This window comes from Bufo gargarizans, chromosome 2 (genome assembly GCF_014858855.1).
Source record: "Bufo gargarizans isolate SCDJY-AF-19 chromosome 2, ASM1485885v1, whole genome shotgun sequence".
NCBI lineage: Eukaryota > Metazoa > Chordata > Amphibia > Anura > Bufonidae > Bufo > Bufo gargarizans.
The window spans coordinates 111,231,874-111,520,231 of record NC_058081.1 but is presented as its reverse complement, the minus strand read 5'-3'; the positions used below and the strand labels follow the sequence as shown (position 1 = coordinate 111,520,231).

The 288,358-nt window shown below is 44.1% G+C and overlaps 2 protein-coding genes across 3 annotated transcripts; both read left to right on the top strand.

Moving 5' to 3' along the window:
- The first annotated feature begins 68,331 nt into the window (after positions 1 to 68,331).
- Positions 68,332 to 101,250, top strand: ALDH1A3 (aldehyde dehydrogenase 1 family member A3). Of its 2 annotated transcripts, XM_044279410.1 has the most exons (13): positions 68,334 to 68,514; positions 74,854 to 74,958; positions 80,719 to 80,859; positions 86,548 to 86,677; positions 88,483 to 88,544; positions 88,654 to 88,782; positions 89,006 to 89,119; positions 91,232 to 91,334; positions 92,247 to 92,431; positions 93,403 to 93,567; positions 97,058 to 97,215; positions 99,715 to 99,789; positions 101,124 to 101,250. In XM_044279410.1, the coding sequence occupies exons 1-13, from the start codon at positions 68,419 to 68,421 to the stop codon at positions 101,194 to 101,196; spliced, it is 1,536 nt and encodes a 511-aa protein (XP_044135345.1). In that variant the 5' UTR covers positions 68,334 to 68,418; the 3' UTR covers positions 101,197 to 101,250. The 2 variants fall into 2 exon arrangements, with proteins under 2 accessions (XP_044135346.1, XP_044135345.1); XM_044279411.1 differs by lacking the exon at positions 80,719 to 80,859 and having other exon boundaries at positions 68,332 to 68,514.
- Positions 101,251 to 129,606: 28,356 nt separating this feature from the next.
- LRRK1 (leucine rich repeat kinase 1) lies at positions 129,607 to 250,745 on the top strand. Its single transcript, XM_044279409.1, has 34 exons — positions 129,607 to 129,725; positions 146,061 to 146,196; positions 162,725 to 162,888; positions 168,379 to 168,550; positions 178,463 to 178,642; positions 183,344 to 183,489; positions 191,566 to 191,792; positions 191,874 to 191,998; positions 193,304 to 193,467; positions 195,958 to 196,095; positions 202,173 to 202,285; positions 205,231 to 205,307; positions 205,383 to 205,512; positions 207,284 to 207,396; positions 207,471 to 207,685; positions 207,988 to 208,152; positions 208,245 to 208,417; positions 208,831 to 208,951; positions 214,078 to 214,237; positions 214,339 to 214,615; positions 217,500 to 217,671; positions 218,207 to 218,370; positions 219,070 to 219,209; positions 219,665 to 219,911; positions 220,036 to 220,202; positions 220,375 to 220,572; positions 228,401 to 228,681; positions 235,093 to 235,287; positions 236,572 to 236,723; positions 237,031 to 237,148; positions 237,345 to 237,458; positions 242,717 to 243,564; positions 248,386 to 248,487; positions 249,616 to 250,745. Exons 2-34 carry the CDS (start codon positions 146,130 to 146,132, stop codon positions 249,791 to 249,793), a joined length of 6,003 nt encoding a protein of 2,000 aa, XP_044135344.1. The 5' UTR covers positions 129,607 to 129,725; positions 146,061 to 146,129; the 3' UTR covers positions 249,794 to 250,745.
- Positions 250,746 to 288,358: the final 37,613 nt, after the last annotated feature.

Here is a 288,358-nt window from a genome sequence, read left to right as displayed (position 1 = left end):
GAAATATCAGCCTCATAACATTATGTGGGCCTATGCATTATATATGTGAATTATCGCAAAATTTGTACTCCTCCTCGGCTAATAATACTCTTCAAAATTGTTAAGAGAAGTATTTTTGACTCTTCTGGAAAAAATGTAGTGCGACCTCTGCTGTCCGCTGTAACATACAGCTGACCGTCTGCTTCAAACTGCAGACATAACCCCTTCCATGCCATGGTCCTTAGGGACCGCTGTATGGAAGGGGCTAACCATCGGGCCGCTGCTCTGCTGTTGCAGCAGCCCGATGCCGTCCATCTGCCCCCTTCCCTTGCCATGTAGGATGACCATCCTCACCTCCATACAAGCCGCCACCCCCTCTCCTTCACGATGGCAGCAAGCCCCCCCCCCCCGCCCCCACCTTCAGGATCCCTCCCCCGCCCCCACCTTCAGGATCCCTCCCCCATCGGGCCGCTGTGCTTCAGAGGCATCCGGATTGCCGTGGTATAGCTGAAATGTGCATTGGGTTAGGCTACTTTCACACTAGTGTTCGGCTGTCCGCTTGTGAGCTCCGTTTGAAGGGGGCTCACAAGCGGACCCGAACGCTTCCGTCCAGCCCTAATGCATTCTGAGTGGACGCGGATCCGCTCAGAATGCATCAGTCTGGCGGCGTTCAGCCTCCCCTCCGCTCAGCAGGCAGACACCTGAACGCTGCTTGCAAAGTTCGGGTGTCCGCCTGGCCGTGCGGAGGCGTGCGGATCCATCCAGACTTACAATGTAAGTCAATGGGGACGGATCCGTTTGAAGATGACACAATATGGCTCAATCTTCAAACGGATCCGTCCACCATTGACTTTCAATGTAAAAGTCTGGACGGATCTGCTCAGGCTACTTTCACACTTAGAAAATTTTATACAATATAATGCAGACGGATCCGTACTGAACGGAGCCACCGTCTGCATTATATGAGCGGATCCGTTCAGAACGGATCCGCTCTGAACGCTAGTGTGAAAGTAGCCTTACATGGCTCTCCTGAGGTGGATATCCCTAATATAATGGGTATGCGATTAAACTATGTCCTACTATAAGGTTAAGTGATGTGGTTGTTTATAGACTTGGTATACATCTTTTGAGCCTTGGCCCTTGTGAATACTTTATTTAGGCTAGTTTGGTAGCCCTGTTACTGTGCCAGGGCGGACCATCAATGGATATGGAGATCTAGTTGTTACTATGCACTTGCACTTTGCTGCGCTGTTTGTGACCGCCTGCTGATGTGGAGATTTAATTTATTATATGCACCTGCACATTATACCCCTTGGGTGCTATATGGACACAGATGTAGGCCTCATGCACACGACCGTTGTGTGCATCCGTGGCCGTTGTGCCATTTTCCGTTTTTTTTTCACAGACCCATTGACTTTCAATGGGTCCGTGGAAAAATCGGAAAATGCACCGTTTGGCAGCCGCATCCGTGATCCGTGTTTCCTGGCCGTGAAAAAAAATATGACCTGTCCTATTTTTTTCACGGCCAACGGTTCACGGACCCATTCAAGTCAATGGGTCCGTGAAAAATCACGGATGCACACAAGATTGTCATCCATGACAGTGATCCGTGTCCGTTTTTTCTATCATTTCAAAGGCAAACTTGACTTAGATTTTTTTTTTCATTTTTCATGTCCGTGGATTCTCCAAAAAACAAGGAAGACCCACGGATGAAAAAACGGTCACGGATCACGGACCTACAGACCCCGTTTTTGCGGACCTTAAAAAAAAAACGGTCGTGTGCATGAGGCCGTATGCACAGCATTGAGCTAGATGATTTATCTTTTGTCTCTATCCTTCCCCTGTCTCTTTCCTCCATATGTACGTGCTGTTATACCTCCTCAGGTGTAGTCCATTTTTTTATCTGATGTATCAAGTTCTCTTTTTATATATGCAATTTGTATTTAATAAAGAATTTATATTTTGATGATATACCCGTTTAGTCTCAATTCATTTTCAGTATACATGGTATAGCTGAGCCTGATGAGGCTTACTGTGAATGACAATACACTGCAGTACACGATACAGTGTAAGGACCTGCGAACTGCTAAAACCTGTGATCAGTTGTTATGGCAACCTGGAGTAGGACCTGCGAGCTTCTATTGGCTAATAAGGGACATGTGACTGTGTAAATAGCAGTTTGGATTTAAGTGAAAGGCTTGCTGGCTTCTATTGGCTAATGCAGGTCATTTTTTTGGGAATATCTTAAGAACGGTAAGCCCTAGAGAGCCGGTCTAAAACCTTCCCGGGCACCTGATGTACCTATGTGCCAAATTTGGTGAAGATCGGTCCAGTCGTTTGGTCGCGCATAAAGAATGTCCGTCCAGACAGACAGACAGAAACTCATTTTTATATATATTAGAGATATATATTAGAGACATATATATATCACTATGGGGGTGCAGGCACATGGATCTGGCAACAAATCAAGTGCATCCGCACTTCCGTTCCGCGGCCCCACAAAAAAAAATAGAGCGTGTCCTATTCTTCTCCACAGCCATGGACAAGAATAGGTATTTTTATCATAGTGCTGGCCATGTGCGGTTCGCAAAATGCGGAACGCACATGGCCGGTGTCCGTGTTCATGCAATTTGCAGACTTCAAAACAGTTGCGGACGTGTGAATAGACCCTTATGGTCGGTGGTAGCAGGATCCATAACAGAATTCTTAGATAACCTGAACCTTGTACGCTGAACTTGAAACACAAGTCCCAACGTTTTAGCTCATAGCTTGAAAAGAGACTCTGTGAATGATCTGAAAACATTGTGACCACAGGAGTGAATAAAGTGTAGACATTTATATAAATTATCAAACTGGTTTAAAGTAGAACTGAATTAGTTGCCCATAGCAACCAGATTCCATCTTTCATTTTTTACAGCTTCATTGGAAAATGAAAGGAGGAATCTGATTGGTTGCTATGGGCAACTAAGCCAGTTCTACTTTACACCAGTTTTGATAAATCTCCCCCACTGTGTACCTCTATGTGTACATAGCATTGTGTGTCGTTACACTGTACTAATCTGTGTGGGACAAGTGACCGCTCACTGTGCGGACTGCACACAATACTGTATTCAGAAGAGAGCGCATGTAGTGAGAGCTGTCAGTAATGAGATCTATATCCTGCTTATAACACCATGGTTCTGACTGTAGATCGCTGCACTGACATTACCAGCAGAAATATCTATTGTCTACAAATAATGGACTTTCTACAGAATGGAAAGTGAGAAATAGATCTGCTGATTACAAGCTGTAGCATACTATAAGACTCACCATGTTGTGGATTGGAATGAAATCTTACTACCAAGTTACATGATAGTTCCAGCAGCCTATATGTAAGTGGCTGCTAGCTGTGCTATGTAACAGGATGTGGGGGCGGGGCAGCAGAGCTTGTGCTTGTGCATGTGAAATCCACAGGAACGCCCACAGAGCCTCACAGGAGATGACTGAGCAAAGCTCATAGAAGAGCATTTCTGAGGGCATGTGAAGCACAGCTAATACCAGTAAACAAGTGCAATTTTATTATGTGCTGCATTACGGTAAGATATGTTTTTTTTATTTTTAGTACAGAAAGGTGTCCATAGCCTTTAAAGTAATTATAACAAATCATTTATGGTGATCAGTATGTAAAAAACAAACCGGTTGCTTTTTTTCTAGCATTTTCCCATAGTATAAAGTGCTGGAAATGAAACTGTAATGGTATATCTAAAAAAGGAATAAAACAAATTTGGCAATCTGAATTAAGGAAGGCAAAATAATACAATTCCTTTAGTCATTAAACAAAAAATTGTCTGTGTCTTTAAGGGGTTAACTGTAGTAAGATCACGTGTTATGACTGAAACATCGAGAAAAAAGCACTAGTAAGTAGAGTTGAGCGAACACCTGGATGTTCGGGTTCGAGAAGTTCGGCCGAACATCCCGGAAATGTTCGGGTTCGGGATCCGAACCCGATCCGAACTTCGTCCCGAACCCGAACCCCATTGAAGTCAATGGGGACCCGAACTTTTCGGCACTAAAAAGGCTGTAAAACAGCCCAGGAAAGAGCTAGAGGGCTGCAAAAGGCAGCAACATGTAGGTAAATCCCCTGCAAACAAATGTGGATAGGGAAATGAATTAAAATAAAAATTAAATAAATAAAAATTAACCAAAATCAATTGGAGAGAGGTTCCATAGCAGAGAATCTGGCTTCCCGTCACCCACCACTGGAACAGTCCATTCTCAGATATTTAGGCCCCGGCACCCAGGCAGAGGAGAGAGGTCCCGTAACAGAGAATCTGTCTTCATGTCAGCAGAGAATTAGTCTGCATGTCATAGCAGAGAATGAGGCTTCACGTCAGCCACCACTGCAACAGTCCATTGGCATATATTTAGGCCCAGCACCCAGGCAGAGGAGGGAGGTCCCGTAACAGAGAATCTGTCTTCATGTCAGCAGAGAATTAGTCTGCATGTCATAGCAGAGAATGAGGCTTCACGTCAGCCACCACTGCAACAGTCCATTGGCATATATTTAGGCCCAGCACACACACAGGCAGAGGAGAGAGGTCCCGTAACAGAGAATCTGGCTTCATGTCAGCAGAGAATCAGTCTGCATGTCATAGCAGAGAATGAGGCTTCACGTCAGCCACCACTGCAACAGTCCATTGGCATATATTTAGGCCCAGCACACACACAGGCAGAGGAGAGAGGTCCCGTAACAGAGAATCTGGCTTCATGTCAGCAGAGAATCAGTCTGCATGTCATAGCAGAGAATGAGGCTTCACGTCAGCCACCACTGCAACAGTCCATTGGCATATATTTAGGCCCAGCACCCAGGCAGAGGAGGGAGGTCCCGTAACAGAGAATCTGTCTTCATGTCAGCAGAGAATTAGTCTGCATGTCATAGCAGAGAATGAGGCTTCACGTCAGCCACCACTGCAACAGTCCATTGGCATATATTTAGGCCCAGCACACACACAGGCAGAGGAGAGAGGTCCCGTAACAGAGAATCTGGCTTCATGTCAGCAGAGAATCAGTCTGCATGTCATAGCAGAGAATGAGGCTTCACGTCAGCCACCACTGCAACAGTCCATTGGCATATATTTAGGCCCAGCACACACACAGGCAGAGGAGAGAGGTCCCGTAACAGAGAATCTGGCTTCATGTCAGCAGAGAATCAGTCTGCATGTCATAGCAGAGAATGAGGCTTCACGTCAGCCACCACTGCAACAGTCCATTGGCATATATTTAGGCCCAGCACCCAGGCAGAGGAGGGAGGTCCCGTAACAGAGAATCTGTCTTCATGTCAGCAGAGAATTAGTCTGCATGTCATAGCAGAGAATGAGGCTTCACGTCAGCCACCACTGCAACAGTCCATTGGCATATATTTAGGCCCAGCACCCAGGCAGAGGAGGGAGGTCCCGTAACAGAGAATCTGTCTTCATGTCAGCAGAGAATTAGTCTGCATGTCATAGCAGAGAATGAGGCTTCACGTCAGCCACCACTGGAACAGTCCATTCTCAGATATTTAGGCCCCGGCACCCAGGCAGAGGAGAGAGGTCCCGTAACAGAGAATCTGTCTTCATGTCAGCAGAGAATTAGTCTGCATGTCATAGCAGAGAATGAGGCTTCACGTCAGCCACCACTGCAACAGTCCATTGGCATATATTTAGGCCCAGCACCCAGGCAGAGGAGAGAGGTCCCGTAACAGACAATCTGGCTTCATGTCAGCAGAGAATCAGTCTGCATGTCATAGCAGAGAATCAGGCTTCACGTCACCCACCACTGCAACAGTCCATTGTCATAAATTTAGGCCCAGCACTAGTGTTGAGCGGCATGTCCCATATTCGAATTCGCGAAATTTTGTGAATATTCGAAAGAATATTCGTAAAATATTCGCGATTATTCAAATTCGTTATTATTTCGCATATGCGATAATTCGAATTATCGCATAATACATATGCTATGCAAAATTCACATGTGCGCTAATGAAATCGCCTTACGAAGATTCGCAACTCAATTCAATCACTAATGTATGAATGCAATGCCCTTTGCCTCTGTTCTGGGACAAGTGTAGATATTCGCATGTGCGCTAATAAAATCGCCTTACGAAGATTCGCACCTCAATCACTTTCTAGGGAATGTGAGACTTTTGGGAATCAATCGAGATACAGTGGGGGGTGATGACAGTAGTTGACAGAGTACAGATCAATGTAATCTGTAAGGTGGAAAGTAAAATAAAAAATACGAATATTCGTAAATCGACTTTTACGAAGTTCTACGTATTCGCGAATATGGTGCTATACTATATGAATGCACAGGCCTTTGCCTCTCTGTTCTGGGGACAAGTGTAGATATTTGCATTTGCGTTAATAAAATCGCCTTACGAAGATTCGCAGCTCAATTCAATCACTAATGTATGAATGCAAAGCCCTTTGCCTCTGTTCTGGGACAAGTGTAGATATTCGCATGTGCGCTAATAAAATCGCCTTACGAAGATTCGCAACTCAATTCACTAATGTATGAATGCAAAGCCCTTTGCCTCTGTTCTGGGACGTGCCGATATTCGCATGTGCGCTAATAAAATCGCCTTACGAAGATTCGCGCCTCAATCACTTTCTAGGCAATGTGAGTAAGATCTGAGCTGTTGGACCTTTGGGAAACAATCAATTATATGTGTACTGTAATTTTGTGGGGGGGGGGGGGGAAACAAAAAACGAATATTCGTTTTTACGAATATATAGCACTATATTCGAAATATTCGCGAAATCGCGAAGTTGCGATATTCGCGAAAAAAATTTGCTTTTCGAATATTCGCGCTCAACACTACCCAGCACCCAGGCAGAGGAGAGAGGTCCCGTAACAGAGAATCTGGCTTCATGTCAGCAGAGAATCAGTCTTCATATCATAGCAGAGAATCAGGCTTCACGTCACCCACCACTGTAAGAGTCAATTTTCATAAATTTAGGCCCAGAACCCAGGCAGAGGAGAAAGGTCCCGTAACAGACAATCTGGCTTCATGTCAGCAGAGAATCAGTCTTCATATCATAGCAGAGAATCAGGCTTCACGTCACCCACCACTGCAACAGTCAATTGTCATAAATTTAGGCCCAGCACCCAGGCAGAGGAGAGAGCTCCCGTAACAGAGGATCTGGCTTCATGTCAGCAGAGAATCAGTCTGCATGTCATAGCAGAGAATGAGGCTTCACGTCACCCACCACTGCAACAGTCCATTGGCATATATTTAGGCCTAGCACACAGGCAGAGCAGAGAGGTCCCGTAACAGACAATCTGGCTTCATGTCAGCAGAGAATCAGTCTGCATGTCATAGCAGAGAATGAGGCTTCACGTCACCCACCACTGCAACAGTCCATTGGCATATATTTAGGCCTAGCACACAGGCAGAGCAGAGAGGTCCCGTAACAGACAATCTGGCTTCATGTCAGCAGAGAATCAGTCTGCATGTCATAGCAGAGAATGAGGCTTCACGTCACCCACCACTGCAACAGTCCATTGGCATATATTTAGGCCTAGCACACAGGCAGAGCAGAGAGGTCCCGTAACAGACAATCTGGCTTCATGTCAGCAGAGAATCAGTCTGCATGTCATAGCAGAGAATGAGGCTTCACGTCACCCACCACTGCAACAGTCCATTGGCATATATTTAGGCCTAGCACACAGGCAGAGCAGAGAGGTCCCGTAACAGACAATCTGGCTTCATGTCAGCAGAGAATCAGTCTGCATGTCATAGCAGAGAATGAGGCTTCACGTCACCCACCACTGCAACAGTCCATTGGCATATATTTAGGCCTAGCACACAGGCAGAGCAGAGAGGTCCCGTAACAGACAATCTGGCTTCATGACAGCAGAGAATCAGTCTGCATGTCATAGCAGAGAATGAGGCTTCACGTCAGCCACCACTGCAACAGTCCATTGGCATATATTTAGGCCTAGCACACAGGCAGAGCAGAGAGGTCCCGTAACAGACAATCTGGCTTCATGACAGCAGAGAATCAGTCTGCATGTCATAGCAGAGAATCAGGCTTCACGTCAGCCACCACTGCAACAGTCCATTGTCATAAATTTAGGCCCAGCACCCAGGCAGAGGAGAGAGGTCCCGTAACAGAGAATCTGGCTTCATGTCAGCAGAGAATCAGTCTTCATATCATAGCAGAGAATCAGGCTTCACGTCACCCACCACTGTAAGAGTCCATTGTCATAAATTTAGGCCCAGCACCCAGGCAGAGGAGAGAGGTCCCGTAACAGACAATCTGGCTTCATGTCAGCAGAGAATCAGTCTTCATATCATAGCAGAGAATCAGGCTTCACGTCACCCACCACTGTAAGAGTCAATTTTCATAAATTTAGGCCCAGAACCCAGGCAGAGGAGAAAGGTCCCGTAACAGACAATCTGGCTTCATGTCAGCAGAGAATCAGTCTTCATATCATAGCAGAGAATCAGGCTTCACGTCACCCACCACTGCAACAGTCAATTGTCATAATTTAGGCCCTAGCACCCAGGCAGAGGAGAAGAGGTCCCGTAACAGACAATCTGGCTTCATGTCAGCAGAGAATCAGTCTGCATAGTCATAGCAGAGAATCAGGCTTCACGTCACCCACCACTGCAACAGTCCATTGTCATAATTTAGGCCTAGCACCCAGGCAGAGCAGAGAGGCTCCCGTAACAGACGATCTGGCTTCATGTCAGCAGAGAATCAGTCTGCATGTCATAGCAGAGAATGAGGCTTCACGTCACCCACCACTGCAACAGTCCATTGGCATATATTTAGGCCTAGCACACAGGCAGAGGAGAGGTTCATTCAACTTTGGGTAGCCTCGCAATATAATGGTAAAATGAAAATAAAAATAGGATTGAATGAGGAAGTGCCCTGGAGTCCAATAATATATGGTTATGGGGAGGTAGTTAATGTCTAATCTGGACAAGGGACGGACAGGTCCTGTGGGATCCATGCCTGGTTCATTTTTATGAACGTCAGCTTGTCCACATTGGCTGTAGACAGGCGGCTGCGTTTGTCTGTAATGACGCCCCCTGCCGTGCTGAATACACGTTCAGACAAAACGCTGGCTGCCGGGCAGGCCAGCACCTCCAAGGCATAAAAGGCTAGCTCTGGCCACGTGGACAATTTAGAGACCCAGAAGTTGAATGGGGCCGAACCATCAGTCAGTACGTGGAGGGGTGTGCACACGTACTGTTCCACCATGTTAGTGAAATGTTGCCTCCTGCTAACACGTTGCGTATCAGGTGGTGGTGCAGTTAGCTGTGGCGTGTTGACAAAAGTTTTCCACATCTCTGCCATGCTAACCCTGCCCTCAGAGGAGCTGGCCGTGACACAGCTGCCTTGGCGACCTCTTGCTCCTCCTCTGCCTTGGCCTTGGGCTTCCACTTGTTCCCCTGTGACATTTGGGAATGCTCTCAGTAGCGTGTCTACCAACGTGCGCTTGTACTCGCGCATCTTCCTATCACGCTCCAGTGCAGGAAGTAAGGTGGGCACATTGTCTTTGTAGCGTGGATCCAGCAGGGTGGCAACCCAGTAGTCCGCACAGGTTAAAATGTGGGCAACTCTGCTGTCGTTGCGCAGGCACTGCAGCATGTAGTCGCTCATGTGTGCCAGGCTGCCCAGGGATAAGGACAAGCTGTCCTCTGTGGGAGGCGTATCGTCATCGTCCTGCCTTTCCCCCCAGCCACGCACCAGTGATGGACCCGAGCTGCGTTGGGTGCCACCCCGCTGTGACCATGCTTCATCCTCATCCTCCTCCACCTCCTCCTCATCCTCGTCCTCCTCGTCCTCCAGTAGTGGGCCCTGGCTGGCCACATTTGTACCTGGCCTCTGCTGTTGCCAAAAACCTCCCTCTGAGTCACTTCGAAGAGACTGGCCTGAAAGTGCTAAAAATGACCCCTCTTCCTCCTCCTCCTCCTCCTCCTCCTGGGCCACCTCCTCTTCCATCATCGCCCTAAGTGTTTTCTCAAGGAGACATAGAAGTGGTATTGTAACGCTGATAACGGTGTCATCGCCACTGGCCATGTTGGTGGAGTACTCGAAACAGCGCAACAGGGCACACAGGTCTCGCATGGAGGCCCAGTCATTGGTGGTGAAGTGGTGCTGTTCTGTAGTGCGACTGACCCGTGCGTGCTGCAGCTGAAACTCCACTATGGCCTGCTGCTGCTCGCACAGTCTGTCCAGCATGTGCAAGGTGGAGTTCCACCTGGTGGGCACGTCGCATATGAGGCGGTGAGCGGGAAGGCCGAAGTTACGCTGTAGCGCAGACAGGCGAGCAGCAGCAGGATGTGAACGCCGGAAGCGCGAACAGACGGCCCGCACTTTATGCAGCAGCTCTGACATGTCGGGGTAGTTGTGAATGAACTTCTGCACCACCAAATTCAGCACATGCGCCAAGCAAGGGATGTGCGTCAAATTGGCTAGTCCCAGAGCTGCAACGAGATTTCGCCCATTATCACACACCACCAGGCCGGGCTTGAGGCTCACCGGCAGCAACCACTCGTCGGTCTGTTGTTCTATACCCCGCCACAACTCCTGTGCGGTGTGGGGCCTGTCCCCCAAACATATGAGTTTCAGAATGGCCTGCTGACGTTTACCCCGGGCTGTGCTGAAGTTGGTGGTGAAGGTGTGTGGCTGACTGGATGAGCAGGTGGAAGAAGAGGAGGAGGAAGCCGAGAAGGAGGAGGTGGCAACAGGAGGCAAAGAATGTTGCCCTGCGATCCTTGGCGGCGGAAGGACGTGCGCCAAACAGCTCTCCGCCTGGGGCCCAGCTGCCACTACATTTACCCAGTGTGCAGTTAGGGAGATATAGCGTCCCTGGCCGTGCTTACTGGTCCACGTATCTGTGGTTAGGTGGACCTTGCTACAGATGGCGTTGCGCAGTGCACACTTGATTTTATCGGATACTTGGTTGTGCAGGGAAGGCACGGCTCTCTTGGAGAAGTAGTGCCGGCTGGGAACAACATACTGTGGGACAGCAAGCGACATGAGCTGTTTGAAGCTGTCTGTGTCCACCAGCCTAAATGACAGCATTTCATAGGCCAGTAGTTTAGAAATGCTGGCATTCAGGGCCAGGGATCGAGGGTGGCTAGGTGGGAATTTACGCTTTCTATCAAATGTTTGTGAGATGGAGAGCTGAACGCTGGCGTGTGACATGGTTGAGACGCTTGGTGACGGAGGTGGTGGTGGTGGTGTTGGTGGTACATCCCCTGTTTGCTGGGCGGCAGGTGCCAACGTTCCTCCAGAGGCGGAGGAAGAGGCCGAGGCGGCAGCAGCAGAATAGGCCGAGGCGGCAGCAGCAGAAGAGGTAGCAGGGGGAGCCTGAGTGACTTCCTTGGTTTTAAGGTGTTTACTCCACTGCAGTTCATGCTTTGCATGCAGGTGCCTGGTCATGCAGGTTGTGCTCAGGTTCAGAACGTTAATGCCTCGCTTCAGGCTCTGATGGCACAGCGTGCAAACCACTCGGGTCTTGTCGTCAGCACATTGTTTGAAGAAGTGCCATGCCAGGGAACTCCTTGAAGCTGCCTTTGGGGTGCTCGGTCCCAGATGGCGGCGGTCAGTAGCAGGCGGAGTCTCTTGGCGGCGGGTGTTCTGCTTTTGCCCACTGCTCCCTCTTTTGCTACGCTGTTGGCTCGGTCTCACCACTGCCTCTTCCTCCGAACTGTGAAAGTCAGTGGCACGACCTTCATTCCATGTGGGGTCTAGGACCTCATCGTCCCCTGCATCGTCTTCCACCCAGTCTTGATCCCTGACCTCCTGTTCAGTCTGCACACTGCAGAAAGACGCAGCAGTTGGCACCTGTGTTTCGTCATCATCAGAGACATGCTGAGGTGGTATTCCCATGTCCTCATCATCAGGAAACATAAGTGGTTGTGCGTCAGTGCATTCTATGTCTTTCACCGCTGGGGAAGGGCTAGGTGGATGCCCTTGGGAAACCCTGCCAGCGGAGTCTTCAAACAGCATAAGAGACTGCTGCATAACTTGAGGCTGAGACAGTTTCCCTGGTATGCATGGGGGTGATGTGACAGACTGATGGGGTTGGTTTTCAGGCGCCATCTGTGCGCTTTCTGCAGAAGACTGGGTGGGAGATAATGTGAACGTGCTGGATCCACTGTCGGCCACCCAATTGACTAATGCCTGTACCTGCTCAGGCCTTACCATCCTTAGAACGGCATTGGGCCCCACCATATATCGCTGTAAATTCTGGCGGCTACTGGGACCTGAGGTAGTTGGTACACTAGGACGTGTGGATGTGGCAGAACGGCCACGTCCTCTCCCAGCACCAGAGGGTCCACTAACACCACCACGACCATGTCCACGTCCGCGTCCCTTACTAGATGTTTTTCTCATTGTTATGGTTCACCACAACAACAAATATATTATTTGGCCCAATGTATTGTATTCAAATTCAGCGGGATATAAATTTGAGGCCTAGTATTTAGGCGCTGGGTGACCGGTATGGATTTAGTGACAGAATTAGACTTGGAAATGCACAGAAGCGTGTGTGTGTGAAGTTATTCTGAATGACCCAATGTGCACCTTGAATATTATATACCCTTTTAGGGATAGATTTCAAATAGCTCTGATATAGCAGAAACCACTAAATTATGAAATTGCTAAATTGGGAATTGTACTTCAACCCAGAACAAAAAATGTGCTTTGACGGACACTAAATATCTTGCCCAGCAACAACAGTACAACGGTGGGTAACGAGAGATTTAGAGGGAATTAAATTTGAGGCCTAGTATTTAGGCGCTGGGTCACCGGTATGGATTTAGTGACAGAATTAGACTTGGAAATACACAGTAGCGGGTGTGTGTGAAGTTATTCTGAATGACCCTATGTGCACCTTCAATATTATATACCCTTTTAGGGATAGATTTCAAATAGCTCTGATATAGCAGAAACCACTAAATTATGAAATTGCTAAATTGGGAATTGTACTTCAACCCAGAACAAAAAATGTGCTTTGACGGACACTAAATATCTTGCCCAGCAACAACAGTACAGCGGTGGGTAACGAGAGATTTAGAGGGAATTAAATTTGAGGCCTAGTATTTAGGCGCTGGGTCACCGGTATGGATTTAGTGACAGAATTAGACTTGGAAATACACAGTAGCGGGTGTGTGTGAAGTTATTCTGAATGACCCTATGTGCACCTTCAATATTATATACCCTTTTTGGGATAGATTTCAAATAGCTCTGATATAGCAGGAACCACTAAATTATGAAATTGCTAAATTGGGAATTGTACTTCAACCCAGAACAAAAAATGTGCTTTGACGGGCACTAAATAACTTTCCCAGCTACAACAGGACAACGGTAACGAGAGATTTAGAGGGATTTAAATTTGAGGCCTAGTATTTAGGCGCTGGGTGACAGGTATGGGTTTAGTGACAGAATTAGACTTGGAAATACACAGTAGCGGGTGTGTGTGAAGTTATTCTGAATGACCCTATGTGCACCTTCAATATTATATACCCTTTTTGGGATAGATTTCAAATAGCTCTGATATAGCAGAAACCACTAAATTATGAAATTGCTAAATTGGGAATTGTACTTCAACCCAGAACAAAAAATGTGCTTTGACGGACACTAAATATCTTGCCCAGCAACAACAGTACAGCGGTGGGTAACGAGAGATTTAGAGGGAATTAAATTTGAGGCCTAGTATTTAGGCGCTGGGTCACCGGTATGGATTTAGTGACAGAATTAGACTTGGAAATACACAGTAGCGGGTGTGTGTGAAGTTACTCTGAATGACCCTATGTGCACCTTCAATATTATATACCCTTTTTGGGATAGATTTCAAAGAGCTCTGATATAGCAGGAACCACTAAATTATGAAATTGCTAAATTGGGAATTGTATTTCAACCCAGAACAAGAAATGTGCTTGAACGGACACTAAATAACTCGCCCAGCTACAGCACTAGGGACAGATTTAGCTGGATATAAATTTGAGGCCTAGTATTTAGGCGCTGGGTGACAGGTATGGGTTTAGTGACAGAATTAGACTTGGAAATACACAGTAGCGGGTGTGTGTGAAGTTATTCTGAATGACCCTATGTGCACCTTCAATATTATATACCCTTTTAGGGATAGATTTCAAATAGCTCTGATATAGCAGAAACCACTAAATTATGAAATTGCTAAATTGGGAATTGTACTTCAACCCAGAACAAAAAATGTGCTTTGACGGACACTAAATATCTTGCCCAGCAACAACAGTACAGCGGTGGGTAACGAGAGATTTAGAGGGAATTAAATTTGAGGCCTAGTATTTAGGCGCTGGGTCACCGGTATGGATTTAGTGACAGAATTAGACTTGGAAATACACAGTAGCGGGTGTGTGTGAAGTTATTCTGAATGACCCTATGTGCACCTTCAATATTATATACCCTTTTTGGGATAGATTTCAAATAGCTCTGATATAGCAGGAACCACTAAATTATGAAATTGCTAAATTGGGAATTGTACTTCAACCCAGAACAAAAAATGTGCTTTGACGGGCACTAAATAACTTTCCCAGCTACAACAGGACAACGGTAACGAGAGATTTAGAGGGATTTAAATTTGAGGCCTAGTATTTAGGCGCTGGGTGACAGGTATGGGTTTAGTGACAGAATTAGACTTGGAAATACACAGTAGCGGGTGTGTGTGAAGTTATTCTGAATGACCCTATGTGCACCTTCAATATTATATACCCTTTTTGGGATAGATTTCAAATAGCTCTGATATAGCAGAAACCACTAAATTATGAAATTGCTAAATTGGGAATTGTACTTCAACCCAGAACAAAAAATGTGCTTTGACGGACACTAAATATCTTGCCCAGCAACAACAGTACAGCGGTGGGTAACGAGAGATTTAGAGGGAATTAAATTTGAGGCCTAGTATTTAGGCGCTGGGTCACCGGTATGGATTTAGTGACAGAATTAGACTTGGAAATACACAGTAGCGGGTGTGTGTGAAGTTACTCTGAATGACCCTATGTGCACCTTCAATATTATATACCCTTTTTGGGATAGATTTCAAAGAGCTCTGATATAGCAGGAACCACTAAATTATGAAATTGCTAAATTGGGAATTGTATTTCAACCCAGAACAAGAAATGTGCTTGAACGGACACTAAATAACTCGCCCAGCTACAGCACTAGGGACAGATTTAGCTGGATATAAATTTGAGGCCTAGTATTTAGGCGCTGGGTGACCGGTATGGATTTAGTGACAGAATTAGACTGGGATATGGCCAAAAAATGAACAGACTATTGCTGGTTAAATGCACTTGGTGTGACAGCTTCACCCTGATGTAGGCTTTAGCCAAAAAACAACCACACCATTGAGGGTTAAATGCACTTGGTGACAGGCGCAGCTTGCCCCTGATTTTGTATATGGCCAAAAAATGAACAGACTATTGCTGGTTAAATGCACTTGGTGTGACAGCTTCACCCTGATGTAGGCTTTAGCCAAAAAACAACCACACCATTGAGGGTTAAATGCACTTGGTGACAGGCGCAGCTTGCCCCTGATTTTGTATATGGCCAAAAAATGAACAGACTATTGCTGGTTAAATGCACTTGGTGTGACAGCTTCACCCTGATGTAGGCTTTAGCCAAAAAACAACCACACCATTGAGGGTTAAATGCACTTGGTGACAGGCGCAGCTTGCCCCTGATTTTGTATATGGCCAAAAAATGAACAGACTATTGCTGGTTAAATGCACTTGGTGTCACAGCTTCACCCTGATGTAGGCTTTAGCCAAAAAACAACCACACCATTGAGGGTTAAATGCACTTGGTCGCAGCTTGTGCTGGCGCACCACAAGACACAAAATGGCCGCCGATCACCCCAGAAAAATGAGACTGACAAACGGTCTGTGCAGCCTAAAAACAGTGAGCAATTGAGGATCAGCAGCTCAATGATCCACAGCTGCAGATCGATCAGTTAATCAAGTCCTTTGGAGGAGTTAATCTGCCTAATCTCGCCCTACTGTCGCAGCCGCAACCTCTCCCTACGCTAATCAGAGCAGAGTGACGGGCGGCGCTATGTGACTCCAGCTTAAATAGAGGCTGGGTCACATGGTGCTCTGGCCAATCACAGCCATGCCAATAGTAGGCATGGCTGTGATGGCCTCTTGGGGCAAGTAGTATGACGCTTGTTGATTGGCTGCTTTGCAGCCTTTCAAAAAGCGCCAAGAAAGCGTCACAAAAGCGCGAAGAAAGCGACGAACACCGAACCCGAACCCGGACTTTTACGAAAATGTCCGGGTTCGGGTCCGTGTCACGGACACCCCAAAATTCGGTACGAACCCGAACTATACAGTTCGGGTTCGCTCATCCCTACTAGTAAGTTCTCAGCAGATATTCTTGTACCGTAGATGACTAGAAATAGTTGACGTACAGAGGATTTGACACTTCACTAGACTGGCTCCAGGTGGCAGACGGGTTAATAATCCCCATTACTTTTTTAGTTTCACAGCAATGAGTATTTTAGTCAGATTACTCATGTCTGTTAGAAGAGGACTGACTGTATCCATACAGCAACACAACCAGCTGGGAACAACCCATTCAAGCAGCACGGCTTCAGTATCCTCCCAGGACAGTGAAAAGGTCCTTTGTTCTGGACCCAAACACCTGGGTGAGCCCTGGCTGTGGCTGTTTTTCGGAGGGTATAGCAGCTGCTACACGCATGGGAGAACATGGCTGAACCACAGCCAAAACCAAGGATCCCACTATTCCTTTCCACTGCATGTCCCCAGAGATCTGGTGCAAAATCCATGGTTGTTATGTGGTTTCACAGACGGACAGTAGGACTCCTCAGTGACCACAGACGAGAACATTCATTGTGATATCTTCTACATTTTCCAGTCATTTAAGTATAAAAATGATTCATATAATTAACTGAGCTGAGATATTACGGTTAACATTGCAAGGATTGGCATTCTCTAGAAGATGTGTCTTCTAGGTGGGGGGGGGGGGGGGCACCATTTTCTACAGGAATGTAGCAATTTGCTGTATGTGTAATATATGTGTGTGGTGGTCTGTCTCAAGGCTTTCGAGTTGGACACAGAGTTATTAAATACATGTGCAATCCTTATTCTGGGTTGGGCATCTCAACCTCCTTAGGAGTGACCACCAGGTTGGGCTGTGCCGAAGTTGAAGACTGATGATGGCACTCCAGACTGGTAGGTGCAGTGAACCAGATGGGTGTGTGGAAGATGGGAGTAGTTGTACAGTGGTGGTGCAAGGCTGGGTCCTAGGGACATGCGTGGCAGTGCTCACAAATATATGCACTTTTAGAGAACAGGCACAGTTGCTTTCACACATATTGCATATGCAGCTTTCCCAAAGTTTGTTTGGGAGATAGTGGGCACTTTACTAGTTCCCTCTGAGTCTCTCTTTCTCCAATCAAACTGTATAATCTCTTCAGTCTGGACTAAGGGGTGCACTTTCTCTCTATATATGTATCACTATCAATCTCTATTCTCTTCCAAATGCAGCACTACAAGTTCCCAACTGCAGGGTGTAGATATTGCTTCAGACAGATAGCCAGGCTATTTATATTGTGAGGTTTATTACCCAAATCAATATGCAGGGAAGTCTATAGCCCCTAAAATGCAGGTGTTACCTTTCTGCCAAATATTTCCCACACTCTTATTTTAAAATGGTCACTGTAACTTCAGTTAAAGAGGTTGTCTCATCTTAGACATTGGTGGCATATCGCTAGGATCCCTGTGGGATCTGCACCTTTATCCAGAATGGCACCCCTGAAGTGAGTGGAGAGCAGTGTGGCCACCCTCCATTCATTGCTATTGTACTTCCAAAAATAGGCAAGCACTGGCTTGGCTATCTCCAGCAGTCTCATAGAAGTAAAAGGAGCGATGGCTGAACCTGCGCGGAGCACTCTCCATTTATTTCTATGAGACTTCTTCATAACTCCCATAAAAATGAATCGAGACCATGCTGCACATGTGCTGTGCATTCTCCTTCACTTTCGGGGCATTCTGGAAGTAGGTGCAGGTCTCAGAGGTAGGACACGCAGCTATCTGGCTTTGATGGCATATCCTAGTGATAGTGATGTCATCAAAGTCTGAGATGACACAACCCCTTTAAGTTCAGTTTTCTTATCCTCAGAGGCTGGCACTTGTCTTCCAGGACTGATGTCTCCCTGTCTGTTGCTGCACTCTCTCACACAGCTTGTCTTTCTGGCTCTCAGCCATGCACTGACTCGTTAGAGGGTTGGAACCACATCTTTTTACTGTAGCTAGGGGGCTGGCTGGTGAACTCCCTATTCTCCATTTATAACCTTTGGGATACAAAGTGCGCAAAGTAGAGCACAGTACGGTTCGAGTCCCAGTCCACACTATTGAGGACACTGTGTCGTCAAGGACCACACAAGAATTGACTTCAGTTGCAATATAAGACAAATATCATAACAATAATATGTAAATGCAGAACATACGCCAGTTTACAAATAATAACTCTTCTACAAAACTTGGTTCTTAACATTCAGGAGGAGGAGGAAAGGTCCAGGGGATTGTCCCTGTGCCCTCACAATCCAGTCTCCGAGTGTCTCATAGACAGTTAGCCTTAGGGCTCATGTACACGGGCATTGCCCCGCCATAGCCGTATTGCAGGGGGTCCGCAATACAGGGGGCATCGGCCGTGTGAACCCCGCATCACTTGAATAGGTCCAAACCCAGAAATACAGTGCGGAAGCACAGATTGGAACCCACGGAAGCACTATGCACGCACTACTGCGTGTCTCTGCACGCACTACTTTTTTGCAGTGCGGACTGTCGGATGCGGATCGCGGACCCCATTCAAGTGAATGGGTCTGCAATCCGCATGCGGCTGCCCTAGGTTCGGTACCCGTGCAGCACGGAATCGGCCAGCACATGGTCGTGTGCATGAGCCCTTAGGTTGACTTCACAGAGGTGGTGCACTGCATGGTCAATTTCCACATAGCAAAATCAGGAGTCTTCCCTCAGCTCTCAAGGCAGGGTTTCTCTCTGTCCACTGACATCAGCTCAGGATTCTCTCGCTTGCCCTCTATCTGGTCTCACAGGCGATCGTCAGACTTCCTGCTATTACAGTACTTACAGCAGGTCAGAACCACACTTCTTGTTACCACCTGCTGTTACAATCTTCTCCTATCTCCTCCCCATTGCAATACCATGTTGCAACGTTCAGTGCCATGCTACCCCTATATTAGTTTCAGGCTCTGCAAGGGCCTATGCTGATACTGGGCTCTTCCATACACTACAGTAAAAGCCCAGAAACTTTATTTCTTGGCAACCAGTAGTGATGTAAGTGTTTGGTGCTGACCCTGTACATTGCAGCCTGCCAAACACAAAACAGAAAAGGGGAACAGGCAGACACAAGTGAGTGCAAACAAGCACAAACACAGCAAGGGTGGTAAGGGTTAACCCTCTACATGCCTGTGTGGGCAGTGTGGCACTAGGATACTTCCCAGAGGGAAACATTCTCCTGGGACATAGAATTGATCTCCATAATTTGGCTACAGCAATACCTTCTTATTTCTGATGGACAATCATCTAGGGGAATTTACAGTATTCATCTCCCTTCCAATATCCTGCCAAACCAAGGAACACGGCGCAGATAAATGATAAAACCCTATGTAAACCATTCCTTACTGATGCTAAATTTACAAAGATGGATTTTAAAAACCTTCCAGGATTTAAAGGGCTTCTGTCACCCCACTAAAGTCATATTTATTTTTTTGGGCTAGTTAAATTCCTTATACTGCGATATATGAAAATATAATGGTGTTACTTACTTTCCTTCAGCAGTTTCTTATAAAAACAAACTTTTATAATATGTAAATTAGGTCTCTACCAGCAAGTAGGACGTCTACTTGCTGGTAGCCGCCGCAAAAAACCACCCTCTCGTCGGGTTGATTGACAGGGCCAGCCGCGATCTCCTACTCCAGCATTTCAAAAATCGCGCGCCTGTGTTCATTCGGCGCAGGCGCTTTGAGATGAGGAGGCTCATCTCCTCAGAACTCCCTCAGTGCGCCTGCACCGATGACATCACCGAAAGAGAAGACGTCATCGGTGCAGGCGCACTGAGGGAGTGCTGAGGAGGTGAGCCTCCTCATCTCAGAGCGCCTGCACCGAATGAACACAGGCGTGCGATTTTTGAAATGCTGACAGGGCCGGCCGGAGGAGGAGATCGCGGCTGGCCCTGTCAATCAATCAACAATCAAGTTCGTTTTTATAAGAAACTGCTGAAGGAAAGTAAGTAACACCATTATATGTTCATATATCGCAGTATAAGGAATTTAACTAGCCCCAAAAAAATGATTTTAGTGGGGTGACAGAAGCTCTTTAAAGAGTAGTTTTTCTCAATTATATAGAACAAATCATGATGATGTTCAATTCCATTAATGGATCTCCTGGCTATTTGCTATAATTTTTGCATGTACAGTGCCACAGTATTCACCCCCCTTGACTTTTTTTTGTATTTTGGTGCCTCACAACCTGGAATTAACATGGAGTGTTTGAGGATTTGCATCATTTAATTTACAGAACATGCTTACCACTTTGAAGATGTTTTTTTTTTCATTTTTTATTGTGAAGCAAACAACAAATAGGACAAAATAACAGAAAAAGTCAATGTGCATAACTATTCACCCCCCTTTGTAGAGCCACCTTTTGCGGCAATCACAGCTCCAAGTCGTTTTGGATAAGTCTCTATGAGCTTGCCACATCTTACCACTGGGATTTTTGTGAACAGCAATCTTTAATCATTTAGTCTTAGCAGACCAGAGCACCTTCCTCCATACATTTTGGGAGTCTCCCACAGGCCTTTTCGCAAACTCACAACCTGCCTTATTGTTTTTTAGCTGAAAGTAATGGCTTTCTTCTGGCCACTCTGCCATAATCTATGGAGCGTACGGCTTATTGTCGTCCTATGTACACGTACTCCAGTCTCTGCTGTGAAACTCTGCAGCTCCTCCAGGGTTACCTTAGGTCTCTGTGCTGCCTCTCTGATTAATGCCCTCCTTGCTCGGTCCGTGAGTTTTGGTGGGCGGCTGTCTCTTGGCAGGTTTACCGTTGTTCCATGTTCTTTCCATTTGGTTATGATAGATTTGATGGTGCTCCTGGGGATCATCAAAGATTTGTGTATTTTTTATAACCTAACCCTGACTTATACTTCTCAACAACATTGTCCCTTACTTGTTTGGAGAGTTCCTTCGTCTTCATGGCAGTGTTTGGTTAGTGATGCCTCTTGCTTAGGTGCTGCAGCCTTTGGGGCCTTTCAAAAAAGGTGTGTATATGTAATGACAGATCATGTGACACTTAGATTGCACACAGGTGGACACCATTTCACTAATTATGTGACTTCTGAAGGTAATTGGTTGCACCAGAGCTTTTTATGGGCTTCCTAACAAATGGGGTGAATGTATATGCACGTGCCAATTTTCTGTTTTCTATGTATATATTGTTCTCATTTCACTTCGCCAACTTAGACTATTGTGTTCTGATCCAACACATAAAATTCAGATTAACAAAACATTGAATTTAAGGCTGTAATGTAACAAAATATGAAAAAAGTCAAGGGTGGTGAATACTTTTGCAAGGCACTGTATGTCTATGTAGCCACTGGTTGACAATGACAGATCTCAATCATCCAATGTCATCATCTGACATCCCTGGGAGGTGCGGACGGTCCCTCATCCTCTGTAAACGAGGTATGGATGAATACTTAAATCAGTATTTAATGCCAGAGATCTCTTGTACAAGTCATTCTAATTGAGAAGGCCATTCATTTTCATATATTGTAGAAGAGTGATGCACCACAAAGGAGTGAAAACCCTTAATTGAAATCTCAGCTGGACTACATGATAAGTACCCCCAGTAGTTTGGTATTTGGCAACGAACGCCTATTTCCTATCAATAGATTTAAGATAAGTTATGCCGTAAAACTGACAACAGTTATACCTATAGTCAACACCAGCTCCTAGCTAGTGCAGATGTCAACTTCTGTTGTACGGACTTCCCGCGATATGTGAAAGTATGCATGCACCACTTAACAATTTTGGCACATCCTATGCCAATGGACGTTATACTAAGACCGGTGTATGAAAGGCCAGACTTAGTATTTTTTTCTAAAACGATATAGGAGCTCAGTTTTAATTTATACAGAACACCAAATCTCTTGCATAGATATAGGGCTTGTTCTGACTTATTCCAGTAAGAACAAGTTATTTGTTATTCACTGGACAGAGGACTACTGTCTGATCAGTGGGGGTTCAGCAACTGGGACTCCTGTCCATTGCAAGAACATATGATTGGTAGCGGCAGGCAAACACCAGCGCTGCTACTCCATACATTTCTATGGGAGTGAGCTCAGTTCGGTGCTTGGTTATTTCCAGCAATCGCTTAGACTTTGAATGGAGCAGTGGTGGACATGCTTGACTGTCTTTCCATTGAAACAGGGAACCGGCGATGTGAGGAAAGGGGGCGGCATCCAATAGCAGGCTGCGACAGGAACGAGCCTCCCTAGCATCCCGGGTGACACTAGTGAGGCCCGTCCCCATTGAAGCCCCCTACTTCATCTCCAGATGTTTTGAGCATAGTGAATCTGCAATGACTTGCAATGGAAATTCATTACAATGTAAGGGAGAAGCAATCTAATAATTGCTTCTTATAGTCACCTAGTGTGGCAAAAAAGTAAAAAAGTAAAAAAAAAAAAAAATGCTAATCACTCCCCTTTCCCTATAAAAAAAAAAAAAAACACACAATAAAAAAAAAACATCATAGGTATTACCACAACCCAAAAAGCCCAAACTATCACAATGATGCTTCCTTCATTTGGCATAAAAAAGGAGAAGCCTTCAACCCAAAGAACACCATCCCCACTGTCACACATGGTGGTGGGAACCTAATGCTTTGGGGGTGTTTTTCAGGCAATGGACCTGGGAACCTAATCACAGTAAACGGCACCATGAAAAAAGATCAATACATGAGGATTCTCAACAACAACATCAGGCAGTCTGCAGAGTAACTTGGCTTTGGGCACCAGTGGACATTTCAGCATGATAATGACCCAAAGCACACAGCAAAAGTGGTGAAGAAATGGTTAGCAGACAACAACATTAACGTTTTGGAGTGGCCCAGCCAGAGTCCAGACTTGAATCCAATTGAGAATCTGTGGAGGGAGCTAAAGATCAGAGTGATGGCAAGAAGACCGTCCAACCTGAAAGATTTGGAGCTCATTGCTAAAGATAAATGGGTAAAAATACCTGTGGAGACATGCAAAAAGCTGGTCTGCAATTATAGGAAGAGTTTGATTGCTGTAATAGCCAATAAAAGCTTTTCTATTGATTATTGAGATGGGTATGAATAATTTTGGACTGGACACTTTTTGTTCAAATGTAAATAAAAGCTGAGAAATGTTTTTTTCCCACAATAATGCTTCTTGTACATCGTCTTATTATCTTTTGGGAGACACCTATGTCATTTCCCATCCAAAAATTACTTGCTGGTTGAATAAAAGTAACTTTAAGTCAAAATTTGCCAGGGGTATGAATAATTATGGGCAGCACTGTATAGATATATATATATATATATATATATATATATATATGTATATAGTCGTTTTAATCATATGACCCGAAGAATCAAGGTCAGTTTATTCCTAGTTTACCATGAAGCTTTTATTATTTGGAATATATATATCAGATGTGGCCTAAGGGTTTGCATGAAATATACATTTTGTTATCACCCATACAGTTGTGTACTGATATTTGCATAAAACTTTGTTCTAATACTGTACGACGCAGGAGCTCCGTACAGTATTGTAATGTATTGGCTCTGCTGAGCCGAAGTTATTAGTTCCAAGGTACCACTTGGAACCGAACCAGAGCCAATACATTCTAATACTGTACGGAGCTCCTGCGTCGTACAGTATCAGAACAAAGTTTTATGCGAATCGACTTTGGATGAAATATCCGCTCATCCCTAATTACTATAGTAACCTATTGGGATGGTCTTGATGAATGGGTCTCATGCATGCTTACGTCTACAGTATGTAACGTTATGTGCTTATTTATTAGTGTTTGTCCAAAAGCTACACCTGTTCTAACATACACATCTACACTCACCTAAAGAATTATTAGGAACACTTGTTCTATTTCTCATTAATGCGATTATCTAGTCAACCAGTCACATGGCAATTGCTTCAATGCATGTAGGGTTGTGGTCCTGGTCAAGACAATCTCCTGAACTCCAAACTGAATGTCAGAATGGGAAAGAAAGGTGGGCTACAACAGCAGAAGACCCCACCGGGTACCACTCATCTCCACTACAAATAGGAAAAAGAGGCTACAATTTGCACGAGCTCACCAAAATTGGACTGTTGAAGACTGCAAAAATGTTGCCTGGTCTGATGAGTCTCGATTTCTGTTGAGACATTCAAATGGTAGAGTCCGAATTTGGCGTAAACAGAATGAGAACATGTATCCATCATGCCTTGTTACCACTGTGCAGGCTGGTGGTGGTGGTGTAATGGTGTGGGGGATATTTTCTGGGCACACTTTAGGCCCCTTAGTGCCAATTGGCCATCGTTTAAATGCCACGGGCTACCTGAGCATTGTTTCTAACCATGTCCATCCCTTCATGCCCACCATGTACCCATCCTCTGATGGCTACTTCCAGCAGGATAATGCACCATGTCACAAAGCTCGAATCATTTCAAATTGGTTTCTTGAACATGACAATGAGTTCACTGTACTAAAATAGCCCCCACAGTCACCAGATCTCAACCCAATAGAGCATCTTTGGGATGTGCTGGAACGGGAGCTTCGTGCCCTGGATTTGCATCCCTCAAATCTCCATCAACTGCAAGATGCTATCCTATCAAAATGGGCCAACATTTCTAAAGAATGCTATCAGCACCTTGTTGAATCAATGCCACGTAGAATTAAGGCAGTTCTGAAGGCAAAAGGGGGTCCAACACCGTATTAGTATGGTGTTCCTAATAATTCTTTAGGTGAGTGTATATGTATATATTACAATTCACTTTTGTTCCTTGTTTTGTTCAAAGCTGAGCTAGTTATGGCTTTACACAAAAGGAATTTCTTTTAATTAACAGAATAATAGAGCGTTTCATCCTGCCATTCACCCGTCACAATAGCTGGCTGATCCCAGACCCTCCCAATTAGGGAGAGTAGGATGTGTATTTGTGTTTATATTGGTTCAATTTCAAATATGTACTAATTGCTTCACACGCTGAAAGTATCACTGGCTTCACACTTCTTTAAACGGATCTTAATACTCCCACCCCTTGGCTGAGGCCGGTTCCTGGGGACGACATACATAAATATGTACGGTAATTACACACCCAGAATTCCAGTCTACTTCTAGGATACTTATTAACATAATTGCAGACAGCAGCAATGTGTTGTCCTTGACATTTCTCTTACGTTTTATTTGTGATGACAATTTTATTGCTAAAAATGTAATGCATGCTAATGTTTTTATATATTATATTTGGAGGATAGCTTTGTGCATAACAGAGGGCCCTCAGCAAAAACAGCATGTGGGCCCTTAGCTCTGCGGCTACTGATTTGATAAGTGGGCCTCTTACTTACTGTGTTCCTATGCATGTACGATGTGCTGCTCCACACTGGAATGTTGCCTACACCTTTTGGTGGAAACTGGAATTAGTGATTTTCTTACTCAGAGCCACAACACTCTTACGATACTTTAACACTAACGTTTTCCAGTATTGAGTTCGGTTATAGGTGCTCAATACTGGAAAAAAACGCTTCAGTTTTGTCCCAATGCATTCCGAATGGAGAGCAATCTGTTCAGGATGCATCAGGATGTCTTCAGTTCAGTCCCTTTTACGGTATTTGGCCGGAGAAAAACTATTGAAATGTATTAATGCCGAATCTGGTACCAAGTATTCTGGAAAAACTGATCCGGTTTCCCGGTCTGCGCATGTGCAGATCTTTAAATCCTTAAAAAAGATAAATACCGGATCAGTTTTTCCAGATGACATCGGAGAGACGGATCCGGTATTGCAATGCATTTGTCAGACGGATCCGGAAAGAAATGATATCAGTTTGCATACGGATCCGGCAACGGAACTGCCTGCCGGATTCTTCTAACGCTAGTGTGAAAGTACCCTTAGTGGTTATGGCCACTTACTGTGGATGGATGGTTACAGGTTGTAGATGAGGTATACAACTTGGTGGTTTTGCTAACATATGGTGGCCACAGGCTCATAAATTGCATAGCATCTGCAGAAAACATGAACAGTCTATTAATGAAGCATGGAGGTCAGGTCTGTGCCATCAAGGCTACCTCCTACTACAGCATGGTCGACTTGCCATTATTCACAAGGTTGTTGCATTATGTATATGATACCCTAGTGCTGTGATGGCTAACCTCGGCACCCCAGCTGTGGTAAAACTACAACTCCCAAGATGTACACTTGCTTGGCTGTTCTCCATAGAATGAATGGAGCATGCTCGGAGTCGTAGTTTCACCACAGCTGGAGTGCCGGATGTTAGCCATCACTGTTGTATCCAGATGTCACTGTCCATTTCCGAATCACCCAGACCAAGCTCAGCTGCATGAGTAGCATGCACGCTAATAAAACATCTGCATTTTGCCAGTTTGGCACAGTTCAAATTCACAGTCCACACTTTCCATAACTGGGTCAACGCTCATTGCAGAGTGCTACTTTATACTTGTAAATGCAGCGCACTATTCAACTTGACAGTAACTTCTGCTCTCTACACCACTTGGCTCTTGCAGTGGAAGGATAACTGCAGACGCTGATATCTGTTTCAGTCTCAACTGGTTTTGTTAGTTTGTTTGTAAGCACGATCCATAGCTTCCTCCAATCACAGCATACTCTTCCTCTCTCAGTCTCCACTTGGCCTCCGACCAGGTCATGGTGAAAACATGATGCTGAACTTGTTGAGACTTAAAGATACTCTAGGACAATACGCAGGCATGGGCTCAGTTACAACAATCTCTCATACTCAACAGCCTCTGCAGCTTTCTATCCAGGTGACCTCTCTGACAGAACCCAGCTCCAGGACTTGTCTCATTCTCGCAGGGACTGGGAACTTAAAGTGGCCCTGAAAAAAATGTAATAGTGGCCCCATGTTGAGATCAGGTCCAAATTGACAGAAGGTGCCTGCGGCTGCTGGCCATTTGCATGAGTACCTGATGCTCCTGGCATTAAGTACTTCTGAGAGCATCAGATTGTTATGTACCTACCCAGTGGCTGTGAGGAGAGCTTGGGTGGCCCCCTGGACATTGACCAGCTGGGAAATTTCCCTTTAGGGTCAATGGCTAGTCCACCCCTGGTCCCCGCACGTTGGTTCAACGACTTGACTCGTTCACAATTTCCAGGCACTTCTTTCACCTCTCTCCCACAGCCCACTGGTGTGCTCCTCAGTGTCACAGCAGGTCACCTTTTTTATGGAAAAAAAGCTAATCTGCATGCTTTTTCCACAGAGAAGCATGGTGTGGAAGATAAGACTCCTTACATCAACTAGTTGCTCTCCATGAGGAGTAATAATACCACCCCAGTTCCTTGACAAAGTCCTCTCACACAGCTAAGCCAGTCTCTAGCAGCCAGGAAGGCTGGTCACAGTTGTGTCCCGCTATTGGCAGCGGTGGCCATGCAGGGATCCAGAGCTATGTGGGTGCTGGGGAGCAGTATAATGTATACGAGGGGCCAGGCATTGGGGGGGGGGGGGGGGGATGTATTAGACTTTGTACAACCTGTTTAACACAGCTACTTATTGAGCTGAAAAGAAATACTGGAATACTTGCTTTATGAAACATTACATGATGCCTTAATTTACTCTCTGCCTGAATATTGTTATTTACTGCCGGGCTCTTTTTGTATGCCCAAGCTCTGCACATACTAATCGGGGATGTTGTTTAGTTTGAATGACCAATAGGACTGCATTCTCCACTAGCCGTCAGAAATCCTAGTCTCTGCACAGTTACCTATGCCTTTTTGTCTATTACTAAGCCGTTTTGTGAGTTGATCACACATACTTACTAACTATAAAGCAATTTATTACAATGATTTATTGCTATAATGTCTGGGGCGGGGCTTGGGGGGGCGGGGCTGACCGATTCACGCGCATAACAAAACACAAGGTGCATATTAAAATATATAACACTATATAACGACTATATAAACTGACTATGGTCTCTGCTGCACTGGTCTCTGCTGCACTGTACCGTATTTTTCGCCCTATAAGATGCACCTAGTTTTAGAGGAGAACAATAAGAAAAACATTTTTTTCATTACACCTCAGGTCAGACCAGCAATCAGACCCCCAATGTTAATCAGACCCCCAAACCTTTAGCCATCTATTAGCCCCCAATGTCAGCCATAAACCTCCCCAATGTCAGCCATAAACCCCCCCATGTCAGCCATAAACCCCCCATTAGCCCCTCATGTCAACCATAAGCCCCCATTAGCCCCTCATGTCAACCATAAGCCCCCATTAGCCCCTCATGTCAACCATAAGCCCCCATTAGCCCCTCATGTCAACCATAAGCCCCCATTAGCCCCTCATGTCAGCCATAAGCCCCCATTAGCCCCTCATGTCAGCCATAAGCCCCCATTAGCCCCTCATGTCAGCCATAAGCCCCCCATTAGCCCCTCATGTCAGCCATAAGCCCCCCATTAGCCCCTCATGTCAGCCATAAGCCCCCCACTAGCCCCTCATGTCAGCCATAAGCCCCCCATTAGCCCTTCATGTCACATAAGCCCCCATTAGCCCCTCATGTCAGCCATAAGCCCCCATTAGCCCCTCATGTCAGCCATAAGCCCCCCATTAGCCCCTCATGTCAGCCATAAGCCCCCCATTAGCCCCTCATGTCAGCCATAAGCCCCCCCATTAGCCCCTCATGTCAGCCATAAGCCCCCCCATTAGCCCCTCATGTCAGCCATAAGCCCCCCATTAGCCCCTCATGTCTGCCCAATGTCCCCCATTAGCCCCTCATGTCAGCCATAAGCCCCCCATTAGCCCCTCATGTCTGCCCAATGTCCCCCATTAGCCCCTCATGTCTGCCCAAATGTCCCCCATTAGCCCCTCATGTCAGCCATAAGCCCCCCATTAGCCCCTCATGTCTGCCCAATGTCCCCCATTAGCCCCTCATGTCAGCCCAAATGTCAGCCATCAGCCCCCAGTGCAAATAAAATAAAAACACTTACCTCTCCTGCTCCTAGTCACCATCGCGATCCTCTTCATTCATTCTGCTGTCGGCTGTGTATCGCGGCGCACAGTGTGAGGTCACAGAGCGACCTCACGCTGTGCGCAGCCCTGCACAGCCGATAGCCGAGCCGAGGACCATAATGGAAGCGCTTCATTAGTACAGCGTTAAAGACGGCCCTGATCGCCGCGGCCCGTCAAACCATCCTCCAGGGCCCGGTCCCGGGCCGCGGCCCGGCGGTTGGGGACCGCTGCCCTAGACCAATGCTAAGAATCGCCAACTCCGGAGTCATCATCCCCCTTATCCCCATCACTTCTTCTAGGATTTTTAACACTGAAGCCCAGAAAAGGGTTAGAGCAGGGCAGGTCCACCACATATGGTACGGAGAGCCAACCTGACCACACCCCCTCTAACATAATGGTATGAGCTAATCTGTTTTGGGTGAGATACCATCTCAATTGGATCTTCCTATTTTGTTCTGCATGATTTATGCATTTCGAGGATTTCATGGACCAGAACAGAGCATCAGTCCATTCATCTAGTGTGAATTATTTTCCCATTTCAGCCTCCCATTTGGACATGAAGGGCTTTTTATCTTCTCCGCCTGTTGACAACATGAGAGGATACCAAAAGGAGAGGCTGGAATGAAGTGGGACACTCACATTAAGAATTTTGTGGAGTGGATCTCTTTCGTTCACTTCTGTGTCTAAGGTAAGAGGTGAAAGAAAATGATGGATCTGCAGATACTGGTAAAATAAAGAGTTAGGCAAGTTAAAGATAGAGTGCAGAGACTCAAAGGGACGCAAGACAGATTGCTCATAGAGGCTCCCTAGTGTATCTATCCCACAGTTCAGCCACCCTGTAAGTTGGAGCGTGGGAATATGGTACTCTATAGCTGAGATGGGAAATTGCTTTTTCTCCATAGGGAAGGGTGTTTTATTTTTGAATACGTGGGCCCATGCAAATATGGAAGCTTGCATCGTATCTAGAGGCATGGAGAAAACAAAAGGTTTTTGTAAATTGGCTGCCAGTACCGACTGCAAAGATCTCCTTTTGACATAAACCTCTTCAATTGATAGCCATTTATGTGGCGAGGATGGGGACCACCATTCCATAGCCTGGAACCCCCAGGCACCCCTTGCGAAGAGACGGGAATAAGACGCGTTTACTGATCCTAGGATGCGTGCCTCCCCATATGAACCTAAGCATGTCATCTTGCAGCTGTTTTATGTAGGACCTAGAGAATTTCAGCGGGATGCATCTGAATATGTACAAGATCTTTGGGAGCACCAACATCTTCACTATGTTAATTTTGGCTATCCAAGAAAGTAACACTTTGCCGTACTTAGAGTAGTCTTTTTGCAATTCGGACCTTAATATCTTAAGGTTAAGCAAAATCATGCTCGGCAATGAGCTGGTCAGCTCTACTCCCAGATATCTTATTGATTCAGATGCCCAGTTGGAAGGGATACCTATCACTTAGATCTTGTTGCAAGCTTGCCGATACATTAATGGGGAGTACATTGGTTTTACTAACATTTAACTTATAATATGATACGGATGAATACTGATCCAGTATTTCTAGTGCTGCTGGCAATGAGATCAAAGGGTTAGCGAGCGTCAGAATAACATCATCAGCGTATAAGCCGATGCAGTGTGAGTATTTCCCCACTGTGATCCCTGATATCCGCGTACAGCTACGAATTTTTTCTGCCAGAGGTTCCATCACCAACGCAAATATCAGGGGTGACAGCGGACAACCTTGCCTAGTCCCATTAGCAATTGAGAAAGGGGCCGATAAAAAACCTGAAGCTAGAACATTCGCACTTGGTGCTGTATATAGCCCTAAGATAGCCTGCAGGAAGTGACCGTCAAACCCGAATTTCCTAAATGTCTGATCCAGGAACCCTCAGTGCACTCTGTCAAGCGTTTTTTCGGCGTCTAAGGAGACAAAGATCGTGGGGGCCCTGGACCAGCCTGCGATTTGTATTAAGTCTATCATTTTCCTAGTACCATCTCTACACTGCCTTCCTGGCACAAAGCCAACCTGATCATGATTAGTTAGGGCCGGTAGTACCATGTTGAGATGAGAGGCTAGTAACTTAGCAAACAGCTTGAGATCAGCGTTCAGTAGGGAGATTGGTCTGAAGTTCTCAGGGGCATCAGGAGATTTCCCTGGTTTAGGCAGAGCGATGACAGTGGCTTTAAGCATTTCTGGGGGAATATTCCCAGAGGCTAAGAACAAGTTATACAGCTTGCTTAGGTAGGGGAGTAATGTTGAGTGAAATGTTTTGTAATATTCCACTGGGAAACCGTCAGGTCCAGGGGCCTTGTTAGACGGAGTGGCTTTAATGGTTTTTAAGACTTCTACTGAGGTGAATGGTCTATTTAATACGCTTAAGTCATCTGCAGACACTCTTGGGAGCTTAAGGGGGTCTAAATACGCCGAGATTGCTTCCACGGATGGCTGTGTGGTATTATCATCTGCCCGCAGATTATATAGGGAGGAATAATACGACGAGAAAGCGTCAGTAATTTCCTGTGGGTGAGTGAATACTTTACTGTTATGCTTTAGGCTGGTTATTCTAGCTGCGGCTTTATTACTTTTCATTCTGTGCGCCAGAAGCACGCCTGCTCTATCCCCAGCATGATAAAAGTTTGACTGAAACCGCTTCATCCCTAGTTCTTGGCGGTAAAGGAGAAGAGATCTGAGTGCAGTTCTGCTTTCTTGGAGAGAGACTAACGTTGTGTTATCATTATTTATTTTATGACGATTTTCCGCAGTTTGTAAGCGGGTTAGGGCATCCTGTATTCTCGCTGCTAACTGCAGCAGGACCCCCCTCATAAATGCCTTATGCGTGAGCCACAGAGTGTTTACGCTGGTGTCAGGGAGATCATTAAAATTCAAAAATTCCTGCATAGTGTCTGTGATCCCTTTAACTCTGTCTGGACATTTGAGCAGGTAGGGGTTCATTCTCCATTGCGGTCTAGGTAAGTCAGGGATGCCATCATCGATAACAATACTCACTGGGGCGTGATCTGACCCAATGTCTGACCGTACAACCCTATGCAGGAGGCTATTGGAGACTAAGATGTAATCAATACGTGATTGAGATAGGTGCGCGGTAGAAATGTACGTATGATCACTTTCATTACTGTGTTGATAACGCCAAACATCGTGAAATGCGGACTCATACAGTGTAGTTTGGAGCTCTGCCCGAGCTCTGCCCTTGTGCTGACTTATAATCCAGTGCTGCGTTGACCGGGATGTTAAAGTCTCCTCCTATCACTACCTCTCCCACCGCTAGTTTCTCCATCTTATTGAACAGCCTCCTGCAGAAGGCCACCTGTCCGACATTGGGAGCGTACACAGATACCAGAGTAAATGGTTTACCGTCTAACGTGCACAATAAAATGATGTACCTTCCCACTGAGTCAGTTATGCATTTCTTAAGGGAGAAGGGTATTGTGGACTTTACACCCACAAGAACCCCTGCTTTCCTCTGTTTCCTTGTGTGCGAGTGTAATAAAACAGGGAAATTTTTGTGTTTGCATCTAAATGCATCTTTGTCTAACAGGTGTGTTTCTTGCAATAGAAGGACATCACATTTAGCTTTAGAAGCTTCTGACCACAGTTGTACGCGCCTGAATGGGGAGTTCAGACCTCGCACATTAAGAGATAATACTTTCAGCCCCATTCCTTATACTGGAAAACTCCTCTAGACGCATAACTCCACATTCCAATAGGGGAGCCCTCAGAAGCTAAAACATACACAGCACTAGTTACATACATGACACGCGTTGGAACCAACAAAAAAAATCAAAACAAATCATGTGAAAAGGAAAAAAAAAAAACAACGTTAAGTGTAGTGTGGTCATTAAGGCCTAACAGGCCCGACCAGGTAAGTGAAGGTCAAGGGACCCAGAAAAAACAAGTCCAGTTGGGGCAAAAAACTTTAGCTCCTTACTGCGGACTAACATTAGAGAATATGATCAGTCAATCGACTACACCTTATCGGGGGAAACTCACGTATCAAAAAAAACTGAAGGTTTACAAACAACATCTCTTAGCAACCATCAGTGAAAAACGCATCGCACCCGCACTTGCTTGCGGATGCAATGCGTTTTTCACGCAGCCCCATTCACTTCTATGGGGCCTGTCCTGTGTTACAAACGCAGAATATAGAACATGCTGCGATATTAACCACCTCCGGACCGCCTAACGCACGGATGCGTCCGGAAGGTGGTTGATTCATTCCTCCTGGACGCATCCGTGCGTCATCTCGCGATAGCAGAGATTTCCTGTGAACGCGCGCACACAGGCGCGCGCGTTCACAGGAACGGAAGGTAAGCGAGTGGATCTCCAGCCTGCCAGCGGCGATCGTTCGCTGGCAGGCTGGAGATGTGGTTTTGATAACAGCGTCTAATATACCTGCTACCTGGTCCTCTGGTGGTCCCTTTTGTTTGGATCGACCACCAGAGGACACAGGCAGCTCAGTAAAGTACCACCAAACACCACTACACTACACCCCCCCGTCACTTATTAACCCCTTATAAACCCATGATCACCTCATATAGACTCCCTGATCACCCCCCTGTCATTGATCACCCCCTGTCAGGCTCCATTCAGACGTCCGTATGATTTTTACGGATCCACGGATACATGGATCGGATCCGCAAAACGCATACGGACGTCTGAATGGAACCTTACAGGGGGGTGATCAATGACAGGGGGGTGATCACCTCATATACACTCCCTGATCACCCCCTGTCATTGATCACCCCACCTGTCATTGATCACCCCACCTGTCATTGATCACCCCACCTGTCATTGATCACCCCACCTGTCATTGATCACCCCACCTGTCATTGATCACCCCCCTGTCAGGCTCCATTCAGATGTCCGTATGTGTTTTGCGGATCCGATCCATGTATCCGTGGATCCGTAAAAATCATACGGACGTCTGAATGGAGCCTTACAGGGGGGTGATCAATGACAGGGGGGTGATCAGGGAGTCTATATGGGTGATCACCCCCCTGTCATTGATCACCCCCCCTGTAAGGCTCCATTCAGACATTTTTTTGGCCCAAGTTAGCGGAATTTTTTTATTTATTTTTTTCCTTTCCTTCTTACAAAGTCTCATATTCCACTAACTTGTGTCAAAAAATAAAATCTCACATGAACTCACCATACCCCTCACGGAATCCAAATGCATAACATTTTTTAGACATTTATATTCCAGACTTCTTCTCACGCTTTAGGGCCCCTAAAATGCCAGGGCAGTATAAAGACCCCACATGTGACCCCATTTCGGAAAGAAGACACCCCAAGGTATTCCGTGAGGGGCATATTGAGTCCATGAAAGATTGAAATTTTTGTCCCAAGTTAGCGGAAAGGGAGACTTTGTGAGAAAATACAAAAAAAAATAAAAAATAATCAATTTCCGCTAACTTGTGCCAAAAAAAATAAAAAAATTTGATGAACTCGCCATGCCCCTCTTGAATACCTTGGGGTGTCTTCTTTCCAAAATGGGGTCACATGTGGGGTATTTATACTGCCCTGGCATTTTAGGGGCCCGAAAGCGTGAGAAGAAGTCCGGGATCCAAATGTCTAAAAATGCCCTCCTAAAAGGAATTTGGGCCGCTTTGCGCATCTAGGCATGACGGGTGAAAAATGACGGGTGAAATCCGAAAGGTGCTCTTTGGAATGTGTGCCCCTTTGCCCACCTAGGCTGCAAAAAAGTGTCACACATGTGGTATCGCCGTACTCAGGAGAAGTTGGGGAATGTGTTTTGGGGTGTCATTTTACATATACCCATGCTGGGCGAGATAAATATCTTGGTCAAATGCCAACTTTCTATGAAAAAAATAAAATAAAATGGGAAAAGTTGTCTTTTGCCAAGATATTTCTCTCACCCAGCATGGGTATATGTAAAATGACACCCCAAAACACATTCCCCAACTTCTGAGTACGGCGATACCAGATGTGTGACACTTTTTTGCAGCCTAGGTGGGCAAAGGGGCACACATTCCAAAGAGCACCTTTCGGATTTCACCCGTCATTTTTTACAGATTTTGATTGCAAACTACTTTTCACGCATATGGGCCCCTAAAATGCCAGGGCAGTATAACTACCCCACAAGTGACCCCATTTTGGAAAGAAGACATAGAAACATAGAATGTGTCGGCAGATAAGAACCATTTGGCCCATCTAGTCTGCCCAATATATCTGAATCCTATGAATAGTCCCTGGCCCTATCTTATATGAAGGATAGCCTTATGCCTATCCCATGCATGCTTAAACTCCTTCACTGTATTTGCCGCTACCACTTCTGCAGGAAGGCTATTCCATGCATCCACTACTCTCTCAGTAAAGACACCTCAGGGTATTCCGTGAGGGGTATGGCGAGTTCCTAGAATTTTTTATATTTTCTGTCACAAGTTAGTGGAATATGAGACTTTGTAAGAAACAAAAGAAAGAAATAAATCATAATTTTCTGCTAACTTGTGACTAAAAAGAAAAAGTTCTATGAACTCACTATACCCATCAGTAAATACCTTAGGGTGTCTACTTTCCGAAATGGGGTCATTTGTGGGGTTTTTCTACTCATTGTAGAACCTCAGGAAACATGACAGGTGCTCAGAAAGTCAGAGCTGTTTCAAAAAGTGGAAATTCACATTTTTGTACCATAGTTTGTAAACGCTATAACTTTTACCCAAACCATTTTTTTTTTTTACCCAAACTTTTTTTTTTTTTAATCATAGACATGTAAGAACAATAAATTTTGCGAAAAATTTCATTTTTTTTGCAAAAAAATCATTAAATTTCGATTAATAACAAAAAAGTTAAAATGTCAGCAGCAATTAAATACCATCAAATGAAAGCTCTATTACTGAGAAGAAAAGGAGGTAAAATTCATTTGGGTGGTAAGTTGCATGACCGAGCAATAAACGGTGAAAGTAGTGTAGTGCAGAAGTGTAAAAAGTGGCCTGGTCATTAAGGGGGTTTCAGCTAGCGGGGTTGAAGTGGTTAAAGCATTGCAGAAGTGATGCGTGAAAAAAAATGCTCATTGAAATGAATGGTGCCGGATTCAGTGCGGGTGCAATACGTTCACCTACCGCATTGCACCCGCGCGGAAATCTCGCCCGTGTGAACTCCGCCTAAGTGTTTATTTTTTTATATGGTAATACTACTGGCACATGATTAGGGGACATATATGGGGGAACCTGTTACTGGCACATGATTGTGGGCATCTATGGGGGCACCTGTTACTGGCACATGAGTGGGGGGCATCTATGGGGCACTTGTTACTGGCACATGATTGGGGGGCATCTATGGGGGCACATGATTGGGGGGCATCTATGGGGCACTTCTTACTGGCACATTATTGGGGGCATCTATGTGGGCACTTGTTACTGGCACATTATTGGGGGCACTATACGTACTGAGGCCAAAAAGAAGGGGTATTTTATAAGGGGGAAGTGGGGAGAGGAACACTATGGGGACTACTACTGAGGCCACAAATAAGGGGTATTTTATATGTGGGGCTCTGTATAGGGCCATTTTATACTTGGGCACATTATGATGGGTACTATGGGGAAGGGGAGAGAGGAGTACTATGGGCTCATCTATGGGGGGCACGAAGAAGTGGTATTTTATACTTGCAAATTATGGAGGACACTGAGGGCATTTACTGGGGCACTATATATATGGAGCATTTTATACTGGTACATTAAGGTTGGCACTAGGAGGAGGGGAGGGGGGGAGGAGCACTATTTAGGGGTATTTTATACTGGCACATTATGGGGGCACTATGGGGACATTAAAAGGGGGTATTTTTTGCACTGGCGCATTATAAGGAGAATTATTACTATTGGGGGGCATTGATGGGCTTTATTACTACTGGGGATCTATGGGAAACATGATTACTAGTATGAGCACTATGGGAGCATTATTACTTCTGGGGCACAGTGGGGACATGTTGGGGGCACTGTAGGAGCACTATTACTACCATGTGTGCTCTAGCAGAGAATTATTCCTATTGGTGGGACTATTGGGAGCACTATTACTGTGGGTGCACCTTGGCACAGAATCAGCTTACCACAATTACTTTTGGGGGACATTATGTTTACACTATTAGTGTCAGGGGCACTATTTGCTGGGCACAGTTATTTTAGGGCACTGTTTGCCAATAATTATTGGAGGGCACTATCTGCATGGTACTACTATTATCAGGGGGTTTATCTGTTTGTGCAGTATAGTATTGGGGAGCACAGTGGCACAGTATTGGGGGTGGTAGAATGATTTGTCCAGAAGATGGGAGGATGATGGAAAAGTAGTAAACTAAGATTTTGTTTGTCAAACTGCAGAGATGAGAAATGGCTGAAAAATTGTGGTCTGGTCTGAAGGTCTGAAAAGAGAGGATGAGGAGAGACGTCACTGGATGTAAGAAGTATGTGGCGCTGTATTACCCTGTATGTAGGGGTGAATGGAGGGGTTAGTAGTACAGTACTATCTGCACTGCACATTGTAAAAATAAAAATCTGCAAAATACTATATATTTGTCTCAGAAGTTGTGCTTTTTTTTTTTTATTTAATACTTTTGTGCTGATTCCCCCCCCCCCCCTTCCTCTATATTAAGGGACACTATAGTCACCAGAACCACAACAGCTAAACGTAGTAGTTCTGGTGTCTATAGCATGTCTCTGCAAGCTTTTTAATGTAAACACTGCCTTTTCAGAAAAAAAGGCAGTATTTACATTACTGCCAAGGAACACCTCTAGTGGCCACTCATCATTATTAAAGTTTACTACTCTACGAGGTGTGTGGATTTTTTTGTGTGTGTGAGTTGTGGTGGAGGGTGTGATTGCATGCTAGAATGTGGGAAGGCGGGATCCAGGGGGCCCAAGTAAATTCTTGCTCAAGGTCCAATCAATATTAAAGACTGCCCTGACCTTATGTAGTTAATATGCTTCCACTGAGTTGTTATGGATTTGGCTTTGAGCTAAACCCAGGAGCTGAGTCAAAGGGATTCCTTGGTTTTCATCCTTTAACTTCTACATAGGGATATGGCTTTTGCTGCAGGGAATCCCCAGGTCACTAACTCCAGGAGTAGTCTCCCTTAGCAACTGCTGTTATGAGCTGAGCAGATGATACCAGTGTCACGGTAGGGAGTGGGGAAAACCCCCCACCGTACGATGTAAAAGGATATAGGATAGCTGCTAGGCCAAGATGCCTGGACCAGGGAGCAGGTCACCTTCTAAAGCGTCCTTAATCCTCGCCCTAACTCCTCAACGTATGAGCGGACCTGGATGGTAGGACGGTTCATACCCTGGATACCTGAGGCCCTGAGAATCCCTCACAAAGGAGCTGAGGAGAGGCGCCCTGTTCTTCAAGGACACGGAAGAACAGGAGTCTTAAAAGGCCTAGAAGCAGGGAAAGGAAAAGACCATATGCAGCAACTGGATCGGCAGGTAAGAACACAGAAAAACACACTTACCTGCCGCAGCCACCATGACTGGAACCCTTGCATACGTCCTGGAGCCCTAACACCAAACAGTGTTGAGTTTTGGAGTACCGCACTCCGTTTTGGTTCACTGGTGCCTGCAAGGACTTGTTCAGTCACACTCAAATAATAGAAAGATTGCAGCACACAGTTTTTCTCGTTGCTTATTAAAAAAAAATATATATTTTATGTTTTTATTTTTTCATCACATAATCAAAGTTCCAGTGCAAATTTTCACATCACAGCTTGATGTATAGAAGAAATTTGACCAGACATTTCGGCCTGTCACGGCCTTCTTCAGTGGTCTTAAATCTTAGGTGCTGTGTTTCAGAGGTTATTGCGCAATAACCTCTGAAACACAGCACCTAAGATTTAAGACCACTGAAGAAGGCCGTGACAGGCCGAAACGTCTGGTCAAATTTCTTCTATACATTAAGCTGTGATGTGAAAATTTACACTGGAACTTTGATTATGTGATGAAAAAAGAAAAAAATTAAAATTTTATAAGCAACAAGAAAAACTGTGTGCTGCAATCTTTCTATTACTAACACCAAACAGGACGCCGTACCAGCAGCTCACACAGGTATCCAGTACACCAGACTCCGCCAGGACCCCCATGCCGCATAGTGCATGGCAGCCCCAGGCAGCGCTGCATACAGGCTTGTGGTTCACCCCTCCAGGAAACCAACCCCCTTCCAGAGGACATAACAAACAGGGGAAATGTCATGCAACCATGCTGGAAGAAATCACCAAACATACCAGACATGGAACACCAAGCTAGACATTACAACACACCAAATCATAACCCCACACCAAACATACAACACATGTAAGGGAGGGAAGACATCGCTGGAGACCTCAATGTCCCACTAGGAGGCCCTCCCTCTGGGAGAAGAAACATGAAGACCAGGAGCATAACTCCAGCACACACCATGGCTGAAGTACCACTGACTCCTGGCCTCTAGCCCAGTGTTTCCCAACCAGTGTGCCTCCAGCAGTTACAAAACTACAACTCCCAGCATGCCCGCACAGCCAAATGCTGTCCGGGCATGCTGGGAGTTGTAGTTTTGCAACAGCTGGAGGCACACTGGTTGGGAAACACTGCTCTAGCCACAGGTAAGTTAAAGCACCTAGTGACCACACCCAACAAGGTGGTTAACCCCTCCAGCACCGGACATAGGAGGAACCAACTTAAAAGGGAAGTGCACACACCAGCATAAAAAGCTACACGTTGCCGCAGGCAACAACATGCAAAGCAACCATGTCACGGCACATGTTATGCTGAAACAGCAACAAGTTGCCACAGGCAACAGCAAGCGTGGCAAAAGTATCACAGCGCACACCAAAGGTAGTGACAACCAGGATGCAGTACCAAGGCGACAGGCAGAATTCATAGTCAGATGGTCAAGGAAGGCAGAGTTCAGTCACAACAGTAGACATGCAAGACAGGAGTGGGCTAAAATTACCAGACACAGACTATGTAAGAGAACAGCATAGTTTAAAAATAAATAAGGATTCTGTCAGCATTTTTGACCATGTTAAACTGCTAAAAACACTAGATAAAGGCCACGGAGAGCAGGGAAAACATACCTTTTATGGAGCTTTTATTATCAGGAGTACTGTGTATATGATGTTTTATTCTCCCAAATTCTGCTCCTGGAGGCAGTGCTTTACTGTGAAGTGCCCTCTGTATAGACCTGCTTCTAAGCCCCTCCCCTCTCTTAGAAGTGACAGCTGTAGTGGTTTCTTGGTTGGATGCTACAGCTGTCACTCAGAGGAAAGGGGCTGTGAAGCAGCTTAGTGTGAAGATCAGTTAGCATGTCACAGTAAAGCTCCACCTTCGGGGCACTTGTAGCAACAGAACCTCTCAGAATAAATGTACATATTCCTGTTACTCCTGATGGTAATGGCTCTACAAATAATATACTTGTCCTGCTCTCCCCAGCCTCTACTTAGTGCCGTCAGCAGTTTAGCATTGTCAAATGCTGACAGATTCCCTTTAAATTAAAAAGACAAAAGGTCTGGGAAAAAAGGTGGAGCTATTGCTGCTTTGTTTCCAGCATTGTTTGATACTAAGTCAAACTTAACCCCTTGATCTTGCTAGATAAGGCCTGCTCCCATCTGACACACTGGTATGTATGTCTCATTCACTTTAAAGAGGACCTGTCACCTCTCCTGACATGCCTGTTTTAATAGCTTCATGTATTCCACGAGTAATAACAATTCTGGAGCCTCTATTCTTATGTCCGTATGTTGTGCCATTCCTCTATTATTTCTACTAGAAGTTATGAATGAATTGCTAGCAGTCTGCAGTAAGGGTACAGAGGGGGTAGTAACCAGTTTGGGGGGGGGGGGGGGTGCCTGCACAGGCCCACTCTATCCAGTCAGTGCTGCCATTTTCCGACAGTGCAGGGACACCCCCCTAACTAGTTACCACCCCTCTGTACCCTTACTGCAGACTGCTAGCAATTCATTCATGACTTCTAGTAGAAATAATAAAGGAATGGCACAACATACGGACATAAGAATAGAGGCTCCAGAATTGTTATTACATGGGAAATGCATGAAGCTATTAAAACAGGCATGTCAGGAGTGGTGACAGGCCCTCTTTAAAGGGGTTTACTAGCTTTTCTTTTTTACTTGCCTCCCAGCCATCTCTACCTGTGTAAAAATGTATACTCACCAGTCTGTTTCCTGCTGATCTGTTCCGATTCCCTGGCTCTCTTCACTGGGCATCCAGTCCTTTTCTTCCAACTCCTGCACAAATGGGGCATGTGCCCAGCCTCATCAGTGACATGTCCTTAAGCGGCAGCACCTGGAAAACCCCTTTAAGGTATTAGTATATTAGGGCATATAATTACAATTTAAGTTTTCCAGAACTATGAGCAAATGCCAAGTCAATTTCTCTCAGAGCCTGCTGGATATAACCCACACAAACAGTTTATATTACTGTAAGCTACAGTAAAATATTACTTCCCGTTATTAATTCTGATTTCTTGGACAGATGTTCCTCATAGTGCATGTTACACCGTATTGGATTGCTGTTGTCTACAAGCCTGTGTCTTACATTGAAATGAAGCCCCTTTAAAGGGGTTTCTTATCACAGAAAGACTTTTACTGAACCTGGGGAACTACAGAACAGCTTCATTGACTTAAAATGATCAGTGCTGCAATTTCCTGCACAGTGCCGATCCCGGGAACTGAAGCACAGCATGATTCATAACTGTGAGGGGGGCTACAGTACCGCTCCCCCTGCTCATCAAAATGTTATATCATATCCTAATCTAGTATATCTTTGCAGGGCTTTGCCATCTTTCAGGGCACATAAGAACAGTTATATACCGTAGATATCATATGACAGAAGTCTTTGTGTACTGTATACTTTATTGCAGAAGGTTGAGTGAGTGACAAGAAGGCTGAATATGGATGCAACAACATTCCCACAATGATAGTAGGAAGTGCAGCTCTGGAGTACAAACTGCTGCTCTAACAAATTACATACCATACAGAATAAATGCATTAAAAAATTTGATCTCACCCTATCCTCCATTCAGGCTAGAGCAGTGGTGCCCAATCATTTTCCGTCTGAGGGCCGCACTAGACATGGTATAAATTTTGCGGGCCAGAACCAGGTAGCTTTGCCAGAAAGAAATGCAGACACTGTGAGGGGGGCACGTGTGTGCATTACTACTGTGAAGGGGCAAATATCTGGACATTTTTTCTGTGAAGGGGGTACATCTGGGCATTTTTACCATGAAGGCGGCACATGTGAGCATTATTACTGTGAAGGGGGCACATGTGAGCATTACTACTGTGAAGGGGCCACATGTGAGCATTACTATTGTGAAGGGAGCACATGTGAGCATTACTACTGTGAAGGGGGCACATGTGAGCATTACTACTGTGAAGGGAGCACATGTGAGCATTACTACTGTGAAGGGAGCACATGTGAGCATTACTACTGTGAAGGGGGCACATGTGAGCATTACTACTGTGAAGGAGGCACATGTGAGCATTACTACTGTGAAGGAGGCACATGTGAGCATTACTACTGTGAAGGAGGCACATGTGGGCATTACTACTGTGAAGGGTGCACATGTGGGCATTACTACTGTGAAGGGTGCACATGTGGGAATTACTACTGTGAAGGGGGCACATGTGAGCATTACTACTGTGAAGGGGGCAGATGTGAGCATTACTACTGAGAAGGGGGCACATCTGGGCATTGAACACCACTTATGTCCTGGCCTTCCCAAACAACAAGGAGGGGTTCCCTTCTTACCCCTTAAAGCCATGTACTGCCGGACCCCTGCCACATGGACTCCGCTGGCCCTTCAATATATCCCAACTGTCCTCACTATGTAACCAGCCACACTCACAGGGGCAGCCCTCCTGAAACCACACTGCCCACACACACTGTTGCCTGTGCCCGCCGTTAAGAGTCAGCCCCTCCGGTACAGTCCAGTCACAAGGACCAGCACAGCGCATGCACCCAGACACAGCACTCGTGCAAAATGGGGAATTGTGAGCCCTCCGCACAGTAGGAGCCCAGCACTGCAAGCAACTACCCACATGAACGACAACGATGAGAGACGCGCTGAGTCCACACACACAACGCACCCCGCAGAGTCCACAGACACAACGCCCTACAGTCACAGAAATTATTTACTACTCACATTCATTCCCAGATTTGCCTCCAGGCTTTCTGTACTGCGCCACTGCAGCCGCCCCGGAGTGTACCTTCTTCAGCTTCTTCAGCTGGGCACAAGCTCTGCCTCTCATCACTGCGCGGCCGGATCACAAAGCTTCGCGGCCCGTGTGTGGCCCGCGGGCCGTAGGTTGGGCACCACTGGGCTAGAGGTTTGTTCTCCCTTCAACATTCTTTCACCAGTAGAAGGGAAAAAAGAAAACATTCCCAAATGAACAGTTTGGGAATGTTCCTCTCATCCCCAAAATGGGACCAGTTCCCCATTTCAGGGATAACATACAGTAGACAGAACAATGGAATTTGCTTCGAAGGGTGCTGCCACGCTGTGGTCGAGTACCCAGCGCCCATATGGTCTGCAGCTGGCTTTTGTTAAAGTAATGCGATCTCACTGTTTAGTCGGCCTGCATTGTTAATGGGCGTGTGGCACCTTCAATCCCGCGTGGCTACTGCGGCATTCGACCACAGCCCTGCGTCACAGCCGTGACTGCGCAGTGTGGTCCTATTGTCATGCTGAACCTCTTCAGCCTGGAAACAGTACTGGAAATATGCTGATATGTTCTCATTTGTAATAATATAGTGAGTATTACATCTCAGATCCACTGTCAGTTTCTCGTTCTTTGGTGACCTTTTTTTTAATTTGAATGCAAACACAAAGATTGAATGAGGAGAATGCATGTGGTAGCAGTCCTGCGGTTAGCAGACTTTGATAATGGACCCCGGTGACCTTGTCAAGTGGTGCCCTCTGCCCCTTTCTATATAAAGTTCTCCTGTATGGCTCCCAACTCTCATCATCGTGCACACTTGCAAGGCTCTCTAAACCTCCCATCGTTAGGAAGTGTTAGAAAGCTGGTGAAGTGACAAATGAGCCTGTGAAAGCTCGTTGTCCTAATTAAACTCTGACAAGGAGAAGTGACAAGAGGCAATGGAGGGGAAACAATGAGAACAGTGTGTGAGGACGGATCCTACGCTGGGAAAAGCTCTGTGACTAGGGACAAAAGCTCTTGTTTCCATGTGGTAAACCATATTAGACTTCGCCAGTGCCAACATCTTTCAGGACCATGCTCTTGGACACAATCCCTCCATCTTCAGTGACCAACCACATCCAATCCAGAAGCATGAAGAAGATGCTGATGAGGAAAACAAGACCATCATGGCACCAATAAGCATGTCATGTGAGCTCTGTTTTCACTGTAGATTTTGTTATTGCATGAATTTAGTATACGCATGATATACTATCTTCCTAGGATTTAAAGGGGTATTTCATCTCAGACCATGGGGGCCTATTGCTAGGATATTGTCACCTCTGGGACCCGCACCTATCTCGGAAATGAAGCCTTGAATTCCTATGTAATTGTAGGAAACACCAGTTTTAATAAATCTCCTGCCTTATCAGTCTTTTTCTAGTTTCTGACCTGTTTTAGCTTTAAGTTTTCCATTTACTATGCAATATTGACTTCTGCACAAATTTCTAGTGCCAATAGCTGACCTAAGGGTACAGACACACAGTTAGGTTTCCTGATGCAGTGTTGGAGGCCAAAAGCAGGAGGGAATTTTAAAAAAGAGACGTTGTATCTGTCCTGTATACTTTCTATCCCTTAATGATCCACTCCTGATTTTGGCTTCCAAAACTGAACCAGGAAACCTAACTGTGTGGCTGTACCCTTAGGTCAGCTATTGGCGCTAGAAACCTGACTGTGTGGCTGTACCCTTAAGGCATCAATATTCTCATCATAATTACTAGTTGGCACACAGACAGTACCTATGGTGATTGTAGCCAAAAAGTTTAGTTTGACCACATCGGTCTATTCCAAAATGTGGCACACTTGAGGTGTTGACATTCCTATCCTTGATGGAAAAACACTATAAAGATATATTACTGCTATATTCACTTTACACATGGAAGTGTATGAGCCCATCTGGTCATCTGGGCTTCTATCTGAAACAATCAGAAATAGTCAAGTTTGTCAGAAAGGTTTTCACACAGGAGCCTAAACAGAGAATAGACGTATGGACTGAAGACCGGTGAAAGACCAGGACAAGGCAAAAGTCATAATTATGGAGGCCAGCATTTGCAAACCTCAGGGACAGGGAAGGCTGTTTCGGAGAGGGTGGAGCAGATGTCCGCCCCCACAACGATGGTCCCAGGATTAATGCTGAAGGGTTTTTAACGGAGAGTATATTAATAAATTAAGACACATGAAGAGCTCTATTATTTCAGCTTTGTTTATGCATTATCCCTGAGAACACTGTTAACTCTCCTGTTAACCATGTAAAAGTATCATGTGAACTGTTATATAAAAGCAGGCAATCTAGTTATTTAATCTGCTCTGCCAAGAGGTCACACAGATCTGACAGGACCAGATGCTACCTAATTCATGAAAGCAGCTGGAATTAGGAAGCAGGTGTATTTTGGAATGAAAATAAAGGAGAACAGCGACTTCCTTCCTAGCTAATTTTTATCTTGTTGATTTATACTCATGAGATCTGTTTTCTCACTTATGTCCAAAAGAACTTGGAGACAAGAAGCAGTTCCTCTGCCAATGCAGGGAGCTCTGCAGCATCACAGAGAGATGCACAAAATCTCAGACCGTTCATCTCAAGCACAATTTCATCAGTGCGATTATCACAAATGTGTGAGGGTTTTTAATCCTCGGCCTGTCAAACCAAATTCTGATACGTGTCAGCTCCAAATACGCAATGCAGATGCAGCTGTCAATAGCAACCACAGCATCTGTGGAGTTAGGCATATCTGTGGCATTAGGGAGAGGGCTCTAATCAATTGCAATGACACCCTGGTACCTTCTGAAGGCTCCCAGCACTGTCATACTGAGCTGCCTTAAAAGCTGTGGTATGGCTTCAGAGGCGGGCAGTCAAACACCCATAGGCCTCATGCACACGGCTGTTATTTTGGTCCGCATCCGAGCCGCCAAAACGGCGGCTCAGATGCGGACCCATTCATTTTAATAGGGCCGCAAAAGTTGCGGACAGCACTCCGTGTGCTTTCCGCATCCATGGCTCCGTTCCGCGGCCCCGCTAAAAAAATATAACATGTCCTATTCTTGTCCGCACTTTGCGGACAAGAATAGGCATTTATATTGCTGGCCCCTGTTCCGTTCCGCAAATTGCGGAAGGCAACACGGGCAGCTTCCGTTTTTTTTGCGGATCCGCGGCTTGCGGACCGCAAAAAACGGCACGGCCGTGTGCATGAGGCCATAAACTGCAATAGTGCTCTACTGCAGTCTATGGGACAAGTGATCAAAAGAGCACATGTTCAAGTCCCTTAGAGAAACTAAAAGTTACAGTAAAATACATTTTTTTAAATAAAAAAATATAAAAAATTTAAATCATCCCCCTTTCCCAATTTTACATACGTTAGAAAAATAAACAATAAAACATAAATATAAATTGATGTGTCTGAATATGTCCAAATCATTAAAATATAAAAATATTTATTGTGTGCAGTGAGCGGTGTAACAGAACAAAATAAAATTAGCTGATAATAAGCCATAATAGAAAGTATACACATTTGGTATTGCCAAGATTGTACTGACCCTTAGAATATAGACATTATTTTATTTTTAGCCTTAGCACAGCAAATACCTTAAACACAAAACTGAAAATAAAAACATAGCAGAATTACATATATATATATTTATATATATATATATATTTGTGGTCATGGCTACGGCCAAGAGATATCCGAAGAACCCTGGGGAGAGAAACAACGGGAACAACCTAACCCAGCTAGGCGTGTCTTAGCTGACCTGACTAAATGCCTTGTTGTGTGCCCTAAGCCATGATCGTGGGTAGGCCTATAAGTGGGCATACCCTGTGGAAATTAGAAGATAAGAGAGGGAGGGTGGGGCACCTGAAAACACATGCCTGTGAGTGAGGGTGTGGCTCGTATATGAAAAGCCTCCGCCCCTCCCACAAATGCAGGCTGACTAATCAGCCTTACCAACTTGTGGTCATGGCTATGGCCAAGAGATATCCGAAGAACCCTGGGGAGAGAAACAATGGGAACAACCTAACCCAGCTAGGCGTGTCTTAGCTGACCTGACTAAATGGCTTGTTGTGTGCCCTAAGCCATGATCGTGGGTAGGCCTATAAGTGGGCAAAAACCAAGCCAAGTAGGGTAGAAAAGGAATTTGTATGGCATGTGCAAACTAATCCCCAAGCCAACTGCAAGGCGTCTGGGATCTAGAGCGAAAATTCGGGGTATATGAGGCAAAACCAGTAGGAGACCTACAACCCATCTTGTGGATGACAAGGCCAGAGACATGATGCTCAATATTGCGGATACTGCCCCAAAGCGGAATGGAGGACCGGGAATACGTGAAATGGATCATAAAAACCAACTGAAACTTGCAAAGTTTGGTTCTAGTGAGAGTACTGGCAATGCCCTAGCGTCAGGAGATCGTGGGACCGAAACCTAACTGCCTAGACTATGCAGGAATGAGGGCCAAAAAGAACCATGTAGATAGGAATTGAATCCTTGAATAGTTCCCCAGACAACAGCTATCCACGCGTTGTTCTACTGTGCGCCCCTGAGAATTGTTTTTACGCTTGAGACGTGAAGACCGACCTACTATCTGAATCTTCTACCGTGAGGAAATGCTGGACCTTGTCCAAAACCCGATTCAACGTGGTTGTAGGGAGTCTGAGGTTAGTGCGGAAAGAAGCTACAAAGCCATAATATACAAGATTCTGTCTATGCCCTCCCATGAGTGAGGGAATGCAATGCAATGAAGCTACAGGCAAAAATGAATTCCTGGTCATGGTAAAAAGGCAAAGACTTTGCGCAGGGACCTGGTTGACAATATATGATCGACTACAATTAGAGACTGAAATGCTAGAGGGAATTGCCCTACTTGTTCCTCCCCTGGCAGGACCTGAATGAAAGCATGAACAATTAAAGAAAGACGAAATATCTGCGTAAGACATGACAATGATGCTGTAGGGCAAACTGGACCAGTTTGCGGTCAAAACATGAAGTGAGCGATCAACATGGATTATTAGGAAATTAGGGAAGCAGGTATATATGCAAAACATAGGGGCCAAATCAGCCCAGATGGACAACCAACCAGGCAATCAGCCCAGCAGGACTGAAAACAGTCGTCGGGCCCCCGAAGCCTTGGGGCCGAAGCTGTCGTCGGGCCCCCGAAGCCATGGGGCCGAAGCTGTCGTCGGGCCCCCAAAGCCATGGGGCCGAAGCTGTCGTCGGGCCCCCAGAGCCATGGGGCCGAAGCTGTCGTTGGGCCCCCAAAGCCATGGGGCCGAAGCTGTCGTCGGGCCCCCAAAGCCATGGGGCCGTAGCTGTCGTCGGGCCCCCAAAGCCATGGGGCCGTAGCTGTCGTCGGGCCCCCCAAAGCCATGGGGCCGTAGCTGTCGTCGGGCCCCCGAAGCCATGGGGCCGTAGCTGTCGTCGGGCCCCCGAAGCCATGGGGCCGTAGCTGTCGTCGGGCCCCCGAAGCCATGGGGCCGTAGCTGTCGTCGGGCCCCCGAAGCCATGGGGCCGTAGCTGTCGTCGGGCCCCCGAAGCCATGGGGCCGTAGCTGTCGTCGGGCCCCCGAAGCCATGGGGCCGTAGCTGTCGTCGGGCCCCCGAAGCCATGGGGCCGTAGCTGTCGTCGGGCCCCCGAAGCCATGGGGCCGTAGCTGTCGTCGGGCCCCCGAAGCCATGGGGCCATAGCTGTCGTCGGGCCCCCGAAGCCATGGGGCCATAGCTGTCGTCGGGCCCCCGAAGCCATGGGGCCGTAGCTGTCGTCGGGCCCCCGAAACCATGGGGCCGAGTTTATTTTTAGTTTTTGAATTATAACAATAAGAAGTGACCTGAATAAGGTGCAGGTGAAATTAAACCATGAGCCTGACCGATGTGGCAAGCAATACCCAAGATAAACTACGTGGCCATAATAACATGCAAGGCGAAATATCGTTAGGAACAAGACCTGACCGACGTGGAAGGTGACCCCAATATGAGTTCAACTGCATGACCTGAAAAGACGAATGGAAACGTGACAGAAAATGGAGATAATAACGGACATTAACTAAAATTAATAACATAAGCTGGCAAGCAGGTAAAGATCTGAGTCATTTAAAAGCATAGCTGCACAGGTGGACAGACAACCATTGGTCAGACCCCTGAAGCCAGGCTGAAGCAACCACCAGGGGCCCATGGGGCCAGACAGCCGCCGGGATGCGAACCTTAGAATTAAGATTGGGGCTTAACCCAACGGGTTTAGTAAGCAACCGGGACTCGATAACCTAGAAAGACAAGGACATGGGGTAAAGCTTCTTAATGAAATGAGGCTGAAATGAACCGCAAGTACTAATCTGTAAAGTATAAATGAACAAAAGAAAACTTCTGAAAGGTGTGCCATGGAAATAAGTATCAGATGGCCGTATGACCTACCAATGTCGATGACATTTGTGAAATCCTCTAAGCCAAGAGCCATTCCAGCGGGAGCCCCTTATGGCGGGAGCCCCTTATGGCGGGAGCCATGCGTGAGAGCCCCTTATGGAGGGACAAGTATCAGATGACCGTACGAACTACGAATGATGATGCCAGTCGTGAGGTCCTATAAGCAAAGAGCCACTCGTGCGAGCCTCTTATGATTTTTTTATTTTAAATAAACCACTTATGCAGCACCAGAATGCCTTGGGGACTCGCATAACCATGACCCCATCCAACAGCAAACCTGGGACACTAACCAGCCTACAACCATGTCGTACCCTTAACAAACAAAACATGAAAAAACGGTCATGGGGCCCCCAGAGCCATGGTGCCGGATCTGTCATAGGGCCCCCGAAGCCAGAGGGATGACGTTGTGGTGACGATAAGTGATTAAAACGTAAGCCGGACCTGATGGCATATGAAGCGACTTGAATGATTGGATTGGCTAGAAGGTGGCCTAAGGAACATGACTGCCAACAGGCGTTAAAAATATAGACATTAGTAATCCGAAGCACGTGCATACATAACACTAACCACCGCAAACTATGAATGTAAACATGAAATGCCTGGGGCATTGCAAGTTCGCTAAGAGAAGTCTCTTGTCATGACAAACAAACGAACAGCTTGTGAAAACATAGCAGGAAACTTACTGGCCCACTGACCTCCGCTGAGGAGCTGTTTGGTGAACTGGGGCAGGAGACCAATCTGAGTGAATATGAACCAGAAGTAACAGGAGACCAGTCTGATTATGAACCAGGATTAAACAGAAACTAGGCCTATGGACTGTAACAGACCACCCAGGAAGGGAACGTAAGCCTGAAAAGAACGCAGTTATGTTTGTCAGGAGAGAGGTACCAGAGCGGTGGGTGCAGACTGCCTCGGTGAGATTGAGCAAAACCATGATGTAGCAATAAACAGGAGAATGCAGCTTTGAGTGGGAGCAGAGTACAACACATGATGCAACAACAAATGGGTGAATGCAGCTTTGGATGTGAGTGGTACCTAAAAGACATGGTATAGGCGCAGCTCTGAATATGGGTAGCGCATGAAAAGCATAGTATAAAGCAGAAGTATGAATGCACCCTGAAAGTGAGCAGAGTATTGACGTGATGCGAAAGCAGACACAAGGTCGCAGCTCTAGTAGTGAAAGGAGTATAGGACAAGATGTGAAAAGCAGACATGCGGACGCAGCTTTGGATGTGAATAGAATATTAACTTGATGTGACAACAGACATGGAAAGCGGCTTTGGTGAGTGGGGTATACGACCTGGTGTAGCAGTAGAAGTGTGAACACAACTTTGGGTATAAACAGAGCATGAAATTTGGCATAAACGCAGCTCTGGTTATGAGTGGAGCAAGGTGGGAACACCAGGGTGGTGCGTCCAGAGCATGAAAACGAAGTAACAGTAGCAGCTATGGCTGTAAGCCGAGTATACAACATGTAATAACAGGCATGTAATAGGGAGCCGGCTGTCAGCTGGGGACGGAATGAGATGTAACAGCCAACAGGTGAGCGCAGCTTGAATGTGAGACCAATCTGACTGAATACAAACCAAGAGTAGAAAAGTGCAGGACAGTAAGACGTGCGGATGCAGCATAAGACATTAAATAAAAGCCGAAAGTGTAAATGCCGCTCAGGATAAACAGCAGAGCATGAAAGTGTGAGATTGTGGATAAGCTCTGCCTGTATATTTATGTTTAAATTGTACTGGAGCTGTCATTTGGCATTCCGGGCACTAGAGGCCGCTGTTTTGCAGCACAGTCAGCATGCTTCTGGGTAAACCAGGGAGTGTTGATCTGACATGGTGGAAGGATTGTGCTGTGAGGGGCTGAATCCGATTCCATCCTGGCTTGCGGATGTCCGGCAGTGAATGGATACTCAAAGGAAGGAGAGTATCTGCTGTCCCCTGTCTGGATCCAGCTCTTTGAAAGAGAGGTTGTCCCAGGAAGACCAGTTCCTGTGAATAGACAGAAAACCTTAGCATCAAGCAAGGCCGCACAGTTGCTGAGAGCTTGGTGGCCATCCCGGGTAAGCGGCATTCTAGGGCCCAGAACGGACGCAGATCAGTACACCCGATTACCAATTGTACTTTACTGTTTGGCGCCTGAAGTAACAGAGACTAGCCTAGGCCTTGTATTAGCTAGTTAGATAGGGTTATAGCTTTGTTAGGCCTTACTGTACTGGACTGCAGCGCAGTAATTGACTTGCAGGCTCTGCTGCGTCTGTTAGGTGTGTCCTCTATAGCGGCACAGTACGACTTGTAGGCTCTGCTGTGTACGCCAACGGGCTAGGCCTGGGGTATTACTTATACTGTTTGTACTTTTGTTAATACTGTTTCCAAAGTAAAGTTTGTGCCCACCCCGGTACACGGCTCACAAAAGTGAAATACATGAAGTCTAAAGATGGGGGAGGGGGAGACACATGGCAAGGAACAGCTACAGCAAGAGGCCTAAACAATAAACGCTGCGTCCGATCTCCAAACATGACGTCACGTGCAGCCCGGGTAACTCTTTTTTTTTTACAGCAAACCGGCTGAAGTAACTTTTCATACGAGACGAACGAAGCAAAGTGAAACTTGTAAGATTTATAGGAACTAACTCCCTTTACCAACAAACAAAATTGAAAAGAAAAATGGAAGTATTTAGGCCTAACAAGCAAACCTGAGGTAGCAGATTCTGAGGCAAAGCCTCCCGTTCGCTAGCAAAGTCGGTTCCGACCGCCCAGGAGAGATGGCTCTGGCCCAACCTACTTACGTAGTATGGCGTGGCATGCTACGGTAGCAGAGAGCAAAATAACAAGCTCCATAGAAAGACTCCTACCACCAGAGAAGCTAGTCTGCTAATGACACCCAGCGGCAGCTGTGCACCTGAGAACACACGCCTGTGAGTGAGGGTGTGGCTCGTATATGAAGAGCCTCCGCCCCTCCCACAAATGCAGGCTGACTAATCAGCCTTACCAACATATACATACACCCCAGGAACTATTTTTCCCATTTTCCAATACAAAGTATGGTAAATTTAATGGTGCCATTAAAACATTCAACTTGTCCCACAAAAAATTTGGTTTTGTAAAAGGAGAAAAAAAAAAAGTCATGGCTCTTGGAAGGTAGGGAGCAAAAACAAAATTTGGCCATATACTTAAAAGGATAAACAAAAACATAGGAAAACATGTTTGGAGTTTGCCAATCAGCACGTGGAAGACTCCCTAATCACATAGATGCGGTTCTCTGGTCAGGTGAGGCTAAACTTTTGGCCACCATGGGAAACACTTTGTGCGGTGCAAAGCCAAAACTTGTCCTCCTAAGAACACGATTCCCACAGATAAACATGTTGGTGGCAAGGACTGGTCAGGATAGAAGGAAAGATGGATGGCAGTAATTACAGGGCAATTCTTGAAGAAAACCTGTTTTAGTCTGCCATAGATTTCCCTTCCACGAGGACAATAACCCTAAACAAGCTATACTGGAGTGCTTTTAAAGGGATTCTGTCACCAGATTTTACCCTATTAAGCTAGCTGACATTAGCGATGTGCTAATGTAAGCTTAAACTAACTAGCCGATTCCTACTTTTATCTATGCCCCCGTTCCGCCTGAAATCTAACTTTTATAATATGCAAATTAGCATCTAGGAGCACAGGCGGGGGGGCGTTGTTCCTGCTCCTAGAGGCTCCGTTCTCCCACCTTTGTCGCCTCCCTCCAAGTCCTGATTGACAGGACCAGGCAGCGCTCACATCTGTCTGCCAGCCCTGTGCTCTGGTGAAATCTCGCGCCGTTCAGCATTCGGTGCAGGAGCGGTGAGGAAGCTGGCAGCCTGTGAGCGTCTTTCCCTCACTGCGCCTGCGCCTAATGCTGAACGGCGCGAGATTTAATCAGAGCACAGGGCTGGCAGACAGATGTGAGCGCTGCCTGGTCCTGTCAATCAGGACTTGGAGGGAGGCGACAAAGGTGGGAGAACGGAGCCTCTAGGAGCAGGAACAACGCCCCCCAACCCCCGCCGCTCCTAGAGGCTAATTAGCATATTATGAAAGTTATATTTCGGGCGTAACGGGGGCATAGATAAAAGTAGGAATAGGCTAGTTAGGTTTAGCTGACATTAGCACATCGCTAATGTCAGCTAGCTTAATAGGGTTAAATCTGGTGACAGAAACCCTTTAAGGTGTTGTCTGAGAGTAAAAAGACTGGGCACAGTGTGAAAATGAAAACTAAAAAAACACCCAACTCCCATCCCTGCTGCTTCCAGTCCTCACTTGACTGAGGAAGGTGACTATTGAAGTTTAGTGGTCACATGCTATTCCTGACGCATCAGCACTATGGCCTTTGATCATCCTGCAACAGTCATGTGTGTATTGATGGGACTTTACACTTCCAGTCCAGCAGGGGACAAAAAAAAGCACCTAGAGGTGACTAGGAGCAGCACACCATATGTGCAGAGTCTGCGCTCCTGAACATAGAAGCCCAACAGCATAGGTAGGTTAAGCGTAGGACCCGCCTGACCTGAGACCACCTTGGCGCTGGGTAGGTGGTCACAGATGTGTTTTGATCAAAATATATTGGCTAAGTGTCTCAGATTGTATTACATCAGAGTGAGGGCTTGGTCCATATATAATGCTTGCATCTATTTTGTTAGTGCATTATTATCTTTTTTTCTGTGATTTTTTTCCAGTCCAGCAGGGAAGCAGCAAAGACGAGAGCTTGAAACTGTACTTGGAACTTGGAACACTTTCAACGGGTGCTTTTTCTTAGTTTTACGCTGTGCCTGGCCCAAGAGCAATTACTTTCCACCCCTTTAAGGGGGGAACATTTAAATATCTTGGGATTACCTAGTGAATGCCTAGATCTTATTCTAATGGAGAATATGTTTCATGAATTGCAGACTACTGTATAAGAACACAATCCATCTAATTTGAAGCAGTTAGAGCAGTTTTGTCTGGAGGAATTGGATAAAAAAAATCCCAGTGACTAGATGTGGTAAGCAAATATACAATTAATTTGGAAAGTCTTCAGACCCTTTCACTTTTTGTACATTCAGTTATTTTGAGGCCTTGTACTAAAAAAAAATCTAGTTTTCCCCATCAATCGCGCTTGATAGCCCATAATGAGAAAGTGAAAACAGAACAATTAAAATCTTTGTTAGCTTATTCAAAAGGAAAAACTATAATCTTGCATTGACGTAAGTATTCAGACCCTTTCCTCAGGACTTAGTTGAAGCACCTTTGGCAGCGTTTACAGCCTCCAATGTTCTTGGGTATGATGCCACAAGGTTTGCACACCTGGATTTGGGGATTTTGTGCCATTCATCTCTGCAGATCCTCTCAAGCTCTGTCAGGTTGGATGGAGACCATCGTCAAACAGCCATTTTCAGGTCTCTGCAGAGATGTTCAATTCCTTATGACAGCAGTGGAAAATTACTAGCTTCTCAGTGCACAGGCTGGAAATTCCCAAAGTCTCTTAGTGTCTCTAACTGGCTGTGCATTAACCCTTTCCATAATTCAGTGAAAATACAGTGCAAAACAAACAGGATATATAATATAAAATACAAGTCTTAAATCAGTGAAAGTAAACTCTTCAAATTGCAGTAAAGTAAGTTGATGGCTTTGCATAGCAGCAATAGGGGCAAATGTCCACAAATGTCCAGACTCCAAAGTACCTTTGCTCCAGGGCACTATAAACCTTCAACCTAACGGGTTTTCATTAAGAATATCTATGTACTTTGCTCCATTTAGTTTTTCCTAAATCCAGCTGATGAAAAAAACATACCCACAACATGATGCTGCCACCATCATGCTTCACTGTAGGGATGGTATTGGGCAGGTGATGAGCAGTGCCGGGTTTCCTTCACACATGACACTCAGAATTGATGACAAAAAGTTCAATCTTGGTTTTATAAGACTAGTGAATCTTGTTTCTTACTGTCTAAGAATCCTGTAGGTGCTTTTTGGAAAGCCAGGCAGGCTTTCATGTTTTTGTTGTTGTTGAGGAGAGGCTTCTTTCTGGCCACTCTTATCGTTAAGCAAATTCACAGATCCTGATCAGTTACTGTCAGACAAGGAATTATATTCAGAGGGGAAAAATCTAAACTTCACAGAACAAAAATTCTCAACTCCTTTAAAACCTACCTTTTAATTTCAAGAAAATATAAAATTAGACTCAAACCCTTCCCTAAAAAATCCCTACAATGTCCCTGCCTAGGAAAGGGAATAGCTGCCCTGAAAGTGGGCGATTACACTCAAAACTATCCCTGTACCGTCCTATGATATTAAAGGATTACATATAGTGAGTGTAGGCAGCTCCCACCATAGCAAAAGGTGTCAATTAGGTTAGAAAACTCAACCTGGACCAGGAAGTCTAAAATATATCTACCACACTGATACAAAACACTTGGATGGCCAAATAGAGTACCACCAAAACAAAACCTCTAGATAAGTCAGATATATACCCATTAGTAACTGCTCACACTCAGTGTTAATGAAGCCTATTACTTTTCCCCTAATACATAAGAGAATGGGGTTCATCAGGGGCTATGGTGATACTGACAGCGTTTGGTCACGGCTGGGCGGCATGATAGGAGTAAATGACGCATAACTGTGGCATATAGCTGCGACCAAGGGCTATACTGAGGATCTGCTTTTACCAGCATGTAGGAACAGCTCCACAATATCTACCTTCATCTTGGCTTCTTCGGATAAGTGAATCTTCTATATATTTTGAATGCTATGGTGTTTTTACAGTTGAGCACAATATCATAGAGTACATTTCGCAAAATTATAGACATCTTTGGTTTATATCATCCACAGGGATATTGTTCTCTGGTCAGGATATCTATTGATTATTGTGGTGGTATCTGCTATACCTGTTTCTTAATTGTAACCAGTCAATATCACCTGAGCCCCTGATGAACCCCATATGTGTGGAAGGAAACGTGTTGGGCTTCAAGATCATTGAGTACAAGTAGGTACTAATGGGTGTATATCTGACTTATCTAGGTGCAGTGTCCATATAAACAGAATAGGAGCAGACACTGAGGAACTCTTTTTAATTTTATACAAAAATACAAAACTTTGCCATAAAATTTCCAAACAATATATAAAACAAGTATATACACTTACCCTACTGGCCCAGCTCCATGCATACTATCTCATTCATACCTACTAAAAAGAGAAAATGAAACCTAGCCTAACGTAAACATCCGATCCGGCTGAACCCCGACTATATACAAATATATACAAATTGTTTCTAACATAAATAACAATTTATTTTTTTTTTATATACATATTTTTTTATTTTATTTATTTTATTAATTTTTTTTTAATTTTTTTGATATATACACACATATATGAGAAAAACAAAAACAAACCTATACTAACCCTACCAATCTATCTATCCCATCACCTTCACCCAGGGCCAACCTCCGCCTTTTGTCCCTCCATGAGGCCAGCCATTCCTCCACCACCCACACCCAGCCCCTCGCCTCATGTCCTCCTATGTCCGCATAGTCCAGGGCTGGATGCAGGCCTCCCCACACAAAAAAATAAATAAATAAATATGAACCCCACCCCCCACCCTATCCCACCCAACCTAACTACACCCCACTTAACCTATCATACAATATATACATCTTATAACAACCATATCTATCTATACAAACCAATATTAAAATCCACCCGAAGGCCCAAGTTCAGTCATTTGCAAACCTTTCTTCAAAAACTCATCTTGAATACAAAACAAAAACCTAATGTGAAAGCCTCAGCCCAACACCAGGAAAAGTGCTACTGAGGCTAAGGTACATCAAAGGTGAAGCCTCTCCAGAGGTAAGAGACCCCATCCGTACCCACCTTCTCGCACTCAAGAGAGCGAACCTTCGCCAGGTCACCTAGAATGTTCCTACACACCTCTTCCACAGGGAGGACTTTCTGCTGGGTTGAAACTAAACACCGTGCGTTCCATGTGAAGTACCTGACCACTATGCTAACTACAAAAGCTGTGCATGGGTCCCTTCTTCCCAAACCTTTGAATGCTCCATAAGCCCATTCCGCATAGGAGAGGTTGGCTAGCCTAGGCCAGCCAATGGATGCGCCCACCCGTTTGTATACCTCTGTATTAAAGGGACACTGAAGCAGGAAGTGCTCCATACTTTCCAGTATGTCGCCACACTCCTCCCGGGGACAACCCCTTTCATCAGAGTTCCTATACCTCAAGTTGCCCCTTACATACAGCTTCCCGTGAAAGCAGCGCCAAGCCAAGTCCCAAAACTTCAAGGGGATCCTTGCCGAATTTAACAACTGTAAACCCCTGTCTAGATCCCGGCTTGGGCAATCCTTAAGGGCCAGGGGCTTTCGGAAGTGGGTCAACAAGACCCTATCGTCAAGGGATCTCCTTGACTGGGTCTTGATTTCCCTCACTCCCAAACCCCACCGGCGGATCACCTTCAGAATCGGGTTGACATAAGCCGGAAGATATCCGTGAGGTGTACGCAAATCCTTCACTTGCCCTCCTGTCTCCCACTCCTGGAAGAAAGGCCGAAACCAACCCCTGCAAGAGACTACCCACGGAGGAGCCCTCTCTTTCCAGAGGTTTGCCAGGTTGATCTTAACAAAGGTGTTCACGAGGAACACCACTGGGTTGACCATACCCAACCCCCCTAATCTCCTCGTACGGTATGTCACCTCTCTCTTGACTAGGTTCAGCCTATTCCCCCATAACAGTTGAAAGAACAGACTGTAAACCCGAGTCCAGAGAGGTTCTGGCAAGACACATACACTGGCCAAATAGATAAGCAAAGGGAGAAGGTAAGTCTTGATCAGGTTCACCCTTTCCCTGAGGGTCAAAGACCAACCCTTCCACTGGTCAACCTTCTGAGCGGCGATCGTGAGCCTGCTGTCCCAATTTTGGGTGGGATAATCCCCATGGCCGAAATGAACGCCTAGGACTTTGGCTGACGACTGGGGCTCCGGGAGGGTGTCCTGGAGACCGAAAGATGGATCACCCCCTCCCAGCCAGAGACTCTCACACTTATCCCGGTTAATCACGGACCCGGAAACTTCCGAGTAGCATTCTACCTCCGACATCACGTATTCCGCCTCCCCTCCCGAGGACACGAAAACAGTGACGTCATCGGCATACGCCACCACCCTCAGAGTGGCTTCCGGCTCCTCCAGACTCATCCTGACTCCCGCCAACGGTCCTCGATCAATACTCCTAATAAAAGGATCAATCGCAAACACGTATAAGAGCGGGCTCAATGGACAACCCTGGCGGACTCCAGACCCGACCTCAAAAGGGCTGCCAGACCAACCGTTCACCAGAGGGAAACTCTCTGCCCCTGCATACAAGATCTTTAACCAATCGACAAACCCCCCCGGCAGGCCATATTTCAGAAGGACTGCCCAGAGGTACTCGTGGTCAACCCGATCAAAAGCCTTTGCCTGATCTAAAGCCAGCATGTACCCCTTCCAGTTACCCGCCCTACTCTGCTCCACTGCCTCTCGGACACCGAGCACAGCACTAAACGTGCTTCGGCCTGGAACTGAGCAATGTTGGGTCTCCGAAAGGAGCCGGGGCGCAAACTGCACCAACCGTTTAAACAGTATCTTGGCCAGGATCTTTCTGTCCGTATTGAGAAGCGCTATGGGACGCCAATTCTCAATACGGCTCGGATCTTTACCCTTTGATATAAGGATCAGAGCTGACCTCCTCATTGACCTCGGCAGAGCACCCGAGGAAAGGCACTCATTGAATACCTTAGTCAAGAGGGGAACCAAGGAGTCCTTAAAGGTCTTATAAAACTCGGATGTTAAGCCATCCGGGCCTGGCGACTTCTTTAGGGCAAGCCCTTCGATCGCCAGGCTGACTTCCTCTTCTCTGATTTCTTCTATCAAAACGCCAAGAGAGAGGTCTACTCTTGACTCAGGGATGGTTTCAGCCAGGAAAGCCGAAATCCTGTCCCGATTCAGATCCTTCTTCCTCAAGAGGCACGAGTAGAAGGACTTGACGATTTCCAAGATCCCTGATCTGGACCTATCCAGAGATCCCGTACCATCGACCAGTCCCGTCACCAACTTACTTTTCACTGACATCTTACAGTTTCTGTAAGGGTCGGGCGAGCGGTACTTCCCGAAATCCCTCTCAAAAACCAAAGATGTGTGTCTATCGTACTGGCACCTCTTAAGCAAAGATTTCACCCTGGAGATATCCTCTCGGCTACCTCCAGTCGAGACCAGTTGTTCGAGTTTCCTCCTCAGACCCTGATACAAGCGGTACCTGTCCAGGGACCTGAGGCTCGAGAGCTGGCGGAAGAATTTTGCCACCCGATCTTTGAATATCTCCCACCACTCAGACTTAGTGTCACAAAGATCCAGCAACTCTACCTGACTCTGAAGGAAGTCCTTAAAGGATTGTCTCACCTCTGCTTCCTCCAGGAGGGCCGAATTTAGCTTCCAATAGCCTCTTCCCATTTGGGGGGATTCTGCAACATTCAAAGAGAACATAATCATACAGTGATCAGAGAATTCCACCTCTACCACCTCTAAAGGTGAAAAAGTAGTCTCCTCCTTTAAATAAAACCTGTCTATTCTAGACCTAATCTGACTACCTCTATAATAAGTGAAACCACCGTGGCCTGGGGTGTGCCTAATGTGGACATCCACCAGGCGAGCCTCGCTAGCTATGCTATTCAGGGATACACTATCATAAGCCAGCCGGTTTCTGGCGCCTCCCCGGTCTTGGGACCTTGTGACTGTATTAAAGTCCCGCCAAAGACCACCTGCCGACTCGTAAAAAGGAAAGGTTTGATCCTCATAAAGAGACGCTTCCGATCCCACCTGGTTTGGGGACCATAGATGTTTATCAGGCGAAGCTCTTGACCCTTCATGAGGACATCTAAAATCAAACACCTCCCCATTTCTAACTCAATCACTCGTCGGCTTTCTACTGGTGCGGTAAAAAGAACCGCCACTCCGCTATACGGCTCAGCCGCAAGAGACCAATATGATGGACCACGCCTCCACTCCTTTTTTGCTTTATACACAGCCGCCAAATCTGGCAGCCTGGTCTCTTGCAAAAATAAAATGTCAGCTTCAACCCGGCTGAGAAAATCAAAGGCTGCAAACCTAGCCGCATCCGATTTAATACTGGCGACATTAATGGTCGCCAGCGTCAACGGAGTGAGTGCCGCCATACAGAGTGATTAAGTTAGACGGCCTTCTTCCTTCCCTTCCCCTTCTTGTTCTTTTTCTTACCCCTCTTGGGGCTACCCCCTAAGGTGGCACGATCTCTTTTGAGAGAGACAGTGGTGTCCATCTCATTAGTCACCACCGCCTCCCCCTTCGCACCACCCTTGTCATTCCCATTACCAGCGTCTGGACCCGCCCCACCTCCCGAGGACCTTGCATCCTCACCAGAGGGAGGCGCGGGCCCTTCCAGAGGCTCCTTCTCTTGCCCCTCCGGCTCCCCACCTTCAACCTCCTCCCCGGAAGAAGAGATCTCATCCAAGGTGAGGTACCGGTTGGAAAGATCCAGGGGAATAGAGTCAGGATTAGAGAGGTCCAGGGGGGAGCTGGCTTTGCCTTCCACAGGCACTCTAGCCGGGCTAGATCTTTTTTTGGTCAGACGTTTCCTTCTTGTTCTTTTAGACTCTGTCTCACTCTCCTCTGTTGCACTCTCGTAGCAAGAGGACAGAGTCACCTCGGAACGGTCTAGTCTCGTGAGTTCCTCATTCACCTCGATATCCCCCAGGGTCTCAGCTCTAGGAGAGGCATTCTCTTGGGAGGGCACAGGCATCACCCCAGGAGGGGGTTCCACCTGCCCCCTCTCCATTTGACGCCTCTCCCTCCGTCTCTGCTGGGACGGGCTTTCTTTTCTCTTCATCGACCCCACTGCCCTGTCGCCTTCGCCAGCACTCGCCTCGGCAGTGGGGGCCTCCCGGCTCGCCTCTGCGCGTGCACGAGCCACGTTGGCGACAGAGCGAGGGCAACGACTGAACGGGTGCCCTAGCTCACCACACAGGTTGCATCTAATCTGCCCACAAGATGCAGCTAGATGGCCTTCACCCCCGCACAACGCGCACCTCTGCACTCGGCAGCTGGCGCTGAAGTGCGAAGGGCTGCCGCACTTGTAACACAGCTTAGGCTGCCCCCTGTAGAACACCATGATCCTATCCCGACCAAGGAAAGCAGATGACGGTATGTGGGAAACCGACCCCCCTGAATGTTTCAACTTAATCTGAAACGTCCAGGCACCCGACCAGATGCCAAACTCATCCAGGTTCTTGCTAGGAAGACCCTGGACGTCCCCGTACCTGCTCAGCCAGGTCAAGATGTCAACACAAGAAAGTGACTCATTACGGGTCAGAACGGTCACTTTCTTGACCTCATTCTGGCGGGTTATCGCTTGCACAAAAAACCCCTGCCAGTCCGGCTGGTCTTTTGCCAGCTCATACCCAGACCAGAAAAGTTCAAGACCCTCTGGCCGGGCAAAACTGACATCAAACTCCCGGGTGCCATACGGATGTATCAGGGCAAAGATGTCACATGCCCTGATGCCCATCTGAAAGAGAAGCTCCGCCACCCTCTTCCTGGTAGGGCACGCTTCATTGCCTCTCCATTTCAGACAGACAACATTCCGTCTGGCTGACCCAGGGCCGGTTGTGGGTGAGGACCAGGTGGTCTCGCCCCCGCCTTGCTCTCGGAAGGCACGCAGGCCATGCCTGTCTATCCAGAAAGATAGATCCACCTGCTGCCCCCCTACTGTAATGGAATTCTCCCCTTTCCTAAGAGCCTCTAAAAGTTGCCGCTGCAAGTTACCGTCACCAGACATTGGTAATGGGGAGGACAATGGGGACCGCCCCTCCCCCCCTGCGCCGGCGACCACACCAGCATAACTTCTGCCAGGCGTAACCGACGCAGGAGGGGCAGCCGGATCGGGCCCGCCCCCACCCCCCCAGACCTATCTACAGCAGGTGTCACTCCAGACCCCTCTGAAGGGGCTACATGAGGTGCACCGGACACTTGTACAGTGGCCGGCCGACCTCCAACATTCACCCCTCCATCAGGGCCCGGGGCAACACCACTAACAGCTCTGAGCTCCTTTGTGGATATCCGAAGCCCCACCCCCTCCACCCCTGACCACTCCCACTGCGCCTCCACTCCCCGCCGCCACGACAATACCAGCGGAAGGGACCGAAGCGGAGCAGACCGGGGCAGAGGAGACTGGAACCCCTGCAAGGACTTGGGCACACAATTTGGGAGGGGCGGAGGCAGCCACCTCGCACCCTCCCCCTGCAACTCCGGATCGGGACACCGCTGTACCCGTGGCCGCACCCCCTCCACCCACAGCCACCCCCACCACCCCCGCCCCCCCGTCCCCCGCCGGGGGGACTGCAGGGCGCACGGGAGCGGCGAAGCAGACCGGGGCAGAGGACGCAGACCCCAGGACAGGGATCCCGGCAACGACCTCTGCAAGGAAGGGGGCAGTGGCAGCCACATCGCCCCGCCGCACCTCCATCCGGCACTTGTCCAGTGCCCCAGCAGAGGCGGGCGGAGCCACCCAACCACCAACCATGCCCCCCTCGCCACTCGCCCCAGGAGCCTTCCTGTCTGGCCCCTCCTGCTTTTCCTCACCGCCCCTGTTACCGCAAACAGGGACGGCGTCCTGCGCCATCTTTACCACGTCTTTCTCCCCACTCCTACGCACCAATCCCACAGCAGAGACCGGGCCAGGGAGGATGGTGGGGTTCGTGCCCTGAGCTGGCTTTGCAGCTGGCCCAGGGCACGCAGGGTGGGTCACATAGACATACCTCACCTCTGGCTTTAATGTCTTTGTTTTTCTTTTCTTTCCCATCGGCTCTTCTTCCGGTAATTCATTACCAAAACAAATGTCGTCACCAATTTTGGGGGACTCCAGGTGGCGTATCTCGGCCATAAGCTGCCCCCCAACTCCGCTGCTCTCACTGAAGTCTATTTCCTCATCAGAACTAGTGGGGGGCAGGCACACCTGCTCTGCGGTGATGCCAGTTTCCGCAGGTTGCCCCCCCATGTCCGACTCTTCCTCCTCACCAGAGGAGTCATCTTCCTGCTGTTTCTGGTTTCCAGCCATTTCATTGAACCTTTGATCGTTCATGAGCTTTTCCTTAAAGGGGCCACTGTTCTCCAGAATGGCCCCCATTCTTTCCTGCAGCTCTTTAACAATCTCTTTCAAGCTTTTTATTTTCCTTGATATTTCCGGCCAGTTTTTTCTGGCCGCTTTGTCCACCTTCCCCCTCTCAAGCCTTAGTTGCTCCCTCACCTTCTTGAGGGTCCTATTCGCCTCCTCGAACTCCCAGAGGTAGGCCGCGATCCGGGAGCTGTAAACGGCGATTAGTTCCCGGGGCTTCATGTTGCCCCAGTCAGCCTCAACCGGAACCGGCCCATCCCCAGGAGCACTCCGCGTACCTCTTGGAGGGCTACTGTCCGCCCTCCTGGAACCGCCGGCGATGGACACGGCTTCACCTCCGGGGGCTGCAGGGGCCGCTGCACCACGACTCCTGCTGGATCTTCTGATCCCCGGGGCGGAAGATGGAACTGAGGCCGGTAGCTCACCTCCCCTACCTCCCGCCGGCCTACCCCGGGAAGCAGGATCCTGGGTCTTGAGTCGCTTCATAGCCCAGAACCCTACCACCTCCCTGGGGAGAGAGAGGCAGGGCCTGGGCTGGGATAGATGGAACAATCCCTGGTAGCTTGTCAGCAATTAGCAGGAGCTTCTCCAGACACAACCACACCCGACCACTGGCTCCTGCACACTGAGGATTACACCCAGTATACAGGACAGGAGAAGTGGTACTGTGCAGTGTCCATATATACAGAATAAGTGCATATACTGAGCATCACACCCAGTATACAGGACAGGAGAAGTGGTACTGTGCAGTGTCCATATATACAGAATAAGTGCATATACTGAGGATTACACCCAGTATACAGGACAGGAGAAGTGGTACTGTGCAGTGTCCATATATATAGAATAAGTGCATATACTGAGGATTACACCCAGTATACAGGACAAGTGGTACTGTGCAGTGTCTATATACAGTACAGACCAAAAGTTTGGACACACCTTCTTATTCAAAGAGTTTTCTTTATTTTCATGACTATGAAGGCACCAAAACTATGAATTAACACGTGGAATTATATACATAACAAACAAGTGTGAAACAACTGAAAATATGTCATATTCTAGGTTCTTCAAAGTAGCCACCTTTTACTTTGATTACTGCTTTGCACACTCTTGGCATTCTCTTGATGAGCTTCAAGAGGTAGTCACCTGAAATGGTCTTCCAACAGTCTTGAAGGAGTTCCCAGAGATGCTTAGCACTTGTTGGCCCTTTTGCCTTCACTCTGCGGTCCAGCTCACCCCAAACCATCTTGATTGGGTTCAGGTCTGGTGACTGTGGAGGCCAGGTCATATGGTGCAGCACCCCATCACTCTCCTTCATGGTCAAATAGCCCTTGATGGCCACTCATTTTTTTTTACTTAGCTGCTTTTTTCTTGCCATAATACAAATTCTAACAGTCTATTCAGTAGGACTATCAGCTGTGTATCCACCTGAGTTCTCTACAACGCAACTGATGGTCCCCCCCATTTATAAGGCAAGAAATCCCACTTATTAAACCTGACAGGGCACACCTGTGAAGTGAAAACCATTTCAGGTGACTGACTACCTCTTGAAGCTCATCAAGCGAATGCCAAGAGTGTGCAAAGCAGTAATCAAAGCAAAAGGTGGCTACTTTGAAGAACCTAGAATATGACATATTTTCAGTTGTTTCACACTTGTTTGTTATGTATATAATTCCACATGTGTTAATTCATAGTTTTGATGCCTTCAGTGTGAATCTACAATTTTCATAGTCATGAAAATAAAGAAAACTCTTTGAATGAGAAGGTGTCCAAACTTTTGGTCTGTACTGTATATTGAATAAGTGCATATACTGAGAATTACACCCAGTATACAGAATAAGAAAAGTGGTACCGTGCAGTGTCCATATATACAGAATAAGAGTAGATAATGAGAATCACACCCAGCATACCCGACAAGAGAAAAGTCACTTTGCAGTGTCTATTTATACAGAATAATAGCAGATACGGAGAATCAAACCCCAGTATACAAGACAAGAGAAGTGGTACTCTACAGTGTCCATATATACAGAATAAGAGTAGATCCTGAGAATTACACCAGACGTACAGGACAAGAGCAGTGGTACTGTGATGTGTCCATAAATACAGAATAAGAACAGATACTGAAGATTACACCGAGTATACAGAACAAGAGAAGTGCTGTGTCTATATCTACTGAATAAGAGCAGATACTGAGAATTACACCCAGCATACATGACAAGAGAGGTGGTACTGTGCAGTGTCCATATATACAGAATAAGAGCAGATATTGAGAATAAAACCCAGTATACAGGGAAGAGGTAGTACTGTGCACTGTCCAAATATACAGAATAAGAGCAGGATATATTTCCCCTGTAACTATGCCAGCACCCGTTATCCGCAAAGATCAATAATAAAAAAATACATGATGGTAAATGCCCCAAAAGGTCTTGTATAAATGTAAAATATAACAATAAAGGCAAAATAAAATGATAAAAAAAAATAAGAATTAAAAAAATACCACCACACATGACAGCTTCTAGCCCCACCCCAGCAACCATAAACTATATAACCCCATATATCAAAATGACTGCTATGGAAAGGAGATAACATAGTATTTTAGTTGCACCTTGTGCTTTAAAAAAATAAAATAATATTTCCCCTTTCCCTGGGTATAAAAGAAGTAAAAAAATGAAAATTCTAAAATGAAAATGACATAAAATGTCAGCAAGCACAGCAGTTAGTCAGTATGGGCCTTAGTAACCTAGAGCTGAGTTGCAGTACCAGGCACAGCCACACACACAGAACAGCACTATAGCTTCTCCCGTTTGTTCTGCTACGAACAGCATTATTCTAAGAAATCCACATTAATGGGAATTTCTCACTATAAAAACTCAATGCCATCGGCAAGCAGCATGCTATAGAGCAGAAGGAGCTGAGCAGATTGATGTATAGTTTATGGTGGAAAAGATTCAGTAAGTTTGTAGTTTACTCATTTATATCTGTCCTCATTCCGGGCTCTGTAGTCCAGGAGCCGGTCCTATCAGTGACTGACAGCCTTCCCTCTATGACTGTGTATACAGATCATTGATAGGACCGACTCCTGGACTTCAAAGCTCTGAATGAGAATAAATATTATTATTATTATTTATTATTAAAGCACCATTCATTCCATATCGCTGTACATAGGATAAGGGGTATACATACATAATACAGACAATTGCACTAATCATAAACAAAATGAGTTACAAACTGGTACAGAAAGAGAGAGGGCCCTGCCCGTGAGAGCTTACAATCTACATGAAATATAAATGTATACATTACATGTTGTACTGAATCTTTCCCCATAAAACTATATATCAGCCTGCTCAGCTCCTTTTGCTCTATGGCATTCTGACTGCAGACACCCTGTTCAATGTGACTGGTTGTCTAGTATTGTAGGAAGGTGCAAGGGTCCGTCGTTGGCGGAAGGTATGTGTCACTGAGGTTCCTGGCCTCGGGGGAGTACGAGCCAGTTTTCATATGTCAGCAGCAGATGCTGTTTGACACCTAGCTATTTAGTATAGCTGTATAGCTGATCAGGGACGGCTCTTACTAGGAGTAGTCAAAGTGCTGGGTGGGTGACTACTCCCCACGTTCCAGGCCGAGTCTTGGCAGGCTTATAAAAAACAGCCAGCACTGTCAGGTGGTGTGGATTACCTCCCTCTGACAGTGGAGCTCTGGAGATCTGAACTGACACCCGGTATACCAGGTGAACTTTATTTTGTTTTTCTGTGTGTGAACAAGCACCAAGCCTGAAAAGTGACTGTTTTGTTATGTTATGTGTGAATAAACACTTAAGAGTGATTTACAACCTGGTCCCTGGTTCTATACTGCGTCCGCTAACCTGCCTACCAGAGCAAATCGCAACAGTTATGCAGTATTAAAGGACAATATGGGCTGGAGTACTGCATGTAAAAAGCACAGGCTGTGATTGAGGAAATGCTGCTGTTACAATAAGTAAATACATACATAGCTAAGTCAGTGTGTCTGGTTAGTTTTACAGGAGATCCATGAAGTCCTATATATCTGCACATAGGAGCAGTGTCAGGGCTGCTGGTAGCTCTCAGACTGGCACAGACACAGGCTCCCAGTGATCACACCAGAGCAGCACATGGTGCAATCAGGAAGCCCAGAGCCAGTGTATAAAGGCAGGTCCCTGTGTGGGATCTCAATGACTATGATATTAGGAAGTTGTGAGGGGGTGTGCAGGGGCAGCCCTCCACCCAATCACAGCACTGTCCTCCTCCTATCTGGATGCCTCTGAACTTGGGATATTAAAGGGAGCGCAGCTCTGCTACAGTCCACACAGGAGGATACAAGCAGCAGGGACATAAGGACACCTACCTATCCTGCATTATGACAACCAATGGAACCATAGAGAATGGACTGTCCGACAAGAAGATCCCTGTCCTTCCTCGACCCATCCCCAACCTGGAGATCCTGCACACTCAGGTACCACCTGCACCCTGCATGAGTATCACTACTCCTACTGATAATAGTAATACCTGCGTGATATCATAGATATTACAGGGCAGATCCTGCCTATAGTGATGATACCTATAGTAATCCTGCTTAATATCACAAATATTATAGGGCAAATCCTGTCTATACTGATAGTTATGATAACTATAGTAATACCCCTGTGATACCATACATATTGTAGGGCAGATCCTGTCTATACTGATGACTATACTATACTGATAACTATAATAATACCTGTGTGATATCATAAATATTACAGGACAGATCCTGCCCCTAGTGTTAGTGATGATAACTATACTGATTCCTGTGTGATATCATAGGTATTACAGAGCAGATACTGTCTATACTGATCACTATAATAATACCTGTGTGATATCATAAATATTACAGGACAGATCCTGCCCCTAGTGTTAGTGATGATAACTATACTGATTCCTGTGTGATATCATAGGTATTGTAGGGCAGATCCTTTCTATACTGATAGTGATGATAACTAAAGTAATACCCCCGTGATATTATAGGGCAGATACTGTCTATACTGATGACCATAATTATAGCTGTGTGATAGCATAAATATTATAGGGTAGATCCTGCCTATACTGATTGCAATGATAACTATATTAATCCTGGGTAATATAATACATATTACAGGATATATTATGGCCATTTTGATAGTGGTCATAACTATAGAAATATTTGTGTTATATCATAAATATTACAGGACAGATCCTGCCAGTACTGGTAGTGGTGATAGCTTTAGTAATAACTATGATATATTAGAGGACAGATCCTGCCTATAGTGATAGAGATGAAAACTATAGTAATATCTGTGTGATATATATATTACAGGACAGATCCTCCCATACTGATAGTGATAACTATAGTAATACCCATGTTATATAAATATTACAGGACAGATCCTGTCCACACTGATGGCGATGATAACTATAGTAATACCTGTGTGATATACATATTACAGGACATAATTTTCCTAGTGATCATAAACTATAGCAATTCCTGTGTAATATCATATATAGTACAGGACAGATTCTGCCAATACTAGTGATAGTGATGATAGCTATAATGTTACAGCACAGATCCTCTGTATACTGATAGTGGTAACAACCATAGTAATATCTGTGTGACATCATAAAAATAATAACAGGACATATCCTACCCATACTGATAGGAGTGATAACTATAGTAATTGCTGTGTGATATCATAAATATTACAGGACAAAACCTGTCATACATTAATCAATGCCCCTGTGTTATATTGTATATACCAGTGATAGGCAAACTGTGGCTCTCCAGCTGTTGCAAAACTACCGCTCCCACCATGCCCTGCTGTAGGCTGAAAGCTGTAGGCAGTCTTTGCATGCTGGAAGTTGTAGTTCTGCAACAGCTGGAGAGCCGCAGTTTGCCTATCACTGGTATATACTGTAGTAACAGCGATATAACATGATGTGCTGAAAGATGCCCCTCGTGTATATTGAATAGGTAATATGTCTATTATGCATATCTTATATACACTATATATAATAATGGCAATGGGTGTATTTACATCAAGATCCCACATAAATATACTATGCAGATAAGATAGATACATTTCTCCCAGGTATGATAAACAATCTTACATTTTTTCATCCATGCAAGATTGATTTAACTCCACCAGTCGGACTCTGCATTCTACACTCAGATCCTGCTTTCATTTTGAAGTTTCTTGGCTATTGGGTATATATTTACACTTAGTGCAGTTTCTTGTGTGTCTGTTTCTGTCTGTGCAAATGTTTTAGGCAGGTGTGAAAAAATATTGCAAAGTAAGAATGCTTTCAAAAATAGAAGTGTTAATATTTTATTTTTATAAATTAGAAAATGTAGGCTTACTCAAATCCTTCTGCCTCTTTATGTAATCCCAGACAGACTGGATGATGTTGAGATCAGGGCTCTGTGCGGCCATACCATCACTTTCAGGAACCTTGTTCTTCTTTACACTGAAGATAGTTCTTAATAACATTGGTTTTATGTTTGGGGTCATCCTGCTACAGGGTAAGGGTACTTTCACACTAGCGTCGCTGGATTCCGGCAGGCAGTTCCGTCGCCGGAACTGCCTGCCGGATCCAGCAATCTGTATGCAAACGGATACCATTTGTAGACAGATCCGGATGCGGATCCGTCTCTCAAATGTATTGCAATACCGGATCCGTCTATCAGGTTGTCATCCAGGAAAACGGATTCCGGTATTTATCTTTTTCACATTTTTAAAGGTCTGCGCATGCGCAGACCAGAAAACCGAATCCGTTCTTCCGGAACACTTAGGGCCTTAATGCATTTCAAGTGTTCCGGAATTTTGGACGGAGAAAATACTGCAGCATGCATTTTCTCCGTCCAAAAACCGTACATTGACTGAACTGAAGACATCCTGATGCATACTGAACGGATTGCTCTCTATTCAGAAAGCATTAGGATAAAACTGATCAGTTTTTTCCGGTATTGAGCCCCTAGGACGGAACTAAGCGCCGGAAAAGAAGAACGCTAGTGTGAAAGTACCCTAAATTTGGAGCCAATCAGACGCCTCACTGATGGTATTGCATGATGGATAGTTATCAGCCTGTATTTTCTCAGCATCGAGGACATCATTAATCCTGACCTAATCACCAACTCCATTTGCCATCTCCAGCCCTTCTGCGAACAAACTGCTTTCTGTTACAGCCAATTTCTTACTTCCCTTCGACATCGGAAGATGTCCAGCAGTTCAGAACTGGCAGAAACCAGTGGGACCAAGGTACAACCATCTACTGTTCAGAGAAGTCTGGCTAGAGGTGGTCTTCGTGGAAGAATCACAGCCAGAAAGCCATACCTTTGATGTGGAAACAAGGCCAGGTGACTCAACTATACAGGAAAACATAAGAACTGAGTGCAGAAAAAATGGCCTCAGGTGATCTGGACTGATGAGCCTAAATGTGACAGAAGGTAGTTTGTTTGCTGGAGGACTGAAGAGCGGTACAATAATTTGTCTGCAGGCCACAGTAAAGCATGGTGGAGATTCCTTGCAAGGCTGAAGCTGCATTTCAGCAAATGCAGTTGGGGTTTTGGTCAGGATTAATGGTGGCCTCAATGCTGAGAAATACAGGCAGATACTTACTCATCATACAATACCATCAGGGAGGCGTCTAATTGGCTCCAAATTTATTCTGCAGTAGGGCAGCAACGCCAAACATACAACCAATGTCATTGAGAACTATGGTACCTTCAGCATAAAGAAGGACAAGGAGTCCTGGAAGTGATGATATGGCACCACAGAGCCCTGATCTCAACATCATCCAGTCTGCCTGGGCTCACATGAAGAGACAGAAGGATTTGAGCAAGCCTACATCCACAGATCTGTGGTTAGTTCTCCAAGATGTTTGGAACAAGCTCCCTGCCGAGTTCCCTCAGTGTATGGTCACAATGTACCAGGTTAGCGTTTTATATGGGTTGCATACTGAGAGGTATAAGTATGGCTAAGTTACAGCATATTCTTATATTTGGAGTTGCATATGATATCAGTTTATTTGTAGATTCTTCATAATATACAGTGTTTAGCATTGCAGAAAGGTGTTACGGCAGACACTTTACAGGTGACTATCCTGGATTGTAGAAGTATCTAGCTGGTACACATGCTTGTAGTGTGTTGTGACTGTATATAATAATGCTATAAAGCACAGAGGCGATGGAGCAGACGATTGTCAGGAAGGAAGCGTTCCTTCCCGACAATCACCTGCCTGTCCGTGTGGGGGAGCGCTGCTATTACATTACATGCAACGATCTCTTCCGCAGTAAGGGGAGGAGCGATCACTAATGCCATCACTCTTCCCCATATAGAATCATTGTTTCCCGGCAGCAGATCGCTGCTTAGACGGCACAATCTGCTGCTGGCAAACAATGGGTTAAGTGACCGCACCAACGATCTATTATTATCTGATGAATGTGCGTTTCGCTCTCTCATTGGGTAATCAGCGGCAACGCTTGTTAGCGATAATCTGCCCAAATTATTCCTTTGCTGGATTCACTTTTCCATCACATTATACACTGCTCATATCCAGGGGTTATGACCACCCTGCAATCCCTCAGTTGTGGCCGTGCTTGCACACTATAGGAAAAAGCACCAGTCTATGTGCACTCCCGCGGCCTTGGCCACCAGAGAGGCCGCCACTTTTTCCTATAGTCTGCAAGCATGTCCACCACAGATGGATTGCACGGTGGTCGTAAAAATGAGCAGTGTATACTGTGATGGAAAAATGAATCAAGCCAGCAAAGGAGGCAATATGGACAATCACAATATATTAGTAAGTGCCTTGTATTAAATTTCTCTTCACATAATAAATGCTATTTTCTGAAGTGAGACAACCCCTTGAAGTATTTGTGATTATCTGTGTAATCCGCAGGGATGAGCACATAGCAGATTGTATGTTCTTCCTACATCTCCACTGTATCCTATATATTACACTATTTTACACCCTCTTTTGTGTCAGTACAGGTCAGCATGACTGACAGATTTCAGTGATTGGTATCTGATAAGAGTTGCTATTTCTTTAGACAGTTAAATAACTACGGTATTCCCCAATGTGTATCAAAGCCTGTAAGTGATGGGTCCTCTAGTGTAGGACGTGGACATAAACAGCAAATCCAGAATGTCAGAAGGAATCTCTGGACGAGCGATTACTAGAAGCGTGCCTGCACATGGGGCAGATCTGTGTGAAGAAAAAGCTGCAAGAAATATCCACAAAAACACACACATAAATCTGCACTATTTACCATGGTTTTTCCTCATTTTTTGTGCATTTTATGCAGTTTTTAGTGAAGATTTGATGCAGATATCCCAAAGACCTCACCCGTCCACTGAAAAGGGAAAAATCCGCACAACAACACCATCACCCATTGAATGGCACTTTTTACACAGCCAGATTATGGGGAATGAACGTTTATACAAATGCCCATACCCCATAATTTGCCTGATAATTGTTCAGTGTAAAACGACCTTAAGGATAGGCCATCAGTTTCAACGTCCCAGAAAACCCCTTTAAGGCTACTTTCACACTAGTGTTAACATTTTCTGGTATGGAGATCCGTCATAGGGTCTCAATACCGAGAAAACAAACACTTCCATTTTGTCCCTATTCATTGTCAATGTGGACAAAACATAACTGAACAGAACGGAGTGCTCCAGAATGCATTCCATCCCGTTCTGATACCGGAGAGCAAACCGCACCATGCTGTGGTTTGCTTTAAGTCCTGGAATGCGGAGCAAAACACAATAGAAAACTGATCCGTCCGCCATTGACTTTCAATGGAGTTCGTGACGGATCAGTCTTGGCTAAGTTAAATATAATACAACTGAATCCGTTCATAATGGATGCAGGTGGTTGTATTATCAGTAAGGGAAGCGTTTTTTGATGAACCTGCCGGATCCAGTAAAAACGCTAGTGTGAAAGTAGCCTTACATGTAACTTCAGCTCTGCCAAAATAACAAATAATTAAATCTAATAATAACAAAATAAAATAAATAAAAAAAGAATCCAACCAATAACTTGTTGTCGCTTTTATCTAAGGGAGATTCCCAAGTTTTTGGTTGTTTTCCAGAGACACATGACTACCAATGTGGTTACTTCTTAATTCAAAAGAAAAGTGTTATATGGAGGTTACATTTTCTGGGTCTCATGTACAAAATGCACAGAAGTTGGGTAATTAAGGTATGTGGCTGCAGACAGACCGAGCATGCATTGTGCTAGGAGTGATATATGACATGACGCTGGGGGACCTTTATAAAGACTGGCCAGTTACTGTAGATCTCCTTGTGCAGGAGTAAGATGCGCCTAATTTATTAAGAGACAAATGCCACTTTATAAATGATTCTCATCTCTAGCACTTGCACCCGAAACTGAAGTCTACACCAGCCAGGAGCTGGCATAGACTGGGGGTATCATTTCTGCCAGTTTCTAGCACAAGTTGTAGTAAATCAGGTGGGCGGCAGGAAGCCCTGCCCTCTCCTGCTAAGCCCATCTCTTTTCTAGCCACTTCAGAAAAGTGTCGAGAAGCTGGAAAAGTCGTTAATTATGGCGTGCACCACAATGGTGGCGTAAAAGCTTTAATAAATGTCCCCCGTTGTGTTATATTACTGCTAATCTAATATTATCATTCATTAGTGTAAGCAGCGCTGCCTTATGATTGTTTGTAGTATATGACATATATCTGATTATCACACATCTTTCTATGCTATATATTGATACACAGTATTTAAAGGGCTGTTATGTCTGTTTATTCATCCAGATATTTCTTAACAATGAGTGGCATCAATCAGTGAGCGGAAAAACCTTCCCTGTGTATAACCCAGCTTCCGGCAAGAAGATCTGCGATGTGCAGGAGGCAGACAAGGTGAGAGAGAGAAGACCCTGACTCTCAAAAAAACCCAGTATGACATCATGTTTGCTAAGTCCTTTTCATGAGCTGCAATCCTTCCTCAAGTCACCCTGAAGGGAACCTCTGGTTTCAGATCTGCAGTCATCATGGTATACAGCAGAATTATGTATAGTTATGTGAGAAAATATTTAGTGGGACTTGTATTTTATTCATTTCAGTCACTGCTCTTACTATACCTAAGAGTCAAGTGGGCGGTTCTACATAATAATTGACAGCTTCCTATGTATGCAATTAAACTATTACAGGAATTCGTATACTCTAGTGCTTAACTCATAAAGGGCAGTAGTATTTATAAAACGTAACTTTTACTATAAATCCAATAAAAATGGGAGAAGTAATGCTACATTCCCCTCTTCGTACCGGCCCCACACAAACAGACGCCTATTATTCTAAACCCCAGTCAGATATCAATATCTCTTACCAGTGAAGAAACAGCAAAGTGTAGACATGACTTGTAGTGGGATGACTTGTAATCAATGAGGCGTTTCTACGATCTTGATTCTGGCAGGTTCTCTCTCACCCCCCAGTATAAAAAGATGGGGTACTGGAGTAGCTCACCTGTCGCGGTAACACACGTTGCCCTAATCGTAGAGTCAGTGTGTATTTTGTTGTAGAGATACAGATAAAAGAACAAGGGGTACTAGAACCCAACCACTAGAGATAGTAAAGAGTGCACAGAAAACTATAAAGATGTGCTTAAAAAAGGACGTATGTGTCCCTACACTCTGACTCTACGATTAGGGCAAGGTGTGTTACCGCGACAGGTGAGCTACTCCAGTACCCCATCTTTTTATACTGGGGGGTGAGAGAGAACCTGCCGGAATCAAGATCGTACAAACGTCTGATTGATTGCCTCCTCCCGATACAAGTCATGTCTACACTTTGCTGTTTCTTCACTGGTAAGAGATATTGATATCTGACTGGGGTTTAGAATAATAGGCGTCTGTTTGTGTGGGGCCGATGCGAAGAGGGGAATGTACCATTACTTCTTCCATTTTTATTGGCTTTATAGTAAAAGTTACGTTTTATGAATACTACTGCCCTTTATGAGTTAAGTTGTGGATATAGCGGTAGTCTGTACTAGGGCTGAAACAATTACTCGATTGAATCGAGTAATTCGACACAAAAAAATCATCGATGCAAATTTCTTGCATCGAGGATTCGTTTGTGTCATGTTACCACGGAGTGCTATTACTTACCGCTCCGTGGTCACCTGCCGGCCCGTATCGTGCTGCACTGGATCCTGACACATCGTCAGGTCATAGTGCACGTAAGCGCGCACTATGACTCGACGCTGTGTGACGCTGTGAGAGTTGAAGGCACTGGCGGAAAAGAGCTGATGGCTCTGGGGGATAGTGGAGCTGATGGCACTGGGGGAACTGATGCACTTGGACTGTTCGCACAGGGGGGAACGAAGAGGGTTGGGGACTGATGGCAGGGGGTCTTAGGAGTTTTTATAAAGGAAAACAGTCTATTAATTAATTTTTTCTTATTAGAGTACTTGATTAATCGTAAAAAATAATCAATAAAATACTTGATTACTAAAATAATCGTTTACTGCAGCCCTAGTTTGTACAGATCATATCTGGTCTCGCAGATGGGAAAAATTTCAGTATTTTCGTATGCTCTAGTGCACAGAAGCTGTTGGCCAGAGGCGGCTAAAAATCTATGGTTTTATAGGAAAAGATTTGGTATAAGGGCTCATGCACACAAACATATTTTCTTTCCGTGTCCGTTCCGTTTTTTAGGGGACCGTATGCAGAACCATTCATTTCAATGGGTCCGCAAAAAAAATTGTTACTCCGTGTGCATTCCATTTCTGTATGTCTGTTCCACAAAGAAATAGAACATGTCCTATTATTGTCTGCATTACGGACAAGGATAGGACTGTTCTATTAGGGGCCAGCTGTTCCGTTCCGCAAAATACAGAATGCACACGGACGTCATCCATATTTTTTGTGGATCCGTTTTTGCGGACTGCAAAATACATATGGCCGTGTGCATGAGCCCTAACTTGGATTTCGTTTGTTAAAGTCCCTGCTGTTTCTAAGCTTAGGATTCCAGTGGGTGGTCCTAATCAGTGACTGTGTGCATACATAGATATCGAAGACACAAGTAATTTCATCGCTTGATAAAATTTTGATCCTTCATTGTTAAGCCATTAAAACATAATACGTTGTCTTTACATCTACGCGTTTCAAACTCTTCTGGGTAAAACAAATTGTGCATCATAATTTTAAAACCACAATGGATCTATCATTATGCTCTTCATAGAACAGGGAGTTGCAAACAAAAACTCCAGCTTCCTCTCCAGGTTTTTGCTTGCACCCCTGTGCTCTTTGAAGAGCATAACAATAGATCCATTGTAGTTTTGAAATTATGATGCACAATTTGTTTTACAAGCCGTAAACAAGAACCCAGAAGAGTGTGAAACGCGTAGACGTAATGGACTACATTGTATTACGTTTTTAATGACTTTACAATAGAGCATCGAAATTTTATCGAGTAGTGAAATGAACTGTGTCTTCGATATCTATGTATGCACACTGAAACAGAGATAGCGGTCAGTCACCGATTAGGACCACCCACTGGACTCCTAAACTCAGAAACAACAGGGACTATAACAAAAGTTAAATCCAAGTTATGCTGAATCATTTTCAATAAAAGCATAGATTTTTACCCAATGTTGGCCAACAGCTCCCGTGCACTAGAGGATATGAGCTGCCAGCTTGACTACCTGGAGCTAAAAGTGGTGAGTATCTACAACAGTCTAACTACATACAAAGATAGCTTAAAGGTTTGATGCACAATGTTTTATATGCTATAAAATAAACACTAGAAAACACTGATTCACATGCTGCCTGCTTGTAAAGAAAGAACAGGGGTCCTCTAGAGCGCCTGCGCAGGATTGATAGGGAGTTAAAGAGGTGACTATTGTTTTTTATATCATTACGAAAAGAGCATTTGCTGCTGTTTTCATTTTCAGATGTTGGACAACCCCTGTATGGTTTCCCAGCAGAATTCCCAGGATCTCTTCCCACCTGCTTCCAGACTGTTAGCCTCTGCTCAGAGCGGTTTCATCTGTATAAATAAATACCCCCGCTGCCGGATCTTGTAATATCTAGCTTTCACAGATGACAAGGCATTTATGAGACCACTCTGTGCAGGTGTTGTGACATGGAAGAGCTTGTGGGAAGAAAGTTTGAGATCTGTGCCTTACGGAAGCTCAGGTGAATAAAGTTTTGGAGTAGGAAGAAATAAATTTATGGTCTTGACCAAGGATTTATTCTAAATTGAATTTATTTTTGGTACACATGCCATCTTAATCCACATAGACCCTATTACTGTTCTGACATATACTGTAGTTTGTTGAGAATGATGAGAGGGCATCTACTAAGTTGAAGAGCACTAACATAATTCTTTGAACATGGTCATCCCTTGACTAATTTTCAAGGAGATTAATAAAGGAAATATGACGAGTAGGAGCCAGATCATAATGTGGCGGCGAGCCGTCATTCTCGCTTAATGTGCTTGTATGTTTTTTAATAACACAAAGGTACTTTTACCTCTCGGAGAAACAGCCATGCTCTCCAGGGACAGATCAGCTCTCAGTTTTCAATTGCACATGTCAACTGTATTCAGTTCTCTCCTTTTATCCATGATACAAATCAGCACTTGGATAGAGAATCAGCTTAGAGTGGAATACAGACGTCTGGTAACGTAGAACAGTTTAGCTTTGTTCATGGTTGCTCATTGCCAAAACACTCTTGAAGAACCGAGCTGGAGTACCTCTGAGAGCAAGAGATACATCAGCCTATCCTATAGACTGTGTGGCAAGGACAAAAACCACAAGGGACATGTGCCAAGGGGCCGCCACCACCTTTGGTGCCTGTTTTGATGCAGTTTTTGAAACCCAAACTAGGAATGGATACAAAAAAAGAAAAGTAGAATCTTTCTAAAGTGCTGCAGTTTTAAAATCTGAAACAAAAAACTGCCTCAAAACTGCAGGTGAGAATGCAGCAATCATCACGTTCTACCTATCAGTCTACAAATGTTATTTTTCTATATCAGTTATATTCAGGAACCTTTAGGTAGAGGGTGTTCCAGGATTTTGATATTGAGTCATTGCCAGAGCTACTCTATACCAGCTGATCAGGTGTCATAGGGCACAGTATTGTAGGGATTGTAGGGCACAGTATTTTTGAGTAAAAAAATAAATAAAAACATTGGTCCCTGTGCTCACACACATTTCCTACAGTCAATCTTGTAGGAAGTTAATTAACAAGTTACTGTTCCAGGTATTTATATTATGCTGACTTCTGCAACTTGTTTTATGCCACCAACAGGTGAGTCTTAAAGGGCTCCCGTCACCCCCCAAAAGTCTTTTTTTTGTAGGCTAATTAAAATCCGTATACTGCACTTTTTCAATATATAGGGCTCTTACCCTTTTCTGTTGGCTAGTTTCTTTAAAAACTGCACTTTTACAATATGTAAATTACCTCTCTACCAGCAAGTAGGGCGTATACTTGCTGGTAGCCGCCGCATCCTCCTTTCAAAAAAACGCCCCCTCCTCCTGCTGATTGACAGGGCCAGCGAGTGCTCTCCTCCTCCGGCTGGTCCTGTCTGCAATTCAAATCCCGCGCCCGCACCTCATTCGGCGCATGCGCTCTGAGAGAAGGACGCTCGCTTCCTCAGCACTTCCTCAGTGCGCCTGCGCCGATGAAGTCTTCTCTTTCTTCTCTGTCATCGGCGCAGGCGCACTGAGGAAGTGCTGGGGAAGCGAGCGTCCTTCTCTCAGAGTGCCTGCGCCGAATGAGGTGCGGGCGCGGGATTTGAATTGCAGACAGGACCAGCCGGAGGAGGAGAGCACTCGCTGGCCCTGTCAATCAGCAGGAGGAGGGGGCGTTTTTTTGAAAGGAGGATGCGGTGGCTACCAGCAAGTATACGCCCTACTTGCTGGTAGAGAGGTAATTTACATATTATAAAAGTGCCGTTTTTAAAGAAACTAGCAAACAGAAAAGGGTACGAGCACTATATATTGAAAAAGCGCAGTATACGGATTTTAATTAGACAAAAAAATATATAATGACTTTTGGGGGGTGACAGGAACCCTTTAAAGGTGTTGTTTGGTTTCAGCAAATACATTCTATTTTTTTATATCATGAAATGCAAACATTTTATCCACTGGAAGTTACCATTGAATGGTAAAGATCTTGATTATCTTCAAGAATTGATACAGAAAGTTTTCATTATTTATTTACTAAAACCAGAATACCCCTTTATAGGCATGAACCAAGTGTGCCTATAAATACAAGCATACTCACAGACAAATGTTAAAGGCTGAGGGTCCTGTTACACAGCTGATTCTGGGACAATAACTAGCACTGATCGATGATATACAAGGCATTTGTTTAACGGTTTCTTGCACATGGTCCAATGCAAAGTGAAAAGGGCAGAGGGATTATTGTTATGATCGCCCGTCCACCACTTACTTTGCATAATGCTAGCGGCACATCCCCTGTTTACACAGTGTGGTGTACTGCAGACAAGCAAGGATTGTTGGTGCTGCATAAAAATGAGCATTTGTGGCATCTTTACAAGGGCCAATCATCAGGAATTAACATTTTTACAAATGTTTGCTTCAAATAATTGTCCCTTAGGCTCCTAATGTTTTGTGAGCAACTAGAAAGGCAGCATTTTTGGTATCTTCAACAGGCAGATGTGGACAAAGCAGTTGAAGCAGCAAAAACAGCGTTTCATAAGGGGTCCCCATGGAGGAGACTGGATGCCAGTGGCAGGGGGAAGCTTCTTCACAAGCTGGCGGACCTTTTGGAGCGAGACAGAGTTATTCTGGCTGTAAGAGAATTCTTTACATACTAAGTTTTAGCTATAGAATGTTATTATATTGACTTTTGGTTATAAGATGTTGCAAGGGATATTCTATAGCAATAGGATTTAGCTGAAACTTATGTATACTTTGCTCTTTATTAAAAAAAGACAACATCCCTTTTCTCCTCCACAGCTATCATTTTCAGTGCTGCTTTCTCTTTCACATTGATTCTGTCAGAAAGCTGCTCAGATGGCTCGATCTGTAGTTCTTACGCTCATTATGGCTAAATCATTATTAGGGAGAGAGGGAGGGAGAAAACGTACTCCACTAGAAAAGACATACAAGTCAGTTCTCCTTCCAGAAGGACAAGAAAACTGAGAATCTCAAGAGAAACTTGCCCATTATAATGCCATGAGGTCCCATTACAAGAGCAGAATCCCAAACAGAGCGTGTTTCTCGCAGTGAACTTGCTCATCTGAAACTGGCTTTAGTGTTTTTTTTTGTTTGTTTTTTGGAAGAAGAGATAATTTTAATATCTTTTCCAAAAACACATATGCAAACTGTCTTTCCTTTATGAAAAATCACTGATTGAATAGTTTGAGGCCACCATCAGGGTAAAATCAGTTGAATCAGTTCTTTTTCATAATAAGATTTTCCCTTAGTGGTAGCCTTGAAATGCTCAATTAGTGCTCTTTCATAAAGGAAAACCAATTTTCATTCCTTTGGGTTTCTGGGAAAGATATTCAAATTAGCTTTTCTTCCTAAAAGTAAAGAACTCTATGCTTCTGGTGCCAGTAGAAGTAAGATATGCTAATTTGCATTTATTTCTTACAAGAAATTCAGAGCAGCGTTGGCTAGATTACAATACTCCTCATGCATACTAGGTGGTCTCCTAGTAATTTTGTCCTTTTGCAAGGGAAACTGACTTCTGTGTCTTTTTTCCAGTGGATTATTCTCCCCCTCTTGAAATTTGGAAGAAATTCCGAATTGATAGAATGGATTTAGTCATCTCTACGGTAGAGGAAAGTAGAGCTGTTGAAATATTTTAATAATGAACAATTGAAAAAATTATTTTTAGCCTGAAATTAGTAGAGTGCAATAATTAGAAAAGTGTCCCCAAATGTGTTCATAGACTTTAAAGGGGTTATCTTACTTCAGCATTTGGCATTTATCATGCAGACAAAGTTAATACAAGGCACTTACTAATGTATTGTGATTGCCCCCTTTGCTGGCTGGATTAATTTTTCCATCACATTATACACTGCTCATATCCAGGGGTTACTACCACCCTGCAATCTAGCAGCGGTGGCCGTGCTTGCACACTAAAGGACAAAGAGCCAGCTTCTCTGGTATCTTAGACCATGGGAGTGCGCATAGGCCGACTCTTTTTTGTATAGTGTGCAAGCATGGCCACCACTGCCGGATTGCAGGATGGTCGTAACCCCTGGATATGATCAGTGTATAATGTGATGAAAAAAATGAATCAAGCCAGCAAAGGAGGCAATATGGACAATCACAATACATTAGTAAGTGCAGTGTATTAACGTTGTCTACATGACAAATGCAGTTTGCTGAAGTGAGACAGCCCCTTCAAGCCCTGAAAAGGCTACATGTAAAGGGGGTACATGTAAAAATCAGAATAGGCATCACAGAATTACAGACTAATGTACAACTGAAATACTTGGGGTGAGGGTCCTGCTCGCAAAAGCGTACAGTCTAAGAGAATATAGGGGTGACACAAAAGGTAAAATTGATTGTTTTCTAAAGTGGTGCAGCCATCTTTGTACTAAATAGAGTATTGAGTGTGGGGATTAGTTTTGGATGAAGCTGTTCGGTTCTGAAGAATGAGGGGCAGAGGGTAAATGGGGAAGAGTTAGTTTAGGGAACATGATAAGCCTGCCTGAAAAGATGTGGTTTTAAGGCACGTTTAATGCTAAGGAAGTTGGGCATTAACCTGATTGTCCAGAGCAGTGTGTTCCAGAGGGCAGGTGCAACTCAAGAGAAGTCTTAAAGACAGGAGTGAGAAGTTAGAATTATGCGGGATGTTAATCTTAGACCATTGGCAGACCAGTGAGCACAAGTAGGGTGGTAATAGGAAATGAGGGAGGAGATGTATGGAGGTGCAGCACTGTGGAGAGCTTTGTGGATGATGGTGAGGAGTTTGAACTGTATTCTGTGGTAGATGGGATACCAGTGACTGGCACAGGCTAGAGGCATCGGTGTAGAGGTTGGACAAAAAGATGAGTCTGGCTGCTGCACTTAGGACAGACTGAAGGGGAAAGAGTTTAGTGAGGGGAATACCGATTAGTAATGAGTTACAGTAGTCAAGACAAGAATGAATCAAGAGTTTTGGATGTTTTCACGATGAGAAAAGGGGGAATTCTGGAGATGTTCTTGATGGGAAGACATGGGGAAGAAAGGAAAGATCTGAGTCAAACATAACCCCAAGACAGCAAGCATGCTGCCCAGAGGTTATGATAGTACCACAGACCGAAATATCAGGTTTAGATAGGTTAGTAGATCGGGGAAAGATACGTTTTTGAGAGATTCAGTTTCAGGTAGAGAGAGGACATGATGTTAGACACAGTCACTTGTGTTTTGTAGTAGTGCTGGAGTGATATCATGGCAAGAGATACATAGCTGGGTTCAAGGGCATACATAGAAATTGAGAGGCCCCATAGCAAATCTCGGAACCGGGCCCCCACCCAAATATAAAGTACAATTATTGTACTAGTGTATGCGTATATACATATATATATATATATATATATATATATATATATAAATACACATGGGGAGGAGGTTTGCTGTATGGCTCTAATAGCAGCAACCCTCCTACAGACACAGAATGTCCCCCATAGACAAATGTGTATGTGTGTGTGTATATATATATGTATATATATATATATATATATATATAAAATTATATATATATATATATATATATATATATACAACAGACAGAGGCCATGGTTCACAGCTCCCTCCCCTAAGGCTATTCTATTATTTTTAAATAAAATACATAGCGCTAGAAATAACGGATGAAAATATAAAACTGAATCAAGTAGGAACTTTAAAAAAATTAGTAGGAACTATAGTGCAGAGCGGCACTCAAAACATCATTAGTCCTACCACATTGTTGATTGGTTCCAAGGTGCAGTCGTTGTCCTGGGGAACAAAGTGATTCTTCCCAAATGATGTCCAAGATGCTGCAAAAAATAACAGGGACGGGTGCAATATATCCCTCTTGTCGCCCTATACTGTGGCTACCAGGCAAGCCCTAACCACTAAGAATAAGTGCAGCCTAACCACAGGGCACTCACTTAAAAGAGTGACCCCGTCCGGAACCTTTCCCTCAAATAATGGCCCAAAACAACCTTACCCTCTTCCCTACATGCACGTTTCACTTTTCAATTTAAGAAAAACTCATCAGGGGAATAGAAGGAAATTGGGCAAAAGACACAATTGGGCTATATGTGGGAAAAAAAAATATAAAAAAAAAATAAGCTCATAGATTGAGGTTCCCTAATATGGCAACCTCAATTGAAAGAGTAAGGGTCAGGAGGTGACAGTAGAAGAATATACTGCACCTACTTATATAGCTTGATGACACCCCTCAGATAATAGATGGCTATCATGTTTTAGGGCCAGTATTTGAGGGAAAGGTTCCGGACGGGGTCGCCCTTTTAAGGATGAGTGCCCTGTGGTTAAGCTGCTCTTATTCTTAGTGGTTAGGGCTTGCCTGGTAGCCACAGTATGGGACGACAAGAGGGATATATTGCACCCGTCCCCGTTATTTTTTGCAGCATCTTGGACATCATTTGGGAAGAATCACTTCGTCCCTCAGGACAACGACTGCACCTTGGAACCAATCAACAATGTGGTAGGACTAATGATGTTTTGAGTGCCGCTCGGCACTATAGTTCCTACAAATTTTCTTAAAGTTCCTTGAAGTATTTGTATCATATGACAAGAAAAACGGTAGGACTAAAGATATTTTGAGTGCCGCCGTTCCTACTTGATTCAATTTTATATTTTCATCAGTTATTTCTAGGGCTATTTATTTTATTTTAAAGTAATAAAAGTTATGTTTTATAAATACAAATGGATTACCCCTTTTGTGTAACAATATGAATATTCTGGTGATCCATTAGTTGGCATCTCATTATCTTGAAGTATTTTGTTTTGTCTTTACTCCCTGAATCAACCAACGTGGTGGTCACAGAGTCAGACACTGGGAAGGCAATATAGAAACTTCTCTTGGCACCTGCTTCACATCCCTGTAGTGGCGCTGGCAACCAGGAAGCACGCGCCTGCCGCGCCAGAGTTCAGATAGGATGATGCTCCCCAGTAGCGTGCCTAGGGTGTTTGGCACCCAGGACGGGTCCTTTCTCTGGCACCCCCCCCCCCCCCCAATCATTTAAAAAAATTGTACTCCCTCACAGTAGTATTGCCCTCATTGTACAACCTTCACAGTAGTTTTGTACAGATGTGTGCCTCCTCACAGTAGTTATGCCCACATTGTCCCCTCTTACAGTAGTTATGCCCACATTGTGCCCCCTCACAGTAGTTATGCCCTCTCTATGCTCCTTTCACAGTTGTAATGCCCTCTTTGTGCCCCCTTCACAGTAATAATCCCCATTGTGCCCCCTTAACAGCAATAATCTCCGTTGTGCCCCTTCACAGTAATAATGCCCACTGTGCCCCCTTCATAGTAATAATCCACATTGTGCCCCCTTCATAGTAATAATGCCCATTGTGCCCCCTTCACAGTAATAATGCCCACTGTGCCCCCTTCACAGTAATAATGCCCTCTGAGTCCCCTTCATTGTAGTAATGCCCTCTGGCTCTTGCCCCCTCCATAGTAGAAATGTCCATTGAGCCCTCTTCACATTAGTAATGCCCTCTGTGCCCCCTTCACATTAGTAATGCCCTCTGTGCCTCCTCCATAGTATTAATGCCTTCTGTGCCCCCTCCATAGGAATAAAGCCCTCTGGGCCCCCTCTGTATTAAAAAACAAAACAAAAAAAAACACAGTAACTATTCACCTTGTCCCTGAAGCTCACAGTCCTCTCTTCCCTGCAGACACAGATCGCTCTGCAGCACTGTGTGGGCAGAGCTTATGCAGATTTCTGGGCTGCAGGCTCCGCCCACACAGGCCGGCAGCGCGATCTGTGCCTGCAGGCTGAATGGTGAAGCGGAGAGAAGTCTTCCTGCTTCACCATTCTGTCCGCGAGGGGAGGAGCGCGAGGATCTGAGCGGTGAGTGACAGGACCCAGCTCCCAGCGCTCCAGCAATGAGCGCTTCCATCTGTATTGATGGAAGCTCTCATTGCTTCTGGCACCCCCCTGAGAGCTGGCACCCGGGGCGGACTGCTCCCCACTTAGTACACCACTGATGCTCCCTTCCTCTGCTGCTGTGTTAACCGGCTTGTAAGCCATAAGACTAGAACATGAGGGGGCGGGGCCATACAGCCCTGCCGGGCCCCCCAACCTCACGGACCCCATAGCGATCGCGTGGTCTGCCACCATTGGCGGTATGCCACTGGCTGGGCGTCATCCACATAGAGATCTTACTGAAAACCAAATCTACTGATGGTCTGTCCCATAAGGGCTGTGTAAAGAGTAAAGACAAGACAAGCCCTATAAGCTGTTTATTTCCTTTCTTATGACATTTCTATAGTCTTACTTATAGTCAGAACTATTATTTTATAGACTTTAGAAACAATGGACACTGGAAAACCATTCCTTCATGCCTTCCTCATAGACCTTGAGGGTTGTATCCGGACCCTACGCTACTTTGCTGGATGGGCTGACAAAATACAGGGAAGGACAATCCCGGTGGGTAAGTTCTTGTTTTTGATTTATGACTTCTATATGCTGAGGCATTGCTATAATGCATATACGACTAGGGCTGTCCTAATATTCAGTGTATTTGTGTGATATACAATTAACATTTTATTATAATCCCTGCTGATACCACTCCTGCCGCCCTTATGCACTTACCCTTATTTTCTTGGAAAACCTGGATTTTAGGAGCCAGAATTTTATAAATTGCAGTCAGTCTTGTTTCTGCTCCAAGGAATTTATGGACGTTATTAGAGGGGGTAACTCCCTTCGGACTCCCCCTATGAGCAAGTGTGCATAGGCTAAAAGAATGCCTATTTCTGTGGCCAGTTATAGCCACCGCATAATCCTACATTTTTTGAGTTTCTGAAGCCAGATCCACTGTTTAAAAAGGTGTAGGCAACCGCTTTAATAATGGACAGGAGAACAGAACTCCCATATGAAAATATCACCTTATTTATTTATTATACCCACTTATATAGCACTACTATATTCTGCAGCACTTTACAGACTCGCTGTCCCCAATGGGGCTCACAAGTAGTAACCTGGAAGTAACCCACACAAACACAGGAAGAACATACAAACTCCATGCAGATGTTGTCCTTGGTCAGAGTCGAACCTAGGACCCCAGCGCTGCAAGGCACCAGTGCTAACCACTGCACCACCATGCTGCCCATCACCTCTATGGATTTCCAGTAAATCTTACCTTTATAGTGTCCAAGTACAATAAACACACATGTCTACATCCAACATGGTATCCCTGAAACAGGGAGGCCGACTGTAATGTATACTTGATTACTTTAGGTCAGTTTTGAGATACCTGCAAATAATGTATGCCTTGTGCAGTTCCTTATTCAAAGTCTTTCCAGTGCAGGGTTAGTGAGAGTGGTTGATAATATATTTTAATATTACCCCAACAAGTGGAAAAACATTTCCAGTATTACTGGTTCTTTTAATATCTTTGCTATACTTGTCAGTGGAGAACTGATAATATAATGATACATTGTAAATGGTTTACAATTAGGGATGAGCGAATCAACTTTGTATAAAACATCCAAAGTCGATTCACATAAAACTTTGTTAGAATACTGTATGGAGCGGGCGCTCTGTACAGTATTAGAATGTATTGGCTCCTATGAGCCAAAGTGGTACCTTGGAACTGAACCAGAGTTCGGCAAAAGTTTTTTTTACAGAAATTAATTTCTGAAGTTATTACCCGAAGTCTCGCGAGAGTTCGCAAAGTAATAACTTCGGCTTATAGGAGCCAATACATTCTAATACTGTACGGAGCACTCGCTCCATAGAGTATTTTAACGAAGTTAAAAGTCGATTTGCTCATCCCTATTTACAATCATTCTTCTTACCATACAATTATTGCAGAATGTATCCATATTATCGTTGGAGATGATTATCATCACTGAAAAACACTGTTGTCACATAGTAACAGTATAGTCAGGTCCTTCTTCCTACGGCTCCTGTGATGGTAGGAACACTCCATCTAGCTGTAGAAAACTGAACTACAGGCCGTGTAATAAAAAAGTGCACTTCATGAAGATATAGATGCAGCCGAACTTAACTTGATCATTAACACGTTAAGTAAAAAAAGGCACAAAAAGGTTAACTAACTCTTTCAATGTATTTCAATGGCTTTTGTCACAAGATGGCACCAGATAACACTGTGCCATTTGTCATCAGAGTCAATTTTAGCTTGGCTACATCTGTACGTGGTGGCAGCTTTCAGCTCCCACCAAGCATTCCCAAGCTGACTTTAATAGCTCATAAAATATCATCATGTTCTTCTAGATGAAAGCTACCTCTGCTTTACCGTCCATGAGCCTATTGGTGTTTGTGGAGCCATCACACCGGTGAGTATCCACGGCATAATACCTAAATCGTTTCTGGAAACATAGGCTCTCATAGTGAGAAATCAGGCCATTGTACCATCCCATATTTCAACGCCTATAATCCTTACAGTGGAACTTTCCCCTGCTGATGCTGATTTGGAAGATGGCCCCAGCTCTGTGCTGCGGAAACACTTTGGTGGCCAAGCCAGCGGAACAGACGCCACTCACATCCCTCTTTGTGGGGTCGTTAATTAAAGAGGTAGGCCTATATGTCAGTATTTGTCAATGTAAGCTCTGTACAAGACGACATTACATCCCTGCAGCATGACAGTGGCAGAATACATAAGCATAGCCCTTTCACTATCTGTGTATACCTGTGTACATAGAACAGTTTCATGTGAATGTAAATTGTATGGTTGTTTTCTGCGATATGTTTGGGCAATACAGTTAGATGTAAATGGGATTTACACCTTTTTTTGCAGGCTGGGTTTCCTCCTGGTGTAGTTAATATTGTGCCCGGTTATGGCCCCACGGCTGGGTCTGCCATATCTCACCACCCTGACATTGACAAAGTTGCCTTCACTGGCTCTACAGAAGTAAGTTGTGGGAATTATAACGCTACGACGGACCTAATGTGTGCAATGTACTATGAATCAACATGTTCTAACCCAGGCATCCTCAAACTGCGGCCCTCCAGCTGTTGTAAAACTACAACTCCCAGAATGCCCTGTTGTAGGCTGATACCTGTAGGCTGTTCGGGCATGCTGGGAGTTGTAGTTTTGCAACAGCTGGAGGGCCGCAGTTTGAGGATGCCTGTTCTAACCTAATGAAAAGTACAAATGTAGGGCAAAAGTCACCATATTTCAGTTTTACTTTATTTAAGTCAGAGGGTTTTTTCAGGTGAATAAAAGAAAAGAAAGAAAAAGGCTAGAATTTTAGTATTACTAGGCTAGTATTACTCCTCCTCTATTCTGCCTTTGCCATTCTATTACTGCTCCAGTCCCTCTCTTCTTAAAGGGGTTTTCCGGGATTTTTAAAGGTTATGTACACCTTTGGCGGCAATTTTTTCTAAATAATTGCATTTTACTAATGTTGGGCTAAAACTCCTTTTTTTCAATTGGTCTTTATTAAAAATATTGAGCTGCTCTGCCACAAAGGGTTAAAGTGGTTATCCAAAGTCTAAAACATGCCCCCCAGTGCCCGGGCCCCTCATATAGATTATACTTACCCCACTCCCTAGCATTGTGGGTGACGCTAGGTAGGAGCATCACCGTCGTAGCCTGCTATTGGCTGCAACCAAACACCCCCCCCCAGCGCAGATGTTTTGATCCACGTGACGCGAAGAAGCAGCGGTGGTCGTGCAGGGATCCGGAGCGACGCAGGTGCCGGGGAGCAGGTAAGTATAATGTATTCAAGTGGCCCAGGCATTGGGGGGGATCTTGTACACTTCGGATAATGCCTTTAACCACCTGACTGTTTTCCCCGAGTCCAGCTCTGGCAATGTGAAAGTAGCTAACTGTTCTGCCTGAAGCTGCGCTCAGGGAGAAAATGGAGGGGGGAAGGCTGCTTTAGATGCTGCTATCTCCTGAATAGTAGCAGCTAGAAACATGCAACTGGTCCTGTTTGAAAGCTGACATTCCAGGCTGTCATACAAGACCAAAATGACAGCATTATGCTGATAGGTCCTCTTTAAGGCTACTTTCACACTAGCGTTCGATCGGATCCGTTCTGAACGGATCCGCTCATAATAATGCAGACGGAGGCTCCGTTCAGAACGGATCCGTCTGCATTATTTTAGCATATAACAGCTAAGTGTGAAAATAGCCTCGTACGGATCCGTCCAGACTTTCAAGGTAAAGTCAATGGGGGACGGATCCGCCTGAAGATTGAGCCATATTGTGGCATCTTCAAACGGATCCGTCCCCATTGACTTACATTGTAAGTCTGGACGGATCCGCACGGATCCGCACGCCTCCGCACGGCCAGGCGGACACCCGAACGCTGCAAGCAGCGTTCAGCTGTCCGCCTGTCCGTGCGGAGGCGAGCGGAGCGGAGGCTGAACGCCGCCAGACTGATGCAGTCTGAGCGGATCCGCTCCATTCAGACTGCATCAGGGCTGGACGGCTGCGTTCGGGTCCGATCGTGAGCCCCTTCAAACGGAGCTCACGAGCGGACCGACGAGCGCTAGTGTGAAAGTAGCCTAAAAGTGTTTTGGTATTGATGGCCTGTCCTCAGGATAGGTCATCAATATCAGATTGGCGGGTGTCTGACTGCTGGCACCTCCGGTTTGAAGAGGCGCTGCAGAGAGTGCTGTGGCCTCTTCCTAGGCCGGTGACGTCACGTTCATCAGTCACATGGGCTAGGTGCAGCTCAGGCTCATTCAAGTGAATAAGCCTGAGCTGCAATACCAGGCACAGCCATTATCCAATGGATGGTGCTGTGCTTGGTAAGCTGTGAAGAGGCCATGGTGCTCAGAGGAGCACTGCAGCCTCCTCCAACAGCTGATTGGCGGGTGCTGGGTGTAGGACCCTCGCTAATCTGATATTGATGACCTGTCCTTAGGGTGGAAAACGGTCATTTCATAGTCCTGGATAATAAAAATGATGGCTGTCTTTTGCAATGCTACAGCACCATCTAAAGTAAATGTAATAAATAAAAGTGGTATTGACAACTAAACGGTGTCCTTATTTGTGGTCGTCTGTATCCAGGTTGGAAAACTGATCAAAGGAGCAGCGTCTGCAAGTAATCTAAAGCGCGTCACTCTGGAACTCGGGGGGAAAAACCCCTGCATTGTCTTTGCTGATGCTGATTGTGAGTTGTAATGAATTGTGAATCAATTTTATTGCTTTTTCCATTTTATAACCCCATATCCTCTTGTAACGATTTCACTCTCTCATTAGTTTAACACAGGGATGTTCAACCTGCCTCACTCCAGCTGTTGTAAAACTACAACTCCCACCATGCCCTGCTGTAGGCTGTCCAGGAATGCTGGGAGTTGTAGTTTTGCAACAGCTGGAGGGCCGCAGGTTGGGCATCCCTGATTTAACAGAACACATGTATCTTCAGTGCTGGAAATGAATCACAAAATTAGGAAATTGCTTAATTATTCTCACTGTGTACCCCATTTCCCTAAAGCTGCACAGCCCTATGATCTGAAATGAATCTTCACTCTTAATATATATATATTTTGCTACAACTAATCGAGAAATCAACTCGCTGTGAGTTGACAGAAATTTCTAAATGCACTAATAAGGGTCGTGCATATACCTTTGGCCGCACATCTTATTGCTTAAACCCTTCTCTAATTTACTTACACACTAATGCACTTATACAATTTTATACACTGCGGCGCATTTACTAATACTGTCCGAATTTTGGACAGTGTAGTCTTGAACTAGAGTTTAAAAATGTGCTTATGCTGGATGATAAATTTTGTCAATCTTTACACTATTTAGTCTAAATTGATATCACCTATTAATTCACGGCAGAATTTTGTGCCAAAGTTTTGGCGCACATTGTTGCCCCTTTTCCAGATAAGCCACATCTCCGAACAAAAGTGTCTAAAACCCTTAATAAACATTGTTCAAGGCACGTACCTCCGTTTTTTAGTTTTTTAATGATGCCTAAGTCATTCTAATTACTAAATCCCCAGATACTAAATCTCTCTGATTTTTTATAAAGATAATGCAACTGTGTTAAGAATCCCAATTTTCTGTTTGGCAGTGGAACTGGCTGTAGAATGTGCTCATCAAGGTGCCTTCTTTAATCAAGGCCAGTGTTGCACAGCAGCCTCCCGAGTCTTTGTAGAGGAATCCGTGTATCCAGAATTTGTCAGGAGGAGTGTGGATTATGCAAAGAGACGGCTTCTTGGGGATCCTCTTGACCCTAAAACGGAACAGGGTCCACAGGTACAAGCGTGAAGCAATGGTGTACCTAATTAGTAGTTTGTGTCCTGATACAGATTATTGACTATTTTACTGTTGGCTTTGTGCCATAATGGATCTAGATGTTTAAAAATGTGCAATACATTATATTGGAACTGATAGTGTCCAAAATATAGATAGTTTTAGACAGAGATGGATTGATAGATAGTGATAGCTAGAAAGATAGATAAGGTTAGATAGATAAGGTTAGATAGACCAATAGATAGATAAGGTTAGATAGACCAATAGATAGATAAGGTTAGATAGGTAGATAGATAAGGTTAGATAGACAGATGGATAGATAAGGATAGATAGATAGATAGATAGATAAGGTTAGATAGATAAGGTTAGATAGACAGGTGGATAGATAAGGATAGATAGATAGATAGATAGATAGATAGATAAGGTTAGATAGATAAGGTTAGATAGATAGATAAGGTTAGATAGATAGATAAGGTTAGATAGATAGATGGATAGATAAGGTTAGATAGATAGATAAGGATAGATAGATAGATAGATAGATAGATAGATAAGGTTAGATAGATAGATAGATAGATAAGGTTAGATAGATAGATGGATAGATAAGGTTAGATAGACAGATAGAGAGATAAGGATAGATAGACAGATAGATAGATAAGGATAAATAGACAGATAGATAGATAAGGTTAGATAGACAGATGGATAGATAAGGATAGATAGATAGATAGATAGATAGATAATGATGAGCAGGCGATTGCCGGGAAGAAAGGCTTCCTTCCCAACAATCGCCTGCTGTCATCTCGTGTAAAGGGACTTTAAGATAGATAGATAGATGAAGATACATTAGGTTGGTAGATAGATAGATGAAGATACATTAGGTTGATAGATAGATAAAGATACATTAGGTTGATAGATAGATAGATAGATAGATATAGATAGACCACAGCTGTGACCACATCTGTCTCTATAATCCTCAGGTTGATGAAGAGCAGTTCAACAAGGTGTTGGAATATATACAGAGTGGAAAGGATCAAGGTGCAAAATTAGAGTGTGGCGGCTCTGCGGTTGGAGAACGAGGATTTTTTATTAAGCCCACTGTGTTCTCTGAAGTTACCGATGACATGAGGATAGCAAAAGAAGAGGTAATTTAGTCTGATGGTTATCTGAGATAATGAAGATGGCCATAGTTGGTGGTCAAACAATTGATGACATGCATGCACAAATTATTCCAAAAATAGGAGGCTGGCTGACCCGTCTACCACTCTGCTTCTTGTTTCCAGAGAACCAGGGTATGGCCACAAGTAGCAGGTCCACAGCTGATTTTTTGCAGTGGAAAACCCACAGTGGATCTGATGGAAAACTGAGGCAGGAAAGTCCACACCAAATGCTGCGGTTTGCAATAGATTTCACTCTCTGTAAGGCCTCATGCACACAACCGTTCTGTTTTTTGCGGTCCGCAAATTGCGGATACGGAAAACACGGAAGCCGCCCGTGTGCCTCCAGACGGCCCATTGTAGAAATGCCTATTCTTGTCCGCAAAACAGACAAGAATAGGACATGTTATATTTTTTTTGCGGGGCCACGGAACGGAGCAACGGATGCGGACAGCACACAGAGTGCGGTCCGCATCTTTTGTGGCCCCATTGAAGTGAATGGGTCCGCACCAGAGCCGCAAAAACTGTGGCTCGGATGCGGACCAGAGCAACTGTGGTGTGCATGAGGCCTAATGCAAATGTTGAAATCCTCAGCAGATAACTGGACCATAGATTGACATGCCGTACATTTAAAATCCACAATGCACATCAAGTCATGTGTGGATACTGCTGTGAGGCAGAATTTTCTCCATGTAATTCTGCAGCAGAAACTCTGCAGATCTGTCCAAAGTGTGCACCAAACAGTGCGGATTTTAATGTGGAAACAGTGAAGATCTGACGCAGGTTTCACCTTCTGCATTGCAAAGGATGAAATGTGCAGCATATATCCGCGACATGATACTGACATGCTGCGGACTTAAATTCTGTACCGCATATCAGATTATGTGCGGACACTCTACGCAGCATGTGGATGGGACTTCCTAAAATCTCATTTACTTTGCTGCAACTGTACATGACAAGCATATCCACAGCGGCAAGTCTGCAGCATCTATGCCACGTGGGATCATGCCCATAAGGTGTTTTATTTCTACAGTAGAAAGCTATAAATTACAGGTTATTGCTAGGATATGCAAATTACCCTATTTATTAATAGCAAAGTTAGAACTCTTGGCCATCTGGGGAAGTCAAATAAACTCGGACCCCTGACAGCAAAATGCCACTACCCCATCCCCAAATGTATTCTTTAGAACATTTGGTTGCTAACTAAAATGGAAGTAAAAGATATGCAAGGAGAGTTTGGCAAGAATTAAAGGGGATGTCAAGGAGGAGTTCAATATTGATGGTCTAGCCTCAGGATAGTTTCGGTCTAAGATAGACCTTCCTCAGCGGTCACATTTTTATCTGTAAGGCAGGTGGAGTGATCGGCAGGGAGCTGAGGAAGGTCCAACTGAGACCGAAACGTCTCGTCATCTTTCTTTATTTTGAATTTGGTGAAAATTGGGCAACTGGATTATGAAAATAATATATAAATAATAAATCTCCTCTTAAATGCAAAACCAAATGATCTGAGTGCCTCATTCTCTACTACATTCAACGTGGCTAATTTAGCCTTTTGTTGGCACCAGAACTCTCAGAGTGCGGTTCTCCATTTCTCTTCAACTATCCTCAGGATAGGTCATCAATATCGGATTGGTGTAGGTCAGCACCACCGTCGTTCAGTTGTTTGAAGAGACTGTGTCACTCCGGTGAGGGCTATGGCCTCCTAACAGTATACTCTCTGTGTATAGGGAACAGGCCTGATGGTAGGTGAGGTGCACTGGATGTTGCAGATTTTTAATGTGCCAGTGGCAAGATCCCTTTAAGTTCGTGACGCCAGTGCCGGTAACGATGGCACACCAATTTATGGTAGGAATAATTGAGGAACACGATGTTGTGGTGAACCAAAACTTCTGTTTACTGAAGCAGTTAACTATATACAGTCTTTGGTCAAAGTTCCATAGGTAAGAAGTAATAACATGCAGGCTTTACATCAGTTGGCAGGCACAATGTTCTTGCAGGATACTCAGAGGGTTAAACACTTACAGATCAGGCTGCACTTTCCTCAGAATCCTGTCTGTCTTTATCCCAAGGCCCGTATGCCCTATTAATGGCTTTATCCTTGGTTAGGGGAAACTTCCTCAGGTATATGTCTCCTTGCTTTAAATAGATCCTTCTGCCCTTCAGCTCTCTGGTTTGTCTGGAATCACTTTTGCTCTGCACTATACTTTGTAGGAAATTAGTTTCTCTCAGGAGGCAACTCTTCTCCTGGATGCAACTTCTGAGCTTCTCTTGCTCAGGAACCTCAGGCAGGCTAGATAGCACTCACTAGCCTCCTGGACTATACTGCACTGCCCCTTTCCTGGCTGAGCCTAATTATATATACATGGGGTTCCCTAGCTCCCTCTACTGTCTAGGAGGAGGAACTACCCCTAACAGGCCTGATACAGGGGATAACAGGGAAAATCACATAAAACATCATATAAAATACAATGACCATGTTCCACAGGAGGTGGAGAATAACGTGGCCATATTGACCCTTGTGCAGTGCCCACATTTACCTAGTGGGACACTACATAATGCCTTCCTTTAACACTTATTGCCATACTTAAAGGGTCACAAACTTTTCCAAAAACTTTTGATATGTCATAAAGACACATCAAAAGTTTAAATTAGTGGGGGTCTGATTGCTGTGACTCCAATGAAGGAGGAGAGAGAAGTGTGTGCATAAAGTGCTCTCTCTCTACTGAAGACATACTTCTATGGAGACCGTCTCGTGGAGCAAGGAGTGAGACAGAGTGAGCCCGAGAGTCCTCTCCCTCATTCTAGGGATAGGTGGAGGTCTCAGTGCTGCGACCTCCACCGATCTAAACTTTTGATAAGGTATATGACATATCAAAAGTTTTTGGAAAAGTTAGTGACCTTTAATGTATAAATGAAACTGGAGAATACTCCAATGAATTATCATACTTCCTGGAATAAAGAATAGCTAGAGGTCACAAAATCTCCAATGAATTGCATCATTTATTGACCCTACAAATCAAAGTAAACGATTAGCAGATCATAAATACAAGTAGTAATAGCAGGTCACCTGTCTGATTATGGAACCTGCAGCCACTTCCACACTGTCAGCATTTTGCTTCAGTACTTGCTAACCACAACCACCAGGAGAGGCCCAGGTCTTTCCATTACATGTTCTCTGTAGTTTCCACTCCTGGTTTTGGCTTACAAATACTGATGAAAAACACTGATCGGATACTGACCGCGTAAATGTGGCCTTGGAGGACAGTCAGCCCAAGGGCCGTATTACACCAACAGATTATCTGTCAGATTTTCTGACCAATCATTGGTCAGATGGCTGTTTACACACACAGATCTTTTGTTATACACACTATGGTCTGATTGGGCAGATATTGGTCAGATAATCTGTTGGTGTAATACAGCCACAACTCTCTACATTGTGACTTAAAGCCATCTGATAAATTATGTCTGTTTACTGCAGATTTTTGGACCTGTTCTATCCATTCTGAAATTCAAGAGCATAGAGGAAGTGATAAAGAGAGCAAACAGCACAGACTATGGACTGACCGCTGCAGTGTTCACAGAAAGCCTGGACAAGGCGCTCAGCATCTCCTCCGCCCTGCAGTCTGGAACAGTATGGTGTGTATTTGCAAATTTGGAGCATAGCATATTTGGGAATATATATATAAAAAATATATACAGTCAGGTCCTTAAATATTGGGACACCAACACAATTCTAACATTTTTGGCTCTATACACCACCACAATGGATTTTAAATTAAACAAACAAGTTGTGCTTTAACTGCCGACTGTCAGCTTTAATTTGAGGGTATTTACATCCAAATCAGGTGAACAGTGTAGGAATTACAACAGTTTGCATATGTGCCTCCCACTTGTTAAGGGACCAAAAGTAATGGGACAATTGGCTTCTCAGCTGTTCCATGGCCAGGTGTGTGTTATTCCCTCATTATCCCAATTACAATGAGCAGATAAAAGGTCCAGAGTTCATTTCACGTGTGCTATTTGCATTTGGAATCTGTTGCTGTCAACTCTCAAGATGAGATCCAAAGAGCTGTCACTATCAGTGAAGCAAGCTATCATTAGGCTGAAAACACAAAACAAACCCAGAGAGATAGCAAAAACATTAGGCGTGGCCAAAACAACGGTTTGGAACATCCTTAAAAAGAAGGAATGCACCGGTGAGCTCAGCAATACCAAAAGACCCGGAAGGCGTGTGTCAAAGTCAACAATCAAAAGAAGATGTCACCAGAGTGAATACAGAAGGTTCACCACAAGATGTAAACTATTGGTGAGCCTCAAAAACAGGAAGGCCAGATTAGAGTTTGCCAAATGACATCTAAAAAATCCTTCACAGTTCTGGAACAACTTCCTATTGACAGATGAGACCAAGATCAACTTGTACCAGAGTGATGGGAAGAGAAGAGTATGGAGAAGGAAAGGAACTGCTCATGATCCTAAGCATACCACCTCATCAGTGAAGCATGGTGGTGGTAGTGTCATGGCGTGGGCATGTATGGCTGCCAATGGAACTGGTTCTCTTGTATTTATTGATGATGTGACTGCTGACAAAAGCAGCAGGATGAATTCTGAAGTGTTTCGGGCAATATTATCTGCTCATATTCAGCCAAATGCTTCAGAACTCATTGGACGGCGCTTCACAGTGCAGATGGACAATGACCCAAAGCATACTGAAAAGCAACCAAAGAGTTTTTTAAGGGAAAGAAGTGGAATGTTATGCAATGGCCAAGTCAATCACCTGACCTGAATCCGATTGAGCATGCATTTCACTTGCTGAAGACAAAACTGAAGGGAAAATGCCCCAAGAACAAGCAGGAACTGAAGACAGTTGCAGTAGAGGCCTGGCAGAGCATCACCAGGGATGAAACCCAGCGTCTGGTGATGTCTATGCGTTCCAGACTTCAGGCTGTAATTGACTGCAAAGGATTTTCAACCAAGTATTAAAAAGTGAAAGTTTGATTTATGATTATTTTTCTGTCCCATTACTTTTGGTCCCTTAACAAGTGGGAGGCACATATGCAAACTGTTGTAATTCCTGCACCGTTCACCTGATGTGGATGTAAATCCCCTCAAATTAAAGCTGACAGTCTGCAGGTAAAGCACATCTAGTTTGTTTCATTTCAAATCCATTGTGGTGGTGTATAGAGCCAAAAATGTTAGAATTGTGTTGATGTCCCAATATTTATTGCCCTGACAGTATATCATGATCCCTCAAAATACAATGGCCTCAGGATAAAATATTTTCAACATACAATGGCTTTTTCTGGGCAATTGTAATCTGAAACTAGACTCAACATACAATGCCTCAGACTCAGATCCAGCCAATTAACACCTGTATTGGTTGTCTAGTAGCTCCTCTGCGGCACTAAATGTCCTGTACTGCCCCTTTTCTGTGCCAGGATTAGCTGCTCCTTTGGACACCAGTTGATCAGTGACACCATTTTATTTTTTGGGTACATCCATGTACTATGCAAGACCCTGAAGAAGCTGCTTCCCTCACCACAGAAGTCATTTACAGCTTTCAGGATCTATTCCTGTCTGTTTTACTAATGGACTTGGTTTACGTGCCTTGGTTATCTGCTTATTTTACTTCATTTTTTCTTATTCCGGGATGTCATTTTTTAGCATTGGAACCAATTACTGGTTTTCCAGAGAGTTATGAACTCAGGTTACAATGGTCGTCCCAGAACCAAATAACATTGTAACTTCAGAGATCACTGTATATGGCTCCTTTTGTAAACACTTTTACAATAATTACAATATTGATGAGGGAGCTCACCGGAATATAGCTTAGCCTGCTATACCGCCTAGCTGTTGTATTGTAATGTTTAATAAATGGCCGGCTTTATAGCCGGATCTCAATACCGGAATTAACAACGCAAGTGTGAAAGTAGCCTAAGGGGTTAAGTAGTAGATTTAGATAAGTGTACTTTTACATACTATGATATCTTTATGAAAAATCTTACTGGTGGGTATATCCTCACATAGGGTAATGTGAATGTGGTCTAAATGAACCATTATAGTCTGTAAAGCTGCCATGGTTGGCTGGGTGAATGAACCGTTATACAGTGTAAACTTACCTTACAACTTGTTTTTCAGGATTAATTGTTACAATGCTCTTCATGCACAGACCCCATTTGGAGGCTTCAAGATGTCAGGAAACGGCAGAGAACTGTAAGTTAAGAAATAAAATTGCCATTAAGTAGAAGATGAGCAGAAATTGGTAGTGAACGTGTCATATGATAAAGCTATTCTGTGTCGTTACGGGGAGGTTAAACCATGGCAGATAACATTTGGCTGGCAATGCCTCCGCCTCCCCCATGCCTGTATTATATAAATGCACTGTAACTATACCTGCATTTCCGACTAGGGGCTACAACAAATGAATGTCCCTAATTTTGGATATATTTAATCTAATCTCTGTAATCATCTACATTTTACAAAGTATATGACACTTGTGGATCTGCCGTGTTCATATAAACGTCATATATGGGTTACAATAAAAGAAAAATAAGAAAAATATATATTTTGAGTGTTCCAATTTAACATCTTTATTTTTCTTTAAAGGGAACCTGTCACCGGGATTTTGTGTATAGAGCTGAGGACATGGGTTGCTAGATGGCCGCTAGCACATCCGCAATACCCAGTCCCCATAGCTCTGTGTGCTTTTATTGTGTAAAAAAAAAACTGATTTGATCCATATGCAATTTACCCTGAGATGAGTCCTGTCCCTGAGATGAGTCCAGCACCGCCCCGCATCCTCAGAATCTCCTCCTTGCTCCCCGACGTCAGAAAGCTAGAGTGCCGTAATCTCGCGATGCGCGAGCTAGTGCATGCGCAGTGTCGTCATAGTGTTCCTTCCCTGTGCTGGCATCAGCCTCAGGGAAGGAACTGCGCATGCGCTAGCTCGCGCATAGCGAGATTACGGCGCTCTAGCTTTCTGACGTCGGGGAGCAAGGAGGAGATTCTGAGGATGCGGGGCGGTGCTGGGCTCCTTCACGCTGGACTCATCTCAGGGACAGGACACATCTAAGGTTAATTTGCATATGTATCAAATCGTTTTTTTTTACACAATAAAAGCACACAGAGCTATGGGGACTGGATATTGCGGATGTGCTAGCGGCCATCTGGCAACCCATGTCCTCAGCTCTATACACAAAATCCTGGTGACAGGTTCCCTTTAGGTCCATCATTTGGTACATGCAGACCAGTCATCGATGGCTAGGAAGATGCTAAGGTTGCAGTAACATATTGACCTAATGGGGCTCTAAGGTTTCTCTGAAAGATATGAGAGGTCTGCAGGACCATGATGGTTTAGCTGACCTTGATACAGATTTCAGGAGCTGCAAGCTACACATCATTAAGCTCATATTTGCAGTTTCTGGCAGTATTGTAAAGTCAGCAATACTGCAGTGTTGGTTCATGATTGATGACTTGTTCTTAGTTGTGGATGCCCATATAGATATCAATAGTTCTGCTACCCTTCCTAACAATTATTTTCCTTGTAGTGGTGAATATGCACTGGCGGAGTACACAGAAGTTAAAACTGTGACAATCAAATTATCACCGAAGTCACTGTGAAGAAAGCAGGTTAAAAGTGATGTTGAGATGGTACATTATTCTGCTGCAGAAGGACACAAAAATATAAAGGAATTCACTGAAAAGGAGGAATATTTTATCATGAAACATTCCAGAAATGTCTTCACCAATCTGACTCCTGGCTACGGACATATATTAATCCTTGTGATTCAGCTGAGGATACAGCCGTGTCTCATACACCCTGCTTCTTCTATATTGCATTTTTGAAAATATGCGGTCAGAACCCATGACATCTGAGTATGTCACCAGGACATGGACAACACAGCTTTAGGAAAATATGGAGTGGAGTTAATTTAACTTCAAGCCCAACTTACCTCTTACTTCCTTACTAAACTCATGTCATACCTTAACCGTGATTTGGATTAAATATTTGAAATTCGGCAGATCTAGATGTTTTTGGCAAAGAAATGTAGAAAAGGAAGCAAGCAGATATTGTATTTGTGTTAAATAGCCTCTCACTAGAAGTTTCCATAACTCCCAATTACTTCACAGGAGAGTGACCACTTCTGTTTGATGGCTATGACTTTTGTTTTGGAATCAGTGGTGGTCCCATGGCCAAGCAGATCCCCCATGAATGCCACCTGGAAATTCCCTTTCTTCCTGAAAAATATCTGTCACCAGTTTTATGCTTCTCTGAGGGCAGTATACAGTAAACTAGTAATATATCTTATTGAAAGACTGGGTCACTTGTTCTGCCCCAGTTGCTTTCCACGTTGAGCAGCACCAGAGCGAGCCGAGCACTGGAATCCACTCAATGTAGTGTACTAGCTCAAGAGTCCTGATGTTCATGAGCTGCTAGCTCTCATATGCTGATTGACAGCTTTCTCCCTATACATAGTGTAGGAGGAAAGCTGTCAAACAGTTGCGGAACGGCAGGAACAGCCACAGCTCATGATCATCGGGACTCCATCACTCAGGTCACATTCAAGCTTCTTACCAAGGAATTTAAGAAAATGACTGGGTCAAAAAAAGTTACAGAATGGCATCCAAGACTATCCCTTTCACCAGATTGAAATGGCCAGCTTAGAGGGTTTACAGACACATCTTATTGGGCTACTAGACATCATTTTACAATTAGCTTTATTATGGCTTAAAGAGGACCTTTCACTTTTTTTGTTTTTAACTGAGAAGGAGATGGCTGCATTTCTCAGTGGGCATCTCCTTCTCCCTGGCTGCGGAGTGGTCCAATGGCAGCGGACCCCATCAAAGGCAAGGGAGAAGGCGAACAGTTTTTTCTCAATGGGTGTGACGCTGTCCGCTCGATTGGACTGCGCCACAGCCATGGAGAAGGGGATGCCAACTGAGAAACGCAGCCATCTCTTCTTCCCTGTACAGATGCTCGGCATTAACATATTGGGCGCCAAAACTTCGGGGATCACAGTGGGGCAGACGAGGGGTCTTTCAAAAAAAGAAAAATTTCAGCAGCATCAGCGGAGGGTACTCTCCATGTAAAGGTGCTCAGTTAAAAAAAAAAAAAAACTGTGAAAGGTCCTCTACTCCTCTTTAAAGCAACAAAGTGGCAGTGGAGTGTGAAAAATATAGGTCTCAGAGGTGGCATCTGCTTTTGTACAGTCTGTATATAATTCCGGCTTTCCTTACTTTTACTCTTTTTATTTATGTGGCTATTTAGAATTTATACAGCTCTGACAGAAGACTTGGTGGTGGTTTTAAACAAAGATATCCATAAAGAAAACTAATGTATAGTGTGGGGATTCGATCTGGTAGTTAGGATAAGCAGGTGCAGTACAGACGCAAAGTACAAGTTCGTTATTCAAATGTCCGTGTTTATTCACACATAAGGTCAAACAAAAAACACTCTTTGCAGGGTTGGTGTTTGTTCACACCGAGTAGAAAGTTCATGCATAACAAAAAACGTCACCTTGTCGGCGGTCCTGCCTCCAGCAGTCTAAATGCAGTCTTTAGGTGACCTGCTCTCAAAACACACAGGGAGTTCTCTGCTGCTGAGCCCAGCTGCCTTTTTAAGGATAGCCAGGTGCTGTCAAAACCCGGCCTGGAACGTGGGGAGTAGTCACCCACCCAGCACTTTGACTACTCCCAATAACAGCTGTCCCGGATCAGCTTTTTACAGCCATACTAAATAGCAAAAGTGTCAATCAGCATTAGCTGCTGCTGACACATGAAAATACCAGCTCTTACTTCACCGAGGCCAGGAACCTCGGTGACACATACCTACCATCAATGACGACCCCTTGTACCTTCCTACAATAGTAAAAGAAACATATATGTCAATATAAAGGTAGATCAGAATCAGGTCCTATCAGGAAATGTATAGAAAGGGGCATATTATGACCTAAATATATGTAGATGCTATACAGTTATGGGAAGTGTGCTGTGTATAATTCCAGCCTTACGGTTCTGCTACCACCATTACATTATAATATATTAATATAACATAAATACCCCACAGTGACTGCGCTGCTGATTTCATGTGCAGATGAATTCTATATCAATCATGCTTTTGAGAGTTGCATTTTGGGAAATGTAGATAGGATGACCTTTTGCCAACCTGCTTTTTAACATACTCTACACCACCTACCACAGCATTTACACCTTGGTCTTTTGGCCAACAGCTATTCCTCCCAACATCACCCACCCCTACCCCTACCCCTGCCCCTGGCTATGCACATGCAAGTTTAGCTCAGCAAGGCGTGCATGTGTTCTTAATGGGGAGAGAGGAATAAGCCATTGCTAGTCACTTCTGGGACCAGATTACCTCCTCTGAGAATGAATCATACACACATTAGATGGACATCCGGTCCTGCTGAAATCGTCAGGTTTGGCTGACATTCATCTAATGTGTATGATCGCTGCTAGTCATACCCTCCAGATCATACTTGCAATAGTAATAGTAGTTCTCATAGTACCAGTCCCCCGCAATACCTATGATGCTGGCATCACATTAGTGCCTATAGTGCCAGCCTCATAGTTAAGCACAACACACTTAGGCTAGGTTCACATCTGCATCTGAGGCTCTGTTAGGAACCTTCATTGCAATTGCCATAAAAATATCACAGCATGTTGGACTATTAGTTAAGGGGAAAATTACGGATACTATCATTGAACCCAACAGACCACACTATAGTCAGTGGGGTCTGTTGGTTGACACTGGTATCCGTAATAATTTTAGTTTTTCTATTCCTATAATGGAACAGGAAGACTGAAACTGAAGCACAGATGTGACCCTAGCCTTGCCTGTTCCACATTTCCGAACTATTGCCAATGCGATCAGCCAAGACATTGCATATGGCCAGAATTTTTAGCAGCTGTTGCATGTAACGTCCTGTTCTGCAGTTGTAGGAGATCAGTAGAGGAGAAGGATGTTGTGCAGCAGGAAAGTTCACCATTAGTGGTGAAGTGCAGGGCCGAGCTTAGGGATGGCCACCTTACCTCTATTAATTATATGCTGAATCACATTCATAACTACAAATGCTACTTTTTAGGGAATATTGGGAATGTATAAAGAAGAGCAAATAAGCTTAAAGCGATTGTCCAGCCACTACATGTTGATGACCTATCCTCAGTATAAGTCATCAATATCTGATCGGTGGGGTTCGACTCCCGGGACCCCCGCAGATCAGCTGTTTGAAGAGGAGGTGACACTTCTCTTTAGGAATACACTGCGCGTTGCTTCAGTGGCACAGTGTGATCAAAAGTGCTTGATGGAACAAGCAGTTGTAATTACACTGCGCTGCTGCAAGTGAGACGACGCGCAGTGTAATGTTCAAGAGGAAGCAGCACTCATACCAGGGCTGCGTGCTCTTCAAATGGCTGATCAGTGGAGGTCCCAGGAGTCGGACTCCCACAAGTCAGATATTGATGACCTATCCTGTGGCTGCACAACCCCTTTAAGCTTTGGCTTTGTTCCTTGTTTTTCTTACAACCTGAGAGTATGACCCCGGCCTAAGAGCGCACCATATGGCCAGCAGATATGTATATAATCCATCAGCAATATTGTTAAGTAGCCACAAATGTTGCTGTTAATGTGTACATTCTGGGTACAGAATATTTTATATTGTGATAAGATAGGCTGTATTCTGCTTTTTTTCTATGAGCTAGTAAAATATAAAGATGATATATTTATGGAATAGAATTCAACTAATCAACTATGTTTTTGTATTTTCTTAGTGCAAAATAAATACTTTACAAGGTTTCATCTATTGCGTTTGACGTTTTCATTGCATCATCACTGGAATCAAGGCTCAAATTAGAGATGAAGCGTTTGGCGGAATGGCGGGTATACAGTATGTACAGATGCAGCCAAGCTAAACTTGATGGTTAACGCATTAGGTAAAGAATGGCAAGAAAAAGATAACTAACTTTTGAATGGATTTCAATGGCTTTTGTCACAAGATAATACCGTGCCATGTGTTATGAGAGTCAAGTTTAGCTCAGCTACATCTGTAGGTACGGAGTATGGTATATACATTATACCGTGCATTAGGAAAGTCTTCAGAGTCAGACCCTTTTACTTTTTTACCATTTTGTTATGTTGCAGCCTTTTGCTAAAATAAAAAATTAATTCAAGTTTTTCCCCCATCAATCTGAACTCAACACCCTATAATGAAAAAGGGAAAACGTAATGTTAAAAATCTTTGCTAATTTACTGAAAAGGAAAAACTCAAATCTTGACGTAATCATAAACATTGACATAAGTATTCAGACCTCTTACGCAGAACTTATTTAAAGCCCCTTTGGCAGTGATTTCAGCCTCCAGTCTTCTTGGGTATGAGGTTACAAGGTTTGCACATCTGGATTTGGGAATCTTCTGCACACGGCCGCAACATAACAAAATATAAAAAAATGTGAAAGGGTCTGAAGACTTTCTGAATGCACTGTATGTCTTTTTCCAATAGTATGTGTATGTAACTTTATAGAGACATACAGCTGGACATGTCTAAGGCATACAGGCAATGGCAATTAGCAAATATTCCTAACAAATGTAATAGCCTTACCTATATGTGTCGTATAACTATAGCCTCACCGGCAGGGTGTTTTCAGACTGTAAAGTCAAAGAACTTTTCAGTATACTTTAGAGGGAATTTACTAAGCCTGGCATTTCATACACCATTCTTAAAGTACAATGCAGAGGAGTAGCATAGATTGTAAAGACATCTGTCCATCCAGTTCAGCCTAATTTCCTGCAAAGTTAATCGAGGGAAAGGCAGAAAAAATCCCCTCATCTTAGGGAGAAAAATCGCAACCGACTCCAATCCCTGGATCAACGACCCCTCTCTAGTAGCTATAGCCTGTAATATTATTACACTCCAGAAATACGTCCAGGCCCCTCTTGAATTCCTTTATTGTACTCGCCATCACCACCTCCTCAGGCAGAGAGTTCCATAGTCTCACTGCTCTTACCGTAAAGAATCCTCTTCTATGTTTGTGTACAAACCTTCTTTCCTCCAGACGCAGAGGATGTCCCCTCGTCACAGTCACAGTCCTAGGGATCAGGGCAGTTTCTAGGGAATTTTACCGGGGCAAACTTTAAAAAAGCACCCCCCCCCCAACATCAAATAACACTGACTTAAACAATGTTGCATAGCATACCCAGCACAGAAAAGGCTTTGTCTGTCCATGGGCTGTGCCTGGTATTGCAGCTTAGCTCACTTCTGTTGAATGGAACTGAGTTACAATCACATCCATATCTCATCATAGGTAAGGGTGGTGGAGTTTCTAATCATGGACAACCATTTTATGTATTTCTTTAAAAAGTGTCTGTACCAACACTTATGTAATAGATTATTTTCTTACTGTGCAGTTTTAGTCCAGTTGATGTAGTTCAGATGGCGTAGTTCAGATGGCGCCGTCCAGTTGGTTGTAGTTCAGATGGTGCTGTCCAGTTGGTGTAGTTCAGATGGTGCAGGCCAGTTGGTGTAGTTCAGATGGTGCAGGCCAGTTGGTGTAGTTCAGATGGTGCAGGCCAGTTGGTGTAGTTCAGATGGTGCAGGCCAGTTGGTGTAGTTCAGATGGTGCAGGCCAGTTGGTGTAGTTCAGATGGTGCAGGCCAGTTGGTGTAGTTCAGATGGTGCAGGCCAGTTGGTGTAGTTCAGATGGTGCAGGCCAGTTGGTGTAGTTCAGATGGTGCAGGCCAGTTGGTGTAGTTCAGATGGTACAGGCCAGTTTATGTAGTTCAGATGGTGCAGGGCAGGCCAGTTGATGTAGTTCAGATGGTGCAGTTCAGATGGTGCAGGCCAGTTGATGTAGTTCAGATGGTGCAGGGCAGTTGATGTAGTTCAGATGGTGCAGGCCAGTTGGTGTAGTTCAGATGGTGCAGGGCAGTTGATGTAGTTCAGATGGTGCAGGCCAGTTGGTGTAGTTCAGATGGTGCAGGCCAGTTGATGTAGTTCAGATGGTGCCGGCCAGTTGATGTAGTTCAGATAGTGCAGGCCAGTTAATGTAGTTCAGATGGTGCAGGCCAGTTGATGTAGTTTAGATGGTGCAGGCCAGTTGGTGTAGTTCAGATGGTGCAGGCCAGTTAATGTAGTTCAGATGGTGCAGGCCAGTTGATGTAGTTCAGTTGGTGTAGTTCAGATGGTGCAGGGCAGTTGATGTAGTTCAGATGGTGCAGGCCAGTTGATGTAGTTCAGATGGTGCAGGCCAGTTGATGTAGTTCAGATGGTGCAGGCCAGTTGATGTAGTTCAGATGGTGCAGGCCAGTTGGTGTAGTTCAGATGGTACAGGCCAGTTTATGTAGTTCAGATGGTGCAGGGCAGGCCAGTTGATGTAGTTCAGATGGTGCAGTTCAGATGGTGCAGGCCAGTTGATGTAGTTCAGATGGTGCAGGGCAGTTGATGTAGTTCAGATGGTGCAGGCCAGTTGGTGTAGTTCAGATGGTGCAGGCCAGTTGGTGTAGTTCAGATGGTGCAGGGCAGTTGATGTAGTTCAGATGGTGCAGGCCAGTTGATGTAGTTCAGATGGTGCCGGCCAGTTGATGTAGTTCAGATGGTGCAGGCCAGTTAATGTAGTTCAGATGGTGCAGGCCAGTTGGTGTAGTTCAGATGGTGCAGGCCAGTTGATGTAGTTTAGATGGTGCAGGCCAGTTGGTGTAGTTCAGATGGTGCAGGCCAGTTAATGTAGTTCAGATGGTGCAGGCCAGTTGATGTAGTTCAGTTGGTGTAGTTCAGATGGTGCAGGGCAGTTGATGTAGTTCAGACGGTGCAGGCCAGTTGATGTAGTTCAGATGGTGCAGGCCAGTTGATGTAGTTCAGATGGTGCCGGCCAGTTGATGTAGTTCAGATAGTGCAGGCCAGTTAATGTAGTTCAGATGGTGCACGCCAGTTAATGTAGTTCAGATGGTGCAGGCCAGTTAATGTAGTTCAGATGGTGCAGGCCAGTTGGTGTAGTTCAGATGGTGCAGGCCAGTTGATGTAGTTTAGATGGTGCAGGCCAGTTGGTGTAGTTCAGATGGTGCAGGCCAGTTAATGTAGTTCAGATGGTGCAGGCCAGTTGATGTAGTTCAGTTGGTGTAGTTCAGATGGTGCAGGGCAGTTGATGTAGTTCAGACGGTGCAGGCCAGTTGATGTAGTTCAGATGGTGCAGGCCAGTTGATGTAGTTCAGATGGTGCAGGCCAGTTGATGTAGTTCAGATAGTGCAGGCCAGTTAATGTAGTTCAGATGGTGCACGCCAGTTAATGTAGTTCAGATGGTGCAGGCCAGTTAATGTAGTTCAGATGGTGCAGGCCAGTTGGTGTAGTTCAGATGGTGCAGGCCAGTTGGTGTAGTTCAGATGGTGCAGGCCAGTTGGTGTAGTTCAGATGGTGCAGGCCAGTTGGTGTAGTTCAGATGGTGCAGGCCAGTTGGTGTAGTTCAGATGGTGCAGGCCAGTTGGTGTAGTTCAGATGGTACAGGCCAGTTTATGTAGTTCAGATGGTGCAGGGCAGGCCAGTTGATATAGTTCAGATGGTGCAGTTCAGATGGTGCAGGCCAGTTGCTGTAGTTCAGATGGTGCAGGGCAGTTGATGTAGTTCAGATGGTGCAGGCCAGTTGGTGTAGTTCAGATGGTGCAGGCCAGTTGGTGTAGTTCAGATGGTGCAGGCCAGTTGGTGTAGTTCAGATGGTGCAGGCCAGTTGATGTAGTTCAGATGGTGCCGGCCAGTTGATGTAGTTCAGATGGTGCAGGCCAGTTGGTGTAGTTCAGATGGTGCAGGCCAGTTTATGTAGTTCAGATGGTGCAGGCCAGTTTATGTAGTTCAGATGGTGCAGGCCAGTTTATGTAGTTCAGATGGTGCAGGCCAGTTGGTGTAGTTCAGATGGTACAGGGCAGTTGGTGTAGTTAAGTTGCTGCAGATCTGTGTTTCCACTTCTGATGCAGAACAAGCAAGAACCTGTGAATATAGGACAGAAGCCACCATGTAAAAATGCTTTCCATAGACTGAGTTTCAGCTAACACCATCTCTACTTTCCAGAAAAGATTTTGTCTGTCCATGGGCTGTGCCTGGTATTGCAGCTTAGCTCACTTCTGTTAAATGTAAGTCTGATACAATCACATCCATATTATACTCATTATAGGTAAGAGTGGTGGTGTTGTTTCTAATCGTGGCTGGAGCAAAACTTATTTAAAATACATTTTCTTACTGTGCAGTTGTAGTCCAGCTGGTGTAGTTCAGATGGTGCAGGGCAGTTGATGTAGTTCAGATGGTGCAGGCCAATTGATGTAGTTCAGATGGTGCAGGCCAGTTAATGTAGTTCAGATGGTGCAGGCCAGTTAATGTAGTTCAGATGGTGCAGGCCAGTTGGTGTAGTTCAGATGGTGCAGGCCAGTTAATGTAGTTCAGATGGTGCAGGCCAGTTTATGTAGTTCAGATGGTGCAGGGCAGGCCAGTTGATGTAGTTCAGATGGTGCATGCCAGTTGGTTGTAGTTCAGATGGTGCAGGCCAGTTGATGTAGTTCAGATGGTGCAGGGCAGTTGATGTAGTTCAGATGGTGCAGGCCAATTGGTGTAGTTCAGATGGTGCAGGGCAGTTGATGTAGTTCAGATGGTGCAGGCCAGTTTGTGTAGTTCAGATGGTGCAGGCCAGTTGATGTAGTTCAGATGGTGCCGGCCCGTTAATGTAGTTCAGATGGTGCCGGCCAGTTAATGTAGTTCAGATAGTGCAGGCCAGTTAATGTAGTTCAGATGGTGCAGGCCAGTTGGTGTAGTTCAGATGGTGCAGGCCAGTTTATGTAGTTCAGATGGTGCAGGACAGGCCAGTTTATGTAGTTCAGATGGTGCAGGCCAGTTGATGTAGTTTAGATGGTGCAGGCCAGTTGGTGTAGTTCAGATGGTGCAAGCCAGTTGGTGTAGTTCAGATGGTGCAAGCCAGTTTATGTAGTTCAGATGGTGCAGGCCAGTTGGTGTAGTTCAGATGGTGCAAGGCAGTTGATGTAGTTCAGATGGTGCAGGCCAGTTAATGTAGTTCAGATGGTGCAGGCTAGTTTATGTAGTTCAGATGGTGCAGGGCAGTTGATGTAGTTCAGATGGTGCAGGGCAGTTGATGTAGTTCAGATGGTGTAGGCCAATTGGTGTAGTTCAGATGGTGCAGGGCAGTTGATGTAGTTCAGATGGTGCCGGCCAGTTAATGTAGTTCAGATAGTGCAGGCCAGTTAATGTAGTTCAGATGGTGCAGGCCAGTTAATGTAGTTCAGATGGTGCAGGCCAGTTTATGTAGTTCAGATGGTGCAGGACAGGCCAGTTGATGTAGTTCAGATGGTGCAGGCCAGTTGATGTAGTTTAGATGGTGCAGGCCAGTTGGTGTAGTTCAGATGGTGCAGGCCAGTTTATGTAGTTCAGATGGTGCAGGCCAGTTTATGTAGTTCAGATGGTGCAGGCCAGTTGGTGTAGTTCAGATGGTGCAGGGCAGTTGATGGAGTTCAGATGGTGCAGGGCAGTTGATGGAGTTCAGATGGTGCAGGCCAGTTGGTGTAGTTCAGATGGTGCAGGGCAGTTGATGTAGTTCAGATGGTGCAGGGCAGTTGATGTAGTTCAGATGGTGCAGGGCAGTTGGTGTAGTTCAGATGGTGCAGGCCAGTTGGTGTAGTTCAGATGGTGCAGGCCAGTTGGTGTAGTTCAGATGGTGCAGGCCAGTTGGTGTAGTTCAGATGGTGCAGGGCAGTTTAATGGTCTGGGATATCTACTCCTGACGCAAAACAAGCAAGAACCTGTGAATAAAGGAAAGATGACATCATGTAAAAATGCTTCCTGTAGACTGAACTTCAGCAAAGACCAATGCAAATCATATGTCTCTTACCGTTATCTTCATTATATTGATCTTCAAAATATCTAGTTTTCAACAAAGTTCATTTTTCTTGACTTAGCTGCTGCAAAGGCATCTATTGCTGCAGAATTATCTGTATTTTCTGCCATCTGACTTTCAATAGATAGCATTGCTAGAGCAGATAACCTGTCTTCAGACATAGTAGAACGCAAGTATGTTTTTATTAGCTTTAATTTGCTAAAGCTCCTTTCACAGCTTGCAACTGTCACTGGAATAGTTAATAACATTCTCATTGCAATCCATATATTTGGGAATAAAACTTCAAGTGGTCTAATAGAATCTTTGCTTATAGTTAGGCCTCATGCACACGACCGTTGTTTTAGTCCGTGTCCGTCGTTCCGTTTTTCGTGATTTTCTGCGGACCCATTGACTTTCAATGGGTCCGTTGAAAACTCGGCTAATGCATCGTTTGTCATCCGCGTCCGTGATCCGTGGTTCCAGTCTGTCCAAAAAATATAACCTGTCCTATTTTTTTCACGGAAAACGGTTCGCGGACTCATTTAAGTCAATGGGACCGTGAAAAAACGCGGAGGTGCACAAGATTGTCATCCGTGTCCGCATGTCCGCGGCCGTTTTTCTCCTATCATTTGCATGGCAAACTTGACTTCGATTTTTCATGTCTGGAGATCCTCCAAAAATAAAGGAAGACATACGGAAACAAAAACGGAAACGGATCACGGAACAAAAGAACCCCATTTTGCGGAACTGAACACAACAACGGTCGTGTGCATGAGGCCTTAGCTGGATATGCTGTAGCTCCTCACACAGCTGGATGCCATTTATATCATGTTGCAGTCTACCATCTTCAGCAGTGTGGCCTAATATTTGCTCCAAGTCCTTACATAGACCTAGAAGTTTGTCTTTTCCTGGCAAATCTATGATATTGTATAGAAAACCCCAGTGCTTATTATGTCTGGATAACTGTAAAAAACGGGTCTCTAAGGATAAAAGACAGACGTCTTATAATGCTGTTCTGGATCTGTAACAGGTTCATCTTAACTTTCATAATCAAACATTCTTTTCTTTTTACTTGGCCTTTTCTTCACAATAAAACATGCTTCAATGCCCAAATCCAGAGCAATTTCTGATGCAGTTATTTTTGCAGAATTCAAGCCTGAGGACCGATAACCGTGGATATGGAAATAGGACTGTGGATATGGAAATGCTTCCCATAGACTGAGTTTCGGCTAACGCCAACTCTCTCTCCCACCGCTGAACTATACAGTCCAGTAACCTCCACTTACATCAGTGTTATAAAAAAAAAAATGAAAAGTGATTGTCTAGGATTAGAAAGAAACACATGTCTTGTGGTTTTCATTTTGGGGTACATAGCGCTTTTTGATTGCTTTTAATGTATTACACAACGTATCCGAACCCTGATTCATTAATGATTGCGGCACGCACTATAAATCTGGGTTCGGATTCGTTATGTAATACATTAATGCGTGCGCCACCACTCACAGTAACGGCACATGCACGAGACTAATAAAGTCTCATGTTAACAGCGGCCATATTGAAGGAGCCTCATCAGAGGCAATACATTCTAATGCTCATACGGAGATAAGGATCACATTGAACATTGAGTTATGAACAAGTCAGGATCGCCCAAAGCAGGACTAATCGCTCTGCTCATCCCTCATTGACAGCCCTCCCTCTAGGACTGTGTATACAGAGCGCTGTCAGTCACTGATAGGACCGTCTCCTGGACTACAGAGCCCAGCATGAGGACGGCTATAAATGTATAAAATACAAGTTATATTGAATCTTTTCCTATAAAACTATACATCAGCCTGCTGAGCTCCTCCTGCTCTATAACCTGCTGCCTGCAGCTCAGACACCATGTTCACCATGGCAGGTTCCCTTTAATAGTTACAACACTCTGACAAGAGGTTCAGGCTAAGTGGTTACAACTCTCTTTATAGGCAATAGGCTTGGTAGTTACATACAATATGGTGGCACAGGGTTTGGCAATCTCAAAGTCTCTACTGGTGGCAGGCTTACTCTTTCCTATGGCGAAGAGTTCTGGTCCTAGTGCTGCATCCAACTCAATGGACAACGACATCTCTGCCCTGGTGTCTCCCACTCAGCTACCATGATGAAGATGGCTAAAAGCTGTTTATACACTGCTTAGACAGCGCTTACACTCCGGGGGCCACTGACTTCATAATTAGCACAGTCCGCTACACCACTCTCTAGGTTTCTCCCTCCCGTATGCTGGCCGGTCTGTTGAAGGGGTTTTGCAATTTTAAACTTTTTCTAAACAGACCTCACAGAGTGGCCAGACCTCACAGAGTGGCCAGACCCACGGTGGTGATCATACTTGCTTGTTCACCCGCTGGGTTCTGGCTCCATCGCTCCACGGCCGCCTCTGCAGGTCCCGGGTTTCTCTGGAATCAACATCCTGGTTACGTGACCACTGCAGTCAATCAATGGCTGCAGCAGTGACCTGTCACCCATGAGGGATGTGACCCAGTGACGTACTGGTTGACACACCACCCCTGCGGTCTGGCCCAGGGTTATCAATCATCCAGAAATTTCTGGACAGTCTGTAAAAACAGGCAACTTTTGTCTTGCATCCGTGAGAGAAAAACAAGCGTGTCAGTGATTATTTTGAGGCTGGTGGTACTTCATTAGATCATTTTGGTGGCAATTATCATCATTTTACAGCTCACAGTAAAATGCTGGTGATGAGTTCTAATCAGTATAGTGAGCTATAGACATGGATTACTTATCTTCTTTAACATTCATTATAGTTTTCCAATTAGCCCATAAAAAATGTTGGCTGTCTGTGATTTGGGGATAAATTGCCCAGAAAAAAAGAAAAATTCTGGTTGGCAACCCTGGTCTGGCCACTCTGCGAGAATTTTTTTTTTAAAGTTCCACAACTCCTTTAACCACCTCCCGACCGCTGTACGCACCGATGCGTCCGGGAGGTGGTTGATTTGTTCCTCCTGGACGCATCAGCGCGTCTTCTCGCGAGACGCGAGATTACGTCACAGCCGGCCCGCGCATGCGCATCGCGGGCCGGCATTTCACTGCAGAGTATTTCGTCAGCAGCCTGCCGGCCACGATCATTGGCTGGCAGGTTGCTGATTTTCAAAAAAAACAATCAGCAGCCATTTAACCCCACATATTAGTAAATATGATGGGGTTATATGGCTGCTGTGCTCCTCTGCTCCTTCTTTTGGTCGGTTGGTTCCAGCAGAGGAGCAGAGGAGCACATCATTACTGTGAGTACCCACTACACCACACTTAGCCCCCAGATCACCCCAATTAACCCTTTGATCACCCCTTTGATCGCCCCTGTCAATCACTAGTGAAAGGAAAAAAGTGATCAGTGCAAACTGTCACTTTTTTTTTTTCACTGGTATTGACCGTTAGGTTTCAGTATAGTTTAGGCCCCTTGGTTAGGTAGTTTAGGGATCGGTTAGCGCCCAGCCCACCGCACCGCAGTCCGTTATTCGCTGATTAGCGTATCGCTAATCAGCATTTGTACTTTTATAGTATCTGGAAGTGATCAAAACTGATCACGGTCAGATCTATAATAGTACTAGTGTCACTTTAGTTCGCCCTCCACCCAAAACGCAGTGTTTGCCCGATCAGGCCTGATCGGTCGCCCACACGTGCGTACACCCACGCCCGCCCCACCGCAGTGACAAAAAAAAATTTTTTTTTTTGATCGCTGCACATTCACTTTACACGCACTGCGGCGATAAAAAAATCAGTTTTGATATTTTTTATCAACCGCAGCAGCCTCCGGTACTTCGCTAGCCTCCCATTTGTAAGACAGGCTTGCTTTTTTTTTCTTGGGTAGTCTCAGGGAATACCCCGAAATTTAGTTGCCCACATGTCTAACAGGGGGTATTCTTCTGAAGAGGCCTACAGGCTTCTGACCCAGTCGGATGAGGAGTGGGAACCCTCATCTGATGAATCCAGCGGGTCAGAATACGAACCTGTAGAAAGCAGTGGCTCTCTGACCCAAAGTTCGGACGAGGAGGCTGAGGTCCCTGATAGCAGCAGGCGTACCCGGCCCCGTGTCGCTAGACCGCAGGTTGCGCAGGATCCGCTTCAAGAGCAGCAGAGTGGGGCTGGTGCTGTCGGATTACGTGGTGAGGCATACACCAGCAGCCCAGCCCTTCCTGGACCTAGTACCAGCACTGCCGTACAACCTGGTGAAGTAGCGAGCACCAGAAGGGCAGTTGAAGCTGGTACGGTGGCACGTGCAGTAGTGACCCCGTCGCAGCCACCGCAAAGACGTGCCCGTAGAGCCCCTAGAATCCCAGAGGTGCTGGCAAACCCTGATTGGCAGTCCCCAACTTCAGCCGCACCCGTAGTTTTCCCTTTCACCGCCCAGTCTGGAGTTCGGGTTGAGACAGCTCAGATCGATTCGGCCCTGGGATTTTTTGAGCTGTTCTTGACTGCGGAGCTTTTAGACTTAGTCGTGGCAGAGACAAACAGGTATGCCACACAATTTATCACCGCTAACCCGGAAAGCTTTTATGCCCAGCCTTTCCGGTGGAAACCAGTCCAAGTTTCCGAATTTAAAACTTTTCTGGGCCTCCTCCTCAACATGGGCCTGACAAAAAAGCATGAATTGCGGTCATATTGGTCCACGAACCCGATTCATCACATGCCCATGTTCTCTGCTGCTATGTCCAGGACACGATTTGAGGTCATCCTGCGTTTCCTGCACTTTAGTGACAACACCGCCTCCCGTCCCAGGGGCCACCCTGCTTTTGACCGGCTCCACAAAATTCGGCCCCTCATAGACCATTTCAACCAGAAATTTGCAGATTTGTATACCCCTGAGCAAAACATCTGCATAGACGAGTCCCTGATACATTTTACCGGGCGCCTTGGCTTCAAACAATACATCCCAAGCAAGCGCGCCCGGTATGGGGTCAAATTGTATAAACTCTGTGAAAGGGCCACAGGCTATACCCACAAATTTCGGGTCTATGAGGGAAAAGATCAGACCCTGGAGCCGGTCGGTTGCCCTGACTACCTGGGGAGCAGTGGGAAGACAGTTTGGGACTTGGTGTCACCCTTATTCGGCAAGGGGTACCATCTTTATGTGGACAATTTCTACACAAGTGTGGCCCTCTTTAGGCATTTGTTTCTAGAACGGATTGGCGCCTGTGTACCGCGCGAACTAGTCGCGCGGGCTTCCCCCAACGGCTTGTTAGCACCCGTCTTGCAAGGGGGCAGAGGGCCGCACTGTGTAACGAAGAACTGCTCGCGGTGAAATGGAGAGACAAGCGTGACGTTTACATGCTCTCCTCCATTCACGCAGACACGACAATACAAATTGAGCGAGCAACCCGTGTCATTGAAAAGCCCCTCTCAGTCCACGACTATAACCTCCACATGGGAGGGGTCGACTTCAATGACCAGATGTTGGCTCCGTATTTAGTTTCCCGACGCACCAGACGCTGGTATAAGAAGGTGTCTGTATATTTAATTCAATTGGCTCTGTACAATAGTTTTGTTCTCTACAGTAAGGCTGGGAGAACTGGATCCTTCCTCAAATTTCAGGAAGAGATCATCGCGAACCTCCTGTATCCAGGAGGTTCCGTGGCCCCATCCACCAGTGTAGTTAGCCGTCTACACGAGCGACACTTCCCCAGTGTCGTTGCTGGTACCTCAAACCGACCGCCACCCCGAAAAAAATGTTGTGTCTGTAGCAGGAGTGGAATAAGGCGTGACACCCGCTATTTCTGTCCTGACTGTCCCGACCACCCTGCCCTATGCTTAGGGGAGTGTTTCCGAAAGTACCACACACAGGTACACTATTAGCATAGGGATCATCTCACCAGGATAGGCACACAGGGCTATTAGGGCCCATTCACTCACAGCTGCTGCAAACGTCTCCTTTCACATGGGACAAAGTGCATAACGCACTTCGCCACATCTTTGGGCGATTTGCGCTTTGCACATTGACCCATGGGGAAGGAGAGGTTTGTTCTATAAAGGTAAAAAAACAAAAAAAAAAAACAGGTAAGCAAACAGGTTAATGTTTAGTTCCAAAAGTTAAAGTTACATGTTCTGTTCCAAAGTTAAGAAAATTATTGCGTTGTGGCCTGGTTTTTTCTTTTTTTTTTCTTTTTTTACCTTCCAGGTGGACCAACCGATCGACCAGCTGCAGCACCGATGTGCATTCTGACAGAAGCATTGCGCTGCTGTCAGATTACACGCAAGTCGGTGTATGCGGCGCTGCAAGACGGGATTTTCTCCTCTGCAGTGACAGATACGTTTGCCGAGGCATACGAGCTGAGGAGGAGGCGGCGTTCCTATGCTTTGGCAAGCACTTTGTATATATATATATATATATATATATAAAAAAAAAATCCCAGCAATGATTTATTCATCCACATCGATTGATGCGAATGGAGAAATCTGGTTTGCCAGGGCATACGAGCTAAGTGGGTATGGATGTAGGGCGGAGCTCCTATGTCCTGGCAGACGCCTTTCCCCTCCATTTTTTTTTTTTGGCAGAGATTTTTTCATCCACATTGATCGATGCGAATGAAGAAATCTGTGCCGTTCATTTTTTTCTTTCAGCCCAGAGGCTGAACGGAAAAAAAAATCTCATTACCTGTATGCTCAATATAAGGAGGATAGCAGAAACTCCTAATGCTGGCCATACATGTAATGATTGCGGAGACCCTCAAATGCCAGGGCAGTACAAACACCCCACAACTGACCCCATTTTGGAAAGAAGACACCCCAAGGTATTTGCTGAGGGGCATATTGAGTCCATGAAAGATTGAATTTTTTGTCCTAAGTTAGCGGAAAGTGAGACTTTGTGAGAAAAAACAAAAAAAAATCAATTTCCGCTAACTTATGCGAAAAAAAAAAAATTTCTATGAACTTGCCAGGCCCCTCATTGGATACCTTGGGGTGTCTTCTTTCCAAAGTGGGGTCACATGTGGGGTATTTATACTGCCCTGGCTTTTTAGGGGCCCTAAAGCGTGAGAAGAAGTCTGGGATCCAAATGTCTAAAAATGCCCTCCTAAAAGGAATTTGGGCACCTTTGCGCATCTAGGCTGCAAAAAAGTGTGACACATCTGGTATCGCCGTACTCAGAAGAAGTTGGGGAATGTGTTTTGGGGTGTCATTTTACATATACCCATGCTGGGTGAGATAAATATCTTGGTCAAATGCCAACTTTGTATAAAAAAATGGGAAAAGTTGTCTTTTGCCAACATATTTCTCTCACCCAGCATGGGTATATGTAAAATGGCACCCCAAAACACATTCCCCAACTTCTCCTGAGTACGGCGATACCAGATGTGTGACACTTTTTTGATGCCAAGGTGGGCAAAGGGGCACATATTCCAAAGTGCACCTTTCGGATTTTGCAGGCCATTTTTTACACATTTTGATTGCAAAGTACTTCTCACACATATGGGCCCCTAAATTGCCAGGGCAGTATAACTACCCCACAAGTGACCCCATTTTGGAAAGAAGACACCCCAAGGTATTCCGTGAGGGGCATGGCGAGTTCCTAGAATTTTTTATTTTTTGTCGCAAGTTAGTGGAATATGAGACTTTGTAAGAAAAAAAAAACATCATCATTTTCCGCTAACTTGTGACAAAAAAAAAAAATTCTAGGAACTCGCAGTGCCCCTCACGGAATACCTTAGGGTGTCTTCTTTCCAAAATGGGGTCACTTGTGGGGTAGTTATACTGCCCTGGCAATTTAGGGGCCCATATGTGTGAGAAGAACTTTGCAATCAAAATGTGTAAAAAATGGCCTGCAAAATCCGAAAGGTGCACTTTGGAATATGCACCCCTTTGCCCACCTTGGCATCAAAAAAGTGTCACACATGTGGTATCGCCGTACTCAGGAGAAGTTGGGGAATGTGTTTTGGGGTGTCATTTTACATATACCCATGCTGGGTGAGAAAAATATCTTGGTCAAATGCCAACTTTGTATAAAAAAATGGGAAAAGTTGTCTTTTGCCAAGATATTTCTCTCACCCAGCATGGGTATATGTGAATTGACACCCCAAATCACATTCCCCAACTTCTCCTGAGTACGGCGATACCACATGTGTGACACTTTTTTGCTGCCAAGGTGGGCAAAGGGGCGCATATTCCAAAGTGCACCTTTCGGATTTCACCGGTCATTTCTTACACATTTTGATTGCAAAGTTCTTCTCACACATTTGGGCCCCTAAATTGCCAGGGCAGTATAACTACCCCACAAGTGACCCCATTTTGGAAAGAAGACACCCCAAGGTATTCTGTGAGGGGCATGGTGAGTTCCTATAATTTTTTATTTTTTGTCGCAAGTTAGTGCAATATGAGACTTTGTAAGAAAAAAAAATAAAAAAAAATCATCATCATTTTCCGCTAACTTGTGACAAAAAATAAAAAGTTCTATGAACTCACTATGCCCATCAGCGAATACCTTAGGGTGTCTACTTTCCGAAATGGGGTCATTTGTGGGGTTTTTCTACTGTTTGGGCATTGTAGAACCTCAGGAAACATGACAGGTGCTCAGAAAATCAGAGCCGTTTCAAAAAGCGGAAATTCACATTTTTGTACCATAGTTTGTAAATGCTATAACTTTTACCCAAACCATTTTTTTTTTTTTTTGCCCAAACATTTTTTTTTTATCAAAGACATGTAGAACTATAAATTTAGCGAAAAATTTATATATGGATGTCGTTTTTTTTTGCAAAATTTCACAGCTGAAAGTGAAAAATTTCATTTTTTTGCAAAAAAATCGTTACATTTTGATTAATAACAAAAAAAGTAAAAATGTCAGCAGCAATAAAATACCACCAAATGAAAGCTCTATTAGTGAGAAGAAAAGGAGGTAAAATTCATTTGGGTGGTAAGTTGCATGACCGAGCGATAAACGGTGAAAGGAGTGTAGTGCCGAAGTGTAAAAAGTGGTCTGGTCATGAAGGGGGTTTCACCTAGCGGGGCTGAAGTGGTTAAGATCCTTGTAAGCGGACTGATCATTGGGTCAAATATCTGGGAGGAACATTCCTAGGAACACTCCATGACCACCCACTGAATAAGCCAACGCTTGTTTGTAAGGTGAGCATATCTTTCAACCAGCACCCAAAATAATTGTTTCTGGGCAGTAATCGTCCTGTTTAACCCCGTCTACTCCTGGTGATTTTCTGTGATTTTCACATAGCTTGTTTTTTAAGGGACAAGTTGCACTTTCTAATGGGCATCATTTTATATGACAGAAGATGTAGTGGGAAGCTGGAAAAAATCCAATTAGGGTGGAATTGAAAAAATATATATATGCAATTCCGCCACAGCTTTATGGGTTTTGTTCTTATGGTGTTCACTATGAGGTAAAACTGACCTGTACCCTTCAAAGTAAGGGCAACAATACCACATATGTATAATTTATCTCGTGTTTTAACACTGAAAAAAACATTGAAAACAAATTTTTTTTTGGGCATATACTGACCTTCATAATTTTTTTATATTTTAGTAGTACAGTGTTTTGGATGTAGCAATGCCTATGATGTTTATTTTGGGTAAAGGGGGGTGATTTGAACATATATATATATATATATGTGTATATATTTATTTACTTTTTTTAAAACTTTTTTCACCTTTTCATCTAGTCCCCCTGGGTGACTATAACATGCAATCATTTGATTGCAATTTGTATAAGGTAATAGAAGTTTATCTATATACAAAGATCAGTATATTCCAATGCAGTGCTGCCACCTGCAGGCCTACATTGGAATATACCTGTAAAAGACATCTGAGCCTCAGCAGGCCCTGGCCTTTCACAGACAATGAACAGAAGTCGTTCCAGGACTGGAAGCTCAGTGCTTCTGGCTTTTGTGTTCTCAGATGCCGTGGTCACATTTGACCACGCCATCTGAAGGGTAAGATATTAGCCTCGGGTGTCTGCAGTGTGAAAAAGCAGACACCAGGCTCCTATGGAGCCCGCTCCACTCCGGAGTGCGGACATCTTACACACCCAACATGTGGTGTACTATTACGGAACAGGTTAAGTAGGATCTGCTGCCGAGAAACGATTCTTTAGGGGCATGAGCGATTGTCCCCAAGCAGCAGAGATGATTGCTGCATCATCCAAGTATTGAGAATGTTTATTTGTTCCCGATAATTGCCTGTTAAATCAGTTCAGGTAAGAGGACCTTTACTCCTGACCTATCAAGGGTCCTCTGAAAACTTGCAGGTGAAGGGGCTACTAAGTGCTATGGTCTGCTAGCCCTGTTCAACTTCCCACTCTGCTGTGGCTCTCATTTCACCAACCTCTATTTAGATCCCTAGGGTAGTGCCCCAATGTTTGAGCCTCAATCACCCCCACTTGCTAATTACCACATAGTGTGGCTGGCCCTTCTCTTTACCAGCAGGATATCAGAATAGATAATTAATATCAGATCGGCGGGGGTCCAACACCCGACACCCCCATCGATCAGCTGTATGAAGGGAAGGCGTGCGCAGTGCGGTCTCTCTTCCTGCTCACTGCTGCTATGTCTGTGGTGAGCAGGAAGACAGATGGGAGGCAGCATGCGTGCACTGCGCAAGCCTTCCCTTGATACAGCTGATCAGCGGGGGTGTCGGACTCCCTGCCCATCTGATAAGCCCGAAGAACCCCTTTAAAGACAAGTGTTGCCAATGCGCCTGTTTTTTTTTTTTTTATTACTCTAAAAAAAGGTTGATAAGCTGGATAAATGTGCCCCTTGGTCTTCTTCCACTCTGATGTCACTTTCACACAGTGTTTGGGATCAGTGATGGTGAGCCAAGATCAGGAATGGAGCCTCCACAGACATAAGGTATAAGGGAAAGATCTGCACCCGTTCAGTTTTTAGAGCCGGTTTTGGCTCACAATTACTGATCAAACACTGGCCAAGCACCAGGGGCGGACATAAGCCGGTGCAGCTGCACAGGGGCCCGGCATGTGAAGGGGCCCATTCATACTAGTAAGCGCATCCAGAAGTGCTCACTAGTATACAAGAGATCGGCGATTAGTTACCCCTCTGGCCTGAGTGCTAGGGTGACCACATTTCCTAACTGCCATTCAGGGACACCTACTTTCACAAGTGCATTTCGTCAAACTTATACTTGAGACTGGGCCGGTTCTAGGTGAAATGGGGCCCTGGGGCGAAAAACAATAAGGCCCCCCCATGACACTTGATGACTTTTACAGAAGAAACTGTATATTGTGTGGCACAGTGTAGGCTATATGTGTATAACATAAACATATTTCATATGAAAACTTACAATTACTTGGCTTGGCCCTTTGGGATCTCGGACACCTCCACACTTTGGCCGGGGGCTCGGCGGAGCTGATGTTGTGTTTTATCCTAATGAGAAAGATTTCATAATCAGGATTTGGAGAAGGGGGAGAGGGACAGCAGAGCAGGGAGAGGCTGGTGCTGCTACTAGGGGGTCAAACCACGGGGGAGTAATAAAGCCCACCATAATGCCCCCCCCCCCCCCAGTAGAAATAATTCTCCTTATAATGTGACAATGCAAAAAAATACCCCCTTGTAATGCCCCCAGTTGAGCTAATGTCCCCATAGTATGCCAGTATAAAATACCCCTATATAGTGCCCCCAGTAAATGCCCCCATAGTGCTCCTCTCCCCCCTCCCTCCTAGTGCCCCCCATAATGTACCAATATAAAATGCCCAATATACCGTATAGTGCCCCAGTAGATGCCCTCAGTGTCCCCCATAATTTGTAAGTATAAAATACCCCTTCTCAGTGCCCCCGTAGATGACCCCATAGTACTCCTCTCCCACCTTCCCCATAGTACCCACCATAATGTGTCCCAGTATAAAATGCCCCTATACAGATCCCCCATATAAAATAACCGTGCTTTGTAGCCTCAGTAGATGCCCCTATAGTGCCCACCAATAATGTGCCAGTAAGAAGTGCCCCCATAAATGTCTCTCAATCATGTGCCAATAGCCACAGCCCCCCCACCATCATGTTCCAGTAGCCACAGCCCCCCCCTATATCATGTGCCAGTAGCCAGTGCCCCCCTATATCATGTTCCAGTAGCCAGAGCCCCCCCCATATCATGTGCCAGTAGCCAGAGCCCCCCTATATCATGTGCCAGTAGCCAGAGCCCCCCTATATTATGTGCCAGTAGCCAGAGCCCCCCTATATCATGTGCCAGTAGCCAGAACCCCCCTATATCATGTGCCAGTAGCCAGAGCCCCCTCTATCATGTGCCAGTAGCCAGAGCCCCCCCTATCATGTACCAGTAGCCAGAGCCCCCCATCATGTGCCAGTAGCCATAGGCCCCCCTATCATGTGCCAGTAGCCTGAGCCCCCCATCAACATGTGCCAGTAGCCATAGGCCCCCCTATCATGTGCCAGTAGTCTGAGCCCCGATCATGTGCCAGTAGCCATAGGCCCCCCCTATCATGTGCCAGTAGCCTGAGCCCCCCATCAACATGTGCCAGTAGCCATAGGCCCCCCTATAATGCGCCAGTAGCCATAGGCCCCACTATATTGTGCCAGTAGCCATAGGCCCCCACCCCTATCATGTCCCAGTAGCCATAGCCCCCCCAATATGTGCCAGTAGCCACCAGTATTGACAACAACAACAAAAAACACTTATACTTACCTCCTTGGCAGCGATGTGATGCAGGCCTCTTCCGGCCTGTGTCCCGCGCTGTACGGCTCAGGTGGCGCGATGATGTCATTGCGCCGCCTGCGCCGGCCTCTGATAGGCTGCAGGCACTAGGCCAGCAGCCTATCAGAGAAAGGGGAAGGGACAGACCTCTCCCTCCCCTGCCCTGCTGCAAAAATAACTGTTTTATATACTGGCAGACATGAGGGGCACTATGGAGGCGGAGGAGCACTATGGGGGGCCTTATCTTGTATACTGGCACACATGGGGGGCACTATGGAGGGGGGAAGCAATATGGGGGCCCTATCTTATATACTGGAACACATGGGGGGGCACTATGGAGAGGGAGGAGCACTATGGGGACCCTATCTTATATACTGGCACACATGGGGGGCACTATGGAGAAGGGGGGAGCACTATGGGGGCATCTACTGGGGACCCTATTGTATATACTGGCACACATGGGGGCACTATGGAGAAGGGAGGAGAGGAGCTCTATTGGGGTCATTATATAGGGGCATTATACTGACACACATTATGGGGGCATTTTATTCTTGCACATTGTCAGGCACCATGGGGAAAAGGGGAGGCGCACTATTGGGGCACGATATAGGAGAATTTTATACTGGCGCAAATTATAGGTCACTATGGGGACCTTTTCTCAACTGGGGGCACTAAGAGTTTTTTTGGGCACACAGTAAGGGGCATTGGCACACATTATGAGGGTACTATGGGGACTACAGGGGGCACTAAGAGGAGGTATTTTTATACTGCCACACAACAGGGCACTTTTATGTACTTGCACACATTATAAGGGGGCATTTTTCTACTGTTACACATTATAAAAATAATTATTACTACTGGGGGCATTATGGTGGGCTTTATTACAGTTGAGGGACTATGAGGAATTTGAATACTAGTATGAGCACTATGGGAGCATTATTACTTTTGGGACACAGTGGGACATTATTACTGTAGGGGCACTATTACTACTATGTGTTGTCTGGTAGATAATTATTTCTATTGGTGGGACATTGGGGAGCACTGTTACTGTGGGGGAAGCCTGGCACGATATCATCTTAGCACAATTATTTTTGGGGAACATTATGTTTACACTATTAGTGTCAGGGACACTGTTTCCTGGGCACCAATAATTATTGAAGGGGAACTATCTGTGTGTAACCTGTATAGGGAGGACAGCGGGCACAGTATTGGGGGTGGCAGGATGGGGTGTTCAGAAGGTGGGAGGATGATGGAAAACTAGGAAACTAAGGCTACTTTCACACTTGCGTTCGGAGCGGATCCGTCTGGTATTTGTACAGACGGATCCGCTCCTATAATGCAAACGATGGTATCCGTTCAGACGGAACCGTCTGCATTATATTTCACTAAAAAAGTCTAAGTACAATTTGTATTCAGACGGATCCGTCCAGACTTTACATTGAAAGTCAATGGGGGACGGATCCGTTTGAAAAATGCACCATATTGTGTCACCTTCGAACGGATCCGTCCCTATTGACATACATTGTAAGTCTGGACGGATCAGTTTGGCTCCGCACGGCCAGGCGGACATCCGAACGCTGCAAGCAGCGTTCGGGTGTCCGCCTGCTGAGTGGAGCGGAGGACAGACGGTGCCAGACTGATGCATTCTGAGCGGATCCGCATCCACTCAGAATGCATTGGGGCCGTACGGATGCGTTCGGGGCCGCTTGTGAGAGCCTTCAAACGTAACTCACAAGCGGAGCCCCGAGCGCAAGTGTGAAAGTAGCCTTAGATGTCTGTCAAACTCTGCAGAGAGAAGAGATGGCTGAAAGAAATCATCATGGCGGTCTGGTCTGAAAGGAGAAGATGAGGACAGAGAACATCTACATCAAAGGAGACGTCACTGGATGTACGAGGTATGTGGACCTGTATTAGGCTACTTTCACATCTGCGTTAGTGATCCTGGCAGGCTGTTCCAGCTGAGAATTCACTGGATCCGGCACTGCTGGATGCAGACAGAATGCCTGCTGGCCCTATTGACTACAATGGGGTACGGCAGAGATCCGGCCACAATCTGGCAAAAATGCAGAGAATCAGCGGGACCGCATGCTACGGTTTGTGTCTGGCCGATTTCTTGTATTCACTGCCGAATCAGGTGGCCGGAGCGTAGTGTCACAGGTGTGAAAGTAGCCTTACCCGGTATGTTTTGTATTGCTCTAAGTAATGTTAGGACGGAATAGGTTAGGTTGAGAATTTGGCTTGGGGGGAGGCACATTCTTTGCACAGGGGCCCTCTGCTGTCTGTGTCCGCCCCTGCCAAACACTGTGCGAAAGCGGCCTCAGGCCTCTTTCACACATCAGTGAATGACGGTCTTGTGCTGTCCTTGGTCTCCACGGACTGTTCACGCAGTGTCGGACTGGGGTACCTAGGGACCACCAGTAAAATTTATTTTGGGGGGCCCACCGTACGGATACATTCAAATATAATAAAAAAATCTAAGCTGGTTGAGGTGCTGTACACAGGGCCGGTGCAAGGATTTTTGCAAACACAAGCGAAGCTACATTTTGGTGCCCCCCCCCCCCCCCCTCGCTTCTCCTCTCTGTGGTCCTGGTATCTTCTCTCTGCTTGAGACAATGGCTGGTTTAAGGACCATATTTTTCGCCCTAGATTTTAGAGGAGGATAATAAGAAAAAAATATTTTCCATTACACCTCAGGTCAGACCAGCAATCAGACCCCCAATGTTAATCAGACCTCAGATCAGAACCCCATGTCAGCCATCAGCCCCCAATGTCAGCCATCAGACCCCCATGTCACATTTCTCCCCCTCCATGTCACATTTTTCTGCCCTCCCCCAGGGTGCGCCCTAAGGCGGCCGCTTGGTCTGCCTTATAGTAGCACCGGCCCTGGCTGTACATTGAATATATGTAAGTAGTGCAGTAAATCTACTGTGTTATGTGCCACTTGTGCAGGGGGTGGGAGACTAGGGGCCCGCCTTGCTCAGGGGCCCACTGGGGGATTCCCCTATACCGCTGTGGGCCAGTCCGAGCCTGGGTTCACGTATCCATTGACCTTAATGTGTGTTGGCATAACACACAGCAGTGGTTTTCCAAGGACCGAGTCTGAGGTGGCACCAGAGGAGCATGCCCTATTCTTGTTCGTGTTTACGGATTCTAAATGGCCCTGGAAAAAAACAACATAAAAGTGGCCCCTGGTTGTAGACTGGTCCAAACTGACAAAAAGTGGGACAACCGAAATGGGTAAGATAGTGTGTGTGTGTGTGGGGGGGGGGGGGGGGGGGGGCAGCAGTACCACAGTGCAGCACAGAATACTGCCACCACTGCTACAGTAGTCAACTGTATTACTAATGCAATGGCGCGGCGTAAAGTGCTTTTTGTCATGACGCCAGTTGCCTTGCAGCAACAAGGGCACAGGGCCCTCTTTCAGTAGATGGTGGTAGGTGATGGGTAGCCAGGATAGGAATGCCAGAGTGGTGTAGGGTGACCTAATGTCCCTTAAAGGTGTTGCACTTGTCACACAGACATCCGGGAACCTCAAGCGTGGCCGTCCGTTGCAGAAAAAGGATAGTTGAATGGTGCGGTAAAGAAATAAATTGAGTCCAGACTTGTATTAAAGTGGTCAACAGCTTTACTTTGCATAAACTTGCATCAGGGAACAATCTTCCAACTTTATCTTGGCTATCAGCAGATTTTGGCATAAGCTCTGGCAGGCAAACACTCTCAGCTCTGCTACTTCTGTACTCCCTCAGCCCTGCTATGTTGGCTGGAATAAATAGGAACTTTTTCTGTTGTAGGCTGCAACTTTATCTTCTGTAGTCTGAGTCCATCTTTATCTTGATTTGTATCTGGGTCCAGGGAACCTTTCCTCCTGGCTTCTGAAGCTTGTAGCTTGGGACTCTATGCCTTTCTAGAGAGGGGGCTAGAATGGAAGAGAGGTTCTATTCTAGCTAACACAGCTCTGACAGAAGTGCCGCCATCTGCTGGTAGACCAGGTACACTCCACTTAAAATCACAAATACAGTTACACACTGAGTAGGACCTAGGAATGAATACGCATGATGATACAGGATTCACCATTAAAGATAGTGATGGGGGGGAGAGAGTGTGCCGTTAGAGGGGGGGCGTTACACTATCCTGAGGACTGTGATACTGTTGATCTGTGGCTGAAAGCCAGGTATAAAATTACCTGATGCTCCAAGCATTAATTTAAGGGATTTTTCTTACTGATGATCTATCCTCAGGACAGGTCATCTGACACCCCCACCGATTGGCTGTTTGAGAAGGTAGTGGCAATTGCATCAGTGCAAGTGAAACAGTGGGAAACAGTGAGAAGGCTGCAACTACTCATATCATATCATCAGTATATGATTGGTGGGGGACCCCAGCCGATCAGATACTGATGACCTATGCAGAGGATAGATCATCAGTAAGAAAATCGTGCAGATCCCCTCTAACCCTTTCTTGACACAGGAAGTTTGGCTTTTTCGTTTTTCGCTCCCTGCCATAACTTTTTTATTTTTCTGTTCACATAGCCGTATGACAGCTTGTTTTTTAAAGAACAAGTTGTACTTTCTAATGTCACCATTTAATATGATGTAGTGGGAAGCGGGGAGAAAATTCCAAATAGGGTGGGAAAAAAAAAAATAATGCAATTCTGCTACAGTTTTACAGGTTTTATTTTTACGGTTTTCACTATATGGTAAATCTGACTCGTGCTCTTTATTCTCCAGGTCAGTACGATTACAATGATACCACATATGTATAGTTTTTCTTGTGTTTTAATACTGAAAAAAAACTTCAAAAGAATAAAATCTTTTTTCTTGTGATTACTCATTTTTTGCTGGATCTGTGGTTTTTGATAATATCACTTTGGGGTGTGTATAACTTTTTGTGTGTGTGTATATATATATATATATATATATATGTATATTTTTTTTTTTTCAATTTAACCCAACAAAGAATTTTGTTCCCGTTTTCCATTTACAAACATGTTAAATTAAATGGTGCCCTTAAAAAATACAACTTATGCCGCAAAAAATAAGTACGTCATATGGCTATATGAAAGGAAAATTTAAAAAGTTATGGCTATTGGAAGGCGGGGAGGAAAAAACTAAAATGCAAAACAAAAAAATGGGCTCGGTACTATAGAGTTAATATAATCAATGGGGTGGGAGTTTTAAATGATTCTGGTTTGTCCTAATGGTAGAGGTCCCAAATCGCTGTCTATGGGCAGCACTAAAAAGAGGGGCTCTGGGAAAACGAACCAATCCAGGATGCCCTTTTCCAGTATTCAAAATCGGTCGTTTTTTTTTTTTTTTAAAGGGACCAATATTCTATGCGTCTATGCAGACAATGCGATTGTCGCTGGTCAGGGGAGACCGTAACGGGAGAGTCGCTATGTGGTACACAGGAGCGACTGAGGAGAGGGCAGCAGTCTGTGGCCGGCGCCTCAGAGCGGCTCTTCTCCTCAGCTCCCGCCTCCTCCTCCATCACTAGGAACTCACGACACTCGCTCCTCCCTGTGAGGATTGAGGAAGTAACGACCGCGGAGTTGTGTGCACATATGATGGGGTGACAGAGCCGCTACTGACCGAGCAGCGGGAGGAGACGTCCCGCCATCCCGAGCTGTGGAGAGACAGGTCGGTCAGCGCTGGGGGCCGAGGCCATTACGGGGGCGCTTCCTGTGGGGATACAGCTCTGGGCTGTCATTCAGCAGACGTAGGGGCCGTGCACAGGGGCTGGAGCACCAGGTGTGGAGGCTCCTCATACCAAGGCACTGCTAGAGGTCCATGCGGCCATACTGTACCTCTGTCGGCCAGATAACGGTGCCATGTATGTTCCGTATAACTAGGGAGGAGCGAATGGACTTCAGATGTTTCATCTGCTCATCCCTGCATACAACTTTGGAGAAGAATATCATGTCATGTGGTTAAAGGGGTTCTCCACCACCAAGGGGTTAAAGGGGTTCTCCAACACCAAGGGGTTAAAGGGGTTCTCCAACACCAAGGGGTTAAAGGGGTTCTCCAACACCAAGGGGTTAAAGGGGTTCTCCAACACCAAGGGGTTCTCCAACACCAAGGGGTTAAAGGGGTTCTCCACCACTAAGGGGTTAAAGGGGTTCTACAAGGCTGGGAAGGATAGACAGAGATAAAAAAAAAAGACATGTGACAAGTAGTGTTGAGCAAACTTGTGTTTTAAGTTCGGCGTCTAAAGTTCGGGTTATCGCAGAATCGCGTTATGGATTCCGCTACCACGGACCATAACAGAATTTAGAATCCATAACGTGATTCTTCGATAACCCGAACTTTAGACGCCGAACTTAAAACACAAGTTCACTTAAGACTAGTGACAAGTGTTCCAGGTCCAGCCTGGTTTCTGGTCCAAGAAGTGTGATGTAGCGTCTGCACATGACGCCGCAGCGCCCTTAGCGGTGATCGTGTAGGGACGGCGCGTGACCGTACTACCGCATGCTTCCGTGGTGTTTCTGTCTGTCCCTTCACACCGCAAAAAAAAATTCAAGATGAATGGGTCTCGATCCACTCCGGCCGCCGCACGGACGTTGCCCATGCATTGGGGACCGCAAATTGTGTTCCCCAATTGTGTTCCCCAACAGCTGCACAACGTCCGTGTGAATGTGGCCTAAGTAACAGTGCTGCGCTATAGCGACTAGTGTGCCGCTATATAGGCTCCCTGCATCTTACATCTAGATCACAGCTCTTGGCATAGCAAGTTTTTTTTCTTTATACCCTATTGTATAGAAGGTCCTGTAGACGCCATGGAGGGGGTCACTGCACCGTACCCCATCTACTAATCAGAACTGAACGCTCTAGGGGAGTCTGTGCCCCCATATATGACATGGTCCCCTATCACCTTCAGTAGGCACCTCGTAACGTCACATCGTTATTACCATGGCTGATAATGGCAGAATCAGCGTTTGTCCCCTCGTTCTCATTGTTGGCCTGGGTATCAGCATGGCAGCGATCAGCTGTATGTGGGCGGCACATCTCTCCTTGTGAGCACGGTGGACACGGCGGTCTCTGACTCTTTTGCTTGCAGCATTGTGAAGTGACAGGATACAATATGGCAGAAATGCAGTAAGAAGGCCACTGGTGAACAAACGGGGGGAGGAATGTGTCAAAATGTTTTGTCTTTTTTTAAGGTCAGTTTTGATTTCATTTTGAGTTGACGAAAGGTGCGCCAAAATTATCAGATGTCCCATGATGTGTGAAATTTGGCACATCTTTAGGCACATATTTTTGTTCCGTATTTGTGGATCAGAACGTGGACCCGTTCATTTTAATGGGTTCGTAAAAAAAAAAAAATGCCGGCAGCACACTGTCCGTACCGCATGTCCCGTTCTTGTCTGTTTTGCGGACAAGCATAGGGCATCTCTACATAAGGGCTCATTCACACGGCCTTTGCAGCCCATTTTATACAACTTTTCAAAAGTAGTGACTGTGGTGTAAAATGGCAAAAATTTGCGAATTTGGGTTCAAAACCGCATTTGTGCCAAATTCTGTGACCTTTATATGCCAGTTCTGTGGCGTGCAAACCGCACAGTGTCGTCCATCAGATCTGCACAGAGGAGAACCGGAAAGTAGCGCGAGAAGCAGAGAGTTAGGACTTTACAGAAAGGAGCGCATTTCTAGGTCTTAGGGCTCAAACACACGAACATATTTTCTTTCCGTGCCCCTTTTTTTTTTTTTGCAGACCGTGTACGGAACCATTTATTTCAATGGATCCACAAAAAAAAGTCAGTTACTCCGTGTGCATTTCGTTTTTGTATGTCCGTTCTGCAAAATAATAGAACATGTCCAATTATTGTGCACATTATGGACAAGGATGGGACTGTTCTATTAGGGGACAGCTGTTCTGTTCCAAAATACGTAATGCACATGGCTGTCATCCGTATTTTTTTTGCGGATCAGTTTTTTACGGACTGCAGAATACATACAGTATGCATGAGGCCTTTGACCAATTTCACACAGTTCTGTTCAGTCCTGGAATACCCTCTGTGTAATCGTCACATTTCCAGGACAGAACTCTGCTCCTCTGACCCAAACTCGTAATGATTCTTACCCGACTGCAGCTCTACCGTACAGTGCTGCCATAGTGCCGTGGGTTTAGCACAGTACACCGTGGTCAGGCAGGAACTCGCAGCATCATATATCATTATGTTCAGTCTGGGAAACGTGGCAATCACAGACCAAACCTGAAATTAGCCTTAGGCCTCATGCACACGACCGTATTTAGTTTCAGTGTCCGATCCGCTTTTTTTGCGGATAGGATGCGGACCCATTCATTTCAATGGGTCCGCAAAAAACGCGGACAGCACACCGTGTGCTGTCCGCATCAGTATGTCCATTCCGTTGCTCTGCAAAAAAATAGTGCATGTCCTATTTTTTTCTATTTTGCGGCCAAGGCTGGGCATTATTACAATGGATCCGCAAAAAAAACGGATGCCATACGGAACGTCGTCCGTTTTTTTTGGCGGACCGCAAAACACATACGGTCGTGTGCATGTAGCCTTAGAGGGCCCGATGTGCCCCGGGGCCCCATAACTGCTGCAGTGACTGGTTATACCCATATCAGCCCAGTACACAGAGCTGAGGATCAAGGTCCTGTACTGTATACCGGACGGACCGGCAGATAACGAAGTATAATATGATATTATCACACCCGATGGGTATTCGGAGGGACACATGATGTAACGCCGGTCAGAGATTAGATTCTTATAACGGTCTTGCTCTTTAGAGCAGATTATTTTTATGGTTCCTGTAATACGACCTTTAATGCGCCTCATAAAAGTGATTTACTGGAAAACGCCCTGAAATGGTTTTGTAAGGTTCTCATTTATACAAGTGGATTTGTGAGCTTTTTCCTATGGATGCCAAATACTGTGCTTAAAGGGGTTTTCTGAAGCTTTTATAGTAATGACCTCAGGATAGGTCATCAGTATCTGATCGGTGGGGATCCAAGACCAGGGACCCCCGCTCATCAGCAGCACTCCCAGTAGCTCCGTGGCCTGCTCCAGCTTTTCCTAGGGCAGGCCATGTGAAGTCACATTCATCAGTCACGTGGCCTAGGAGCAGCTCAGCCCCATTCAGGTGAATGAGGCTGAGCGCGATGTCAAGTACAACCGCTATACAGTGTACAATACTGTGCTTGGTGAGCAGAGAGAAGACCGTGGTGTTCACAGGAACGCCGGTGCCTTCTCAAACAGCTGCTGGACGGGGTTGTTCCTGCTCCTAGAGGCTCTGTTCTCCCACCTTTGTCGCCTCCCTCCAAGTCCTGATTGACAGGGCCAGGCAGCGCTCACATCTGTCTGCCAGCCCTGTGCTCTGGTGAAATCTCATGCCATTCAGCATTAGGCACAGGCGTAGTGAGGGAAAGACGCTCGCAGGCTGCCAGCTTCCTCACCGCTATACTGAACAGCGCGAGATTTCGCCAGAGCACAGGGCTGACAGACTGATGTGAGCGCTGCCTGGCCCTGTCAATCAGGACTTGGAGGGAGGCGACAAAGGTGGGAGAACGGAGCCTCTAGGAGCAGGAACGCCCCCCCCACCTGCTGCTCCTAGAGGATAATTAGCATATTATAAAAGTTAGATTTCGGGCGTAACGGGGGCATAGATAAAAGTAGGAATAGGCTAGTTAGGTTTAGCTGACATTAGCACATCGCTAATGTCAACTAGCTTTATAGGGTTAATTCTGGTGACAGAAAACCTTTAATGTAAAAAAATTAAAATCAGACATCATATAGTCCATGACAACCTCTTTCTACCAAAGCTAGAACCAGCCCTGTACCTCACATGGATCCAGAGATCTCCACATTCATTGCTCTGCTAGATTTATATCAAGCTGACAGCTCAGGGGGCGTGTCTCAGCTCTCCCTATCACAGCTCAGGAGGCGTGTCTCAGCTCTCCCTATCACAGCTCAGGAGGCGTGTCTCAGCTCTCCCTATCACAGCTCAGGGGGCGTGTCTCAGCTCTCCCTATCACAGCTCAGGAGGCAGTTGAAGGATGAAACTGAGCATGTGCGGCCTTCTTGGTGAGCAGGTCAAAGAGAAAAGAAAAAAAAAACAGCAGGTGGTGCTATACAGTTTATTGAATAACTCAATAGCTATGCACAATTTTTAATTACATGTAATTACAAAAGTATTCAGATCCAGGTGCTGGTTTGAAAACTGCAGAATATTTTTCATGGGACAACCCCTTGCATTTTGGTTGGGTCATGCATTGCACTGTATAGAAATATCCTATGGAAAGGGAATAACTTTTAATTCGGTGGGACCTTCTACTGGGACCTCCACTATCATGATAATGGTGACCCCATAGCCCCCGGGTCCCCCTAAATGAACAGAGTGGCAGGTCTATGGGAGTTTATTCTTATTTATCTTCCTCTCTTATATTCTGCAGCGATTTACAGACATTATCATTGCTCACCGTCCCCGCGGAGGTCAGCAGATAGGTGAGCGCAGCACTCGGCTGTACAGATACATTGAGGGGCAGTGCACAGGCTCGACCTGCTGCTCAGTTAATTATGGGGGGGCCCTGAGGGGTACAGGGTCCATTTTCTCATGTCCCAGTTATCCTTCAGTTTTTCTTTATACGTGTGAAAAACGCATGCAATCTGAATACGATCCAGATCGAAAAAACGCACACACTGAACGCAGTCGCTGAAAAAACTGATTGAACTTGCAAATAGGGCTGCACCGGGTATCGAACTTTTGATACCCAATCGATACTTTTAGGCTGGGTTCAGACTTGAGCGTTTTACAGCGCGTTCCTGAGGGGTTAATTGATGGGGTTCGGCCGATCGTCATCTCCCATGGCCTCCCACCCCCCTGCAGTATTATCTTCATTGGTGGCAGTGGCCACAGGGTCCCCACCTCCACAGTAATTTCAATGGTGGCAGTGGCAGCTTCCGATCGGAGCCCCAACAGTGTAATTGTGACATGATAACCATGGCAGCCAGGACGCTACTGAAGCCTTGGGAGAGTGTAGCTCTATTAGGGTGAATAGGACAAGGGTTCTAGCCCTCTACGGGTGCTAATAATTATTGTAAAAAAAAAAGGTTCCGAAAACCCACCAAAATATTACATCTTTAAATCGCCTCCTTTCTCAATTTTACATAAAATATATAAACAATAAAAAAATAAACATATTGGGTATAGCCACGCCCCAAAAAGTCCAAACTAATATAAAAAAATATCTCCTATGCAGTGTAACAGAAAAAAAAAAACACGCGATTTGCCATTTATTAGTCACCTTGCACCCCTCTCCAAAAAAATTATTATGGGCCGGACGTTCCATAAAAAGCGAAATGCACACGGCTTTTTTGGCGTTTATTGTTTTTTGTGGTATCGAATATCGCAATACTTTTTTTATGGTATTGAAATTTTGGTATCGTGACAACCCTACTTGCAAAACCATCACTTTTTTCCCTGAACAGATCCTGACGCCATCCATTTCGCTCACGTGAAAGACGCCTTATACTTCTCTTTCCTGCTCCACTTTTGGCTCCAAAACTGCAACCTGCAAAACTATGGGAGACCCACATGGAAATACAAGAAATACACGACAAATCTGTGTCAAAATGCAGATTTTGATGTGAATTTGCAGTGGATTTTACCCTGTGCATTGCAAGCTGTGCGGCTCAAGGTCCATGTTTATGGGAGCAGTCACACAAACGTATTTTTGGTCCTCGTCCTATCCACATTTTTTGTGGATTGCATGCGGCCCCATTCATTTCTATGGGGCCACAAAAAATGCAGACTGCACTCGGATGTCATTTGTGTGCTGTCCGTGTCCATTCCGCCAATTATGGAACCTAAAAATAGTTTTGTGGACAAGAATAGGCAGTTCTACAATAGGGACATGGCCGGTGTCCGTATTTTGCAGATCAGTGGTTTGCAGGCCGGAAAACTGATACAGGCGTGTGAATACACCTTTAAAGTGAGCGTAGATTCCTAATAAATGCCATCCCCATCTACCAAACTGCGGCCTTCGCTGCCTCTGGTAGTTGTGTGATGAGGGATAGCAGTAGAAATGCAGCGATGTGACCTCTTCTCGCCTCTGAGGCAGTGTTGGGTCGAATTCCTAGAACTACTTTGAAAAGGGAAAAAAAAAAAGTTTTCAGTAAAACTTCAGAATTGCAACATCTTACTGTGTGGTTGAGGTGTCACAATGTCTGCGCTGGGCATTGTACTTTACATTGCACATTGTTTCTTTTATTTTCATGCAGAAACAATGTAGCAAACATAAAGTACAATGCACAGCCGGGTGCTATCCGCCTCGGGTGTCATCTTGCTGGACTGTCGGCTCTGGGCACATACAGAGGCCATTCCCAGTGTCCACAGACCTAGCCCTTCAGCCTCATGCACATGACCGTATTTTGCATCCATGTCTGATTGCCCATGGACCCATTCATTTCTGTTGGTCCGCAAACAAAAACGGACCATCTGTGTGCTGTCCGCATCCGTGCGGCTGTTCCGCACTGGGATAGAACATGTCCTATTCTTGGCCACTAAATGTGCACCATGGACACATTGAAGTCAATAGGTCCGCAAAAAAAGCTGATGTAACAAGGACGTCATGCGTGTTTTGGGGACGGCAAAAAGGATATGGTCATGTGCATGAGGACTTGGGGGGGCTCCATGCACGGTAAAAAAATTTGGGATGTTCCATCACATCATGGGTTTTGGGTCTACAAAGAAACAATACTGTATAATGGCTCACAGGGTCCCTATAGGCCTGTACGAGAATGGATGGTTCAGAAAGCTGGGTGTCCCTGGGCAGGGACCTCGAGTGCCATGCCACCTGCGGAGTTACAGCGCTGATGATACATGGCTGGCTAGATTACAGCTGAATTACTGCATGAATGGTTAGTAACTAAAGAAAGAGACCGCAGCAGCACTCTGCAAACACAAAGTACAATAATGCCATAATTATAGAAAACATGCTGGTGCTAATGCTACGCTTATTTTGTAAATTTGAGATTCTTGGCAAATACATTTTGTACAAAATTATTTGGGCCCGTCTGCCAAACGTCAAGGCGATCTCTATAAGACTGGAACCTAACACTATATACTACCTGTTATATGCCATAATGGCCACTATAACATTCAGGGAGTGCAGGTTCCACATGCATGCTGGTCCACTGTGCTTTTTACCATTTTTGGTGCCATAACGGCCTCCATTAAAGGGGTTGTCCGGGATCAAGAGTAAAAAAAAAAACAAAACCCAGTTAAATCACTATTAATAGCGGTTTGAAGGTCCCCCCCAGATGTTTTTAGGTATTTTTACACTTCAGCAGGGCTCCCACTGATTGTTTCCCTCTCTGTTTATGTGTGCGGTAACTTCCTGCCGCACTGCTTTCTGGGTCCCAGCGCAGCATTGCGTTGTTTCAAGTGTATGTCTGCTCCTCTGTGCAGCCGCCTCCTGCCGCAACTATTCCTCCCCCTCAGTCACGCCCCTAAATGCTGCCTTCCTTGCTGAGAATGCGCCCTGCCCGGTGACATCACTGGACCAGAGGGGCATGGCTTAGCGCGTGTGTTGCCGCCTAGTTACTGCACCTCCATGCGCTCGGAATAATTACTGAGGCTGGCGGTGACATCACCGGGCTCCTTGAGAAGCCGAAGAAGAGGCTTCGCTATGCAGAAAGGGACCCGGGACTGGGATAGAAACTGCACTTCCGGCTGAAAATTTGTGAAGTGAAAAAGGGCGATCAAAAATGTCTGGTAAGGCCTCTTGCACACGACCCTATGGCTTTTTCAGTATTTTGCAGTCCGCAAAAAACGGATCCACAAAAAATACGGATGACGTCCGTGTGCATTCCGTTTTTTGCAGAATGGAACAGCTGGCCCCTGATAGAACAGTACTATCCTTGTCCGTTATGCGGACAATAATAGGACATGTTCTATCTTTGAACGGAAATACCGAAATGGAAGGCATATGGAGTACCTTCCGTTTATTTTTTTTTGCGGATCCAATCAAATGAATGGTTCAGTATACGGTCCATATAAGGAACGCAAAAAAAGGAACGTAAATGGAGAAAAAAACGTTTGTGTGCAAGAGTCCTGAGGCAAAAATGTAATATTTAGGGGACCATTGTACACATACTCCAATGTCCGCAATCCCAGACAACCCCTTTAAATCCAGGGTAGCAGGTACTGTTGGTAACTGAATGAATCATGTAGCAGAGTACTGTAGGATGATGTTACTTCTACAAAGCATTCCGGCTTATTGCCGTCTGTCATCTGTGGGGCGTTAATGCAACAAAACGCCAGTGGATGTGGGTGATATACAGACCAGCTTCCTGGTGATCATTTATAACACCACATTGGCCCTTTGTTTTCCGGACCTTCGTCACATAACCCGTCATACTTGGTACGTTAAGCTGGGACTACACGGCACCAACATGACCAGTGATAGTGAATGGGGCTGCAACAAAATCCAGCAGGTTTAGATTTCTTGTGACTGTTGGGTTGCAACGTGACCCCGTTCACTTTCACCAGTTGCAATGCTACAGCATTAGGGATCATGCACGCGGCCTTATCCGGTTTTGCAGCCTGCCAATTAAGGATCCGCAAAACACAGATACCGGCTGTGTGTTCTGCATTTTGCGGAAGGAAACGTCTTTCCCTCTATAGAACTGTTCTATACTTGTCCGTAAAATGGGCAAGAATAGGATGTTCTTTCCTTTTGCGCAGCCACGGAACAGACATAAGGATGCAGACAACATACGGTGTGCTGGCCACATCGTTTGCGGTCCCATTGCAGCGAATGGGTGACCACATCCAACCCACAAAAATCTTGATTGGATGCAGATCAAAAATGTTTGTGTGCATGAGCCCTTACAATGTAATCTGCGGCCATGTGATGTGTGTTGTGGCCAAAGTAGCCGTATAGCCCCAACCTTATTTTACAATACCCCCCAAAAACAAAACATATATATGTATTTTCTAATTTATTTTTTTAAAGCATTTTTCTTAGAATCGTGAATAAATCCAAGTCCATGTGGTATCATTATAAACATTGTCTTCATCCAGTTCTCAGGAAAAGCTGGGTGGCTAATACTAAGCTTAGGCTGAGTTCACACCGTGCTCTGGCAGAGCCATGATACCGCAGATGTCTCATGGACCTCATTTACTTATAGTAGGTTCTGCTGGGGTTTCTGTCATGTCTGCCCATTACATTTGCCAAGGCAGTGTGAACAGAGCTTTAGTATCAGTCACTGTGCTATTACTGCCAGTGATTGGCTATCGCCCAGCCTTCTTACAGACAGATGGAATTAAAGGGTACATGCTGTTGCATCTCAGTGCCATTTTTTTATTTTATTTTTTGCAGACCCATTGACTTCAGTGAGTCTGTGGTCCGCATTTTGCTGACAATTTTGCGGAACTGACTTATAGATGCAGAAAGCACATAGATGACTCGTCTGCTTTCTGATGTCCATTCCGTAAAAAGATAGAACATGTCCTATACTTGGCTGCAAATTGTGGACCACTGACCCATTGAAGTCAACGGGTCCACAAAAAATGTGAATGCAACACTGATGGTATACGTATTTTGCAGATCGGCAATTTATATTGCTTTAGGGCTCATGCACACGAACGTATATTCTTTGCGTGTCCGTTCCGTTTTTTTTGCAGACCATATACGGATTACATTCATTTCAATGGGTCCGCAAAAAAAACTCAGAAGGTACTCTGTGAGCATTCCGTTTCCGTATGTCCGTATTTCTGTTCGGCAAAAAAAATAGAACATGTCCTATTATTGTCCGCATTTCGGACAAGGATAGTACTGTTCTATTAAGTGCCAGCTGTTCCGTTTTTGCGGATCTGTTTTTTGCGAACCGCAAAATACATACGGTCGTGTGCATGAGCCCTTATAGCATTAACCTCCCTGATTGTACTGAGATATGAGTACTTATCCCACTACTATCACTATACCAGTAGTGGCCATGTAGTAATAGGGGGGCAGTACTAATACTCACCTGTCCTCTTGCACTTCCCATATATGATGGGCTCTGTGATTATATTTTATAGACCTCAATGGCAGATAAGCCATAAAGTTAGTTTACTAAAGGCGCAGTGTGCCTGCACCGTCCTGTACATCTGCTGAGCTCTGCAGCATTGGCCGTCTGTCATTCATTTGTAGAATGTGAGACCAAAATATAAAAGGGGAACTTTTACAATTCATTGGGTGTGTGCGCCGGCGACAGAATGTACGCCTGCTTTCATTTTTTATTGTTGGCTATTGCACAGTAGACTGTAGACCCTAGGCTGTTTCTCAAACTTGGCGCCCCCAGAACAAGATGTGTAATAATACTTGTATATAGTGACTCCATCAGCAGAATAGTGAATGCAGCTCTGAAGTACAGTACATCCTGTAATTCGGATTCAGCACAGCATAAGTAATATTGATGTGGTAATAATGTAGTGTGCAATGCTGCTCTATTTCTAATACTTACTGTTGGGCTTATACTATGAACACTTGCTATATCTGTAACGTATGTGCACAGTGACTCCACCAGCAGAATAGTGAGTGCAGCTCTAGAGTATAATAAAGCATTAAAAGTCAGGATCACTACAAGTTCGGTAATGTAATATTTTTACAGTGGGGTGATTTATTAAAGGGGTTATCCAACCCCGAAAATGCCCAGGCCGCTCATACTGGTTAAACTTACCCCGGTCCCCGACACCCAGCACGGCTGCTGGTGCATCTCCCCGTCGCACGGCTCAAAACATCCAGTGACAGGGGGAAGGTGATGGGGGGGGGGGGAAGCCAATAGCAGGCCGCGACGGTGACGAGCCTCCCTAGCCTCACCCGAGGCTTGTTCCCGTTGAGGCCTGCTATTGGCAAATGTTTTGATCCACGCAAAGGGAGGGTGCATCAGCGGCCGTGCAGGCATCGGAAGCAACGCGGGTGCCGAGGAGTGGGGTAGGTAGGACCAGTATAAGGGACCTGTGCACTTTGGGGGGCATTACCAGGGTTGGATAACCTCTTTAAGACCAACTTTTTATTCCAGTCTTAGATTTGCTGTAAGATTTGGCTATTATATAACTAGGCTCGCACCTCATCATAAACTAGGCAAATCTAAGGAAAAATTGCAAACATAATTGACATGCTGCTGATTTCAAACTGTGCACGGCAGGTCAATTTCCGCATGGAACGAAAAAGCAAAGTGTACATAAGATTTGTTCAGTTTCATACACTTTACTGGTACTGTATTATGCAGGGAATCTGCACGTAAAAAATGTGTAAATGCGTGTGCAGGTACCCATAATGAATCTAACCCAAAATCTGCATGTAACTGCGGAATGAATGTGTGGCGATAACTTTTATGGAATAATTCCACCACATGTGCACCTCGGCTAAGGAACCATTCACACTGGAAGATATTCTGCCAGTAATGCCAGAGCTGATGGGCTATCCAGCCATTTGCTGTGTAGGGAATTCCGCTGCAGGGACTATTTTTGTGTTAATTTATTCTGTTGGCGGACCCTCCTTTTATTTATTTTTGGGCCAATTTTAAGATTACCGTAGATGTAATTAATAAATCGCGGAGTGTAATAAATCTGCATGTATGTTATCCCCGTGTTTGCGTGAGTTTTTTTCCCACACTCCAAAGACATACTGATAGGGAATCTGGATTGTGAGCCCCATTGGGGACAGGTTGATGACAAAAAGCGCTGCAGAATATGTCAGCGCTATAGAAGTGCATACAATAAATAAATAAATAATAAATATCAATTACTTAGGTTTTCTCGTTAAAAGGGTGACTCTAGGTGATAAAACACTTAACCTTGACTGTGACAAGCTTTTCTTAGTTCCAGACCAGCTAGAACTATGAGCATGAATAATTCATCTGAGTGCTCCTGGAAGCTGTCATCTATACCCATTAGGCACCTTCCCTCATAATCTAATTTGTTTGTGCAGTAGGGAGATCTCTTTGTACATCGCCGGCATCTACATTACTTTGAGTATCGTCCGCCAGTTCTAAATGTAAGGGCTCTTTCACACTTGCGTTGTCCGGATCCGTCGTGTACTCCATTTGCCGGAATTACACGCCGGACCCGGAAAAACGCAAGTGAACTGAAAACATTTGAAGACGGATCAGTCTTCAAAATGCTTTCAGTGTTACTATGGCACCCAGGACGCTATTAAAGTCCTGGTTGCCATAGTAGTAGTGGGGAGCGGGGGAGCAGTATACTTACAGTCCGTGCGGCTCCCGGGGCGCTCCAGAATGACGTCAGAGCGCCCCATGCGCATGGATGACGTGTCCATACGATCACGTCATCCATGCGCATGGGGCGCTCTGACTTCATTCTGGAGCGCCCCGGGAGCCGCACGGACTGTAAGTATACTGCTCCCCCGCTCCCCACTACACTTTACCATGGCTGCCAGGACTTTAGCGTCCCGGCAGCCATGGTAACCATTCAGAAAAAGCTAAACGTCGGATCCGGCAATGCGCCAAAACGACGTTTAGCTTAAGTCCGGATTAATGCCTTTCAATGGGCATTAATTCCGGATCCGGCCTTGCGGCAAGTGTTCAGGATTTTTGGCCGGAGCAAAAAGCGCACCATGCTGCGGTATTTTCTCCGGCCAAAAAACGTTTCGGTCCTGAACTGAAGACATCCTGATGCATCCTGAACGGATTTCTCAACATTCAGAATGCATTAGGATAAAACTGATCAGGATTCTTCCGGCATAGAGCCCCAACGACGGAACTCTATGCCGGAACAGAACAACGTAGGTGTGAAAGAGCCCTAAGACAGCTTCTGAGCCTATCTGACATTGATGGCATATCCTAGCCTAGGTTTTTATTAAAAATGTTGGACCAATAAGGACTTGGTTGGTCTATTCATCCCCGACTTCTTATACTATTACTTGGCTTCTCAGTTCAAATACTTATGCCCTTGGTTTTCCCCTTTAAATTATGTGGGAGATGAGTCTCTGCTGGGGAACTCATCCGAAGAGTCCTCACAGGGGTATTCTGACATTACTCCCCTTCATATGGCAGCAAAAGCAGTGTGGATACAAATTCAAAAACTATTAAATCATGCAGGTGTCTTGCCCCAGTGGCCATTATGGAATTACTTTGGTCTGGTCAACTCCTGAAACAGAATATGTGGCTAACATTTGACCAGCTTTGAGATGCTTCGCCTCACAGAGGCTGCTCCTGATTTCTCCAGATGACACATGGCCCTCCAGTTTCCATACAGACCCCACCAGTTGTGGAGGCTCTTGTCAAGGTGCCATTAAATCTACCATATATACAGGTGAAACTTGAAAAATTAGAATGTTCTGCAAAGTTCATTTATTTCAGTAATGCAACCTAAAAGGTGAAACTACCATATGAGAGACTCATTACATGCAAAGCGAGATATTCCAAGCTTTATTTGTGATAATTTGGATGATTATGGCTTACAGCTTATGAAACCCCAAAGTCACACTTTTGAGGTACCCTTTGCTCAGAGGGTATGGATTAATTAGCTGACTAGTGTCACACTAGAATATTGAACCTTTTCACAAAATAAAAATTTTAAGCTGCATTAATGCTATTCCTTTTAAGTTACATTACTGAAATAAATGGACTTTTGCACGATATTCTAATTCTTCGAGTTTCACCTGTATAACTCTACTGTGTAGATTATGCACTACCTCTCCCCCGACTGCACAGGCCAAGTGGGTGGTGCGAATGCCTCGGATGTCTGAGGAGGATTGGAGTGAAATTCTGTCTTCTCATATGCGTGTATTCCCAGGAGCCAATATTCGGGTCTCTCAGTTGCTCATCACTCACCAGGCCTATCTTACACCTAGTAGAATTTATAAAATGGGTCGCTGGTCGTACTCTGAATTCCCTAGGTGTAGGCAGGAGCCAATTTTTGGCATATGAACTGGGTCATATTTCTACATTCTGGAAAGACATCGTCACTTGCCTAAGTGCTATATTTGCAACTTCTCTTCCTCTGGACCCCTTCTTATGGTTGTCTGCTTTGATGGATGACTTGCAATGGTCCCACATGAGTGTATTTTCCTCCTTGAGTCATTGTTCATGGCGCAGAAAGCAATTGCCCTCAGATGGATGGCGGACTTTCTCCCTACTGTTGCCCAATAGAAGTATCTAAGGTTACTTTCACATCAGCATAGCCAGATAATGCCAGAAACTGCCAGATTCCCATTGACTACAACTGGATCCTACAGAGATCCTGCCGCTTTCCTGCATAAATGATGGCCTTCAGCCAGACAAAAAGTTGCTCATGCACGACTTTTTGTCCGACCAAAAGCATAATGCTGGAAAGCAGCCAGATCCCCGTTGGATCCCATTGTAGTCAATCAGGATCCGGCGATTCCTGGCTTTATCCAGCTATGCCAGATATGGTAAACTTCAGCAGGCTGTTCCAGAACAGTCGTCCGGATTTCAAAACGTTCATATGAAAGTAGGGTTATATCATAATAGTAGGTGTCCTAATAAGTTCTTTTAAATTTGGTCTACTCTAGACACAATAAATGATATTGATACTCTCTCCTTCTCAAAGTTCTTATATGTGTTGCATACTCATTCCCCCACCAGTCTGTATAGTTTGTCTTTCTCTGTATGGTTTCATTTTTTCTTTTTATTTCCTTCTTTAGTTCCTGCATGATGTCTACAATGCCTCACTGATGTATAGGCTTTGTAATTTTTGGTAGTCTTACTGAGTCACTGGCTTGTTCAGAAGTTATGATCTAAGGGGCACATTTATGAAGACTGGGGTTTTAGACATTATTCTTAATAAACCCCTAAGCTGGTGGTGAATCTGCCGGAGCTATGAAGACGCAACCGGCCTCTTCATAACTTCGGTAGATCCACCGCCACTTCTAAATGTAAGACCGCTTCTGAGCGGTCTTACATTTAGACCTTTTTCTATTCCCTGAAACAGGCGTAGAAAATGGTAAATCAGACTGGCCTGCCGACCCGTCCCCTTCCCCAGCCACGCCCACTTTTTAAGACCTGGCGTGAATGGGGAGAAGTCGCAGATCGCGCCTGAAATGTGCCTAATATAGGAGTATTTCAGCTTCATAAATTACCCCCTACGTGTTGTGTTTAGAACCAAATTGAAAAAAATAATATTGGACCAACTGGCTTCCACATCCTGCATTTATTCCAATATATAGCAGGCTGCAAAATACCATCCACAGATACCTTGTAAGTTGACTTGTAACCAAAGTTCAGCTTTGATATGGCCATAAATCATTTTAGAAGATTATTTAGGAGAGGAGACAGTGCTCTTAGACAGTCAGTCTAGGCATGTCATTCTGCAGCCTGCTGTGTATTGGAATGCATGTAGGCTGCAGTAGCAACGGTCCAAAAATGCTCAAAAGTTGTCCATAGCCTTTACAGTATTTTATTCAGATAATGTAGGACAATCAAGTTGTATAGAGCTACTCTTTCTGCTGCTGTCAGCCATTTAGGGGCTTCATTATGGTTTCTGTCAGTGGAAATGAGCATGTACTGAGGGTACGGTCACATGTAGCTTTCACCTGGCATCTGTAAACCAGGCCGACGTGGTTTCACCGCAAATCAGTGCGGATTTTAAATTGCTTGTTAATGACCACACTCCACACAGTTTTGGAGGTGGACCTACAAAACCCTACAACTCAACTAATGTATCCCTGCAAAATGGTAGGCCATTTAAAAAGCACAACGATTGATTAGCTGTTAAATCACATGTTGGTGTGGTTTTTTTAATGTGTCGGAAGGGAGTCTCGGCCATTTTGCACCCACTGTGTGACCATACCTTAATTTTTGGAATGTGTAATGAATTTTTGGCTATGATTGGTATGCATATGACTGATTTGCAGCACCTCCTCCCCCCCAAACATTCAGATTAACTATGTGTTGCTGTAATCTAGGGGACTAGTATGCTTTGGATACCCTTTATGAATGTGGGCATATTATTAACAGATGATCTCTTATTTTTTAATAGATGGACATTTCAAGCAAAACATCTTCTCGGTGAATCGAAATTACACTGCCAACAAGCTGGTCATTGAAGATGTATTGGTGTGTGGGGGCAGAAGCATGCGCTGGAAGTCGCGCTGGAAGCATGGATTCACACAATGGTAACGGCTCCTTCCTTTTTGTAATTCTTTATGTAACAATTTTCATATGACAAATATTAATATAATATAATAAATCTGAGACCGTTACACAGATTGGATGAAATGTCTGACCGCAGAGGAGCCCTTTTATATTCACTACATGGCCAAAAGTATATGGAGTTTTATCTACGCTCATCGCTAATGGATCCATAAAATCAAGCACACAGCCATGTAATCTGTATAGCCATGCAAAGGTCCTTTGCGCCGCAATATGTGACTTCTCCTTGCTCATGCCAGGTCTAAAAAAAGTAGGCAGGGGCATGGGCATTTTCTGCACACGTTTTAGGGGTAGAAAATGGTCTAAATGTAAGACAGCTTGGAAGCTGAAGAATTTAGAAGTGGCGGTGGATCCACCAAAGTTATGAATCCACAGCCAGGTATAAGGGATATTAAGACCAGCGTCTAAACCGCCAATCTTAATAAATGTGACCCATAGTTTATAAGGCTGAAACACATTCGTCCATCCAGTTCAGCCTGTTATCCTACAAAGTTGATCCAGGGGAAGGCAAAAAAAAAACTCTGAGGTAGAAGCCAATTTTCCTCATTTTAGGGAAAGAAATTCCTTCCCGACTCCAATCAGGCAATCAGAATGGTAAGAGCAGTGAGACTATGGAGCTCTCTGCCTGAGGAGGTGGTGATGGTGAGTTCACTAAAAGAGTTCAAGAGGGGCCGGGATGTATTTCTGGAGCGTAATAATATTACAGGCTATAGCTACTAGAGAGGGGTCTCCAGGGAGTTATTCTGATTGCCTGATTGGAGTCGGGAAGGAATTTTGTATTCTCCTAAAGTAGGGAAAATTGGCTTCTACCTCACAGGCTTCTACCTGGATCAACTTGCAGGATGACAGGCCGAACTAGATGGACAAATGTATTTTTTCGGCCTTATGTACTATGTTACTAGAATAACTCCCTGGAGACCCCTCTCTAGTAGCTATAGCCTGTAATATTATCACACACAGAAATACATCCAGGCCCCTCTTGAATTCCTTTATTGTACTCACCATCACCACCTCCTCAGGCAGAGAGTTCCATAGTCTCACTGCTCTTACCGTAAAGAATCCTCTTCTATGTTTGTGTACAAACCTTCTTTCCTCCACTAATTTTATTAGTGGAGCTGCAACTGGGTGTTACCAGTAGGGCCTTTGTTAACACACAGTTTTAGATCTTTTAAAGAGTCACTAAGTGACATATCAAATGTTTTAATTGGTGGTGGTCTGAGCACGCAGACCCCACTGATCGCTAGAACGAGAATAGTAAAACACTTGCATATCATATCCAGCGAGTAGCAGGCGCTCTGTGTGACCCCTGCCTGAGGTTAAGACATCACTATAAAATTATTGAAAACCCCTTTAAGTGAGAACAAATTATGTTTAACCCTTTCTGCACCTGGGAGATTTTCTATTTTTGCGGTTTAATTTTTCCGTTCACGTTGCTGTGTGTTTTTTTTTGATAAGTTGCATTTTCTAATGGCACCATGTATTATTGCATATGATGTAGTGGGAAGATAAAAAAATCCAAATGTGGTAAAAAAGACACAATTCCACCATAGTTTTATGGGTTTCGTTTTTAAGGTGTTCCCTATGCGGTAAAATTGACCTGCAATCTTCATTCTGTAGAAAGGGGATATCTTGTTTTAACTGGAATACTTCTTTAAGGGAACACTTAAAGGGGTTGTCTCACTTCAGCAAATGGCATTCATCATGTAGAGAAAGTTAATACAAGGCACTTACTAATGTATTGTGATTGTCCATATTGCCTCCTTTGCTGGCTCATTCATTTTTCCATCACATTATGCACTGCTCGTTTCCATGGTTACAACCACTCTGTAATCCAGCAGCGGTGGCCATGCTTGCACACTATAGAAAAAGCACCAGCCTATGTGCGCTCCCATGGTCCCGGCCACCAGAGTAGCTGGCGCTTTTTAGTGTGCCAGCACGACCACCACTAATGGATTGCAGAGTGGTCACAACCATGGAAACGAGCAGTGTACAATGTGGTGGAAAAATGAATCTAATCAGCTAAGGAAGCAATATGGATAGTACATTAGTAAGTGGCTTGTATTAACTTCCTCTACATGATAAATACCACTTGCTGAGGTCAGACAACCTCTTTAAGCATCATAGTAAAGCCTAAACATGAGGGATATGATTCCATCCAGTTAGAAGCATAAGTAATTGTGAATCAGTTTCACCTGATTTGGTGCTAATGAAAGTGACCTCAGAAGCACAGGACAGACCGCAAGCCTCTCCAAAAAGGGAATGGCTTTGCAGGTGGTGGCCACTGACAATTACTCTCTCCTTATCCTTCCTGGCAGTTTTGTGTTGTGCTATTGACACATGAGGTGGTAGCCCAGTCAGGATGCCCAGGTAGTTCTGCTTTTCCAGTATTTATGATGCTGTTTAACCCTTACAGTTCTGGAATGTATGGGATCACACTGACCTAATGCTGTCAGTGTTATATAATACATTCCAGAACTGTAACGGTTACACAGCATCATAAGTCAGTCCGTGCTGCGAGGTCAGGACAGGTGCTCTCGCTGACACACGCTTTGAGCCCAATGCACGTGAAAGGTGCCTAACACTCTTGTGCTCCTCTAATCGATCCTCAACTCTGCTGCCAGTTTAATCCACTTTGCACTAATTTCTCATCTTCCTCTCTCTTCACTGCCCTCCCATTGCCCAGGGAATTCAATTCAGAATACTAACAATGACATACAAGGCTGTCCACTCTATGTCCGCTCCGTACATCTGACACAATCTCCATTTACAGTCACACACACTCTAATCCTCAGAAGTCCTCCTTCATTGCTGTCCTCTTCTCCACTCCTCATGCAGCCATCTACGGGATTTCTCCTGAGCATCCTCCAATCCTCTGGACCTCACCACCCCAATCATATCAGACTCTCCCCCACCATCCAGACTCGCAAAAGCAACCCAAAATCTCACTTCTTCAGGAAAGCCTCCAATCACCCTGCTGCCACCACATCTCCAGATGAGCAGCTTCCACCCAGTTGCCTCCTTCCCATCTCCCTTGTACAGTAAATTGTAAGCCCTGGTGGGCAGGGTCCTCTCTCCCTCTGTAGGAATCACTCAGTTCATACTTATTGTATGTAAAACCTTTTCAGATGTGCAGCAGTGCAGAATTAATAGCACCTTCAAATGAAGAATAATAGATGATTGCTGGAGACCTCCATACTGGGCTTCACACTGATCAAAAGAACAGGGGTCCTAGGTCTCCCATTTCTCCTCCCCACATGACCATAGTGGGACGTCTGTGGGACTGAGGGAGATGGCTCCATTTAGACTACTCGTCACCATGATCATGCGTTTTGATCCACTAAGTTGCCTATTCAGTTGGTCGGTGTAGTTGAGGTGTCCTTGATTCTGTGGCTTTGGGCTTTCTGGTAATTTTCATTAGGATTATTTAGTCTTCAGTGCCGTCCTTGCAGACATAAATGCCATAACTCGAGTGGACCTATAGTGAAGTCTACAGGAACCATCAGGACTTGCTGGGATCCATTTAAAAAAAGATCAGTCATAGATGTCATGTCTCCTTTATGGTGGACACTGCTCCGCTGAAACATCATTATGTCTAGTTCCTAAAATAAACTTCTGGGAAGGGAAAATATTACCAATCAGGCCAAACGTGAAAAACAATGCAGGGAACATTTGTTCTGTTGATTTCAATTCCAGGATATCATCACATTAGCATATTTCTCCATAGGAGCTTATTCTGTGGTTTCCCATGCCAGCCAGGCTCCACGGGGAGAAGAAACTGGGGTAACACGTGACACCATGACAATTCTCACTTATCACAGTCACAAGTACCACTCAACTTAAAGAGGTTATCTGGTTTCTGAAAAAAATAAAAAAATAAATAAAAAGAGCCATAACTGTTAGAAAAATTCTAATTAAAAAAAATTAAAACACTACTCGCCATTTCAACCCCCATCAGCGCCCCTGCAATCTTAAACGCCGGACTTAATAAATGTGCCCCATAACTTTTGTCACACAGTTTACAGAAAAATATGATGTTATATAAATTTTTTATATTATGTCGTTACTATGACAATCTTGTGTGTGTTTTTTAAACTGTTATGTATTTTATTTTTTTTCCATTTTCAATGGACTTACTAAATGGAAAGAAAAATACAAACTACAGCAATCATGTCCAAAAGTTCTAGTTTACAATATTTTAGACAACATACCAAGTTTTAACCCTTTGAGCCCTGGAAGTTTTTGCTTTTTTGTTTTTCACTCTTTTTCCATTCCAGGGTCATAATTTTTTTTTTTTCTGTTTACATAGCTGTATGAGGGCTTTTTTTTTGCAGGACAAGTTGCACTTTCTAATGCCACTATTTAGAGGGAACCTGTCATCAGAAGTAGTGACAGAAATGCTGATGTCAGCGGTGTGTTAGCCATGAGCTAAAAGTAAGTGGTTGCTGAGAACCAGCATCATAATCATTGCAGCCCAGGCCTTGGAAAGAGTCAAATCTACCCGAGAAGAGTCATGGTTATCCCTAATCTCCTGCCCTCCCGCCCATCTGCTGATGACTGGCAGTTCTCTCCTAGAGAGAAAGGGAGAAAACTAGGTAGAAGCCTGTCAGCCATCAGCAGGTGGGCAGGAGAGCAGGAGATTAGGAATAACCAGGACTCCTCTCAGGCAGATTTGACTCTCTTCAGGGCCTGTTCTGTAATGATTGTGATGCTGGTTCTCAGCAACCACTTACGTTTAGCTCATGGCTGACACACCGCTGAGATCAGCATTTCTGTCACTATTTTATACTGCCCTCAGTGACAGGTTCCCTTTTAATATTGCATATACAGTGGTGAGCTGGAAAAAAAAAAAACGCAATTCCGCAACATCGCCATATTCTGACCCCTATAACTATTTTGTAGTTACGTGTACGGAGCTGTGTGAGGGCTCATTTTTTGCGGGGTAATCTGTACTTTTTATTAATACCATTTTGGGGTGTGTACACCTTTTTTTTGATCACTTTATATTAAATTTTTTTGGGAGATGTAGTGACCAAAAACCATCAAATTTTTCAGTTTTGCTGTATGGGATAAACATTTTTGGATTTTTGCACCCGGCGATGCCCATGATGTGTATTATTTTTTTATTTTTTTTATTGTTTATGTATTTTTAGTTTTATTTTGGAGAAAGGAAGGTAATTTGAGTTTATATTTAAAACTTTTTTTTTTTTATTGCTTTTATAGGGAACTAGTACAAGCAATCATCAGATTGCTTCTCTCATAGACTCCAATGCAGTCTATGGGGATTATATTATAAAGACAGAGCCGGCAGCACACTGCATGCCTGCAACACACGTTTGCCCACAGGATCTGAGGGTTCAAATGTCCGCATTCGGCATGCATTACTGCCGGTCATGGACATTAGGCCCTGGTGTCAGCAGGCACCCAGCTGCTAAGGCGCCATCTTTAAAGACCCGGCATGTGGAATCTAGGTTTTGGGCGGAGGAATCTAGGTTTTGTAGGAGACAGGCTGGTAAGGCTATTAGCTTTATGGACAGGCCTTGGTCTTCACCTGCGCTACCGTATGTCTCTTTTTATGCCATCTCAAGAGTCAAAAGCAGAATTTCTGTCATACAATGCACATTGGTTAATACAAAATAAATTACTTTATTTAAAAAAAATACTTTTTTTTTTTTTAAATAAGCTTCATTAATTTGCACCCTCTGTAATAACTGTATATTGTCAAAGAACTACCAATATGGAGGTTTGCAGTGTCTTGACCTCGTGAGCATTGACAGTAAGTTATCTGGGTGTGTTAGGTGAGATGTTTGGAGCAGTACTTTATTTATTTATTTACATGCAGGAAATCATGAAAATATACATTATTATTATTTATTATTATTTTACACTTTTTGAAGTGTTGAAGGGTGGGGTACACATCCTAGCACAGGCCATATAGGTCCATATACAGTACTTGTATCAATGCACTTGGACAACTGAAACATGTAGAGATGCAAAGTACTTCTGGTTCAATCTTATTTTTTCTGTATTTGTCTCTACGACATAATCTTTTCATTCTGAAGAATTGTGCAGAAAGGATAAAGGTGGGTTTAGTCTTTAGGTCTATTTTCTAGCCGTGGACGCAATGGAAATGTGTCAGTAGAGGAGACGGGAAGCCTCTTGTTTGACATCTCACCTTCCAGTGGAAAATGAATAGGACAAATGTCTAGTGGCTTTCTTCTCCCTGCTGTCATGTACATTGTATTCTATGAGAATTTGAAATTCTCAATGCACACGATGCAGATTTTTTCCGCGCGGCTTTTGACCTGCGGTGCGGATTTTAAAATCCGCGACATGTCAATTAATTTTATTTTTCCTGACCGGATTTTCTTCATTCGCTTAGTGAAATCCGCACCAAATCCGCATGCAAATCCGCACCAATTAATGCGGATTGACCACACAGATTTGCCTGCAAACACCTGCGGATTTCAGTGCGGATTCTCCGCACATGAATCCTGAACGTGTGCATGTACCCTTACAGTCAGTGGGGATACGGTGCTGAAGTGGAGAATCCGGCAGGCTGCTCTGTTCCTGCCGGATGGAAATGTGAACGAAGCTGTAAATGAACCTGCTGGCTCTGCCAACATGGTACTAGCTTGGGGAGAATCAACCCTTTTCAGGCGAAATACGTGGAATGGACCTTCTGAAAGCAAATGCTGACATGACAGGAGTCCCCCGGCAGCACCATCCTCCATATGCTGTCTTGAAAACCTCTGAAGAATCGGAAGCTTATGTTACTCTAATGGGACAGGGAATTGAAAATTGCCAGGAAGGCTTCAGACGACGCGGTCTCCCCCTCCCTCTTGTCTCCGCCTGTCTGAGGTGAGCGGTCCTCCGCACAAGGTCCTGTATCCAGAGATGCTTCCATTGCAGGAAGGTCATCCATACTGAGACGGTGACCGCACTAGTGCTCTCTGGAAGAAGCTCGCTTTCATGTAGTCGCTTCCATTCAAGCAAACGATGAAAAGGTCAGTTGTTTTCCCGGTCTCCCTCCTACCTGTATTACATGGTAATCATCACATGTGCTTGTTGTGTAAGATGCAAAGGATTTCCGCATGGACGCTGCGTAAGCCATGTCATTGCCTTCACTTTCTTCCTATGTCCTGAATTCACAGTAGAAATGTCTTCTCCCCCAAGATGGAGACATCGGGTTCTAAGATATAAATAGTTTTCTTTCCTCTGGAGTTGGAATTGGCGCAGTGCTTTCTGTGTAGTTGTATTCAGTTTAGGACCGGAATCCATTGCTGAATGTACTGCTTTATTTGGGTCCATGGTCTGAAGACTGAGGGCTCATGCACACAAACGTATTTTTTGCGGGTCGTCTGTGGACCCGTTCACTTGAATGTGGCCGCAAAAGATGCAGACAGCACACCGTGTGCTGTCCGTGTCCACGCATCCGTTCTGTGCCATCTGCAAAATTTTAGAGCATGTCCTATTCTTGTCTGCATTACGGACAAGGATAGGGCTGTTCTATTAGGAGCTGGTCGTTCTGTTCAGCAAAATGCGCAATGCACACGGCGGTATCCGTGTTTACCACAAAACAGCCAACGGCCGTGTGCATGGGCCCTAAGACTGTGTGCACAGCGGCATGTGCAGTCCATGCGTTTTTGTAATTTTAGAGCAGAAGGCTATTGTGTAATGATTCTGTAATACTGCGTCTGAAGGAACATGCCACAATATCTTCTCATATAGAATCTGACAGAGGAGGCCTCTTTGAATACAGTACGGCTCAAGTTTATGGGCACCAAATTACAGGCATAATAGGTTTATGTGCACTTGTACAGAGCTGTAATACACTGGTGTGCACTTGTACAGAGCTGTAATACACTGGTGTGCACTTGTAGAGAGCTGTAATATACTGGTGTGCACTTGTACAGAGCTGTAATACACTGGTGTGCGCTTGTACAGAGCTGTAATACACTGGTGTGCACTTGTAGAGAGCTGTAATATACTGGTGTGCACTTGTAGAGAGCTGTAATACACTGGTGTGCGCTTGTACAGAGCTGTAATATACTGGTGTGCACAAGTACAGAGCTGTAATACACTGGTGTGCACAAGTACAGAGCTGTAATACACTGGTGTGCGCTTGTACAGAGCTGTAATACACTGGTGTGCACTTGTAGAGAGCTGTAATATACTGGTGTGCACTTGTACAGAGCTGTAATACACTGGTGTGCGCTTGTACAGAGCTGTAATACACTGGTGTGCACTTGTAGAGAGCTGTAATATACTGGTGTGCACTTGTAGAGAGCTGTAATACACTGGTGTGCGCTTGTACAGAGCTGTAATATACTGGTGTGCACAAGTACAGAGCTGTAATACACTGGTGTGCACAAGTACAGAGCGGTAATACACTGGTGTGCACAAGTGCAGAGCTGTAATACACTGGTGTGCACAAGTGCAGAGCTGTAATACACTGGTGTGCACAAGTACAGAGCTGTAATACACTGGTGTGCACAAGTACAGAGCGGTAATACACTGGTGTGCACAAGTGCAGAGCTGTAATACACTGGTGTGCACAAGTGCAGAGCTGTAATACACTGGTGTGCACTTGTACAGAGCTGTAATACACTGGTGTGCACTTGTACAGAGCTGTAATACACTGGTGTGCACTTGTACAGAGCTGTAATACACTGGTGTGCACTTGTACAGAGCTGTAATACACTGGTGTGCACAAGTACAGAGCTGTAATACACTGGTGTGCACAAGTACAGAGCTGTAATACACTGGTGTGCACAAGTACAGAGCTGTAATACACTGGTGTGCACAAGTACAGAGCTGTAATACACTGGTGTGCACAAGTACAGAGCGGTAATACACTGATGTGCACAAGTACAGAGCTGTAATACACTGGTGTGCACAAGTACAGAGCTGTAATACACTGGTGTGCACAAGTACAGAGCTGTAATACACTGGTGTGCACAAGTACAGAGCTGTAATACACTGGTGTGCACAAGTACAGAGCTGTAATACACTGGTGTGCACAAGTACAGAGCGGTAATACACTGATGTGCACAAGTACAGAGCTGTAATACACTGGTGTGCACTTGTACAGAGCTGTAATACACTGGTGTGCACATGTAGAGAGCTGTAATACACTGGTGTGCACAAGTACAGAGCGGTAATACTCTTGTGTGTGCCTCCAGTTATAATACAGTTATATACGCTTGTACAGAGCTGTAATACACTGGTGTGCACTTGTCCAGAGCTGTAATACACTGGTGTGCACTTGTACAGAGCTGTAATACACTGGTGTGCACTTGTACAGAGCTGTAATACACTGGTGTGCACATGTAGAGAGCTGTAATATACTGGTGTGCACATGTAGAGAGCTGTAATACACTGGTGTGCACAAGTACAGAGCGGTAATACTCTTGTGTGTGCCTCCAGTTATAATACAGTTATATACGCTTGTACAGAGCTGTAATACACTGGTGTGCACAAGTACAGAGCTGTAATACACTGGTGTGCACTTGTACAGAGCTGTAATACACTGGTGTGCACTTGTACAGAGCTGTAATACACTGGTGTGCACTTGTACAGAGCTGTAATACACTGGTGTGCACATGTAGAGAGCTGTAATACACTGGTGTGCACAAGTACAGAGCTGTAATACACTGGTGTGCACAAGTACAGAGCTGTAATACACTGGTGTGCACAAGTACAGAGCTGTAATACACTGGTGTGCACAAGTACAGAGCTGTAATACACTGGTGTGCACAAGTACAGAGCTGTAATACACTGGTGTGCACAAGTACAGAGCTGTAATACACTGGTGTGCACAAGTACAGAGCTGTAATATATTGGTGTGCACAAGTACAGAGCGGTAATACACTGGTGTGCACAAGTACAGAGCGGTAATACACTGGTGTGCACAAGTACAGAGCGGTAATACACTGGTGTGCACAAGTACAGAGCGGTAATACACTGGTGTGCACAAGTACAGAGCGGTAATACACTGGTGTGCACAAGTACAGAGCGGTAATACACTGGTGTGCACAAGTACAGAGCGGTAATACACTGGTGTGCACAAGTACAGAGCGGTAATACACTGGTGTGCACAAGTACAGAGCGGTAATACACTGGTGTGCACAAGTACAGAGCGGTAATACACTGGTGTGCACAAGTACAGAGCGGTAATACACTGGTGTGCACAAGTACAGAGCGGTAATACACTGGTGTGCACAAGTACAGAGCGGTAATACTCTTGTGTGTGCCTCCAGTTGTAATACAGTTATATACGCTTGTACAGAACTTGTGCTTGCTTGTACAAAGCTCTAATACGTTTGTGTGCTTTTCTACAGAGCCATATTATGCTCGTGTGCATGAGTAATATATTTCTTTTACATTTTTTTTTCACCTTTCATAAAAACGTCTGTACCCCTGTAAGGCTTTGTAACACGGGACCAGAATGCAACATTAATTATATATCTCATTGTATTTAAAACTACGTAATTATTACATGTTATTTAAGGTCTATTTTTATTGTACGAATATCTCTAACATTTTCATACTATAATTTTTAGTAATTGCCTTCACTAACATTGCATTAACTATTTTACTCTTTCTAGCATGACCTATTGTAGTACGCTGGAGCCACATATATAATAATGATATGAGCGATATAACAAGAATGTGTTTATTATTGTTATTCTTTGATATTTATGTACATGGATGTATTTGTGACATTGTACCGTCATTAAGTCTTGCATAGGGAGAAATGAGGTGGTAGATTTGCTGTTCTTTTCTGAAAGGGACCTTTCCCGTTACTGGGAATCGTTCCTTCGTTGGTGTTAAGAGTTAACTATGCATCTGTCCTTCAGAAGTGGGAGAAGAGGCTCAGAAGCTGCCTTGCTATAGATATAAACCTCAGGAGTCCTCTCAGATGTCTTAGTGACTTGACATTTGCTGAATAATTAACTAGCGGCAGTAGTCATGATGTGTCTGCATTATGTAAGGCTGAGAAGTAGAGACAAGCGCCGGTCCCTGCTGTCGGTGTTACATCGGTTGCACGGCCACTGCTGGTAATCCTGGGGCCACAATGTTCCGAAGTGCCGTCCTTCTGTACAGAGTGCCTTGTGTCCATGTTTTGTCAGTACGGTCCGGTTTTCCTTTTTCATGTAAGATAAGACTTAGGGTGATCACAAATACTTGTGGTTTATCCGCTTCTATATTTAACTAAGAAAAACACCCATCTGTCGCTATCTTTGTTTTCTCCAGAATCTGTTTAAATTACCACATCTTGTGTGAACTGTCTTCGTAACGTACCAGAGAGCGACAAAACCTGTTCCAGGTCAATCCCATGTCGTGGTTTTGGGGGAATTTTATGTTTCTCCTTGTGGAAACCACCAAGTTGGTGTAGGGAACCTTATAGGTCAGGCAATGCTCCCTGGTAAAAAGGAAAGGTAAATAAGCTCTTAGGCCAAGTTCACACTTCAGTTATTTGGTCAGGTACTTCCATCAGTTAGGGCTCATGCACTCGACCGTATGTATTTTGCGGTCCGCAAAACAGGGATCCGCAAAAAATGTGGATGATGTCCGTGTGCATTCTGTATTTTGCAGAACGGAACAGCTGGCCCCTAATAGAACAGTCTTATCCTTGTCCGTAATGCGACAATAATAGGACATGTTATATTTTTTTTTTTGCAGAATGGACATAGGGACACAGAATGCACACTGAGTCTTTTCCGTTTTTTTTCCAGCCCAGTTGAAATTAATGGTTCCACATAAGGACCTTTAAAAAAAATAATAATACATTTTGTGTGCGTGAGCTCTTATTGTGGTACTCTAAGTAGGCTTCACTACTGGTTTTTGCTCACAATAACTGATGGAAATAACTGACCAAACTGAAGTGTGAACTCTGCCTTATCCAGGAGGAGAAAACCTGGCTCTATAGTGCCACCTGTGGAATTGCTACCCTTTAAGTTACTGTTGGGTCCTTTTAAACAGGCCTTGGAACAATCATTTGGGATTTAAGCCAACACCATAAGAAAAACCCATCTGCAGAGAGCTGTTTTGGGCTTTTTTTTTTTGCCACTCATCAGTGCAGAGCATTGGCTGGCCTATAAGAGTCCCTACACTAGACTGTGACAAGCATGTACCCTTTCTAGAAATGTCTCCTTTTGCTATACTAGGAGCTATCTGAAACAGAGAAGGAAAATAAAAAATCCTGGATGGACCAAGTTATTGTCACGAGGGTGTCAAGAGCCACGTCTGACTCCGTTATACCCGGGGTCAGGAAGTCGCAGCGGGTGGCTGCGCGCTCTATGTCTAAAGATCACGGTGTTTCTTAGTGTTTGTTTTCTGTGTTTGCCTTGCTATCCTTTTTGTCTCACTCAGGGATCCGTAGCTTCTCCTCCTCAGCTGTTTCTTGTCTGCCACTCCCAAACTCCTTATATTCTCCTCTCACACTTCTCTTGTTGCCAGTTATAGAGCTTCCTGCCTGGACATCTATGCTGACCCACTGGAGCTGAGAATCTGGTTGTTGTTCCAGAGTGCTACCCTCCGGATCCCTGTTGGGCTTTTGTTGTCTCCTGTTGTTGCCCTCCTGGGATTATATATTTAGTTTGTATTGTCTGTCCTCCCCTTGGTGTTTTCCTTTAGAGCTAGTGGTGCGGACTAGTGTTCCCACCGCCCTGTTCACTATCTAGGGCTCATCCTAGGGAAAGCCAGGGTTTTAGGCACGTGATCGGCGTACGGGTGAGGAACCCGTCTAGGGACGACAGGGCAGCCAGGCGCCAGGCGCAAGGTGAGTCAGGGGTCACCACCTTCCCTCTCACTAGGGCAGGGCCTCCCTCTTTCCCTCCCTCTGTGTCACGTATGTGACAGTTACGCCGATCGTGATAGTTATCTTGTTTTACCGCAGCCTCTCTCTGTACTTGCTGTGATCTGGTACATCTTAAGCTGAGTTTACATCACCGTTTAGCTTTCCGTTCTTCTGATCCGTCAGAAGAATAGAAAAAAAAACGGATCTGTAATTTTGAGCATCAGCAAGGCTAGTTTCACACTAGCGATATTTGTCCGGCTGATTCTCGGCATATTTGCTGGGTTTGCAGCCGGATCTACGCCAGTCCCCATTATAGTTAATGGAGCCGGACAGCATCCCTGTAGCTTCCAGCAATACCGGATACAGAGCGATCCGGCAGACTGTTCTCTGCCGTAACAGTATAACGGATCGGAGAACCGCTAGTGTGAAACTAGCCTTATGCTCAGTTGGCATCAGTTTACACTAAAAATAACTGATCTGTCTTTTGAAGGTTTTTTTCTCCGTCAAAAATACCTGATCTCTAACGTTAGTGACACAAACTGATCATAGCTGATGCTCAAAATAACGGATACATTTTTCAAATTTCTCTGTTCTTCTCACGGATCAGAAGAACGGAAAGCTAAACGGTGACGTGAACTCAGCCGTAGGCAGCCATTATTCTGCTCAGTCAGTTTTCATGAATCTGCCCCCTACAGGTTAGTTTATACCTGTACGCCACACCTGTGTTGGAATTTGCGCTGGGTGAATCCATTCAAAACCTCTGGCTGCTTAGGTCATAGGATAAGTCCAAGAATGTGAACAGGATCCAAATCATATAGGAGCATAGTCCTATAAAGTCAACCAGACAGACTAGTATGCCACAAATCACCATATAGTATATCTTATAAAAACGCCTGTGTTGTAAGCCATACAGATTACAAATTCTTCAGGAGCGGAAACCGAACGAACAACCACAACGCCGTGACTTTTGCATTCACCTGCAGGGCCAAGTGGAAGAGGAAGAACTGGGGCTGGTGCTCCGTGATGAGGCCACCTTTCACCTCGGTGGGAAGGTCAGTTGCCACAACGTGTGGCTCAGAAAACCTACGTGTCCTTATCGAGCACATTTACCCAAGGTGAAAGTGTTCTGTGTAATGAGCAGGCACAACATCTATGGTCCAGGGGCGGACTGGGAACTTAAAGTAGCCCTGGAAAAAAAAAAGTGGAAGTTGTATGCAGGTCCAAATTGACAGAAGGCGGGACAACAGAAGTAGGTGGGACCAGCAATACTGTAGTGAGGACAAAATACCGCCCCAGCAGAACCAAATACCACAGTGCTGCACAAAATACTGCTCCAGGAGAATAAAATACCGCAGAGCAGCACAAAATATTGTCTCGGCAGAACCAAGTACCACAGTGTAGCACAAAATACTGTTGCCTGTGCCACCGTATAAAACTATCGTCGTCCTGAGGCTGGCAATACAGGTGAATTCAGGAATGCCAGGTGTACAAGTGTCTGATGCTCTTACATTAATTAATGCTGGCAGCATCAGACCTTGATGTACCTGGATGGCGGCCAAGAGGGGGGCTCGGGTGCCCCCCTGGGTATCGGCACACTGGGAAATTTCACTGTAGGGTCTATGGCCAGTCCACCAATTCTACAGTCCCTTCTTTTTTGCAGAGGACACTGTCACTGGGCGCTCCTACCTGGAAATGGTTTAAGCCACAGATGGAGAACAATCTGCCAAATGCAGTCTATCAACAGGACGGTGCATCTCCTTACTTATTTCTAGTTGGATGTTTGCCGATCCCTGAATGAAACTCCTCCAGCCACGCCGGAATAAATGATTACCCATTGTTGCAATGGCCTCTATTATCTAGAGAGAACTGGACTACTGCCTAGACATCTGTCATGTCACCAATTGCGCTCACGCTGAACATTAGTAGTGTATAGATAAAACCTGGATGATAAGTCCTTTCATGTTAATAAATTTGTGTTGTCTTAGTTATGAATACTGAGGCTATAATTTTGCACCATTGTTTTTTTAAATAACCCTGTATAAAGGTGAAGCGTTTATTTGTCTTGTTGGATAGCTATTGCTTCTATTACATTTTTGTGGAATTTTAGCATCCACAGTGATTTATATGGCAGATCTACACTGCACAAAAAAATAAAGGGAACACTAAAATACCACATCCTAGAGCTCAATGAATGAAATATTCCAGTTGCAAATCTTTATTCATTACATAGTGGAATACATTGAGAACAATAAAACATAAAAATGATCAATGTAAATTAAAATTAATATCCCGTGAAGGTCTGGATTTGAAATGATACTCGAGATCAAAGTCGAAAATCAAATTTCAGGCTCATCAGTGGAAATGCCTCAAGACAAGGAAATGAGGCTCAGTAGTGTGTGTGGCCTCCATGTGCCTGTATGACCTCCCTGCATTGCCTGGGCATGCTCCTGATGAGGCGGCAGATGTTCTCTTGAGGGATCTTCTCTCAGACCTGGATTAAAGTATCACTCAACTCCTGGACAGTCTGTGGTGAAACGTGGCGTTGGTGGATGGAACAAGACATGATGTCCCAGATGTGCTTGATTGGATTTAGGTCTGCGGAACGGGCAGGCCAGTCCATAGCATCAATGCTTTCATCATGCAGGAACTGCTGACACACTTCAGCCACATGAGGCCTAGCATTGTCATGTATTGGGTCTGAGGATCTCATCCCGGTACCTAATGGCAGTCAAGGTACTTCTGGCTAGCACATGGAGGGCTGTGCGGCCTTTCAAAGAAATGCCCTCCTTATACCATTCCTGACCCACTGCCAAACCGGTCATGCTGGAGGAAGATGCAGGTAGCAGAACATTCTCCACGGCGTCTCCAGACTCCATGTCTTTCACATGTGCGCAGTGCAAACCTGCTCTCATCCGTGAAGAGCACAGCGCACCAATGTCGAATCTGCCAATCTTGGTGTTCTCTGGCAAATGCCAATTGCCCTTCAAGTTGTTGGGCTGTGAGCACAACACTGACTTGTGGACGTTGGGCCCTCATACCACCCTCTGGAACTGCTCCTCCTGTTCCTCCTTGCAAAGGAGGAGGTAGCGGTCCTGCTTCTGGGTTGTTGCCCTCCTACAGCCCCCTCCACGTCTCCTGGTGTACTGGCCTGTCTGCTGGTATCTGCTCCGTACTCTGGACACCGTGCTGACAAACACGGCTAACCTTCTTGCCACAGCTCGCATCGATGTGCCATCCTGGATGAGCTGCACTACCTGAGCAACTTCTGAGGGTTGTAGACACCGCCTCATGCTACCTTTAGGGGAGAGAGCAATGACAAAATGCAAAAGTGACCAAAACAGCCAAAAAGGCTAAGAACAGAGAAGTGGTCTGTGGTCACCACCTGCAGGACTACTACGTTATAGGGGTTGTCTTGCTAATTGCTATCATTTCTACCTGTTGTCTGTTCAGTTTGATCAAAAAGGAGGAGAATTTTATTCACACTCGGTGTTGCTTCATAAGTGGACAGGTTGATTTCACAGAAGTGTGATTGACTTGGAGTTAAATTGTGTTTGTGTTCCCTTAGATTTTTTGAGCAGTTGTATATATGTGTCCATCTTGGTTATTGGTGCCTGGTTTTTCCATTGATAATTTTGTCATATTGGCACATACTAGACCTTTGATCATGCATTTCTGTTCTTTTGCCTTAGGCTCCACAGGTATGGGAAACAAGCAGTCCATTCCCGGGGAGCTAGTGGTGAACCAGAGCCCATTAGTAGCAGAGATCCAGGCTGCATACACTGAAGGGGAGAGTGGCAAAGCGCAGGCTCTGGTAAAAGCTGCTTGCGATGAAAACCTTCCACGCCCTGAAAAGGTATGGATATTTACAAGCATATGTCAACGTTGGTGAAAATTAAAGGTATTGGCTGAGGTTTTGATATTAATGGCCTATCCTCCACATAGGATAGGCCACCAGCAGTGCTGCATTACCAAGCACATCACCCTACATTGTATAATGCTTGGTATTGCATCTCAGCCCCATTCACTTGAACTGCGTCCAGGCCTTGTGAACAATGAACATGATGTCACTAGCCAAGGAAAAGTCTGCAGTGCCACCAGAGCGCCCCCCTCGTGTGGACGTAGCCTAAATCAGTAAATTGCAAGTTTACTGACTTTTCCAACTAAGGCTACTTTCACACTAGCGTTCGATCGGATCCGTTCTGAACGGATCCGATCATAATAATGCAGACGGAGGCTCCGTTCAGAACGGATCCGTCTGCATTATTTTAGCATATAACAGCTAAGTGTGAAAATAGCCTCGTACGGATCCGTCCAGACTTTCAATGTAAAGTCAATGGGGGACGGATCCGCCTGAAGATTGAGCCATATTGTGGCATCTTCAAACGGATCCGTCCCCATTGACTTACATTGTAAGTCTGGACGGATCCGCACGCCTCCGCACGGCCAGGCGGACACCCGAACGCTGCAAGCAGCGTTCAGCTGTCCGCCTGGCCGTGCGGAGGCGAGCGGAGCGGAGGCTGAACGCCGCCAGACTGATGCAGTCTGAGCGGATCCGCTCCATTCAGACTGCATCAGGGCTGGACTGCTGCGTTCGGGTCCGCTCGTGAGCCCCTTCAAACGGAGCTCACGAGCGGACCGACGAACGCTAGTGTGAAAGTAGCCTAAACTATATATCAGTCAGTCTACTCAGCTCCTTCTGCTCTATAACATGTCTGCAGACACTACACTACATTTTCCTCAATGGTTCCCTTTAAGACCTCTCTTCCGCACTCGGGTTTGTATTAGGCTCTTGTAGTGCGCTGTATATTTAATACACATATAGGTTCAATTGTCCTTATGTTCAGTTAAACATCATTATCATGGTGCCCCCAATCAGTGCCTGATCAGATGAGATCACCAACTGTAATGCAGCTGATGGATTTTGTTGGGACCAAATATGAGTCCAGTGCATGTCCCTTTCCCCTGTTTTCTCCCTAAACTTCCCACACCATGCCGTACATGTTCAGGGATGGAAACAATCCTGGCGATTCTAACCCCCTTAGATGGCAAACCTAGTATCTAGTATCTAAGGGTGTAAACAGAAGCTCCCCTTTTTTAACCCCATTGGTTCACTTGCAATGCAATCCTGGGGTACCTTTTGGGTTTGCATGGTGGGCAAGGGCCTCAAAAAAGCCCCTAGAGTTGCCAACACTAAGTGACCTTAGGGTCCTGCTTTATGCAGTCTAGTGCATTGTTTAAAAACCTCTTATTTCACATATGCGGTTTGGTTTCAGGTTTTGAGATCCGGCAGGGGATCTCAAAGCCTGACCAAAACAGTTCAGTTTTGATGATACATCAGTAAGCAGCCGTTCCGTTTAGGATCCTAAAAAAACTGATCCATTGACTTTGTTGTTTTTAGTGATGGATCTGGTTTGTTCTGTTTCATTGACCTGACACAAAACTGTAGCCTGCATCGGTTTTGGGTTCAGTCACAAAACGGAATGCCGACGGAACTGAAGGCATCGTGATGGATCCTGAACGGTTCTCTTTCCATTCAGAATGCATAGGGACAAAATGGAACTCAAAACGGGAATGCCAAAACACCTACATGTGAAAGTAGCCTTATACAAACCGGATTCCAAAAAAGTTGGGACACTATGCAAATCGTGAATAAAAACTGAATGCAATGATGTGGAGGTGCCAACTTCTAATATTTTATTCAGAATAGAACATAAATCACGGAACAAAAGTTTAAACTGAGAAAATGTACCATTTTAAGGGAAAAATATGTTGAATCAGAATTTCATGGTGTCAACAAATCCCCAAAAGTTGGGACAAGGCCATTTTTGCCACTGTGTGGCATCTCCCCTTCTTCTTACAACACTCAACAGACGTCTGGGGACCTGAGGAGACCAGTTTCTCAAGTTTAGAAATAGGAATGCTCTCCCATTCTTGTCTAATACAGGCCTCTAACTGTTCAATTGTCTTGGGGCTTCTTTGTTGCACCTTCCTTTTTATGATGCGCCAAATGTTCTCTATAGGTGAAAGATCTGGACTGCAGACTGGCCATTTCAGTACCCGGATCCTTCTACTCAGCCATGATGTTGTGATTGATGCAGAATGTGGTCTGGCATTATCTTGTTTAAAAATGCAGGGTCTTCCCTGAAAGAGATGACGTCTGGATGGGAGCATATGTTGTTCTAGAACCTGAATATATTTTTCTGCATTGATGGTGCCTTTCCAGACATGCAAGCTGCCCATGCCACACGCACTCATGCAACCCTATACCATCAGAGATGCAGGCTTCTGAACTGAGCGTTGATAACAACTTGGGTTGTCCTTGTCCCCTTTGGTCCGGATGACATGGCGTCTAGGGCTGCAACGATTAATCGATGTAATCGATTATATTCGATAACTGGATTCGTTGTCGACGAATCCAGTTATCGAATAATCGCCGATTCGTTGCTATTCGGGCGGGCGGGCGGTCGCTGCATCTTTATTTTACCTTTTTACAATGACGCTCCCGCTCCTGTAACAGCCAGGCAGAGCGGACGGCGGCGTAACGTCACTCACTCACGTGACACACCTGCTCCGCCTCCTTCATTCATGAAGTGGGCGGAGCAGGCGCGTCACGTGATTGAGTGACGTTACGCCGCCGTCCGCTCTGCCTGGCTGTTACAGGAGCGGGAGCGTCATTGTAAAAAGGTAAAATAAAGATGCAAGCATCGGGGCCGGGGCTGTTAGGGGGAAGGGGGAGGGGGGATCTGTCTATGGCACTGCTATGGGAAGGGGGGTCTGTGTATAGCACTGCTATGGGGAGGGGGGAGGATCTGTCTATGGCACTGCTATGGGGAGGGGGGAGGATCTGTCTATGGCACTGCTATGGGGAGGGGGGGTCTGTGTATAGCACTGCTATGGGGAGGGGGGGTCTGTGTATGGCACTGCTATGGGAAGGGGGGTCTGTGCACTGTTATGAGGAAAGGGATCTGTGCACTGTTATGCCCATAACAGTGCACATATCCCCCTCTCCATAACTACGCCGTCCACAGATCCCCCTCTCCATAACTACGCCGTCCACAGATCCCCCTCTCCATAACTACGCCGTCCACAGATCCCCCTCTCCATAACTACGCCGTCCACAGATCCCCCATAACTACGCCGTCCACAGATCCCCCATAACTACGCCGTCCACAGATCCCCCATAACTACGCCGTCCACAGATCCCCCATAATAGTGTCGTCCACAGATCCCCCATAATAGTGTCGTCCACAGATCCCCCATAATAGTGTCGTCCACAGATCCCCCATAATAGTGTCGTCCACAGATCCCCCATAATAGTGTCGTCCACAGATCCCCCATAATAGTGTCGTCCACAGATCCCCCATAAGTGTCGTCCACAGATCCCCCATAATAGTGTCGTCCACAGATCCCCCATAATAGTGTCGTCCACAGATCCCCCATAATAGTGTCGTCCACAGATCCCCCATAATAGTGTCGTCCACAGATCCCCCATAATAGTGTCGTCCACAGATCCCCCATAATAGTGTCGTCCACAGATCCCCCATAATAGTGTCGTCCACAGATCCCCCATAATAGTGTCGTCCACAGATCCCCCATAATAGTGTCGTCCACAGATCCCCCATAATAGTGTCGTCCACAGATCCCCCATAATAGTGTCGTCCACAGATCCCCCATAATAGTGTCGTCCACAGATCCCCCATAATAGTGTCGTCCACAGATCCCCCATAATAGTGTCGTCCACAGATCCCCCATAATAGTGTCGTCCACAGATCCCCCATAATAGTGTCGTCCACAGATCCCCCATAATAGTGTCGTCCACAGATCCCCCATAATAGTGTCGTCCACAGATCCCCCATAATAGTGTCGTCCACAGATCCCCCATAATAGTGTCGTCCACAGATCCCCCATAATAGTGTCGTCCACAGATCCCCCATAATAGTGTCGTCCACAGATCCCCCATAATAGTGTCGTCCACAGATCCCCCATAATAGTGTCGTCCACAGATCCCCCATAATAGTGTCGTCCACAGATCCCCCATAATAGTGTCGTCCACAGATCCCCCATAATAGTGTCGTCCACAGATCCCCCATAATAGTGTCGTCCACAGATCCCCCATAATAGTGTCGTCCACAGATCCCCCATAATAGTGTCGTCCACAGATCCCCCATAATAGTGTCGTCCACAATTTGTTTTAATATGGCCTTTGAACATAATTTTTCAAGTAAGATCATATAAACCTCTCTGTTTTGTAATTTTGTCGTTTTTCCCGATTAATCGATTAATCGTAGAAATTAATCGGCAACTAATCGATTATTCAAATAATCGTTAGCTGCAGCCCTAATGGCGTCCCAGATTTCCAAAAAGAACTTTGAATCGTGACTCGTCTGACCACAGAACAGTCTTCTATTTTGCCACACTCCATTTTAAATGATCCCTGGCCCAGTGAAAACACCTGAGCTTGTGGCTCTTGCTTAGAAATGGCTTCTTCTTTGCACTGTAGAGTTTCAGCTGGCAACGGCGGATGGCACGGTGGATTGTGTTCACTGACAATGGTTTCTGGAAGTATTCCTGAGCCCATTCTGTGATTTCCTTTACAGTAGCATTCCTGTTTGTGGTGCAGTGTCGTTTAAGGGCCCGGAGATCACGGGCATCCAGTATGGTTTTACGGCCTTGACCCTTACGCACAGAGATTGTTCCAGATTCTCTGAATCTTCGGATGATGTTATGCACAGTTGATGATGATAGATGCAAAGTCTTTGCAATTTTTCACTGGGTGACACCTTTCTGATATTGCTCCACTATCTTTCTGCGCAACATTGTGGGAATTGGTGATCCTCTACCCATCTTGGCTTCTGAGAGACACTGCCACTCTGAGAAGCTCTTTTTATACCCAATCATGTTGCCAATTGACCTAATTAGTGTTAATTGTCTTCCAGCTCTTCATTATGCTCAAATTTACTTTTTCCAGCCTCTTATTGCTACTTGTCCCAACTTTTTTGGGATTTGTTGATACCGTGAAAATTTGAATCAATGTATTTTTCCTTTTAAAATTATACATTTACTCGGATTAAACGTTTGATCTGTCATCTACGTTCTATTACAAATAAAATATTGACATTTGCCATCTCCACATCATTGCATTCAGTTTTTATTCACAATTTGTTTAGTGTCCCAACTTTTTGGGAATCTGGTTTATACATTTTCTGTATGGCGGCTTGGAGGTTTGCATAGGATCTGTAGACACAACATGGTAGGAAATTGAATAGGGATCGGTCCACAAATGATCTAAAATATATTACAAAGTCACTTAAAATGAGTGTAATTATATTATGTTTTTGTGCAGCTCCAGCTCCTGCGGATCACAGCTGCTTATGGGGATGTGCCATCTGTACGTTACCTGCTTCGTGAGGCTAAAGTGGTTTTACCAACTGACCCCAGCGACGACAATCCAGTTGTTATGGCGGCTCATTATGGTCATGGAGATACTGTGACCTTGTTACTTGATTCCTTGCCAGGTACAAATAAAATATTTTTTTAGGGACTTACAATCTACAAATCTACAGTATAGGTGTTGCGTGTCTTCTGGTGGTCTGAATGGTGTGACCCCAACTGATCATGAGAACTGGGCTTCCCAAGTCCTCCCTTTGCATGAAGTAGTGGACACACGTGCACAACTGCTCCATTTACTGTCAACGAGATTGATGGAGATAGCCGAGCTGTGTACTCTATTTCCATGTATATATGTAATGGCAGTGCCCTACATGGCTCCATTGAAATGTGGGACTCAGAAGCCAATGATCAGACAGTTATCCTGTGGATTGGTGATGTTATGATGAGGCAACCTCTTCAATTTTATATTTATTGATTTTGATTTTGTAACTGACCACATAATGCAGTAGGAATTAATTTTAAAAAGTTGTTAAACTTCTTTTGAAAGCGCCAGATGTTCAGGAAGTGAACGCTTGACATACCACAATGCTGTTACTATTCCTGGCATCTTAGAGTCATGTATGGTACATTTATGTATCGCAAATTTACTGATCAAACCCACAGACTTCTGCTGAATTGGGGCAGTGATAAGAATAAAGACCACTTTACACTGCCCGATGTTAAGGCAGATTCCTATGAACGCTCATTAGCGATCATCTGCCAGTTTAAAGGTGCTGCTGCCAATTACCCGATGAACTAGTAAAACTCCCCGTAATATGATTGTTGTTTGTGCGGCCACCAAAATCATCATTTGCAAATGATGATTCTGTATGGGAACGAGTGATAGGATTAGGGATCACTGCTCCCCACACTTTGGAGGGGATCACTGCCTGTATATACAGCAGTTTCCTCCACTGACGAGCAGACGATTGCTAGGAAGGAACGCTACCTTCCTGACAATTGTCTGCTCCATTGGGGCCATGTAAAGGGACCTTTAGTGATTTCCTGAAACAATATGATGTAATTTGTGTAGTCGCCCTGTTACCCATACTATTCTGTTCTTACATCATCTTTGCATTGATATTGTCATAGTAAGAACACGGGCGCTCAATGATTTTTGGTTTAGTGTAATCTACAGAAGATCATCATACATCTCCACCATTTCCTGTGTGAAGCGCCCCTTGCGGTACATATCTTCTGTTATGTGGTTTCACATAAGACATTGTGATAGCTAGCAGTAAATATGGTCTGCACCTCCCAGCTCATATTAGGCTATGTACATTTCACAACATATTATTTTTTATATTTGTTTGCAATGCATTCTAAATAAATAAAAATGCAGAGACTTTGCAAATAGTCAATTAATAATATTCTGCTGTTTTGGGTCTACATCTCCCTTGCAGACCTATGCATCTACAGTACAGACCAAAAGTTTGGACACACCTTCTCATTCAAAGAGTTTTCTTTATTTTCACGACTATGAAAATTGTAGATTCACACTGAAGGCATCAAAACTATGAATTAACACATGTGGAATTATATACATAACAAAAAAGTGTGAAACAACTGAAAATATTTCATATTCTAGGTTCTTCAAAGTAGCCACCTTTTGCTTTGATTACTGCTTTGCACACTCTTGGCATTCTCTTGATGAGCTTCAAGAGGTAGTCACCTGAAATGGTTTTTACTTCACAGGTGTGCCCTGTCAGGTTTAATAAGTGGGATTTCTTGCCTTATAAATGGGGTTGGGACCATCAGTTGCGTTGTAGAGAAGTCAGGTGGATACACAGCTGATCGTCCTACTGAATAGACTGTTAGAATTTGTATTATGGCAAGAAAAAAGCAGCTAAGTAAAGAAAAACGAGTGGCCATCATTACTTTAAGAAATGAAGGTCAGTCAGTCCGAAAAATTGGGAAAACTTTGAAAGTGTCCCCAAGTGCAGTCACAAAAACCATCAAGCGCTACAAAGAAACTGGCTCACATGCGGACCACCCCAGGAAAGGAAGACCAAGAGTCACTTCTGCTGCGGAGGATAAGTTCATCCGAGTCACCAGCCTCAGAAATCGCAGGTTAACAGCAGCTCAGATTAGAGACCAGGTCAATGCCACACAGAGTTCTAGCAGCAGACACATCTCTAGAAAAACTGTTAAGAGGAGACTGTGTGAATCAGGCCTTCATGGTAGAATATCTGCTAGGAAACCACTGCTAAGGACAGGCAACAAGCAGAAGAGACTTGTTTGGGCTAAAGAACACAAGGAATGGACATTAGACCAGTGGAAATCTGTGCTTTGGTCTGATGAGTCCAAATTTGAGATCTTTGGTTCCAACCACTGTGTCTTTGTGCGATGCAGAAAAGGTGAACGGATGGACTCTACATGCCTGGTTCCCACCGTGAAGCATGGAGGAGGAGGTGTGATGGTGTGGGGGTGCTTTGCTGGTGACACTGTTGGGGATTTATTCAAAATTGAAGGCATACTGAACCAGCATGGCTACCACAGCATCTTGCACATTTCAGGTGACTACCTCTTGAAGCTCATCGAGAGAATGCCAAGAGTGTGCAAAGCAGTAATCAAAGCAAAAGGTGTTAATTCATAGTTTTGATGCCTTCAGTGTGAATCTACAATTAGTCATGAAAATAAAGAAAACTCTTTGAATGAGAAGGTGTCCAAACTTTTGGTCTGTACTTTATATCCTGTGTGATATTATCATGCGGTCGTGCGCTCTTCTCTACTTATTGCTAACGTGTTAAATGTAACGAAGGCTACTTTCACACTGGCGTTTTCGCTTTCCGTTTGCGACATCCGTTTAGGACTCTCTCACAAGCGGTCCAAAACGGATCAGTTTACATTCTAATGCATTCTGAATGGAAAAGGATCTGCTCAGTAGGCATCAGTTCAGTCTCCATTCCGCTTTGAAGATGGACACCAAAACACTGCTTGCAACGTTTTGGTATCCGTCTGCCGAAACTGAGCAAAACGGATCCGTCATGGCACACAATGTAAGTCAATGGGGATGGATCCATTTTCACTGACACAATCTGGCACAATAGAAAACGGATCCGTCCTCCATTGACTTTCAATGGAGTTCATGACGTATCCGTCTTGGCTATGTTAAAGATAATACAAACAGATCCGTTCTGAATGGATGCATGTGGTTGTATTATCTGAATGGATCCGTGTTCGCTGGATCTGTTTTTGCTGGATCAGTCATGGATCGGCCAAAATGCTTCCGTAATGATAATACAACTGTCTGCATCCGTTATGAACGGATCCGGTTGTATTCTATCGAATAAAGCAATAATAGATCCGTCTCTAAAACCATTTTAAGTCAATGGGGGACAGATCCATTTTCTATTGTGAAAACGGATCCGTCACCATTGACCTACATTGTGAGTCATGACGGATCCGTCTTGGTTGGCATCCCAGGACGCACTCAGAAACGCTGCTTGCTGCGCTTTTGTGAGTCATGGGATTGCAATGAAATGGAAGGGAATGTATTCTGTTTCAGTTCAGTTTTGTCTCCATTGACAATAAATGGGGTCAAAACCGAAGCGTTTTCCCCCGATATTAAGACCCTATGACTGATCTCAATAGAGGAAAGGGAAAGTGCAGATGTGAAGGTAGCCTAACTTAGCTAGAATTAGGGGACAGATAGAAGGGGGCTTATGGCTGCAGAATTAGACTACATTCAGTTTGTTACCATGGAGATGCACATATCCTTAAAGGGGTTGTCAGAAATAATTATATTTATACTTGCATCTTTCTTTAGTGCTGTTCTCTCCTCCGGCGGTCCGGTCCCCCTGGCGCCTGTTTAGACTTCAACAGTGACTTGTAGTTATACAGCATGTGACGCCCCAAACCGACCATTGTCCTCAGTGGTATACCCATAAAGTGATTGGCTGCAGTGGTCATGTGCTGTATACCTGCAAGTCACTGCTGCAGTCTGTTAACTAGCAGGAGGACTGGTGGAGGAGAAAGCGCTGGAGAAGGAGGTAGGTATGGCATTTTTTTTGTTTTGCCACATACAGAGGTTTTTTAATGATCTCAGACAAACCCTTTAAAGGGATTCTGTCACCTCCCCTAAGCCAAAAAACGATTTTAAAGCAGCCATGAAGCACAGCTTACCTGGATTAGGCTGTGCTCTTTGATCTTGAAATCCGTCCAGCAGTTACTGCAAAAAACGACTTTGATTGATATGTAAACGTGTCCTGAAGGTGCCCAGAGGGGCGTTTTTTTCTTCTTAGAGAGCCCAGTACCGCCCCTCTTTCAGTGCCCAGCCCGCCTTCCTTGTACTGTCTAACCGCCGCCTCCAGCCTGCCACAGCCTCTCCTCCCTCTCCTCCCCCTCCCTCACGCCGAACGAACTCTCGCACAGGAGCAGTACCCACTGAGGGCTGCGCCTGTGCGATCAGCAGGAGACTGAGGGCAGCAGCTTCATCTTCGTCACTGGGCATGCGCTGAGCCCAGTGACGTCCAATGCTCGCTCTTCCCTGCTGACTAATCCAAAATGCCATTAACCATTACCACACCACACTATTAAATAATGCAGCTGCGCCTGCCAGGCTTCAGCAGGCATATGTGTGAATAGGGATTAGGGAAGATGCTTTGATCCGGCTATACCTCACACACACACAGATGAAATAACGTTTACTCCAGTCTCCAGTACTCCACTGACTGACGCTGCTGCTTCGGTCGGACACACACCGATACAGACTACAGTGACAGACTCAGTCAGTCCCACTCCCCAGCCAGACCAGAGCCAGCCCTGAGCCCTCACCTCAGTCCTCAGCCACTTGAACTGACAGACTCCAGCAGCTCGCCTCGCAGCTTTGCCTTCATTGTACTTCCCGCTCCGAGTCTCCGACTCCGCCTCCTCCACTTCCGGCTAGGACGAGTTAGATGAACCGCCGCCCAGACTGCCTCTCTGCCTCCGGCTCCGACTGCCCCCTACCACGCCCGGCCCACGCCACACAATAAATTGTATTTATTTTTTTAAACCTCAGTCGGCGGCGGGCCCCCAGTGGCGTAGGGCCCCATAGCCGCTGCTATGGCGATCCCTACGCCACTGCCATCAACCCTTTTTATGCTCACATAAAAAATCTGATCAGGCTTATGGCTGGGCTGTTTAGATGGCTGATTTGGCTGAACGACTGTTCCTACTAATGTTTGTTCCCAATCACCAGCCTTTTACAGGCTTACTGACCTGAAAACACAATGGTCACTGAGTCCCGACCATTGCCCTTTGTAAACATACCGCAGATCACCTGACAACTGAGCAAATGTACATTTCTTAGGTGATATATTTTATGCAGCACTAAAAATTATTGTTGTTGGCAGCATGTAGGCCCATGTAAACGGGGTATGTGCTGTCAACCGGTGACAGCTGTATGGGGGTGAGTGATCGTATTAACAGTCGTTCCTTCCCTATACGTGCAATAATTGCTCCCCCCCCCCCCCCCCCGTATCGGCGATCGCAGCAAACCGCAGGTCAATTCAGACCTGTGGTTTGCTGCGCTTTTAGCCGATTCTGATCCCCGCGATCTCTGACCGCGGGGATCAAACTTTAAAATGCCCAAAATAAAGTTTTATTAACCCCCCCCTGCACCCCTCAATGATATTATGTGGGCGGGTGGTGCAGGGGGGGGTCGCAGGCGGTGCGGGAGGTGGGCAGTGCGGCAGGCAGGATCGCGATCCCCCACCCGCCTCCCCTTGAATAATCGTTGGCGTCTAGTGAGTATACCAGGGTGTCACCACATTGGTATAAATGGTGATGCGATGTCAGCCGTTTAACCCTTTCCATACAGCAGTCCGTACTGACCGCTTTGCAGCCCCCCGATGGGAGAGGGAGAGAGCCCCCAGACAGCCCCCCGAGAGCCCCGTCCTTACCCTTCCCCGTCTGCGCAGTTGTGGCTACAACTGAGCAGACGGGGAAGGTTCCCATGGCAACAGGACGCCGTCTCAGGCATCCTGCTGTCCATGGTGCTGAACAGATCTATGCTAAAGGCATAGATCTGTTCAGACAAAGTGTAAGTAAATTACAGTACCCTATATGGTGTACTGTACTGTATTATACAGACATCAGACCCACTGGATCTTCAAGAACGAGGCTGGTCTGGGTAAAAAAAAATGTAAAAAAAAGTGAAAATCGCCACGTCCGTGACAACCTGCTCTATAAAATTACCACATGATCTAACCTGTCAGATGAATGTTGTAAATAACAAAAAAAAGTGGCAAAAAAGCTATTTCTTGTTACCTTGCCGCACAAAAAGTATAATATAGAGCAACCAAAAATCATATGTACCCTAAACTAGTACCGAAAAAACTGCCACCCTATCCCGTATTTTCTAAAATGGGGTCACTTTTTGGGAGTTTCTACTCTAGAGGTGCATCAGGGGGGCTTCAAATGGGACATGGTGTCAAAAAAAACAGTCCAGCAGAATCTGCCTTCCAAAAACCCTATGGCATTCCTTTCCTTCTGCGCCCTGCCATGTGCCCGTACAGCAGTTTACGACCACATATGCGGTGTTTCTGTAAACTACAGAATCAGGGCCATAAATATTGAGTTGTAAGTGGGAAAAAAAATATTAAAATGGAAAATCTGCCAAAAAGGTGAAATTTAGAAATTGTATCTCCTATTTTCCATTAAATCTTGTGCAACACCTAAAGGGTTAACAAAGATTGTAAAATCAGTTTTGAATACCTTGAGGGGTGTAGTTTCTTAGATGGTGGTCACTTTTATGGAGTTTCTACTCTAGGGTTGCATCAGGGGGGCTTCAAATGGGACATGGTGTCAAAAAACCAGTCCAGCAAAATCTGGCTTCCAAAAACCATACGGCGCACCTTTCACTCTACGCCCCGCTGTGTGGCCGTACAGTAGTTTACGGCCACATATGGGGTGTTTCTGTAAATGGCAGAGTCAGGGCAATAAAGATACAGTCTTGTTTGGCTGTTAACCCTTGCTTTGTTAGTGGAAAAAATGGGTTAAAATGGAAAATTAGGCAAAAAAAATTAAATCTCAAATTTCATCCCCATTTGCCAATAACTCTTGTGCAACACCTAAAGGGTTAACAAAGTTTGTAAAATCAGTTTTGAATACCTTGAGGGGTGTAGTTTATAGAATGGGGTCATTTTTGGGCGGTTTCTATCATGTTAGCCTCACAAAGTGACTTCAGACCTGTAGTGGTCCCTAAAAATTGTGTTTTTGTAAATTTCTGAAAAATTTCAAGATTTGCTTCTAAACTTCTAAGCCTTGTAACATCCCCAAAAAATAAAATATCATTCCCAAAATAATTCAAACATGAAGTAGACATATGGGGAGTCATCGCAATTTTTGGGGGTAGTACTATGTATTACAGAAGTAGAGAAACTGAAACTTTGAAATTTGCACATTTTTCAAAATTTTGGGTAAATTAGGTTTTTTTTTTTATGCAAAAAAAAAAATATTTTTTTACTTCATTTTACCAGTGTCATGAAGTACAATATGTGACGAAAAAACAATCTCAGAATGACCTGTGTTAAAGGGGATATTAATTATTGGTATTTATGCCAATCTCAATAATTAATATTCATAGATAGGCGTAATCGTCTTGTGATGACTCCGCCTATTTATGCCTTGATGAACAACAAATCGCTACTGATTGCCCTACACTAATCACCAAACTAGCTGCACGCGCCTTACTGACTACCACTAGTAATCACACAATACACAATAGGGATAAATGACACGGTATTTATTAATAATACATTAGTAATACAATGTCAACAATATACTAACTCTATTGTGGCGATACTTTACAACCAAAAAAGGTATTAGGTTTATAACTATATATCTATAACAAGGGGATAGATATATATTGTTATAACCGCACACTACTAATATAAATACACACACTAATACAATATACTAACACGGTTCTGACTACACTACACAGTACATTCCCAAATTCCACCCACAATCTATCTACACAATACACACATACAGTTATAACAGCCCTCCCGCCTGGATCTATACTATCCCTATGGGGTAATAGGGGTGAGGTACCTGGGGGATGTCACGACAGGGCTGCCACACACTAAGGGTTGAACACAGCAAGGGTAACAGGGGTAGCACTATAGCGGGGAATAGGAGGGATCCTGGGGGAGACACAGGGGGTGGGGGCTCAGGACCGGGGAAGGTAAGGGTAGGCCAAGGTTATGGGGGGGGGGGAAACAGGGGCTATAGGGGAACACAGAGGGTTAGGGGTTAACCAGGGGAATGCAGGGGATCGTTTAGTGGTATCAGGGGGGTATATCCGGGGGGTAATAGATATATAGCAGCAGGGGGGTATATAGATCAGGGGGGTATATAGGTAGCAGCTGGGGGGTATATAGATATAGATATCAGCAGGGGGGGTATATAGGTAGCAGCAGGGGGGTATATTTCAGGGGGGTTAATGATACTTAATGCTCGTTGTCCAGGGGGGGCTCGTCCGTCCAGGGGGGCTCGTCAGTCCAGGGGATGATCGCTTGGTGGTGTACTTACCTGACTGCTGAGCGGGGCGCCGCCGGTCTATTTAAACTTGGCGGCTCCCGCTCGCAGTCTTCCTATTCGCGCCGTGCGCATGCGCACCGCCGGCCTCAATACGTGGGCCGGCGCGGTGATATGACGTCACCGCGCCGGCCCGAGGATCTCGGAGCGTGCTTCCAGGGGGGGGATCCTTTGATCCTCCCGCCTGTGAAGCGGACGCTTACCTCCGGCGCTGTAATTACAGCGCCGGAGGTCAGCCACTCGCAGGGGCATGGGAACTCTTTGTTCCCATGTCTCTGTTAGGAGCATCATCTCCGGCGCGGCCGGAGATGGTGACAAAGGGCAGAGGATCTTATTGATCCTCTGTCCTTTGTAGAGGCCGACGCTGGACATGATTGTCCAACTGTCGGTCTCCTCCCCCCTCCAGCAAGCGGCATGATTCCGGCCATATATGCCTATGGATGCTTGGGGCACATCCATAGGCATATAGGAACGGACATTACATATGGGGGCATATTATATATTAAAGGGGCACATATCAAGGGGGCAATAAGGGGGCACACATATATATATATATATAATTATATATTAAAGGGGCATAAAGGGGGCACATATATAACTTCATCAATACGTATAGACAGAGATGCATGTCGCCAAGGGGGCGTACATACATCTCTGTGCATATCCACAGATCCCACCTGGAGGAGCCCATATACAAGGGCTAATATATATGTATATATGACACGGCATATATACATATATTTTCAAATATGACACTTCCCTCAACAGCCTGGATAAGTCAAAGTGTTTTAAAGTTCTCAGCACTTAAAGGGACACTGGTCAGATTTGCAAAAAATGGCCAAGTCCTTAAGGTGAAATAGGGCTGAGTCCATAAGGGGTTAAAGGGAATGTGTCATCGATCATTTTTTTTCAGCCATTTAAATCCAGATGGCGACAGATATCCTTTTCTAATATTTTTTTTCCTGATTGCAGATTTCTTTAATTTCATTTCCTGAGCTGTTTAGAAATATACTTTACAGCAGCCACCATGTGCCATAGATACAAGGGACAGGAGGAGGGGACCTCATTGACTTCTATATGAGAGTTTATTAAGCATGCTCTGTGACCTGTGCAAAGGTCAGGAGGGAGTTGATAACCTATGATATCACCTGTGTTATCTATATATGGGATAACCTGTCATTTTAATCCTGCCTGTGATGATAAGCAGATAACTGCAGTGAAGTGATCTGTACAGACCTAGAAATGGCACCTATAATTAGACTTAGTGGCCAGCGCAAAGACTGCTGGATTTTTTTTTTTTTTTTTAATATAGATATTGACATGGAAAAATTTAAATAATATAACATCTTTTTTTTTTTTATATATGTTTAACTCAAAAACATGATTTAAGCAATAGGTAATTATTATTATTTTTTTGCATTCTTTAAATCATGAACGTGCTGTATTTTAAATATTTCCTTTCTTATTTTCAGATGCGGCCAGTAATAAGCCTCTCTTGAACTGGCTTCTGGTCACCTGCTGTGAGCAGGGTCATCTTAGCCTAGTGAAACTCCTGATCCTCACTTATCATGCTGATCCGGACTGTTATGCAACAAGAAATAACGAGTTCCCGGTTCTCCGCAAGTTGCCTCTTTATGCCACCTGTATGGCAGGTAATGGATAGATTTTGAGTTCTCTTTGTGCTATAACATATAATGATATTATGATGTGATATATCTCAACTGTAGCCCCAAGAACTGCAAATCATTGATCAAATTATAGAAACACTGGTTACTAGAAGCCACATTTTTCCTGACGTCGGGAAGCAATAAAAATAAATAAAAACTAACTGCTGGAAGTATAAAATATACAGCGTCTTGGGTATACAGTTCATTTACAAGGTCCTATCTTGCATGTGTGCTTATGGAGGGAATTTAACAAGATTCAATGGACTAGCCATCCAGTGTATTGTAAGACAAGGCGGAAGACCGCTATAACACAGAAACGGTGGCTACTAGTGGTGTAGTTTATTAGCTGGGTTTTGTGGTAGGCATCCCTAAAGTGTATCTCTCATATCCTTAAAAAAAATGCTGCAATAACTCCTGACAGTGCTTAATTTCAAACCCGATTGTCAGACACTTTCTGACCGTCTGTGTGCTGCCTGAAAAATTATAAATCTGTACTCCTGAGGGGGTTGGATCACATGACGTGTACTGGCGCTGGTACCCTCAATCCCCACAGTACATTGTGGCATACCTTGGGAGCTCCCACCTCACTGTTGACAATGCATTTACCATGGAAAAGTACTGCCTGTACACGCAGAGAGCACTTTCTCTGAACCAGGGGAGTGCACTTCCTGAAGAGAACTGGCTAATATATTATATACTGATAGATCTGGCAATGCTGAGCTAAAATACTGAAAAAAATTAAATGATATTGACCCTTTAAACAGGACCTGTCATCATGATCTAGCTGTTTATGGCAACTTGCTAGGACCACCTTCGCTCTCCTGTACCCAAACTTCTCCTGTGCTGCTCCTCTTCTTTGGAATCTACGTATACATACACAGAATTCTCACGGATAACACCTCCTCCATGTACTGCTATCGGTGACTGACAGCTATCTATGTATACACACTTACACAGAGAATGTTATCAATCACTGATAATAACTTCCCCGTGTACAGCTATCAGTGACCCCAGTGACTGATGGCTATCTCTGTATACACACTTACAAACAGTAGAACCAGGTATTAGGGATTATTCTGGATTAAAGTGGTACTATACCTACTATACATGAAAAATGGAAGCTCTTTGCACACATTTTTGATCAAACGTGTGTTGCGCCCATCTACCAGGTGTCAAGGTGGCTTCTGCAGGTGGGTACCTAACAGAACTGCCTCTCCTGGGCCTAACCTAGCCTACAATGTTCAGGGAGGTGTAGGAACCAGCTACATTTATACTCTGCTCAGAAGCCCTGAGCAGATGGGCGGGGAGTGCTCAATCTAAAAGAGCAGGCTAACCTCAACATACTACAAGAAACATACTACACCACCCTGAACATTGTAGGCTTAGGTTAGACCCAGGAGAGGCGGTTCTGTTAGTGTTAGGTACCCATCCGCAGAAGCCTCTTTGATGCCGGTGGATGTGCACCTGTGACTATGGATGTGCTAGTCTAAATTTTATTGTAGCATGTTTGGAGGTTAGCCACCTCTTTTAGATTGAGCATTCCCCACCCCTCTGCCCAGAGCTTCTAAGCAGAGTATAAATATACGGTAGCGGGTTCCTACACCGCCCTGAACATTTAAATTTTCTTGTTGTATACACACTTACACAGAGAATACTATCAATCACTGATAACACCTCCCATGTAAATAATAAAGTCAGCAACTGAAAAGATGTAAATGTATAAAATTACAAGTTTTACTGAATCTATTCCTACAAAACTATACACAATCTGCTCAGCTCCTCCTGTCTAGAACATGCTGCCTGCAGATTCCACTGCATTTTGTAGTGACAGGTCCTCTTTATCCCTTTCCTGATGCAGCGCTGTTCTGTTTTTGTTTTTCGATCCCTGCTTTCCTGGAGCCATAATGTTTTTATTTTTTTATTCACATAGCTGTGTTTGGGGGCTTGTTTTTTTTGCAGGACAAGTTGTACATTCTAATACCACTATTTAATATTGCATACAATGCAGTGGGAATTAGGACAAAAATTCCAAATATGGTAGAATTTGAAAAGAAAACGTAATTTTGCCACACTTTTGCTTGTTTTATTTGTACAACGTTCACTATGTGGTAAAACTGACTTGTGCTCTTTATTCTCCAGGTCAGTACGGTTACGGCAATACCACATATGTATAGTTTTTCTTGCATTTTAATACAAAAAATAAATAACTTTTGCAAAAAAATTATTTTCTGGTCATCGCTGTATTCAGACCCCCATAACTTGTTTATAGTTATGCTTACTGAGATGTGTGAGGGCTCATTTTTTGCGGGACTGTAGCTGTAGTTTTTGGTAATACCATTTTGGGGTGTGAATGACTTTGATCACTTTATATAAAAAATTTTGGCAAGTAAAGCAATGAAAAAATGGCAAATCGACCATTTTTTCTTTTTTTTTTTTTTTTTGGTACACCATTCACAGTATGGGATAAATGTTTAAAGGGGTTATCCAATTTCTGAAGAACCCTCCACAGGTGCCCCTCACAGTTAATATGCTTACCCCGCTCCAGGCCTCGCTCCTGGTCCCTGCACCGCTGCTGCTTCTCCCTGTACACGGATGAGCGAAACGACTTCGGATGAAACATCCAAAGTCAATTCGCAATTTGTTCTAATACTGTACGGAGCAGGAGCTTCGTACAGTATTGGAATGTATTGGCTCCGATGAGCTGAAGTTATTGCTTCAATAACTTCATAAATTCATTTTGTACTGTAAAAAAAACATTTCCTGAACTCTGGTTCGGTTCCAAGGTACCACTTGGAACCGAACCCGGGTTTGGGAAATGTTTTTTTTACAGTGTAAAATAATTTATGAAGCTATTGCGCGAAGTCTCGCGAGACTTCACAAAGCAATAGGTTCGGCTCATCGGAACCAATACATTCTAATACTGTATAGAGCTCCTTCTCTGTACAGTATTAGAACAAAGTTTTGTGCGAATCGACTTTGGATGTTTCATCCAAAGTCGATTCGCTCATCCCTAGTGATTGCGGACATTAGCTGCGGGTGTTTGCTGTATGAAACAGCTGGCACACGGCGTCTATGGCGCTTTCTCCTCTTCAGAGCGGGCGCCATCTTTTTAAAGACCCGATATTCGCCATACATGTATGGCGGGTGTTGGGAAGAGGTAAAAGGGTTTGTCTGAGTTGTGTAACAAAAAAAAAAATGGAGCATCTGATGGTCAGCAATATATACATAAGCTAAGCAAGTTTTAGGCAAACAAAAATTGTATTTACCCATTACCCTAGTTCTGTTCTGGCCCTTTGTTGACATGCACTTGCAGAGCTGTAGGGGTGTGTAACAGTCTCAGAGATTTTCCTCATGGATATTTATGGGTGTCAACAAAGACTGCCTTTTCCCTCCACCTGCTCTGCAAAGGGAGTGAATAAAATTGCTACCCTGCCTGCAGTCTGACTGCTGGGATACTCATGTTGTAAGTGTGAGACTACAAGTCCCAGCTGTACAGTAAAATGCTCTGCAGACACTTCCTCACAGCCATCAGAAGAGTACACAGGAGAGAACTCCTCAGCTCTGTGTTTGCAGGGTGAGGAGGGAGTATCCTGTGCACAGCATTTGTCTCTTCAGTGCCTGGAGAAGAGCCCTACAGCTGCTCATTATCTGAGGCAGAGCCTCCAGCCCTGAGTCTGTGCTGCTGATGGTAGACTGGGTTAGACTTTGCTGAAAAATTAAGTGGGAGGGGAGACACAAGGCGGACAGCTCAGCCAGCAGATCAGGCGGTGCAGGGAGCATGGACAGCAGATCGGGTAGTGCATGGGTTGTGGCTTGCTGCTCTAACCAGCATAGCCTTCACAGTGATGCTTCCTGTACAGAGGGAGGCCTGTGCATGGAATGTCATCAGAGCAGGGAAAGAAGCGGATGTCACATATAAATGGAGTGGAAGTCAAGCATGCGTGCTGCCACTCCATTCATTTCTGTGGGACTGGCGGAGTGGATAGGGGATAAATTGTTGTCACCGCTTTAAGGGCTCATTCAGACGTCCGTATGCTGTCCATAAAAATGCGGATCAGTTTTTTTGCGGACAGTTCAGCATGTACGCAAGAAAACGGATTGCATTCAGTTTTTTTTTTTGCTGATCCATTGCTGATCCATAGACTTCAATAGGGCTGATTTTCACTGACAAGTATAGGACATGTTTAATATTTTTGCTGAGCCGTGCAATGGGAGAAAAGAGCCCCATAAAAGTGAATGGGACAGCATCTATCCACAAAAAAACAGATCCGCATTTTTGCGGACCGCATACGGCCGTCTGAATGAGCCCTAAGAATGAATTAACCAAGTTTTTTTTTTTTTTTTTTTTGTGTTTCTCCTAACATGATTAAAGTTGGTGTTCTCTTCATATTATAAAGGTGCTTGTATTCATGAGAAGCTGGGATGACATTATAGAGATCTCTTGGCTATGTGTTTGCTCAGTTATAAGAGACGTTTTACACTGCACTTTGCACCGTATTAACCATAGAGCCAATGATATGAAGAAGAGAAGCAGAACACTGCCAGCTTCCTACAGGTTTATTGTGGCTGTTCTTCTGTGGGAAGAAATGAGGCTTCCTTTGTTCCCTTTTTATTCGGTCCCGCCTGTGTAAACTGAGACCGCCGCCGCCAGTAGTAATAGCCTTCTTATTGTGCTGATTGTTCCAGGACATGAAGACATTGCAGAGTTCTTACTTCAGAACGGAGCTGGCTTCTGTTCCTACATAGTGATGGACAACCCAGAGGTGACCAAAAAACTTCTGAGGAAGAGAAGCCTTGGTGAACCCTCTTTGACCAAGGAACAGGGAACGTCAGTAAGTATTTTGGTTGTGAGAGCTGTAATATAATATTAAACTTTTAATGTGGGTGCAGTGAGAAAACATTGTTCTTCTAATCCACCTATTCAATAATGGCTTATGCCACTAACATGACGTGAAGAGGTGGCTAGACTTTTCACCATCAGGTAAATCCTGTATTCTTTCAATAATGAAGTGTCGGTAAGTGAAAAATACCTTAAATGTTTTTCGGACTATAAGACTCACCCCTGGTATAGACAACCTTCCCTGGTGGCTTACAGAAATGGAGGGGTCGAGGTTTATACCTCTGGGGTCTAGTTTAGTGGGGTTAATACTTTTGGTCAGCTCCTGTCATCTGCTCACCATAGAAACAGCCAGCAATGGTGCATGTGGTCACCTAATTACCTTTAAGTAAATGTATCTCCTGTGATTGCTCTGCAGTGTCCTGCCATGCTGCTTCTGCTAGGTTATTTCTTATTTTTTAATTTTTTTTTTGGTTAGTCTCCATAATCTTGACATTATAGAAATACACATAAAGCTCTATAGCATTCATATTATACACATGCACACATACAGCAGTGCCGTACACATATTATACACACACCAAGCAGTGCAGTACTTGCATTACACACACTTCTATAGTATGCACATTATATACACACACGGCTCTATAGTATGCACATTATATATACACATGGCTCTATAGTATGCACATTATATATACACACAGCTCTATAGTATAAACATTATATACACACAGCACTATAGTATGCACATTATATATACACATGGCTCTATAGTATGCACATTATATATACACATGGCTCTATAGTATGCACATTATATATACACACAGCTCCAGGGCTTTTTTTCTCAGAGAAAAGGTGGTGGAACTCACCCCCCCTCCCCTGGCCACGCCCCTACCCACCCCTAGGACCGCCCCCTAAAACCGCTCCTTTAGAGAACAGGGATGCAAGTAAAATTTGGGGGGGCTATAAAAGTCCAGCCCAGCAAAGAAACCCCCCAGATGGGGATGGCACTGTTAATGGGGGATCTGGGGATGACACTGTTAATGGGGGATCTGGGGATGGCACTGTTAATGGGGGATCTGGGGATGGCACTGTTAATGGGGGATCTGGGGATGGCACTGTTAATGGGGGATCTGGGGATGGCACTGTTAATGGGGGATCTGGGGATGGCACTGTTTGGGGGATCTGGGGATGGCACTGGTTTGGGGGATCTGGGGATGGCACTGGTTTGGGGGATCTGGGGATGGCACTGGTTTGGGGGATCTGGGGATGGCACTGGTTTGGGGGATCTGGGGATGGCACTGGTTTGGGGGATCTGGGGATGGCACTGGTTTGGGGGATCTGGGGATGGCACTGGTTTGGGGGATCTGGGGATGGCACTGGTTTGGGGGATCTGGGGATGGCACTGTTTATGGGGTGGAGGATCTGGGGATGGCACTGTTATGGGGTGGAGGATCTGGGGATGGCACTGTTATGGGGTGGAGGATCTGGGGATGGCACTGTTATGGGGGATCTGTAGATGGCATCCACAGATCCCCCATCCTATAATAGTGCCATCCACAGACCCCCCCCACCCCATAACAGTGCTATCTACAGACCCCCCCACCCCATAACAGTGCCATCCACAGACCCCCCCCCCCCTTAACAGTGCCATCCACAGACCCCCCCCCCCTTAACAGTGTCATCCACAGACCCCCCCCCTTAACAGTGCCATCCACAGACCCCCCCCCCCTTAACAGTGTCATCCACAGACCCCCCCCCCCACCTTAACAGTGTCATCCACAGACCCCCCCCCCCCCACCTTAACAGTGCCATCCACAGACCCCCCCCCCCCCCCTTAACAGTGTCATCCACAGACCCCCCATTGCCGCTCCAGTACAGTTATAAAATGTGTAATTCAATTAATAATGATTCATGCTGCCCCCTCTGTAGTGTGACATTCAATATATCCTACTCACAGGGCTACTGTTATATCATAATGCAGGCCGGCCGGGCAGACGAGCGGCAGCGTGACTGACTGACGTCACGTGCCTGCGCCGCCTGCTTCATTCATAAAGTAGGCCAGGCAGGCACGTGACATCAGTCAGTCACGCTGCCGGTCGTCTGCCCGGCCGGCCTGCATTACGATATAACCGTAGCCCTGTGAGTAGGATATATTGAATGTTATACTACAGAGGGGGCAGCATGAATCATTAATTGAATTGCACATTTTATAACTGTCCTGGAGCGGCGGGCCGGAGCACAGTGAACGCACCGGCTCCCAGCTCCCCCTCCCAGTCCCTCCCCGCTGATGCATTGCAGCCTGCGATGTCAAAAGGTGTCGAAACGCCATTCCGGTGCGTTCCGCCAGAAAAAAAGCCCTGCACAGCTCTATAGTATGCACATTATATACACACAGCTCTATAGTATGCACATTATATATACACAGCTCTATAGTATGCACATTATATACACACATGGCTCTATAGTATGCACATTATATACACACACGGCTCTATAGTATGCACATTATATATACACACACGGCTCTATAGTATGCACATTATATATTCACACACGGCTCTATAGTATGCACATTATATATACACACACGGCTCGATAGTATGCACATTATATATACACAGCTCTATAGTATGCACATTATATACACACAGCTCTATAGTATGCACATTATATACACACATGGCTCTATAGTATGCACATTATATACACACACTGCTCTATAGTATGCACATTATATATACACACACGGCTCTATAGTATGCACATTATATATTCACACACGGCTCTATAGTATGCACATTATATATACACACACGGCTCTATAGTATGCACATTATATACACACAGCTCTATAGTATGCACATTATATATACACAGCTCTATAGTATGCACATTATATATACACAGCTCTATAGTATGCACATTATATACACACACGGCTCTATAGTATGCACATTATATACACACAGCTCTATAGTATGCACATTATATATACACAGCTCTATAGTATGCACATTATATACACACACGGCTCTATAGTATGCACATTATATATACACACACGGCTCTATAGTATGCACATTATACACACACACACGGCTCTATAGTATGCACATTATACACACACACACGGCTCTATAGTATGCACATTATACACACACACGGCTCTATAGTATGCACATTATACACACACACGGCTCTATAGTATGCACATTATACACACACACACGGCTCTATAGTATGCACATTATACACACACAGCTCTATAGTATGCACATTATATACACACACGGCTCTATAGTATGCACATTATATACACACACGGCTCTATAGTTTGCACATTATATACACACACGGCTCTATAGTATGCACATTATATACACACACACGGCTCTATAGTATGCACATTATATACACACACACGGCTCTATAGTATGCACATTATATATACACACACGGCTCTATAGTATGCACATTATATATACACACACGGCTCTATAGTATGCACATTATACACACACACGGCTCTATAGTATGCACATTATATACACACACACGGCTCTATAGTATGCACATTATATATACACACACGGCTCTATAGTATGCACATTATATATACACACACGGCTCTATAGTATGCACATTATATATACACACACGGCTCTATAGTATGCACATTATATATACACACACGGCTCTATAGTATGCACATTATATACACACACGGCTCTATAGTATGCACATTATATATACACACACGGCTCTATAGTATGCACATTATACGCACACACGGCTCTATAGTATGCACATTATACGCACACGGCTCTGCAGCACACATACATACAGAGAAACACATTATACACACACATCCTGCTGCGTATACGAGGACACACATCTTTAATAAAAACTCACACTTCCTGGTCTGGCCCCTCCTAATTGTTACATCATCAAAAGTCATCAAGCTGCAGGTAGTTCTTTCTTTAACTTCACTGCAGTTTGGGGACTTTCAGGATGCAGAGGGAGGTGTTTCTCACAGTCCTCTCCTGCCTGCACTGATCACACAGTTTGGTGTCTGGCAGGAGGAGAGAAGTGTGCAGATTCACAGCTTGCTCATTGATCCAGCAAAGTGCTGTATGAGCACCCTGCCAGATCATTAAGAAAGCAGTCAAGGGGGTCTGGCACCCCTGGACCACCCTGACTGTGGGTTATAAGATGCAGGCACTTTTTAGCAAGAATTTGTCTTGCTAAAAAAGTGTGTCTTATAGTCCAAAAATACAGTACTTCTGCTAATCAGTTGACTTTAACAAATTATATTTGTGTCTATGCCAAACTTCTTGTGATGTTTAACCCTTTTGTTTTGTCCTGTGCCCATATGTATCAGATGATCACTTATTTAGTGCTGATATATTCTGTGGAGCTGCACTTAGGTTATGATCACTGATAATTTTACTACCCTTTCACAATAAAATACTAGGGCCAATAAAAAATAAAAAATGCAAAATAAGCTATCATTGTGGGCAGAAACTAGAGTACCTGAAGGAAACTATACCTTTGGTTGCCTTTGTTCAGATTTGAACTCGGGACCCCAGCGCTAACTGGTTGAGTGCACCACTATGCTGCCCAGAGAACTAAACTTTTACTGAGCAGCCTGCAATATTATTATTCTTTTTTCTCCTCAATTTTCTTTCTTACAATTTTTGGATGTAGTTTACATTTGCATCTTCCTGCTTATGGGTTCTTGGCCCACATATATAAATGAAAAAAACACAGAGCCCACGACAAAGTTCTAACTAGGGATCGACCGATATTGTTTTTTTTTTTTTTTAGGGCCGATAACGATAATTTGTGAACCTTTAGGCCGATAGCTGATAATTTATACCGATATTATGTGAATTTTCATTTTTTTTTTTAAATTCCTGCTGAAAATGAATGTTTATTGTTAACGTGTATTTTTTTTTGTAAATCTTTCTTTTTCATTTATACTTAATAAATTGGTGTGTGTTTTTTTTTTTTTTACTAACTTTTAGCCCCCTTAGGGACTAGAACCCTTGTCCTATTCACCCTGATAGATCTCTATCAGGGTGAATAGGAGCTCACACTGTCCCTGCTGCCGTGTGCTTTGTGCACACAGCAGCATGGAGCTTACCATGGCAGCCAGGGCTTCAGTAGCGTCCTGGCTGCCATGGTAACCGATCGGAGCCACAGGCTTACACTGCTGGGGCTCTGATCGGAGCAGGAGGTGACCACTGCCACCAATGATTAATACTGGGGGGCTTCCACCAATGTTGTTAATACAGGGGTGGGGTTGGGGGGCGCACTGCGCAATCAATGATTAATACTGGGGGGGCTTGGGGGGGGGGGGCGCACTGCACCACCAATGAAGATAAATCTCTCATTTATTTATATACAGTAGGCGGGAGCTGGCTGCAGAATCACATAGCCGGCTCCCAACCTCCATGATCGTTAGCTGCGATCCGCGGCACCTGAGGAGTTAACTACTGCAGATCGCAGCTACAGCTCATAGAGGTCGGGAGCCGGCTATGTGATTCTGCAGCTCCCGCCTCCTGTATATGAATTAATGAAAGGGTTATCTTCATTGGTGGCGCAGTGACCACAGCCCCTCCCCTCCTCTTCTCCTTCTTCCTCTCATTTGTATCAGTGGCAGCAGCAGCACGGGGAGGGAGAACTGCTTCCTTCTCCCCTGTGCTGCTGAGGGAACACGGAGAGCGCTGACAGCAGTGCGATCTGTGTTCCCAATACGTTATCGGAATATCGGCAAAATAAATGCCGATACGATAACGGTCAAAATCCTCAATATCAGCCGATAATATCGGTAAAACCGATAATCGGTCGATGCCTAGTTCTAACAACTGTGTTTTTATGTTTTTGGGTGGGCTGCACTCACACATATTTTTAGGCTGGAATTACACAAGTATTTTTTATGACAATTTTTTGAGTCAAAGACAGACGTGGCTTAAAGAGGAGTCGAAAGAGGGAAAACCCACGGCCAGGCACCTCTGTTAAAGACTTATCTCCCATGTGGTGAATTTTGAAATTCAGCATTTCCGACCCTTCCATCCCTCTGGGGTTTAGTTGACACCCCCCCATTCACATGATAGTCGACAGTCCTGCTGGAATTGGCATGTTCACCCGACTGCTCTAACGTGTATGGGCGCTTTCATATTTCTTCCTTCTGGCATTGGCTAAAAAAACTGCATCAAAATACTTGTGTAATTGGAAAGTGTGGGCAGTTCCTGGATTTTGGTGAAATAAACATAATTTACATAGTTCTGGAGAATTCCTTTAAGTCCTCTCATCAAGACTCTAATACCAAAGACACAAGTGAAGTTGTTAAAAATAGACTTGTACATTGAAAGTAAGGAAAGTCCCAGACAGTGCGGTAAGTTCACTTCCCCTAATGTCCGCCGTTAGTTTATATTCACTGTAGCGTCTGTTTGCCTTTTCACAGCAGGGTGTAAAGGGTCGTGGCAAAGTGTGTCTGTCACGGCGAGCTAAAAAAGACAAGACAAGGCAGTAATAATGGACATCATTAATACACAAAAATACAGACACTGGCGTCCATTCTGGGCTGCATCAATATCCCGATTGTGAACAGAACCTTTAAATGGAGAAAAGAAGCTGTTCTCATGAGAGACTAGAATGCCTAAAACTAGTGCTCTGTATGTTGTAAGTCTTCTTAAAGACCATGTGTCACTATAATCAACCCTATTAAACGAAGCATACTGCCTGATCGGGTTGATCATTGTGACTAATATGAGCAATCCGTATTACCAATGCAGAGAAATTCTTATTTTTACTTATATGCAGATGAGGTTCTCGGAGCACAGAGAGGCTGGCCTAGCCCCTCGGAGCACGCTTCACCTCTGCTTCTCCCTGTCATCACTGTTGCCACTCGGTGACATGGACAGGGCCAGGCATCCTCACTGCTCTGATCCCCGACCCTGAAATCCTGCACAAGTGCCAACGAAGATCTCTTGTGGTTGCCCCTGCTCTGAGATCTTCACTGCACATGAGCCGTACTGCCAGTGGTGCATTCACAAGATTTTAAGGCCAGGCATGTGTGAAGTGAGGATGCTAAACAATGTGCCAACAGGGAGAGGTGCTCCAAGGGGCTGGGCCAGACCCTCGCTGCTCGGGGAACCTCATTTACATATGACATAAAATAAGAATTTTGCATCAGTAATACTGATAGCAGAAAGGGCTTTTTTTTATCACCGTGATCCACCCTACCAGGCGGTATGCTTGGTTTAATAGGGTTGATCAAGGTGACAGCTGTTCTTTAATGGTACGTTATATGAAATACACCTCACGCCTGCACCGTGCCCTGAAATCTGAATTTTTACTGCACTGTACTCTAATCTGTGATGGATCTTTGGTGCAGAGTCAACTTTCAAAATTGCAGTATATTCACCACTTGTTGACATGGCTTTAGGCGCCCATATTCTATACAGATGCCTTGCTCCACAGATATTATAGTCATAAGGAGCATTTTCGCAGAGGCTTTCTATACAGAGTACAGGAGACCTAGAGACACCTTTCTAGAGTTCTGCTCTTTCTACCTATCATGGGAAGACTGTGGTGTTTTGAAATATATGGAGGGTTAAATAATTCTGGCAAACTTTGTAAGCCGCAACGATCAGGTGTTATCTTCTGGGGATAGCACATCTGACCACACAATGTAGTAGAAAGTGCTGCCATTCAAATGAATACCCCACCATGTAATACTCTGTGTGCGGCTCCCTCTTCTGGCTAACAGGGCAGGTCCTGATGGGGTATGTGGACAGGGGTGACAACCCCTTTCAAAGAAAAAGCTCTCTCTCAGGGAATTAGTAGTCAGTGTAACATAGATAACCAGATCTGATGGCTTTCTCATGTTCATGCCGAAATCTAGCTGATTCCATATACTTATTGTTCATTCAAAACATCACTAGACAAGTTTAATTTCATGGAACGTGGAAAAACTGAGCTAAATTTAAAGCAGTAGATATGCAAAGTTTGTATCTTTGTACTAATGGAGCAACGCTGTGTGGTCTCTCTGCAGAGCATCTGTGTGAGGTGGTCCAGCCTTCGCCTGCCTTGGGTAGATCTTGATTGGTTTATAGATATCTCCTGCCAGATAACAGAGCTGGATATCTCTTCTAATTGCTTGGCTTCCCTTCCATCAGTCGTTCCTTGGGGGCTTCTCAACTTACAAAAGTTGAATTTAAGTGACAACCAGCTATCTGATCTACCCAGTGTCCAAAGCTCAGAGGAAATCATCTGCACGAGGTCTGTATGGGATTACATTCTGGACACAACACATTTTGTGATTGGCTTTGGGACTGATCTTTATGTCCCCGTTCTCTTTAGATTGCTTGAAGTCGACGTCTCTAGTAACAAGCTGACATGTCTGCCCCCTGGGTTCCTTCATCTGAGTCGCCTGCAGAAACTCTCTGCATCTAAGAACTACTTGGTGAATCTATTTAAAGAAGATGGTATGGACTTACTCTAGGTTTATGACGGGCACCTAAAGAAAATTGTATTTTCTTTACTCAACCCAAAAGTTATATAATGGTTAATTATGACTATGTATGGGATAATGTTTCGTCTGCTGTAACCACTCTGACCACTACTGATATGAAAGACCATAAAAGATGGTCCACAGCATCTGAAGTAGTGTGCATGATGTTTTTCAGTAGCAGGGATACAGAAATGTATAATATGCGCTGCAGCTGCTGCAGAACCTCTTCTTAAACAGGACCTTTCATCATTCTTGACCTGCCTGTTTTAATAGATTCATATATTCCCCGTTTAATAACCATTCTGGGGCATCTATTCTTATGGCTCTATGTTGTGCCATTCCTCTGGGATTTCTACTAGAAGTTATGAATTGCTAGCAGTCTGCAGTAAGGGTACAGAGGGGTGGTAACCAGTTGGGGGGGGGGGGTCCACGCACAGTCTGACTTTATCCAGTCAGGGCTGCCATTGTCAGTCTATGGAGAGACATGCCCCAACTGGTAACGTTACTGCAGACTGCTAGCAATTCATTGATAAACTTCTAGCAGGAATAATAAAAGAAATGGCACACTATAGAATAATAACAATAGATGCTCCAGAATTGTTACTGCATGAGCTATTAGAACAGGCATGTCAGGAGAGGTGACAGGTCCCCTTTAAAGAGAGAGGCGAGGGTACACTCTGTGACAGTTTATTTTGGAAGAGATAAGCAGCGCCTTTGTAACACCACTTATCATTGTATAATTTTGAGGTCCTGACCTTAGAACCTTACGTTTTTACCAATATTATTTACGCCTGAATTGGTATGAAACATAAACGAGAGCGCTTACCAATTCAGTGTGAAGCAGGGAAATATTAAGGGGGTTATCCCACATTAAATCAGACCTCTCAGAGTGGCCGACTTGCAGTGGTGACCATACTTACCTGGTCTCTGCTGCTCCACGGCTGGCACCTCATCTGCCTGGTGAGCCAATATCAACATCCTGTTGACTCCCCCCCAGCCCCCTTGTTAAAGGGGCGTATCCCTAGACAGTTTGTCACTGGCAACACTGATTGGATAGTGTGAGAATGTGTAGAGACCCCCCCACTGGTAACACCCAGTTATCATTTTATTCAGAACTTTTTATAGGAGCAGTAACAGAGGACACAAGTGCTTACTAAAGCAGGAATGTCGGAAGAGCCGATCAGTCCAGTCCTTTTTAAGGATTTTGAAGTCACATTCAGCACTTATAGTATATAAATGGATGAATTTTCTCCTCATCTACAAAATGTTTTATCTGTAGGAATCAACTGGATTGGTCTGCGGAGGTTACAGGATCTAGATGTGTCTGACAACAGGCTCTCTGAGCTTCCCTCCTCCGTCCTGCATTGCTTCAAGTCTCTGAGGAGTTTGAATGTCTCTGGTAATAAGCTCAAAATCTTCCCGGAGCCCTGGGCCTGCCCGCTTGTAAGTGAGAACAGAAACCAATGCACATGTATATTATATTATTTAGAGGGGTTTTCCGACTTTTTTTTAACTTATGACCTCTGGATAGGTCATCAATATCTGATTGTGGGGGTCCAACAGCTGTTTGAGAAGGCAGAGACGCTCTTGCAGCTTGGCCTAGCTCGGTGAGGTCACTTGGCCTAGGCTCAGCTCAGAGCTTGGTAAGCTGCGAAGAGGCAGTGGTGTTCACTGGAACTCCAGTGCGTACTGCAGCTTCCTCAAACAGCTTATTGGCGGGGGTCCCAGGTGTGAGACCCCCACCAATCAGAGACTGATGACCTGTCCTGAGCATGGGTTACCAGTTTAAAAATATCGGAAAACCCTTTTAAAAAGGTTTTCCAAGACTTTAATACTTATGACCTATCGTCTGAATAGGTCATCCAATATGTGATCCGTGAGGGTCTGACACCTGGGACCTCTGCCGACCAGCTGTTTTAAGGAGGCACTTACCAAGCACAGCGCCGTACATTGTGTAGTGGCTGTGCTTGGTATTGCAGCTCAGCCCCATTCCCTTCTACGGGAACGGGTCATCAGTGGCCTAGGGAAAGCAGCGAGGAGACCACAGCGCTACCTGCTGCCTTCTCATACAGCTGATTGGCGGGCGTTCCGGGTGTCAGACCCCCACCGATCAGATTCTGATGACCTATCCTGAGGATAGCTCATCAGCATTAAAGTCTCGGAAAACCCCTTTAACACTTCAGAATTTATGACATAAGATATAGCATATGTCATCCTGTGTTTGTAACTTATTTCCCCTCTGTTTGGCATATACAGGTGAAACTAAAAAAAATTGAATATTGTGCAAAAGTCCATTTATTTCAGTAATACAAATTAAAAGGAATTGCATTAATGCAGCTTACAATTAGAATTTTGTGAAAAGATTCAATATTCTAGGCTCAAAGTGTCACACTCTAGTCAGCTAATTATTCCATACTCCCTGAGCAAAGGGTACCTCAAAACTGTGACTTTGGGGTTTCATAAGCTGTAAGCCATAATCTTCCAAATTATAACAAATAAAGGCTTTAAATATCTCGCTTTGCATGTAATGAGTCTATCTCATATGTTAGTTTCTCCTAGGGTTGGGTGATATACCGGTGTTCACGATATACAGCGGTATTAAAAAACGTCGATATGGCAATATCGCTGTTTCCTAATTACCGCTGTATTTTGTGACGTCATCGAAGCTGTCATGTGCACTGACCGCATCTAAATCTGCGTTCGCCCGCCCCTGCACCTTGCATAGCGCTGAGTAACACATTACTTCCACTCGCTCCTGGCTCCTTCTTGCTCCGCCACCCTTAGTCAAGACTCCACCCACCATCTGACATCACCGTCCGTCACCCACCTGTGCCGGTTCTATTGTATGTGGCGAACTCTGTGTGAGTACTGGGTGTCTCTGGAGAGACTTATCCTGCGGCTACCTCGCTCCGGTGCTCTGATGACAAAATTACAAACTTACTACTTCCCGCAGCGGGCCACCCCCGGCTCTCCCTCCTCCTTGCTCCCATATTCAAATCTCCGCCCACCGACATCTCATTTCAGAATCGGAGCACACAAGCGAGGCAGCCACGGTAAAAGTATATCGTAAAGTATTATTGTATGTATGGTGGCCTGTGGCCACAAGACTTTATTATAACATCTCCTTGTGGCCCCCCATACAGTATGGCGTCTTTGTGGCCCCCCATACAGTATGACGTCTCCTTGTGGCCCCCCATACAGTATGACGTCTCCTTGAGGCCCCCATACAGTATAACGTCTCCTTGTGGCCGCCCCCATACAGTATAACGTCTACTTGTGGCTGCCCCCATACAGTGTAACGTCTACTTGTGGCTGCCCCCATACAGTGTAACGTCTCATAGTGGCTGTCCCCATACAGTATAGCGTCTCCTTGTGGCTGCCCCCATACAGTATAATGTCTCCTTGTGGCTGCCCCCATACAGTATAGTGTCTCCTTGTGGCTGCCCCCATACAGTGTAGCGTCTCCTTGTGGCTGCCCCCATACAGTGTAGCGTCTCCTTGTGGCTGCCCCCGTACGGTGTAGCGTCTCCTTGTGGCTGCCCCCGTACGGTGTAGCGTCTCCTTGTGGCTGCCCCCGTACGGTGTAGCGTCTCCTTGTGGCTGCCCCCGTACGGTGTAGCGTCTCCTTGTGGCTGCCCCCGTACAATGTAGCGTCTCCTTGTGGCTGCCCCCGTACAGTGTAGCGTCTCCTTGTGGTTTTTTTTTTTTAAACGGGTATTTATCGCGATATATATCGTTAACACGATAAATTTCTTAATATCATTATCTTCTGAATATTTTTGATAATGCCCAACCCTAGTTTCCCCTTTTTAAGTTGAATTACTGAAATAAATAAACTTTGCACGATATTCTAACTTTTCGAGTTTCACCTGTATTTTTAGAATGTAACTATATATCAGGGTTTACCAAGGCCTCTATCTCTATCTCTTCCAGAAATACTGTAAAGCTTCTAGAAATTGTGTTGAGTTTATCCCAGATAACCTGACTATCTTCTGGAGGAATCACTTGCTTGAAGTAGACTTTTCAGACAATGCTCTGAGGGATGTTCCCAAGGACCTGTTCCAGGTGGAGGTAACATTCCCTGCTGTTTATTATGTCACTAGATGTTCTGTTCACCTCCCAACCATTTTTTCATTGCTCAACGTCATCTAATATGAAAAACAAAGCAACTTTGCAAACTGTCTTCATTAGAAATGCCATACCGTTTTGTTATTATGGGATTGCAGATAACTCTGATCCCAGCCATTTATTATAATAATAATAATAATCTTTATTTATATAGCGCCAACATATTCCGCAGCGCTTTACAATTCAGGGGCTCATGTACAAATGGCCTTAGCAACAGACATGTCAATAAATAGAACAGGAGGAATGAGGGCCCTGTTCACAAGAGCTTACAATCTATGACCCATCAATAGCAACTGCTGCATCCATTAAGGCCCAGGCCCCCTAGCAGCAGTGCTATGTCCAGCCCTGATTAAAGGGGTTGTTCACCTTCAGGGGCCCTTTCTGCTAGACATCCCTGGACCTTTCGGAGGGAATGATTCTTGCCTTCTCCCTGCTGCTGGGTTCCAACTTCTTCGGACCCCCGACTCCACTGACGTGCTCCGGTCTCAATGTTTCAACACCCTGTTGGACATGAGTCACTTGGCTGCACCATGTGTTACGTTACTGGGTCTTGCAGAAAGTTATATGTACTCCAAAATGGTGCCATTGAAAAATACAACTCCTCCCGCAAAAATAAGCCCTAATACAGCTAGATTGATTGGGGGGGGGGGGGGGGATGTATTTTCAAATGTAACAATGAAAAAAAGAAGTTAATACCAAGCACTTACTAATGTATTGTAATTATCCATATTGCCTCCTTCGCCGGCTTGATTTATTTTTCCATCACGCTGCTCATATCCAGGGGTTACGACCACGCTGCAGTCCAGCAGAGGCGGCCGTGCCCACTATAGGAAAAAGCGACGCATGCACAGCAGCTCCCGTACCCGCCACCTTGTATTTGTGTTGCAGTGGTGGATAGGAGCAGTGTATAATGAGATGGAAAAATGAATCCAGCCAGCAAAGGAGGCAATATGGATAATCACTATACATTAGTGCCTTGTATTAACTTTTCTGTACATGATGAATGCAGTGAGACAACCCCTTTTAAAGGGAACCTGTCACCTGGATTTTGTGTATAGAGCTGAGGACATGGGTTGCTAGATAGCCGCTAGCACATCCGCAATACCCAGTCCCTATAGCTCTGTGTGCTTTTATTGTGTATAAAAACCGATTTGATACATATGCAAATTAAGCAGAGATGAGTCAGAGCTTGAAAATATGACTCTTCTCTGGTCACACAAGTAATATATGACTCTTTTGTGTTAATTTGCATATGTATCAAATCGTTTTTTTGACACAATAAAAGCACACAGAGCTATGGGGACTAGGTATTGCGGATGTGCTAGCCGCCATCTAGCAACCCATGTCCTCAGCTCTATGCACAAAATCCTGGTGACAGGTTCCCTTTAAGGGGTTTAAAAATGTGTAAAAAATAAAATAAAAAAACTGTGTTAAACCGGTTTAACTGTAATATAAATGATCTGAGCATAAAGAAAAAAGATTGATCCATAGCACCTCTGGACACCATGGAAAAAATATGTTACATTACCTATGGATTATTGGGCTGATTATCAGTACTGATTAAAGTGGAACATTTGCCGATAGCAACCAGTAAGATGCTAGATCTAACTTTTCAGATAGCTTATTTCATATTTAAAAAGACATCAGATTGGCTGCTAGGGGCAGCTCCTCCACTTTTCATTTGCGCCAGTTTTGATAAATCTCTTTTAGTAAAACCAGTCCAAAAAACTGGTTCTCGACCGAACAGCTAAAAAAGGCATTTTTATTGTTAGACATGAAATTGTGAGACTTGTGCTGCTAAACGTTTTGTCACAGGATTAGTGTGGCAAGCACATAGGGGCAGGTTTACCGATTGTGTCGCACTTGGAGCAAGTTAAATCCTTTGCCTGTTTTACACCAGAATTCTGTGCGCCAACATTCTGTCCGACTTTCAGAACGGGCACTATCTCAGGAGACAGTGGGGATACAGATTACTAATACCGTCTAACCGTGCGATTTATCACAGTGGCTGATGCTGGGACATCGTTAGTCTAAGTGTGATTGTAGTGACATGCTGCTCATCATAATTTCACAATGCCTGGCACACCATATATATGTTAAGACAAAGATGTGTGGGGCGCCAGAAAGTGTAGGATACACTAGGAAAGTGTATATAGTGAAAAATTACCGTAAGATCCCAATGAAGTTAAAAAGCAATGATAATAATATCATGCACAAAGTACTAAAAATATATATATAAATATTTTTACTGCAGGATATGCCACTTATTTCTCCAGGGAGGGTGGTGTACAAGATAAATTCATGACACTTGTCACCCTCACCTTCCTCACCGAGATCGCTCGTAGATATCAAAACACTGTGTCCTAACAGATGATGGACCGGAGGACTACTTAATGAACGAAGGTGCTTTATTAAAGTCAAGCTCAACGCGTTTCAGGACCATACAATAAAAATGATCACTAAAATGCATGTTTAAATAGACATACCAGACTCACATGACTTCCAGACCGGAAGTGCACAATGCGTTCCACCCTGGAAATCATGATTATATTAATTTGTTTGTGACAATATTCCAGTGAAATAAATCATTCAGAATGTAATAATAATTAACTATTGGTAAGAAATAGGTAATTTGAATCACCTATTTACATCTGTGGAGACAGTGTTTCGAGTGAGGTGCGCGCTACACTCACTTCCGGTTCGCTCTTTTCACTTCTGGCAGTGCCGGGATGTTGCACGCCCCAGCGTATAACACACTGTGCACGGAAAGGGAAGTTTCTAAGGGGGTGTGGCTGGCAGTCCCAGAGGTCTGTTGTGCCAACGTGCGTTCCAGAGTGGAGCGCACCACTTGATATAGATGACAAAATATGGGAACTGAATAATTACATTGGTAGATGATCAAACACAAACGTAATAGATATTGGTGCCTAAAAACAAAGTATTAGTAAATATAAGAAAGGACTGTGCTAGTGTATAAAAGTATGGGAATAAAATAAGGGTCCAAATACATGAATAAATGGACAAATATGTAAAAAAAAAGTGTACACATATATATAAATATACATGCAAATGAATAAATAATTCTTTGTCCATATCACTTTCATAAAATGATTGCAACGCTCATGATTTTATAAAATGTCCCTATCTATTTCATAAATTTCATAAAATAATTACAAATTTCATGATTATTAAATACATTAGTGAAGCAATAGTAAATAAAAAACTGAGTGGTATCTACCATATGACCCTGCTAAAAACTCAAAATCTATAGAACTCCTAATAATTAGTATAATCCAGTGTTTAATTTAGTCCATACGGGGTTAGTGTATTAAAGTGGAAAATCCAATACATCTCCTTCCTACAAAGTTGTTGGAAGGAGTTTGGTACATTATCGATTGGTGTCCGTTTTAGAAAGCTAGGGTCGCTATTATGATCTTTAAAGTGTTTTGATACAGTATGTTTGAGATATTGCCGGTTGATATTTGAGCGATGTTGGTTAAGGGTACTTTTACACTTGCGGCAGAGGAATCCGGCAGGCAGCCTGTTAAAACGTATGCCGACTGATGGCATTTGTAAAGACTGATCAGGATCCTGATCCGTCTTACAAATGCATTGAAATGTCGGATCCGTCTTTCCGGTGTCATCCGGAAAAACAGATCCGGCATTTATTTTTCGCTCCTTTTTTTCGGTCTGCGCATGCGCAGACTGGAAGGACGGATCCGGCATTGCAGTATTTCTATGGGAATACATTTTTATGGGAAAAAAATGCCAGATCCGGCATTCCGGCAAGTGTCCTGGATTTTTAGCCGGAGATAAAACCGTAGCATGCTGCGGTATTATCTCCTGAACAATCCAAAAGACTGAACTGAAGACATCCTGATGCATCCTGAACGGATTACTCTCCATTCAGAATGCATGGGGATAAAACTGATCAGTTATTTTCCGGTATAGAGCCCCTAGGACGGAACTCTATGCCAGAAAAGAAAAACGCTAGTGTGAAAGTACCCTAAGCCGTTCCCTTAATGGCTGCGTAGTTCGGCCTATATATTGTAGCCCACATGGGCACTGTAGCATGTATACTATATTGCTCGAGCCACAATTCATATGATGTTTTAACCTAACGGCCTCTCCGCTATTCATAACAAAATACATCATCGATCTCATAAGAGATTATTTCACAACATTTGCAGCGTTTAGAGCCGCATCTGTACAAGCCCTTTTTTGGTTCACTATCATGATTAACATTAAGTATAGACTCTGTTGGTGAATTTATACTCTTGGGACAGGAAGGAGCCAGATAGCTTTTTAAGGTTCGAGCTCTTCGAGATGTTATACTGTTTGGGAAGATCTTGGCTTATAATAGGATCCTTGCCAAAGCTTTTTTAAGGTTTGTTTTATACGATTATGGTCAGAGTTGTATCTGGTGATGAAGTTTGAACGGTATTGTCCATTATTTTCTTTTTGCTCCCAAGGTTTTAAACAAATTGCCTTGACTTTCTGTCATAATCCTATCCATTGCATCACTAATGAGGCCTGACGGATAGCCTTTATCGAGAAATCTGTTCTGTAGGATCGTCAATTGATCCTTAAGTATTGTATTATCAAAACAGTTCCTTCTCACTCTCTCCATTTGGCCATAAGGGATATTACATTTCCACTTTTTGTGGTGGCAACTGCGAAAGTCCAAATAACTATTTGCATCAACCCCTTTAAAGTTGGTACTAGTGTTGATGCAGTTATCTCTAGAGAGAAGGTCAAGTTCTAAAAATGTCACTGTTTGAGAGTCTATATGGGCAGTCAAGGTTAAATTCCATTGATTGGAATTAAGATCTCTCACAAGTGTTTTTTAAGGTTTCAAGGAGTCCCATATCTTTTTCAAAGGCAAAGGGGGCGAACTTATATTGAAAGTAATTATGTTCTAATATAAATCTAATTGCATCTAAAATAAATGTTTTCTGTTTTTGTGGAAGATAAGAATCCGCCAATAAAAAACGATCAATTGCCTCCAAGCCCAAATTATGAACAATATTGCTATAAAGAGATGAAACATCCATGGTGACCCAAAACATGGTTCGACTCCCACTTAAATTCTTGTAATAAGGGGATTAAATGACTGGAATCTCTCAGATATGAAGGCAGATAATTGATGTATTTTTGAAGTATATGGTCTATATATGCAGATAGATTTGAAGTCAAGGAATCGATAACAAATAATAGGTCAACCGGGCGGATTGGTGATTAATTTATGGATCTTTGGAAGGTAATAGAAATATGGTTTGGAAGGATGATGGATCTTCAAAAATTTGGTTTCACTCTTGGTGAGGATAGTGTCATTCTGGCCCTGGTCAATCGGTGTAAATAATGATTTTTTAAAACCTTCTGTGGGGTCTGTACTTAATTTTTCATAGTAGGTTGGATCTGATAATATCCTAGTTGCTTCAAGGTCATATGAGGAATCCATAATGACAATGCCCCCTCCTTTGTCGGCATTCTTGATGACCATGTTCTTGTTTGAATTTATAGACTTGATTGCTTTTCATTGGTGAAAAAGTAAATTGTGAGTGGGTATTTTATTATTTTCTACAATTCTACGTAGGTCTGTGAGAACCATATTGTAGAACGTCTCCAGATGTGGACCTCGGTTTTCTATAGGGTAAAAAGCTGATTTTGGCCGAAATTGGGATGGAATGGGTGCATTCTCTAACTCGTCAATAAGTTGGCCCACATCATCGTCATCGTTGGTATAAGGGGTAGTCGTCTCCTCTTCTTTATTGCCCAGCTCTGTTCCCTCCTACACCACATACCGTATGTTCCCCGTCTAGTCTTTTTGTAGTACACACAGGTCACCACAAGATGGCGATCTAATTATATAGTTTGCCAATATTATTGGGAAAGAAGCCTAGACCTAGTGTTATGAAGAGCACTATCAATATTCATATCTTTTGAAAAAGGTGAGCGTATTATATCAATTCACAGAAGTTGTAATATAAACACCTGAGTTGCTGCTGTTTTTCCCCCAGGCATTACAGTGTTTGAAGCTGTTCGGAAACCAACTTACTTCATTGCCACCTCCTGACACCTGGACTTGCAAGCTTCTCAAGTGTTTGGATTTATCCAGGAATCAGCTAGGAAGGTTGGTCATTGCTTATTACAGTCCAGAATTAAAATAAATCTGACAATCACTTTTTTTATTACAATGCATTCAGAAAGTCCTCAGACTCTTTCACTTATGTTGCAACTTTGTGCTAAAATAACAAGAAACTCAAGCTTTTCACTCAATACCCCATAATGAGAAAGTTAAAAAACAAATTTTAGGCATTTTTGCAAGTTTATTAAGTAGGAAAAACTAAAATTTCCCATGAACATAGGTTTCAGATTTTTAAAATTTAGCTCTGGGGCCACTTATTTCTTTTGATTATCTTTGAGATGTTTCTACATCTTGATTGGAGTCCATCTGTGGTAAATTCAGATGATTAGACATGATTTGGAAACGCACAGTACTGTCTACATAAGGCCTCACAGTTCACAGTGCATATCCGAGCAAAAACAAAGCCATGAGGTGGAAAAAGCTGCCTGTAGAGCTCAGATACAGGATTTTGTAGCTACAGACCTGGAGAAGGGTACACAAAAATTCTGCTGCGCTGAAAGTTCTCAAGAGCACAGAAGCCTCCATGATTCTTTAATGGAAGGTTTGGGACAACCATAATTCTTCCGAAGAGCTGGCCGCCCCACTAAACGAAGTAATCTGACTTGGTAAGTAATGTGACCAAGAACCCAATGGAAGGTTTGGGACAACCATAATTCTTCCAAGAGCTGGCCGCCCCACTAAACGAAGTAATCTGACTTGGTAAGTAATGTGACCAAGAACCCAATGGTCAAAAATATCCAATGTGCAGATGGGATAAGCTTCCAGAAGGTCAAGCAGCAGTGCACCAATCTAGGCTTTATGGCAGAGTGGCCAGAAAGAAGCCTCTCCTCAGTAAAAGACACATGAAAGCCTGTCTGGAGTTTCCAAAAAAATGCACCTAAATGACTCTCGGACTGTGAGAAACAAGATTCTCTGGTCTGATGAAACCAAGATTGAACTTTTTGGCCTCAGTTCTAAGAGTCATCTTTGGAGGAAACCAGGCACTGCTCATCACCTGCCCAATACCATCCTAACAATGAAACATGGTGGTGGCAGCATCATGCTGTGGGGGTGTTTTTTCAGTGGCTGGGACAGGGAGACTGGTCAGGGTTGAGGGAAAGCAGAATGGAGCAAAGTACAGAGATATTCTTAATGAAAACTTGATATGGAGTGCTCTGGACCTCCAGACTGGGCTGAAGGCTTACCTTACAATAAGATAATGACCACACAGAAGTGGCTTAGGGACGACTCTGTAAATGTCCTTGAGTTGGCCAGCCTGAGCCCTGTCAAACTTCTCAGAAGAATACCCAAGAAGACTGGAGGCTGTAATCGCTGTCAAAGGTGCTTCAACTAAGTCCTGAGTAAGGGGTCTGAGTACTTCAGTGCAAGATTTTCATTTTTCCTTTTCAATAAATTGGCAAAGATTTCTATCGTTCTCTCTTCACTTTGTCATTATGGGGTATTGAGGGCAGAATGATGGGGAGGGGGGGAACTAGATTTTTTTGTTTTTAGCTCAAGGCCATAACATAACAAAATATGAAAAAGTGTAAGGTTCCGAATACTTTCTGAATGTTTTTTTATGGCTATTGTAGTTAAAGGGTTTCTGTCATCCAAAAACTCTGTATCAAGCTGGCTGACATTAGCGATGTGCTAATGTCAGCTGAACATAACTGTATTACTTACACCTCCATGCGTGCCGCCATTATTGCTAAATAATTACTTTTATAATATGTAAATGAGCCTATAGGAGCAGGGGGGGGGCGGGTTGCTCCTGCTCCTAGAGGCTCCATTCTCTCACCACTTGACACACCTGGTAAACTTCATTGACATCCTTGGTTTCCTCCAGCCCTGCGGTGTCCCCTAGTATTCAGCGCAGGCGCAGTGAGTGAAGGATGCTCACCGGATTCCTCTTTGTGCCTGTGCCGAACACTAAACGGGATGGCGCAGGCGCGGGATTTGTGGGGCTGGAGGAGACCAATGATGTCAATCAAGTTTACCAGGGCGTGTCAAGTGGTGAGAGATTGGAGCTTCTAGGAGCAGGAGCAACGCCCTTACCCCCGCCCCCCCCCCCCCTCCCCGCTTCTCGAGGCTTATTTACATATTATAAAAGTAATAATTTAGCAATAACGGCGGAACGCTGGGAGGTGTAAGTAATAGTTATGTTCAGCTGACATTAGCACATCACTAATGTCAGCCAGCTTGATAGAGTTTTTGATGACAGAAACCCTTTAAAGGGTAACTGTCATATATATATATATTTATTTATTATGTAATTGGCTTGGTCTGACTAAGTTTACCTTAGTTCCCTAGTTAATACTTTTGTATAGGTGTTGAATTACCCAGTAATTGCAGCACGTTCTTTCCTCCCCCAGGCATTTCAGTGGTGCGGCTAAAACGGCCTTGCTAGGTGTCCTCCGTCCCCCATCTTCTATATACAGAAGACGGAGGACGTAGTAGTGGGCAGTCCCAGACACTGCGAGCGTGCCCCATCGGACCGGGATAGTGCCGATATTCACGATAGAAATTTGCGATCAACTACTCAGGAGGAAGAGGGAGTGTTTAAGCCTGGAGAAAGCCGATTGGTTGGGGTGAGGCTGCGCGTTCCCGAGATGAGCCAAATTAATTCTGGGTAGTTAGGGAGGGAGGTCTTGGTCTTAGGGTAAGGGCATCGGCGGCCATCTTGAGAAGATAGTCCGAAAGAAGTCTTGTGAGGAGCGGTTGCTATGGACGGAATCTTATTAAACAAGTGCTATGTGAACACAATAATTAGTGATTATGGATTATCACCACAGCAGCAACAACATATATAAAAATTTAATTTTGAGTGAAAATATGACAGTTATCCTTTAAATGAGGCAAGTGCATGCCGTCTTTCATGAATGCTACTAATCTACGATATATCCACTGCTAGTTATGATTTATAAGTGGAACTTTACTCACTTGCTTTGCAGAAATGAGGAGGGGATCAAGACCAGGCGGGTTCCATTTTTCTCTACCAAATCTAGGACGCGAACAGGGACTGATGCAGGTACATGTGGTACTCTCACAGCTGAATGGCATATGAAAATAGAACGGCCGCATATGTTACACGCTTCTATTCTAGGTTTCTCTGTGGAGTTTCCCTCAAGTCTGAAAGAATCTCTGGAAGTTTTATACCTCAATGATAACCAGCTTGATGCCTTTCCACAGTCAGTGTGCCAGCTGAAGAGTCTCACGGAGCTCTACCTGGGAAAGTAAGTAGTGCCTTTAGTGTCACAGGCTTTTTGGGCTTACTTGTAGATGTGTCCAGCAGGGACAGTTCCATTACTAAGGGTTCTTTTACATAAAGCAGTTGGTTGTCTATGCAAGTATTGAAATGCTTGCTGGTTGGTTGCACATCTCTCTGTGTAAACATAATGTACCAGTATGGGAGACGACTGATCGTGCTAACGATTGTTCGTCCTCCATGAACTTTCCATCAGCCTGTGTAAAGGCCTTTTAAACGGGCACCAAACCACTGGGTTTAAACATCACCCGGCGCTTGTTGTGGCCTGAAATCGGGCCATGTAAAAGGGTCCTGAAGCTGGCCGTACACATATAGATATAGGTTTGCCAAACCCACTGATTTCAGCTGCTCATCTAATGTGTATGGGGGCCTCTCAAAGGCACAGGTCAGAGGGAGATAAAGATCTGGCATTTTGGATTTTAGCTGCCCGATCCTTTTCTTCTTTGGGATTAACATTAAGCCATTGCCTTCTTAAAACAGTCAGGTATGTGAGGGAGTGGGGAGTGTTAGCTGCCACTTGAACAAGCTTTCAGCCTGGCGGCTATCTTAGAGCCTCTTTTACACAGACCGACTTAGCGGGCAATAATGTAGAACAAACCATTTGTTCCCGATAATTGCCTGCTCGTCAGAGGAGGAGAAAGCTGCATTTATTAGCAGTAATTATCTGCTCTGTATGGCGTCAGGTTATGGCTGTTGATCATTCATGCCCTAGAGAATCATTGTTTCTGGAAAGCAGATCCCTGTTACAAAAATAATGGTGTCAGCGTCACCAATGCTATCCCCTGATGAAAAAGCATTTGCTCATGTATCTGGTGATTGGCAGCTCCTTTAGGGCTGATTCACATGACCGTGCTTGGTCTGAAAACACGGTCCGTGTGTCGGACTCCTCCTTCCAACTGACCGCAGCTCCCCTAACTCCAGCTGACTGTAGTGTCTTATGATGCAGTCGGTTCCTGTCAGATCATGGGTGTATTGTACTGTACTCGCCTTATCATGTGAACACAGTACAACAAACTCTCAATCAGATAGGAATTGACTATCATAAAGCACGGTTCTGTGAATCAGCCCTTACACAGGGCACTAATTGGGATCAAGCATTCCAAGGAAAGCTCCTTCCCGATAATTGACCCAATAATCAGCCCATGTAAAGGGACCTTTATGTACAGTACAAGTCTAAGATGGTGATAAATTCTCGCTCCATTACATCATATCACATTGCTTTTTTCAATCTCATGTGGAATGTAGCAATTACTGTTAGTAGGACTATAATAAAAGGAATACAGATTAGTTGATGTGAGTAAATTATAAAAATGTTCATTTTCATTTTAGACGCTGGTCTTAATAAGCCCCTGCGCTGGCAGTGGATTGCCAAACTTCGCCGCATCCACCACCAAATCTAAACGTAAGACGGCTTCTTTGCTGTCTTACATATCGCCCATTTTCTAGGTCTAAACCAGGCATAGAAAATGATGAATGAGACGGGCCGGCACGCCACCTTTTTTAGACCCGGCGTGAGCAGGGTAGATGTCACAGATTCTGCCACAACATGGCATGCAACACAATCTGCACCCGATATGCACCACAAAAGTAGCGTTCATATGTTTGCAAATGACCCCCATTGTGCGTAAAGGAGGTCTAAATTAGTCTTGGCTATGAGACCAAAGTGACTAGCACCCTTGATAGGACGATGCATATGTTTCCAAAGTACAGTACAGTGCCTCTTTCTTTTCTTTTTATAGTAACCCAGGAATAAGGGAACTTCCTCCTGAACTTGGACAGCTTGCGTCTTTATGGCAATTAGACCTTGAAGACCTGAACATCACAAACCTACCTGAAGAGATCCGGAAAGAGGGTGAATGGCTTATTGCTAAACGTTATAATTAATGTATAGGTGGTATATATGCTTACACATCTTGTTATGTAAAGGACCTGTGACCATCTTGGCATATCTGCGTGCTCAACTGAGAAAAGCAGAGAGGTGTCCACTTGTCAAGATGATCATTGTTGGACCACCACGCCAAGGGAAATCTACCCTTTTTGAGGTCCTACAGACAGGGAAAGTGTCCCAGCAGATGCAAGGAGAAAGTACTATTCGTACTACCCGGTGGGAGCTGCAGAAACCTGTGGGGACTATAGCAAAGGTAACCATTTGTCAACTGGTTTATTAATGGGTGGCATGCAGGAAATTCATCTAGTGCTCAGCCTGTGGCTGTGATTTCTTCTCCTCCCTGCTACTTTATTTTATATAATCCTACAGAAGACGAGTCCATGGACTATCGGCAAGTAACTAACTATGTTTTTAGACAAAAATACATACAAATATCGGTGTTCTGAGTCTTGTGTGCATGCCTATCCAACACATTCTTCTGCTTATAGAAAACATTATTAATAGATGCATTGTTTGCTTTATTCCTGCTTTCATTTGCTTTCTTGTTTTAAGTAGGTTGATTCTGTGCATTTTCATGTATGGGACATGGGAGGTTCTTCAACAATGTCAGCAGTGAACCAATGCTTCTTTACTGACAAGGCCTTGTACGTAGTGGTATGGAACCTGGCTCTGGGGGAGGAGGCTGTGAGTAATCTCCAGTACTGGCTTCTGAACATTGAGGTGAGCAGAAATGATGGATGATAGGCATTATACACCATGTTCATGCTTATAGGAATGTATTTCCTATATTCTTATTTTTTTTTTTCTTTTAGGCCAAAGCTCCCAATGCTGTGGTTTTAGTAGTTGGAACACATCTGGACTTCATTGAAACCAAGTTTCGTTTAGAGAGAGTCGCCACTCTTCGTGCCTATGTTTTGGCTCTTTGCCGCTCTCCTTCTGGGTCTAGAGCCACAGGATTCCCAGATATTACTATCAAGCATTTGCAGTGAGTATTACTGATATTGGCAGTTCTCTGTCCTTAGTTGACCCTGTTGAGATAATGGTTGCTCTTTTATGTTCTAATCCATATCTTTTAGCTCATACAAATTGACCTAGATACTTTAATAGTTGGTTAGGTTTACAGGGTTGAATAAAATATTCATAACATATTAGACATGATCCCATTTGACCTTGCATAACCCTGTAAAATGTGTCTTCTTCTGGTGAGTATCTAATATTAGACCATCAATATAGGTACAATGCTCTGTGTGATGTGTTTTATTAATAAGGTAGTCTTTTTATAGGAAAGAGTTTCTGGTAGAGTGTATCCCATATGCCCTATTAAAATAGCTTGCAGCCTGTCTTGTGTTCTCTCTGATAACAGCTTACACGTAATGCTTGGAACTTTTTTGTTCACAGTGAACTTTCTTGCAAGACATTGGAAGGCCTAGACGGCTTACGACAGTTGATATTCTATGCTGCCTGCAATATGAAAGATGTAGGCAGCACGATTGGGTCCCAAAAGCTGGTTGGAAGGCTGGTAAGGTGGCAAATCTTTTTTAGTATCTAGTCTTAGAATCCATTTGCTTTAGGGTTTATTCACACGACTGTGGTTTGGTTCCGCATCTGAGCCGGTATTTTTTGCGGCTCGGTTGCGGACCCATTCATTTCAGTGGGGCTGCAAAAGATGCCGACATCACTCTGTTCCGTGGCCCCGCAAAAATTATGAGTCTGGTCCTATTCTTGTCCGTTTTGCGGACAAGAATAGGCATTTTTATAAAGGGCAGTCCGTTCCATTCCGCAAATTGTGGAAGGCACGCGGGCGGAATCCGTGTTTTGCGGACTGCAAAACACGGCACGGTCATGTGAACAACCCCTTAGGCCTAGGCTACACTGCGGCTTTTTGTAGCTCTGCCAATTGATTTTTCCTATCAAGCTGCAGTCCCTGGGATAATATTAGGTGGTATGCAATCTTACGAACTGAACTGTCACTCACTTAGTTAAAAATCAATCAGTAGCGCTACAAAAAATCACAGTATAGCCCGTGCCTTGTTCTGCCTCTGTTGTCCATTATTATTTTTGTACCTCGTAACTATTCCAATGTTGATTTTTTTTTTTTTACAACACACATTTCTATACTTATACATGTGACCAGGTTATTACCTAAGACTACTTGGTACCAGGATGGTATTATTCATTAGTTATGAATTAAAGGCTATGGACACCTTCTAGAGCAATTTCTTTTATTATTGTATTTTACTCATTTAGGTCTAAAAAATCGTTCTTTATTAAAAAAAAAATTCACTTTTTCTGATACAGCTTTCACATTCGGTGCATTTGCAAACTAGCATGCTTTGTGTTTTACATAGAATTGCTCTGACAGCTTAATATGTAGCCCTTACCATTCAACTCCTGACAGCTCATTAACACTCACTGTGGCTTATCAGTTTGATAAGGATTTAGCTTCAATGAGCTTCCGGAGTTCAGAGAGTCACTGTAAAACAGAGGGCCTTCTAGTTTGCAAATGCATTGCAACTGAAAGCTGTCTTATAAAAAGACCAATTAAAAAGATCATTTTATACCAAAATGAGTAAAATGCAATAATAAAAAAATTGCCCCTACGGTGTAAATAGCCCTTAAAGTTTTAGTCATGTTTTCATCAAAAATCAATTTTAGCATATGTTACTGCTGCAGCAGCATTATGCATAAAGCAATCTTTAGTTTCGTCACATACCACTGTTTTCCTTAAAGGGGTTCTGTTTTCCTTAAATCTATTCTCTGGATAGATCATCAGCATCTGATCGGCGGGGGTCCGACACCCGGAACCCCCACCGATCAGCTGTTTGAGAAGGCAGCGGCGCTCCAGCAGTGCTGCGGCATTCTCACTGTTTACCACAGGCTCAGTGACGTCACGACTAGTATCAACTGCCTGGGCGTGGCTGAGGCTACTTTCACACTAGCGTTCGGAGCGGGTCCGTCTGATGTTTCATCAGACGGATCCGCTCCTATAATGCAGACGTTTGCATCCGTTCAGAACGGATCCGTCTGCATTATAACTTAGAAAAATTTCTAAGTGTGAAAGTAGCCTGAGCGGATCCTTCAGACTTTACATTGAAAGTCAATGGGGGACGGATCCGCTTGAAGATTGAGCCATATGGTGTCATCTTCAAGCGGATCCGTCCCCATTGACTTCCATTATAAGTCTGGACGGATCCGCTCGCCTCTGCATGGCCAGGCGGACACCCAAACGCTGCTTGCAGCGTTCAGGTGTCCGCTCACTGAGCGGAGGCTGAGCGCTGGCAGGCGGATGCATTCTCAGTGGATCCGCCTCCACTGAGAATGCATTAGGGCCAGACGGCTGCGTTCAGGGCCGCTCGTGAGCCCCTTCAAACGGAGCTCACAAGCGGACAACTGAACGCAGGTGTGAAAGTAGCCTAAGCTCTGTTTACTTGAATGGAGCTTAGCCACGCACAGGCCTGTTTACTTTCTGAAATAGCTGATCGGCGGGGGTCCCGGGTGTCGGACCCCCGCCAATCAGATGGTTATGATCTATCCAGAGGATAGATCACTAGTTTAAACAAACTGCAGAACCCCTTTAAGCTTTTACCTTAGTTACTGCAGTTTTTAAGTCCGCTTCATAATGAATCTTCTCAAGATAGCTCCACTGCCAGTTTTTCTGAGTGCAAAACAGCCTTCCCTCACTTCCCAATCGGATTGGATTACTGAGAGACAAGCTTCTTCACTCTGAAGCCTGATACCATCTATACAAAGGCATGCAGTGTGAAGGACCGCCCCTCTGTCTTTTTTTTTTTCTTTACATTGAGTTGGAGACCCTTTCGCTGCAAGCACCATACATATGCGGCGCTAGAGCGATCTTTAAAAATCGATCTTTAAACGTAGTCGCCACCCATGGGTGCCATAGCTGGCGGGTCTCTGCTGTTTCAAACAGAAGAGGCCCGCAACTTGTGACCGCGACTGGTAATGATGCCGATAGCAGTCATTACAGCCTTTAGATGCTGTGATCATGGCATCTAAAGGGTGAAAAACCCAGAAGCGCCATTCCATTGTGGTGATCGGGGATGCCGGTAATGAATTCTAATAGGCTGGGTCTCTCTGAAGAGACCCAGCATATTAGAGGTGCAGTTGCTATGTTGGCCAGCAGGAAATCAACTATTGATATAATACTATACAACCTATGGGAGTATAGAAATAATCTATAAACAAAACAAAGTACATGGGAATGGGATTCGCGTCCCCATCTACCCTTGGTTGAACTTGATGGACTTATGTCTTTTTTCAACTGTATTAACTATATAACACTGTAGCCTCCTAGAGTGGCTGCAAAAACATAAAGAAAAGTTAAAAAAAATAATTATAAAAAAAAAACATATATATATATATATATATATATATATATAAAAAAAAATCATCCCCCTACATAAATAATAAAAATATAAACCTCATGGGCATCACCACATCTGAAAATGCCTGTACTGTTAAAATGTAAAAATATATTTTTCCAATACGAATGGCGAATAGTGTAACATAAAAAATATCAACATGACTGATTCGCCATTTTTTCATCGCTTCTCTTACCCCCCAAAATTTAAGAAAATGTGATAAAAAAGTCACACACTCTAAAATGGCATCAATAAAAACGACAGATTGTCCCACAAAAGTGAGCTCCCACAGAGCTCGGTAAACAGAACTATAAAACAGTTATGGAGGTCAGAATATGGTGATGTAAAAAAATTTTTTTTTTACGTTTTCATTTCATTTTCAGTATTTAGACAAATAAAACCTATACATATGTGGTATCGTTATAGTCTTACTGACCCAGAGAATGAAGGGCACAGGTCAGCTTTGCTTCAAAGGGAACGCCATAGGGACAAAAACGATAAAAATTTGGAGGATTGCGTTTTTTTTTTTTTCAATTCCACCCCATTTGGAATTTCTTTCTCACTTCCCTTTACATTGTATGCCATATTAAATGGTGGCCTTAAAAAGTACAACTTGTCCTGCAAAAAACAAGCCCTAATATGGATATGTGAATGGAAAAATAAGAAAGTTATAGCACCAGGAACGAAAAAACTCTGGTATCCTAAGGGTTAGGCCTCATGCACACGACCGTTGTTGTGTTCCGTTCCGCAAAATGGGGTTCCGTTGTTCCGTGATCCGTGTCCGTTTTTGTTTCCGTGTGTCGTCCTATATTTTTGGCGGACCATCAGACATGAAGGAAAGTAAAAAAAAGTCTAAGTCAAGTTTGCCATGCAAATGATAGAAAAAAAACTGATGCGGATGACAATCTTGTGTGCCTCTGCGTTTTTTCACGGACCCATTGACTTGAATGGGTCCGCAAACCGTTTTCCGTAAAAAAAAAAATAGGACAGGTTATATTTTTGGGACGGACTGGAACCACGGATCACTGACGCGGATGACAAATGGTGCATTAGCAGGAGTTTTCAACTGACCCATTGAAAGTCAGTGGGTCTGCAGAAAATCACGAAAAACTGAACAACGGACACAGAATGAAACAACGGTCGTGTGCATGAGGCCTTAAGAGACAAATGGAAATGAACAGGGGACATTTATGAAAGCTGTTATTATATGGTAATTACAGATTTTTGGGCAATCATTGACAGACTAACTCGGGTATACATGCCTAGCTCTAATAAACTAGCAAATAAAAAGAATATGACAGTTACCCTTTAACTATACATAACCAAGATGCCAAAGTAAAAGATTTTGTTGATTTCTGTGACATTACCATCCACCTCATGCATGCTGTGTAAGGCCATAGGGCCTCCTACGGGTGGGTACCTCTCTAGATTTTCCTTTGTGAGCCAGAGCCTTGTATTAAAGGGTTTCAGTTTGATGAAACCGCACCTTTAATAGACACTACTAATTCAGTTAAGTTTAAGGTTCCTTTACACAGGATGATACAGCGGTAGATTGTCGGGAAGGAAGTGTTCCTTCCCGAAATCATGTGCTTGTCAGTGGAGGAGACAATTTACATGCAGCGATCCGCTCCACAGTATGGGGAGGCGTGACCACTAATGCCATTTCTCATCCCCATACAGACTCGTTGTTTGCCGGCAGCAGAGCCTGTTTACACAGCGCAATCTGCCTCCGGCAAATGATGATTTTTGTGTACGCACAAATGATCTATTATCCAATCAACGAGCGTTTCACTTGTTCATTGGGTAATCTACAAATTCTCAGCCCGTATAAATTGCCCTTTAGAGAGAGAGAGAGAGAAATTGTGGTAATTCCAGGTAACCCCTCATAAATGTATCCTGTTACAAAGGCCTATTCAGATGCAAAATTGCGGAACGGATGCGGACCCATTCATTTCAATGGGGCCGAAAAAGATTTGTGGTTCCATTCCGCGGGAAGGATAGAGCATTGCCTATTCTTGTCCGCGGACATTAATAGGCATTTTCTTTAATGGTTTCAGCCATTTGCGGTCCGCAAATTGCGGAACACTGCACACAGGCGTTATCCGTGTTTTGCGGCCGTCTGAATGAGGCCTAAGTGTGTGGATGTTTTTGAGTATTTGACAGTTTCATAGACTAATCACTAGCGGTTAAGGAAAGCTGTTATAATATAGTTTTAAATTGTCCTTGTGGTCACCTAAAAGTAACTATACTTCTCTTCTTGATACAGATTCCCAAAAGCTATCTGAATCTGCAGGAAGCAATACTGAGAGAACAGCAGATAAGAACTCACGAGGACGAGGTCCAGTATCTGACGGATGAGCAGATAGAGCAGATCGTAGAGCAGAGCCCTGGGAATGACATTCGAGACTATGAGGACATGCAAGCAGGTAGAAAAAGCAACTTGAGATGTTTGAATGTTCTCATTATCTAGGAGCACTTAGTATATTATACCGTTGTCTCATATTTTATTTCTTTTTGTTCTTCACAGCAATTGGATTTCTTATAGAGACTGGCACCTTGCTTCACTTTCCAGACACCAGCCATGGACTACGAAACCTTTATTTCCTGGATCCTGTCTGGCTGTCTGAATGTCTGGAGAGGATCATCAACATTAAAAGCTCCAAATCTGTGGCAAGAAATGGGGTCATCAAAGCCGAGGATCTTCGGATGCTGCTAGTTGGAACTGGTTTCACCAAGCAGACTGAAGAACAGTACTTTCAGTTCTTGGCAAAGTTTGAGATTGCCCTTCCTGTGGCCAACAATAGGTACATACAACTATGTGTGTTTTTGTCTTCAGCGGGAGTAAAGGACATGAACAAGTTCATCTGTGTCAAACACTAATTATTACAATTCGTTTTAGTTAGTGCTCTCTCCTTATGTACACCTTTCCAATCAGATGTTATTGTCCCACTAAATCTAAAATGAGAAATGAAGCAATTTAGCAGATGGTCTGGATTAAAGTTTTCCTACTACCATCTCCATGGTAACAGACTACAATCAAACTGTGTAGTCTGATTGTGCTGTCGTATCCCCTTTCACCCATCCTATATTTTTTTTGCCAATATACATGCATAGGAGCCGTACACATAAAATGATAGGAAAATTTTAATCAAGACAAATGTATTTTTAATCATTAAGGGAAATTTAAAAAATTGTCTGTCTTGAAAGCTCACATTTGTAATCTGCCAATTTCCTCATATCCTACAACTACAGTTCATGTCTCAGTGTATGTCTTGCTGTATTGCTATTAAAATTGATTGGCTATCCTTAGGGCTGTATTACACCAATAGATTATCTGACAGATTTTCTGTCCAATCATTGGTCAGATGGCCGTTTACACACACAGATCTTTTGGACTGATTAGATGTAAATTGGTCAGATAATCTGTTGGTGTATTATTACAGCCCCTAGGGTAAGCAACCAATATTAGCTCAATGGGCATCTGACTCCTGCTACCTCCGCTGATCAGCTTTTTGAGGGGCTGTAGCCACTTCTTTGCTTACATTGGTTCATACTGCAGAACACTATACTTTAGGAAATTGCAGCTTTTTCCCATTCAGTTTGAATGTTTACTGGATGAAAGACACCCTAGCTATGGCACTGGCTGAATGCATTATTATACAAGGGGATGCTAACACATCCTCCGCTGTATATGGTCCTTATATCATTATTCCATGATGAGAACTTAATCTCAAGTATCACCACTTCTAATAAGACCCTTTATCCTTCACCCATTACTTTCCTTATCACCAGAGATGAATTTTAGGTTTTGTAATCTTCTTAACGCAGGTCTAAGGAGATTAGCTGTTACCGCCATATGTCACTTGTATGTTGTTACCATATGAATCCTTAGTTTCCCTGCAGAAGAAACTGGTGTCACTTCATGGAGCACATCTGCTGCGGACACTTGTTTGCAAGAAGGATGGAGCAAATATTGTAGCCATGAACCAGCACCTTTAGTAACGTGGAGAACGTTGCACTCTTGTCATAAGGGCACATTGGACAAATGGGTATCGTAATGGTGTACTAGTAATATGCCATATGACAGTCAAGTGGCCTAATTAAAGGGGGTTTCCAGGCTTTTAATATTGATGGCCTCTCTTCAGGATAGGTCATCAATATCAGATCAGCCCTTTTTATGAATGAAAGTCCAGTGGCCCCTATTATGAATTAAAATTAGCATTAGCAATGTAATATGGTGAAGAGCATTTTTTCATCTTTATCATGTAACTCTGGAAATCCTTTTGAATTAAAATTGGTGACATTTAAGGACAATGGAAATTTTATGTTCTGGAAAAGAAGAATGCTGAGCTAAAAGCAACTGCATTTTGTGATGTTCGCTTGCAGCTTTTATTGGAGTTTGAAAAGAATTGGAGCGATAACAAAAAACACATGTCCCATTTCCCAGGCTTTAAAGGAACGCCCATTGTTAAAAATGATTCATGGTGCAAGATGTAAGAATGGCTACTAGCTAAATATTTGTACTTGGTTGTTTTGTCTATACTAAGACATTATATACTGTGGGGATTCGCTCTGGTAGTTAGGACTAGCGGATGCAGTGTAGAGGCAAAGTACACAGTTCTTGAATCAAACAGCGGTGTTTATTCACACACTGGTGTATCACAAAACGCAGATAAGGTGTATCACAAAACGTAGTTGGCTTGGTGTTTGTTCACATACAAGGAAAGTCCATAAACAATAAGTCACCTTTTCTCCTGGGTGTTACATCACACCCTGTTAGCAGTTCAGCCTCATCAAGTCCATAGGCGGCCTGTTCGCCTTTAGAGGGGCCTGAGTCCTCCAGCCCGACTCAAACTTCAAATCCCAGCACAGCCCTCCGTTCACAGCACACAGACTCCTGAGCTCCACTATCAGAGGGAGGTAAATCCACACACCTGGCAGTGCCTGGCAAAACCCAGCCTGGAACATGGGGAGTAGTCACCCACCCAGCACTTCGACTACTTCCCAGTAAGAGCCATTCTGGATCAGCTATGACAGCCATGCTAAATCTCAAGGTGTCAATTAGCAATAGCTGCTGCTGACACATAAAATACTGACTCTTACTTCACCGAGGCCAGGAACCTTGGTGACACATGCCTTCCATCCACGATTATTCCAGGTACCTTCTTACAATACTAATAGATTATAGTTGTCCCATCTGGGCCTTTTTTTGGCATGTTGCTAGAATATGCCATAAATATCGGAATGGCGCAGATCCCACCTTTGGGACCCACTCCTATGTCCAGAACAGGGCCCCAGCACTGTCTCCTCTCCATTCACTGCTGGTGGAACCTACACCTGTCAGACAGACATTAATCCTATCAGTATGCCATAAATGTCCCCGATAGGGTAAACCAGAGATGTCAAACTCATGGCCCTCCAGCTGTTGCAAAGCTACAACTCCCAGCATCTCCTGATAGGTGTAGGCAGTCCGGGCATGATGGAAGTTTGTAGTTTTGCTACAGCTAGAGGTCCACGAGCTTGACATCCCTGGGATAATGCCTTTAAAGGAAACCTGTCACATAGAATATGTTGTCTGATGTGCAGGCTGTATGTTATAGAGCAGGAGGAGCTGAGCAGATTGTTATATAGTTGTATGGGAAAAGATTCAGTAAATATTAATTATAGATGGTGCTTTGTATCCTACAGCTACCTCTTACCTCACCTCCTGCCAGCCAAGCCCGCCCTGGATATTCACTCCTTACAGCAGTCTACTGGTAACACTGTTCAGAGGGTGTTCAAGATGAGTTTTGTTCCTGTAGGATTCTGGCAAAGATTCATCGCTCGGATGTTAATCAGTTTGTCCGAGATGGATCTTCAGGTAAGAGTACAGACCTCTCCTAAAAGTTTGTGAACAGTGGGATATGTCTCACTTTGTGGTCTGATATTACATTAAACACCACAAGTTTAGGAAACATGACAAGTAGTCAACTTAGGAATGACAGGTCACCCGCTGTGATCAGTTTTATGAAGGAATTGTTTTGCGTCTAATAGTGCAGTCCATACAGTGTATTTAGCACTAAGGACAGGATCAGGTTTACTCTCATGGGATCAGAAAGGCCATTCCTGAAGCAAGTTTTGAGAAAAGCTTTCCTGAGTGAACAGGACAGGATCTGATCCCATCCTTGGCTGTTAATATATGAATACCTCTATAAGGAGCAGTAACGCAGCCTTGGCGCCTTTTATACAGGACTATAAAACACCCAGGAGATAACTGGTGGCCTTACAATTAGAACTTTTTCCTAATTGTTAGCAACAGAAGAACAATTAGACAGACAGACATTTATGATTTAATCTGGTTTCTGGTCAGGTCTCTGGCATTCGTATACATTACATATTCACCCTTCTTTTTCTAGCTGTTTGAGAACAAGAAAAATACAAAGCCACGCACCAGGAAGTCTACCGTGTACAGCTTCACAGGCAACCAGCGAAACCGGTGTAGCACCTTCCGGGTGAAGAGGAACCAGACCATTTACTGGCAAGAGGGGCTGATGGTTACTTTTGAGGGTGGTTACCTGAGGTATGCGGCAACAGCCACTGCAATGAAGGTTATATTACACGTAACTTCAGCTGTACTGATGGATCAGTTGTGTGCATAGGTGGACAACATAAACTCTACAGGCAAATTTCCCAATGAGCTGATGTCCAGGGGGCCGCATGAGCCTTCCACATGGCCGCTGGGTACATAATGATCTGATGCTCTCTGCATTAATTAATGCTAGGAGCATCAGGTACCTATGAACCTGGCCAACGGCTGCAGGTGCCCTCCTGAACTCAACTGTATCGCCGTCCTCAGGATTGAATACTGTGGTGAGGGTGACAGTATTTTATGCTGTACTGCACTATTTGGTTCTCCTAGAGCAGTATTTTTTGCTGCACTATGGTGTTGCTGGCCCTGCCTACTTTGGTTGTCCCTGCCCGGGGTGTTGCCCCGTTTCTGTCAGTTTGGACTCGCCTACAACATGGTTGTCTGCTATATAATTTTTGCACCTGAACATTGTTTGATATTATCCTAAGAAACAGATAAATAGGTTATGGAAAAAATAATTTGTAATGGAGCAAGAGCACCAATAGTTATTTACACCAGTAGCCTTTCTTTACTTTTCTTTAGTAAAAATAAAAAAATGCAAGTATAAATCTGCCTAAAATGGAAAAAGTGATCCTTCTAGGTGTATATTATGCCTTATTATGTCAAATATCTGTATACCATTCTGTTCAGTGTGGAGTCATCTGATGTTAACTGGAAGAAGAAGAAGAGCGGAGGCATAAAGATCATTTGCCAGTCAGAAGTCAGAGATTTCTCGGCTATGGCATTCATCACAGACCACGTCAACTCCCTGATCGATCAGTGGTTTCCAGGTACCTTGGCCTTCTGAAGTAATTAAAGTGTCTGATTACTCTTAAAAAAAATATATATAAAAAAATGATTATGCACTTTCAATGTCCAAACACAGTTTGTTTAGTCCGGTCCTGTTGGATGTATGTGTTGCAAGTATTCTTGCCACTGTATAGCCATATAGTAGCTTACATTGGCCATTGACTCCCATTTAAAACAAAACAGTTGCTGCATGTTGTGGTATACAGTATTCTTACTGCATCCATCTATATAGGAAAGGGCACCAGAAGTTTTCCTGTAAAGTAAAAAAAAAAGTACATGTCAAAGCATATAAACTCGGCATATACCAAAAGGACCTCTTAGCATGAAATGTATGGGATCCTATTGATACATTCGGCGTAGGTACGAGTTGCCTTATACTTATACAATGTTGTGGTTTTATTTTTCATTGAACTACTTCCACCTTTTTGCTTTACAGCCCTGACAGCTACCGAAAGTGATGGGACCCTTTTGATGGAACAGTATGTCCCTTGTAACTCATGTGCTGCTCTGTCACATCATCAGGAAGGTGAACCAGATGGAAAGGAGCCGTACTACTTCAACATGGAGGACTGCGTGCTGGCGGCTGTAGACAAAGACTATTTGGAATGTCCCAATCACCCCGAGGACCCTGCTCCCCTGCAGGAACTTGTCCCTGAGATTTTTATGACAGATTTTCCATCCAGGTAAAATGTAATTTTGCATCATTCTCCGGATTAAGAGCGGCATGTAAGCTAATGCGCTTGTTTTGTATGGCATCAGTCATTGGGAATGTATATTTACTATTGTGTCAATTGTCTGCTACTTCAGGCTGTTTCTTGATATCGGGGACCTGGAATACTCAGAAGAAAACACTAATATTCTTGGACAAGGTGGAAGCGGGACCATTATTTACAGAGCCGTGTACAAACGCAAGCCAGTGGCATTAAAAATGTTCCAGATTAAGAAATATCGGACCTCCGCCGAAGTCATCAAAGGTACAGTAGTCACTGTTATATAATGCTTCTCCTTTGCTGAACTTGGTGTGTGTGGCTGGAATTATTTGTCCAGTTCACATTCAGTCACTGAACTTAGTGTCCGTGGCTCTCTACCAATGTGCAGAATCTGATTTGGTCTTCAGCCTTCACTCTGTGCCATCCTCTCACACAGATACAATGTTCAAGCACTTGCAGGCTATGGACGCTATGAGAAACTTTTCCGAATTTCGCCAGGAGGCCAGCATGCTTCATTCGTTGCAGCACCCCTGCATCGTGTCCCTGATTGGTATCAGCATCCATCCTCTATGCTTTGCTCTGGAACTGGCTCCACTGGGCAGTCTGAACACGGTTCTAACTGGAACCAGCCAAGGTAACCTACTGCTATTTTCGTTAGAAATGCAAATAATTTACTCTAGTCATTCACATAACTGCATACTCGAGGGTATAGAAGAAAATCTATTTGTATTTCTGCCACACGACAGTCACAAAAACCCAGCAGTGATTTTTGGTTGCATGTCACACACGACTATGCAATCATAGACAACAATGCAAGTTGCATGGGACTGTCATTTGTCTGTGACTTTTTGGCAATCTGTTTTTACAGTGCAATAACAGCTCTAAAATAGCACAACAGCAATTTGAAGACAAGTTGCACAAATTCTTTGGGTCATGCAACTTTTATGAGACATGTTGCCATTTAGCCCCAGTTTTGAGGTGGGCATACAGATTAAATAACCTTTTGCAGACACTTATTTCTCCCAACTACCTTTAAATGTCCATGTGGAGAGAGGGTAATAAGCAACTGCCCTACACCTGCAGTGGCCGGTCTCCTGTAGAAGCAAAGGACTGGGCATGTTGAAATCCAGTATGCTTGATCATTCTTTCCACTGATATCTGCCTTCAGGGGAGAGTCAGGACACCCCATACACATTTGATCTGGGGCCAATCCCACAGATATAGGTCTAAAAAGGCTGAATTCACATCTGTGTAGAGCTTTCCGCACTTCTGATCCATCAGAACAGAAAAAATAACTGAACTGTCTATTTTGATCAGTTATTTTTTATTACATCTGTTCTTTTGACGGATCAGAACAACGGAAAGCTGAACACAAATGTGAAAGAATCCTAAGGCTACTTTCACACCGGCGTTTTTGCTGGATCCGGCAGGGTTCAGCAAAAACGCTTCCGTTACTGATAATACAACCACCTGCATCCATTATGAACGGATCCATTATGAACGGATCTTTAACTTTTTTTTTTCACATTGCCAAAACGGATCCGTCATTAACTCCATTGAAAGTCAGTGGAGGGCGGATCCGTTTTCTATTGTGGCAGAATGGAAAGAAAAATACAACATCTTGCAGTTTGTTCTCCGGTCTGCGAACGCAACTAAATGTAACGGAATGCATTTTGGAGCACTCCGTTCTGTTCAGTTAAGTTTTGTCCCTATTGGCAATGAATGGGGACAAAACTGAAGCGTTTTTTTCCCGGTATTGAGCCCCTATGATGGAACTCAATACTGGAAAACTTTGACGCTGGTGTGAAAGTAGCCTAATGTGATTGGGCATCTTTAGTGTGTGCATTGGTTTGTAACAGCCATCAGTATTAATCAGCAACAGTAGTTATAGGAAATCTCATGTGACAATGCTTAGGGCTATAGTGGATGAAGAATTGCAAGATACTCTAGGACAAAATTTAAAACCTATAGATGGAGACTTATCCAGACTGGCGCTTTCTGCACCGGTCTTGATATCCCCCTCACCGTTGGAGGATGCCCCTAATTTATGACGAGGTGCACACTTCATCATAAATTAGGTGTATCCTCCTGAAGTCCTTGCATCTAAACAGAAATCTATGACAGATTTCTGGCTTCATTTGCACCAGAAAACTGGAGTAAATGATGATAACTTTGTTGGGGTGGCTGACCACTCCCCGCCCTTCTATGACCCCAAAACAGGCGTAGAAAATGATGAATGAATCCCCTTCCCCGTCCACACCAGGCCCACTTTTGTAGACCTGCCGTGAGCAAGAAAAGTCGCAGATTGCAATGCAAATAACCTTTTGCACCTCAATCTCCAGCAGAAATACGCCTAATATAGGTGTATTTCTGGATAATAAATGACCCCCATAGTTTGCGACTTTTTAGGTGCAAGGGAGATAATACATCTCCCCCCATAATATTTCAGTTATTGATTCTAATGTATTGATGAGAGTAAGGCTAGATTTTAATGCATGACATGCTTCCAAACTACAGTGGTGTTTGAAAGTTTCTGAACCCTTCAGAAGTTTCTATATTTCTGCAACGATGACCAAGTCAAACAAATGATTCAAAAATATTAGACTTGGTCATTTATTTATTGAGGAAAATGATCTAATATCACATGTCTGTGAGTGGTAAAAGTATGTGAACCTTTAGGATAATTGAAGGTGAAATTGGAGTCAGGTGTTGATCAATGGGATTACAATCCGGTGTGAGTGTGTGAAATGTTTTATTTAAAGAATGGGGATCTATCAAAGTCTGATCTTTATAACACATTTGTGGAAGTGTATAATGGCACGAACAAAGGAGATTTCCAAGGACCTCAGAAGAAGATCTATTGATGCTCATCGGGCTGGAAAAGGTTACAAAGCCATCTCTAAACAGTTTGGACTCCACCAATCAGATCGACTGTGTACAATTAAGAGAACATTCAAGAGCATTATTACCCTCCCCAGGAGTGGTCGACAAACAAAGATCATGACAAGAGCAAAGCATGTACTAGTCTGCAAGGTCACAAAGGATCCCAAAGTAACCTCTAACTATCTAAAGGCCTTTCTCACATTAGCTAATGTTAATGTTCAGGACTCCACCATCAGGATGAGACTGAACTACAATGGTGTGTGAGAAATTAAATGGTTAATGAGCATGAATTGTGCTAATTGTACTTAATTGTTAAGTTTTCTAAATTTTTAAGTCTTTATGCTTAATGGGCCCTGAACATGGGCCGACAATTGAAACAATCATCGCTAACCAGCAGAAGGGTACTTTCACACTTGCGACAGAGGATTCCGGCGAAACGTATGCAAACTGATGGCATTTGTCAGACGAATCCGAATGCAGATCAGTCTCTCTGGTGTCATCCAGAAAAACTGATCTGGTATAAATTTTGGGGGCATTTTTTTCAGTCTGTGCCTGCACAGACCAGAATGCCGAATCCGTTTTGCCGGCACTTAATGACGGATCCGGCACTAATACACTTCAATGTAAACTGATCTGGCATTCCGGCAAGTGTTCAGTCTTTTTGGCCAGGGAGAAAACTGCAGCATGCTGCGGTATTTTCTCAGTCCTGAAATGGCAAAAAGACTGAACTGAAGACATCCTGATGCATCCTGAACGGATTGCTCTCCATTCAGAATGCATTAGGATAAAACTGATCAGTTCTTTTCCAGTATTGAGCCCCTAGGACGGAACTCAGTGCTGGAAAAGAATAACACTAGTGTGAAAGTACCCTTACTAGTAGAGGAACTGATGACGTCAGCAATATTTTAGGTGTTAAGCAGCATCCATTTTTTTTTTCTACTTCCTCCGTATGTTTAATTATAAGTATATAGTCTGTGTTTTCTTCAATCTGTTTCCCAACTATCATTTATAAGGAACTTTGATTCTGCTGTATTTGCAAATAGAGGAACTGCTGAGATAGCAAGATATTACTACATTTAGAAATGGGACTTTTTGTAATACCTTGGTTCATGTCCCTCACTGTAATAACTGTTCTGGAGCATCTATTCTTATGGCTATATGTTGTAATATTCCATTGTTTTGTCTACTAGAAGTTATGAATGAATTGTCAGAAGCTGCAGTAAAGGTACAGATTGGTGTTACCATTTAGGCCGGGGGTGGGTGTCCCTGCACAGTCTGACACCAGCAGCATGGATTGGACAGAGTCAGACACACCCGCTACTGGTAACACCCAGCAGTACCTTTAGGCTAGGGCTACATGGCAACATGTGTCGCGTGACAGAAAAACTGTGCAGCTACACAGCGACATGTGAGAGTCAATGATGTCTCACTGCAACATGCATACTTGTTGTTTTGGTTTAGTATTCTTATTACTTTCTTTAGGTCCCCTGATGAACCCAACAGGGAGAAATGTGTTGGGACAGTGTAGAGGTTGTTATGGCAATCCAGGGGTAGGTTCCTGTGCAGGGTTCATCCACTATCGGGGTGATTCCCTGTTCTCAGCGTTAGCTAGGGCATCTTGGGGAAAATTTCCCCTCCCTGGTGTACCTCTGACACTCTTTCAGTTGTACTCTCCCTCAATAAGAATTAGGCCCCTTTCACACGGGCGAGTATTCCGCGCGGATGCGATACGTGAGATGAACACATTGCACCCGCACTGAATACAGACCCATTCATTTCTATGGGGCTGTTCACATGAGCGGTGATTTTCACGCATCACTTATGCGTTACGTGAAAATCGCAGCATGCTCTATTTTGTGTGTTTTTCACGTAACGCAGGCCCCATAGAAATGAATAAGGTTGCGTGAAAATCGCAAGCAAGTGCGGATGCGGTGCGATTTTCACGCACGGTTGCTAGGAGACGATCGGGATGTAGACCCGATTATTATTATTTTCCCTTATAACATGGTTATAAGGGGAAATAATAGCATTCTGAATACAGAATGCATAGTAAGATAGCGCTGGAGGGGTTAAAAAATAAAATAAAAAATTGTTTAACTCACCTTAATCCACTTGTTTGCGTAGCCCGGCATCTCCTTCTGTCTCCTTTGCTGAACAGGACCTGGGGTGAACATTAATTACATGAACAGGACCTGTGATGACGTCACTCCGGTCATCACATGTTCCATCACATGATCCATCACCATGGTAAAAGATCATGTGATGGAACATGTGATGACCGGAGTGACGTCATCGCAGTTCCTGTTCATATAATTAATGCTCACCCCAGGTCCAGTTCAGCAAAGGAGACAGAAGGAGATGCCGGCTACGCGAACGAGTTAAATAATTTTTTTCTTTTTTTTTTTTAACCCCTCCAGCACTATTTGACTATGCATTCTGTATTCAGAATGCTATTATTTTCCCTTATAACCATGTTATAAGGGAAAATAATACAATCTACAGAACACCGATCCCAAGGCCGAACTTCTGTGAAGAAGTTCGGGTTTGGGTACCAAACATGTGTGATTTTTTTCCCGCAGGTGCAAAACGAATTACAATGTTTTGCACTCGCACAGAAAAATCACGGGTGTTCCCGCAACGCACCCGCACATTTTCCCGCAACGCCGTGTGAAAGAGACCTTATGCTCATGGGAAGGAATAATGCAAGTCACCAGTACATATTAAATGGTAAAACACTGGGTAACACTGACATGGAAAAGGATCTAGGAATTTTAGTGAACAGCAAACTAAGCTGCATAAACCAGTGTCAGGCAGCTGCTGCCAAGGCCAATAAGATAATGGGTTGCGTCAAAAGGGGCATAGATGCCCGTGATGAGAACATAGTCCTACCACTTTACAATTCACTAGTCAGACCACACATGGAGTATTGTGTACAGTTCTGGGCTCCTGTGAACAAAGCAGACATAGCAGAGCTGGAGAAGGTCCAGAGGAGGGCAACTAAAGTAATAACTGGAATGGGTGGACTACAGTACCCTGAAAGATTATCAAAATTAGGGTTATTCACTTTAGAAAAAAGACGACTGAGGGGAGATCTAATTACTATGTATAAATATATCAGGGGTCAGTACAGAGATCTATCCCATCAGCTATTTATCCCCAGGACTGTGACTGTGACGAGGGGACATCCTCTGCGTCTGGAGGAAAGAAGGTTTGTACACAAACATAGAAAAGGATTCTTTACGCTAAGAGCAGTGAGACTATGGAACTCTCTGTCTGAGGAGGTGGTGATGGTGAGTACAATAAAGGAATTCAAGAGGGGCCTGGATGTATTTCTGGAGTGTAATAATATTACAGGCTATAGCTACTAGAGAGGGGTCGTTGGTCCAGGGAGTTAGTCTGATTGCCTGATTGGAGTCGGGAAGGAATTATTTTCCCCTAAAGTGAGGAAAATTGGCTTCTACCTCAGTTTTTTTTTTTTTTTGCTTTCCTCTGGATCAACTTGTAGAATGACAGGCCGAACTGGATGGACAATGTCTTTTTTTTTCGGCCTTATAAACTGTTACTATGTAATGACCCATGTGCCTTTATGTTCATTTCTATGTATGTTAGTGGTCTTTTTTATTATCATACATTATTAAAAGTTATGTTTTAATTCCATTCCGTCTGTGAAACATATATTATTAGTATGGTCTAGCCTTTCATTGGCACTTCAGTTATTCCCCCAACGTGCGACATGCTGCAACTCCAACTTGGATGGATTTTTGTAACTGTTGTGTCGCAGTTGAAGCATTTTGCAGTGCAACACCATTGACTATAATTATAAAAATGTTGTGCGACAAATCTCGCTGTGTAGCCTTAGGCTACTTTCACACTAGCGTTCGGGACTCCGCTTGTGAGTTCCGTTTGAAGGCGCTCACAAGCGGCCCCGAACAGATCCGTCCAGCCCTAATGCATTCTGAGAGGATGCGGATCCACTCAGAATGCATCAGTCTGGCTCAGTTTGGCTTCCACTCCGCTGCTTGCAACGTTCGGGTGTCCGCCTGGCCGTGCGGAGGCAAATGAATCCATCCAGAGTTACAATGGAAGTCAATGGGGACGGATCCGTTTGAAGGTGACACAATATGTTGCCATTTTCAAAAGGATCCACCCCCCATTGACTTTCAATGTAAAGTCTGGACGGATCCGTCTGAATACAAATTACACTTAGACTTTTTTCTGAAATATAATGCAGACGGTTCCGTCTGAACGGATACCATCGTTTGCATTATTGGAGTGGATCCGTCTGTACAAATACCAGACGGATCCGCTGCGAACACAAGTGTCAAAGTAGCCTTAGCCTGACTGCTGACAATTTATTTGTAAACTTCTAGCAGGAATAATACAGGAATGGCACAACATAGTCATAGGAATAGATGCTCCAGAATTCTTGTTACATGGGAAATGCAAGTAGTTACTAAACCTGACTGAGAGGTGACAGGTCCTCTTTAGTAAATGCTTCTAATTGGTTGTATTGAAATTAGTTTGTAAAGGGGGGTAGACCTCCTACCTAGGCTATAGTTAATAAAAGTGTTCCACGGGCTACGCCTGGGAGTTGTCTGTGTCCTTGATTCTTAGGTAGACCAACATCTCTTGGCACAGGGAAGGACCATTAACCAATTTGAATCCCACAGACAAGCCAGGTGTAGTCCCCTAGTTCGGGACTTGTCCTAAATTGAAATGACAGTGTTCATGAGAGGATTGCAAAGAGAAAACTGCTGCTCTCCAAAAAAAACATTGCTGCATTTTGTTAAAGATCACCTGGACAATCCAGAAGGAAACTGAAACAATGTTTTTTGGACAGATGAGCCCAAAATAGAACTTTTTTTGGGTTTAAATTCAAAATGTTATGTTTGCAGAAAGGAAAACTGCATTCCAGCATAAACGCCTCATCCTATCTGTGAAACATTGGTGCTGGTGGTATCATGGTTTCAACTTGTTTTCCTGCATCTGAGCCAGGGCGGCTTGAAGTCATTGATGAAACAATAAATTCTGAATTATACCAGCAAACTTTAAAGGAAGACGTCTCTCCGTGAGCTGAATCTAAAGAGGATGGGCGTAGGTCATGCAGCAAGATAACGACCCTAAGCACACAAGTCGTTCTACCAAAGAATGGTTAATGAAGAATAAAGGTAAAGTTTTGGAATGGCCATGTCAAAGTCCTGATCTTAATCCAGAAGAAATGTTGTAGAAGGACCTGAAGTGAGCAGTTTATACGAGGAAAACCCTCCAAAATAACCAAGCTGAAACTGTTTTGTATGGAGAAATGGACTACACTTCCTCCAAGCCAATGTGCAGGACTAATCGCCAACTGACACCAGATACTGAAAGAAAAGGCTCACATACTTTGCCACTCATAGACCTCAATAAATAAATGACCTAATATTTTTGACTCCTTTGTTTAATTTGCTTATCTTTATCTACGTTTAGGACTCATGTAGAAATTCTGAAGGGTTCACAAACTTTCAAGCACCGCTGTATACCTACTGTATGTGTAGTGCTATTTGGGAATTTTATACATTTTTGTATTTATGTTGTTGCAGGATCCCCCTCATTCATGCCTTTAGGCCACATGCTGACACAGTGTATGTCCTATCAGATCGCTTCTGGCCTCTCATACTTACACAGGAAGAATGTCATTTTCTGTGACCTCAAGTCAGACAACATTCTTGTCTGGTCCCTGGATGTCCGAGAAGCTGTGAACATCAAACTGTCAGACTATGGTATCTCGCGTCTTTCTTTCCATGAAGGAGCCCTAGGTGTGGAGGGCACACCAGGATACCAAGCACCAGAAATTCGCCCTCGGGTGGTCTACGATGAAAAGGTTAGTCACAGAACTTCTAAGCAAGTTAAAATGATTACCAAGGTGCATTATATTTTGTATTCTATGCATGATTTTTTTTTGCTTTTTTATTTGAAAGGGTCAGCCACGTCCTGCGAAAGCACATATATTTGTATATATAGTCAGCATGTATATTAACATTTTTATTTTTTTGTTATTTAAAGAGGTTTTCCATTGTTTAGATATTGGTAAGAGCGCCATAGATTTTTTCAGTGCTTAAAACAGCATAGTGGATGAAACTAGAAGCAGGAGGCGCCATCCACTGTAAGGGCTCTGCCAGCTTGCAGCAGCTCAGCACCCATTCATGTGTATGTCAGATGCATCCACAATCCCCCATTTTCCACTACAGTGTCTTTTTTACTACAGTATGTGTTGCGATATGTTTTTTCAGCTACATGTAAAGCTATTCATTACAGAGGCATCCAGTAAGAAACGCATTTGTCTTTTTATTTTTATTTGTTTTATTTTTTATCTATTAGCAACATATGCAGATACAATGTCATCTGTTGGAAGTATAGATCATGAAATCCTCCTTACATATACAGTGTAAAAGACCCCTTGTTACTTACAGGACATTGCTTAAAATGGATACAGTTGTATCCACTGCTAGGCAGATAACAGGGCTAGTTATGTACAGAGCTGAACCTGGACATAACCCCTTCTTCCCTCATTCAGCATCGAAGCCATGTATCGCTCAGGGCAAGGGCTTTTTCTTTAGATCTGGTGCCGTGTCGGGTCTCACTATGGGTATGCTAGGCAGAGACTTCAGCCTATCGGTGATCCTGGTGACGTCATCGGCACTAATTGGCGGTCTTTAGCTCTGCACTAGCCTGCAAAAACAGGCTAGGGCAGCGCTATACAGTGGATGTAGAAAGTCTACACACCCCTGTTAAATTGTCAGGTTTCTGTGATGTAAAAAAATGAGACAAAGATAAATCATTTCAGAACTTTTTCCACCTTTAAATGTGACCTATAAACTGTACACATCAGTTGAAAGACAAACTGAAATCTTTTAAGTAGAGGGAAGAAAACAAAAAATAAATAAAATAACATGGTTGCATAAGTGTGGACACCTTTAAACTAATACTTTGTTGAAGCACCTTTTGATTTTATTACAGCAGTCAGTCTTTTTGGGTATGAGTCTATCAGCATGGCACATTTTGACTGCAAGAACATCTCCAAATCTGTCAGATTGCGAGGGCATCTCCTGTGCACAGCCCTCTTCAGATCACCCCACAGATTTTCAATTGGATTCAGGTCTGGGCTCTGGCTGGGCCATTCCAAAACTTTAATCTTCTTCTGGTGAAGCCATTCCTTTGTTGATTTGGATGTATGCTTTGGGTCGCTGTCATGCTGAAAGATGAAGTTCCTCTTCATGTTCAGCTTTCTAGCAGAAGCCTGAAGGTTTTGTGCCAATATTGACTGGTATTTGGAACTGTTCATAATTCCCTCTAGCTTAACTAAGGCCCCAGTTCCAGCTGAAGAAAAACAGCCCCTTGGCATGATGTTGCCACCACCTTGCTTCACTGTGGGGATGGTGTTCTTTTGGTGATGTGCAGTGTTGTTTTTGCGCCAAACATATCTTTTGGAATTATGGCCAAAAAGTTCAACCTTGGTTTCATCAGACCATAACACCTTTTCCCACATGCTTTTGGGAGACTTCAGATGTGTTTTTGCAAAATGTAGCCTGGCTTGGATGTTTTTCTTCGTAAGAAAAGGCTTTCGTCTTGCCACTCTACCCCATAGCCCAGACATATATAGAATACGGGAGATTGTTGTCACATGTACCACACAGCCAGTACTTGCCAGATATTCCTGCAGCTCCTTTAATGTTGCTGTAGGCCTCTTGGTAGCCTCCCAGACCAGTTTTCTTCTTGTCTTTTCATCAATTTTGGAGGAACGTCCAGTTCTTGGTGATGTCATCGTTGTGCCATATTTTCTCCACTTGCTGATGACTGTCTTCACTGTGTTCCATGGTATATCTAATGCCTTGGAAATTCTTTTGTACCCTTCTCCTGACTGATACCTTTTAACAATGAGATCCCTCTGATGCTTTGGAAGCTCTCTGTGGACCATGGCTTTTGCTGTGGGATGCGACTAAGAACATTTCGGGAAAGACCAACTAGAGCAGCTGAACGTTATTTGGGGTTAGTCAGAGGCACTTTAAATGATGGCAGGTGTATGCTGACTCCTATTTTCGGGCAGCAATGAAAAAAAAGCAATTCCGCTTACTAATCTATTGTTATTATCCATACTGCTACCTTTGCTGGTTTGATTTATTTTTCCATCACATTATACACTGCTCATTTTCATGGTTACGACCACCCTGCCATCCAGCAGCAGTGGCCGTGCTTGCACACTATAGGAAAAAACGCTGGCCTCTCTGGTGGCTGGGACTGCAGGAGTGCACATAGGCTGAAGCTTTTTCCTATATTGTGCAAGCACGACCACCGCTGCTGGGTGGTCATAACCCCTGGATATTAGCAGTGTATAATGTGATGGAAAAATGAATCCAGCCAGCAATGGAGACAGTATGGACAATCACAATACATTAGTAAGTGCCTTGTATTAACTTTCTCTACATGATAAATGCCACTTGCTGAAGTAAAACAACCCCTTTTAAGTTTATGACGTTCACCATGCAGCATAACTAGCATGTTAAGTTTAATCTGTGGGTCAGTATGATTGCAGCAATACCAAATATGTACAGTTTATTTTTTTTATTTTTTATACTTTTGCGCAATAATAGCACATCTCATGCAAATAATTATTTAAATTTTTTAAATAAACATTTATTTACTTCCTGATTTGTTATTTTTTTCAGTCCCATTAGGTAACATCACAGTCTGATTGATATCTTTTATAATGCCTGTCCACAGTCCACTAGATATAGTCATTCGCGGAGGGGCCAATGAGGAGAGAGAGAGTGGCCTCCCTCTGTCTAACCGCCTAGATGCCGTGGTCATTACAGCAGGAACGTGGCTTCAGTCCGCGCTGGGCTGCCACAGTATTTGTGCAGCTCAGTTTTGCGCCCAGCTGTAGAGGCAGGGCTGATGGTATCAGAATTGTTTCTCACTGAAATGCTGATTAATCAAATACTTTTAATTATTCGGCCCCAATAGCGAGTCATTGAAATTCCCTGATAAAGCTTTATTCACGTAAAAAAAGCCAAGAAACTCTCTCGGCAAACCATTTTTATGGCCGCATTGGATCAAAAGCTTTTAATTGCAATTAATTACAGATGACGGTTCTTTTATTTAGTTAGAACTTAATGAATATTCTGATAGGTTCTAATTGTCTCATTAGAGCCTTCTATCGCAGTTTATTACTCTCATAACTCCCTATGTGTTAATTTAGCAGACATTGTAGTAACTTTCAATTCCAAATCTGGAATGTTTGAAGTAAGAGCGTTCCAGTGTTAGCTATTTTCTTTTGTAGATCTTTAATACATGGTGACATTTAGGACCTGCTCATTTAATGCAGTCTTGAATCTTAAACAATAGCTGCTTTGTGTCTAATAATTAGCCATCCATATGGAAACTACATTGGTCTTTGTATATGCAGGGACCAACTCTGCGTGTATGCCTATAGGTTTGTAAGATGCTTGTTTGCCCAAAGAAGGGAACAGAATAACCGAGAAATCTATTTTTTGGGATACAGCTGGCAAAAATGGATTAATTATACCAACCCCAGCTGCCATGGCAAGATAGGTTTGCAGCCTCTAAATGGTACAACGTATTTTTTATAGATTTTTTCATTCTTGCCAGAAAGCCGATATCATTAAGGCGTATTTGTAATTTCATTTCTTTTCTAATGTGTAGGGAAGGTGATAAGGATATTTTTTTTAATATACCATATTTTTCACACTATAAGACGCAACGGCCCATAAGACACACCTAGGTTTTAGGAGGACAATAATAAAAAATATTTTTCATTAGACCTCAGGTCAGACCCCCAATGTTAATCAGACCTCAGCTCACAGCCCCAACCAGACCCCCAATGTTAATATAACCTCAACTGATAGCCCCACTCAGACCCCTGATATTAATAAGACCTCAGATCAGACCCCAATGTAAATGACCCCCAATAAGATCTCAGCCCCCATTTTTTTATTTTATTTTTTGGGGGGGGGGGGGGGTGCACGTCTTATGGGGCAAAAAATATGGTGCTTTATTTTATGACGTTTCTATTAAAAAGCTGACTTTGAAATTGTCCATTAGGAGAACTCTCTAAATGAGTATTTCTAAGGAAAGCCCATCTTCAGTACAATACAATACTGTGCACTGAGGACACTGCCGGAGCCAGCCTGCCTCTAGCCTCCCTCCTACAGGCATGAATAAAACTGACCTCATATACTGTAACTTATGCCCTGCCTCCCTGACATGTCTATACTGTCAGTGGTGAGCGCTGTGAGTGTATGTGTGCCCTGTAACCCTGCAGCGCTGACTAACTAGCCGCCAGGAGATGCAGGAGGCCGGTCAGTCAGCGCTTGCTATTGACAGTAAGTATAGAAAGTAGGGAGACAGGGAGAAGCTGTTTTACAGTGTACAGTATAGTCTATAACTACACTGCCTGTTCAAAATAAAAAGGTCACACACTCTCTAATATTTCGTTGGACCGCCTCTAGCTTTCATTACGGCGCGCATTCGCTGTGGCATTGTTTCGATAAGCTTCTGCAATGTCACAAGATTTATTTCCATCCAGTGTTGCATTAATTTTTCACCAACATCTTGCGTTGATGATGGTAGAGTCTGACTACTGCGCAAAGCCTTCTCCAGCACATCCCAAAGATTCTCAATGGGGTTAAGGTCTGGACTCTATGGTGGCCAATCCATGTGTGAAAATGATGTCTCATGCTCCCTGAACCACTCTTTCACAATTTGAGCCCGATGAATCCTGGCATTGTCATCTTGGAATATGCCCGTGCCATCAGGGAAGAAAAAATCCATTGATGGAATAACCTGGTCATTCAGTATGTTCAGGTAGTCAGCTGACCTCATTCTTGGAGCACATACTATTGCTGAACCTAGACCTGACCAACTGCAGCAACCGCAGATCATAGCACTGCCCCCACAGGCTTTACAGTAGGCACTAGGCATGATGGGTGCATCACTTCATCTGCCTCTCTTCTTACCTTTATGCGCACATCACTCTGGAACAGGGTAAATCTGGACTCATCAGACCACATGACCTTCTTCCATTGCTACAGAGTCCAATCTTTATGCTCCCTAGCAAATCAAAGCCTTTTTTTCTGGTTTGCCTCACTGATTAGTGGTTTTCTTACGGATACACAAATGTTCAGTCCCAATCCCTTGAGTTTCCTTCGCATTGTGCGTGTAGAAATGCTCTTACTTTCACATAGCCCTGAGTTCTACTGTTGTTATTCTTCGATTTGATTTCACCAAACATTTAAGTGATCGCCGATCACGATCATTCAGGATTTTTTTTCCCGCCACATTTCTTCCTCGAATACGATGGGTCCCCACTATCCTTCCAGTTTTTAATAATGCTTTGCACAGTTCTTAACCCAATTTTAGTAGTTTCTGCAATCTCCTTAGATGTTTTCTCTGCTTGATGCATGGCAATGATTTGACCCTTCTCAAACAGACTAACATCTTTTCCACGACCACGAGATGTGTCTTTCAACATGGTTGTTTAAGAAATGAGAAGCAACTCATTGCACCAGTTGGGGTTAAATAACTTGTTGCCAGCTGAAAGATAATCGCCCATGCAGTAATTATCCAATAGGAGGCTCATAACTATTTGCTTAGTTAAATCCAGGTGGCGACTTTTTTTTGGGACAGGCAGTCTGTATATATAAGCTATTTAGGATATATTGGGTAACCCACATATTCAGTAGCCCCGGTCACAGGGGGTTGTTGTAAACATCCAAATATATGTGCTAAGCTATTCCTAATGCCCTGTATTGAAGTCTATGAGGTGGGACAATACTTGATCCTGCTCTCCAGCCATGAGTGGGGACTAAGGACCCCTCGTTATGGACAGAGGTGGTCCCAAAGGTCAGGCCTCCGCCTAACTTACTTTCATAACTTGTCTTATTGACAAGAAATAAAAGTACTAAAAAATGAGTTTTCCATGGGACAATGCCTTTAATGGATAGATGGCAGGTGACCGATCAGGTCTTTATCCTACAAGTTATATTTCCCTAGAATTTCAATTAAGAAATAAATCTAATAATTGTAGCAGGTGTGAATGAAAGATTTTGGAAGTAACTATGAGAGTTGATGGCTTGCTGATCTGGGGCCATTAATTCAGACAAACCAGTCTTTAGATTAAAAATGCCATTCTTATAGGTTGAAAATGAATGCATATTTTAAGTTTAGTGTTGGGTAAAGTGTATCTTTTTTATTTTATCATTATTCTCATTTTAAGGTGGACATGTTCTCCTATGGGATGGTTCTTTATGAGCTGCTGTCTGGTCAGCGACCATCTTTAGGTCAGCATCAGCTGCAGATCTCCAAAAAGCTGTCCAAGGGTGTCCGTCCTGTCTTGGGGCGCCCAGAGGAGGTTCAGTTCTCCAGACTGCAGGAGCTGATGCAGGAGTGTTGGGACACAAAACCAGAGAAGGTGAGTTCTTCCTGACTTATGAGATAACGCACGTATCCTGGGACTGAATTGGATTTGTATATTTCGATACAAATATCAATTGTAGTAGCCAGCCAACCAGACAGCGTTTACTGAAACCTTATAGTCTGCCTCTAAAATGGACACAAAGTACCTTCATCATGTGAGATAAGAAGCATCTTCCTACGACATGTTGTTTGTATACAGATAATATTGTAAATCTTATTCTCCTAATTCTGGTGTAATGAGCCTAGAAAGGATTGTGATGTGTAATGTCCTCATAGCACAGCTGCTCGTATCCTCATATTGACTTACTGTTGCACTTTTTCGTTGTCACCATCTGCTGGAGATTAGCCCCCCATCCTCACACACAGAATTGCTCAATGATTACAGGCTGATTTTGCATAATAAAGAAAAAGAATTTTGACCGATGTATTCAGGATCTAGTAAGGGGTCACAGGAAGGAGCCAGGTACATCATCACAGGCCTCCTCTGGCGCATGCGCAGTGCAGCAAGTTGTTCGGGCCTCAGCTTTATCTGCGCATATGGTGGATGCTGCTGGAGGAGGCCTGTGCTGAGGCCCCCAGCCTGCAGAACATTAGTCAAGCCAAAAGGGGGACCAGCAAGCATGACTGTTTGGGAGATTGGCTCCACCACTTACTGGCGCCTGACTACATCTGTCAGAGGTGTTTTTCTTCATTATGCAAAATCAGTATGGGCTTCGTCATCACTGTTAACCAGTCACCATAATGGAACAGGTTGGTGGCAGTTTGGAGGGTCTTTAACTCCCGGTGACAGGTTCAATGTGGCGACATAGAAGGATTAAGAGTGTCAAATGTAGGCCTTAAGCAATCTGAGCTGTAGTGTGTACTACTTCTTAGATAGACACATTTGATCTATTGTGGTGTTTATATACCACAAGTAAAACTATTCTAAAGGGTCACTGAGTTTTCCCCAGTCACAGTGATTATTTAGTTTTGATCGGTTGGGATTCTAAATGATGAGACCCCCACCGATTCTTAGAACGGGGAGAGAGAGGCACTCGCATATCGCTCTCTCTCTCTCTCCTCACTCCAGGAGATGGAATTAAGATGACCCATAGACTTTGTATTGTCTCCTACAGTGAGGAAAGAGAGCGTGATGATCAAAACTTTTGATATGTCTTTATGACCTATTCTTTAATGCCTTTTTATAGTCTTATCATGTACTAATCTCATGCTCAATCTTTTTTTTTTTTTTTTTCTGTTGTTACCATTGAGTACATTACTGACCTGTCTTATTTTATAGCGCCCTCGTGCTGCATCAGTGGTCCGGCGCATGAATGATCCAAGTTTCTCAGTTTTCAAGTATCATATCATGTGTGGCATGCAGGAGACTTTCTGTGCTTCGAGAGAGCAAGACACTACCATCGTATTGTGGGCCGGAAGTGGTCAAGCCAGGTACGTCCCAGAATTATATATATGTGTGTATGTATGTATGTATGTATGTATATATATATATATATATATTATTAAAGTCCTAGCAGTGGGTACATACAATTGTATCCAGTCTCGGCGGTACTCTGCCAGTTGCACATACTTCTCTTGCTGTAAAACCAGAGAAGTGAGGAAAATATGTCCAAGCCTCATGCTTCATTATACTAAAATCATCTACAGAAAAATTCCTCTAATCCAGTAATTCTTTTACTCCTGCACGCCATATCGTGATATCGCTAATTAAAGTGCAAAACTCTTTTTATTTCTGCAGAAACTACACGGTTGTTGATGTGGGGAAGGGGCAGGTGGAGGTGCGGGGGCTGAGCTGCCCGGGGCTGAGGATGTGCACTCAGCTGAAAGTCCAGAATACTTTGTGGATTTCTACTGAGGTGGGAACAAAACTGTAAGGTGCAAACTAGACCCAGCGAGACAAGTGTACTAGAAAAAAAACTATACGATACAAATACCTAACACTATAGAAGTCAGTAGAGGGAATATTGAGATACTAACACACAAAGAAGTATATTTTATATAAACGGCTTGGAACATTATCTAAATTTCACTTTCTTTCAACAAATTTTGCAGGACCAAAAAATATCAATATACAGTCTACAGGGCATGTGTCCTCTAAGTGCTCCCCTAAAAGTAGTTGACACGCCAGCAATTGTGACCTGCTTCCTGACACATACCGTGGGACAGGTAGGTGCTGGGGCAGCTATTTTAGCAACATGTTACTTATTGTTTTTACTGTGATAACCGCGCTGGTACAGGGAAAACTAAGAGGTCAGGTACACACATCATCAAGTCAGGAGTTCCTGGTCCCATTTTCACCAGGTGCTGAGCAAGCAGATTTGTGCCTTTTCTAAAGTGTATATGAAAATAAGAGGTTTTTCCACCACACGATATGCAATAAATGACAGGTGGCGGTTTATTTTCATAGATCAATATATTAGGATGCATTTCGGCCCGTAACGATTTATGTTACGGAAATAAAAGCATTGAATTATAGAAGCATGAGTGCCGGGATCAGCTGCAATCTGAAATGCCTGTGGATATGTCATAAACGTCTTTGGAAAAAAACTTTGCACTCTTACTGGACCAAACTGGCAAGACTTTACTGGTGCCATATTTTGCATATACAGTTGCAATCAAAATTATTCAACTGACATTGCAAATTAGGTTTATTAGCCATATTTAGAATTGGGTTGCCCACTTTCTGGTTACTGTTGATAAATGTGTATGTAAGGCTACTTTCACACTGGCGTTTGGGCTTTCCGTTTGTGAGATCCGTTTTACGTCTCTCACAAGCGGTCCAAAATGGATCAGTTTTACCCTATTCTGAATGGAAAAGGATGCACCATTCCGCTCTGGAGGCACACGCCAAAATTTTGCTGTCCGCCTGAAGAAGCGAGGGGCCAAACGGCACACAATGTAAGTCAATGGGGACGGATCAGTTTTCTCTGGCACAATAGAAAACGGATCCGTCCCCCATTAACTTTTAATGGTGTTCAAGGCGGATCCGTCATGGCTATAGAAGACATAATACAATCGGATCCGTTCATGACGGATGCATGCGGTTGTATTATTGTAACAGAATCGTTTTTGCAGATCCATGATGGATCCGCAAAAACCGCTAGTGTGAAAGTAGCCTACAATGACTGCTACATTTACTAATAAAACCTTTCTTGGTATTCTGCACCATTTTCTGTATTTCAGAAAGCTCTTGTTGGAAAGGTCTTTTGTGCTGCCCACACAGAGGTCCTGTCCATAAAATGGCTGCTGATAGAGGGTCAGGCGAATCACTCCTTCATTCAAATACAATGCACCTGTCATCTGGACTTGCAGTATTGGGATTAGTGCAGGTGCAGTGTGTTAGAATGGAGAAGACTGAGTGATGTGTCTGGTCACATGACCCTCCATCAGCGGCCATCTTGTGGACATGACCCATTTGCTCAACAAGGGGGCGTAGCTTATGAAATATAGCAAAGAACATCAACAAAGGCTATTAGTAAGTGCCTTATACTCATCTTACATACACATTGCTCAACGATAGCCAGAAAGTGTCTGACACCTTTAAATAGCTCAACACAACTAATATAAAAAGTGGTTTCTCCAAATTCAGCAAAAAGGCCATTTTAATGACTTCTGTAGTCTCACAATTATTCAACTATAGTACTTAGTTGAGTACCCTTTTCTTGTCTTGACCTGATGCATATCCAGACACCAGCTTCTGGCAGCATTCTTTAGGAATCTTAGCCCATCCATCATGGCCAGTGTCATCCAGTTTACTAATATTTTTGTGATTGTGTGCTGCAGCTGTCCTCATTAAATTCACTTCTGTCCAAGTCGAGCAACTATTACAGGAACTCCAGAATCTTTCTGTACTTTCTTTCATATTGTTTGGAGGTGCTGGTCTGATTTTGTTTTTTGAATTGTACATTTGGGGGAATGTCTGCCTTAATTTGGACTGTGCACTCCTGCCCATCTGTCCAAGGCTTGGTGCCTATTCTCCCCTGAATTTTGTAGGCCTAGGCCCAGGAAAGGCAAGTCTGATAGTGTAGGTCCCGTCTGCAGAAGCCACCTTTCCGTTGGTAGATGGGCCCGACACAATTTTGATCAAAAACAGTTGCAAATTTAATATATAGTAAGAATAGCAATAATGCAATTCAGATCAGCCCATGTTTTCAGTGTTTGCATGTGTCTTTGCGCATGAAGCAGTGTGCTGCTGCATATAGTTTTGCTTGCATCTTCCATAACTTCTTCAGAAAACAAGCCTTAGTGGTCTTTCAGGTATGCTTGGGATCATTGTCCTGTTGGAAGGTCCAGTGACACCCAAGTTTTAGCTTCCTCGCAGAAAGCATGACGTCTTTATCTAGCATTTCCTGAAACTTGATTGGATTCATCTCACCCTCCAAATGCTGCAAGTTTCCAGTCTCGGAAGAAGCAAAGCAGCCCCAGAGCATCACTGAGCCACCGCTGTGCTTCACTTGAGGCAGGGTGTCCTTTTCAGCTTATGCTTCATTCTTCCTCCTCCAGACATACCGCTGATCCACAAGCCTGAAAAGTTCCAGTTTTGTTTTATTCCAAAATATCTGTGGCTTATTTCTGTGGTATTGAACATATTGGAGCCCACTTTTCTTTTGGGTCAATAGAGGTGTACATCTTGGAGTTTAGACCTGGACACCTTCAGGTTTTATTATGCGCCTTACTGGGCAAACTGAAACCTCAGTGCCTGCTGCCACCAAATCATGCTGCTGGTCATTTGCAGTCACTCCAAGGGTTTTCACCAACTGCCTTCTCAGGAAGCCGGTGGTAGCTTCCTATGTATGCCATGTCCGGGTAGTATTGCCAGTATTCCTTTAACTTGAAAGTTGGGAATTATGCTTCCAACTTTATCTCTAGGAACATCCAGAGGGAGATTAATCAAGACTGGTACTTTGGACCCAGTCTTGATATCCCCTGCGCTGCTGAAGAATGAGCCTAAGATAAGCGAGCGCATGCCTCATCATACATTAGGTACATCCTCCACCAGTCCATGCATCTACATAAATCTACGACAGTTATTTGCTGCCATAGGCTCCATTTGCTCCACAAAGGCCATGCCCCCTTGTCCTATCCCTTTTCAGAAAAGTGCCGAGAGCGGTGTAAAAACCTCCACTAGTGACTGTTTTTGCAAAACTTGTATTTAAAAAGTCACAAACACGCAGTTTGCGCCTTTTTAACGCCACTTTTCTGGCACAAACTAAATTAGAAATCTATCTTTTTGTATCCTTTTCCTTGTTTGTGCAATGATCTATTCTCTTAACTTATTTGGACCACACTTTTTTTACTTAAATGCCCTTTACACAGGCTGAGAATTGCACAGATTATCGCTAACAAGTGTCCATAGTAACGCTCGTTAGCGATGATTGTGCAGTGTAAATGGGTGAAACATTAGTTCGTTCATCTGATAATCCAATCTTTGGACGCACGCTCTCCTGCTGGCAAACAACGAGTCCTTATGAGGAAGAGCGACGGCATTAGCGATTGCTCCTCCCCGTACTCTGGAGGAGATCGGTACATGTAAATGCATCTGTCTCTTCTACTAGCGATCAGCAGATTGTCGGGAAGGTGCGCATCCTTCCCAACAATCTGCTGTAGTATCGTCCTGTGTAAAGGGACCTTTAGCCATATTTCTAACATGTAGTCAAATGTCACAGTCGACAAACACCGAGACAGTCCAGGTGTTTGATGTGTTTTATCTCAAGCAGACCTGATGCTACTAATAAAGCCTTTGATGTGCTTGAAACAACACCTGACTTGCAAATGTGTGCTTTTAAGCTACTTTCACATCACGTCACGGATCTTCAAAAACACTTCCGTTGCCATAATACAACCGCATGCATCCGTCATGAACGGATCCGGTTGTATTATGTCTTTTATAGCCATGAACACCATTGAAAGTCAATAGAGGATGCATCCGTTTTCTATTATGTCAGAGAAAACGGATCCGTCCCCATTGACTTACATTGTGTGCCAGGACGGATCTGTTTGGCTCCTCTTCATCAGGCGGACAGCAAAACGCTGCAAGCAGAGTTTTGGTGTCCGCCTCCAGAGCGGGATGGAGACTGATCGGAGGCAAACTGATGCATTCTGAGCGGATCCTTTTCCATTCAGAAATGCATTAGGGCAAAACTGATCCGTTTTGGACCGCTTGTGAGAGCCCTGAACGGATCTCACAAAACGGAAAACCAAAACGCCAGTGTGAAAGTAGCCTTATGAGGGGTTATTTTTAGGCTCACTGAAAAAAGTTGCACCAAACGGATATATCACTGACTATACTAGCTGGTCATACAAGCAGATATTAAAAGCTGAGACTTTTGCCAATATATTCCTGTCAGGAAGATATCGGAGCCCATCATGCACCACGTCACGGTCACTCAGCATGGCAAGGGGTCCTACCACTACGCTACCTATGGTGTGAACACTGTCTGCAGCTCACAGCCAAGCTTCCACACAACCGCATAGCAGGACAACTAATGCAATGTGAACAAAGCCAGACTGTAAGCCACACCCATATCAGACCATGTGATGGAGGCTACCAGGTGCAGAAGAATGTTCAATTGTCAAATTGAATGATGGGCTCCGATATCTTCCTGACGGGAATATATTCGCAAAAGTCTCAGCTTTTAATATCTGCTTGTATGACCAGCTAGTATAGTCAGTGATATATCCGTTTGGTGCAACTTTTTTCAGTGATTTATATAATTGTATTTTCATCCGCACAATGCTCCAGTCTGTGTAGGATGCTTCTGTGGTGCATGTGGACCGCGCTGGTGTCCTCCTTTGTACGCATTAATTGCTCGGGATTGCTCCCCCAATGAGAAACACGCTACAGTGTTTAGGGTTTGAGCAGCTCCCCCATACTTGCCACTGTATTTTTGTGGTTCACATGTGGTGGGACTGCTCGCCCCAATGAGAAACACGCTACTGTGTTTGGGGCTTGGGCAGTTCCCCCATATTGGCCATTATAGTTCTGTGATTTTGTTTTATAGTTATTTTTAGGCTGAATAATTGGGAGACTGCAGTGACATTTTGGGTTGAATTTGGGAGAAACCACTTGTTATAGTAGTTGCGCTAAGCTATTTCAATTGTTTGCTTGATTTATTGCAAACAGCTAAAAGTTTGCTAATTTGACTAATAAACCTAATTTGCATTGGGCGTTGATAAATTTTGGCAGCAGCTGTACTCTGTGTAAAGGCCCAGGGCAGTAAGCTGGTTTGTGCAAGGAGAGGAGACCCTTTCCTGTATCCAGTGCAATGTATTATACAGACTTGTTTACTGCATTTTCTATTTTGGTTTTTACAAATGTAAATGATTTAAAACTACAACCATGAGGAGGTGGTGACAGGACTTTTAATGAACCATTTGCTGGATAACCAGAACCATAAATTTTTCTTTCTTTCTGTTTGATACAGACCTCCTCTTTGGTATTTGCCGGCCTGGCAGACAGCCTGATTTCTGTATATCCGATAACTGGTGGCATTCCCAGCACAGATTGCTCTTATATCTGTTCTCGCACAGCCAACCGTAGTCTGTTCAAAATTGGAGATGAAGATCCCAGACAGAATCCATACCCAGTAGTGGCCATGGAGATCTCCAATGGAGGATCTGAGGTCTGGTACAGCAATGGACCTGGTATCCTGATAGTGGATCGCACATCCTTGGAAATTACTAAAAGGCTTGAGCCTTACGCTGCTCCATCATCCATAATTTCCATAGCGACTAGTTCAGACTGCAATGGCGAGGAGACTGTTTGGTGCCTAGACAACAGGACAAACACATTAGTTATGTATCATGCTGCTAGCTACCAGTTCTGTGCCCGATACTTCTGTGGTGACTGCAGTCCTTTAAGAGACATGTTTACAGTAAATGCTATATCCACACTATCACCCATCGCCATACCAGGGGAAAACTGTGACAATCCATGCCAAGCAAATGTCAGTATCCTCTACAGCCAGGACCGAGGGACACAGCTCATCAGCCACCAGGACTCTGTAACGGACTACTGTTCTTTGTCCTCATTCTCCTCTTCTTCGGTACCTCAAGGAGCAGCAAAGTCTTCCTCCAGCCTGCCCAGTACGCCCGTCAGTTACAACAGTGTCCTTTTCTCCACGGACAGTGAGGAACCTGAGTTGTCACGTGAACAGAGGCCCAGAATTCCTAGTGAGAGCTGGGGAAGCAAAGCCCCGCCGTCTGAAGAGGAGAAGCTGCGCTTGCAGGGGGTGCGGATCCTTGCCGTGAAGGATTTGCTTTGGATTCCCAGGTGAGCGTTACTCCACTGGCAAGTTTCACAGAAGTTTCTGTAACTGAAAATCGCTTCCGTTCACCTGAATGGAGTTGTTTCTGCAACTTGTGTAGGGATTTTTTAAGCCCTGTTCAGATGAATCGGACAATCTGAAAAATGTCCAATCGTTTTGCAACAGCTGGAGGGCCGCAGGTTGGGCATCCCTGGTGTAAAATAAAAAATAAAATAAGTATTAGTTACCTGTTGAAAAGCCCCTTGTTTCAGCGCTGCCATTCTAGTCCTCCCTGCCTGTCTTTGTTAACAGGACTGCAGAGCTAACATCACGCCGACTGGCTGCAGCGCTCACATTTTGTTGATGGAATGTCTGTGCTGCTGCTGGTAAGTAAAGACTAGCATGGAGAACTGGACCCCCAGCGCTGGGAGAGTGGGTGATTCAACCGGGAAGTACTTATTTTGCTATTTACACCATCCCCTGCCTGTACCCCAATTTTTGATAATACTTAAAAACCCCTTTAAACAACATTTGACAGGATAAATCTGCAGAAATATGTTGCTGATCAGTTCATAGCTGCATTCCCATTTCTACACAAGCTTCGAAATCCTTCTGCTGGAGCAGTGTCTGCTCACAACGTATCCTGGTCATTTACAGTATGGCACATGTAGTCTTTATATCTTTGGTATAGATAAAACTGTCCATTGCCCTGCAGCATAAGAATTCGTTTAAGCTTCTATGGTTGCGTCTGACAACAAAAGGGTGTCAAGCGTTTCCAGGTACAACCAGCAGCACTGCGAACGCTGCCCACAATTCAGATGGGCAATGTGATGACCTTGCATTTAAAATTTTACCCTTAATTACGCCTCTTAATAAATTTTAGCATCTTTCATTAATGCAGGGCAAATTAAGAACAGGGTTCACAACGCCAGTCTTAAAGGAGTTATCCAATTTCAAGAAAACCCCCCCACATGTGCCAGGCCCCTCACCGGTAATATTATTACCCTGCTCCCGGCACCGCTCCTGGTCCCCGCACCGCCGCTGCTGCTACTTCCTGCACACAGATTAAAACATCCGTTGTCGGGGGGGGAGCAGATAATGGCAGGCGGGGACAGGGACGAGGCTCCCTAGTGCCACCCGTGATGCTAGGGAGGCACGTCCCTATCCCCGCCTGCCATTACATGCTCCCCCCAGACACCAGATGTTTTCATCCGTGTGCAGGGAGAAGCAGCAGCGGGGTAAGTATATTACTGGTGAGGGGCCCGGCACATGTGGGGGGTTTTCTTGAAATTAGATAACCTCTTTAATAAATATTTCCCATTGTCTATTCCTCAACCAAACCTTACTACATGTTGAACCTTTCTGATCCAATAATTTTGGAATTAGGCTAAAACCAGATTATAGAATTTCCAGGATTAGAGATATTCTGGAATGTAATGCTTTTTAAGTAAAATGTGCTGCCAGCTTAAAGAAAATTCCACCATGAGTGCAAGTCATCAAAATTGGTGTAACACATGTCCAAGTACAAGGATTAGTGATATTAGATTGCACTAGGTAAAACATTGGTGAATGGTTTTCCAAATACAGTAGAGCTAAACGCAGGTCAGTAGTGTCCTAATTATGAAAGAACGGTTAATTTATTAATATTTAGGCCATTAGGTCATCTTAGCAGGTGGTCGTCCACTTGGGCCTCACTCTTTACCCCATAAACAAGTGACGGCTTTCACTGTATGACGTGATCCTCCATTCTTCTGTTTGTCAGAGGTCTTGGGGTCCTATAGAAATGGTGCTGCTTGTAATAAAAGAAATGGAGAGTCAATAGGGGTGTTTTTAAAGCATAGAGCAATTTTTTTTCACATTTCCCATGATGTATCTGTACAAATTTACCTCCATTTACACGTCAGCCTGTCTGCAAATTAGAGGTAGGCAGAGAAGCACATTGCTAGCACACTCCTGCGCCTGGATTTGCTTGGGGTGTGAACAGGTATGAAGGTACAGACCTGCTTAAAGAGGACCTGTTTCCGCTCCTGAGATGTCAGTTTTAGTAATTACTTGCATTCCCCATGCATACTACGGGAATCTTTTTCATATAACTCTGTTGTTTTGTTACTCAGTTATTGCTGCTAGAAGAGTAAAGGGGTTATGCCCTGACTAATATAAAACATGAAAATCAGACATTATATAGCACATAATAGTCTCTACCAAAGCTAGAACCAGCCCTGGACCTCACATGGATCCAGAGATCTCCCCATCTATTGCTCTGCTAGATTTACATCAAGCTGACCGCTCAAGGGGCGTGTCTTTTCTGCTGCAGCTAAGGGGGCGTGTCCATGCTCTCCCTATCACAGCTCAGGAGGAAGTTGAAGGATGAAACTGAGCATGTGCGGCCATCTCAGTGAGCAGGACAAAGAAATAAAAAAAAAAAGAACAAACAGGAGGTGGCACTGTACAAATACATTGTATTGAATAACTCAGTGGCTATGCTAAATGTTTAGTTATATGAAATTACAAAAGCATCCAGGTTCTAGTTTGAACAATTTATAATGACTATGCAACTGGATGTTAAAAGTTAGGGGGTGTCCCTATACAATATGACATTACCCAAGCAGTTCAGCTGGTGGGAGACTGTGCAGGGACATCCCATTCCACTGGTAACACCCAGTTGCAGATTCATCAATAAACTTCTAGTTGTAATAAATGAGGTCTGAGACAACATCACCATACACAATGATGCTCTAGAATGCATGGGGAATACAAGTAGTTAGCAAAATAGACATGTCAGGAGAAGTGACGGGTCTTCTTTAAATGGTCCATTTATATAATGGGGTCAATTCATTCAGTGGAATCTAAATTGCTCATTTATTTGCAGAGAGGCACATACTCACACTTACATATGAAAACGTAGACGTGGTTGTGACACATGTTGGCTCTTATGACTAATCCAAACCACAGACCAGGCTAGAGCATAAGGAACCTGAAGGGGTGGGAAAACTTTTGGGAAACCTCATGATGTAGTTTTTTTTTTCCATGTTTGGCCATAATTTAAGGCCAGCAAAGGAGAATGCAGGTTCAGATGATGTCTCATTCTCCATGTGCACTGCATTTTTTAGCAAACTATTCAAGAGTTTTTTCATCTCAACCATGTTTAGCATTTACATAAATGTACAGTAATCAAAAAGGTTGTCCGACCAAAATGAACAATGAATTACAGACTGCTGCAGTGGTCACTGAATGGGAACGGAATGCCATCACTTACAGTCTGGACATGGCACTGATAACACATCCTCTGTGTGCCATTGAAGTCAGAAATAGCAGAGATATAAATGTATATTGTAAATTACAAGTTTTACTGAATCTTTTCCCACAAACCTATATATTCTGCTCAGCTCCTCCTGCTCTATAGCATGCTGTCTACAGATTGCATTGTATTTCATGGTGACAGGTTCTCTTTAAGTATCAAACTGGGCTGCATCCATAAAGGGTTTCTGCCACCAGAATTAACCCTCTTAAAGAGGACCTTTCATGGGTCCAGACATTATAAACGAAGTATCCGGATACGTAGGGCATAGTGCAGGGATCTAACTAATTCTCCCGCTGTAGCCCCTGTTGTATTCTCCCGCTTGGTATGCTAATTTTAGCATCTGAACAATTAGGAGGAGACTGAGACGTTCTCCATGGGCGTCTCCTTCTCCCCGGCTGTAGCGCTGTCCAATCGCAGCGCAGAGCATCACAGCCAGGGAGGAAAAAAAACACCTTCTTCCTGGCTGTGACGCTCTCCATTGTGATTGGACAGTTTTTAGTTTATAATGTCTGGACCCATGAAAGGTCCTCTTTTAACTGGCTGACATTAGGGATGTGCTAATGTCAGGAGACCCTAACTCTACTATTCTTATGCTTATTGATGCCCTCTTACTGCACAATTTTAACTTTTATGATATGCAAATTAGCCTCTTAAGAGCAGGGGGGGCGTTGCTCCTGCTCCTAGAGACTCCGTTCTCCCACCTCATGTCACGCCCTGTCATCCTTGATTGACAGGCCCTGTGTGCAGTGCCGTTTACCCAGCACACAGGGCCGGTGTTCTGTCATTCTGGTGGACCTTATCGAGATGTGAGTCTCCTGCAAATCCTTCAATCACTATCCTGCGGGTGCAAATGTAGGCGGGTCCTGGGAGTCTCCTCTGCTCTTTACAGGCAGATCACTGTGCCCAGGATCCAGGGGAAGCCGTAATTGGTTATGCCGATGAGCTTGACCATGGAGCGGGCGCTGCCCCAAGATGAGGTGCTGTGGGCACAGACGCCGAACCTCTTGGACATGGCAATATCTATGGCCACGAGGGAGTTCCAGGCCATGGCTATGAGGACGGCTTGAGCTGCATGCAGTCCTCCTCAGCCAGGACCCGCCTACATTTGCACCCGCAGGATAGTGATTGGAGGATTTGCAGGGGTGTGTGACTGTGTGTGAGGCTGCTGATTGGTAGATTTCCAGGGGTGTGAGATCAGCTAGAGGAGATTCACATCTTAATAAGGTCCACCAGAATGACAGAACACTGGCAGGAGGAGACGAACGCTGCCTGGCCCTGTCAATCAAGGACAGCCCCTCCCCCCGCTGATTTGCATTTCATACAAGTTTAAATTGTGCAGTAAGGGGGCCATCAATAAACATAAAAATAGCAGAGTTGGATTCTGCGAACAGTAGCACATCGCTAATGTCAGCCGGTTTAAGAGAGTTAATTCTGGTGACAATGGGTAAAGGAAAGACCCATTAAATAAGAAATGGTAGGTATTAAATTCCTCTAATAATTTATACTACACATTCATAACTACAAGATTGATTGTGAATTCTTTCAGACGTGGAGGCGACATTATCATCATCGGACTGGAGAAGGAGTGTGGTGGACAGAGAGGCCGAGTCATCGCAGTTTTACAATCTGGAGAGCTAGCAAAAGATGGGTAGGTTTTAAAAAAAGAAAACCATCTGTGACTTTTTTCTTACATTCCCATTAAATGGTCACTAACCTTTCAACACGCTTTGCATAAACCGATAGTACAGGTGACTCTAAGGAACTTTATAATATATCTAGTCTTTTTCTTCACTAATCAGATTCTTTTCAAAAAACCTCTCTAAAACTACGTTTCTTATATTCACATGTAGTATTCATTTATGCAAATGAACAAAGATCAGGGAAGGTGAGACAGCTCACCACTAAACCATTTTGAAAGGTACAAATCTCAGTAAATCCAGCACTGCATCTCAATAAAATGATTCTTTATTGGTCCCTTCTTTAAAAAGAACCATAAAGTATGAATTCACATGCTACCCGTTTCAAACAAACGCATGGCATCCTTCAAGTGACCAAACCATCATTTTCTGGAGACGCAGTACTGGATTTCTCTTATCGCTATTGATTTATGCAAAGCTGTGTGAAAAGTTAGTAAGCATTTATGTGTATGAATTATATCATCAGAAAATTACCTATTGTGACACATTTTTTTCAAACTTTGAAATTCTAAAATCTTGCTGTTTTCACTCCAGCCATCACCGGCAGGATTACAAAGAAAGATAACACCTAAAACCGATAGCAAACAGCTTTCCTTCCCCCCTCTCTGCACAATGACCTATGCACAGGTCACAGATCATGTCTAAAAAAAACCTCTCCAATAGTAGTCAATCGGCGTTTCCAGACTACAGGTTCCTATGGTCCATGTGGCTTCTGAGAAGTGGTAAAATCAGAATATAAAAACAAATGAGAGAAAACCAATATACATACATAGGTGATATATTTCCCTTTAAAAGGAGTCGTAACTTATCACATAGTTGCCTCCTGAATTGCTGCTCTTTTTAGGCATTTTATGTGATAAGGTCTGGAGGTCATCTTTCTTACGGTAGTCCTCTTAACGTTTCTATGTTAAGTTGTTATGGGTAGCAGTGTTTGGAATCGAGCCTACAGACAAAATGTAGGATGGGAAGACTGGCACCGCTTTGGACACAGTCCTTGTTTTGGATTTCGATTATTGACCGAAATTAGTTCCTGGGGAAGTGACCTCAGATTGTGATCCTTTTCCCTTTTCTCTTCCCAGGGTCTGTGTGGAGGCTGCGGCTGTGTCCAAGGAATCAGTCGTTTGTTGTCTGCAGAGTGAAGCGTTGGGTTGGTTTCTATCTGTCTGGAGGGGATGGGGAGCTGCTGAGTTTGACATTTTCTACCATTCAGCTGATGAGCTGAGGAGACTGGAGACCTGCATGAGGAAGAGGAGGTAGCACAATTAAAGAAATATGCCTTGCACCTTAGGCTTCCTGGTCATCTTTGTCAGGAGGTTCTCTATGAAGCCAATGCGTTGTGGAAAAAGGAAGCATTGATAAGGATATGTCCTGTGAGATGTAGTTCCTTGGCTTTTCTTGGCCACGCTGTGACTCTAGTACATGGAAAGATGTGTCCTTGAGGATCAAGTTTCCACCATTGGTCTGATAACACTGTACTGTTTTTTCAGAAATTATCCAAAGATTTTATAATCTCAACCATTTTTAGTGATAACACTAAACTGCAATATGCAAACAGGAAAGGGAACATTGGTATCTCAGGCTTTGGGCACCAAATTATCTTTGGCTGAAGGTTATGGCTGGTTTCTAAGCCATTTATTTGCCCAGCTATTGCTGGACTCCCTCACTTCAATAGCCTTTAGTAATGTTGCCTTGTTTAAAGAAGATAATTTATTCTTTGCACTAGCTGGGCTGGATTGCAAGTCTTTACATCAGAGAGGCTGGTTTTGCTATTTGTAGATGTTCTGCTTACATCAAACCACACTGCCTTGTAGCTGCTCACTTTGTGCAATATTAGCAGCATCTCTCCATGGAACGTCAGCAGCTCTCACGCCCTCCTTGTCAAGATGCATGCTATGCTCCTGGCGGCGATCGTACAACAGTTTCCCAGATTATGCAATGTTCGGCTGGGTCCAGCTGTCTCTTCTCATTGCTTTCCCTTGTAATGTGGGGGACTGTAACACTTGGACTGACTGCCACGTTGTGTGCACTAAAATACTGTCTGCAGAAGAATTACAGCCAGGTGTCTGGGAGGGACAGCAGCGTGTAGATGATTCCATGGAGCCTCACTGCCTCCATGATGCACCATTGTTTCTTTTATGGGCAGGATGTTTTGTAACTATATCATACTTTTTTGTACAAATATTAATGTATATTAAAACCTGAAAGAAAACATATGGCTGTAGTTTCTTTTTCTTTAGGAAGCATCATTGATCTCGTCTGTTACAGTAAGAAAAGATAAAACTCCTCAGTTTTGAGGCGATCTCTTCCACCGACTGGACTTCCACACTACTAGAGTTTGTGATCTTCCTTTCTCAGCTTTTAATTTTTAAAGGCTTCTTGTGTATTTTGGTATGTAAATGTTACCTAAGGCCTGTTTCACATCTGCGTTAGAGCTCTCCGGCAGGCTGTTCTGGCAGAGGACAGGCTGCCGGAGCTGTCTGGGTCTGATATTTAAATAAAAAAAGATGGCTATCGCATGCGCAATGGGTTTTGCAAACACGCAATCAATGGTGGCAACCTGGAGCAGGCGCAATTCGGTTTGGATAACGCTAAGAAGAATAAATGTAGATTTGTATGTATATACCCGATCGCTATTGTTTTGTCCATCCCCCCCCCTGATCTCTTCTCCCTCATTACACATGATGTGCTACACCTGATCTAGGAACTTTGGAACAGGTTGTAGTTTATATTTCACCTGCACTTTATGTATTGATATGATGACACTACATTGCTCTCTATGGGCGTACTTCAATACATTATGATGTCATCTGTATGAATTTATGCACTGATTACTTATATTTGAACACTATTGTGTTTGTTTTTGTATCTACAAATGTCCTGTATCACATGATCATGATTGTCACATAATCTTGTAATTGAATTGACTTCACTTCCTGTTAGGTATATATATCTCACAGTATGCACTTGTTCTTTGCTTGAGAAAGGCTCTAGTTCAGAGCCGAAACATTGCATCACATGGGTGAATAAAGAAAAACCTTTTCTGTGGATTCCAGGAGTGCTGTTCTTTTCTATTTATATATACAGTATAGACCAAAAGTTTGGACACACCTTCTCATTCAAAGAGTTTTCTTTATTTTCATGACTATGAAAATTGTAGATTCACACTGAAGGCATCAAAACTATGAATTAACACATGTGGAATTATATACATAACAAAAAAGTGTGAAACAACTGAAAATATGTCATATTCTAGGTTCTTCAAAGTAGCCACCTTTTGCTTTGATTACTGCTTTGCACACTCTTGGCATTCTCTTGATGAGCTTCAAGAGGTAGTCACCTGAAATGGTCTTCCAACAGTATTGAAGGAGTTCCCAGAGATGCTTAGCACTTGTTGGCCCTTTTGCCTTCACTCTGCGGTCCAGCTCACCCCAAACCATCTCGATTGGGTTCAGGTCCGGTGACTGTGGAGGCCAGGTCCTCTGGCGCAGCACCCCATCACTCTCCTTCATGGTCAAATAGCCCTTACTTTCAAAGTTTTCCCAATTTTTCGGACTGACTGACCTTCATTTCTTAAAGTAATGATGGCCACTCGTTTTTCTTTACTTAGCTGCTTTTTTTCTTGCCATAATACAAATTCTAACCGTCTATTCAGTAGGACTATCAGCTGTGTATCCACTTGACTTCTCCACAACGCAACTGATGGTCCCAACCCCATTTATAAGGCAAGAAATCCCACTTATTAAACCTTACAGGGCACACCTGTGAAGTGAAAACCATTTCAGGTGACTACCTCTTGAAGCTCATCAAGAGAATGCCAAGAGTGTGCAAAGCAGCAATCAAAGCAAAAGGTGGCTACTTTGAAGAACCTAGAATATGACATATTTTCAGTTGTTTCACACTTTTTTGGTATGTATATAATTCCACATGTGTTAATTCATAGTTTTGATGCCTTCAGTGTGAATCTACAATTTTCATAGTCATGAAAATAAAGAAAACTCTTTGAATGAGAAGGTGTGTCCAAACTTTTGGTCTGTACTGTATATCGGTGACAGGGTGAAGACCCCCAAACTTTATTCCAAGTAAACGTTTCGGCCTACTCAATGAGGCCTTTGTCAAGCTTGACAAAGGCCTCATTGAGTAGGCCGAAACGTTGCTGGGAATAAAGTTTTGAGGTCTTCACCCTGTCACCGAATTCTGGAAGTGCTGCCTCGTTCTTTGGAAAGTACGTATCGTGGAGGAGAAGTCGACCTCCGTGAGGAGTTGCACCCAGTACACACAGTCTGACTGTGCTGCTGCTGTATTTTGTTTTTTATATATATATATATATATATATATAAATGAATCCAGAAAAAGGACGGCACTCCGGTCTTGAAAAGGTAAAAGTGGTTTTAATCAACCTTGCGGTACAACGTTTCGGCTCCAATACTGAGCCTTTCTCAAGCACAAATACAAATCAAGTGTGAGCAATTATATAGGTGAGCTAATTAAGTTACACATCATGTGATCACTACACGTCCCACCCCAAGGGGCGTGTTCAATGTTAACCAAACATAAACATAATTACAAAAGTGGCAAATACAGAAATAAAACAAATTTCATCAGTTACATATATCCGATGTTAATCCCATGTGAGACATCATTCAAGTGCATGTGTCAAACATATATATATAGTGAATATAAGAAGGGAGAGGGCAGACCCATCGGCTGCGTTTGTATTAATACACAGCCAGTGGATGTGTCCAAAGCGTGTGAACATACTGAGGGAAGAGCTGAGAAATGGATCAAAGGACACTTTCAAAAACTTGTAGCTATGCTATTACTTGATCCTGTGCAGGTTGAACGCCGCAGCTGTACGATCGCTGGGTCCCATTACCGATTCACTGCTGTCTCGATCCGGCACCAGGAAGGGAATATCGCCTGCTGTCTGTCGCCTTGCGTCATCAGAGGCCGCCCTCTGCTGCGTCACCACCACGTCGTCACTTCCGGCCTAGGTGCTTCACTGCGCATGTCCCATTCACGTCCCTTGCCGGGACGCCATCTTGGACACTGGAAAGATGCCCTTAATCCAGATCATGGTACTTCAGGGTATAGCGAACCAGACCGACATAGACAGCCCGGAAACCAGATTGCCTTAATGTCTTACCTAGATAGGAGCCCACCATCACAACGGAAGCCGTTGTATATAAGGGGTTACCCATCACCGGTGTCCGGTCGCTTACATACCCACGAGGGTTCTCCTCCAATCTGTACCCAGGTGTTGCAGAGGGCAAATCTGAACCAGATAGATGATGGAACAGCCGTGACACCATATCGGCCCAGTTGTGGTGCCCTTGATGTGTGTCTGATCGGACAGTGAAACATACCAAAAGGAAAAAAAAAAAGAAAAAAAGCATAGCTATCAGAGGTATTGGCCCCCTGTACATAAAATTGTGTCAATTTCATTCTCAAGCTCAACCCCTCCGTATGGTAAGTGCTGGTGATCTGTGAAAAAGAAGAAAAAAAGAATGAGGAAGAATCAAATTTACTGTTGATTCAACAGTTTTTGAATAAATGTATACTCTGTGTGTACACAGACACACCTAGACATATTCCACATGACACAGAGGGCAAGTCACTCATCACAACACCTCCCCAAAATTAAACTCAATGTTCAATCCATTGGGTTTAAGGCTATTAAGCCTATGAATCCAGCGGAGTTCCCTGCGTTTCAGTAATTTAGACCTGTCACCGCCACGTCTGGGCTGGGGTACATGGTCGATGATCCAAACCATCAGATCACTCTCCCTGTGCCCAGCCTCAGAAAAATGTTTGGAAACAGGTAAGTCAAGGCGTTTCTTGCGAATGCTCAGGCGGTGATTATTAAGGCGGGTCTTCAGGTCGGTTGTCGTCTCACCCACATAGAGTACTTTGCAGGGGCATGAAAGTACGTAAACAACGTAGCTAGAGTTGCACGTAAGATGGAACAGTATACTGTGTGATTCACCTGTAAGAGGATGTACGAACGATCTCCCTTTGCGAATGTACCTACAATTAACGCACCCCAAGCAAGGGAAACATCCCAAGCCCGGCTGCGCTAAGGTGGTTTGTCTGCAGGACCCTTTGGGGCCAATATCGGCCCTGACCAATTGGTCACGGAGATTTCTTGACCGACGGTACGAGAACAAAGGGGGACATTGAAATTCTGGTATCTCCTTGAAACAAGATCCAAGGAGATCCCAGTGCTTCCTAACAACCTTGTTAATGGACGGACTAAGTTCAGTGTACACTGACACGAACGGAATCCTGGCTGTTCTCTGCTCAGTCCTCCGTTGAGTCAGTAGAGTGTCCCTCTCCATACCGCTTGCTTTAGCCATATGTTGATCTAACAGGTATTTAGGGTATCCCCTTTCTCGGAATCTCATTGCCATGGACCCCAGGGTTGTAATGGATTTTTGTTCATCGGAGACGACCCGTTTAACCCTCAGGAATTGTGAGAAGGGAAGTGACTGCACCATTCTCCTCGGATGGGAGCTATTATAACAGAGGAAGGTATTCGTGTCCGTGGGTTTGGTAAATAGTTCTGTATGTAATGTTCCCTCCTTGTACACAACCCTGGTGTCCAGGAACTGAATGTCCGTTCTGGAATGCACGAGAGTGAATTGTAAATTCGCATCATAGCCATTTAAAAAGGCCTGAAACGAAATCAATTCCGTCTCGCTACCTGTCCATATGAGGAAGATGTCGTCGATATATCTCCACCACCTCAGCACATCTTCTTCTTCTTCTTTTTCACAGATCACCAGCACTTACCATACGGAGGGGTTGAGCTTGAGAATGAAATTGACACAATTTTATGTACAGGGGGCCAATACCTCTGATAGCTATGCTTTTTTTCTTTTTTTTTTCCCTTTTGGTATGTTTCACTGTCCGATCAGACACACATCAAGGGCACCACAACTGGGCCGATATGGTGTCACGGCTGTTCCATCATCTATCTGGTTCAGATTTGCCCTCTGCAACACCTGGGTACAGATTGGAGGAGAACCATGATCTGGATTAAGGGCATCTTTCCAGTGTCCAAGATGGCGTCCCGGCAAGGGACGTGAATGGGACATGCGCAGTGAAGCACCTAGGCCGGAAGTGACGACGTGGTGGTGACGCAGCAGAGGGCGGCCTCTGATGACGCAAGGCGACAGACAGCAGGCGATATTCCCTTCCTGGTGCCGGATCGAGACAGCAGTGAATCGGTAATGGGACCCAGCGATCGTACAGCTGCGGCGTTCAACCTGCACAGGATCAAGTAATAGCATAGCTACAAGTTTTTGAAAGTGTCCTTTGATCCATTTCTCAGCTCTTCCCTCAGTATGTTCACACGCTTTGGACACATCCACTGGCTGTGTATTAATACAAACGCAGCCGATGGGTCTGCCCTCTCCCTTCTTATATTCACTATATATATATGTTTGACACATGCACTTGAATGATGTCTCACATGGGATTAACATCGGATATATGTAACTGATGAAATTTGTTTTATTTCTGTATTTGCCACTTTTGTAATTATGTTTATGTTTGGTTAACATTGAACACGCCCCTTGGGGTGGGACGTGTAGTGATCACATGATGTGTAACTTAATTAGCTCACCTATGTAATTGCTCACACTTGATTTGTATTTGTGCTTGAGAAAGGCTCAGTATTGGAGCCGAAACGTTGTACCGCAAGGTTGATTAAAACCACTTTTACCTTTTCAAGACCGGAGTGCCGTCCTTTTTCTGGATTCATTGATTGGGGTAAGGAGTCGATTCCCCTGGAACGTGCACCCTATTTTTCCTGTATAGCAGTCAGTGCCGCCATTTTTCATATCTATATATATATATATATATATATATATATACATATATATATATTTAATCACCTGGAGAGTCTGCAGAAGAAAGCAATCATTACTAAGGGCTCATTTACACGACCGTATGCGTTTTTGCGGTGTGTGTGTTGTGCATTTTGCGGATCGGAAAGTCCTTCTGATAGAAATGCCCATTCTTGTCCGTAATTACGGACAAAAATAGGACATATATCTTTTTTGCGGGGCCACGGAACGGAAGTACGCTGTCCACATCTTTTGCAGCCCCATTAAAATGAATGGGTCTGCATCCGTTTCGCAAAATTGCGGAACAGATTCGGACAGAAATATAAGGTCATGTAAATAGGCCCTTAGAGTCACAAAAAATGCGTAATTCTGATCAAGACTGAAGTGAAGGTGGGTTCTTCCTATAAACTTCCAGGGATTTTTATTTTTCGTAAACCAGCAGGTTCTGCTGAGTCCAAGAGACCCGTGAAAACTACTCTTCAACAAGTGAAATGATCTGAATATAATTGTGATGGTCTGTGTATGTCAGCACATGGTGCGGAATAGCGCATATAGGGGGACATTTAGCATTTTGCAGTTGCTTTTTGCATCACACACAGTAATTGGGCCATAATCCAGGACTAATCTCACTTTTAGCCCTTAAACATAGACCACTGAAAAGTGGTCCAAATGTCGGAAAAATTGACCGAACGACAGTTGCCTTGACTTGCAACTTTTTTAAGCCACAAAACTGATATATTTGATTTGATAAATGCCCCCATAACCTTTCTTTCAGAATCCCTATGGCAAACTACCACATAATGTAATTAAGCATTCTGCACACATGGAATTGCCCTAAATCTGTATACCCTAAGAATTTCTGTCTCTACCTCAACACATACAGGCATTTTTACAGGACTGCTGTATAACTGTCTTTGTTGTGTGCCGCTATAGGACTCGTATTGTGTGTTTAGTCCTTTTATTCCCAAGCTGAGAAGAAACTCTGCCGAGCACTCTGAGACATGTTTCTGTGAGCCTGACAGATGTTCAGAGCTGTCTGGACCTTTGTTTTATTTTAACCAGAAGAAACATATGTGGGAAGGAGAAATCGCTTCTTAATTGAGGTTGCTGGATTGTGCTAAAAGTGACAATGTTTTTCTAAAAACCCCTTCAAAAGAGGCGACTGCCTCTAGTGCGTATCATAGCGTGCAGTGCAAACTTTCCACTGGAGCGTTATCTTTGCCTAGAGATTAATTTGTACTGGACTGAGACTTCCCGGATGTGTAGAGCATCTGCGTATAAACAGTATGACTGTAGGTCACTGTGCCCTGGCTTTACTGTAAGACTTTTCTCTGGCCCTTCATCCTATTAACCCAACGGAGTCAAGAGATGCTGTCATATGTATTAGAGATGGGCTAATTCCACTGACAGATTAGAGGGGGGTTTATGAGATTAGAAAACAAGTTCAGCTATTGACTTGAATTGGACTGAGCTGCAATACCAAACGCAGTGGTATAGTTCCTGGAAAAATAGCAAAAAAAGTGTGTGTGTGTATATATATATATATATATATATATATATATATATAAACAAAAAAAGAAAAGAAAGGCAGCACTCCAAATTGTGATGAAAAAAGTGGACGGTTTATTCACCCATCTAGCAGTAACATTTCAGCTCTCTCATTGGAGCCTTTATTTATGCATTTGCACTTTATTACATTATGGATCAATTTGTAATCTGTTAATCACTGGTACTATTTATGTATGTTATTATGCACATGTTATTCAGCTGGACAAAGGCTCCAATGAGAGAGCTGAAACGTTACTGCTAGATGGGTGAATAAACCGTCCACTTTTTTCATCACAATTTGGAGTGCTGCCTTTCTTTTCTTTTTTTTGTCTATACTTGGTCTCAGGTCCCTCAGAAGGATTTTGCACCCATTCAATTTTTGTGTGCTGCTTCTTTCCCCTTTTTCTCTCTCTCTCTCTCTCTCTCTCTCTCTCTCTCTATATATATATATATATATAAAGTGCAAGAAAATTTAGACTAGCACATCCAAAGTCACAGGTGCACATCTATAAGGGTCCATTCACAAATGGGTCTGCATCCATTCTGCAATTTTGCGGACCCATTCATTTTTAATAAAGTGTGCTGTCTGCATCTGCACTTCCATTCCGCAGCCCTGCAAAAAAATAGAACATGTCCTATTCTAAAATAGAACATGTCCTATTCTTGTCCGCAGACATAGACAAGAAAAGGCATTTCTATTATAGTGCCGGCCATGTGCGGTCGGCAAAATGCGGAACGCGCATGGCCGGTGTCCGTGTTTTGTGGATCCGCAATTTTTGGACTGCAAAACAGTTGCGGACGTGTGAATGGACCCTAAAGCTAGCATGCAGACAGCAAGCGTATGGCAGCACACAATTACACATGTAAACAATAAATTTAGGGATTATGGATTATTCTGGATTACACTGGTACTGTACCTACTATACATGAAAAATGGAAGCTCTTTGCGCATACTTTTGATGAAACATGTGTCGGGCCCATCTACCGGCGTCAAGGTGCTTCTGTAGATGGGTACCTAATACTAACAGAACTGCCTCTGCTGGGCCTAACCTAAGCCTAAAATGTTCAGGGCGTTGTAGGAACCAGTTATATTTATACTCAGAAGCCCTAGGAAGATGGGCGGGGAGTGCTCAATCTAAAGGAGGCAGCTACCCTACAAACACATTGCAAGAACATTTAAACTAGTACATCCAAAGTCACAGATGCACATCCATAAAGCTACATACAAACAGCAAACAAAATATGGCAACACACTGTTATACATGCAAACAATAGAACTAGGGATTAATGATTATTCTCGAATACATTGGTTCTATACCTACTATACATGAAAAATGGAAGCTCTTTGTGCACATTTTTGATGTGTTTGAAGGGAAGCAGCCTCCTTTAGATTAGGGCACTCCCCGCCCGTCTGCCCAGTGCTTCTAAGCATGGAATAAATATAGATGGTTCCTACACTGCCCTGAACATTGTAGGCTTAAATTAGGCCCAGGAGAGGCAGTTCTGTTAGTGTTAGGCCCATCTGCAGAAGCCACCTTGATGTTGGTAGATGGGTCCGACACACGTTTGATCAAAAATGTGTGCAAAGAGCTTCCATTTCTCATGTATAGTAGGTATAGCACCACTTTAATTCTGAATAATCCCTAATCCTTAGTTCTATTGTTTGCATGTATAACAGCGTGCTATATTCTGTTTGCTGTATGTGTGTGTGTGTATGTATATTATATACAGACGTGGACAAAATTGTTGGTACCCTTTGGTCAATGAAAGAAAAAGTCACAATGGTCACAGAAATAACTTTAATCTGACAAAAGTAATAATAAATTAAAATTCTATAAATGTTAACCAATGAAAGTCAGACATTGTTTTTCAACCATGCTTCAACAGAATTATGTAAAAAAATAAACTCATGAAACAGGCATGGACAAAAATGATGGTACCCCTAACTTAATATTTTGTTGCGCAACCTTTTGAGGCAATCACTGCAATCAAACGCTTCCTGTAACTGTCAATGAGACATCTGCACCTCTCAGCAGGTATTTTGGCCCACTCCTCATGAGCAAACTGCTCCAGTTGTGTCCGGTTTGAAGGGTGCCTTTTCCAGACTGCATGTTTCAGCTCCTTCCAAAGATGCTCAATAGGATTGAGGTCAGGGCTCATAGAAGGCCACTTTAGAATAGTCCAATTTTTTCCTCTTAGCCATTCTTGGGTGTTTTTAGCGGTGTGTTTTGGGTCATTGTCCTGTTGCAAGACCCATGACCTGCGACTGAGACCAAGCTTTCTGACACTGGCTAGTACATTTCTCTCTAGAATTCCTTGATAGTCTTGAGATTTCATTGTACCCTGCACAGATTCAAGACACCCTGTGCCAGACGCAGCAAAGCAGCCCCAGAACATAACAGAGCCTCCTCCATGTTTCACAGTAGGGACAGTGTTCTTTTCTTGATATGCTTCATTTTTTCGTCTGTGAACATACAGCTGATGTGCCTTGGCAAAAACTTCGATTTTTGTCTCATCTGTCCACAGGACATTCTCCCAGAAGCTTTGTGGCTTGTCAACATGTAGTTTGGCATATTCCAGTCTTGCTTTTTTATGATTCGTTTTCAACAATGGTGTCCTCCTTGGTCGTCTCCCATGTAGTCCACTTTGGCTCAAACAACGACGGATGGTGCGATCTGACACTGATGTTCCTTGAGCATGAAGTTCACCTTGAATCTCTTTAGAAGTCTTTCTAGGCTCTTTTGTTACCATTCGGATTATCCGTCTCTTAGATTTGTCATCAATTTTCCTCCTGCGGCCACGTCCAGGGAGGTTGGCTACAGTCCCATGGATCTTAAACTTATGAATAATATGTGCAACTGTACTCACAGGAACATCTAGTTGCTTGGAGATGGTCTTATAGCCTTTACCTTTAACATGCTTGTCTATAATTTTCTTTCTGATCTCTTGAGACAGCTCTTTCCTTTGCTTCCTCTGGTCCATGTCGAGTGTGGTACACACCATATCACCAAACAACACAGTGATTACCTGGAGCCATATATATAGGCCCAATGGCTGATTACAAGGTTGTAGACACCTGTGATGCTAATTAGTGGACACACCTTGAATTAACATGTCCCTTTGGTCACATTATGTTCTGTGTTTTCTAGGGGTACCATCATTTTTGTCCATGCCTGTTTCATGAGTTTATTTTTTTACATAATTCTGTTGAAGCATGGTTGAAAAACAATGTCTGACTTTCATTGGTTAACATTTATAGAATTTTAATTTATTATTACTTTTGTCAGATTAAAGTTATTTCTGTGACCATTGTGACTTTTTCTTTCATTGACCAAAGGGTACCAACAATTTTGTCCACGTCTGTATATATAATTTTCATTTAATTTTTTTACGACAAGCAGTAACATTTTAAGAACCAGTAAAATTGATTCACTGCTCTGATGAACCAGAAGGTGATTCAGTGGCTAATATTACAGGGATACTGACAGAAAAACTATACCTAGTGTAGGGCCAGGGGTGATGTATTAAACAGAGATACTGTGTTTCATAACCTTCATGGTCCGCATGGGCCCCTCGTGCGCTAGGTATAACATGCTTGAAAACGGTGGTGCTTATTAGAAAACGGGTTAAGATTCACACGAAACGGGCATGGCCTGAGATGTGCCGTTTTGCACCAAAATTTCATCACAATTCTAGTGTAAAATTTTGTTTCCAATAAGCCAACCATTAGTTGGTATACAGCTACAAAAGTGACTATTCCTGCTGCACCTTTGTCCACCCTGAGCCACTGTGATAAATCTGGTGCAGGTCGGGTCAGTCTGTCTAAGTTACGTCATTTATAGGATTAGTAAATCTGGGCCACTGAGTCTGTTTTTCCTTTTAAGGGGTTTCCTGAGCTTTGTAAATTGTGTGCCAATGTTTTAAATGCAATATGATTTACAGTATCACTTACTGATATACTGCAGCTGGAATGCCTCTGTAAGCTATTCTTACATGTGGTCTCATGATAATGTTCCTGGTGTTAACTCCTGCTTGCGCCTGATGTCCCATACTCTGAACATGGTGTTCTCCCCTTTGTTTCATAAGCTTGGCAGCAGATTGTGTGAAGTCTGAGTCGCAGAGTTTCGTCTGTGAAGATGGTGAGTAGTGTTGAGCGAACTTGTGTTTTAAGTTCGGCGTCTAAAGTTCGGGTTATCGAAGAATCGCGTTATGGATTCCGCTACCACGGACTGAACTTTAGACGCCGAACTTAAGACACAAGTTCGCTCAACACTAATGGTGAGTAGTTACTGTACTATCTTACACCTAGTAATGGAGGAACATGTAGCTATAAGGCTATTTTCATATATGTGTTTAAACTATCCGGCAGGCTCTTCTTTCAGAGGAACAGCCTTGCCACGTTCATCATATCCAGCACTGCCAGACCCCATTCAATATAATGGGACCCAGTGGGGGCCTGGTCTGTTTCTGGCATTAGTGCCGGGATTTGTCCAGACAAAAAAACGATGCTTGCACTAGCTTTTGTCCGGCACTCATGCCGGAATACGGCCAAATTTCCCTGGGTCCAATTATAGTCAATGGGCTGCGGCAGTATCTGACTATGCCAGATGTGGTGAACTCCTCTGCTGGAACAGATAGGCTACTTTCACATATGCATTTAAACTAAGTGAGTCAAAGTCAATGAAAAGGGTGAGAAATCATGGGAGTTGTAGTCTTTTACACTGGTAATCCCACCCATAGCAAACCCTGGCAGCATAAAAACTATTGTGCAGCACAAAGCTGGGTAAATATGTAATGTAATGTCACTTCATTTGTAGCAAGAATAGAAGGGTGAGTAGGGGAGATATATCTGTTGGGTTCCGCCCGACTCAACTGGTTGAGGCAGACGCAAGAGACGACCAGCAGATGAATAGGAGCTTTTCAGGGTTCTAGGACCCCTTTATCAAGTCTTTTTCAATGACTGGATGAGGTAGACGCTAGTATCGCACTCAGCAAAATTGCGAAGCGACTGGTGGTAAGGGCTCCTGTGCATGCTGCGCAGTGTGGTGAGAGGCAGTACAGCTGCTGGGTGCGAGAAAACTGCAGGGCAAGGTTCCCAGGGCTGTCTCTTGTAAAAGCCTGTTGGGACATAGAAGTGATTTATGCATATTTCTATGCACAAACACAATATACTGGCATAAATAAATATGCCTATATATTGTAATGTTTACAAAACAGTTATACATTTATTAGACTTGCTTATAAAGCTCTGACATATTCTGCAGCGCTTTACAGACATTATCATCACGCTGTCCCCAGTGAGGCTTACAATCTAAGTTCCCTATCAGTATGTCTGTGGGAGGAAACCCACACAAACACGGGCAGATCATGCAAAATCCATGCAGATGTTGTCCTTGATCAGATTCGAACTTAGGACCCCAGCGCTGCAAGGCACCAGCACGAACCACTGAACCACCATTTTTTCTCTAAAATACATTTCATTTTACAAAACACATATACCATTAAATAAACCCCACATATGTAGTGTCCCTCAAACTGTTACAACATGTACTATAAACATATGCTTATTGAAGGTCAGGGATGAACAAATTAACAAAACATGGCGGAATAGTGGTTTTTATCAGCTTTTTCCCCCTTTTTGAAAATTAATGAAAATGAAATGCTAACAGCGATATGTGTAGAAACTCTTGTGCCATTCTTCTCTTATTCCTGCTAGAAGCTGATGGGTATTGGTACACATGGATGTCTCCCTGCACAGTCTGATACTGGCAGCAGATTGGATAGCGTCAGACTATGCAGGGATACATCCCCAACTGGTAACTCCCATCTGTACCATTATCCATTAACTTCTATAAAAAATAGTAGAAGAACGGAACAAAACAGAGTCAAAAGAATAGATGCTCCTGAATTATTACATGGGGAATGCAAGTAGTTACTAAAAAGGCATGTCAGGAGCGGTGAAGGGTTTAGTTTCTACACATACCATTTTAGGGTCCATATATGTTAGCATTTCATTATTTAGAAAACGTTGAACAAGCAGAAAACACATGCAGGGGCAATGACAGATCCTAATCTTTAAATAAATGCTTCCTAAGTCAAAGGTGCCCAGGTGCCCAAGTTTACGGAAACAGACAAGCAGGCTGGCACTCCGCTGTTTCCGTAACACCCATTGTACTGAATTGGGGCTATTCAAACAGAATAGCAGAACAAGCTGCGCTGCTTCTGAAACTCCAGCTATTCTGTTTGCTTATCTCCCATTTATTACATTTGGAGTTACGGAAACAACGGAGAGCCATAGTCCCACCTCGCTGCAGATGGGGCAACCCCTTTACATTAAAGCAAAACTGGTAGGTTTGTCATTTTAGGCTATTAAATCTGATCTAGATCCTCCCCTAACACTGTGACATGGAAATCCTTTTTGTTGCTTTTTGGCTATTTTCACTTTCATCTATTGCAGAGGGTGACTCAAGGCGCCACAAATTGTCCCATCCTCTTGCCAAGAGCTTTGATCTTCTGAAGACCAACCCCCAATTAGAAGGAAATCTGTAAGCAATTCTCGCAACTTAACAGTTTACTCAATATAGACCTCTGTGCAGTGTGTTTGCTTGCCGCCTCTGCATCATCAAAGGCCCATTGATTCTGTAATTGCAAGTCCTTGCACACACCTCCCACTGTATAACTGGACTGAGGCCGATGAATCATTTCCTAGAAAAAAGTTACTTTCTTTAATCCTTTCCTGGAACACAGAAAAATCCCTTTCCAAGATAATAGTCCTGAGAATATTCCCAAGGGATTCTGGAGCCTGCAGAAACGGGCGACCTACGAAAGGGAATTGCATGACTTGTAAATTCTCCCAATATTTTACAAATACAGAAGTCAACGTTTATTAATTGATATTAAACACACTCATCCTTTTCATGAAGAAAGTCTGCTGAAGCTGGGATTTCAGGATATGCGGCAGCTGGTGACTACTTGATAATACACATCCAAAACAGGAGCAACTTAGTCACAGGAGACGGAAAGTCCTGCAAGTCTGTGACGGACTGCTTCTGCAGGGACAGATGAGCAGCGTCTATGTAGCGCCGCTCACCTCTGCAAAATCGACATGCAAATATTATTTACAGACTTGTTAATGGATAATTTCTATAGACTTATTATATTTGCATGATTTTCATTGGTTTCAGTTTTTCTGCTCTCGTATATTCTATTTCTAATACCGGCAGATGTCTTTTCGGGGCAGCACGGTGGTTAGCACAACATCTGCATGGAGTTTGTATGTTCCAGTTCTCCCCATGTTTGCATGCCTTTTCCCCCACACTACAAAAATATACAATTAGGCAAATTAGTTTCTTACGAAATTAACCCTAGTGTGCGCCTATATGGCAGCCATTAACTTTGCAGGCCAGCCACACGGCTATCCCTGTGCATTACAGAAAAGCGCATTACAGATGTTTGTCATTGTCGTTACTTTTGGTGGTCTTCCAACATGAACACCATATGTATGCTTAAAGGCTGTCCATTTGATCTACTTGAGTTCATATGAATTAGCAAACATTTTTCATTAAAACTCTATTGAAAAGCTGTCATTTATTCCACATCATACGATGGGGAAGGCTGACAAGCAGCGCGAAATTCAACACAAGGTAAATCGCTCTAATTTTAAGACTCGGGCTAGTGAATACCAATAAAATTGTAATTTGCACTGCAACTTTGTTAACTATGGGGGGTAAGGGCACTTTTACATCGCCATTTTGTTTTCCATTCTTCTGAACTGTCAGAAAAACTGAATTTTTTTTTTTTAAGTAAAAAACTGATCCTTTATTTTGAGCATCAGTTTGCACTAAAAATAACTGATAAGTCTTTCTTTGAGCATCCTTTATGATCAGTTTGCGTCACTTCCGTCAGAGATCCATTATTTCAGACGGTAGAAAAGGTCCTGCGAGGAGGACTTTTTTTCCCATCTAAAATAACGGTTATCAAACGCAACTGACAAAAACGGATGCAAACTGATCAAAACGAATGCTAAAAACGGATCCATGGTTTAAAAAAAAAAAAACTTAAAACAAAACGCTGATATGAATGTACCCTAACGATCAACTTTTGCCGATCACAAATTGGGATTCACGATTGTGGAATTTTTTTAATATTTTCTTGCTATTGTCCCCAAGGAATGACACAGAGGTTACATGGAGACCACGTTTGTATGACTACGTGTTGCGATGCCAAAGCCTCGCAGTCTGTGCCATTAACCAGTGTTATTATGACAGGAGTTGAAGACCATTGCTTTGTGTACAGTCCCTCCCAACAGGTGCAACAGACTGTAGTGTGGGGGCACTGGGGAGGGTACCATCGCGGCGCTGGGCATGAAATTCTCCCCTTCTCTTAAAGGGGAGTGCAGGGTTGAGGGAAGTTTGTAGCACTGTGCACAAAGCATCATGATCCTTAATTTAAGATCCACAGAGGGCGGTTCTATTTTTGTTTTCTGCATTTCCTTATATTTTCTACTATATACTGGTAACTAGCTGGAAATTCTCCTTAAACCAAAGCAGCAGGGGTCTATTGTGACAAGCTTTCGCTTCCTCTTCCTAGTAGGTATCACGTATCCGTGCTGCACAACACGTAGCTAACTTCTTGCTTGTGTTATTTTGCCCTCACGTGGGATATATTGAATTACACTTACGATTACCCATGTGTTGTCTAGCTGCGGGATGGACAGGATACAATGGCTGTTTGCAGAACCTTGACGCTATAGATATATAATTATACAATATACCACCTGCCCTTTTACAATGTGACCACCACAGGGGTTAATATTATGGTGCCCTAGTGGGGATGTGATCCTTATGCCCCAGTATGGGAGGGTATAAATCAACTCTATAGATAGTGCTGTAATTTCTATAAGCCAGAAGTTGCCTTGTAACTAACTTCCTTATTATGTAGGAGTTTCTATCCTTGCATGGTTTCCCAAGTACTGCTCCAAGATTTTCTGATGAAATTTTGCTAAAATACAGCAGAAACATGGCTTGGAAAGTAGTCAGCAGACATTGCCTTACCACAGGCTTTTCCAGCATTTACTGGCAATAGGACTACTGGCTTTACACCAGTCAGAAAATAATGACAGTAAATCTCTGTAACTGACCACTAGAGGGCACTGCTAATTTATTTCTGCCATCAATGGCTTTTCTGTCTCTTTCAGCAAGTCTACAGTTCCAACTCAAACAGAAAGATCTGCGTCATTTTCTCTCTCTAGGCTGAGTTCTGCTCCCGGCTATGTGAAAATCAACAATGTAAATGATGATTCCGTGTATTCCCATGCGCTTTATGATTCTGCTCCTTTTAAAGGTTTGTATTGTAAGTTTACCTCTGGATCTGTATTGCTGAATCATTCACTTCCAAAAGAAGAGCTTATTATACATTTGTATTTCATGGAATTACTACTTATGTAATTGCAGAGATGTAGACCCCCTAAAAGGGTGGGGGGTAGTTATCAAAACTAGTGCAAAAGAAAAATGCCCATAGTAACCAATCAGATTCCGCCTTTCATTTTTCAGAGCAACTAAGTCTTCTTTCCTTTACACCAATTTTGATAAATCTCCCCCTAGTAGTGTAGGTTTACACAAGGGCTTGCGCTTTTGAAGAGAAACCCATTTTAAAAATGATCTACCTGTAATAATTATTCAGATGACCCAAGAAATAAAAAAAAATCTTACAAATCTGCCATGGCTTAGAAACATCAGATGAAGCCTTTAGGTAAGAGCTCCTGTGAAGATGGTCCATAGTCATTCGTATAAGGATGAAGTGCTGAAATCAAATACTCAAAACTCTCCAGGAAGTGAAGATGTTGGGCCAGAGCCAATGCCCAATTTCCAGGTAAGCGAACGTTTATTTAAAACTTGCCGTAATAAAGGAGGCCAAGGGGTAAAGCTGGCCCTACACATTAGAGGAATGTCTGCTGGGCCCCACTGATTTTAGCGGTACATCAGTTTATGGGTGTCCCGATCTTCCCTGATAGCAGATGTCTGGGTACAGAAGGATCAGGCAGTTGATTCACCGATGCTCATACATGCTTGGTTCAGCTGAACGTGTATGTGTTGTCACTGGGTGGAGAGGAGAGAGTTGCTACCAGACTCTTCTGACAGAAGAAAAGGACGAGGCAAAAATATTCATCATCTGTCGAGGAAGAGTCGTGAGATCCCCATACACAGTAGACTCTTCTCAGCAGCTTCAGCCAACAATATACTGTGTATAGAGGCTCCTAAACGATTACTTACATTTTTGGCAAATTGTTAGAAATAGCCTAAAAACATTTATTCATTTTCTAATTTTATCACAAAAAGAGGCCTTCCTCCTGAAGCTCTACTGACTTTGTGTTACCCTGTTGGGGATTTTCTCAAAAAATCCTAGTTTTTGAAAGATTAAGAAGCTGTATATTTCATGGAGGAATGTGTGAATTTTTCTTCCTATCTAATCTCCAGGATAAATTGGATTTCTTAACTACTGAAGCTGAACAGATGAACTCTCAGTGGGGTCAGATTATGGAATGTATATGACCTTATCATTATCAGGAAGACTAATCTCATTCATGTACTGTTGCTAGACCAGTCTGCTTCTGCTAGAAATTCAGCCAAGAGGACACCTAGACAAAAACTCAACGGTCTTAAAATTCCACTATTTAGTTTCTCCTAATACAATATGACATATGAGTCAGATGGAAGATTGGTTGCTGGAGGCTGTATGAGGACAACCCAACTGGTTTCAGACCTGTAATTCAATCTTCAGTAGAATGCCTTAAATTATTCCACATGAAATTAATTATCTAGGAAAACTGTGCACCTAAGATATGCCAAGAATTTCGGCCAGGCACCACAGTAGTATGCCACTGACCTGACACAACAGTATCATTTTCTGAGCTTTTAAACTAAACTGAATGGTTAGGGGCACGAGGCTTTCTTTTCTAACCTGTCTAAAATGTATACACATTACCTTATTCCACCTTTAATAGCTGACCATATTTTTCTCTGCTAATTTAATGGATATCATATTTCAGTTTTAAATGCCCTTTTCTAGCAATCCAGTTAGTTATAAAACTCTGAATTTAGTTCTCACCATGAACATCAAACTAATTGCTATGCTTTGGTGATCCAGAAGAAGAGACATTTACCAGATATTTGCATAGTCATACAAAAACTCTTTAGTGGACTAGTGGTAATCTTGCATAGGGGCAGATCACACAATTGCCATAAGACCCTTTTTGGGAGGGGCCTGGTATTGAACGGTTTCTCTACACACAGTCATCGCATTTGCCTGGAGCTACCTCTAGGGGGGCTCACTGATTAGAAATATGTCAAGCTCTTAATGTGATTACTGGTAGCTGTATAAATCCATATGCAGTGAGCTCCCCCTTGTGGTGCCTGTAGGAAGACAGATTTTTATCATTTACTGTGTCATGGGAAGCAGTTTTGGGTAAAAACTACGGCTCCAGCCCTGTTGAAGATATGTTACGAAATGATTATACAAATTAACTATATTTTTTTTTAATGTATGGCATTGTAGAGCTGTCATATACAAACCTGCACAAGACATGTTCTTGCTTCTCCTTTCTGTTGGGATCCCTTCTTGTTTTAAAAAATAAAAATAAAAAAATTGATGAGAATCAGACATTTAAATACAGTCAAGTGAGGGAAACCCCAAGTAAGTAGATCACAATAGTAATACCAGGAATTACATTGCATTGACAAAGCCATAATCTTTATTAAATATGTCAATTGGACAGAACAGAAAAGGACATTCCAGGCAAGTAGTACATGTACGGCCGGGTTCACATCGCCATTAATTTTTCAGTTCTTTTAATCCGTCAGAAGAACAGAAAAATAAATAAACTGATCCTGTATTTTAAAGGTGTTCTGCACTTTGTTTAAACTGATGATCAATCCTCTGGATAGATCATCAGCATCTGATCGGCGGGGGTCCGACACCCTGGGACCCCGCCGATCAGCTGTTTGAAAAGGCAGTGGTGCTCCAGCAGCGTCGCAGCCTTCTTGCTGTTTACCGCCGGCCCAGTGACGTCACGACTTGTATCACTAGCCTGGGCGCTGCTAAGCTCTGTTCACTTGAATGGAGCTTAGCCCCGCCCAGGCCAGTTGATACAAGTCGTAACGTCACTCGGCCAGCGGTAAACAGTGGGAAGGCCTCGGCGCTGCTGGAGCGCCACTGCCTTCTCAAACAGCTGATCGGCAGGGGTCCCGGGTGTTGGACCCCCGCCGATCAGATGCTGATGATCTATCCAGAGGATAGATCATCAGTTTAAACAAAGTGCAGAACCCCTTTAAGGATCCGTCCAGTTTATTTATGCACATTTGGCATTCGTTTTAGCCTTTTCCATCTGAGATCTGTTATTTTAGATGCCAAGATAAAAGTCCTTAATGCTAGTGTGAACACATCCTTTAAAAAAAAATTAGCAGCTGATGAGAGATAGCAGAGGCTTAACTTGAAGCTTCTGAGCCAAGTGCAAAATCTGTAACAGGGCCCTACTATATCTCATTTATAATACTACTGTTTTTTAACGTACTAAAGGACCTTTGAGACCTCTCAAGCAGGTAAAACTGCAACCTCTGCAAAAAGGCCAGGTGAATTTTTTTTCCCCAGCATATACAGGTCCTTTAGCATATTGTGATAAAGTTCATTATTTTCTGTAATGTACTGATAAACATTAGACTTTCATATATTTTAGATTCATTACACACAACTGAAGTAGTTCAAGCCTTTTATTGTTTTAATATTGATGATTTTGGCATACAGCTCATGAAAACCCAAATTTCCTATCTCAAAAAATTAGCATATTTCATCCGACCAATAAAAGAAAAGTGTTTTTAATACAAAAAAAGTCAACCTTCAAATAATTATGTTCAGTTATGCACTCAATACTTGGTCGGGAATCCTTTTGCAGAAATGACTGCTTCAATGCGGCGTGGCATGGAGGCAATCAGCCTGTGGCACTGCTGAGGTGTTATGGAGGCCCAGGATGCTTCGATAGTGGCCTTAAGCTCATCCAGAGTGTTGGGTCTTGCGTCTCTCAACTTTCTCTTCCCAATATCCCACAGATTCTCCATGGGGTTCAGGTCAGGAGAGTTGGCAGGCCAATTGAGTACAGTAATACCATGGTCCGTAAACCATTTACCAGTGGTTTTGGCACTGTGAGCAGGTGTCAGGTCGTGCTGAAAAATGAAATCTTCATCTCCATAAAGCTTTTCAGCAGATGGAAGCATGAAGTGCTCCAAAATCTCCTGATAGCTAGCTGCATTGACCCTGCCCTTGGACCAACACCAGCAGCTGACATGGCACCCCAGACCATCACTGACTGTGGGTACTTGACACTGGACTTCAGGCATTTTGGCATTTCCCTCTCCCCAGTCTTCCTCCAGACTCTGGCACCTTGATTTCCGAATGACATGCAAAATTTGCTTTCATCCGAAAAAAGTACTTTGGACCACTGAGCAACAGTCCAGTGCTGCTTCTCTGTAGCCCAGGTCAGGCGCTTCTGCTGCTGTTTCTGGTTCAAAAGTGGCTTGACCTGGGGAATGGGTCACCTGTAGCCCATTTCCTGCACACGCCTGTACACGGTGGCTCTGGATGTTTCTACTCCAGACTCAGTCCTCTGCTTCCGCAGGTCCCCCAAGGTCTGGAATCGGTCCTTCTCCACAATCTTCCTCAGGGTCCGGTCACCTCTTCTCGTTGTGCAGCGTTTTCTGCCACACTTTTTCCTTCCCACAGACTTCCCACTGAGGTGCCTTGATACAGCACTCTGGGAACAGCCTATTCGTTCAGAAATTTCTTTCTGTGTCTTACCTCTTGCTTGAGGGTGTCAATGATGGCCTTCTGGACAGCAGTCAGGTCGGCAGTCTTACCCATGATTGCGGTTTTGAGTAATGAACCAGGCTGGGAGTTTTTAAAAGCCTCAGGAATCTTTTGCAGGTGTTTAGAGTTAATTAGTTGATTCAGATGATTAGGTTAATAGCTCGTTTAGAGAACCTTTTCATGATATGCTAATTTTTTTAGATAGGAATTTGGGGTTTTCATGAGCTGTATGCCAAAATCATCAATATTAAAACAATAAAAGGCTTGAACTACTTCAGTTGGTGTGTAATGAATCTAAAATATATGAAAGTCTAATGTTTATCAGTACATTACAGAAAATAATGAACTTTATCACAATATGCTATTTTTTTTTAGAAGGACCTGTATGTTCACATCTCATTTTTGCTGTATGTGTAAGGTATATGTTAAGACTGAAAACAAACATATCCAAACATGGAATTTTTGGTTATCCTTCCTTTTATTGTAAAGATATATATTTAATGGATGTGTATACGTTTCAATATGTTTGTGTACATTTTTTTTAAAGTAAACCTTTTTTGTGAAACCTTTCTTTTTTTAAATAAATATTTGAAGGCATTATTTTAAAAAAACTGATCTATTTATCATATGGAAATGTAATGTATGTTTTCATCCGTCATTCATTGACTACTATTAAAAAAAATTTTTTTGTTTCTAGCCTTGTTTTTTTTTTTTGCAGGACAGAAAAGCATGGAGTGCTAGCTATTCTGTCCTTCCAAAAACGGCATTCAAAAGTAGACGTTTTTAAGCAGTTTGCCCTATTATAGTCTATGGATACATCAAGCCATATGTTTCATTAAGTTTTTACTGTTTACAAACGTATCTGCTTGACATACAGCAAATACGAGATGTGAACAGCCCTATAAGGGTTACCTGCACATGATGTAGATTACGCACGTTTTTTTCCACACCAATTCTCATACGGAAAATCCGCAGCTAATACAGTAGGAGCAAAGTGTATGAGTTATGAGCTTTCTCATTCCCTGCGGAAATTGGCCTGTAGTGCAGAATTTGAAATCGGCAGCATGTCAATTCTTTGTGTGGATTTTACCCTTTTCAGTGCAAAGGTGAGATCTGCAGCAAAATAGTATTAAATCCACATCAAAAACTGCAAGTAACTGGACGTCTTTGGTGCAGAATCCCACAGAAATCTGCACAGAAATGTTCTTGCAGAATGATGTGAACCCAGCCTTATTCATAAAGTCCAGACTGGATACAATTGTGTCCACTTCTCAGCAGAGAGTAAGGCCTCTTTCACACGGGCGAGATTTCCACGCTGGGTGCAATGCGTGAGGTGAACGCATTGCACCCGCACTGAATCCAGACCCATTCATTGCTATGGGGCTGTGCACATGAGCGGTGATTTTTACACATCACTTGTGCGTTGCGTGAAAATCGCAGCATGCTCTATTTTGTGCATTTTTCACGCAACGCAGGCCCCATAGAAGTGAATGGGGCTGCATGAAAATCGCAAGCAAGTGCGGATGTAGTGCGATTTTCACGCATGGTTGCTAGGAGACGATCGGGATGGAGACCCAATCATTATTATTTTCCCTTATAACATGGTTATAAGGGAAAATAATAGCATTCTTAATACATGGATCATGTGACGGACCATGTGATGAGCACAGTGATGTCACCACAGGTCCTTTTCCTCCTGCACAGCAAAGAAGAAGGAGGAAGAGATGCCGGCTGCGTGAACAAGTGAATTAAGGTGAGTTAAATTTTTATTTTATTTTTTTAAACCCCTTCAGCCCTATTGTACTAAGCATTCTGTATAAAAAATGCTATTACTTTCCCTTATAACCATGTTATAAGGGAAAATAATAAAATCTACACAACACCTAACCCAAACCCGAACTTCTGTGAAGAAGTTCGGGTTTGGGTACCAAACATGCCAATTTTTCTCACACGCGTGCAAAACGCATTAAAATGTTTTGCACTCGCGTGGAAAAATCGTGCATTTCCATGCAACGCACCCGCATCTTATCCTGCCCAAATCCATGACAACCGTGTGAAAGAGGCCTAAGACTTGGGTATGAACCCCTTTGATATGTCTAAAAATATCTTGTCAAAAGGCTTTAATAACAGCAACGTTCAAAGGCGTTAATATTTATCCGGTCCTGCTTCTTTCTCGTGGAGTGTTCACATCCATAAAAGATTATCAGCATAGTATAAAGACTCAGTATGACTGGGTGGTGTACATGTATGTAAATATATACTGTTTGGTAATATATAGGTCTATTTACTGTGTCAACCTCTTGGTACCTTTCAGGAGAGCAGCAGTCATGGTCTGGAGATTGAAGGCTATTCAATAGGGGAGCTTTACTTTTGGGTGGAATTCTTTATAATGTAAATATCGAAAAGGTTAAGAGTTTGACACATTCTGCTCCTTCAGTACTTGTGAAATGTTTACACTGAATGACTCTCCTGTGTGATTTATCTCCTCAGCCGTCATAAAACCTGCAGCTAGAACTACCCTGCCGAGTGTAGATACAGGTGACAAGATCAGCCCATTTAATAATATCTTGTGTACTTTGCTCAGGAATAGTTGCAAAACATGGGATTTGATTTGACCAACGTGATAAGGTCTCTGCAAAAGAATGAAGATTTGCAGGTCTGAGGATTAGGCAGGGGGACGCTGGACACCTATCATGGCAAGTGGAATGAATTGAAGTCTAGCAGGGTTGGGCAGGGCTGAGCAGTACAAAGAAGAGTTCACTGCTGTCACTTAAAGGGCGTGCAGAAAAATGTATTGCTTGATAAAAATCTCTGTGTTTCAGACAACATGCCAGTAGATGACCTGGGAAGGAACCAGTAGCCTAATGGTACACACAAATTCAAAGGAACTAAGCACACAATGGAATGAATCGAGGCTGCCTGCGCACACACCATAAATGCTGGGCAAAAGTTTTAACTCCTAACACCAGGATTTAGGGGGTACTATCTCTCCTTATGGAGAGCACCTTAATCAGCGTGAGGAGACTTATAGGCCATACAGGCTCCTCTAGAATTCTGGGAAGAAAGGGATGCAAACAAGCTCTTATCAAGATGCCACCAGATGTAAGGAAGCTATCTTTTAAGTCAATGGTCGACCCTTTAAATAGGCCTTGAGACATGACTCGGATATTAAATAAGCCAGCACCTCATCTGCAGACAGCTGTTTTGGGGTGATTGTCCCTCATCAGTGCAGAGAGTACTGGCCTAACTGGGCGAGAGGCCTAAGTCAGGATTTCGGGGCACTATCTCTCCTTACGGAGCACTGTTTAGACAGCACAATCTGCTGCTGGCAAATGATGATTTAGGTGACCACACACATGAATCATCCGATTATCCAATGTCAATGTGTAAACCTTTTTTGTGAAACCTTTCTTTTTTTAAATAAAGATTTGAATGCGTTATTTTCTAAAACAGATCCGTTTATCAAATGGAAACGTAATGTATGTTTTCATCCGTCATTCATTGACTACTATTTAAAAAAATGTATACATTTCTATCCTTTTTTTTTTGCAGGACAGAAAAGCATGGAGTGCTATGCTATTCTGGCCTTCCAAAAATGTTCAAAAGTAGACGTTTTTAAGCTGTTTGCCCAATTATAGTCTATGGATACATCTAGCCATATGTTTCAGTAAGTTTTTACTATTTACAAACGTATCTGCTTGACATACAGCAAATACGAGATGTGAACAGCCCCATAAGGGTTACCTCCACATGATGTAGATTACGCACATTTTTTTCCACACCGATTCTCATACGGAAAATCCGCAGCTTAATACAGTAGGAGCAAAGTGTATGAGTTATGAGCTTTCTCATTCCCTGCGGAAATTGACCTGCAGTGCAGAATTTGAAATCGGCAGCATGTCAATTCTTTGTGTGGATTTTACCCTTTTCAGTGCAAAGGTGAGATCTGCAGCAAAACAGTATTAAATCCGCATCAAAAACTGCAAGTAACACGCCCAGTCTTTGGTGCAGAATCCCACAGAAATCTGCACAGAAATGTTCTTGCAGAATTTCGGCAAGACAGCCTGCACCCGTATGCAGGTAGCCATGATGTGAACCCAGCCTTATTCATAAAGTCCAGACTGGATACAATTGTGTCCACTTCTCAGCAGAGAGTAAGACTTAGGTATGAACCCCTTTGATATGTCTAAAAATATTAGTCTGGTGATTTGTGTCAAGATCTTGTGAAAAGGCTTTAATAACAGCAATGTTCAAAGGCGTTAATATTTATCCGGTCCTGCTTCTTTACTGATGCGGGAGGTGTTATCAGTGATTGATATCATTCTCTGTATTAAGACCCCTATACACTGCCCGATGTTTGGGTAATCGGCGGCACCTCTACACTGGTATAGCTAACAAGCGTTCGTACAAATGCTCTTTAGCGATCATCTCCCCAAACATCGGCCAGTGTATAGGGGTCTTAATACAGAGAATGATATCACTGATAACCCCTACCGCATCAGTAATTCACACCCATGTGCTGTCCATGTTCTCCACGACACAGCATACACTACTTTAGTCGTTTTTGCAGACAGAATGCGCCTATTCAGTTTAACGTGTCTGTGAAAACCATGGCCTGCACACCAATACCATCCCTGTGTTTGTTTCTCACTGATTCGTTGCACAGAAAATTGATACATAGTTTGTAAAAAGCAAGATTGCAGAAATGGATCAACACATGTCCTGAAATTGGACCTCTATAGATACAGAACCCGGATGCACAACAGTCTAAGTTTTTGTCCACAGAACAGCGAATAAGGCCTTACATGGCTACTTCAGTTTTCAAAATCTAGTTGGCAGCTCACTGATGGGTGTATTACACTGCCCGATTCTGCTGGCGATTGTGAGGTAGGAAGTGTTCCTTCCCGGCAATCAGCTGCTTACTGGCGGAGGAGACCACTGCTATTACATGCAGCGATCTCCTCCACAGCATGGGGAGGAATGATCGTTATATCATCGCTCGTCCCCATGCTGTCCAGTTGTTTACCGGCAGCAGATTGTAATTAGACACCATGATTAGCGAATTTCACGTTATTAAATTCGTTCACGCTTTGTTTTGTGGTAAAAGATTAATTGCGTTATGTATTAACAGTTGCAGACAGATTAGGAATGCACAGTGTGGAGGACCCGGAATAAAATGCATATAGCAGACACAGATAGAAGCCGGGTGCAGGAGTGGTAACACCACTCGGGTGTTACAAATGCATAACGGAATGCCTTTAGAGGAAGGTTAAAGTGCTGCATGAGGCTATTTACTATTACATACATACATAGACTACCATAGAAACAGCTACCACTAGGCTCCTGCCCTTATAAGTAGGGTGTCTATTCACAGTGTGCCCTCTTGGTAATAACCAGTGAACCAAAAATACTGCACCAAGCGACTATTCCTGGCTTCCTCTAGAGTATACTGGCCATGAATACCAAAGGAAGCATGGGGGTGTCTTTACACTGTAATCCCACCACTATGCAATGAAAGCCAACAATTAGAAGGGTGGCTTCATACTGTACCCCCTTCCAAGCACCCAGGTCTAATCATGCTTTACGCTTTGTCGCCATGATGACTAAACAAGTAGCTAAACTTATTTTCCTAAAGACAGTGCCTTAGGACATTTTGAACTAGGAGAAGGAACCGGTTTACTCTCCATAGTTCCTATGAGGGCTGCTCCCTTCTAAACACACATTTTAGCAGCGGGGTTACCCTTGGCGATGTTAGATCTGCTTGTGATGTATATTAACATCCTCAGAGGCAGTCCATATGAGCTAAAAAGTAAGGATGCTAACTATCCGGCTAACAAGGTAAAGTGCAAAGTCCATTTGCATAATTGGTCACATTGCAGTACCTGTAAAGGAATACATACAATGGGCACAATACTTTAAAAGTTGCTGAAACTTAAAAGGTTAGTGCAAACACAATGCAAATATATAAGGCAATCACATAAATTCACATTAGAGTCCTTTTCTTCAGTGTTTGCGGATCAAGTGCACCAAACAGGAACATGTAGTGCAAAAGTCCATTGTAATCCACTGGAAATAACAACGTCACTATTTGTAATCCATATGAGGTAATAATGTCATTTGTAATCCACCTGGGTATCAGATATAGAATAGCAGCATAGGCAATAAGAACCCTTTTAAGAAAAGGGGGCTCTCACTTAATCTGAGAACGGGGGAAAAAGGAATTGGTGTGCAGACGTGCGCAACTGGGAAGCATTTTTTGTAGATGGCGTGGAGTCCTGACGAGCATGGCCATCTAGGTGAGGACAAAATGGGGGCAACAAAACAAATAAAATAGCAAACACGTCCTCACCCATCAAGTCCAGTCCATGAAGTGGCTCCCATTAGTCCAAAGTTCTTTTTTTTTCAGGATACTTGACGAAGAGTGCAGCGGAGGAGATCCTTAGAGGAGGTACCCAAGATCCTCCTCACTGCTGGAGCTGCTGAATGACATAAGAGGGCGCTCCTGCCTCTTGTATGCTAGGCTGGCTGCTACAGTAGTGCTCTGGCGACCTTGTGTGGATGATTGGGGTGACGACCTTGTAGTGACACTGGCCATCGCTGCAGCAACTCATTGTCTCACAGGACCGGGACCTCCTGCCGGGGGAAATGGATTCAGTATCTCTGGCTGAAGAGGCTGATGTAGACGATCCTCCAGTTGCGGTGATGACTCCCAGGAAGCTCTCTCTATCGACGACGCCATCTTCCAAAGTAGTTTGTAGTTCACCACCGTCGAGTTGTAGGTGAACATAGTAGCGCGCACATCCTAGCTGGTAAGTTGGTGGTCGGGGCAGACCTGAAATCAGAAGCTTCAGCTGCGACTTCTCACAAAAATGGAGTACTCCCCCTGCGGTCTCCTGCAGGCAGCGTACGCGACCCACGGAAGCAGGATCCTCCTGCCCACACGCCATTTCACTCCAGTTCAGCTTAGACCGCGGCATCTTGCTTCTTCTTTTGCCAAAACGAACTGGTGAGGGAGGAGGAGCCTTAGGGTTGGAGTCGTCACTTCCTTTCTTTGCATTAGGCTGTTCCCTGTTGGCAGGGTTGTATTTTACCGCTCTTCGGCTGGGTGTTCCATTGTTTTCCCGCTCTTGAGGCACAAGAAGAAGATATGCCATCACAGGCAAAGATAGCGGATTAACCCCTCGGATGCCGGCGCACACTTTCCTGCGCCTGTCGCAACGTAATAAAGTAATTTTTAGTGGGTTTTCTGTCAAGTAGGGTTTGTAGCACAAAGGCATGCAAGTAAATCCTGTTTGTGACGCCAAAACTGCAACGAGCTGCCTCCTCCCAGGGCCCTCTATGTCGCATCCCAGGTTTGGTAGGAATGCCAAGTGGTATAGTGCAGCCTAAAATGTCTCTTTATGGGTGTCATGGTGCTCCTCTCTGGCTCTGCTGTACTGACAGGCTGGCTGTATAACTTTGCTTCTTCTGTTTGCAGTCTGACTCTTACGTAATGCCAGGAAACTATGCTTCTGGCTTCTGAGGCTTTAAGCTTGGGCCTCCATGGCCAGCAGAGCTGGGGGTGCTCTGGCCAGCTTTGGCACGTCCTGCAGAGACGTGCCCTGAACACCTGTCCCCTAGCAGGGGGTAAGCTAGATTAACTAGACACTGCCCCACCCTTCCTACAGGAAGTAGTGCTAGCCCACTTCCCCACAGAGGGGGATTAGAATGGAAGGTTCCACTCTATGGAAGATAGCTCTGCCATATTTGCTGCCACCTGCTGGTGAACCAGGCACATTACATTTGAACATAACAGTTGCAGACAGATTAGGAATGCACAGTGTGGAGGACCTGGAATAAAATGCATAGATGACATTAATGTTAGCAGATACAGATAGAAGCCGGGTGCAGGAGTGTTAACACCACTCTCCCTTTAGAGGCATTCTATTATTCATTCCGTCATGATAGAAGTCTATGGGCTGCAAAACGGATCCGTCCCGTTTCTGTTATGCAGGAGAGGCATTACGTTATGAATTCCGTCATATAATTGCATTATGGTCCGTGGTAACGGAATCCATAACGCAATTCACCTTTTACCAGTAAACTAAGCATGTACAAATTTCAAAATATGAAATTCACTCATCTCTAACCATGATCTGTTGCCGGCAAATGATAATTTTTAAACCTGTCAAAAGATTTGGAGTGTATGCTTATTCATCTTGTAATCGGTGGCAGTATTATACTGCCAGATTATCACTAACAAGCACTCATACAAACTCTCATTGGTGATGATTGGCCCCGACGATTGCCTGGTGTAATACAGGCTTTAAAGGGGTTGTCTGGTTTTCTCATATTTATGACCTATTCTCAGGATAGGTCATCAATATCAGATTAGAGGGGGTCTGACATCCAGCATCGGTTACACTGGCGAGCAGGAAAACAATAAACAAAACGTGGATTTTGCAGGAGCGCTGCGGTCTCTTTATGATCGGCTGGGGTACCATTTGTCAGGCCCTGCGCATCTCACTGACCTATCTATCAGCAATCAGCAAAAACTTGAGCCCCTTGTGTACACCGCTCATTATCTAGCTCGCGGCTCAGGTTGGAGTCACTCACTTAGAAAGGCTTCGTTCTTTGGTGGGCCTCGCCCGAAAATGTGTTGCATTGTCAGCTTTTGGCTGGTTGCCAATTCCCTTGAAATAACCACGGATCAGTGGGGGTTTCTGGAGTTAACCTCGCAGCTGACCATCAGGCGGAGTTATAAAATATCTGTCTTTTGCCAATATACAATAACCTGGGAATGAAAGAGTAGTCAAATGTATTGTACACACAAGATCAAAGAACTAAGCATACAAAACGCCTATAATTCATTTAAGCTGCCTGCACAGACAAGACAAATGCTGGGTGATAGTTTTAACCCCTAATACCCCACAAGCCAAATGTGCAAAATCACTACCTACCTAGATACTTTTTCAATAAGTTTTGGGGAAAATGTATCAGCCATAACAATCTAACATAACAAATTCATTCTACAATGAGGACAGACCTGAATGGCTCTGAGTAGCAATACTGGATAGGTTGAAGGATAAGACTGGCGGTGTGTCTGCAAAAAGGCAGAAAGTTTCTTGCTAGCCTCACAGAGGGTGTGGTATTCTGCAAAGGCTTTTGGTCTAGCACTTGATGTTGATCATAAAGACACAATGTATGAAGAATGGAGAGCCACTCGTAGAGTTGTTCCTAAAATCCAAGCTTTTATTTTTTGGTTAATTAAAATTCATTTTGAAGCTGGACCAGTTCCTTCCTCAGTTAAGGACACAATGGGGCATATTTCCTAAAGATGGCGTAATCTTAGACCGGCTGTCTAGACCTGACCCAGATTTATCACATGGGCTCAGACTGGATGATAAATGTGGTGTGGTGATAGAAGTTTATGACCTGCCCCTATTCAAGCAAGTCATAGTTAAAGAAACCCTACTTGCACCAAAGTCCAAAATAAAAGGATTTTAACGTGAAATCTTATCTGATGACCATTGAAGACAGCTCCTACAAAGGGATCCCATTTCTTTTCTCATATCAAATATTTTATTTTATATTCAAAATAAATGAACATAGGGTATCTAGGTTGCAAAAACTGGCTCAAGCAAACCACTAACCGGGCAGGACTGTTTCAGCAGTATTTGTCCAGACGATTCTCAGCATATTTGCCAGAGGACCACCAGACCCAAATATAATTAAAGGGGTTATCCAAGAGTATAAAGTGTCCCCCCCCCCACATTGAATATACTTACCCCACTCCCTGCGCCGCTCCTGGTCCCCACACCGCTTCTGCTGCTTCTCCCCGTGCATGGATGAAAACATCCAGTGTTGGGGGGAGCAGCCAATAGCAGGAGAGGATGGGGATGAGCCTCCCTAGCGTCACCCACGATGCTAGGGAGGCTCGTCCCCGCCTGCCACTTTCAAGCAACGCCGGCTTTTACATGGCGTCCGACAATGCCGGATCTGGCAGGCTGCTCCTGGCCGGAACAGCCTGCCGGATCAGCAAATGTGAAACAAGCTTAACAGGGTCAGAAACATATGGGTAAGGCCTATGACCTTTCCATGATGCCCCACTCAAGGATGGCACAGTGACTGATATGGACTTGACAAGGTGTAACTCGATCAGTTTATTCAGATGGAAAGTACAGATCACATTATTTCAGCTGTGCAAATATAGTATAGGTGTGCACCCTGCGGCTTTCAGGCTGTACCCAGCATGCTCCATTTACCTCTAAGAGAGTTCTGAGAAGAGCAGAGCAAGTATGCATGCTGGGAGTTGTAGTTTCACAACAGCTGGAGTGCCGCAGGTTGTCCACCCCTGGTATGGTATAACATGGTAGACCATAATGGTAGAACCAGTTTATTCACTAGTGGTGGAGCATAGTTCAAGGATGCATTGTTTTGGAAGGGGAAATTTCAGTGCTCCAAGAGTCCTCATCATAACATCCCCTTCCAGGTAGCTTAATGGGACATTTGTAGAGCATACACATAAACAGGCCTGTATATATCGGTTTATTTTTATAGTGTTCTCCCCTATGTATAGCATGACATTAAAGGGGTTCTGCAGTTTGTTTAAACTGATGATCTATCCTCTGGATAGATCATCAGCATCTGATCTGTGAGGGTGCGACACCCGGGACCCCCGCCGATCAGCTGTTTGAGAAGGCAGCGGCGCTGGCAGTAGCGCTGCGGCCTTCTCGCTGTTTACCGCTGGCCTAGGGACATCACGACTAGTATCAATGGCCTGGGCGCGGCTAAGCTCCATTCGAGTGAACAGAGCTTAGCCCCGCCCAGGCTATTGATACTAGTGGTGACGTCACTGGGCCTGCGGTAAACAGCGAAAAGGCTGCCGTAACTCGGGAGCGCCACTGCCTTTTCAAGCAGCTGATCAGATGCTGATGATCTATCCAGAGGATAGATCATCAGTTTAAACAAACTGCAGAACCCCTATAAAGCCCACTAGTGGACCAGCATGCATACTAAACGGCATTCCCATCACAGAAAGTATTGCTCTCTTGTCCCATAATTTCCCTCCTCCTTCTTTCCATCCTTTATATTTATACACAAATGTGCAAATGTCAGAATGGGTTTTCTGGGCGCTACCAGTGGAAATCATTTTAGGGAAGAAAAACAAACGAACCAGCACCTCCATAATAAGTAAATTTGAGAACGCAGGTGCACGCTACCTTGGCTGAAACACAATGGAATTAGTAGAACTACAGGTAACAGCACACTGCTAGTCAATTGCACAAAGATATCTTTGTGCAATTGACTAGCAGTGTGCTGCTACCTGTAGTTCTACTAATTCCAGTGGAAATAATTCTGACAGAACACCCTATAACCAAAGGCATACTGGCTATGGACCCTACAAGGAAACATCCCGGAGGGCCAATCCCCAGGAGCTGCCTGAGCCCTCCTAACAGCCACCAGCCAGGTAAGTAATAATCTGATGCTCCCTCCTGACTCCTGAATTAAACTGTGTTGCCATTATAAGCAAATGGAGTAGAAGGACATAACATGGCAACTGGGTCTGGCCACCACAGAGTGTCAGTTTTTTAGGGAGGGATTTTGTGATATATTTGGGTATTTGGCTTTGCTGAGGTGGTAAAAAGGGGCTGCTGGCACCCGTCTACTTGTGATGGCCCTGGCTTCTGTCAGTTTGGACCCCACTACAAAATGGAGCCACTTTTAGTTTTTTTCAAGGGCCACTTTAAGTTCCCAGTTATCCCCTTCCTATAGCTATACAGGACATGCACCCATCCCCTTTTATCACTTTATAAACTTTGCTATTATTATTGTATGTGCATCTTCAAAAAGTTATAGGCAGGTGTGGGGGGAAATGCAGCAAATTAAGCAGGCTTTCAAAAATAAAAGTGTTACTAGTTTATTTTTTATTATTTAACAACATGTAAAGTGAATGGACAAATAAAAAACCTAAGTCAAAATTTGATGTGACAATCCTTTTCCTTTACCACATGAATTCTTCTAGGTACACTTGTACACAGTTTTTGAAGGAACTTGGAAGGGATGTTTTTTTAAACATCATAGAGAACTAACTAAAGATCTTCTGTGGATGTAGGCTTGCTCAGATCCTTCTGTCTCTTTTATTTAAGGGCTCTTTCACACTTGCGTTGTTCTGTTCCGACATAGAGTTCCGTCGTCGGGGGCTCTATGCCGGAAAAATCCTGATCAGGATTATCCCAATGCATTCTGAATGGAGAGAAATCCGTTCAGGATGCATCAGGATGTCTTCAGTTCAGGACCGGAATGTTTTTTGGCCGGAGCAAATACTGCAGCATGCTGCGCTTTTTGCTCCGGCCAAAAATCCTGAACACTTGCCGCAAGGCTGGAACCAGAATTAATGCCCATTGAAAGGTATTAATCCGGATCCGGCCTTAAGCTAAACATTGTTTCGGTGCATTAGCGGATCCGACGTTTAGCTTTTTCTGAATGGTTACCATGGCTGCCAGAACACTAAAGTCCTGTTTGCCATGGTAAAGTGTAGTGGGGAGCGGGGGAGCAGTATACTTACCGTCCGTGCGGCTCCCGGGGCGCTTCAGAGTGACGTCAGGGCGCCCCACGCTCATGGATGACGTGATCGCATGGATCACGTCATCCATGCGCATGGGGCGCTCTGATGTCATTCTGGAGCGCCCCGGGAGCTGCACGGACGGTAAGTATACTGCTCCCCCGCTCCCCACTACTACTATGGCAACCAGGACTTTAATAGCGTCCTAACTGCCATAGTAACACTGAAAGCATTTTGAAGACGGATCCGTCTTCAAATGCTTTCAGTTCACTTGCGGTGTTACGGATCCTAACAACGCAAGTGTGAAAGAGGCCTTAATCTGTGTATTTTTTTTATTGTCGAGCAAAATGACACTCAGCAAGTAGCATTTGTTGATACAATAAAGTGCATCAGTATTACAATATCTATTAGTTTTTGTCCTCATTACGCCACGTGCTTGACATTATTTTTCCCCCATTTTCAATACCCCCCCACCCCAACCCTAGCCCAAAACAAGTTACATCTCTCAGCTATCCAACACAACATAGTGTAATCTATAGCGTTTGAGCAGGATTACTGCAATCTACCCAATCCAGACATTTGATCTCGGATACATTCTTCTGCTAGCACCCTTGAGACTAGTCCTGGATCAGACACCCAACCCCCCCACACAGACATAAACTTATTTGGGCGTTTCCTCTTCAAATAGATACCTCTCTCATAACGTAGAATAACATTCAGTCTATTGACAAATTCCCATCTTGTGGGAGGTTCAGGTGGAATCCAATGTCTACCTATTAATATACGTGCTTGAAAGAGCATTCTTTGTATACAAAGAAATATATCATTACCCTGAACCTCCACATCCAATTGGCCCAAGAGACACATTTTAGGGTTACATGGTATGTCTATCTGTGTAACTTGCTTAATAAGCTTCACTATCTCCTTCCAGAATTTTTCAAGTTTAGAGCGCGTCCAAAACATGTGTATTAATGATGCATTTTCCATTGCATACCGAGGACAACATGAGTCGATCCTCCTGTCTCTTAATGTAATCCCAGACAGACTCAATAATGTGGAGATCAGGGCTCTGTGAGGGCCATATAATCACTTCCAGGACTCCTTGTTCTTCTTTATGCTGGAAATATTGGCTGTACGTTTGGGGTTGTTGTCCTACTGCTGAATAAATATGAACTATTAGCACTTCTATTTTTCCCACAGCTCCCTAAAACTTTTGCACAGTACTGTAGTACTGTACTGTCTTGAATTCAGCCAGACAAAAAAATTATTGGTGCTAAAGTTAAATATTAAAGTTTATTGTTTAAACAAATGGAATTATGGCTATCATAATATATTGATATTCTGTGTGGTATGTTAAAAAGATAAATCTTTGGCGCTCACCTTAGTTGTCATATCAATTGAGCTGATAAGATGGGTTTGTTAAACTGATGGGTCACAAGCCAAGAGCTGTGATTTCCCCAAATTCACTATCTATAAGGTCAAGGAGTTAATGATTTCCAACCAATCCTCTTAAGTATGTGTACAGTAAAACCTCTTTCAATCAAATTTTTCAGTAATTAATTTTTAGTTCCATTATATTCTATCTATATTGGTCCTCTTCGAGAAGACCACTACTCATTCGACCAAAGACCACTATTTACTTGTTACCTGCTCAAACTACACATCTAAACCCGCTATTCATAATAAAGGTCCCAACATATGTCAAACTTTTGTCATCTGAACGTGCAGTTTCTGCCAGGACCATCCTGAAGTCTAATCTCACAGCTCCTGACTCTCCCCTGTCAGATGATGTCAGGGGAGAAATGAGATACTTTGAATTTTTAACTGCTTCAGGACAATCCTTGTAGCTTCCCTCCTGCCTTCCAAGAGCTATAACTTTTCTGTTCACATAGACCAGGGGTAGGCAATAGTTCTATGCTCGGCACATGACGGTACTCGGCCGAGTACCGCATGTGCTCGAGCTCCATGCTCGAGTCTCCTTCCCGCACGTTTCGCAGCTGCTATGCAGCCAATAAACGTGCAGGTAAGTACTGCCCTCCCTGTAATGCCATGTTGGCTACTGGCATTACAGTGATTGGCTGGCCGTAACATGTCATCGGGTGCTACAGTATATAGCACACAATGATGCATGTTTGGCTCATTTGTAGTCAGGGAGAGCTGCGCTTCAGAAGGGAGAGAGAGTGTAGGGAGTGTGATCGCAATCTATTTAGTAGAAAAACGTTTCAAAGATCCAAAAGTCCTTTTAACCTCTTGGGGACAAATGACGTACAGATATGTCACAATGTCCTGGAACTTAAGGACACATGACGTACCGGTACGTCATGTGTATTTCCTTCCGATCACCGCTGTGCAGCAGGCGGTGACCAGAGCTGTGTGCCTGCTGAAATCAGTCAGCAGGCACCCTGGGACAATGCCGAGGGGGGTCCTGTTAATTCAGACCTGCGGTTTGCAGCGCTTTCTGAAGTTTCAGAAACTTCAAAATGACCAAAATTTTCATTGTTAAGCCCCCCGGGCGGTGCTGGGGGGTGGGTGTTCACGCGATCATCCGCCCACCCCCTCTCTCAGGATGGCCGAGCGGTTAGCAATGTGTCAGCACATTGCTGACATCTGTGCTCACATAGACCAGGGGTAGACAATAGTTCTATGCTCACAGATGTCAGCCGTTTAACCCCTTCCATGCCGCGGTCCGTAGGGACCGCTGTATGGAAGGGGTTGACGGGGATGGAGCTCCCTCCCTCTCCCATCGGGGGTTGGGTGCCATTTCAGCCCCCGATTCTTGACGGGATCACAGAGGGAGGGGCCCCCCTCCCTCCCCATCACCCGCTGCTGCGGGTGATGGTTACCATGGCAACCAGGCGCCTTCTGCTAAAGACAGAAGTCTGATCAGACTAAGTGTAAAGTGAAAATACAGTACAGTACACTATATAGTGTACTGTACTGTATTATACAGACATCAAACCCACTGGATCTTCAAGAACCAAGTGGGTCTGGGTAAAATAAAAAAATAATAATGCACTACACATATTAGGTATCACCGCGTCCGTAATAACCTGCTCTATAAAAATATCACATGACCTAACCCGTCCTGCGAATACCGTAAAAAATAAAGAAACGGTGTAAAAAAAGCAATTTTTTGTCACCTTACATCACAAAAAGTGTAATAGCAAGCAATCAAATAGTCATACGCACCACAAAATAGTGCCAATCAAACCATCATCTCGACCCACAAAAATCATACTCTACCAAAGATAATGGCGCAAAAACTGAAAAAACTATGGCTCTCGGACTATGGAGACAGTAAAACATGATTTTTTTTGTTTAAAAAATGAAATAATTGTGTAAAACTTACATAAATAAAAAAGTTGACATATTAGGTATCGCCACGTCCGTAATAACCTGCTCTATAAAAATACCACATGATCTAACCTGGCAGATGAATTTTGTAAATAACAAAAAATAAAAACTGTGCCAAAACAGCCATTTCTTGTTACCTTGCCTCACAAAAAGTGTAATATAGAACAACCAAAAATCATATGTACCCTAAAATAGTACCAACAAAACTGCCACCCTATCCCGTAGTTTCCAAAATGGGGTCACTTTTTTGGAGTTTCTACTCTAGGGGTACATCAGGGGGGCTTCAAATGGGACATGGTGTCAAAAAACCAGTCCAGCAAAATCTGCCTACCAAAAATCGAATGGCATTCCTTTCCTTCTGGGCCCTGCCGTGTGCCTGTACAACAGTTTACGACCACATATGGGGTGTTTCTGTAAACTACAGAATCAGGGCCATAAATATTGACTTTTGTTTGGCTGTTAACCCTTCCTTTGTAACTGGAAATAATGGATTCAAATGGAAAATCTGCCAAAAAAGTGAAATTTTATCTCTATTTTCCATGAATTCTTGTGGAACACCTAAAGGGTTAACAACATTTCTAGAATCAGTTTTGAATACCTTGAGGTGTGTAGTTTGTAAAATGGGCTCATTTTTGGGTGGTTTCTATTATGTAAGCCTCACAAAGTGACTTCAGA

Coding starts and splice junctions, on each gene's coding strand:
- LRRK1 (XM_044279409.1), top strand. CDS start 146,130: ATGTATTGGTGTGTGGGGGCAGAAGCATGCGCTGGAAGTCGCGCTGGA. Junction 162,889..168,378: donor ACCTTCCACGCCCTGAAAAG/GTATGGATATTT, acceptor GTTTTTGTGCAG/CTCCAGCTCCTGCGGATCAC. Junction 214,616..217,499: donor CTTCCTGTGGCCAACAATAG/GTACATACAACT, acceptor TGTATCCTACAG/CTACCTCTTACCTCACCTCC.
- ALDH1A3 (XM_044279410.1), top strand. CDS start 68,419: ATGACAACCAATGGAACCATAGAGAATGGACTGTCCGACAAGAAGATC. Junction 88,545..88,653: donor TTTGTGGAGCCATCACACCG/GTGAGTATCCAC, acceptor TAATCCTTACAG/TGGAACTTTCCCCTGCTGAT. Junction 97,216..99,714: donor CTGCAGTCTGGAACAGTATG/GTGTGTATTTGC, acceptor CTTGTTTTTCAG/GATTAATTGTTACAATGCTC.